The 239,365-nt window shown below is 38.7% G+C and overlaps 1 protein-coding gene across 4 annotated transcripts; it reads right to left on the reverse strand.

Moving 5' to 3' along the window:
- Positions 1-63,803: 63,803 nt before the first annotated feature.
- On the reverse strand, positions 63,804-233,222 carry slc2a9l2 (solute carrier family 2 member 9, like 2). 4 transcript variants are annotated; one of them, XM_085406005.1, is made up of 14 exons: positions 233,100-233,189; positions 231,411-231,548; positions 229,652-229,731; positions 225,681-225,779; positions 215,619-215,779; positions 212,962-213,086; positions 211,980-212,125; positions 199,421-199,553; positions 188,799-188,986; positions 186,573-186,683; positions 174,076-174,177; positions 173,665-173,740; positions 80,854-80,981; positions 63,804-64,221 (listed from the first exon to the last, which is right to left on the reverse strand). In XM_085406005.1, the coding sequence occupies exons 3-14, from the start codon at positions 229,712-229,714 to the stop codon at positions 63,979-63,981; spliced, it is 1,575 nt and encodes a 524-aa protein (XP_085262131.1). In that variant the 5' UTR covers positions 229,715-229,731; positions 231,411-231,548; positions 233,100-233,189; the 3' UTR covers positions 63,804-63,978. The 4 variants fall into 4 exon arrangements, with proteins under 4 accessions (XP_085262131.1, XP_085262129.1, XP_085262132.1 ...); XM_085406003.1 differs by having other exon boundaries at positions 225,681-225,782; XM_085406006.1 differs by lacking the exon at positions 231,411-231,548 and having other exon boundaries at positions 233,100-233,222.
- Between the last annotated feature and the right edge of the window lie 6,143 nt (positions 233,223-239,365).

Consider the following 239,365-nt stretch of genomic DNA (forward strand, 5'->3'; position numbering starts at 1 on the left):
GTATCTTCGCGAACCCAATATTCATGCTAACGGGATTTCAGGTGGTTTCTGTGCAGCTTGGAGAATTTTATTTTAAGCATAACAGGAAGTGAGTTCATTCTTATGCACATCCACATCTGACCCGTTCTTTTGACATGTTTCTTCTTTTGGTATTTTGCATTCTTTGAACATCTTAACAGCTGAGATTGACAGGAAGTGTTGGCAGAGAAACAGCTAGTGAGGGGACATGACATGCACCAGAAGTGCACTCAAAATGAAGAACGTTGTGGTTACTTGGTTGCATGGTATACAAGCTGCTGCCCCACCAAGACTTGATTTGACCTGTCTTCCACAGGTTTGGCCAGCTGGTGTATTTTCTATTACACACGAAGAAAGGTTTGAAGTCACAGTTGTGTAGGTAAGGCAATACAAAGAGCAGAACATGGAAGCGAAGCAGCTCGTTTTTGTACTTACAATTTATTTTTCAGTAAAGCAATATTTTTATTTAATGTAGAAATCAATCAATGTTTAGACATCGTAAATAACATGATATCTGAAGCAAAAGTTTGAATTGCCAGAAACATCTGTTAGTTTAGCCTTTTTTTCCAACAAAAGACAAAACCCACTATGTGAAAATCCCTTCATGGTTTGATCCCTGCATTTGGCACAAGTAAACAGAAAATGCTCCTTTTTGCCACAGTTATCTAGACTGATGCACTCCAACTCAATCATTTGTCTAAAATTGACTTTTGGATTCTGGATACATCAACCTCGGGTTCAATGCTTTACTAGGCTTCATGATGAGTAGGAATATGCGAATAGGGAGGGATTAACAATGGAATGACTGCCAGAGAGCACATAATGCATATCACAGCTGTATAAATCATCAACAAAAGAAAGTCTGTGGCAATAATTCAGATTCCTCAGTCTTCTATATTAAATCTGCAATACCACAAGGAAGCTATTTACCGCAACATGTTAATGTACAACAGAAAACACAAGATAATTAATTTCCAAATAACTTCATTTGCATTTTTTGAAAACTTTCTTTTTACTTTGTATGAACTCAGATTTTTAATATTAACCCAAGATGTTCTGTTCACTGTAATTCATTACCTGATTTATGCTGCCAGTGGTGGAAGAATTATTTAGACAGTGTACTTAAATGGGAACTCTACATTGGTAAGCAGCTTCCTGTAACCCACCTATTAAAAAAAGAACGTTTTTGTCTCTTGGCAGGGAGACGCAAACAGATTCTGCATGACATCTGTGAGTTTTGTTTGAGGTGTCACTTTAAGACACCAAGTTAAAAAAAACAAGCAAACAGAAGAACATCCGGGGCTACCCATGTATGCTTGAGGTTATTTGCCATTATTGGCGTCAGACATTCAAATTTCTGAGAAAACTGAAGCCGGTAAAATTGTGGGTAATACAAGCAGATTTTGAAAAGGAAGAAAACTGAGTTTAAAAAAAAGACTTTCAACCTGCTTAAAGCACAAGCTTTATAGTCTGAGTCTGGTGACGTTAGAGGAGTCCAAAACTAAATAAGAGAAAATGCTGTAAAAATATGCAAAAGCATTTAACTTGAGTCAGTCATGCCTTCAAAATAATTTAAAAGCTGTAGTTGTATTTTAATTACTTAATCTAAATCAATCCACTGTATCACGAGTTTATAACAGGCTTCCCATGTAAAATATAAGAAAATAGTGGAATAATGAGTACTATATTTACTTTACTTGCTCAAATACTATTACTTATTTTGCTATATAATAAATCAAATATTAATTAAACCACTCAAAAATAGATGTTTTGATGTCTAAACAGTCACATTTTATTTCCTCTGCAGTTCTTTTTTTTATTTGATAAGTGAATTAACATTTTTAGTGTAGAATTAACTGCTAACAATTACAATAAAGTAAGACATGATAGCACAAAATGGAAAGATATACACTTTTGTTGGCCACACAGACTATCAAGACATAGCTGAAAATTTATAATTCAACAACACTAAAAAAAAAACAGGAGTTTAAAGCCTCATTGCATGTCTCAAACCTAAAGTTATAACTCAAGTGATGGAGGAAAAAATAATCTACGTCCAATCCAAATGCGCTCTAAATGACACAGCTGTTCTTCTGCAAAGTATCTCCCTTGACACATTTTTCTTTTCTTTTTTTGTTAGAAATTAAGTTATGTTCCCTCATAAGAGAAAATTTCACACAGATGCCAGGGGAATACAATTAAATGACACTGAGAAGAAAGCCTGTTATAACTGGAGCCCAGAGGCTACTCTTCAATGTTATACTAACCTACCACCTCCTTCCCATTGCTGGTCAGTGTTTCTCTCATTTGGATGAAAGGTGGGTGATGGCAGGAGGGGACTGATAAAACAGGCTGCTTCTGACAGAATTGGAAAGTAGGTGATACCTCAGCAAGAACACATCAGGCTTTGACTGATGATTTAGCAGTGACTGGTACCATCATATTCAGGGCTTAAGGAGTGATGCACTTTGACCCTTCATTTTTCATTAATTGCATCAGGGGTATAATTAAAGTAGGAGGTTTTGATGTCAGATTTCCTGGGTCATGACATTTACTTGAACTGACACAGGAGTAATGACACAAAATTGATGTCTTTTTAAAAAAAAAAAAAAAATTAAGGCTTTTTTTAAGCATTCATTCATTAAATGAGTGAAAAACAGGGAAGTAGAAGAATTCCAGGTTACGAGCTGTTTATTCATTCTCTGTGCTGTGCCATTGCAGTGTGGAACAGATTTGAAAGGTGGTTTGACCTCGATATGCAGGCATGACAGGAGAGCTGGAGAGGAAGTAGAGGCAGGCTTTAGGGGGGTTACACCATCCGTCAGGACACATTCATCAAAATCACTCTGCACGCACGCACACACGCACATGCAGCCAGCCACATGAAGCACACGCATTCAGAACATTCAAAACCACCGCTACAAGAGATTTGTTCGAATCTGTCTTTTTTACCTTGCTAGAAAGTAGACACTACTTTTTTTTTCATTTCACTCCCTCACTGGGTTCTCAGCATGTCTTTTTCCTTATTCTTCAGAAGATTTCAGTCATCTTAGAAAAAGCAGAAGAGGCAGTTGTTTCTTTTCCTTTTTTGAATGGTGTGAGCTGTAAGCAGGGTAAAAGGGCCCTTTAATTACCCTAACTCAAACCTGGCCTGTATTATGGGATAACCCATCACTACCTACAGATGGTAGTTTCAAAATCATGGACAAGTTCCAAAAATGTCGAAAATTAAGTATCAAGCTACACAGCTTTGTTGACTTTTTTTTTAAAACTGAAAAACATGGCTGACTGTGTCACTGCTTCAAACACTGTTTACGTGAAGAAAAAAGTGTTCCCTTTGAAAATATTAAACAGCTACAAGCATGTTTTACAAGGAAAACATCAGCAAAGAGTGCAACAACAATAAAAATAAATGGCAGAAAATTTGCAGCGGCGGTAAACAGTGTTTATCTAGCAGCTGATGTGAACATCAAACTTCTTCAAAAAAAGATTCAAAAAGAAAATGCATGATGCAATGTTGATGCTTTTTACTGGAATTTCTCCACCGAGACTTCAGGGTAGCTGCGTGATCACAGGAACCCGCCAAAGGAAATTGGACATGACAAGTGACAGCCAGGAGGTGAGCACAGGTAACATTTGGCAGGAATTAATATCATGATTTTTTATTTTTTTTTAATTTAAAGAAGAAAGGCTATGCTGTGCGATGCTTGTTTAGGTCTGCTACCATGATTAGCTGGTAGAAGTCACTGATTGATACCAGTGTGACTCAGTTCTGAGTTAGCCTCGGGGTAGAGTGGGCTTGACATAAGTTTGACTGTATTTTTCTAGGAGACTATAATTTGCATTCGTCTACCCCAAGAGTGCAGTAGACTGGTTTGAACATATAGATCAGTATAACATTTCTGAGTGAAATCTCACTAATATTAATGTCTCTCCATCTTATTCCTTCACTTTTCGTCCTATACCGACACTGTCATGTTCCACTCAGACAATGACTCTTTCAACTCCACCAAAGTTTTAACAATTGCATGTTTTTTCTTCTTGAGATAAAAAAAAGACTTAGGCTGTCTTTTGAACTGCATTGTTAAAGAAGCGCTCTCTTTCAAAATCACCAAAACACTGTTGCATACCTGTATTAGAACAGTTCAACTTTGAAGATCAGACATTCCTCTCTGACACTTTCTTTTAACTGTTGCTGCCATACCATCCTTTTCCTCTCTCTGACGCAGTCTGAGGTTTTGAGTTACTCTGGTGAGCTTGAATGCAGAGACTGACTGGTGTCTATTTCCCCAAAAGGCTCCAGGTCCTGCACAAACTCTCACGTGGGCAGAGCAAAACAGGTGATGTTGAGGCAAGACTCAGTTTGGAGTGTTTGTGGTTTCAGTACAAACAGTTTCTCTCTGAAGGAGAGGGACAGAACAGGAAATACTCAAAAAATACAAGAACAAGAATATACACTTTTAAGGGGGAAAAGTAGTTGCCAGTATTTATTTATTTATTAGAATTAGCCAAATGCTATTATTCTAAATATTATTCTGTTATACTGTTTTTGTGATTTGGTGCTATATAAATAAAACTGAATTGATAGGAACACAACAACAACAACTCAAATAACAACTTGTTACAACAAAAGGTATGCACAAGAGCACATCTGAATGCACAATGCATCAAACCTTAAAGCAGAGACAAACATATATTAACATTTTAACAGTGAGGAAGTTTGATAAATTATTTTCATAAGGGCCATCTAGATGTGCAACATAGCATCTTACAAATGCACAGACTGGCTGGAGTCGGCCAGTTTTTTCATGACAGTAATGCTGTCTGTACCAGACATTTAGTGACTTCTACTGAAGGGATCCTGATCAAGTGCCAGTATAGAGCAAGTTTGAAGCCAGATTGCTCTCCTTTGGAAAACAAAACAAAGTTTACAGATGGCTGACATTGACAAAGAAAGTGATTCTATATAACTATGAATAAAATATTAATACATACTGGCCGGAAATGTAGAGAAATGTAGAGAACCATGCTGCTTATAATAAAAAAACATATTAAAATACCTTTTTATTGTAAGAAAAGATCCCTGTTCTTGCAGCGCTTATAAAAAAACAGAAAACACTGAACTGACGGAGCCTCTTCTTATAATTAAAACAGCTCTATCACAATAAAGAGATAAAAAAAAATCCCAGTATTGTAATCATGGCATGGTGAGTCATAATTATGAGGTCCTCGTTTGAAAATATTGTGGTAATTTCTCCATATGCAAAAGTTATAATTACATGATTTTTTTTCCATTGATAACTGAGGAAGAAATATTGTTTCTTTCCATAATCTTCCTCTGAGAGGTGAAAAATATTCACGCAATCAGTTGCAGAGAAATCAGCTACTGAAAACTGTATTCAGGTTTAAATAGTCGTGTGTCAGTATAATTTAATCGTTTCATCAAAATGACCACTATGTGAATCACCTGCCAGACTCCACATGGGAATGAAAGCCCTGAGGCAAGCGTTATGTAGTTTTACAAGGAGGATGAAAGCATAAAATGGAAAATGCTGCATGGAGAGCAATGATGCAGTGCTCTTATGTACAAACATCTGAGCTTTAAGTCAATACTTTAAGATCTGGTGGTTATAAATCAATAATGTGTGGATCTTTTGCTCTGTGACTCTTCATCGCCTTGTATTTTGTTATTGTCATCTAGCAGACGTCGTTCAGATAAATCTGCTCTGTGGAAAATTGGAGTTCACGCGACACGGTCAGGTGCACATTTGTAACACTTTGCAATTGAACAGCAAGAGTCCATCTATCAGCTAAGACTGACTGTTAATTATGGACGCAAATAATTTCATTTGTTTCAGTTTGAGCTGTCTCCCTCACATCGTGATGTGATTTTTAAATACTTTGCAAGGAGATATTTTAATTGATCTTACAACCCTATATTAAAAGCTTTAAATATAAATAAAAACATGCAATGATTTATAAATTGTCACTTGGACTTATTTTAATTTTGTAGATGATCACTTTAATTCATGTTACTAATTAAGTTGCCAATATTGTTTTATGACCTTGTAGATTAAAATATATGAAATGATTTCAGCTACAGCACTTTATTATTTGTTTTATGTACAACATTTTGCTTGTTACGGCTTCTTGTAAAAGGTGTTACTGCTGCTACTGCTTATGTTGGGACTGGTCCGACTGTAGAAGTCTCTGAGTAATATTTAGATATAAGAGAAGAGTGAAAACAGTCAAGTTAACACTTTCCTGTTTTGTTACTATTTAATGCAAAAGATCTACATCTAATAAAAACTCACTACCTATATTGTAGCTGTCTTGTGTGGTTTTTCAGATCTTTTGGGTTTTGTTGAAAGAAAGTTTTTTTGATCTCACTTTTGGTTTTTAGGCCTAATGAAGGTCTCCCTCACTTGCACTTTCTTGGGCCTTGTATTTCAAATTACAGCGAAAAGCTATAAGACACAAATTCAATACTTTATGCTCCATTTGTCATGAAATAACAAGGGAACAAGCCTCACCTGGCCATGAAACTGCCTGTCAGTCAAGTGTCAAATTATTTTGGAGACCTTGAAAATGAGGGACTATGTAAGGAAAAAAGGAAAGAAAGGATGTCTGGAATATATAAACAGTTAATTCATTTTTGGGGGTAAAAACCTCTTGCATAAAGCTGAAAGTCTGCATGTCAATCACATCCTAATTGTTTCTTTTTCAAATCCATCGTGGGACTAAAGGGACGGGGACTAAACTACAAAGATTGTGTCTTTTGTTGGGTCCAACAAAAACATGGTGTCCACAGTAAAACTAAACATGTAAAAAATACACATTATATTATTTGATTATTTAGTTTAAATGTATACAATTAGGACAAATAACTAAAATCCAAAAATAGCATGTATATTTTGATCTTATTTAGGAATTTTAGAGATTTAAAAGAAAAATCATTTATGTTTCAGCATAAAATCATCCCTGGAGCTTTTATGATAGCGGTGCGCTTTTGCTTTATTTAAGAAACAGTTATCCCTTTGAAAGTGCAAAAAAAAAAATGTTATTACCCCCACACAAAAAAAACACAGACACAGATAAGAAATCAGGAGGGGGACAAAGTCACAGTACTGCAAATAATCGTTTACTTTCATATAAATGTCATCATTTTGCTGTGGACACTGAATTGCAAAAGAGACTGTATGAAAAGTGTCATTCCCTTCCAGTTTTATACATTCAATGTTTAGAAGAGTTTAAAATATTAAATGTGCTATAATGTATGGAGGGAAACAGATATTTCGTGTAAATCTGTAATTTATATAGGTATATCAGAGGACGCTCCAACTAAGCTATAAAATGCTTTAATAAGAACAAATAAATGTCTGTGGGCTTTCGAAGGTGTCTGAAAATGAAACTTCACTTCTTTGAGGGCAAAACTGTAAAATAGATTTTTCAGCTGTTTACATTCCTGGTAGTTCTGGTGAAGCCATCTCTGGTACAAGATTTTAAAAGAGAGGTATGTGTCAAAGGAATTCCTCTATTGTAAGTTTTTCATGATACAGAAAACATTAAACAAAATTCATTTCTTAACCATGCTCACCAGACACTTTACTAGGTACACGTGGCTAGATTCAGGCTGAACTCCCCTTTGTTTTTAGAACTGCTTTAGTTCTTCATGACATTGATTCAATAAGATGGTAGAAACGTGGATCAGAGACTTTGGTCCATATTGACATGACAGCATGATATACAGCCATATATCCAGCACCTGTCTGGCTATCTGATACCAACAAGCATATCACATTTACCTAGATCACCTTTGTAATTTGGAGACGTCTTGGCCATATCTCCATGGATAAATACAATGGCTTGCTGCCAAACCAATGTATTGGTTAATTAGATATTTCTGTTAATGGGCAAATGAACAGGCATACCTAACAAAGTGGCTGGTGAGTGTATACCCTAAAACACTTTAAAGAAATACAAGACCTTGGATGATGCCCTCATCTTCTCAAGGGAAAGGACTCAGCACTTCCCGTAACACAGGTCATCCCTGCAGGTTAACTGCACACAAAGGTGATGGTGCAATCTCGCAACGAGACAATGACAAATGGAACAGCACTTGGAGACTTAAAGCACTGATTATCATAAAATCTATTATTCCATAGCAGACCTGTATGAGTCATAGTCTCTTTCTGGTCTGATCTCCTCCTGTGATGATGGGCAGAAGCAGAAGAGTGAAACTTTGTTCCAGCTGCTTTAATTGGACCAAACTGAGTTAGGCTCTGCTGAGAGTGCATTTAAGAAATTATCTCTGTGAGCAGTATGACAGTTTCTGGTGTGATTATATGATTTAGTGCAGTTATTTGTCTTTTGGCTGTAACATGTACTCTACTTAACAAAGCTCATTTAGCTTCATTCAGTCATGTTACTCCTAGTTTACTTGCTAATGTACACAGTGCCTTTATAACAGCTGTTATACAATTAATTGTATATTTATCATTACCGGTGTTGCAAACAAATATGCTGTAATTTGCTTGTCCTGAAGTATGAGTCAAGCATAAATTCAGACAGGGAATTATTTTTGTTTTCTTTTTCTTTTCATAAATTATGTTAAAAATAACAGCAACAGCAATGTGTGTGTTCATAAATATGGCTACTAAATAAAATTATAAGGTCTTGAAGATTTATGTCTTAATGAGGTATGTGCATACTGTTATTTGAAATAACAGTCACTGTTGTTATATATATATAACATATATAAAGCTCAACACATATATGTGTTGGTATTTTTCAAGTAGTAGTTTGTTTCTGGTAAATAATCTCACAGTGTGAACTATAATCCCTTTGATTTGAGCCCCGTAGTCGCAATAACAAATCACACATTTAGAGTAATTAATTGTAGAGGATAGATTAATACCATAAACCCACCTTTTAATTTGACTGTTTTTTTAAACTTATCTGTCATTGTCTTTAAATCTGGTTGACAATTTTTTTTTTTTTTTAAAGTATCATTTGCAAACAGAAGAATATTCTTCACATTGTTATGGATGGGCATGAGTGAAGACCCCACTTTAAACTGCAAAGGACAAGCTCTTTAAGTGCTCTAAAAAACTGAAACCAATGTGACATTTTAGATGAACAAAGAGAAACTTGAAATCCTCGTAATGCTTAACATTATACCCTTGCAGTTAGCTTTTATATAAGCAGTGCACTAACAGCTAACAGCACAGGTCAACACATACTTATAGCTATAGGCAGCAAGATATGAAGTTTGTCCTCAACTGTGTTGACATTACAACCTGTAATAACAGAGTAATTACATATAATACCATTTGAAACCCTTCTGACAATACCTATAATACACGTGATTTAAAATGACAGATTACTCTAAACACCATCTCTTTGCTCCTCTCTACATTACTATGCAATGTACTAGTTCAGATTAGGCAAACATCCACTCACTCCACTACTTTATCTACTTCCTAGCTGTAGGGTTTGCTTTGACAGCTCCATGACAACTTTGACCAAAGTTACATGTAATCCTTGGGGCTCAGGGAGTCCTGTGTGAAAGTGGCTAATCCCACCGGTGCCTCTAATAAGGCTTGCCTCGCCAAAATTATTCAACAATGTCAATATTTTCCTCCCACATCACTTCACTATCCTGCTTATTACTCAGTTAAGCTCCAGCAAAGGGCACCTTTTTGTCTGAGAGGGAATTGACTAAAACTCCAAAAATAAAAAATTCATGAACAATTAACCTGATCCGTGATTGAAGTTTACTCATTCTGATTAAACGGTTGCTGCGGCACATTACTGTGATACTTTCAGAGTCAAAACATTTTGCATGCAATGGTGTAGTGTGGCAATACTGATGGAAAGGTAAGAAAAGTATGGTCAGATATAAATCCAACATGCAATACCAGCTGCAAAGCTGCAACATGCAAAGTGTGCTGAAGGATAAACGTGCTCATGCAAAATACTGACTTTCAAGTTCATTAGAACTATACAAACTTTATAAACTACAGTTTCATATATGTTTGCACATATTTCAATAAATTTTCCAATTTTCCTTTCAAAGTTTAAAGAAATGAAGGCTCAGAAGCTTTCCACACTACTGTATACAAAATGTAAACACATGAGTTTAAAATGAAAGCTGGCTCCACTGTCTAGGCCTTTGTGTCAGTGCGCCCCAGGGTGGCTGTGGCTACAATCTAGCTTGCTATCACCAGTGTGTGAATGGGTGGATGACTGGATATGTAAAGCGCTTTGGGGTCCTTAGGGACTAGTAAAGCGCTATATAAATACAGGCCATTTGTTTCAGCAGATTGCAGTGAATAAACATGCACCTTAGTTTGATTTCAGCAGTTTCCTGCAATATTTCCATCTGTTTGCATATAAAGTTATTTTATTCATGAAGCAAACAATTGTTTTTTTGGATTAATGCTCTCTACAGAAACAGGATACTGTGATTGCCTCTACATGCAGGGAGAGAGAGAGAGAGAGAGAGAGAGAGAGAGAGAGAGAGAGAGAGAGAGAGAGAGAGAGAGCGAGTATGTCAACAACCTTCAATTCAATTCCCATTAGACACTAATTGTTTAGATTAGTGATCTCAGCTTCTTAGTCTGCAGCTTATGCTGACCGAATCCATGCATTTGCAATCTGAAATAGTTTCCTGCTTGTTACTAATTGCTATTCAGTCCCCACAAGACCACAACTCATGACGCCATTGATGCGTCAGGTACGTACTGTACTGTATCCTGTTTCCTCTGGTCCCCACAGTGATCAGGTAATTACTATCAAAATCGGATCCACTGACAAACAACAAAACATTTACTGGTGGAATTACATTGGATTTGGTAATAACTGAATATATCATTAGTCTTGAACAGTGAGGTGAAAATGTGATATTATCGACCAGGCGAACAAACCACCCCGGGTCAAGTAGTTTTATAATGTGAAACGTCATGAAATGCAGAATATAATCATCACACATGAGTCTTGTGTGTTGATCATGCCTGCATGGTAACACAAAAAAGTCTTTGTATTTTGTTGAACACACTCAGAACATTTTATAGTTTTGTTTGTTTGTTTTATTTTGTTTTTGTTTTGGTTCACTTGTTTGCTTTCTATGGTGACATCTGTTGATCTTGGAACCACGGCATTCCTATTTTTATATTAGTACAGAATAATAGCATTATTCTACTTACCTCTGAAGAAACATGCATCTAGATGAAGAAAGTAATAAACCACAAGCAATTACGTCAACATAATTTTTTACAACACTTCAAAGAGAATGCCAAAGATAGCAGGTAAAAAAAATTCTTTTATACGTAGTGCTGAGTATAAATAATTCAATTGGTTCTGTAGCTAGGGAGCAAATTAAATGTCTGATAAGGAATAATTTCTGGAGAATGCACTCGCAATCTAAGCAGAGGCCTACTTCTCACACTGTGTCATCATTGAAGTGGCTGGGTGAAGGTGACAGAGAGCAGAGGTGGTGCTGCCTCTCTGAGTGTTGACCTGTGATGACTGAGGAATCGGTGGCAGGTTAGTGGATGCTGGCTCTGGCTTTGATGACCTCTAATACTAAGGAATCAGGTTGCAAGCCTTTTCTGGTAGCACGGTAGCAGATAATTATGCACCTGTGTGTGGGGCTAAAGAAATTAATAAGTAAATAGATAAATAAATAACTTAGCAAATATGTAAACAACCCAGCCTCACCCTCTACACCCTGCCTCACCCGCCCCACCTTCTTAATGAACAGCTAGCAAAACATTTCCAGTAATTTTGACCTTGTTGGATTATTATGTATTTAATATATTGAGCTGTTTGAATGTATTTAACTTGTTTTCTTCCAGTTTTGACTGCTGTGAAACAATAATTTTTCCAAGTTTTGGGATAAATACATTATATCTGACTTAATTTGATGCACAGTCTTTATATGAGGCAAAATGGGTGCAAACCATAACCTGAAATTTAACACTTGCATATGGGAGTGATGCTGGCATATCTTCCTCTCCAAGCAGGAGCAATCTTAAAAGTTCTTTTAGCACTAGATCCATGAATTCATTCTTCATCTATAATGACTTCAAAGGCAGCTGCCTAATATCTACTGTTATGTATCTCTTAGTCATTGATGGATGTGTTATTTTATCCATAACAACCTTAGTTTCGGGGTGGCTGGAGAGAAGAATTATTCTTAATTAACCGAAGAGTGAAAAAAAAAAAGCAGGAAAATCTACGACCTGACTGCAAGAAGCATTTCATGGTTTCAATAAATAATAAATAAGTTCAGTGCTTCTCATTTCTGACACTATAAAGATCGTATGATCAGCAGTGCAAAACATTTCCTTGACAAATAGAGCTTGATATTACTCCACCATGGTGCAGTTCCCATGGAGCTGTCAAATTATTCTGTGTAAACTACTGCTATACAATAATTAAATAATAAATATAAAAAATACAAAAAATAAATTTCTAGTGAATAGAAACAAAAAAAGAGGATGCTATTAGTCTTTAAAGAACACAACACTCAACTATTTATCAAACTAAACCCAGTCAGGAGCTTAAGTTAATATTTTTAATGCACTTGCTATTGAACAAATAAACAAATGGAAATATAATAAATGGAAGAGAGTGCAGGTTTGGCATTTATATGGACTTATGATTTCCAGAGACAGATGTCTCATGACAGCTTGGAACTGGGAGGGAAGTCTTTGTCCCCCACATTTTAAATAAACATTACAAATACATTTAAATTGCTGTTTAGAAAGATATAAAAAGAAAGAAATTCATTCCCTTATCACTTTGCTGCAACTCAGTTGCTTAAAGTTTTCAGTCATGACATTAATACAGAGGATTTACTTCACTAGTTTGATCAAATAGATAATTTGGAGAAATCCTTTTTACTGTGACAGCTGCATGCTTGTTGTACAAGCAGCACACAAAAAGCATTAAATACTGAATGTAACAAGCACGACGTGTTGTGTGGGATCTGGCTGTGGGTGCTATTAATGTTAGCAGTAATAAAGTTAGCAGACATGCCCATTCTTCTTCTTTTCTTTTCTCTTTTCTTTTCTTTTCTTTTCCAAAACTAAACACACCATTTAAGTGAGTATTAAATACATGACAAAGACTCAACAGACTTTTTTCTTACTACAAACCTGCTGTATATGTAGCTGGAAATGCAGGCTGAAGAATAACTAAAATAGCTGCCTATATGGTGATAATTCATTTGTCCACTGAAACACAAGGTCTAAATTTAAGGGTCTTTTTGTGTTGCCTTACTTTTTGAGTCCTTAAATGGCCTGTGGCTCAGTAAAGAGGAGTGTGAAACTAGAAACCTCAGCTGTGTAAACCTTTGTAGGGCTAGGAAAGTTAATACACTTTCCTCCCTTTAGGATTTCAAATGCTATGTGGACAAATAATCTAGAAACTGTAACATAGAGTTTCCCAGTATTTAGTTTTTCTCAGGAGCTAAATACAAACATAAACTGACATTTTATTAGCAAGTCATCCTTATTGTCTTCTTATCAATTGAACCAATTACTTAAACTGGATACATCATCAACCACCGAGTACTGGTGGGATTGAATTACGTAGTGAAACAAAGTACTATTTTCAGTGCAATCCTGGGTTTGCCAGGGATTGTTGCTGAATGACTGCTTCATCTTATGTTTTTTTGTGTACAAGGGCACATTATGTGTTGACACTGATGTCCTAAGTGGGCCCCAGGGAGAGCTTCTGTGTCTTTCTTAAATATACTAGGGCAACATGTAATATGACCATTAATGTGGTTGAACCCACGACTGCTGACCAGAGAACAAAGATCTTCAAGAACTTCATTCAACCAGTCAGCTCAGTCAGCTAGAATACAATGCTAAAACTATAATAATAACATATAGAAACCCACTTTTAAAGTTGAGACAGTCTTTTAAATGTAAATAAAAAACAAAATGCAATGATTTTAAAAACTGACTTAATTCCAATAAAGTAAGGAAAACAAATGTTAGAACTAAGAAAATAAGACAAATATTAGCTCATTGTGATTTTAAATGCAGTAACACAACTTTTTTTTTTTTTTTAGGTTATTTTTAACAAAAGGCTGGAATAGTAAGAGGGACAAAAAAAGTGAGTTTCTCAGACATAAAGATGAGCAGAGATTCACCAATCTTTTGCATGCAAAAGATGTATATAAAATGTGAAATAATGTCAGAATAATGTTCTTCAGTTTAAAATTGTGAAGAACATTTCATTATACTAAGACCCTATGATAATACAAAGAAAACTCCCTCAATCAGTCTCCCAGATGGTGACAACGGGAAGGAAAAACTCCCTTTAACAGGATGAAACCAGCACTGTACTGTATCCTGTTTCCTCTGGTCCCCACAGTGATCAGGTAATTACTATCAAAATCGGATCCACTGACAAACAACAAAACATTTACTGGTGGAATTACATTGGATTTGGTAATAACTGAATATATCATTAGTCTTGAACAGTGAGGTGAAAATGTGATATTATCGACCAGGCGAACAAACCACCCCGGGTCAAGTAGTTTTATAATGTGAAACGTCATGAAATGCAGAATATAATCATCACACATGAGTCTTGTGTGTTGATCATGCCTGCATGGTAACACAAAAAAGTCTTTGTATTTTGTTGAACACACTCAGAACATTTTATAGTTTTGTTTGTTTGTTTTATTTTGTTTTTGTTTTGGTTCACTTGTTTGCTTTCTATGGTGACATCTGTTGATCTTGGAACCACGGCATTCCTATTTTTATATTAGTACAGAATAATAGCATTATTCTACTTACCTCTGAAGAAACATGCATCTAGATGAAGAAAGTAATAAACCACAAGCAATTACGTCAACATAATTTTTTACAACACTTCAAAGAGAATGCCAAAGATAGCAGGTAAAAAAAATTCTTTTATACGTAGTGCTGAGTATAAATAATTCAATTGGTTCTGTAGCTAGGGAGCAAATTAAATGTCTGATAAGGAATAATTTCTGGAGAATCCACTCGCAATCTAAGCAGAGGCCTACTTCTCACACTGTGTCATCATTGAAGTGGCTGGGTGAAGGTGACAGAGAGCAGAGGTGGTGCTGCCTCTCTGAGTGTTGACCTGTGATGACTGAGGAATCGGTGGCAGGTTAGTGGATGCTGGCTCGGGCTTTGATGACCTCTAATACTAAGGAATCAGGTTGAAAGCCTTTTCTGGTAGCACGGTAGCAGATAATTATGCACCTGTGTGTGGGGCTAAAGAAATTAATAAGTAAATAGATAAATAAATAACTTAGCAAATATGTAAACAACCCAGCCTCACCCTCTACACCCTGCCTCACCCGCCCCACCTTCTTAATGAACAGCTAGCAAAACATTTCCAGTAATTTTGACCTTGTTGGATTATTATGTATTTAATATATTGAGCTGTTTGAATGTATTTAACCTGTTTTCTTCCAGTTTTGACTGCTGTGAAACAATAATTTTTCCAAGTTTTGGGATAAATACATTATATCTGACTTAATTTGATGCACAGTCTTTATATGAGGCAAAATGGGTGCAAACCATAACCTGAAATTTAACACTTGCATATGGGAGTGATGCTGGCATATCTTCCTCTCCAAGCAGGAGCAATCTTAAAAGTTCTTTTAGCACTAGATCCATGAATTCATTCTTCATCTATAATGACTTCAAAGGCAGCTGCCTAATATCTACTGTTATGTATCTCTTAGTCATTGATGGATGTGTTATTTTATCCATAACAACCTTAGTTTCGGGGTGGCTGGAGAGAAGAATTATTCTTAATCAACCGAAGAGTGAAAAAAAAAAAGCAGGAAAATCTACGACCTGACTGCAAGAAGCATTTCATGGTTTCAATAAATAATAAATAAGTTCAGTGCTTCTCATTTCTGACACTATAAAGATCGTATGATCAGCAGTGCAAAACATTTCCTTGACAAATAGAGCTTGATATTACTCCACCATGGTGCAGTTCCCATGGAGCTGTCAAATTATTCTGTGTAAACTACTGCTATACAATAATTAAATAATAAATATAAAAAATACAAAAAATAAATTTCTAGTGAATAGAAACAAAAAAAGAGGATGCTATTAGTCTTTAAAGAACACAACACTCAACTATTTATCAAACTAAACCCAGTCAGGAGCTTAAGTTAATATTTTTAATGCACTTGCTATTGAACAAATAAACAAATGGAAATATAATAAATGGAAGAGAGTGCAGGTTTGGCATTTATATGGACTTATGATTTCCAGAGACAGATGTCTCATGACAGCTTGGAACTGGGAGGGAAGTCTTTGTCCCCCACATTTTAAATAAACATTACAAATACATTTAAATTGCTGTTTAGAAAGATATAAAAAGAAAGAAATTCATTCCCTTATCACTTTGCTGCAACTCAGTTGCTTAAAGTTTTCAGTCATGACATTAATACAGAGGATTTACTTCACTAGTTTGATCAAATAGATAATTTGGAGAAATCCTTTTTACTGTGACAGCTGCATGCTTGTTGTACAAGCAGCACACAAAAAGCATTAAATACTGAATGTAACAAGCACGACGTGTTGTGTGGGATCTGGCTGTGGGTGCTATTAATGTTAGCAGTAATAAAGTTAGCAGACATGCCCATTCTTCTTCTTTTCTTTTCTTTTCTCTTTTCTTTTCTTTTCCAAAACTAAACACACCATTTAAGTGAGTATTAAATACATGACAAAGACTCAACAGACTTTTTTCTTACTACAAACCTGCTGTATATGTAGCTGGAAATGCAGGCTGAAGAATAACTAAAATAGCTGCCTATATGGTGATAATTCATTTGTCCACTGAAACACAAGGTCTAAATTTAAGGGTCTTTTTGTGTTGCCTTACTTTTTGAGTCCTTAAATGGCCTGTGGCTCAGTAAAGAGGAGTGTGAAACTAGAAACCTCAGCTGTGTAAACCTTTGTAGGGCTAGGAAAGTTAATACACTTTCCTCCCTTTAGGATTTCAAATGCTATGTGGACAAATAATCTAGAAACTGTAACATAGAGTTTCCCAGTATTTAGTTTTTCTCAGGAACTAAATACAAACATAAACTGACATTTTATTAGCAAGTCATCCTTATTGTCTTCTTATCAATTGAACCAATTACTTAAACTGGATACATCATCAACCACCGAGTACTGGTGGGATTGAATTACGTAGTGAAACAAAGTACTATTTTCAGTGCAATCCTGGGTTTGCCAGGGATTGTTGCTGAATGACTGCTTCATCTTATGTTTTTTTGTGTACAAGGGCACATTATGTGTTGACACTGATGTCCTAAGTGGGCCCCAGGGAGAGCTTCTGTGTCTTTCTTAAATATACTAGGGCAACATGTAATATGACCATTAATGTGGTTGAACCCACGACTGCTGACCAGAGAACAAAGATCTTCAAGAACTTCATTCAACCAGTCAGCTCAGTCAGCTAGAATACAATGCTAAAACTATAATAATAACATATAGAAACCCACTTTTAAAGTTGAGACAGTCTTTTAAATGTAAATAAAAAACAAAATGCAATGATTTTAAAAACTGACTTAATTCCAATAAAGTAAGGAAAACAAATGTTAGAACTAAGAAAATAAGACAAATATTAGCTCATTGTGATTTTAAATGCAGTAACACAACTTTTTTTTTTTAGGTTATTTTTAACAAAAGGCTGGAATAGTAAGAGGGACAAAAAAAGTGAGTTTCTCAGACATAAAGATGAGCAGAGATTCACCAATCTTTTGCATGCAAAAGATGTATATAAAATGTGAAATAATGTCAGAATAATGTTCTTCAGTTTAAAATTGTGAAGAACATTTCATTATACTAAGACCCTACGATAATACAAAGAAAACTCCCTCAATCAGTCTCCCAGATGGTGACAACGGGAAGGAAAAACTCCCTTTAACAGGATGAAACCAGCAGAACCAGGCTCAGGGAGGGACGGCCATCTGGCATGAACCTGAACCTAGACACACCACAGCTTTATCACAATAGTATAATCAAAAGCAGTGCAAAGAAGTATTTTCTGTATAAAACTGTATAAAAAGAGAGAGATAATAGGAAGGAATTGAACGTGTTTTATCCGTGTTTAAGGTATTTGGCGGTTAAACTTTGATGTCCTATCACAGCAGAACAGAGTCCCATCGGTGATAGGGAGCCTAGACGATGGTGGTGTAGATGAAGATGGTGGCTTGAATGGAGACCGAGTGAGGAGGGAGAGGTGGTGATGTGAAGGAGCTCGGTAGCACGAAGATGTCTGCAAGCGAGGATGACAGATACACAGTGAATGCTGATTGGCCTGAAGAAAGCTGGGTGAAAAATAATTGGACTAGATCTGTGATGTCACAATCAGCTTGACAGTGTGAGAAAGTGGAAGTGTGGAAAAGCTTCGATTCTTTGTTATCTTCTCATGAGCTTCATTAGATCATGACTGACTGCTGCCTTAGTCAGCATGTACGACAGGTTCACAAATGTGGTTAAACAGCGTGTATTTTCTTCTCTGTTAACATTTAGCTGAAGCCAGGAGGCTCTTCGTGTTGCTGCAGAGCACATAGAGTGAGAGCTCAGTTGAAAAAGTTAAGTTGCTGCAGGGTGTAAGACATTGTATGTCACATTTTGTGAACAAACATCCACCAAATGCAATGACTTCATGGTGTCTCATGTCTTCGTGCTATGTAGCACTAAACTATTTGGTCAATTGCTTTCATTACAAATGAATGGACAGATAAGATGATAGGGTCAGTCTTCCTATCAGCTTTCTGACAATAAAAATAATAAATACATTACATGATACAGTAATACTAAATATCTGAAAAATAACTAAAATATAAAAACTAACATATTTGACATATAAATATGTTAAATCTTTAACATTTTTGGTATTAGTATAATTATTTTTAGTATTTATTTTCTTGTGGTCCATTTAATTTATTCAGCTCCAGGCATAGTGGTCACCGATGAACAAAAATATGAAACAGAATTGGCTAATTTCCATCTGATCCCTTGTTAAATGCTTCATTATAAAGTTAAATGTAAGAGTCATGTGTGGCAGGCAGGATTTGGACCCAAATGCATAACAAAAAAAGAAGCTTTAATGGGAACAAAATACGGAAAAAAGGCTGGCCAGGAAGAAGAAACAAAAGCAGAAAGACACAGAATGATGAGGGATGAACAGAGTCAAACTGAGGGAATAAATACAAAAAGGCGATGAGAGCAAACAACAGACATCTGTGAGGACAGATGACAGTGGACAAAATAAAACAGACTGTAACTTAACTCGGGAACAGAAACATGGACTTGACAGAGAACAAAAACAAACTCAGGGACTTAACTATGACTACAAATTACAAAAGGAGACTAAAGCAGGACTGAAAAGAAAATCACAAAAAAGAAACTAAGTGGAAAGATACAAAGGTGAAAATATGAACCACAGGCAAACTAATAAACAACCTGAATATATTTAATCATAACACTTGAATGACCAAAAAGCACAAAACACTGGGCAAAAAACACTCATGACCATGACAGTAAGGTTAAATGCAATTGAAACCTCATAATGTTGTTCTATCTTTTAGCGAATGAGCATATTGTCGTGTAATACTTTGGCATTTATCCCAGTTTCATAATTATACAGCTCAGGCTCAGGTCATTCACTCACTGGAAGATAAAGACACTTGGTCTAGCATCTTTGTTATGTACGTGTATGTGAGATATTGACAATGTGCAATCAATTAGAATGGAAAAGTATTACTTAAAGCAACCCACTTACTATGCGCCGGAGTGTTATCTTAAAGAAAAGCTGTGGCTTCAAGGTGATCCTGCTTTTATTGCTTGTGATTTTGTTGACCCAGGAAAAATAAGAAATTCTTGCAGACAGGCTTTACTTCGGATAAATGTTTCTGCTGCTCAGAGCATTTCTTGCTTTTCAAGTTATATTTTGGTGTCTGAGTTATCCAGGACTTGGTTTCAAAATTGATCCGCTTGTCTATTCATGCCTTTGTAATTTTCTTGTCATTGTGTGACTTGATAATCTTTTCAATCTCTTTTGATTGTTTTGTCTTTGACCTTATGTTTTCAGCTTTTCTTGCTTCTCAGAGCCACTGCCAATACCAAACAATCTGTAAAGCTTCAACAGAGTTTTTGATAATCGTTGATTTGATTGATTGATTCTCTTCTGAAACAAAAACACAAGCCTTCAAACAGCGGCCCTAAACCTTTTCAGTGCAACATTCGCACAACAGTCAAGATAGCGATGTCCAGAAACACAACAAATTGAACTGGACTTGTTGGTCAATTGTGTCTGTTTCTTTGCCTACTTCATTGCCCAGCTATTATTGAATGTGTGACCTGGTACACCAAATCCCCAAGAAACACTATGACTGTCCAGTGACGTAACATGTCCCTCTTTTCATGCTGGTTGCACTTGGGTGAGTGTGTGAGCTGTAGTGTATGTGCAGCAGCTGAGCACATATTCTTTAGTGCATGTACTGTACGTGTAAACACTTAACAGATCCTGTTTCCAGTAACCTGTAATTAGATGAAAACTAACCCACTGCACAAAAGTGACTCATGTTCTGCAGAGCTTCAGTGATAACAGATGCTAAATCAGAATCACAGTCCTCTAAGTACTCAAATATAAATATGAAAGATGAAAAATTTGAACTCTATATATCAATAAATAAAACAAATACGCTCAGAGTACACTGTTAGATTAGATATTAAAAACTGAACAACACTGCATACGATGTAAACAAAATATTACAAGAAATTATAACAAGAAATAGACCAGGTGTTAAGTGGTGGCCACAGGCAAGAAGGATTTCCTGAAGTTCTGTGGTGCATCGTGGTCGAATCTGTCACTGAGTGAGCTCCTGTAGCTGTCCAGCAGGAGATGGAAAGGGTGGGAAATATTGTCCAGTGTTGGCTGCAATTATAAAACACTGTTAGAAAGTTAAGAGAAAGAGTCAGAAAGTTAAGCTTCACGCCCACAGTGTTGCTGGTCTTGCTGATCAGTTTATTGAGCCTGTCAGTGTCAACCACCCTCAGTCTGCCGTCCGAGCACACCACAGGATAAATTATTAAAACCACCTTATTGCCCTGGTCCATGCTTCAGTTATAAAAAAAAAAGATAGTTCCTTTTTTAAAAAGAGCATTTATAGAGTATTTCATAAGAGTAGGGTATAATGATTAGTTAAAATAACATTTTACAAGCACTGCATGTTGTAACTTTGGCCAGAAATTGAGACTTCCAGGAATTTTACCCCAGAATCCAGCTCTGTTATCATTTTATTGGACTTCTTTTATTGCTGATGCAGTTTTTCCTCCATGTACCTTCTCTTGTCTATTGTTTGCTGCTGTTTTTGTCACGCGGGTATTTTGATGAACACCCATCTTTGAGAACAGGCTCAATGTGATGATTCAGCGCTAAGGACAACAAGGAGCATTGCTCTTATCAGCAGCATGGAGTTTGCTTAAAATATGTGCATATTTGATTAAACACTAATTAAAAACAGAGAAACAAGAAGCTCTCCGCATAATAATTCTTCTGGCATTCGTGTTATAGAGGATAATTGTGATGTAATGGACCAAACAAAATAAGTGTATTCAGAAAAATCACATAAATTCATATTTGTATTCCCAATATTTGAACCACTCTGAACATACTGTTACCTGACTTTGATTTCCCTCTAACGTGTTGAGCGTCCTCTGACTTGTGTAAACAAGATTAGGCTTAAAACTTTCCTTTTTGCTAAAGCATATAGTTAGGGCTGGACCAGGTGACCCTGAATCCTCCCTTAGTTAAGCTGCAATAGACGTAGGCTGCCGAGGATTCCCATGATGCATTACGTTTTTCCTTTCCAGTCACCTTTCTCACTCACTATGTGTTACTAGACCTCTCTGCATTGAATCATATCTGTTATTAACCTCTGGCTCTCTTCCACAGCATGTCTTTATCCTGTCTTCCTTCTCTCACCCCAACCGGTCGCAGCAGATGGCCCCGCCCCTCCCTGAGCCTGGTTCTGCCAGAGGTTTCTTCCTGTTAAAAGGGAGTTTTTCCTTCCCACTGTTGCCAAAGTGCTTGCTCATAGGGGGTCATATGATTGTTGGGTTTTTCTCTGTATCTATGAAGCGCCTTGAGGCGACTTTTGTTGTGATTTGGCGCTATATAAATAAAATTGAATTGAATTGAATTGAACCACAGAGGGAGCATTCTTTTCTCATTGAAAGTAGGCCACAGGTTAAAGGAGAGCAGGAGGATCCTGGGTACTCTGGCTGCGGTTGTCATTTCATCTCTGCATCCTACAGTCTTACAGGATTACTGGTAACAGACTCAAATTACTCTTGCAGAAGCATAATATTTTCCCCAAGTCCACTGTAAAGATCGGATGGCGCTCAAGGCAGCCAAACAGCTCGTTTAAGTAACCCTGACTCACATAGCTGCCCAGGAGTGATAAGTGAACAATGAGGTTGTGCTGCACAAGACAATAAAAAGAGATAAGGATGACGGCCTTTGGCTTAATGGCTGGATCAGTTGTCAAAGTTTAAAAATAGAGGGCAAATTGACATCATGACAGAGGCCTTTCACGTATGTTGATACAACGATCAATGCTCTGCTACTCTGGGCAGAAGCTGTCTGATTTCAGAAAGAAAACCTAGAAACATGAGACGTGAGATACGTGAGATACGTGCAAGCATGCATGTGTGGAATCTGGATGACACAGCTTCTACCTCTTTATGTAGCTCTTTATTCAAGTGCTTTATATTTACAAAGTTTAAGTGTCTACAGGGTCAGTGAAGAGCTGGGACAGTCAGACGATGTCACAGTCAAATATCTCCAAACATTGCCACAGTGGGGTGGATAATACAACCCTCCAAATGTGACCCGGGACACACAACATCATTCACACATCAGCTGCTCTAAAACAAACTGAGAGGCTTGTGAACAAACAAGCTGATGTTCAGTCTGCCTTTTTATTGTCCATTTTTATTTCAGTGTTAGTATCTACCCTGTTTTATTTCTGTTATCTTTTTTCAAGTGTTTTCATTAAATAGTTCTCCACATTTTCCAAGGTCTTGGAAATGTGTTTGGACAACAAATGGTTGCTTATTTTTTTATAACAAATATTATTCATGTATTTACATGAAAATCCTTGAATCATGTAACTATGTTTGATTTCAAATGTGAGCCTGTGCAGCGTAATTGTGTATTACAGTTTTTTTGCTTTGAAGGACTGTCAATGTACAAAACCTGCTCTGCATTTTGTAGATTTTTTTCTTCTTGTTTGTTTGTGAGTGCAGGCCTATCCTGAGCTGCCCTCACCACGAGAAGTCCTTGCAATTAAACTGATAAACAGGATGTTTGCATAAGAACGACTATGTTTTCAGTGTGTGAACAACTGCAGTGTGGGTCAAAGTCAGCTTAAAATATTGTCTGAAAATAATAAGTTTGTCTTTAAAAACAGTTAATTTTTTTCTCAGCACATCCTTTAACCTCTGGGGGTTAATGTTATTCATGTTATTTTTAAAAACTGTTCTCTCACATTTTAATTAATTAGAAAATAATAAATGTGACGTTTAAATGTTTGGTTTTTTTTGTATGTTGATTATGTTGTTTTTGCTTTTTCTGATTGCAGCCATGACTTACAACATGAAACAAGTGACATCAAATTGTCCTAGGATAAACTGCAACAGTATATATATATATATATATATATAAAAAAAAACACCCAGCACGCCCCTGCGGGCGGTTCATCCTTCAAGCTCGGGTCCTCTACCAGAGGCCTGGGAGCTTGAGGGTCCTGCGCAGCATCTTAGCTGTTCCCAGGACTGCGCTCTTCTGGACAGAGATCTCCGATGTTGTTCCCGGGATCTGCTGGAGCCACTCGCCTAGCTTGGGAGTCACCGCACCTAGTGCTCCGATTACCACGGGGACCACCGTTACCTTCACCCTCCACATCCTCTCGAGCTCTTCTCTGAGCCCTTGGTATTTCTCCAGCTTCTCGTGTTCCTTCTTCCTGATATTGCTGTCATTCGGAACCGCTACATCAATCACTACGGCCGTCTTCTTCTGTTTGTCTACCACCACTATGTCCGGTTGGTTAGCCACCACCATTTTGTCCGTCTGTATCTGGAAGTCCCACAGGATCTTAGCTCGGTCATTCTCCACCACCCTTGGGGGCATCTCCCATTTTGACCTCGGGACTTCCAGGTTATACTCGGCACAGATGTTCCTGTACACTATGCCGGCCACTTGGTTATGGCGTTCCATGTATGCCTTGCCTGCTAGCATCTTGCACCCTGCTGTTATGTGCTGGATTGTCTCTGGGGCATCTTTACACAGCCTGCACCTGGGGTCTTGCCTGGTGTGATAGACCCCAGCCTCTATGGATCTTGTGCTCAGAGCTTGTTCTTGTGCTGCCATGATTAGTGCCTCTGTGCTGTCTTTCAGTCCAGCTTTGTCCAGCCACTGGTAGGATTTCTGGATATCAGCCACCTCCTCTATCTGCCGGTGGTACATACCGTGCAGGGGCCTGTCCTTCCATGATGGTTCCTCGTCTCCCTCCTCTTTCTTGGGTTTCTGCTGCCTGAGGTATTCACTGAGCACTCGGTCAGTTGGGGCCATCTTCCCAATGTATTCTTGGATGTTCCTTGTCTCATCCTGGACTGTGGTGCTGACACTCACCAGTCCCCGGCCCCCTTCCTTCCGCTTAGCGTACAGCCTCAGGGTGCTGGACTTGGGGTGAAACCCTCCATGCATGGTAAGGAGCTTTCTTGTCTTTATGTCAGTGGCTTCTATCTCCTCCTTTGGCCAGCCTATTACCCCAGCAGGGTACCTGATCACGGGCAGGGCGTACGTGTTGATGGCCCGGATCTTGTTCTTACCATTCAGCTGACTCCTCAGGACTTGCCTGACCCTCTGCAGGTACTTGGTGGTTGCAGCCTTTCTAGTGGCCTCTTCATGGTTCCCATTCGCCTGTGGGATCCCCAAGTACTTGTAACTGTCCTCTATGTCTGCAATGTTGCCTTCTGGTAGTTCAATCCCCTCAGTTCTGACTACCTTCCCTCTCTTTGTTACCATCCGACTACACTTCTCCAGTCCGAACGACATTCCAATGTCATTGCTGTATAGCCTGGTAGTGTGGATCAGTGAATCGATGTCTCGTTCACTCTTGGCATACAGCTTGATGTCATCCATGTACAGGAGGTGGCTGACAACTGCTCCGTTCCGTAGTCGGTATCCGTAGCCAGTCTTGTTAATGATCTCACTGAGGGGGTTCAGGCCTATGCAGAACAGCAGTGGGGACAGAGCATCTCCTTGGTAGATCCCGCACTTGATGGTGACTTGTGCTATGGGCTTGGAGTTGGCCTCTAGTGTTGTACGCCACATCCCCATTGAGTTCCTGATGAAGGCTCTTAGGGTCCCATTGATCTTGTACAATTCTAGGCATTCCAGTATCCAGCTGTGGGGCATTGAGTCATAGGCCTTCTTGTAAATCAATCCAGGCAGTGCACAGGTTGGTCAGTCTGGTCTTGCAGTCTCGGCTGATTGTCCTGTCTACCAGTAGCTGGTGTATATATATATATATATATATATATATATATATATATATATATATATATATATATATATATATATATATATATATATATATATATATATATATATAGGTAAAAAGCAACATCTAAGTCTTAATTCATGCTCAATAATCCAGGTAAGGAAATATCCCCAAAATTTATTCTGTTCCTCTGGATCAGATAATGATCAGATCAATGGGATTTTTGGATTAACATTTTTATGTTTCTAATTTCATTACTGGAGCCAGCCTAGCTAGTTCTCTTTTTTTCATTTGATCTATAAACACTAACTAGCTGATTGCTTTCTATTTTGGCTATTCATCTCTTCAGTTAGGTCAGTAGCAATGTGGTTTAGCTTAAAAATGTCAAGGTACTTTTGTAAAGATTTGCATTTGTATTTTCATTGTAAGGAATAGTATCATCTAACCTCTTTAATAGTAAGCTCATTTGTGTTTGTGTTTCATAATAAGTTCAGCTTTGATCTTATGAGAGCTGGTCTCCATACTGCTATAAAGGTGCACATTAGTGGTGCATAACTGTTGCTATTTTGGAAACCATAATACCAATATAGCTCCTATTACGGGCGATCGTGGCTCAAGAGTTGGGAGTTCGCCTGTAATCGGAAGGTTGCCGGTTCGAGCCCCGGCTTGGACAGTCTCGGTCGTTGTGTCCTTGGGCAAGACACTTCACCAGTTGCCTACTGGTGGTGGTCAGAGGGCCTGGTGGCGCCAGCCTCGCATCTGTCAGTGCGCCCCAGGTTGGCTGTGGCTACAATGTAGCTTGCCATCACCAATGTGTGTGTGAATGGGTGGATGACTGGTTGTGTAAAGTGCTTTGGGGTCCTTAGGGACTAGAAAAGTGCTGTACAAATACAGACCATTTACCATTTTATTTATTAATTATACCTCCCTCTGTGCATAAACACACTGACTGCAGTGCATGGTATGTAGAAATGCTTTCCCAGAGCTAATCAGTCATTTCATGGTGCAAAATTTCTGTTTTCCAGATGTTAATTTGACATTTGATTAACTGTTGCACCGTTAGACAGTTGTTTTGAATGTCTCACTGCAGTAATTGACTTTGGGCACTTCAGTGAATTTTCGTTACAGCTTTTCTGGCAGCTCAGACATTTCTTTTTGACTTTGCTTCCTGTTTCATTCTCCATGCGGTGCTGAGGGTGAGCTACAAATATACCTTTCTTTAAACTATTTCAAACCTTAGTCTATAAATGTGAATGTGAAGTGGCCACCTGTTCACCTTGAAATTTTGAAACACTTCTCAGTCTGTAATAGATTATTAAAACTCCACCGTGGAGAATATTCAGATCTGTATGGCTGGAAGAACCCATTTTACGCCTGTGCACTAAAAATTTCATTATATCTGCAAGTGGTGAAATCGGGTGGACTGGGCCTTCCAGAAATTATGTCAACAAATTAGATTTTTTTTCACTACATTTGAGTTAAACTGACATCTGGCTTTTACACTGCACAAAGTGTAAAAAGCACAGTGCTGTGAGATGCCCACCACTGGCAGAACAAATGAGTGAAGAGAGAATACAATTTTAATCAGTTTAAGCTGATGGTGGGTGTCCTTGACAGGTGTGCCAGTGGATCCTGTGGTGGAAATTTGCAATGCAAATCCCGGTGTCTAGACTTTTCCCTTAACTATAGAGGTCAGTGTTATGTTCACTGCACAGGTTTGTAAACAATCTCAGGAACCTGAGGACCTAGTGATGAAAAAGAAAGATAAATTATTAGGCTTGGTGAAGGGAAAACCCCACACAAACACACACAATTTTTAAAATCCTTTTCAGCTATAAATTATATCGATAATTATTTTGCATCATGAAGAATTGTCCCTAAGGCTTTACTGTGTTATTGTGACTAGACTAGATTATTACATGTGAGTGCATGAACATGTATGTACATGAACATAAACATTTTGAAAGCAACAGAAGGGGCTTTAAACAATGTCTATTTCATTTGTTGTGGTGCGTTATGCCAACCTAAACACATAAATAATGTCACATAAAATTTTAGCATCTCATCATAAACAGACTGTAATAAGTTAAAGAGTAATTAACCAAAGAAATGTGCAAATGATAAGCAGCAACACCCCAATCTCAACTGCCCCAGTGACAGAGAGCAGAGAGAATCTGTTCATTAGTCACAGAGAGGTCTGCCCATAAGGTTGAGAGTATATAGTTATATATGTTACAAAATGTGAGAACTTGTAGAATAAAATGTGAAAAAGTGGGAAAAAAATTGGACTTGTCAGAGAGGGCTGGTTGAGCGATGAGGGGAAAGGGGAAAAAAGAGTGCACAGGGTGACAGAACAAAACAGAGACTAAGGAAGGTGAGGAGACATAGATTTAATGGCATGCTGCAGTGGTGATATAAACACCTGGTGAGTGAAAAGAAAAGTGAGTGGAGATAAAGTGGCCGGTCCTACAGCAGACTGACCCTCTAGCAGTATAACTGGAGAATGCTTTATAAGCTTTATCAAAAAGAAAAGTTTTAAACCTAAAACTAGAGAGACAGAGTTTGTCTCGCCTCTCCACTGCAGCATTTTGGACTGACTGAAGAATTTTCAGGGAACTTTTAGAACAATCTGATAGTAATGAACTCCAGCAGTCCAGACTAAAAGTAATGAACGCACACATTCGTTTTTCAGCATTTCTCTGAATGGAGGTTTCTAATTTTAACAATAATGCACAGATAAAAGAAAGAAGGCCTACATATTTGTTTAATATTTGCATATCCTAATCAAAGATGACCCTAAGATTTCTCAAAGTGTTGCTCAAGGCCAAGGTAATGCCATCCAAAGTCAGTATCTGTTAAGACACGTGGTGCTGAGTTTGCTTGTTTTTAGAGCCAAATAACCTAAATTCTGTCTGAATTCATGAGAACTATGCTACATAGATAAACATAGCTGGTTATCATCTGCATAGCAATGCAAATGCATGCAGGTGTTTATAATAGATGTTTATAATAGTATGTGTAATATGTAAAACCAGCATGTATTCAACAGAAGGTCAGAAAAGCATTGCCTGGTTTTGATTGTGTAAACATCATAAAACCGTGGATGCATCCTACCTTTTATCAACAGTTCAGGTGGCTGCTAATGGTGGAGTGGTGTAGGAGGCATTTTTATTGGCTTAAACACAACAATCTAAGTCAGTACTGGTGCTGACTATGTCCGTCCCTTTGAGACCACAGTCTAACCATATTTTAGCGGTTTCGCCCACTACTAGCAGGGTGTAACTGATATAGTTTCCAGTGAGTTGAACCTGCACCACACTCATTACCAGAGATGGGCAGTAACGCGTTACTTGTAATCTGATTACTTTTTTCAAGTAACGAGTAAATTAAGGGATTACTATTGCAAAAACGGTAATTAGATTACTGTTACATTCCCGTAGGAACGCTGCGTTACTGCGTTACTAAAACCGTGATTTTTTGCGAGAATGTCTCACGACAGTGATGTAAGCGAGTGCGCCGTTAGTGGCAACAGCTGTGTGCAGATCAACAATGGATCATATATCGATTGTGGGAGAGAGTATGAGCGTGCAGCGTTTAAAGCGTGGAAGTACTGACCTTACTTTGAGTTTGATTCCATAAAAAGTGACAAAAACATTAGTGTCCGTTGTGCGTGGGAAGAAAACTTCTTTTTACAGCGAAAAAAACCCCTAAACAAGCACCGAGTGCGCAACGACGTAATGGGAAATTCACAGAGAAATTCGCGGATTCTTCAACTGACCGCAGCACACCTGCACCAGGGTAAACCTCCACCTACCCCAGTCCTGCTTTACAGGTGAAAATAGAGCAACAGGACCGCTGAGTCTTTGACTTTACTTATTTTCTGCTGTGTTTTACTTGCATCTATTTGAAAGACTGAGTGTAAACACAAAAAATATTTTATTTTATGTGCTGGGATGTGCAGAAAATAGGTTTAAATGTTAAACTAATTTATTCAAGTCAGAGAATGTTGCATATAATTAAATTTTTGCTTGATGCATAAAGTTAAAAGATTAAAACTGATGAAACAAGTTAAAAAAAAAGATACTTTTCCATTTGATTACATTTTGTATGATGTATTATGCAGAAAAAGTAGAATTGGGCTGAAAGATCTATCGCTTTATCACCTCTTCAGGCTGTAAATCGTGTTTTTAAAAAGTAACTAAGTAACTAAGTAATTGATTACTTTTGAAAATAAGTAATCAGTAAAGTAACGGGATTACTTTTGGGGGGAAGTAATCAGAAATTAGTTACTGATTACTTTTTTCAAGTAACTTGACCAACACTGCTCATTACATACTATAAATTCCAGATATTCCACTAAATATAGTTGGGTGACGTCTCCCATAGCTCCCTGGTATTCTAGTGGTTAGGATTTGGCTAACCACTACAAGTCAATAAATGAAAAGTATTAAAATGATCATATGTGACGTTAAGAGGTGCAAAATATCATAAGGATTGGTAAACAGACTTCAGACAGAGAGTGTATCTGGCTATGAGTAAAGGCGCTCTCTTTGGACTTCTGCAGATGAGGAGGCTGCACATTCTGGAAAGCAGCAGAGCAGGGACAACTGGCCTGGTAAGTGCGAGGGATTAAGTTGCATGGTCTACCTACAAACATACACAAAAGCACAAAAGCATTACCTTAGCCAAATAATATTAATGACCTGAAATAAAAGGCTTCTTTTCACTGACAGACACAGACAGCAGTTCACCTGTTCGAAGCATAGCAGACTGTCACACACTGTGCTCGCTCTGTTTATGTAAAAATGTTAAAACAAAAAAATGTGAGACCACTTTCAATCATACAGCTGGTTTCTTGATTCTTTAAATTCACCCTGTACATGTGCACAATAAACCATAAACTGCAGGGCCACAGTTGAAACGTCTCCTTTTCGGGTGTAATATTTTGACTGCTGAAGAAGTTATGGGATAATGAGGCATTTTGTGACAACAGCAAGCGCTGAGTTTAGCATTGCTTCTTTAAAACTGTTTTTCTTTAAAAGCAGGCTGAAATATTCTACCCTGCAGTTATCATTATGCTAAAAAATAAAAAGATGGAAGTTAGACTGTCACTTAAACTCTGAAAGTTTGTTGTGAATGAGTCTAAATAACATACTGCCACACAGGCTTTTCATGGGCTAATTTGGCTCTGTGGGATTTTAATGTTTGAAGTGTGTCAGCATTTTTCGCTAAAAGACCTTGGTGAATGTTAAACCTGCATCTCTGAATAACTTAAAGATTTACTCAGGAAAATTAAATGAACAGATGGCAACAGTCAGCAGTGGGCTCTGGCTTTTTATTGCGAGAAAAGTAGGTTATTTTGTTTTTTTTTAGGATGACACAGACGGAAAGAGAGAGAGAAAGAGATTTCCTCTCCAGTCACATGAACACTTATTTTTGTACTAATATTTTAAATCGTCCAACTGTGTTTTAGACAGACAGGTGGCTTTTAGGTATAACCTAGAAATCCATGGCCTAAATCCCTTGCTTATCATCCTCCAGAGATTCACAAACTCATGGACACACACACACACAACTACAAAAACAAACAAAGCAGCACAGGAACACAGCTCACAAGATCAAACGGGCTGCATCTGATGCCTCTGGTAAAATTTTCCACATTACAAAACCTCTTGGTGATTGGTTGCACTTAAAAGTTGTTTTGTGTGTGTGTGTGTGTGTGTGTGTGTGTGTGTGTGTGTGTGTGTGTGTGTGTGTGTGTGTGTGTGTGTGTGTGTGTGTGTGTGTGTGTGTGTCTTCCACACTACAAACCTTTAGAGGCCGGGGAGTTAGGGAGTTATGTTCTCTGAATGTTTTTATCTGAGTATACTGCAACAATGTGACAGCTTCTTGAGATCCTGGAGGCTACTTTGTGTCCTCTTTCAATTCACTGTAAGCCGTCACCCCACGTGTTTGAATGTAACTTTGTAATTTTGGTTTCTTGTTTGTTCTCACAAGAAAAAGTCACTGCTCTCTAAGGCAAAACAATAATGCCCATATTTCACTACAAAATGATCCACAGGGATCATTCTCTAAATGCTCCTGCTGTGGGTGTGAAAGATGATTCCTCTCTTAAGAATTCACATCCAACCTGCATCCAAGATTGCATTAATGGACTAAAAGATAAACCCTCTGGGTGTGCTTTTTGATATTTAATGGGTCTTCTTTTTTTAATCAGCTGGCTCTCTTTTCCTTGTATGTATTTGGAAAACAAGACATTTAGAAATCTGAAATCTGCTGTATCTTTAGGCTAACTGCATCAGACTACAAACCCAACTGGAGAGTTGTGATGGGTAATGAGGGACAAATTAAAGGAGGAAACAAAAAAACTACAAAAGTAGCTCGAATGTTGCTCAAAGCATTTTCAGTGCTACTAAACATACTACTGCTACTACTTGCTACCATCGCTACTGACTCAACTTGAGCACTAACAGAGCTTTCTTAATTTAATTCACCCATTCATACAAGTGCTTTTTTCTACACTTTTCTATGCTTTGCAGTTCATACACAGGCTGGGGGAAGCAGGGAATCAAACCACCAACCTTCCAATAAGTAGAAGACCCACTCTACCTTTTGATATAGACACTTATGTAATATAGATAAGGCTGCATGTCTCTTGGATTGGAAACAAAATATTCATAGAAGTTTTAGGAGTGTTCCCTGCTGTCATTCTTCTTAACCCAGTTTACCCAGTTAACAACATTCTCAACCCAGTAACAATGTTGTTACATTCTTACTGTCATAGTCCGGGTGTGCGGCTGTAAAATTCCACTGGATGTCTGAGCTTCCCTGGTATCTGCCCAATGGCAGGGCCAACAGCCCCCCTCCCTGGAGCTGATTGAGGCAATTAGGCTGAAGATTTAAGCTCCTCGCTGACACTGCTTCTTCACCAGTTTGTCAACGATCCTCTGTTGGTAACCAGGTCTCACGCTTCATGCTAGTAATTCTCAACTGCTTGTAGATTGGCCTAGGACCTGCCATCTAATGGTTAAAAATCAAGAACGCTAGGCTAGTTAAAATGAAGCATATGATGCTGGAAATAACAATTGGTTGGCATTCAATCAGCTAATGTCAATCTAGGTTCTTGGCTAGCTTAGCAGCATAATGCTGTTGTTTCTGCATTATGCTGCCAACATAATTAAACCTAACCATGAACAAAATGTTTCATTTTAAGATTATTCTCCTTTGTCATTTTGCAAAACACACATTACCAAACACCACAAGGATAGTACTGGAAGGTTTTCATATCAGCATAAGAGTTTGTTTGAATTGAACTGAAAAGTTTGTGAGATCTTCTTCACCTCAAAACTTGGTGTAATCCCATCTCATTAAAACAGAAGACATTGGGTCATCGTGGATTCATAATTTTTATTTAGACATTGATGGAATGTGAAAAATGAGTATTTAACGCATCTTTTCTATTTAGTGCTTGGATTTAAACACTAGGGACTGACTCTGATTATGATTCTGAGATTGAATGGAGACTTGGCTCCCACTTGGTCCAAAAGACCTCGAGGTTTGACTTAAACTTCATTCAAAGGACTTAAGAGTAGCCTTGAAACTGCCTGCAGCTGTTATGTTTCCAATGCCCCACACCAACAGATATCTTTCTTGTCTGCTGGCTAAAAGCCTTCAAGCACTGGACACCAATCTTTTCCCATCACTTCAAATTCTACACGACTGTAACATTTTTCGCAGTCCTCAACAGAATTAATGGAGGTCAAGGTGCACAACTTTTAAATGCAAAACTTCAAACAGCTTCAATTTCAGGTCTTACTCTCTGCCTTGGGCCTGTTCAAGAGGACTGACTTCAGCAAAAGTGTGCTTCACTCAGAATTTAGAAGAACTCAGAAGAAAGTTGGTGTTGTATTCAAGACAGGTTGTGATCAACCGTTCTTAAATACCAGCTTTGCCTGCTTATTTATAGGTGCCCTATTTATTCTCTGAGTTGGAAGAAAGTAAGTAACAGAAAAAATCTCGTTTTGCTGAAGGACATTAATTACTGTTCAATCCAAGATAAAGTTCAGTTATTCAGTCATTCCTTTAGTGTGAATCCATTTTAAGCATGGCCTATGAAAAGGGGGCAAAGCTTTAGGCAAAATAAAAAGGATATGTGACAAAAGTGAAGTTATAACCCAGAGGCTGACGTTCATCTAATATGGGGATTATATGATAGTGATGACTGATAGAATTAAAGAAAGACAATGAAAGAAAAAAGAAAGAGAAATCTGATTTATTGCTTGCTGTTATTCTATTCTCTCTGAACCTTATCAGCTCAGAGCTGCTCCTTTATGGGTTGTATATTGCTTCAATTCAGCATTCCCATCTAAAGAAAGAGGTTAATTGCCTTCTTCTTTCATTCACTTTTACATTGTCACCTCCAGAGCTCCAACTAGCTGTCAGTCATCCTTTGCTAAATATGAATTTTGCTGACCTGGCGCAATTTCACACTTTACATTCAGGTTCAGCAAGGCTCTGGTTTTTTTTTTCTACAGCAAGTCGACTGCAGGGTTTTGTCTGTCTGCTTGTCGACATGTTTACACAAAAGCTACCAAGTGAAACTTTGGAATTTTATTTCCAGCTTGTACAAAGGAAGAACCCATTGAATTTTAAAGTAGTTCTACATCACATCAATAAAACTGCGAAACAGCCCAACTAGCCTAAACAGAGGGTGCTCTCTCCATGTGTCCAGTTATTTAATAATGAGAGGACATTTCTGCCTTCAAAGAGAAGATCAATAGCTGTGTTAATTTGTTACTCAGCCCATCATTGGGGAATCACTGGTTACTTATGTACTACTGGGATGCTCCTCGAGCATTTAATGAGATAGTTGCAGCGGAAAGATAAGACTGCAAACTGGTGAGGAAAGCTTAAAGCAGTGAAAAACCTGATTCTTTTTCTTTTAAGGCCACGTATAAACATCTGTTTCCTATTCGTGTTCCTACTTTCATTGGGCTCTGCTCTACTTTGCTGCTTCTCTGGAGTCTTAATTTATTACTCAAGCTCAGTATTGCAATAAATAAAGTTCACTTATTTCAAATGATCACCCCCTATTGAAATGTCAGTATGTGACAAGTTGATTCTGTAAAGTTGTTTCGTGTGTGTGTGTGTGTGTGCGTGCGTGCGTGCGTGCGTGCGTGCGTGCGTGCGTGTGTGTGTGTGTGTGTGTCTCATCGACCAAGCTATTCTTAGCCTGGGTTTGCCTTTTCTCTGCCCTCCACTGCAAGGGTTTGTGTTCTTGCTACTATGGCTTCATCAGAAGAGAGGCAGAAGTACAGTTTTCTACCATTATTCATCACAGCTACAGAGCTTCCTTCCTGCAAAACATTCCTCTTCTGTACCTAAACACGAACACTGTGCATCCTGACAGCTCCAGCAAAGACAAAACACGATTTTTGTTTGTTTTCCCTCCCTGTACTCTAGATAAGAAAATTGTTTCTACAGTTTGTTTTTCAAAACAAAATCTACATTATTAAAGTGAGTTTCTCAAAAAAAGGTATATGTGTATATAAGCTTTTCACAGAACATCACAAAGCTGTTTATATACTGACAGTTGAGTTGATGATTACACCCCCTGGTGCCCCTGGACACATCGTCAGTGATGTAACCTGGGGTCATTGGGGGTTTTGGGTCTTTCAACAATCAGACCCCCTCTCCCAGGCGACCCAGCCAGGGTTGATCAAGCCCCAGCTTGTGTCCAGGTAACGCTACCCTACATGCCATGCCTCTCCTCTTTTGATCCACAGCCACCTCGACGCTGCTTCTGCTGCGTTGTTGACCACCTTGATAGCTCTTCCCTGGTTAGCCCCTACGATGCCTAGCATTTGATTTAGTGAATGGGTGGATGACTGGATATGTAAAGCGCTTTGGGGTCCTTAGGGACTAGTAAAGCGCTATATAAATACAGGCCATTTACCATTTTGTATGCCCTGCAAAGGGACTGACCCACAAATCCTCGACATCCCACTTCGATGGGTTGGCACCTTGCTCCCCAGTCATTACTCCGGCACTCCTCCACTTTATTGGTATTGGTAAAGTTTGGAGAATATACCTCTTGATTTTTTCCTCAATGGGTGATTTAAAAGACCACTCATCCTAAAGATAAAACGATCCCAAGGAGGCTTGAGAGCAGCTTGTGTCAGCATTTCCCCTGGGGTTGAGAGAAGAGACATTCTCATTATAACTGTGCAGAGACCAGTGGGGCAGAATTAGTTCAAAGAAATCTTCAAATGTTCCATTTATCCCGCAGTACAGTGCATAAAATTATTTTCCAGGGCACTATGCTCTATCCTGATCCCTGGGATATCCACAAAGTTAGGTAGTGGATAATGTTAATGGGGAATGCATCTCCTATAGCTAGTAGTTGCTCTGCCCTATATCAGTAAGCACCCTAAATGTGGTTTAAAGTGAAAGAAGGGGCCTTCACTTTTCATTTACAGTGTTGATATCTACTTGATAAAAATGTATGTGAAATGAAAATGGTTTCCTTTAATCCTTCAGCAGCTGGTGAGAAAGCCCTGAAAGACCTCATCATTTTGTTAAATTGACCATCAAGAAGAAATTGTCTGTAAGGACAACTACAGCACACTCAATCAATACTCTAGGCGGTTTTATAAGACAGCCGCTTTGTAATTGGATATGTCCAAAGGTTAAAATGAGATAGGTCTGTCTAGAGCTGAGCTGCAACATACTGACAATTGACAATTAAAAATTTATAGTGTTACTGATGTTAACATTTGAAACAAGGATAGCGTACCATTATACGCAACTGGGGTTTTTTGTACTGTGCCCCCCAGGCCACCATGCTAAACACCTTCCTTATCTTTTATCTGTCTTAAATATTTTTTTTTTAAAAAGTCTTCATTTTAACAAAATGCAATTTAATACAGCAGAGGTCTACTTCAGATAAGCTAGATTTTACACAAAGCTAGCTGTCAAGCCAAATCTCATAACTACTGAGCTGGCTTTGGTCGTTTGAAAATATAAATATAAAATATAAGAGGATCTTAAACAAAAAAAATACTACATAAATTACTTTATAGCTTTAAAATCTATTTATGTGCATGTCTTATCACACCATTTAAAACAATAGTGACTGGATTACCTTTTAATATAATTATCAAAAAGATAGGTCTATACATAACTGTCCATTCATGTGACTATATCTGTTATACAGTTTGGAAGAGAGATTTTCTGATTGCTGAGGATAAATTACTGTAGGTAAAGGAGAACATCTGCACTCATTACCCACAATCAGACAAGAGCAAAAAATGGCAAACTTGGTTATGCTTCTGAAATGACATTGAACATGGGGCTAGATTTAGGCATGCGAGTATGGTGAAGACAACCTGCTGAAGTTCAAACCTAGCATTTGAATAGGAAGGAAAGGTGATTTAAGTAACTCTGAATGTAGCATGTTTGTTGGTGCCAGATGGGCTGGTCTGAGTATGTTAGAAACTGTTGGTATTTTCCCACATAACCATCACTAGGGTTTACAGAGGATGGTCAGAGAAAGAGAAAATATTCAGTGAGCGGTCGGAGGAGAATGCACAGACATCATCGATCTGATAGGATGTTAAGTGTAGTCTAGAGGATAGAATAAATAAGGTTGTAAAGGGATGGATTTAAAATAAAGGCTCATTTGTGGCGAAGTGTATTATATATAACATTTTTAGGCATAATACCTTAAATAAAATGCTAACTATTGAATGAAATGCTATAAAATGCTGGTAAGCTGCAATGCTCTCATGGCCACATGCTGTCTAGACTATTCAGAGAAACTGTATCTGTTTTATTTTGTTTGTTTTCTGCATCTGTTTTCTGAGCATTATGGGCTGAGGGTTGAAAAATGAACTATGCATATGCATATAATATTGCACTGTCAAAATGTATGCCTGAATTCTGGACAAAAACCTGTTGGATGAAAAATAGACTGTTGGGGTGGAATTGCTCATAGAAAAAACAAGCAAAAAACATTTCCCAAGCTATAAGAGTTTCTGCAAGTGTGTTTGTCGGTGGCAAATGCAGTTCTAAAAAAGCTGTTGCCTTGATCGGGGAAAAATAGAAATGTCTGTTGTGATTTCTGCTAAATGTTCCTGCCACACTGCCATACCATGTAAGACAGAAAAGCTCTGCTGCAATTCTTTTTTGAGTAATAAAGAAAAATGCAGCAGGTTAGTTCATGTTTACTCCCCTCCTTTCCTATCATGAGTCACTTATTGTTGATATGATATGTGTTAAACCGTCAGTCCAGAAAATTATCTCATAAACCAGACTTTATTATTATAGAAAAGGCTTTTTCAAGGAAACCATGGACATATAAAGCATCAAAATGAAGAATGTGCTGAAATAATGTGATTATAATCTGCAAATAGGTCCATTATTCCAGCTTTTTTTTAATATAATGTATGAAATTTGACTCTGACATGTATGCCAGTGAAACATACAAGCCCAACTCATGCTTTGTTTTTAAAGAATCTACATTTTAGTTGTTGTTGTGCAGCCGAGGTCTATATTTGTTTAAAGGTAAAACAACAGATTTATACCATCTGGTTTCCCTAAACCAGCCACTATCAGTTGTTATCAGTTCTATAAATATTTCCTGTTGGGGACTTCCTCTACCTTCAAGTCGGTTCAGTGGGCTGTTATCATCCATTGTGATTTCTGACAAGCAGAGAGCAATATGGATCAGGTAGACATGCTCTAGTGGTTGTGCAAAGAAGTGCTTTTAAAATTTGCGGTAAGGTAGCAAATGCAGTTATGTAAATGTGAAAGGGTGCATTTTAACCCAAGCTGTGATTTCTTTAAATAATTCTAATAATTTGCTTTTTATTAAATAATAATAATGATAAAATGAAAGATGCTGGCATTTGAAAACTAAAATAAAAAGCAAATCATAAAAAATTGACATGAAAGTGTAAAAGGGAATTTATATTTAAATTGGTATGTAACAGATGTAAGTTGATTGGGTTAAGCCTTCACCAATAAAATTTAATGTTTTAAAAAAAAAACAATAACATGGCATTGTTTTTATGAGAAGAAACACATTCGCCTCATTTTTTAGATTTCAAATGCAGAGTTTACTGCAAGTATACTGCATAAGCTGTATTTTTATTACAGAAATACTGAGCATGACTATATGAAAAATCAACAGGGTGATGTTCAATTAAGAGTTCAGTGACTGTTCTGGATCTTTTAGAGGTATCAGACTATTTATCTTGGCAGACTGAATTCATTAGTTGCTACAACAAAATTCATTTTCTGAGCCAATGTTTTGCATCAGTGCCATAGCATTTACAAAATTAACTGTTGTGAAAACCAGTAACTGACCATGCTTCTGTTGAGTGCACATTTTAACCAAATACTAAACAAAATCATTATCATTTTGGGCAGTTCACATGTTGCAGGGATTTAGTGTGTAGACAAAGGCTAATCCCATGTAATCACTGTGAAAGCTCTCAGTGGGATGATGCTCCAGTAGGCAAATAATCCTCAACTGATACAATTATAGACTTTTCAGATAAGCATGTTTTTGACAATTTATTATCACCGTTCCTTAAATATACTTTAAAATAACAACATCCATCTACAGTCTTAAGATAAACGTCTGTTTGAACAGAAGAGCGTAAACTGTGTGGATCATGATGAGATTAGGCATTTTCAGATTATGGAGGGGGAATGTGACTGAGCAGCAGGTGCTGTATTTATGAACCTGTGAGGAAAGATGTGGCCCAGTTCTACATCACCCATTAAGGTTACTGCACTCATCAGCTGTACAAATGGTGCACTGACATGCTGCCATTTGAAACCTTTTCAAGAGGTGAATAGTGTTGTTCTTTATTAACAGCCAGGAGACCGATGAACATCCATTTGTCTGAATCAGACTGGCGTTAAAACAGGTAAATTTGTGTATGGGGATTATTTAAAAATGTTACATTTTAGCAAATAATTCTTTATATATTCTTTATTAGCTCACCACCTGTCATTAAAAACAAGACAATGAAAATATTTTAGTCAAAAATGAGTTTAAAACTAAAAATGATATTCTGCTTTATTAGGCTTTATTGTCTGCTGTTACAACCAAATTTCCCCTTGTGGGACAATTAAAGGATTATTCTATTCTATTCTATTCTATTCTATTCTATTCTAAATAACTACATTCACATTAATGAGGAATGCAGCAATGCATGTAAATGACTGCAGCTTGGTCTCTTAATCAAATAATAATAATAATGTGCTTCATTTAAACAGATAACAACAATAGTTATATTTTAGCAATAAATATATCATTTTGATTAAAGATTAAAGGTGGAGGAACCATTACATAAACATAAAGAATAATATTGGTAATGACCAGTATCAGTTTAATGCAGCTGTGGCGTAAAACCTTATGATGGGTGGTGGTCTAATAATTTCCTTTTTAAACTGTAGAAACTGTTTACATGCTAACTTAAAGTTAAGGCAGATTTCATTATCCCAGCTTCTTTTTTTTTCGTTCCCTTTTTTTGTGGCAAGATGTTTATCTCCAGGATTTTACTAAGCTGTACTGATAATGTTTGGCAGCTGAAAACTGATTTTATTTGGATAAAGCATTGCATTGAGTTATTTAAGGTTTGTGAAAGGTGATGGAAAATCTTATTTTCAATCTTTGAGTGAGAATGTAGAAAAAAATGAACACAATCACACTGCAACACATAATCATCTGATGAGATCTGTAGATAAATTTCGTATCTGTGTGTCACAGCCTGCAAATCTGCCTCTAAAAGGCTGAGTAGAGCACACAGTACTCTTGCTTAGATTAATTTGTTGTTGTAGAAGATTTTTGCTCTCCTACACCCTGCACCCACTAATAGCCCATGAGACCGCTGGGTCTAATGACTTTTCTCGGTATGCAGATTTGTCCTGTTTATTGTACTTACGCAGTAACATGGGAAAAATTAATCAGCTAGACCAAAGCATCTTTGTTCATCTTGCTGACTGTGAGGTCAAGCACAAAAGCAATCTCAAGCTATTAGACTACTGAGACATTGAGAAGCTTCCCTATATTAAAGGTGATAAACCCATTCAGTGTTTTAAAATGGGTTTGGACTTCTAGAAGAAAATGTGCAGTGTCCTGGAGTGTTTCTTGATGGCTTCGGGTCAAGAGATTTTGCAATAGTTTACAGGGCAGTTGTCTCCATTTCATACTCAATGGCTATACCTGCTTTTTAAAATAAATAAATAAATTCCCAAATCAATTCAAAGTGGCACTAGGAAACCTTAAATAAATCCCACCCCACAATGTGACCAGATCAATTTCCATTTTAAAGCACCCTGTAAAATTAGGTTAATAGTTTTTGCCACTTTCTGATCTAGTGGATCGACCCTCTGGAGTCTCAGAGCTTTTACTAGACATTAAGAAAATAAGCACGGTGGCACGGTGGTTAGCACTGTTGCCGCACAGCAAGAAGGTCCTGAGTTCAATTCCAACATCAGGCCGGGGTCTTTCTGTGTGGAGTTTGCATGTTCTCCCCGTGTTTGCGTGGGTTCCCTCCGGGTACTCCGGCTTCCTCCCACCGTCCAAAGACATGCAGCTTGTGGGGATAGGTTAATTGATAAATCCAAATTGCCACTAGGTGTGAATGTGCGAGTGAATGTGAGTGTGAATGGTTGTCTGTCCCTGTGTGTTGGCCCTGCGACAGACTGGCGACCTGTCCAGGGTGTACCCCGCCTCTCGCCCTATGACAGCTGGGATAGGCTCCAGCGCCCCCCACGACCCTGAAAAGGATAAGCGGAAGCAAATGGATGGATGGATGGACCTGTTGAGTTAAATGGGATTGTCATAACAATATTCATATACTTGAAAGGTAGTTATTTTCACACTTAAGACATTAATGGCAACAATGGTAATTTACATTACAACAAATAGGGAGGAAGGCTTATGAGGACTGAAAACGAGTCATAAATCAAAAACTTTTACAGGAAACAAAAGCTTGTGAATCAGTTGGTATCTTGGCACATGTAATTCTGGGACTACAAATTGTGATGGTTTATTTCAGTGCACTGAGCTTTGTATGTATAATCCTCTCCACTTACTCTCCAGCTTCTGACCACATGAACAAGCTTTTCCTGCAGCTACAATCCAGTTGTTTCAAGCGATACTGCACTCTCACTGAAAGAACAGTGATGACACACATTTCCTGAAATCCTTTTCACAGGCTTCAGATATTGAATTTCCTATGTGCTGTCTGACCTGCTGCACTGGGCTCAGACTGCACTTAATTCAAATGAATCTCTGCAACATGTACTTTCTGGTTTTGAATATTATATTTCATTCATTTGAGACTTTTTCCTCAATGGCTAAGTTTTTTTTAAAGGTCGAGTAATGAAACACAGTCGAACTATATTTTCAGCATGAACACATAACTAACAAACAGTAAACTAACAAATACAATAAATCTGTTTTAACCCTTAAAATCAGAGCTGCTGCAGTGTGCTTATCTTTACAATATTCTAGTTTCTTAATGCTGCAAACCATTAAAATGTATTAAAATTTTGGTGATTTGAGCAGTGCTAGAGCAATGTTTAAACCTGAACTGAAATCATCTAAACCCAATATATACAGTTAGGTCTATGAGACTTTGGATAATGACACAGTTTCTGTTATTTTAAATCAAACAATTGTGATGTGAAGTGCAGAATTTGACCTTCAATGAGTTCACAAATTGTATAGCATTATTTCTCTTTAGAAATTACAGCCATGTTTATTCAGTTTTCAGATGTTCAGAAGTAATGGGATAGTAATAATATTTAAACTTAGTAATGAACAGCCTTTATGATTAAAGAATTGTTTTAAATGTTTGATGAAAATTCACTGCAGCCACCGTCAGTCAGTTGCAGCTTGTTTGTGCGTCTTTCTGCCTTTCTAGGATCAGGTGTGACTTGGTTATTAAAGAAAATATCTGATTTCTTTGCTTTGAGAAACTCTTATTAGGTTGTATTTTGCAGCATGCCTTTGGTCATTATCCATTTGCACTGGGAAGTACTGTCTGCAGCATTTGGCTGAATCTGAGCAGAGAGTAAAGCCCTGTACACGCCAGAATCCATCCTGCTACTCAGCAGACACATCCTTAATAAACACTACTGATCTGGCTGCCAGTGAAACCATACCATAATACTGCCTCCACCATGTCTGACAGATAATGTGGTATGCTTCAGGACATGAGACTTTTGTCACCTCCTCCATCTTTGTAGTTTTCTCTTCAAATTCATCTTGGTTTCATGTATCCAAAAAATTCTAGTTTAGGTTTTCTTGGTTGTTATTTAGTCCCGGTCATGTGTTTGTCTTGTCTCTGTCCTTCCCTCAGCTTCCCCCAGTTACGTCATTTTCGTCTTTATGTTTGTCTCGTTACCTGTTCCTCCAGTCACGTCTCTGTGTGTGTCTCGTGCCTCTCACCCTCCCGCCCCTTGCTCTGTCTCTCACTCTCTCTCATCCCTTGATCTGCCTTTCGGCCTCTTTTTGTCCCTCGCTCTCTGTCCCTCTGTTGTCTGTGTTTCGTCTGTATGCGTCCCAGTGTGTGTGTTTCTCATTCATCCTGTTTTAGTTTGTCAGTCTCTTGTCCTGTGCGTGTTCCATGTTCATCTGTGTTCCCTCCTCTGGTTTGTTTGCCCTTGTGTGTATTTATGTCCCTGTCGCCGTCTGTAATGCGTCGCAATCTCTCTCATTCCCTGGCTGTGTTCTCTGCCTGTCCGTGTAGTTCCTAGTTTCTTCCAGTTTGCTTTCATGTACTTTGCACTCCAGCTATAAAGCTGCATGTTGAGTTCATCCTGTCTCTGAGAGTCTGCTTTATGGGTCCTCAATCCAGCTTGCTTCACACCACCATTTGACAATTTATGGTCATTGAAGTGTCTCTTAATAATGACTTTGATGCACCTACCTCCTCGATGGTGTTCTTGACAGGTTTATTGTTTATTGTTTGTTGCAAAGTTATTGTACTTGACCAAATAATGAATTCTGAGATAACCCACTTTGTCTTCTGTGGTCTTTCAAGCCTTTTTTGTGCTGCTGAGCTGCTCATTGTATTCCTTCTTTTTAAGAATAAACCATATTGTTGATTCCCTCCTAAAGTTTCTGCTATCTCTCTGATAGGTTTATTTTGTCTTTTCAGTCTAAGGATGGTACTTGTGTCAGCATAATGAGACACTACAAAAACGCTCACTTGTCAGTTAATTGCCCAACTAATTTTGAGCATCTTAGCTGAATGTCTGTACTTTTCTTGGTGTGTGTGTGTGTGTGTGTGTGTGTGTGTGTGTGTGTGTGTGTGTGTGTGTGTGTGTGTGTGTGTGTGTGTGTGTGTGTGTGTGTGTGTGAGCGCGTGAGATCAAATTTCTGTAAGTGCAATTAATGCTACAAGCTAATATACATTTGGATAAGACATGAACACCAAATGTCTTAAAGCTTAAAACTTTCCCCATCCCCTCTACTCTCCTCCTTTTTACTCCCCATATACAACTATTGCATTTAATCAATTTTGATATTTCTTTCACCCACGCTTTGTCCTCTCTCTCTCCTGTCCTCTCACACTCTTTCTTTCAGCAGGTATCTGCTGGAATCTTTTTTCCTCAGTTCTCACCAAATGCTTGTTAGATGGAACTTTGGTGTTTTCCTCTATAATAGTTCATCTGCAGGTGTTAATGTGATTTAGCGCTACATGAATAAAACTGAACTGAGCTGATCTGATCTGTAACTCTGAAGAAGACATCAGATGATCTGCCAAGGTGAGTTCTTAGTAACAACAAGGTTTAGAGTCCTCTTTGGTCCTCTCATTGCTCATGTCTTTTGAGAACTGCCATTAATCGGTGTGTGGTTCTCCAGCTGCACCACAGCACAGAGAAAGGCACTCCAGAGGGTCATCAATATGGCCCAAAAAATCATTGGACATCCTCTTCCCTCCCTGAAGGACCTGTACAGCACTCGCTGTCTCAAGGGGGCACGCAGCATCCTACGGGACTGCACACACCCAGGACACCGGGTGTTTAAGCTGCTGCCGTCTGGCAGGAGATTCAGGCTGCTGAGGTCCCGAACAAATAGACTCAAGGACAGCTTTTACAACAGGGCAATACCCTGATCAATGCAAATAGCTGACCTGACTGGCTACCTACATGGACTTTTTTGGGGGGGTTAACAACGGTAAAAACAGTAATAATAATAATATTTATATTTATAACAAGGTGCAATAATAATTAATGTGCAATAATAACAGTGTGCAATACAAATACAGTTATTCTTCTTTTTTATACTAAGTTAATATACTGTGTTGTGTTGCGTTGTGATGTGTCGTATCGTATCGTGTTGTGTTACATGTAGTGCCGACGTAGGACAGTTTTCCAATTTCATTGTACTATTGTACTATGTATGACTGTGCAATGACAATAAAGAGTTATCTTATCTTAAGGTCAGGAAGAGTCACTGAGTCAATTCACATTTGAAACAACCCATAACTTATCAGCTGCTTCCTTCTTCAGCAGTATACAGAAATACACTTGCTCAAACAGACACACAGCTCCTCTTGACATGTTGCTCAACCATTAAAAAAGTTCAGCCACAGCCATAGAGCCTGTCTTTTTTAATTAGCTCAAGCACTTTGGTCCTGTCAGTTCTGCTGCTTTGGGACAGTTGCTGACTGATTGAGACGATAGAGAAAAGGAAATCAGAATTCATTATTGGAACTGGCAGATGGCACGAAAAAGGAAAATAATAAATGAAATCAGATCAAAGATATGAAGTTGATGGATGAGTCCCACTGGGCATTGGTAAACATGAAGTTTCCCTATGATCAGAAGAAATGAGCCTCGCGACCCTATCATAACACCGACATTGGGACATAAGACGACATCAGGAGTTAGCACAACTTGATGATAAATTATTCTGTGGTGTTTGTAGAGCAAGCAGTTGAAAATCATTTTTAATTACAGAAGTAGTTTGTGATTATAAGTGAAGGATCAAATAAATACAAATAAAATGCACTGCTCAAAAGCTTGTTTTTACACTCGTAAAACTCATGTTAAACACATGATGAACGATCTTTACTTGAAGGGGGAGAGCCATAGTTTGTTATCCACTACAGTACTTACTGTCCTGCTTACTTTGGGTTCAGGAAGCAATTAACATCAAGCTTTCATTATTGTTATCTGAACTTACACTTACTTTTCTCATATTTATGGCAGCCAGTGTAGAAAATTATGTCCCAGGTTGCTCACAAGTTGATAGAAAAACCTCCACCTGGAATGAAATACAAACTTGTGCACAAGCCGACAGTGAAAAACTGACACCTCTATTTGATCAACAAATTACAGGGTCAGTTTAAATCAACAAAAGCTGGTTACCAGCCTCTGTGTCAGGCTCGGTCCTCTAAAGTCTTTATCAATTTGACCTTGAGCTGAAAGTAAATGCTAAGATCTGGATGCTAGAGAAATATTCTTTTCAGTTTGCATTTTGGAATACAAGGCAGAACAGATGGCCTGTCCAATGTATTGCAAAAAACTGACTGTTTGATCGAATCAGCTTTCTGCCTTTGTACAATCAGGTGTTTTCTGAGATGCCGGCCAACTCTGCTGAATACTTTTCCCCTGTAAATCGTGCTATTGAGAGGGTTTTTTTTTTTGAGAGAGAAATTGTATCACTGTGACTTGAGTATGTCTTGGCATACTAAGTTGTGCCACATACACAGTTCAGTTCAGTTCAGTTCAAATCACAAAAGGTGCCTCAAGGTGCTTTATACTGCAAGATAAAGACCCTACAATAATGCAGAGAAAACCTCAACAATCTGATGACCTCCAATAAGCAAGCATTTAGCAACATTCGGAAGGAAAACCTCCCTTTTAACAGGAAGACTCTTCCAACAGAACCAGTGCTCAGGGATGGGCAGCCATCTGCCACAGCTGGTTAAGGTTAAGGGGAGGAAGACAGGACAAAAGACACGCAGTGGAAGAGAGCCAGAGATTAATAATAACTTCTGATTAAATGCAGAGTGGTGTATAAACACATGAAGTGAAGGGAGATGAGTGCAGCAGAAGAAAGGCTCACAGCTTCATGGGAAGCCCCCAGAAGCCTAGACCTTTTATACAGTGGGGAGAGGAGGGCATAACACTGACACATGCACTTTATGTCGGTTGATTGGCAGAAACTGTCTTGTAGTCGTTGGATACAGTATTTAGGGAAGCTTGATGCATCCTGTTACTATCACAAGACTTCTCTTTCCCTTTAAGCCACTACCTTTTATTAGCTGTGAAACTCTGGTTCCTCTTGTGATCTTACATATATAAACATAATTCCCAGAGGTGCTGGGCTCAATATCATGCTTCTTAAATTGTGTTTCATTACAAAGCATGTTAGTCAGAAGTTTTGTGAAGCATGAGAGTTTTATCTATGTATAATCAGCGCTAGGCTATGGACCGGACAGGAGTGTCGGTCTGGAGGTTTGAAGTCGATGTAGCAGCAGCGCTAAGAACATTAGCATGATGCTCCCCTCCTTAAACTACAGGGTGATAAGAGGTGCCGCATTGCTGCCTGACTGCGCTGCCATATGCTATACTGTATAAGGTCACTCCCCCATCCCACCCTGCCCAGAATGGTGGTCTGTTGCCATGGTAACTGATGAATATGTCATTTATGTTAGGTCGATGTGATGGCAGGGAACGCAAGCCTCTGGCCCTGAGCTTTCTTTCTGCGAGTACAGGTGGAGCTTTCTCTCCATTCCAGGAGATGTTGACAGCAGGAAAACATTATCCGCGATGGTGTTCCACTTTGGGGAGTGATTCCATTTATAAAGATCCGAGCCTGACAAGCAGATTGCCATTGTTCATCAAGCCAGACAATATATTTACAGTATGTTAACTCATTGCTTCTTTTGCTTTAATTATAACATCTATGTCTCTTACCATCTTGTCAATTCCAGTTGTAATGGAGTTTGGCACTTTTTTTCAAGCAGATTTTAAGAGTAGGTGACAACATTTGGCCCATCTGTCACAACTTTGAAATGGAAACACGATGAAAGTTTGCTTTTACGACAATCATTTTTGGACTTTTATGTCAAGCTATTTACAGACAAGGCTCCAATGTGTTAACAGTCTGGGACTCAAATGTGCTGCATTTGAGCAAGGTTTACGACTTTAAGTAATTGAGTAATTTATTTTCACTGGATCACTTTGACTTGCATCACACCATGCAGTGTCCAGCGATAAAAGGGCACAGAGGTTGAAAAAAGCCATCAATTCTCTGAAATAATGAAACCATCTCAAAAGCAAATCAGCTCATTGTCGAAGCCAGTCTAATCAGATTTGGCCTTTCACTGATAGAATCCAAAGACTTGTTGCTTTTTCCTTTTTTCTCCCCATGTAATGTTAGGCTAGCCTAATGATTTGTTCGAATAATAGGCCAGCACACATCTAATTGTTTTCGAATCAATGTTTAAATGCATAACCCAAAACAAATGACTGTGAAATGAAATCAGTAGAGCTGTCTGCTCTCGAATACCAAACATATTCCAACCCTGTTGCAACTTAACTCATTTCAAGGTCTTTGTCATGTTCATGTTTTCCATGTTGTTGTTTTAATGACACCATAATTCAAATTGTTAAGGTTTTCATCCAAAACAGGTGAGAAGACCAACACTTGGGGGATGATTGGCTTGCAGTGAAAGACATGTTTGTAAAGTTGCATAAAGTTAGCTTTTATTTAATTAAGCCAGCAGACTTGGTGAACTACAGTGGGGCAAAAAAGTATTTAGTCAGCCACCGATTGTGCAAGTTCCCCCACCTAAAATGATGACAGAGGTCAGTAATTTGCACCAGAGGTACACTTCAACTGTGAGAGACAGAATGTGAAAAAAAAATCCATGAATCCACATGGTAGGATTTGTAAAGAATTTATTCGTAAATCAGGGTGGAAAATAAGTATTTGGTCAATAACAAAAATACAACTCAATACTTTGTAACATAACCTTTGTTGGCAATAACAGAGGTCAAACGTTTACTATAGGTCTTTACCAGGTTTGCACACACAGTAGCTGGTATTTTGGCCCATTCCTCCATGCAGATCTTCTCGAGAGCAGTGATGTTTTGGGGCTGTCGCCGAGCAACACGGACTTTCAACTCCCGCCACAGATTTTCTATGGGGTTGAGGTCTGGAGACTGGCTAGGCCACTCCAGGACTTTCAAATGCTTCTTACGGAGCCACTCCTTTGTTGCCCGGGCGGTGTGTTTTGGATCATTGTCATGTTGGAAGACCCAGCCTCGTTTCATCTTCAAAGTTCTCACTGATGGAAGGAGGTTTTGGCTCAAAATCTCACGATACATGGCCCCATTCATTCTGTCCTTAACACGGATCAGTCGTCCTGTCCCCTTGGCAGAAAAACAGCCCCATAGCATGATGTTTCCACCCCCATGCTTCACAGTAGGTATGGTGTTCTTGGGATGCAACTCAGTATTCTTCTTCCTCCAAACACGACGAGTTGAGTTTATACCAAAAAGTTCTACTTTGGTTTCATCTGACCACATGACGTTCTCCCAATCCTCTGCTGTATCATCCATGTGCTCTCTGGCAAACTTCAGACGGGCCTGGACATGCACTGGCTTCAGCAGCGGAACACGTCTGGCACTGCGGGATTTGATTCCCTGCCGTTGTAGTGTGTTACTGATGGTGACCTTTGTTACTTTGGTCCCAGCTCTCTGCAGGTCATTCACCAGGTCCCCCCGTGTGGTTCTGGGATCTTTGCTCACCGTTCTCATGATCATTTTGACCCCACGGGATGAGATCTTGCGTGGAGCCCCAGATCGAGGGAGATTATCAGTGGTCTTGTATGTCTTCCATTTTCTGATGATTGCTCCCACAGTTGATTTTTTTTTCACACCAAGCTGCTTGCCTATTGTAGATTCACTCTTCCCAGTCTGGTGCAGGTCTACAATACTTTTCCTGGTGTCCTTCGAAAGCTCTTTGGTCTTGGCCATGGTGGAGTTTGGAGTCTGACTGTTTGAGGCTGTGGACAGGTGTCTTTTATACAGATGATGAGTTCAAACAGGTGCCATTCATACAGGTAACGAGTGGGGGACAGAAAAGTTTCTTACAGAAGACGTTACAGGTCTGTGAGAGCCAGAGATTTTCCTTGTTTGAGGTGACCAAATACTTATTTTCCACCCTGATTTACGAATAAATTCTTTACAAATCCTACCATGTGAATTCATGGATTTTTTTTTCCACATTCTGTCTCTCACAGTTGAAGTGTACCTCTGGTCCAAATTACTGACCTCTGTCTGTCACAGGCTGGGTCTCCGACCCAGCACTCTGAGTTTTCTTTGTATTTGTCTCATTTTGTTATGTGATCAGTTTTGTGTTATTTCGTATTTTCCTTTAGTTTAGGCAGTTATTGTTCTTGGTTTTCTATGTTTTGGGGTTTTGTAATTATTCATCACGTATTAGGTCTGTTAAGTTGTGTTGTCATGTTTTAGTATTTCCTGTTTTATTCTGGCAATGTCATGTGTTCTTTGTTTATTGTATTTAGCTTTCCTCTCCTGGTCCTGTCATTAGGTTTATGTCTGTCAGCTGTTTTCCCCCATGTGTCGCCACTTCCCCTGATCACCTCATGTCTGTATTTAAGCCTTTTGTTTTCTCCATGCCATTGTCGGTTCGTCTGTTTACATCACCGCAGTCATGGTTATAGTTTTCGTCTGTTTATCTCACCAGGGTCACAGTTTTAGTCATGGTCTTAGCCTGTTTACCTCACCTCAGTCATAGTTCTAGTTTTCGTTTGTTATGTATTATTAGTCTTAGTCATGGTCTTTGTTTATTATTTTTCCACCACAGTCATAGTTTAGGTTTTGGTCTCAGTACCATTTAGTATTTTGTTTCTTAGTGTTTTTGCCTGTTTGTTTTTGGTCTCTTGGTTCATTTCCCTGCCGTCATCGCATTAAAGGTTCACCTTTCTGTTAATCATTACAATTCCTCGTCATCATCTGCTTTTGGGTCCTGTTTCCACACACATCGGCGCACCCCGCCGTGACAGTACGAACCGACCAGTCATGGACCCAGCGGATTCTGCTCTCACCGAGTGTCTGGAGGAGACTGCTCGGATCCAAGTGATCCTCGACCGCATCTTTTCAACGCCCGATTTGAAGAGCAAGCTGGTAATGATTAACGTTGCTGAAGCTATTATGGAGAGGGATCCCCGCCTTCTCCAGCTCCCGGACTCACCTGCCATAGTTGCTGCCTTTACGAGGATAAAGGAGATGCTGCAGGCTCAGGGACTGTCGAGTCAGGAAATGGCTTCCAGCACCCACCAGTCACAACAACCCCACAATCAGTCATCACCATTGCTGCCTCCGGAACCTGAGTGTGTTCGTGTCGGTTCGCTGAGATTCGCCGCAGCGTCACCACCTCTCAGCTCACCAGTTTCCACGCCCTCATCACAGTCTCGCCATACTCCTGTCACAGTTCAGCGCGAGGAAGCACCGGACACCATAGACTTGGACGACGACGAGCGCCAGTCTATATTCTGCGCTCTCTTGGAGGAGGAGCTCCGGTGGAAGCCGTGGCTCATTCCGGAGCACGAGCACTCTTTCCGGGGAACTCGACTGGCTCTCGGGGGACCTCGGAGTTACCAGGGACTTCCACCTATTTCACCGCCGTCTTCCACTCCTGAGAAAAAGCGGCGTGCGCGCCGCCGACGCTCCATTACACAAACACAAGTGAGTGACTATATCTTGGCACCTCATGTTTTTTCTCCGGAGGTTATGGAAACTGACACTACTTTTCCGGTTAATGAGCCCGGCTATACAGAGACTGTTTGCCCTGGAAAAGCTAGCCATCAGGCTCAGCTAAGCTGCTGTGGGACTGCTATCCAGGCCGGTTTGGAGACGGAGGTACAGCTGGTGCAGCCAATTTCAGTGTCAGTCGGAGGGCCCGGGGAGCCCGTCCGGCCTCATGTTTCGTTTGCTGGAGGTTCAGGAGAACCCAGCCAGCTTCATGTTTCGTCTGCTGGAGGTTCAGGAGAACCCAGCCAGCCTCATGTTTCGTCTGCTGGAGGTTCAGGAGAACCCAGCCAGCCTCATGTTTCGTCTGCTGGAGGTTCAGGAGAACCCAGCCAGCTTCATGTTTCGTCTGCTGGAGGTTCAGGAGAACCCAGCCAGCCTCATGTTTCGTCTGCTGGAGGTTCAGGAGAATCCAGCCAGCTACGTGCTTCGTCTGCTGGAGGTTCAGTTGAACCCAGCCGGCTTCAAGTTTCGTCTGCTGGAGGGCCCGAGGTGCCCGTCCAGCCTCACGCCTCGTCAGCTGGCGGGCCCGAGGAGCCCGTCCAGCCTCACGCCTCGTCAGCTGGCGGGCCCGAGGAGCCCATCCAGCCTCACGCCTCGTCAGCTGGCGGGCCCGAGGAGCCCGTCCAGCCTCACGCCTCGTCAGCTGGAGGGCCTGAGGAGCCCGTCTGGCCACCTTCTGCTTCACCACCTGTGGCTGCAGCGCCACCTCCTGCGGCTCCCGTGCCGCCGCCTGCAGGACCACCACCTGCTGCGCTACTGCTTGCTGCTTCTACGCCTCAGCCTGAGGACGACGCCTCACCTGGTTCTGCCACACCTCAGTCTGAGAACTCATACGAACTCATTTCACCCACTATAGACTGTGTGTTGCTGCAACTTGAAAAGCAACCTGCCTCGTCAGCTGGAGGGCCCGAGGAGCCCGTCCAGCCTCATGCCTTGTCAGCTGGAGGGTCCGAGGGGACCGTTCAGCCGCCACCTGCGGCCGCCTCGTCGTCACCTGGTCCAGCTTCATCCGAGTCTTCATCCTCGTCTGGTCCAGCTTCGTCAGAGTCTTCATCGTCGTCTGGTCCAGCTTCGTCAGAGTCTTCATCGTCGTCTGGTCCAGCTTCATCCGAGTCTTCATCCTCGTCTGGTCCAGCTTCGTCAGAGTCTTCATCCTCGTCGGGTCCGGCCTCTGCCTCTGCTCCGCCTGGTCCGGCCTCAGCCTCTGCTGCTCCGCCTGGTCCGGCCTCAGCCTCTGCAGCTCCGCCTGGTCCGGCCTCCGAGTGTTCAGCTTCGTCTGCTCCTGCACTTCCCGTCCGGCCTGCTCGTCCCGTCCGGCCAGCTCGTCCTGCACGTCCTGGTCGTCCTGCACGTCCTGCTCGTCCTGTCCGGCCTGCACGTCCTGTCCGGCCTGCTCGTCCTGCACGTCCGGTCCGGTCTGCACATCCTGTCCGGCCTGCTCGTCCTGCACGTTCTGTCCGGCCGATGACTGGACGTCGTTGCCGTCATGGACAGCCCTCTGAACTACGCCGCCGTCATGGACGGCCCCCTGAACTGCTACGCCACCAGTGCCTCCCGCCCGGCCGGCCTCCTGACCTGCTCGGTCGCCGTCGCTGCCTCCCGCCCGGTCGGCCTCCTGATCTGCTCCGTCGCCACCGGTGCCTTCTACCTGGCCGGCCTCCTGAACTGTTTTCTGGGCTCTTGGACCGTTGGCCTCCGGGTCGGCCCCCTGAGCTCATGGATTTTGGACTGCTGGACCGTTGGCCTCCTGGTCGGCCTCCTGAACTTTTGAACTGTCTTTTGTTTTGTTGTCGGCCTCTGGGGCGGCCACCTGAACCGCTTCGCCATTCGCTCCTGTTCTGCCGGGTTCATGGTCGCCCTCCTGAAGTCGGGTCTCGGACTTTTTGTGCCATTGTTGTGTTTGCTCTGTGTGTTTTCGTTTCTTTGTTTTTTGTGGCCTTGTTTCTGGCCCTCCGTCCTGGGCCCCCGCCGCCCGCCCTTGGTGGGTTGTTGTGGTTTTGTTTTCTGGGTGTTTTCGGGCGTCTGGAATCCGCCCTTGAGGGGGGGGCTCTGTCACAGGCTGGGTCTCCGACCCAGCACTCTGAGTTTTCTTTGTATTTGTCTCATTTTGTTATGTGATCAGTTTTGTGTTATTTCGTATTTTCCTTTAGTTTAGGCAGTTATTGTTCTTGGTTTTCTATGTTTTGGGGTTTTGTAATTATTCATCACGTATTAGGTCTGTTAAGTTGTGTTGTCATGTTTTAGTATTTCCTGTTTTATTCTGGCAATGTCATGTGTTCTTTGTTTATTGTATTTAGCTTTCCTCTCCTGGTCCTGTCATTAGGTTTATGTCTGTCAGCTGTTTTCCCCCATGTGTCGCCACTTCCCCTGATCACCTCATGTCTGTATTTAAGCCTTTTGTTTTCTCCATGCCATTGTCGGTTCGTCTGTTTACATCACCGCAGTCATGGTTATAGTTTTCGTCTGTTTATCTCACCAGGGTCACAGTTTTAGTCATGGTCTTAGCCTGTTTACCTCACCTCAGTCATAGTTCTAGTTTTCGTTTGTTATGTATTATTAGTCTTAGTCATGGTCTTTGTTTATTATTTTTCCACCACAGTCATAGTTTAGGTTTTGGTCTCAGTACCATTTAGTATTTTGTTTCTTAGTGTTTTTGCCTGTTTGTTTTTGGTCTCTTGGTTCATTTCCCTGCCGTCATCGCATTAAAGGTTCACCTTTCTGTTAATCATTACAATTCCTCGTCATCATCTGCTTTTGGGTCCTGTTTCCACACACATCGGCGCACCCCGCCGTGACACTGTCATTATTTTAAGTGGGGGAACTTGCACAATCGGTGGCTGACTAAATACTTTTTTGCCCCACTGTACATATGATGGCAACATTACAGATGAAGCATAGTGTGTATGTAAGCACATATACACAGCCATAGAAAGCGAGTGTGTACATATTGAGTCCAGCTCTGTTTGGTGGGTGATGGTATAAAAATATTTTTATTTTATTTTATTGATAAAAATGACTTTATCTAGAGATGTTTATCTTATTTCCATGCTTATGTATCTACATAAACATAAAAATTCAACCTGCAGCGACTTTTGAAAAGTAGTCAGTTAGAGGCCTGAGAGGAACTACACCTGTCAGCACTTGGTTAATTATTTTAAATTGTGTAGTTTTTATGGTTGAACTTACTTTCTTTTAAAGACCACGTATCTGCATTCACACACTCCACATTTTGCTAGACTTTGATTGAATTCAATAAAATTAGGTTCTTTCAAACTCCATTATGTGTGGTCTCCCTATTTTGTGAGCTTTGAGCCAGCTCGCACACAGACACACACACACTTAAAGTGACCATCTCGGCCAGTAACAGGAGAATCACTCACCCATTGAGTGTTCTCTCATTGGTTAAGCATAAAGCATCATCCCAGGGTGTCATGCAATGTTGTTCTAACAAAGGCCACCTGCGCCTCCCTGTTGTACACAAGCTTTCTTTTTTTTCATGCTGATCGTTCTGTTTTTCTCTGACTTATTCCCTTCACTGATTACATTTAGACTTTTAAAACTATTTGGTTAGGTTAAGTCACTAAAAAGGACTAGGTGAAAAAAAAACTACTGTGGTTTGTGTAAATGCGCCCGTTCACAAAACAGTAACCCTAAAGTTCAGCGTGACAAACGTGTCTTCCTAACACAATAACCTGGCACGTTAGCTTATGCCAACAAAGGACACTTACAGCTACGATTAAACAGCTTTACCTGGGAATGAGAACAAGCTCATGTTACTGTGTGAATAAAGAATGTTTCAGCTCTACAAATTTTATTCAAATTGAGGATGTTTAGCTGATATTTAGAGGCAGTCCAAGATGCCTTATTTACAGTGATTAGTGTGTTTTTCTTTCTTTGTTTTTGATTAAAACTATACAGTACAAATGAAATGTGTGCTGTAATAAACCAGAGAAAAGAATCCGCTAAACCTAAGTACCCAATGCTTACTAAAAACACACACACTCACATACTTGCTTGAGGGTGTGTGAAGTAATAAAGCTTACTTGTGGTAAACTATCACCACTGAGACTGAAGAGAAAGCAGGTGCTTCAGGGCCACAGTGGCCTTATAAAAGGGCTGCCAGTGGAAGGACCCTATAGCCAAATTGTGTTTTATTAAGTGCAAATGTCAACAAAGGTCTTAAAGCTATAGCCAACACAACAAGATTGAATGGTTCACAGTATCAAGAGTGCCCCCAAACCTTCCTGTTGGGTGGCATGGTTCAACCAATCAACTCTCCAGTCAACAAAAGAGGGTCGGAGGATAAGTACCACAAAAACAAGCCAAAAAATGCCCCAAGACGCGGGTGTGGGAGGCTGGGATGCAACAGGTCAATGTTCCTTTGCAAAACAAGACGTGCCTGTATTATTAAACGCCAGTGAAGTTTTCATCGCAGTGCCAAGGGTCTAATACTGTTGGTGTTGGTTGTGAGGATGGGGAGGCAGCATCCTGTATGTCTGTGTCTATATGTCAGGTTGGGTATCAGACGCCACCTCTCTGGGGACACCTCAGGCCCTCCAAGGTTTGGAGGCCTATCTCCACCCACCACCACTTCCCCTGCCGGTGGCGGACTCCCTCAGGTGTCGGTGTGTTGGTGGTTCTTTGTGTCTGGGGGTGGGCGTCCGGGTACACACCGGCTCACTCCTTGGCGGCCGCTTCTCGGGGCCTGGGGCCTGGGGCTCGCTCGGGCCCCTTTGGAGGTGGGGTGCCCCCGGCCTCTCGGCCTGGGGCTCGGTCACTCAGGCACAGCTGGGGGCCGGCGGAGCTCACGGGAGCGTCACTGCAACTCCCCCTGGCTTCTGCTCCGCGGCTGCTGGGCGAGCCCTCATCTGGGACTCTCCTCAGCTCTTACTGGAACAGTGGCGCGGCTGCCCCTCTGTTGGTCTTCCTTGGTCTCTTGTGTTCTGGGGGCCTCTGGATGTCTGGAGTTTTGATCTCCTCCATACCCGCTTCACACCCTGGAGGACGGGGCTGTGGCCCCCCCACACTCCCTAGCAGATCATTACATGGAGAAACCTTTGGAATGCAAGCATGCTGATCCACACAGGTATGCACACACGGGTATTCACAGACGCGGACTAAAGCTTTCTTGGCTGCTGCCTCAAAGCACACTGTGCGCTGTCTATCTTGCGTGCTGCACAATATCGTTTATTATTTAGTAAATATTGATATCTATGACTAGCTAGTTTATTGTGATGGTGCTTTGTTTTCTCTATTATTATGTTACTCTTTGTTGTTTGCTGTCTCCTCTGTTTGTTTTTTTTGTTTGTTTGTTTTTTTTCTCCATACAGGTGACCCAGGAGTTCTTTTTTTTTTCTCTCTCTCTTCCCCCCCCCTTCTCACCGTCTCTTCTCCCCTTTGGTTTTCTTTCTTTCTCTCCCCCTCTTTCTCTCATTCATTCCCCCTGTCCTATTTATTAAAAAAAAAAAAAAAAAAAAAAAAAAATGACAAAGGATGAACTGAAGCTCTGCCATCACGTAATGTCGCATACTGCTGTTTCTGATGTCATTTAAAAGAAAAAAAAAAAAAAAAAAAAAAAAGAGGGTCGGAGGATAAGTACCACAAAAACAAGCCAAAAAATGCCCCAAGACGCAGGTGTGGGAGGCTGGGATGCAACAGGTCAATGTTCCTTTGCAAAACAAGACGTGCCTGTATTATTAAACGCCAGTGAAGTTTTCATCACAGTGCCAAGGGTCTAATACTGTTGGTGTTGGTTGTGAGGATGGGGAGGCAGCATCCTTGTTATTATCAAGTGACAGGAGAATCCTGGCTATGTTTTTGTTTGTGTGAAAATCGAAATACACTATATGGACAAAAGTACGGGGCCACGTAAATATTACACCCCCAGGAGCTGTTTGGCCATGGAAACTGATGCCATGACGCTCCCAGCACACAGTTTGGTGCTGATGTTAATGATTGAGGTCTGGAACTCCTCAATCATGGAAGGTCTGCAGTAATGGCACTGAAAGCACCTACATTGTGACCAAATACTTTAGTCCATACAATGTAGCTTTGATAGTTGCATATCATTTAAAGAAAATACTAGATGTTTTTCCAAAAGGATTTGGGATATAGTGTGCAATATAAAGATGCTTAGTCATAGTGCAGCTGTGTAGACAAAAGATAAAGTCTGACAAATTCCATAATTATGGTTTTCACATCAAAGTAAATTACAGGTTTGACACAGTTAATTTGGTGGATAAACCGATGATTGTTTGTCTCTTTTGTTTTCCATTAGCTGTGACCAGATGGAGAAGACAAATCCAGCAGCGAGTGTTTAATGCATTGGGCAGGCAGACTCCAAAGTGGGTTAATCCTTCACTGCTGAGGCAACAAACTCCGAGGGTGAGCATGGCAGAGATGTAGCGTGCAATAAATGTCTGCTTAGAGTGAAATGATTATAGAGTTGAACAATGTTAGAATTATACGGAGAGATAAATAATCAGGTTATGTTAAATTATATCATATCATCATTAAGTCATTAAAATGCATTTGCTTTGAGACTATTGTGGTAGAAAACATGAAACATGAATGATTTTTGTGATGAATATACTGAAATACAAGCAGGATTCAGCAATATGAACAAAGCAAAGACATCTGGTTGGTTGTCATAATTCAAGTGCTGAGGCAGACTATGTAGAGAGAATACAGTGCACATCTGCAGGGCAGGAAACCTTCTGTCACTGTTCATGTAGATATACTTCAACACACTGTCAGAAACCCAGACTTGGAGAACATTTTTGTCCTCATATTTAACCATAACAGAACTGTGTAAAAAGGAATATACTTATTTTAAACTACAAAGTCCAGGCAGTGTCAGAAAAAAGGGCTCCAATGTACCTGGATAAGAGGCACAGAAACATTGAAGACTGCAGAACTGCTTTCATTGGGTAAAATAGAAAACCACAGAAATTCATATTTTCATTTCTTTCATTGAAAGTTTTCTCATTGTAGAGAAGGGAGACAATCTTGACTTCAACATGAAATGAACTTTAAACTTTAAAAAGTATTTCACACCTGCAATCAAGAGATACAGCGATACATCAGCACTCAGAGTTAGCCAGACCAAGTCTATATCTACCAAACAAAGTGCTTTAAAGATGAAACTGTCTTTTTTTCACAGTGCTAAAAACTAAAACTACATGTTTTAAATGATCAAACACTTTTTAATTTTAGACAAATTATTATTTAGTTTACTACTAAGGGAAAATAGCTATTCAGACCTATCTGGGCCCATGTGAAAAAGGATTTTCCTCCTACACCTAATGACTGGTTTGGCCACCCTTGGCAGCAAGGATGAAAAATAACATGGCTTCCAAACACCAATCAAGTGTTTGGAAAAACTGCCCGTGAGTCTTTCACATCATTGTGGAAGAATTCTGGCCCACTGTCATTTGCAGAATTATAATTCAGCCAAATTGAAGGCTTTTTGAGCACGAACAGCATGCCAAACCATATCAACAGCTGTTAACTTGTTAGAGTTAAGTGATTAGGCCACTCCATAAATCTTAATTATGTTCTTTTTGAGCCGTTCAGAGGTGGACTTCCTGGTGTGTTTCATAAAATTGTCCTGCTGCATAACTCAAAACTGAATTCACAGTTCCATCTATTACAGCAAGTCGTCCAGGTCCTGAAACACCAAAGCACTCTACCTCCACCATTTTTGACTGTTGGTATGATAGTCTTTTTAAAAAATGCTGTTATAGTTTTACACCAGATGTAACAAGACGCAAACCTTCAAAAAGTTCAACTTCTCTGTTGTCAGTCCGCAGACTATTTTTCCAAACATTTATGGCAAATGTGAGACAAGCCTTTGTGTTTCTTTTTTGTCAGTAGTGTCTCGGTCGTTGTGTCCTTGGGCAAGACACTTCACCTACCGCCTACTGGTGTTGGCCAGAGGGGCCGATGGCGCGATATGGCAGCCTTGCTTCTGTCAGTCTGCCCCAGGGCAGCTGTGGCTACAACTGTAGCTTGCCTCCACCAGTGTATGAATGTGAGAGTGAATGAATAGTGGAATTGTAAAGCGCTTTGAGGGCCCTGAAAAGCGCTATATAAATGCAATCCATTATTATTATTATAGTGGTTTTCTCCTTGGAACATCCCATGGGTTCACTTTTGTCCAGTCTCTGTCTTATTGTTGAAGTCTGACCTTAGCTGAGGCAATTGAAACCTTCAGGTTTTTAGATGTTGCTCTGGGTTCTTTTGTGGCCTTCTAGATGAGTTGCCGATGTACTCTTGGAGTAATTGTGGTAGGCTGTCCACTCCTGGGATTGTTCGCTACTGTTGCACATTTTTTTCTCTATGTGAATAAAGGCTCTCACTGTGGTTCACTGGAGCCTTGAAAAAATTAATTTTCAACCCTTTTTAGACTGACAGACGGAAATTACTTTAGATTGTGGCATGATGTGTTGCTTTTGACATCTTTTCACCTACTTCACTTTGTTCTCCCCGTGTTTCGTGGGTTCTCACCGGGTACTGCGGCTTCCTCCCACAATCCAGAGACATCCAGTTAGTGCGGTTAGGTTAATTGGTCATTCTAACCCTGAGCCCACCCACCCCTGAGCAACCCTGACAAGGAAAAGTGGAAGAGATAGGATGGATGGGAGTGGCAGTTACGTTTTCCACCAACAGTGAAATGGTAAATGGCCTGTATTTGTAAAGCGCTTAGGGACTAGGAAAGCGCTATACCACTCCCTCCCGTCCAGTCATCCACCCATATTGACACACTGGTGATGGAAAGCTACGTTGTAGCCGCAGCTGCCCTGGGGCACACTGACAGAGGCGAGGCTGCCGGACACTGGCACCACCGGGCAGGGACGTGCAGAGAGGTTTAAAGGGGCGGGTGCTCAAAGTTAAAAAGGGGCACATTGAACCATGCTGAATAACAACAACACACATTCATCAAGAATCTAATATGGGAAGGGCAGGGCTGTGTTGATCTGAGACTGTAGACATTAAAAAGTCCACAGGAGAGATGGTAGCTGATTAAACAAGTGTCATGAGATAATAACAAAATGCAAAGATTGGTGACAGCGCTTGGAACCATAAGGCAACGAAAAACTGTGACATAAACTCGGCTCTGCCTGTGAATCACTCTTTGCTTCTCTTCTTCCTTCCTTCCCATCATTTCATATATCACTCTCCACTTGCTGTCTATCTGAGAACAAGGCACAACTTGCTATTGCAATAAACTATAATCTAATTATCCACACCTAACAACTCTTGCACTTAATCTATAATAAAATGATGACAGAAAAATGTTATAGCCCTGCCTTTAGTAGCCTCATACAGCTCCTACTGTTTCCTCCTCATGTCCTTACCAGCCATGTCTGGACAATGTTATATCATGAGTAATATTTTTTTAAATCCAGCTAAATAAAACACACACATGCACACACAGTGACATTTTAGACCTTCTTCAGAATACTGTATATACTATGGGCATCCTTACATTATTATTTATTACTAGGGCTACAATAATAAAGCAATGAGGAGGGGGAAGTAATAAATATGAAATAATGTATTTATGATGATTCCATTTGTTTCACTATCCACTCTGTGCAGGGCAAAGCTTATTACATTTTTAAACTGTAGAGATACAATCTTTTGTCTTATTTAAAATATAAATCTAATATAATCTGCTTCTTAATGTATGTTCTTTAAAATACAGCGTGTGTTTTTTAATATATTATAATTATAATTATAATTATGTGGACATGCATATTAGATCGTTTTTTTAGTGAAATATAATCCCTCCAGAAAGGCAGGAAATGCCCAGAAACTTACTTTAAAACTAAATATGTTCCCTAAAACGGTGACAGAGCTACAGACCCATGACAGCCTTACACAGGTAGCCAGCAGCTGTGACCAGCACTACTTGTGCAGTTAATAAAAGGACAGGTAATGTTTGTCGCTCTGTTGCACACACAGCACGCTCGTTTGTTTCAGTTCGTCAGTTGCAACAAGACAGCTTACCAACGTGTACGTAATAAGCTAATACTCCTGTGTGCTACACACTACAGTGTGCGCTGTACACCTACTTACTGGGTTTGTCGCATCAGTCTGTGTCTCTGAGTTAACTTGTGTTTCTCCTACAGCTCCGGACCGCAAAAAATGCGCGTGCTCTTTGTGAGCTCGTTCCCGGCTCGTAACCAGCGCGTTCTGCCGTCGAGGGCGATCATTGGTTAAATGTGATCATGTGACTGATGCAAGCCAGATCCTTTTATTTAGCAAAACTATGATTAATAGTTAAATATTATTGTTGAGGGGAACAGACAGGACTCCGCACACACACACACATAAAAAAAAAATAAAAAAAATAAAAAAAATTGAAAAGTTGCCTCAACAAAAGGGCACTTTGGGCACTCATCAGGAAAGGGGCGGGTGCTCAAGCCCCTCTAGCCCCCCCCCCCCCTCTGCACGTCCCTGCCACCGGGCCCTCTGACCATCACCAGTAGGCATAGGGTGAAGTGTCTTGCCCAAGGACACAACGACTGAGACTATCCAAGCCGGTGCTCAAACCGGCAACCTTACGATTGCAAGGCGATCGCCATAACAAGTGAATTGGAAAAGCACTTAAGAAAATGCATGGATGGTTATTTTCAAGTGGAATCATATCACCCACATTGCAAATTGCTGTCAGCTGTCATTCAGTGTATGATTTGCTGTGCTGCTGCAGAGATCCAGGCCAGACCAGGCAGAAGCTGTTTCATCAGATGAAAAGAGGCTGGTAACATTTTTGTAAAATCAAATGAGCATTACAACCTGGATTTAAGATAAAATGTTAAATATTTACACACAAGGAGTTGTTGAATACCAGAGTGCATCAATTAAATGGAAGGAAAATCCTCGATGGGTTCTGTTTTCAAATGGTTGAAGGAATTGTTTGAAATTTGATTTTCAGTCATTCTCTCTTCATAGGACATGCGAGTGGGATTCACACATGCCTCCTGTTGCACCCACTTCTTATTTTGCATAATCTGAAGTTAATTTGACACCGCTTCCTGACGGGTTGGTTAACCAGCGATTTATCAAGCATACATTACTCTGCAGTGTTCTCTCATTAAACATATACGGCTTTGCAGCAGTGTGGTATCATAATTACTCTCTCAGCACTCACCCAGCAAAGCATTCTGTAAATTGCACAGTAAGTAATGCTTCTGACAATATATTCTCCAATAGTAGCAAGCTGGAACAGAGCTGTAAGGGACAACATTCTCCGTCTTCTTGTATGTTAGGTAAATGTAATCTGAGACACTAACTCACTGGATATTTGCAAAAATTAAAAGGACATGAAGACGCATGTAGGTTCTCCACCACCTTTCTACAATGCTATTTGAAAACGTGGACATCCCATCATAGCATGACACATACACACAGAAACACACTTTGTGTCTGTGTCTATATGAGGGGGTAGAGTGTCAGCCCCCCAGGCAGCGGACTTTCAAATATTGAGTACGCCCTACTGTGGAACAAACTGCGACTGCTATCCAATGCCACGCTTGTCTGCCTCTGTTCAGATCACTTCCTCCGCTGGCTCCAGCCATCTGGTGGGAGGTAGCCTTGGCTCGTTTCAGATTTGGAAAGGATCCAAATAGCTTTCCCTGTCAGCTTTACTGCGCTCTCTGCGTTCTCTCTCCCAGGTTGTGTATATTAAGACGTTAACCAAGACATCAGGATTACAGCTATAATCCTGAAATTTATGTCTCTCCTCAGATGCACGTCTGTCCCACCTCTCATTTATTGAGCCTAATAAATGAGAGGTGGGACAGACGTGCATCTGAGGAGTCTTCCCTAAGAGCCTTTAGGGAAGACTGAGATGAAGAGAGATGGGATGTTGCTATAACTGGTGTTACTAAAGAAGAATGATCATATTTCTGGTGGTTCTGGCACACCTCTGTTTAGTGTCAGGACACAATCATCTGAGATGTGTTTCTTGCAGTGATAAACCCATAAAGCATGTTTTGGTTTTCTCGCCCCCAGCTGTACTGTTTTGGTCCAATGTCAACATGAAGACAACACTGTGCACAACCAGATCAGTATCAAAAAGCCAAGAAACACCTAGCCCATTAAGTTTTTTGTGGACGTTTTGGCAAAGCAAAATACATTTTTTCAGAGACATTGGTAGAGACTTAAAGTGAAAAAAACAGTGACTAACAGACTGAAACAAAACTCTGTATGCACTCTAATATTAGACAGAACTGTAAAAGCAATCAGTGGAATCAACATCTAATGTAAGCCCCAAACCACAGTCATTTTTGTGACTGCTGAAGAGCCTCAGAACAGAATAGGAACGATTTGTTTCATCTTATTGAGAGACACAGACAAATACTTGCTTCATTGCTTTATCTAAAAAAAATTGCAGTCATATGAAAAAAACATTGAAAAAAAGCATTGACTTTACTTCATTTTTTATGCTCAGTAAATATGTAAAAACAAGACATATTTTCACACATTTAACATGGCTTCTCGATTATGACTGTGCTTCATTCCTTCATTTACAAGGACGTTTGCATCTTAGTGGCATCTTGGGCTTTTCCATTCGTGTCAGAGTTAATAGACAGAACCAGCTCCATTTCCTGACCAGGCGAGGGGATGGGCATTTTATTAATCTTGGCAAAGCTCTGGCTGATGTCCATAAAGGTTTTATTTTTGGTTTCCGGGAGGACGACATAGAGGTATATGGATCCCAGAATGCAAACTGCCACAAACACAAGGAAGGAAAAGGACTGCAGCGTCTCCTGTGCAAACAGAAAACATACAGACAAGAAACATGAGACATATCAGATTTGTGCATACACTGTGCTGTTTTCAACATCCTTACCCTCAGTTCATCATTCTTCAATTAGATGACATCTAGTAAAGTTTATTAAAAAACAAAAATTTTACAGCAGAATTTTAAACAATTAAATGATTACTGGCGTGTCCACCTCCACACAGCTGGATCGTGACATTTTTCAGTCCATCTCTGCAGAGACATCATCTGTGGCATCTGTTTTGTCATCTGTTTTGTCAAATGTGTGTCATTGATGAGGACAGCATAACATTCCCATGATTTTCCGCTCAAAAGAATCCTACAAGCATATAAACTGAACATTACTCTTCTTGTATATACTTGCATGTAGTCGTGTGTTCAAGTACCAAAAGTATGAAAGGTAACCTTGTCCTGTGGGTTATGCCAATAATAGAGATTAGTGACAGATTTAAAAATACACACTGACTGATTACCCAGAGGGAGATTTAGATGTGGAGAGAGGGTTTTGTGCGTGTGCGTATGTGAGTAAGAGAGAAAGACAGAGAAAGAGTCTGAGAGAGAAAGGTTGGGTGTAGGGCAGAGAAACTTGGCTGACCCTGACCAGTATGTTACCAACTATAATCCCTCGCTTATGAGGAGGCAGACTGCAAATGCAGAACTATGTACCAGGTATTAGAAATGCAGTGTCCAAACAACCACGACCTCAGTAAAGAACTACTTACCACTTTGATTTCAGTTGGTTATATCACCACTGCTGTTAGTCTCTGACACTGTTTTCCTCTGTTGAGAGTATTTCATAATAGCGCCATAAAAAAAAAAAAAAACCTCAGAGCATCGTGCAAAGGGCCTGACCCAGTTTCCATGCTGCCTCTGTGATGTAACACTCATCTGCAAAGTTAGCAAGTTCTTCAGAAAGAACTGCCTTTCTCTCTCAGTTGTCAGGGTAGATGAGTCATCTTACAAACAGGATATTTATGCGTTCACTCCATTTGTCATTAATCGAATTTTTGCAAGCCCGTGGATTGACAAGGATGAGACAGTCCTGATTTTGACACTGGGATAAGCCTTTGATCTGCTGTGGTGGCTCAGCTGGGTTCAGTGTGGTGCACACGCAGACAGTAAGGCATGAACACAAAGACCCAATTGCTGTACACACACACACACAAACAGACACACTTTTTTCATGCTTAAATGAATGTTGGCTGAATAATGTGCAAACAGAAAAGGCGAGGTGAATGCTCTAAAATGCACTGCAGACGTACTGTAAATCTAATCTGGTCAAATGAGTGTCCATGCTTGGACATATACTGTCAGTCACTGGTTTCTGGTGCAACAATGAGTCATTGCTGGGGGTAGGGGTTTGCCGGTGTTAAAAGGGGGATATTTGCATGGCTGTGGGCTTTCATAGATTGTGTTGCCTGTGGGAGGCACAACGAGGAGATGGCCTGATGCCCGACTCTACAGTTGAGTGTTGTGGCTAATCCTTGGCTATATCATTGTTGTTACAATATGAGCATACAAGACAAAAAAACAACAATACCCATTAAGCATCATGTTTATGGATCACAGCTGCATTAATAAGACAAACACAAAGTCATTCAAAACTCATAGCGTATGAATGGATGTGATTGAATGTGATGGGTCATTAGGTTTTACAGATCTCATGCACAAATAGAGCTTGTTGTTATTGCCCCATTTTATACTTATATATACATTTATATTGGTGTGAAGCATCGCATTGGAACTAGAGCTCCTGCTATCTTAGCATTTCTCCATACGATGACTTCACCAGCTTTGGTAAGGGTTAAAAAAATGGCAAGTGAAAGTTTCTTCTTTTCATAAAATTCACTGTGGCAGAAATTGACGTTATACTGTTTGTTTGTACTGGCTGACTAGAGTTATAGAGCAGCGTGCATAGTTTGTGAAAAGCTTGCCTGAGTCAATAACTGCAGAGTTCCAAACCTCCACCGTTATTAGCATCAGCACACAAAGTGTGCGCTGGGAGCTTCATGGCATCAGTTTCCATGACAGAGAAGCTCTTGCTCTTGCAATTCTTAGGGAATGCTTTAGACTCCAATTGCAGCAGAAAGAAGGTCCTGTAACCCTGTAGTGCATCCTGCTTGGTGCATGAGTTTGTGAGACCTTTACATCATGTTTATTTGTTTTTTCAGAAAAACCTGATGTACACAATTAGACACGTGGTGCTACTGTGAGCAATAAATACACATAAATGCTCGTTGTAGCAAAAAGGATACAAATTAAAACTAATATGCAAATTGATATTTAATTTCTTTCCTCTTAATTTTTCAGAAGGTTCCATAAATCCTCCAGTTAGACTTTTCTGGCAATTATTTCATGGTTCAGGCTTTATGAGGTGAAAGCACGCATTAGATCTGTTAAATTTATATTAAAAAAAGAAAGAAAGAAAAGAGCCAGTTAAACAAAAAATCTCTGTTAAAACTTCAAATGAGGCTGTCAACAGTATCTCAAATGAACACATACAGGATGGCTGGAGCCTTTTCGTGTGGAGTTTGCGTATTATTCCTGTGCCTGTATGGTTTTCCAAATTAGCTAAAGGTGAATTGATTTGGAGAACTGATGATTCAAAATGATGATAGTGTGTGGTTGTCGGTGTTAGCTCTGCGATGAACCTCCAATTTGTCTTGAATATAGACAAATCCAAGATGGCGGTACACATCGAGTTAAGATATCTCACTTATCTTAACTGCACTACTGTATAGTTTTCATTGATCAGGAAATAGCCTTGGTGGAGTTTTCGGGAGTGTTAATTGGTATAATTGCTACTTAATGTGTTCCTTTCCTGCACCATAGGCCTGGGAGCATTTTGCATAACTGTGTTCAGGTGCTGCTGTCCTTTTAGATATCCATGTACGGAATTAAAAAGTGCTAATAATTGATAATATTTCATATTACAAGATTTTAACTGCTATATTTTATAACCCCATTTGAAAACCTAGCTCTGCAGAGCACTAACTGACACCTCAGCAGTGGCCTGCCATGGAAAGATGGGTTGTGACAGTTAAACGGTGTGTTGTCTGGAAAGGGGTCAGAGCTGGTTTCAGGTGCATGTCAGAAACCAGTCAGTCACTGCTGGGATCTGGATGCCAGGCATGTGCCTGGGAGTTCGTGGGGCTAGCAAAACCCAACCAACAAAAGCAACGAGCAACTCTGCAATATTTGTGGAATTGGCTGGCTAAAAATAACCTTCTGTTGCTTTCTGCTTCTCACACGTGTCCAAATCTTCCCTGCCAGGTCAGCCTTATCTCTTGCTCTGCTCTAGGACTTTCTCCTGTGACACACTCTTATTGTATACCTTTATTATCTGTTTAATTACCTATTCAGCTCTATATCTACTTGACCTTCCATTTCCTGACATAAATTACCAGCAATCTCATTGTTCAGCCATCAAAATACCAAAAAAAACCCAAAAAAACCACCTGTTTATCATGACATCATACCTCTTTGTCCTGTCTTCCTACTGGTCAGTGGTACATGACAGGTAGAAGTGCAATATATCATCCTTTATTTCTCCAATCCTTATTTTTTACAAGAATGAAGTGACAGTGCAGACACAATGGTGAGGTGTTCAGGCTCCTGTACATCTACTGACAACTCTTCATTTAAGGATTCATAGTCTGGTGTAGCTCTAGCACAGGAGAGTATAGGTGTTTCATTACATATACAGGGTACCTGACATGCTGAAACCGGCAGGGTTCAGCACATTTCTGTAAATGACTTCCACAATGCAAGCTTCCTATTCTTAGCAGTGGGTGTTGCTTACCTAGTTATATTGTGATCGGTAACATGACACAAAGGAAAACAAATGTAGTTTTTTGTCACACTGCCAATGTGAAGATGTGGATGGCATTTTTGTTTTTTAGTCACACTTCATTCGAGACTGAAATATCTTTACAGATGAGTTCCCCCACCAAACTTTGTGTTTCAGAGAGAAGTATCTGGAGAATGGAGCTCTGACGAGTTTTCCAGAGTTATACTTTGGCGTAACACTCTGGTAACCGCTTCTCTCCTAGCGCCATAGCCAGATCTTGATCGTTAGATTTAAACTCTTCTGTGGTGGTGTACCGAGGTAAAACCACAAACATTGTGTCATTTTCCTAGTGCTTATGGGCCTGACTGTATAGCTATGAAATAGTGACTTTGCAAACATTTTAACATCTCCAAAATTAATTACACTTTGAGAACACATCTGTTATTCCTGTGGGAGCTCATGCATCACACAGTCGGTGTGAGAGTGGAAGTGCAGGAACGCATCGCCCAATGGAGTTTTGAGATGTTTGGGCTTTAATTTTTTTTTTCTTAAATTCAGCAAGACTAAATGAAAAGGAAAAGACAGATCATACAAGAACAACTTCCACCTCTAAGAAAACACCATCTAAGTGTTTGTTACGCCCTTTTCAGCTATTTTAGTTCTTCGTTCACTCTTTGCCTCCAACACATGACACTCCGGTACAGCTGACTGAAAGGACAAAATTAGATTTATCTGGGGGGGCTACTGAGCGAACAGGCAGAAAACATTTGACGGAAGGTCAAAACGGCGTCACTAAAATGTCCACCGTGCCTCAAGCAAACTTTCACTCTGATCTCAAACTTCTATGATGACTTTTGTCGAACTTTTTCTTTCTCACAATGAATGTGCCCTTAAAGCTACGGTCAGAGAACCTCGCTTTGTGGGAAAGTTGCAGAGGCGGAGGGAAGAACATATTGTTTCTGCTAAAAAGGTGAAACTCTGTTTAGTTGTAATTACAATCAGGTTCTGAGTCACTGTTTTCATGGCAAACACATATGCTCAACATCTGCTCTCTAGGCTAAAACCACTTCTGATTGACAAGTCGTTTTGTCAAGCCACTTATCATTTATCTCGTCCATGTCAAAACCATAGAATATAATTCATGGTGCTGTAGCATTTTCTGTCGCATACGTCACATAGGGCTGCTAGAATGTAGAAACTGTAACCAAGATCTACATTTATGGATGAATAAAAATCAAAGAGACAAAAGAAAAAGAGAAATCCCCCTGTGAAGTCACACACACCCGTGTACCGTAAACCGAATTCATTTGCATTTCCAGTGTAGTTCAATCCCATATTCATTAATTTTCAAAGCCCTGCTCCTGTTTTCAGAACTTATCAAAATCTTATCCCTGAAAAATCCACTGATAATATCATCTGTGCTCATCTTCATCAGTCTGTGAATACACTGTACAACTGATTCCTGTTCACAAAACTCCTGATGAGTGCTAGAGGCTAAATATCACGCACCCAACTGGATCAACTGGAGGTCAGATTCATTCCTGAGTTCCTGCACTCTTATGATGATCATTGGATGCCCGATATTTCAAGGAGCAAAGGAGTGCTTGAGAAAAAACACAAGAACAAAGATGCACGTGAAATCCCAGAAGGAATGTTTAAGATAAGACGGGCAAAGGAATCATGAAATGACACGTCACAGGCTTCTTTATGTAACTCTGTGTAATTAAAACATCATCACACCCAGCTTTAGCTATAAATTCACATGCACTGAATAGTTAATCGTATTTGTAGTCCAGGCACTCAAACACAATTATTCAAAATGTATTTACTTTGCAGAGTCATGCACCTGTGTAGATGCATCCGTATTAACTACCCTGCTGCTCAGAGCTTTAAAGTATTAAATTCAATGTTTTTCTGCATTAATTCACTTTTTTAAATCAGCCGCATCAGATAGAAAATAGCCCTTTCTATTAAAAAAATCCTCCAGGTTAACTGGAAATAAAATAATTTATGTAATTATGAATGATTTATTAACTGAAAACTCTGGCTTTACGGTACAATGTATTCATTCACAGATGAATCTATTTAACTAATTCATTAGAAATCAGCGAAGACAAGCAAGAATACAATGAACAAGTTTGTTTAAGGGTGCAGGAACATCAGCGTACATATTTAGATTTTATTTTTTTATCTCACAAAGATTGAAATGTCAAATGCCATTAGGATCTAATGAGGGACAAGTGGGTCATTATAACCAAGGGCAAAGTTCTGTCTAAAAAAAAGGCAGAACCATGTCCTCTGCACACAGGGCAGATATAATCAGACACTAGCACTTTATATTAGGTAATGTAAGAAAAGCAAAGTTAAAAACTCAAATATGCCATGTAAGAAATATAAAGGTCACACTTTCAGTTGAAATGTCATTTTTAAAAATATCTCTGTAACGATGTGTTATATAGATAATGCCGTTTTCCTAACGAGCCAGATAATGATGGTATGGTGTCTTTAGCAACAAAGTTTTCCTACTGTGGAGTAGCTAGAAATTGCTATCACTGTCCACAGTAATAGTTTAACAATTTTAATAATGCTCTAATTAGAAAGCACACAATTCAAGTTGCCAGAGTGCAATCTAAAAGTGGCAGCCACACTGAAAGCTGTTTCGAAATGCCTGAGAAGATGATTTTGCCTCTCTCTTTTTGATTAAGATAACTTAATAACTTCAAGACAAACGCAACGCAAAACCTCCATCTGAGTAAGAAACCAAAAGAGCAACACGTCACACTTCTAAGCCCATTTAAGAGCTCTGTTGGTTTTTAACTCAGGTGGAGAGAATGAGGTGTGTCTGCAGCTGCAGAGCAAGCCTCGCAGTTGTGAAGCAGCACTGGTGAATGTTTGCCCAAAGCTCAGTAGATTTGTCACCAGAGACAACTTGCTGAATAGATACAAAAACTCACTGAATCTATAAAGCAAACAGGTTGCCAATAAAGAAGTCTTCTTAAGTGCGATAATCACTGCTGTGAGTGTCAGGAATGCCAAGCACCCAATCTAATGTGGTATATGTTAGGTTATGTGATAAAGAAAGCTTTCACAGGACTCTATGCAGTCCTATAAAAAACTAAGTATGCCGTTAATGCTTCAATAGGAATAAAGAGCATAAGGAGCAGCCAGCATTTGATGCACCTATTGCACCTATATAAACACAAAGGTTTGTGTAGTTTGCTTGCCCGGAGCATACAGGTTTATTTTAAAACAGAGCAATGAGTTTCCCGTGTATGGACAGAAAAGTCACCCCAAGCTTAGAGTGCTCAGAGAAACAAACAAGCAAAAAAAACCAAGAGCTACATCTCAGACTCTACAGACCTCATTGAGCATGTTAAATGTTAAAGTTTATCAGAGAATAATTAGACAGAGGTTCAACAAGGATGGCTTGTTTGGAAGGGTTGCAAAGAGAAAGTCTCTCTCTAAAAAGAACATGGCAGCAGGGCTTAGCTTTGGAAAGGTGCATCTGAACAAATGGAACAATGTCCTTCAGAGAGATGAGACCAGAGGGGAGATGTTGGGCCATAATGAACAGCACCATGTTTAAGTACACTGGTAGAGAGGTGATGATTTGGGCTTGTTTTACAGCCACAGGAGCAGGGCACCTTGCAATCATCGAGTCAGACATGAAATCCTGTGTATACCAAAGTATTCTAAAGATGACCAACCGTTTTCAAGAAATGAATACTTCTAGTTTTCCTGCCGAAGATGATTTTACATGCTATTGAATCATGGAGTGCACTCCATTTGTGAAAAATGCTGTTTTTATTATAGACATTGTACCTTGAAATAGGTAAATGCTGATATAGGAAAAAAATCATCTGTCATGAACAACAGACTGCTGTATGTTGTGTAAAGTTTGAAAAATAGAAGACTGACGCAAGCTGTACAGACAGATCCAGAGAGATCAGCAATAGATGCTTTAATTAAAATCATATTCTGTCAGTAGGAATTACCAGATACAACTCACTTAACAGATCATTGGGAGTGATACAGCAAAAACTACTTAGGTACTCAAAGAATAAAACAGCTCGATATAAATTTTTAAAGGGATCGTGCACTAGGAAAACAGCAGGTTGTTGGAGATCTGTGTTATGAATTCTAACCAGAAATGGAAATGTCAAACTGAAGAACACCTTTGCTTGCAATGCTGTAAACAAACTTGTCTTCACTGGTGCAGTACAGAGTACTGAGACACAATTAATACTGAGACACTTGGACAAAATTAAAGCAATGAACTGTGGATGACTCGAAAGCTTCACTGGCTGAAATGAGAAGAATGTTTTAACCACTAAACGACTTCATTTTTTGTGCGCTAACATGAGATTGAAATGAAAAATAGCAGCAGTGAAGGACACAAAGAGACTGATATAGTTATAATTGTTTAAAATGTGAAAGAGGCCAAAGGAATAGCAAATGAGCTTAATTTTAATCCTTTAGTTATAAAATCCTTGGAAGATGAGCACTAACAGCAGAGGGAAAACAGGAGGAGACATATACTGTGTGACGCATGAGGCTGGCAAACAAGTATTCAGTCTGTGGAATGAGGAACCACATTGCTTCGATAGAACTATGTCAGACTGATTTATCCTCTTTTCAGTTCAGTATCTTTTATGCTAGCCTGCATTCAGATCATAAGCAGATGTATACGATAGGTTGAGGCAGCCACAAATTGTCAGATTCAGCGCATATAGCAATGATTCACCGAGTGGTTCATTTTTAAAGGTAGATAACCCGCATTCATCGCCTTTTCATCAGGATTCCCATTTTTGCAATGTTTGATTTAAAAAAACCCTCACACTTCAGTAAAAGTCCCTTTTTTCACTCTAAAACGCTAGATCCCCCACCCACCGTCTTAAAGGAATACTGCTTGTCTTTACAAAGAAGTTGGTCCACCTTAAAACAAAACAAAATGAAAGAATATAAAAGAATTGTTTTCATGCAGTATCAAGAGAAAATAAATCAATGAATGACCTTTAATGTACCTTCAAAGGACACCGCAGCCAGCCAAGTTGGACAGTTATTATACAGAATGTACTCATTAAGGTTGCCTGTCAAGATATTAATGGCTGCTACAAAATATCAAAGACAGAGGGATGAGAAGAAAGAAACAGCGATGGTTCATTTATAATACACACACAGGCTGTGATTTCCCCAGTAAAACTCCAGGGTTTCCTCCAGTGTCTGCAAGCCAGCTGCGCCAGAGCATCAGATTTTAACATGCTTTTTCAGACAGGAGGGGTCAACAGTCCCAACAACTTTACTCGCTGAAACTATAAACTCTTTTGTTCTTCTTTACAGTTCCAGCCTTTCCCAGCTTTCCTTCTGCACCTCTGAATTCAGTGTTATAGTGTTAAAATTACATGTGAGCTTCACTGTAAGTAACTGTGTCACCACTGCCTTTACAGAACGCAACTGAAAATCAAAGTCTGTGTCTTCAGATAATGTTCCTGTAGGGGGACTCCCACCTCTGTGTCCCAGATGAGAGTTTTGCTTTTGTCACAGCAGCAGCTCGCTAAAAACACCTCGTGCAACAGCATTTAATGAACATATATGTGCCGGCGTTGTTAAAAGAAAGTCTGATATGGGACAGAACACCCTCCAAGATAATAATGGGGGTTTTTTTTGTAACTGGAAGAGTACTAAAGGTCTAGAAATAAAGAATTAATAACCTTGGGCCGTCCCCTGTACAGGTATTTAAAAATGCAGTTAAAATGCAGCAGGAAAAAAGAGAATAATAAAAAAGTAGTAATAAAAAGTATTAAATTAGTAAAAAAGTATAAATATTAAAAAAGAAAATGAAAAAATGAGCATGTTATGGTTCCACAGTGAAAGTGTTTAATCCAGATTCATATTTTAAGCTTAAAAACAGGTTTTTGATTTTTCTGTTTGTTTTGTTTCATGTTCATCACTGCACATATGTGAGTAAAAAAATATTCCCAGTGACTCTATTGCTTCATAGCTTATTCTATAAATTTCATTTTCCCAATAATGGGAAAAATAAGCATGCACACAGTGTGTACAATAGTACGGAGCTCCATATGTCTTGAACTCCAGGAGCCATAAACCTCCTATCCAGTAAAAAGGCCTCTAAAATCCTCGGGCTTTTTTTTTTGGGGGGGGGGGGGCTTGGCAGAGATACTACATGTGCAGGGCATTCTGTTATCTCACAAACAAAAGCTCAGCGCCATTCTGTGTGGCAGAAAACTGCCGCTGGAACACCTGCAGTGAATTGTCTGTGTTATCAGCCTGATTTCCCCCTACTACACCCAGAGTGGCAGTACAGTTTATAATTGTGTTGGCACTGGTCCAGCTCCTGTTGGGGAAAACTGCAGCCACTCAAGCTGCACAGGAGGTTATACATGTAGTCCAGTCGCATGGAGGAATTTAACACCCTCGTTCAGAATGGTTAGCCCTCTAGACAGACGCATCAAAATGCTGCCAGTCTTCCCCCACCATGATGGAAACCATTCAAAGTGCCCATCCTTGACGTCTGCTGTTTGAAGTGTAACATATTTGAAATAGCTGTAATAACAGCCAAATTATTTCATATCAGTTTTTCTTTTGTTCTGGTGCGTTGTTCTTCTTGGAGAGCAATCAAAAACGATCCCGTTCCCATATCCCTGCTTTCTGCTGCACTGCTTCAGTGATTCTCTGAATGCCCAGTGCTGATCTTGTCTTTGAGAAAGCGTACACTGCAAGAATGTGCAGTTGTTGAAGACATCAGTCCAGAATCAGAAAAGTGCTAACCATCTGAGTCCACCAGCTTGTCCCAGGGCTGTCTGGGTTGTGTTTGCAAGCTAAGACTCTTTTAATGTTCATAATGATGAGTTTATTCAATCTTTGGACATTAATAGATCTGATGGTGCTTCGCTGATCTCCATTTTCTTCTCATGAGGGATATAAATTGATTTCTCTGTCCAGCGTGCTTGCTTTCCTCTTTGTGATCATGGCCTCATATTACCAAGTCTAGCCTTATTTCTTGTCAGTGACTCACTCGCTGCTTTACAGGAGATAACTGCTATGAATGTAGCTGCACAAGAGTAACTATCCCCATGGGCCACAGATTCTATCCAACCCAGGCATATGCTACATCACAGGCCTTGTTAAAAGGGAAGTCAATTCAAGACATTTGACTTCTCACACTGGGAGCAGATTTCCTGAAGTATCTAATCTCTCTGGATTGTCTATCAGGATAGTCAGGTTGACTTTAAAGTAATACAGGCTGGTTTTATCTTTATAAAAAGTTAAAGAACTAATTTCAATGAGCTGAAATCCACTAAGTGATAAGACTATAAGGCTGCAACGGATAAACTAGAAATTGCTTCAGATAAGGCAGTTGGTTCTCAGGAAATGAGGGCAAATTCAAAGGCCCAACACATTTACAATACCTAAAGGTCAATTTTAGTCCCATAGGATCTGCAGTATAGTGAGCTGGCTGATGGCTAAAGACAAAGGCAACCAAATGTTTGTAAGAGACACACACATACACATAAAATGGCTCAGAGTATGAGAGCTGCTGAAAGAAATACCACCAGCACTGCATAGGCACAATAGTTAAAACTCCAGAGGAAGTCAGATGTCCACATTTTGCAGCCCAGTGTCTATGTCTGTTATAGCTGTAAACACCATTAACATTAAAGGATCCGACCACATCAGCCTCGATCTTAAAAAAGCAAAAAATACAAATAAAAAGCTCACACATCGACTTGGGTGGTAGAAATGTCATCCATCACTAAAAACATGCAGTTTAATTTATCTGGCATAAATCTGATGTGTGTATGAATGCGATGTTTCTGTGCGTCTGAGTGAAAAGATGTGGTTGTTGTGGTAGCTCAAATTATTAATTTTTAATGCAACCTAAATTGTGGCACAAAAAGACCAAATTTTTTTCTCCAAACAGTTGCAGTAAAACATGCTGCAGTAAAACAATGAAAAAAAAAATAGAAAAACAAACAAACAAAAACACAGGGATGCAACAAAAAGAGTTACGATGAGAGGAGGCAGCGACGAACAGTTGCCTGGAGCAACCGGTTGGGTTTCAGGAGATGAAAGAGGACCTGGTGTCTTTTGAGAAAACATTCCAGTTTTACACACTGATAGGCTCTTCTGTCCTCAACTCCTGTATATTTTTTATTATGTCACCCCAAATTTCATTTCTAACAAACAACATTCAAGGATCTTTTTTTTGCAGTTTTTTGAGAAATCATGTGCATTTAAAGCAAAACTCTCAGCCTGCTCTCTATATTAACCTCTGCACAGTACTTTTGGGTGCTCTGTCTATCCTTGTCTATTTGTAGCAGCTCTTTTTAAAAGGCTAAAGTAACGAGTATCGGCTGTGTGCTGGTTAGGAGAAAATACACCTGAACCGCCACCTTGTTCAAATAAAAATCCTTTTCTGTTGGCACCAAACTACACGAGCTCTTATGCAGCGTTGAATGTAAATCTGTTTCTGTGTCTATGCATTCAGCATTGCTGTCACGTCTCACACTGTTACACCTTGTTAAGAAATGTCCAAACAGTGAAACCGGCGCATCAGCGGTACAGCAGGATACATATCAATGCAGGATGCGTTAAGGCGCAGTGTTGCTGGACATTCGAAGACATTTTGACTAAATGGATGAACAACATCAGACATCACAACATCTCTGAAACACGTAAGATTAAATTTTAGCATTACTGCACAGCTCATGAAGGCTGTACAAACTTTTAATCTTTACTGCTGTTAAGCTCCAAATACACTGCAAACATATACCAACATGTTCCAAAATACAACTGAATCTTTAATTAAAGATCCCCAACTCCAGAAATGAAAATGCCCTTTTCTTTTAAACTATAGATCAATCCAAGTATCGATAGTATTGATACCAACTGCCGGTATTGGTATTGGATTGATAATAGCATGACAGGATCGATAACTTGTTTCTACCCTCCAAGTTCACTTTGTTCCCTAATGAATCGTGTTAATTTTTGATTTATTTAAAGTCTGTAGCACATTTAAAACAACAGAAGCAGAAAGACCCAGTTTCAAAATACACGAAAGGCTATAAAAGGTGTGTTTTGCTGGTATGTCTGTGAAGGTTCTCAGTCATCCAGGTCATCGTAGTCAAAGGAGCTTGCAAAGAAAAGCGTCTGGACTTCTTTAAGTTGCTTGAAGACGTTTCACCTCTCATCCGAGAAGCTTCTTCAGTTCTAAGGTCAAATGGTGGAGAGTCCCAGGTATAAACCTAGTGGGAGTGACCCCCCACAGAGGGACAAAAGGACCCCCTGATGATCCTCTAATCACCTGAGCCAAGGTGTGAAACTGGGTGTGGGTCACAATCAGCCAGAGTTTCGGGTGAGTTCATTGTGAAACCTGGCCCCACCTTATCATGCGAATTCCTGAGGTCAGATGGCCCAGGATGTGAGTGGGCGTTAAGGCGTCTGGGAAGGGATCTCAAAACTGGATTATAGATGGCAGAGAGTTGGTGTCGTAAACCCCCGCCTCTGTTCAAAGATGGTCGCTCACAGTGGACATAGATGTCCACATAGACATCTATGTCCACACTCTCCACCATTTGACCTTAGAACTGAAGAAGCTTCTCGGATGAGAGGTGAAACGTCTTCAAGCAACTTAAAGAAGTCCAGACGCTTTTCTTTGCAAGCTCCTTTGACTGTTTTGCTGGTAATTATTCCAAAAATTAAAAATCACAGTGATTTAGTGCTTAATAAAATGTATTCAGAATTAACAAATTAATAATGATTCATCTCATAAACCATGATACGCTACTCTTCCTCACATACACTGCCTTAAAATGATCAGTATTGGTATTGGCAATATCAGCCTTGTATTTACTTAGTGTCAGATCTGTACAAAAACTTTCAGTACTACCACCTCTAGTTTGCAGGATTTTTGTTTAAAAATTCAATTCTAAACTAAAACCTCTTTGATATCACTGATGGTAAGTTCTTAATTTTGGAAAATAGCTTACAAGCTAGACGGGACATTATAAAACAGTTTTCAAAAGTAGTGATTCTCATGAAAATATCTAATCTGTAAAGTGGGTTAAGTGCCCCTTAACAGTAACTTTTACTGCCAATATTTTGCTGGTACGGAGTTAAAGCTCACAATATTATCACACTAACCAGGGAAATAAAACCCCAATTCATAATTCCTGTAGAGTATGCCCTGCATGGCTTAACTGCTTTTCCTCAGGGCTGTGCCAGGCGAGGCTTGTAGTAAATGAAGCAGGATCACAGTTTTCATATCTGCGCTTTACATAAAGGTCAGGATTAAGTTTAAAGTCTTCTGTGCTCAATCCAAGTGCCTTGAAGAAAACTACCTTATAAAAGTTAAGTGGTGTGCGTCGGAGCGCCAGTCGAAGCGAGTTCATCTTCCTATCATCATTTTTAAATACATTCAGGCGTACAAGCATGATTTTCAAGAACATTTTCTTCATTCGGTTAAAAATCATGCATTGTTTGGTTAATAACACTACAGCTTTGGCTTCTTTTGTAATATATTTTTTTATTGTAAATTCAATATATGCTCCTGATGTTGTAAACCTGAGTGAGTAAGCTGCAAAATCATACCATAACTAAAATGCAGTGTGAACATTAAGGAGTGTTACAACATTGATATTTAATAATGATGATATCATGGGAATGATACACATATCCACATACAGGGAGTGCAGAATTATTAGGCAAATGAGTATTTTGTCCACATCATCCTCTTCATGCATGTTGCCTTACTCCAAGCTGTATAGGCTTGAAAGCCTACTACCAATTAAGCATATTAGGTGATGTGCATCTCTGTAATGAGAAGGGGTGTGGTCTAATGACATCAACACCCTATATCAGGTGTGCATAATTATTAGGCAACTTCCTTTCCTTTGGCAAAATGGGTCAAAAGAAGGACTTGACAGGCTCAGAAAAGTCAGAAATAGTGAGATATCTTGCAGAGGGATGCAGCAGTCTCAAAATTGCAAAGCTTCTGAAGCGTGATCATCGAACAATCAAGCGTTTCATTCAAAATAGTCAACAGGGTCGCAAGAAGCGTGTGGAAAAACCAAGGCGCAAAATAACTGCCCATGAACTGAGAAAAGTCAAGCGTGCAGCTGCCAAGATGCCACTTGCCACCAGTTTGGCCATATTTCAGAGCTGCAACATCACTGGAGTGCCCAAAAGCACAAGGTGTGCAATACTCAGAGACATGGCCAAGGTAAGAAAGGCTGAAAGACGACCACCACTGAACAAGACACACAAGCTGAAACGTCAAGACTGGGCCAAGAAATATCTCAAGACTGGTTTTTCTAAGGTTTTATGGACTGATGAAATGAGAGTGAGTCTTGATGGGCCAGATGGATGGGCCCGTGGCTGGATTGGTAAAGGGCAGAGAGCTCCAGTCCGACTCAGACGCCAGCAAGGTGGAGGTGGAGTACTGGTTTGGGCTGGTATCATCAAAGATGAGCTTGTGGGGCCTTTTCGGGTTGAGGATGGAGTCGAGCTCAACTCCCAGTCCTACTGCCAGTTTCTGGAAGACACCTTCTTCAAGCAGTGGTACAGGAAGAAGTCTGCATCCTTCAAGAAAAACATGATTTTCATGCAGGACAATGCTCCATCACACGCGTCCAAGTACTCCACAGCGTGGCTGGCAAGAAAGGGTATAAAAGAAGAAAAACTAATGACATGGCCACCTTGTTCACCTGATCTGAACCCCATTGAGAACCTGTGGTCCATCATCAAATGTGAGATTTACAAGGAGGGAAAACAGTACACCTCTCTGAACAGTGTCTGGGAGGCTGTGGTTGCTGCTGCACGCAATGTTGATGGTGAACAGATCAAAACACTGACAGAATCCATGGATAGCAGGCTTTTGAGTGTCCTTGCAAAGAAAGGTGGCTATATTGGTCTCTGATTTGTTTTTGTTTTGTTTTTGAATGTCAGAAATGTATATTTGTGAATGTGGAGATGTTATATTGGTTTCACTGGTGAAAAAAAATAATTGAAATGGGTATATATTTGTTTTTTGTTAAGTTGCCTAATAATTATGCACAGTAATAGTCACCTGCACACACAGATATCCCCCTAAAATAGCTAAAACTAAAAACAAACTAAAAACTACTTCCAAAAACATTCAGCTTTGATATTAATGAGTTTTTTGGGTTCATTGAGAACATGGTTGTTGTTCAATAATAAAATTATTCCTCAAAAATACAACTTGCCTAATAATTCTGCACTCCCTGTATTTAAAAGATGGACATAGCTTTGATATTAAAAAATTAAGCCACTGGTAAACTATGTATAAAAAAATTGGTCCACATTAATGCTAAAAAGAATGATAAAATGCATTTAGTGTGGGCCTTCCTTGTGACTAACAAGTCATTACCCTATGAGATGGTGGTTAAAATACTCAGTCCATATTTGATATGGATCTAAACTAACCAACGACTGGTGTCATGGTGTCTACACTCATCTTTTACATCCAGTGGCCAGTACCCCAGTGTGTGGATACGATTGCTCCACAGAGGTGACCTGTCGAGGGTGTACGCGGTCCAGTAACAGCTGAGAACTGGATAAGCAGTTAAGAAACTTGATTGACAGATGATTGTGGATATGAGTGAGACGTTCACACTTTACAGAAGCTAGCTTTCCTCATTTGCCAGTTTTCTCTAACCCCATTTGGCAGAAAAGATTACATTTTATACGTTTTATAAGTATACTGTGTGTTATTTTTGTCATGATAACCGTGTAATTAAAAACAGATATTGTGGTAGCCTGAGAGTATACATAAATAATGCCACTTACTTGAATAAATGGAAAAAGGAGGCCCACGGCAAAGTTAGATAGCCAGTTTACTGTGCCAGCGATCATGAAGGCAGCAGGTCGATAAGACTGTTCAAACAGTTCCCCGGTCAGGATAAAGGGGATGCCACCTGACAGAGAAAAAGACAGATGCTTAATGATTTATTGATTGATTAATTTTATTATTTTTTTTAAAAATTCTCCAATCTGCTTTATATTTGTTACAATTGACAAAAAAAATGTGCCAGGTGACTTTAAGTTAGATATTAATAATCCCTCTAACTGTACTGCAACAGAATTTCTTAACATTGCTAAATTATTCATTTAGGGCAATGTGTTACCAGCCCCACACAGGATCTGGCTTTTACGCTTGACATATCTGTTAACTGTCGCCTAATGAAAGCCATTATTCTTACACCAACTCATAAAAAATATGTCTTGTTGTCTTGAGTAACAATAATAAGCACAATCCAAGGTTCAACCCTATCAACTGACTCATTCATCATACTCAGTTTTCTATCTTTGCTATATCTTCTAAGGTTTGTGAAAAATTTCTGTTGTCTGAGTTTTATTTATGAGTTCCACAACACGCCGATGATGTGGAAGTCTCAAAAACTCACAAAAAGTCATTTAAAAATATGATACATTTGGCTTTAAAGGGTTAAAGAGGTTTTACCTGTCATAAATCCCTGGCACCTCTCTATCACAAACAAATCCCTTTCATCTCGCTGTGATCCAGATTACTTTAAAACAACCAGTTTCTTCCCTCCTCAGACTCCACTGCTTTAAAGAATTACAGACCCATTTCCAAACAGCCATTTATTTCAAACATCTTTGAGAAAATTGTTGCTCATCACTTCCTTCAGCTGGCTGAGGGAAACATCTTTGATTAATTCCAATCTGGTTACTGATCAAACAGCACCACTAAAACATGACCATAACCTAAAATTACTAAAAAATACAACACTAAAGATAAAGGTGACTATTCCACTTTGGTCCTACTAGACTCATCTGCTGTCTTTGACACCACTGATCATGTCATTCTTACTAACAGATTACAGAATTAGGTTGGCATCACTGCCACAGCTCTCAAATAGTTTTCATCACAATTATCTGACAGATACTTCAGTCCTTATCCGCACCTGTCTTATGTGGAGTCAGTCAAGGCTCAGTCATTGGCCCATTTCTGTTCTCTTTACTAATGTTACCCTGGTTGAGCTTCAAAGCCATTTCTTACCATTTATATGCTGATGATACACAGCTGTACTTTTTTTGTCAAGCCTAACAACCTGAACAGCCTCCCCTACATCAGGGGATGCTTCATTGTCTGTAAAAAAATGGATGTCCTCAAATTTCCTCCCATTTCAATTCTGGTAAAATTGAAGTTTTTTATGATCAGTCCTGAAAACTTCTCTGTGGAGCTCACATCAAGAAAGTGCATCAGCTCACTCTGGAGTAATATCATATCATCTCCTAAGGACATTGGTATCACAGCTCTTAAGTTAATCTTGTTTCCTTCATCACAGAAAATAAATCCTGACTGTGATTCAATAATGTGGTATTGTTAATACGCAGTTTAGTTTTCTCCAGCATTGATTATTGGAATCATTAACACAAACACCACAAGTTCTGAAATTATTTAATGGGAATCCTCTACAGTTTCTATTCCAACAATACATGCATATAGGCATAAATCCTGGTATTAAGGTCCAGACCAAACTTTTGTTGAAGTGAAATAAAAGTTGCTTCCCTGTTGTCTTATCAATAAATGACACAACAACACAGCATGCAGTTAGAATATTTTCTTAAGCACACAAAACACATGAAGATGGATTTGCTAAATTCTTTTGGCCCCTCAATTATGGATGTAAACACAGTGCCACAGTTGAAAATGGCTAAAAGAGAAAACCTTCGGGCATTCTTATACAAACCAAAGAAACAGTAAAAGGCAATCATCTCTTGGAGCGCTGAGTCTTGGGTAGATTATGTTGGCAGAGAAGCCAAGAGTACCAACAATTTGTTGCAGTGGGCGTATAGCATGTGCAGTAGATTGAAAAAAAGCATGATTAAGGGCGCATGCAGCATGTTTTGCTTGCTACTGATAAATTTCAGACATATTAGGCATTTTGTGCATGATTCCTCCCCAGGATTGCAACTCTGATATAAATGTAACACAAAACTAATCACAGTAGCAGGACAGCACCACACGGGACAGAACAAATGTGCAGACACACAATGCAGAGAGAATGTGTATATATGTATAAGTTGTATAAGAGGCTAGGGTTCGGTGTGTTTACAACTATTAAAAAAATGGATGAAAAGCAAAGTGATATTTAGAGCAATTTAAGCTTAAAAATGTTGGCAATGCCTTACAATTTAACTTCAGTTAATTAAGTGGTTGAGGATTTGCCAAGGACAGCCATTTAATTGGGCTATTCATGTTATACGGCCAGCAGCATAAGTTTGTGGAGGAGACGGCATGCTACCATCTATGTGCTAGTTTTACCTAAATGTCAAAGCCCTTTTCTCTGGAAACATCCGTCTTTATGACCTGTGCGGACACATTTTTACTGTATGGCCTATTTATGTTAACGATTAATATCCAACCGCGTATATACATGATAAAATTGAAAAAAAAAATGTACGGGGGGAGATTCCTGCTAGAGGGAATTGCATTTATCAAAATTATACTGGCAAATGTTTTCTGCATTAAAACATACAATTGTTTGGATTACAACACGTTCACACTGAGGGACTCGCAGCTGGTGGGCAATGCATGCATACATTACAGCATTCTGACACGTTCGTGTTCATGCAAAAATATGACATGTGCATTGTTCCAGTGTTTATTGTAGCGTACATCAAAACCATACAAATGGAAGAAGAAATTTCAAAAGATATACATCCAAATACAAATCTCAGAACCAATGCTGTAGCTTTGCTATTCACTTGCTTACTAATGGATGGCGTGTTTAAGTGTATTATTAAATAATTAGCATTTATCTGCTAGTATGACAGAATGCAATTAAAGCTATTTAATAATTAAGAGATCATTTGTGACAGAAAACAAAAGGTTTAATTAAAAAACATGAATTAAATCAGGCCTGAATGATATAACATCACAGAGCAGATCAGACCAAAAAATGGGTTGGATTTGTGACAGGAACTGTTGCACTGTCCTTCTGTTTAGGGCTGAACGATTATGGAAAATAATCTAATTGCGATTTTTTGCCCCAATATTGCGATTGCGATGCGATATGCGATTATTTTTTAAGGTCTTTGTCTTCTGTATTATTAAACAAAGACAAGCAATACATCATATAGTATGGCCAATACTATATTACATTAATTTTAAACTGTTCTTTCCTGGAAGACAGACCTCTGTTATGATGACATGAGGTGATGCATGAATTGATGACTGACATTTTTATTTAACTTCTTCAATCACAACAGTATATTTGAACATACACAATAGTTTATTTTTAGCTTACAAACATCTGAGCATAAAGTGCTGACAAGGAACCCTGGTGTAAACATTAAAATGAAAGTCAGTACAATGTGCAGATTGCAGAAATATACATTAAAAAAAATCAGTGGCTTTACCACACTCAGTTTTTCGACATCTGTGAACTACTAGACAGTCATTCAATTAAAAAATAATATTAAATAAATAAAACTAATAAATAAAAAATACACACATCTTACTGATCTCTGCAGTCAGTAACATTACACATAAAGTGCAAACATAATAGCAATTGTATAAACACACACACAAACACGCCTTTAAAGTTTAAAGGCGTGAAATTGGACGGTCTAGCCTTCTGATTAGCGTCACCGCTGTCTCGGTGGAGTTTAATAAACTCGGCCGTCTGCTTCTTGCTATCTAAAATATAACCTCGACTGTCTCATACTTCTGTTTAATAAGTTTTCTGTTTGACGTTTAGTCAGCTGTGTGAAAACCAAGGAGGAACCCACCCGGGGGATTAATAAAGTTTTATTTTATCTAATCTAATAACTTTAATCTCAGCCAAACCGATTTACTCACGAACAAACAAAACACTGAAAAAAGCCCAACAATAACATTTTTAGGTTGTCTAAGTGACTTATATATTACGTTTAACCCGAGCAGCGAAACTCCGCGGTGATCTGAAAATGATGTGCCGGGAGTTGTGCCGTTCTCGGCCGCATCAGTAACCCTCGAGCTCCCGGCTAGCTGTCGAGCTGGTGGGTAGCAGACGCCTCTGAAAACGTCGAAGCACTTTTGCAAATATGGGATATCTTGATAAACCGAGCAGATATTTGATGTTTACACAACTACTTTCTCGCCTGAAAATATGTTAAAAGTTTATTTTGTGACCCAGAAAGATTAGTATGAGTAATTTTAAAACTTAGTAGCGGCCGCCATTGCTGGAAACTGGAGTTTGGCTGGGCCGCGCTATGAATTCTGGGATATGGTAGTAATTTGGACAGCCTTCGGCGCGTCGCTGTGACGTAATCGGTCTACAAATGCGGCCTCAGGAGGATGCAGCCCATGAATTTGGACATGTCCAGAGTATAATCGCAGCCTTTGCGGTTAGAAAATTGCACTTGATCATGTCGCGATATTATCGCAAATGCGATATATCGTTCAGCCCTACTTCTGTTTCAGCTTGACCTGCTGCGATGTCAGTGGACTGGTTACGCGCTACTAGTGCCAGACCCTTGATCTGTTGTGCCTCAGGCAGACAGAGCTGCAGAGTAAAACAAATACAAGAAGGCCTCACTAGAGGCAAGTGGGTTTCTTTCTCTCTCACCCACAATTAGTTGTGACAGATCTTTTTGTTTTAAATCAACTTAAATATTTATCAATCAGTGTTTTATGCCAACGCTGGAGTTTTCATTTTTCATACATATAGTTTTGTTTCATTTACAAAAGCATAATCAGCATTATTGTTTATGAGATGGTTATAGTTGGTTTTAAATTATGCACAGGTCCCAGAGACACTGCTGTTCCTGGAACAATCTTGGTTATGTGCGTAGTCACCCCTAATGGCAAATTCTGAGCTAAGAAAAATCCTGTGTGACCTTGTCATAACTCATGTGGCTTACTCGATTGCTCTCCGTTTGTTGTATCTATGTTTCTAATATTATCTAACAACAGTTCACACACTAATTACATAATGGGATAATACTGTCACAGTAGCAGAATGGTGCCCAGCAAGGGCACAGCAAGGGTGTCATATTTTGCGGTATATTCAGAAACGTCCAAGTATTTAATGGATTTAGAAGTAAAAGATAATCGTGCTCAGAAAATCATCATTAATGCCAGTAGATGCATTTAGAGTTAGACTGTTAAAGTACCAGTTTTTAACATTTCCACTTAATATTTAAGAACATCACTGTGGAGTTTGAAAAGCAGCACCACTACTTAAACTGATGTACTGCTGAGCAGTTCTGAGTTGTTCTGAGGACTAAAGTAAAATGAAGTCTGGTATTCATTTACTAATTGTGACTTTATAAAATCTTGGCTAAAACATTTTAATCCTTGTGAGTTTGTTAAAGGTTATAGCAGAGCATTTAAGGAGACCATCTGCAGGGATAACATTTTTTTAAAAAAAAAAAGCAACTAAAGGGAAAGATTATTTTTCTCGCTGATATGACAAGAAATGTAGACGTCGTCTAAAATGTTACATGACTGAGAAAAAACTGTCAAAGCTCACAAAATTACTAGGATGTTTCTGCTTTTCTTTGCACGCCACAGAAATGCACATATCTATTACCGGCTCAGCTTCACATAATCAGATGAGACTTATAAAGTAAGGCTGTCATGGACCTCAACACATCACTGCAGTTTTGTCAAGCTATTTGCAGGTATGTGACCACAAACAATGCAACACTAATGTGTCCACTGTTTTGGACAATAAGCCCCCAGTCAACTGGGCTTAGAAACATCCACAATCATCTGGCAACCACTGGATGCTAGATGTAACTGGCTGCTGGAGGTTGACAGCAGTTACTGGGAACATGACTGCAAAAGCTCGAGTTACTGGTCGTTACAATCACCTCATATTCTTTCACCCTCTGGTTGATGAATTGAGACAAAATTTGTTGCATTTGCTGTAGTTTCAGGGTGGGCTTTTTCCAAGCAGCCATTTTGACATTTAAACACAGGTGGTAGTAAACATTACTTAATACTCTGTAGCTAGATAGAAAATAATCTTTGACTTAAAAAAGATGGAAATGTCCTATTTTAATGGAAAGTAGGACATTAAAAGAGTTTAATATGGTAAATATATTGCACATTTACGTGCTAATCATCAGTAGCATAGAATTATCATACTCATGTTGGGATGCAGGCAACAGCTTTTGACTCAAAACACTGCAGTGCTTGCTAACATACAGCACAGAGTGACTAGCATGTATTTTGTGTGTCATCCAGAAAACATCTTTTAATCATCTCTTACGTTCACTATCCATCTTGGCTCATTCATTAATTTTGGGCAGTTTAAAAATAATTACTAGCTGGCTGACTGTACTGCATTATGCACAATAAAAAGTCATCATAAATATGAGATAATTACTTTGGATTAGTTTCTTAAAGTAATTTCCATCCAGGCGTGGGTCATGACACCATTAAGAGCCTGGTTTGGAGTCAGTAAGTGTGCTCTGGGCATCTGTGACATCTTTCTTTTATCTAACACAAAAGAGTAGCAAGTAAAATGTCACTAAAATAACTCTTCAAAAATGTGGAGGCTGCTTCTGCTATTCAATGAAGATCAGAAGATATTTTTAATTCGGTGTATTCTGGCGAAAAGAAAAAAAACTGGCTGAGCATCAGCATTTGACTAACTCCACAGCTGTTGTATTACCCAGTTTGCTGTGTTTACTCAAAGGCTTTTCTGACACTAAAAGAGAAAGATGTCTGTGAGAGTGAACTGTGGGGAGTTAAGCTCATATTCTGCCCACAGCAGGAAAAAAAAACAGCTGAGGAATTTCCAGGTCAATTGCTCTCTCAGCTTGAATATATTGTAGATGAGTCCAGAGGAGAGAGGCGAGGCCATTTTTGCCCAGGAGCAAGCAGAGTCATGGCACAAACCGGTGGCCCTGACTAGAAACATGCTAACTGGTGAGTTGATGCTTAATCTTTGGGCAGAAACGAGAGGCTTACCAACATGTCAGCGTTAACTTTGGAGTGAAGGGGAAAAGTCAGGATTGCAATTATTATATTATTATTACAGGAGACTGTTTGCAGGACACACAATGCTGAGTCCACACAGAGCTCGCATTGACAAAGGAATTCATGTGCCATCTCAAAGGATTCCTGATCCATGACACCATTCATGTTTCCAACAATAGGAAAACCTCTTCCGGCTGGTAATGCAGAGACAGTTATGAATCCAGAAGCAAAGGCATTTCAAGTGTTCTCTTCTTCACATTCAGGACCCAAAAGACAGCCGAGGACGAGCTCCTGGCAGAAGATCAATACCACATCTATGTGAACAAAACATTGTTTCCTGCTTTTCAGAAACCGGGCACTGTATCCATGGGTGGAATATTACAAAGTGCAAACGATCCTCACAGGAGACATCAGCCTTGGGATGCAAAGAAATATTTATGAAGCTAAGAAAGAAATTACAACAATCAGGGCTCTACTGCAAACTACAGCAACTTATGATCATAATTTATATTTTTATGCTAAATGCAACTGTGAGGGTTGATTTAAGTGTTAATTCATGAGGCTAAATGACAAATTAGTCAAACGACATACTGTACAGCAAGACTGGGATATTAAAAAAAAGTAGAAACTCTGCCTCTGTGTACTGAGAAGACACAATAAATGACAAGAGATGATAAACACAAAAATGACAGATGCACCCACACGCATATAATTTCACATGCAGAGACCATTTCCCTCACAGACTCATAAATCCATAAGACTTTACTTCTTCCTTCATTTCTTTTGCTCTTCTAATCATTTTTTTCTCCGTCTGCCACGCATCATTAAGTTTCCCCTTGGTGTGAGTTCACTCCACAGAGACGCTGCTCTTATCACTTCGGTTTCTGTGTGTTTTTGCTCGTGGCTCCTAAAGAGAAAGCGCATGCCACTCTTGTCAGGAAGCATTCCCATCTTACCCCTGGTGTCTCTCATTGCTTGCCACCTCTCACAACAGCAAGCCGGGTGGCCCAACATGTTTATGTCCAGATTCTCAGGTGAAAGGTGATTCATCTTGTTCAGTGGATTTCAGTCTCCTCTGTCGTGGCCTGTCTGTAGCACTTTGCAACCATCTTTTTGTCTTTCCCTCACTTATATCGACAAATGGACGATTGACTGCAAAAATCCATAACTTTCCAAAAAGAAACTCTTTTGTTTTAAATCTGATTTATGTGAATGGAACTGATTTGACCTAAATGTGTCGTGTATGATGGAGTTATCCTACTTTTGTTTTGCAACTCCCAGAAAATTATTCAATTGTACTAAAATAACAATACAAGTCAGGCTCAGACCACAACTGCCGATTATTTATTCAAATAGCTTTTAGCTGAATTCCAATGCAATTGAAAATCTTTACGACTGTGATTTAATTTACACTCCACCAAAGCTCCAGTGATATAAATAATAACAGTATTTCACCACCCACACACCACCACGATTGCGAAGGGAACTACACATTGAGAATCCTTAATGTTGCAGCCAAATTGAGTGTCCTTCACTCTCAAAGTAGCAGTACTACTCTATTACTAGCCATACTCACACAAGCCCTGCTCTGAAGAAGAGTGCTGCTGGGCTGTGGCTGTGGAGCCACATCTTGCACTGGGTCGCTGCTTCTGTCAAATTAGATACTCTTTGTTTTTGAAAAAGAAAACAAAAGAGATCACCGTGGTTCTGATTGGTGTATCGAATCTGGCAGAGCCAGCAGGGGCAGTTGTGCTGGCTTTGAAAGATGCAGGTATGCCCTAGGTTTGGTTTTTGGCTAAGAGGAACTCTGATTCTTAGCTCCTGTTCACATTAAAGCAGCTGAAAGCAGTATATATTTCACTTCACTTCACTAATAGAATAAGGTGTCACTCTTGGTCGTACAACCCTTATATGTGTCCAGTAATTTTGCACAAACATTTCACTTAAGTTGTCTGCCAGTGAAAAATGTGCACAGAGCCATTTTTATGTAAATACACAATTTACACTTGGACAATAAGGGGTCTAGTGTAATATGACAGGGAACACCAATTATTTTCCTTTTATCGCTGAACAATGTTTATCTATAGCGACTGCTTCAATGCTTTTCCATAATCGCCTCCAGGCAGATTTGCACTGTAGTGCACAAAAGAATGTCATTTGCATTTTATCCCACAAAGAAAACTCTCCTACAACACGTGGGTTTGTTTACCTGCTCCTGCAATGATTGAATACTTCCATTCTGACCAACAGATAAAATGTCAAAGGAGCAACGTGATCAATATTAATATGTTAATGTTGAAAGAAATCACTGTGTGCCATCAATGTGGTCAGCTGATTTGGGGAACAAAAGGATTCAAGGACTCTCCACTGGATTATGTTTGTGTAAAGTGAGCACAATATGCTACAATCTAATTAAAAGTTTTCTTCAGCCACCTACCTATAATGAATGTTCTCAAACTCTCACGGGCCAGTGCTACCACTCAGCCTTCTAGTAGATGTACATTTGGTTTAAATTAGAAAATCCTAGAAGATTTTTTAAAAAGTTGCCCTCTGACTTTGAGGTCAAGGTCACTGGGATTCTCACTCTTCCGAGACTTTTAGTAGATGCATTTATAGTATTCATTTGCAAAATTGTTACTGCCTTCTGCTCAAGCTATTGTATTCACAAACTTGTCGCATGCTGGCCTGGCAGGGGGACAGCTATAGGTCATCAACCTTTTATGGATGAGAGGTAAAATGATTATATCATTATTACTTCTGATTAGCGTCATTAAAATACATTAAAATAGTAAGCGGATGGTCACTGGTCAGGAGCAGGACAAGATCGCAGTTACATGTAACCAACCAGCAAAAAGTTGACTGCATGAAAGTAACACATTACTAGAAAGAAAAACTTGTCAAAGTTGTAAAATGTTTGTTTGCAGCAGCTCACAGCCATGACTGGGAGGAGCTTTTTAAAACTTTCTCCTTACTGAACATTTTAGTAATTCCAGTGTTCAATTACAATGCTTCCCTGTGAAAAAGCTAAAAAAAAAAAAAAAAGTTCTGAGGGAAAAAAATGAGTTCTTCTTCTGAAGATAACTAAGCTCAAAGAATAGCCACATGCTTATTTTTAATTCTGTTTAACTGACTCTGCCCACCACAGTCCTTTTTTTTTAAAGCGCTTTGTTAGCGTCTTCTCCTCTAGAGATCAATTCTGCCATTTCCTCAAAGTGACAAGTTTATAGTGGCAACACTTTCTGTGAGTTCAGCCTGCATTGATCCCTTGCCCTTGTGCTCTATTGTTGAGGATTAGAAGAACTTTTATTTGTTAGATCACAAACTTCATCTCCAGGCTGTTCACTAAAGAGAAGTCATCAGGGAACTGAGACAGGGAGAAATAAAGAGGATGAGAGATGAGTTTGTACCATACACAAAGTGCTTAGTTTGACAATATGGGTTTGTTTCTTGTACATGCTCGTCTCTCAGTGGTATGTCAATAGTGCAATATGAAAGAAAAGCTGCAAAGTTACACAACAAACCGACCAAAATAACAATGCACACATCTAGGTGCAAACGGTGACAGCTTGACTGTGAAATGCTTATTTTTATCCTCGGCGGCAGAATAATCCCCGCTTTACATGAGAAGTGACTCACCAGCATAAACTGATTTAATTGTTCAGCTGTGAAATGAGCACGTGCTTAAAATATTGATTTCAAGAACTTCTTCCAAATTAGATTTGAAACTGTTTACAGAGCAGGAGAAACCTCTGTCTGCAGGCTGGGTTTGCAGGGGGGCTCAGTTTGAATCCAACAGATTCAAATTCCACGTTCACCATGTGCCTGTATGGATTCTCTCCAGATACTCCACAGACATGCTTATTACATTAATAGGTGAGCCTAAATTGGTTGTACTGTAGGTGTGAATGTGAGTACATCTGTCTGTTTCAGCCTTGCGATAGACTGGGGACCTGTCCAATATTCACCCCACATCTTATCAAATGACAGCTGGAATCGCTTCCAGCCCTACCCCGCAATCTTGATTTGGATAAGCAGTTAAGAAAATGGATGAGTTTCTGTCACATTAAAATAATTTGGTACTAAACTTTCAATAATTTCTGTCAGACGTTAGGGCTGACTCCAAAAAGTGGCAAATTTATTTCACAGTAAGCAGGAAGACAGCTATTTTGGCCAATGCATCCAAACTTTGGATGTTGCCTTCAAGGTGCTGCACTGACGAATCAAAATGCACAGAGGCTCCACTAGCTGATTGATTTTTGCTACAGCTGAGCAAATTATCTCCTTAAAGAAAAAAAAATGCACAAAAAAAATCATATGAGATACGACAACTCTACAGTTTAGATTTAAATTAAAGCCAAGTGATTCGTGCTGTGGAGCAACACTTCACATGCAACTGAGTCAGTGCTATCACAAAGAGCTGCAGGCCCATGAAGCAGGCGTCGCTGCAGTGAATATTCAGCAGGATGCAAGCTGAGGATATTCCTCCCTCGATTGAGCAACCCACGACAAAACGTGAAATGGACACAGTGGACCAGCAGGTCTATTTCACATTTTGCTTTGCCTCTCCAAAATGTGAAATGGACACCCATGCAGAAATTGCATTACAAATAGGGGCAGATAATATATTTAAAGCCATAAAGTTGGTAGTGAGCAAAAAACTTATGAAGTACATCCCAGGGTCTGTAAATTGTCAGAATCAATTAAGCTAGGCGGTTTATATGTATATATGTTTATATGTACATACATGTAAATGTGTTATGTCTGTTTAAATGCTTTCCTGTGATTATTTTCATGTTGGCTCAAAATAAAATATTACCCTCTGCTGTTCCTACAACTTCTGCTTGCGTGTCCATTTCACATTTTGGACAGGCAAAGCCTGAAATGGACACAGTGGTCTGTTTCAGGCTTTGTCGTGACATCGGGTTGGAATGAGATATCTGTTATACTGTTTAGTACTACAAATCCAGTAGAGCTCATTTAAAATTAATTACGTAAAAGTAATAATTAATTTTAGAAGGTTTTGTGAAAATAAAGTATTGGCCTAGACCAGGGGTGGGCAAGTCCAGGCCTCGAGGGCCGGTGTCCCACAGGATTTAGATATGACCCTGGGTCAACACACCTGAATCACATGATTAGTTCATTACCAGCCTCTGGAGAACTTAAGGACATGTTGAGGAGGTCATTTAGCCATTTAAATTAGCTGTGTTGGTTCAAGGACACATCTAAAACCTGCAGGACACCGGCCCTCGAGGCCTGGAGTTGCCCACCCCTGGCTTAGACCCACAAAGATCATTAATGAGTTGGATCCAACCTGTGTTTCTGTACAACACTTTGGGCAAACGTTTTGTTTTTAAACGTGCTATATAAATAAACTGGATTTGGATTTGAACCCAAGATTCACAGGATATTTATTATGTGGATTTACAATTCGGCACTACCACTCAAATCATATCCCTTTAGATTCATGACGTATAACATAAGTACCCACATAAATGAAAAATAATGAAGAATATGTCACAACCACTGAAAGAAACACCAGTGCCGTGGGGGAAAAGACAATATTCCAAACTAACAAACACTTCACTACACTTTGGGGTTGCATTTATCTCTGCTGTCCCACAGGAAACAGTGACAACAGCATTAAAGCTATTTACTTTTTGGCAAGATAAAAGGAATTGCAATCCCAGGACTCTATAAAATAAAGATATATTTTAGGAAGATACTATTTATTGACTTGCTTCTGCTTCGAAATGACAGCTCTCAACTTGTTCTCCATGCAGAGTGTAGGGATGGAAGGAGTGATGGGATGCGGCGTAAGTTTGTTATAGACTATGCAGTATTATTCGTTTACAAAAATAGGAGGCACAGTTAAATGGGTTTAGAAACAGCTCAGGAGTGGTTTCTGACATGGGCTCAACACTCAACACGGGCGACAAAAAGAGAGAATCAGCAATTTCCAGTTGAGGTGAGAGTGTCAGCCTGCTAGAAGAAATTTAAAAAAGGAGTGGTGTGGAGCTATACTGCAGTACTCGAATGCTTCTATTTCAGTACCCTTGCACTTCAATGTATAATCGCTGTCCCTATGGTGACAGCTGCACAAATCATTAGCTTCATGAACGTATACAGTGATTCAATATACAGCCTGCAGCTATGAAAAGACCCAGTAAATCTTGACTAGACATATCTGCATCAAGGATGCTCCACAACAGCTTCAGTGTACACCACAAGAATGGATTTGCTCAACAGACAGCAGTTTCACCTGTCAATCATCTGAACATCTGTCTACGTGTGAAAAATGTGCATATTTTTTTTTCTTCCTGAAGCTTCGACAGCTGTCTGTCACTATTAGAAGTAATATGTCAAAAACAGCACATTCAGTAGTTTGTACCAAACAAGGTGTGTGGACATATGTGTTTGCTGTAATGAGCAGGTGTTGGAGGACTTTGTAAAATCTGTAACTAAGTTTCAGTTCAGACTGAATCTGCACATTTTGTTGTTGTCCTGTCCTCTCCCGAAAATATGTTACAGTTATTCTTGATAAAAAAGAAGCCAGAATCAAATATTTAATTATCACCTGTATTGTTCAAGGATTGTTATAAAGTTTGAGGACAAAATGCCAAATTCATAGAGCAACACAATCACAATAAAAAAGAAAGTAGGCCTTCTTTCAGACCCAAGGTTTTATGTATCAAGGCAACATAAAAACAACTAGAAAAATTTGCATTTCCTGCGAAAATGCAGTGTGGATGCTTAAAGCTGAAGCTGTATGCAAAAAGTAGCTGAAAAAGCTGAAAAGTTGCAGAAATTGTAAAAACTTTGCAGAAGCAAAGGAACATTGCTAAAATGTAATAATTTAGCAGAACTGCAATATCTTAGAGGAAACATAATACTTGGCAGAAATACAATAGCATAGCAGAACTTAGCAGAAATATTGTAACTTGCCAGAAACATAACTTCTCAAAAATACAAGAATTTAGGAGAAATAGTATAAGATAACAGAAAGAATATATTTAGCCAAAAATACTTAAACATTACAGAAACACTATGATTTAGAAAAATAGTACAACATAGCACAAATACTGTGATTTACCAGAGACACTGTGATGAACTATGAATATTGTAATTTTAAATTAATACTATTTTCTAGCACAAATACTATAATTTGACAGAAATACTATCATTTGGCAGAAATACTATGTTTCAGCACATATACTCTGGTTTAGCACAAATATTATAACATAGCAGAAATACTATTATATAGCAGAAATGCTATATTTAGAAAGAAAAATATAATATAGTAGAAATAGTATGATTTAGCAGAAATACTGTGTTTAGCACAAGTACCACAAAGTAGCAGAAATACTATCATTTAGCAGAAATACTATGATTGAGCAGAAGTACTAAGATGTAATAAAAGTACTTTGATTTAACAGAAATACAATTATGGAGGAGTAATACTTTAAAATGGGAGAAATATTGATACACACACACACACACATACACAGAGTGTAAAGGGAAGAGTATTTGTGCCATGGAGTGTTAACAAGAATGTGAGGTCTATATTAGAAAAGCTGGTAAAATCATAAAAGTTTGCAGAATTGTAATAAATGATGAATATGAATTACTGGTCTGTGACAGTGTATTAATTTGTAGGGGGAAAAAAAACATGTTGACCAAGGTGGAATCGAACCCACGATCTTTGGCTTGCAGACCCGTGTCATTACCAACTGCGCCACTGGGAAAGAGAGCAGGCGTTTTGAAAAACAGGCTGATGAGGAGTCAGAATTAGATCGCGGTGAGAGGCGAAAAATGCCATTTTTGGAGTTACAAAACAGTGTGTAACTCAAAAACTAGGTGGACTAGAAGCATAATTCTTCTACTGGCTGAATCAGCGGACTTTGGTGTACTTTGACTGCGATTTTCATTGCTCTCTGTACATCTGTCGCTGAGATATGACGAGAGAGGAAACGGGAGACCTCAGATATGATTGGCTGGCTGGGAAGCCGTGCAGGCTGTGATCTGTATACTTGAATGTCTGAGTCCTCACAGAGGATTGGCTGCCTGGGGACCTGGCAGAAATATATAGAAATAGTATGATTAAGCATAAATCCTATAAAAAGCAGAAATAGTATATTAAGCACAAATCCTATAAAAAAAGCAGAAATAGTATATTAAGCAGAAATCTTATGAAATAGCAGAAATAGTATGATTTAGCACAATAGTAATAACTTAAACAGAAAAATTGGAAAAGCAAAATGGACAGCTGAAAAAATGCTGAACATGCTGAAGGTCCCTCAACTATACTTGTTAAATGAAAAAAATCAGCAAAAAAATCTATAACAGCCACACAATCACAAATATCTACACATAAGGAAACACACATGCACAGAGAGACACACACACAAGATCAAATTCAGTCACCCAGTCTAAATATATTGAATTTGAATCTTACAATGAGGTCATCCCATTAAAAGGCTTTCTCTCTCTCTCTCTCTCTCTCTCCCTGTCACACACAGACACACACACACACACACACACACAGGGAGAGAGAAGTAAGTTTCTAGGTCAGCCTGGGAGCTGCTGAATTTGAATCCACCAATCAGAGAGGCTGTGCACTTTTCCCCACCAAAACGGGTGCTTCTGTTTACACACGCAGCACAGAGAGAGACACTGGATTATTGCAGTCTATTTCTCATAGTGACGACTCCCCTCAAACAAATGACCATAATTTCCTAACCGTAGGGGCTAGAACGGTCATTCTTACACCGTTTTGTTCAGAAGAGATGGGGGAATCTTCAAGTGTTGACAATTTATCATTAAAATATGAATTTTTAGAGATATATGACATGGATGACTTGTTGACTTAGAAGCCACGAATTCCCCAATATGCAAATTTGAATGCCTGAGGCCACATATATGATTGAATGGCTGGGAAGCTGTGCAGGCCCTGATTTGTGGATTTGAATTCCTCAGCCCTCAGATATGATTGGCTGGCTTAGAAGCCATGAAGGCCCCAATATGCAAATTTGAATGCCTCAGGACACTTATATGATTGGCTGGGAAACCGTGCAGGCCCTGATTTGAAAATTTGAATGTCTCAGTCCTCACAGAGGATTGGCTGCCTGGGGACCTGGCAGAAATATATAGAAATAGTATGATTAAGCATAAATACTACATTTAGTAGAAATACTATGTTTTAGCACAAATACTATAAAAAGCAGAAATACTATAATTTAGCAGAAATACCATATTAAGCACAAATCATATAAAAAGCAGAAATACTATATTAAGCACAAATTCTATAAAAAGCAGAAATACTATATTAAGCACAAATCTTATGAAATAGCAGAAACAGTATGATTTAGCACAATAGTAATAAGTTAAACAGAAAAATTGGAAAAGCAAAATGGACAGCTGAAAAAATGCTGAACATGCTGAGGGTCCCTCAAATATACTTGTTAAATGAAAAAATCAGCATAAAAATGCACAGGGAGAGAGAAGTAAGTTTCTAGGTCAGCCTGGGAGCTGCTGAATTTGAATCCACCAATCAGAGAGCCTGTGTACTTTTTCCCGCCAAAACATGTGCCTCTTTTTACACACGCAGCAGAGAGAGGCACAGGATTATTGCAGCCTATTTCTCATAGTGAGGACTCCCCTCAAACAAATGACCATAATTTCCTAACCGTAGGGGCTAGAGCGGTCATTCTTACACCGTTTTGTTCAGAAGAGATGGGGGAATCTTCCAGTGTTAACAATTTATCATTAAAATGTGAATTTTTAGAGATATACGACATGGATGACTTGTTGACTTAGAAGCCACGAATTCCCCCAATATGCAAATTTGAATGCCTGAGGCCACATATATGATTGGCTGCCTGGGAAGCCGTGCAGGCCCTGATTTGTGGATTTGAAGTCCTCAGCCCTCAGATATGATTGGCTGGCTTAGAAGCCATGAAGGCCCCAATATGCAAATTTGAATGCCTCAGGACACATATATGATTGGCTGGGAAAAAGTGCAGGCCCTGATTTGAAAATTTGAATGTCTAAGTCCTCACAGAGGATTGGCTGCCTGGGGACCTGGCAGAAATATATAGAAATACTATGATTAAGCATAAATACTACATTTAGTAGAAATACTATGTTTTAGCACAAATACTATAAAAAGCAGAAATACTATAATTTAGCAGAAATACTATATTAAGCACAAATCCTACAAAAAGCAGAAATAGTATGATTAAGCATAAATACTACATTTAGTAGAAATACTATCTTTTAGCACAAATAGTATAAAAAGCAGAAATATTATAATTTAGCACAAATAGTATAAAAAGCAGAAATATTATAATTTAGCACAAATAGTATAAAAAGCAGAAATATTATAATTTAGCACAAATAGTATAAAAAGCAGAAATACTACATTTAGTAGAAATACTATGTTTTAGCACAAATAGTATAAAAAGCAGAAATATTATAATTTAGCACAAATAGTATAAAAAGCAGAAATATTATAATTTAGCACAAATAGTATAAAAAGCAGAAATATTATAATTTAGCACAAATAGTATAAAAAGCAGAAATACTACATTTAGTAGAAATACTATGTTTTAGCACAAATAGTATAATAAAGCAGAAATACTATAATTTAGCAGAAATACTGTATTTAGCACAAGTACCGAAAAGTACCAGAAATACTATGATTTAGCAGAATAGCAATAACTTACAAAATTACAAATATGGAGGCATATTGAAACAGAAATGCAGAGAGGGACACACAAACACAGGCTCTAATCCAGTCAATCAGTCTAACTATATTCAATTTAAATCCTACAATGACATGCTGCCAAATAAGGGTAGGGTTCTCTCTCTCCCACTAAACACACACACACACACACACACACACACACACACACACACACACACACACACACACACACACACACACACACACACACAGACAGACAGACACAGAGGGAGAGAGCTGCCGAATTTAAATCCACCAATCAGAGTGGCTGTTTACGTTTTCCCGCCAAAAAAGGTGCATCTTTTTACACACGCAGCAGAGAGAGGCACAGGATTATTGCAGTCTATTTCTCATAGTGACGACTCCCCTCAAACAAATGACCATAATTTCCTAACCGTAGGGGCTAGAACGGTCATTCTTACACCGTTTTGTTCAGAAGACATGGGGGAATCTTCCAGTGTTTACAATTTATCATTAAAATATGAATTATTAAAGATATTTGACTTCTAATGCACCATAACTGAGTAGAGCGAAGCAAAAACTGCCTTGACTTGCCCTCAAACAACGCTTTGTAACTTGAAATCTATTTGGAGTATCGATATCATTCTTTCACCGTAAGAGACAGCAGGCTTTGGTGAACAATCATGGAAATTTTCAGGTCTCTGTGGAAATCCAACAAAAAGTTATGACGAGAGAAAAAAGTGGTTCATTTCCACAGTTTGAAATCTGAAGAAATCTGAGCGAAGGACGAATTTCCTACCCTCAAACAAGTCCAACTCATTTCAGAACGGTAATAGTTGAGAAAGAAATTCTTGAATTGTGAGCGTCAGGAGTGTCTGAAGATATGCCGGGACAAGCCTCATGTCTTAACTTTGCTTCGTTAAGGAGATATGACGATTCGAATATGCCTCTCATTACAGAAATGCAGCGGTGATTTTGAACAAACTCTCCATTGACTTTATATGGAGAGTTTTCTGACCTTGTGTTAGTCTGAGGAGATTTGCGAAAGTTCTATGAATACCACAACAATGATAGTGACATTTTCTGAAAGCCAGAAAAAATACCTACGTTTTGATGTATAATTTGTGGAAGTTGAGTGAATATTGAGCAAGTAGCAAACAGTTGTTCGGACATGAAGAGAAGACTGCAAAAGCTTCAGTGTCACACTGGAAGCCAAGAGCATAGCAACCATAACAACGCATGTATTTTGTGAAAAATCACAATTTTGCAACTCAAAACTTTAAGAGGCATAAAAGTAAAACAGTAGAAGATTTGAAAAAGCTGAATCATACCTGAATAGCCCAATAATTTGTGAACATTTTAAAATTTGAATGGTTGTTCTAGGTGAAAGTATGAGGAAGTAGTTAAGTTTCAAAAACAAGCAAATTTTAGCAGAATTGCTGAAGTTTCCCATTCATTTCAATGGGACAAATTAAAGGAAAAAAGTGGAATATTTTAAAAAGTATAATAGTTAAAAATAGCAAAAGTCATAGCCGGAAAGAGCAAAAATAGCTGAATAGTTTAAAATTTGAACGGTGAAAATCGGCTGAAAATTGTGGAAGTAGTTCTACGGCGAAAAGTGTACGGAAGTCCTAAGAATAATAATAACTAGAAAAATTTGCATTTCCTGCGAAAATGCAGTGTGGATGCTTAAAGCTGAAGCTGTATGCAAAAACTAGCTGAAAAAGCTGAAAAGTTGCAGAAATTGTAAAAACTTTGCAGAAGCAAAAGAAGTTTGCTAAAATGGAATAACTTAGCAGAACTGCAATATCTTAGAGGAAACATAATACTTGGCAGAAATACAATAGCATAGCAGAATTTAGCAGAAATATTGTAACTTACCAGAAACATGATAACTTCTCAAAAATACAAGAATTTAGGAGAAATAGTATAAGATAACAGAAAGAATATATTTAGCCAAAAATACTTAAACATTACAGAAACACTATGATTTAGAAAAATAGTACAACAGAGCAGAAATATTGTGATTTACCAGAGACACTGTGATGAACTATGAATATTGTAATTTTAAATTGAGACTATGTTTTAGCACAAATATTATAATTTGGCAGAAATACTATAATTTAGCAGAAATACTATATTAAGCACAAATCCTATAAAAAGCAGAAATACTGTACTATGATTTGGTAGAAAAAACTATAATTAATCAGAAATACTATATTTGGCAGAAATACGGTATTTGGCACAAATCTTATAAAATAGCAGAAATAGTATGATTTAGCACAATAGTAATAACTTAAACAGAAAAATTGGAAAAGCAAAAATGGACAGCTGAAAAAATGATGAACATGCTGAAGGTCCCTCAACTATACTTGTTAAATGAAAAAAATCAGCAAAAAAATCTATAACAGCCACACAATCACAAATATGTACACATAAGAAAACACACATGCACAGAGAGACACACACACAAGATCCAATTCAGTCAACCAGTCTAAATATATTGAATTTGAATCTTAGAATGAGATCATCCCATTAAAAGCCTTTCTCTCTGTCACACACACACACACACACACACACACACACACACACACACACACACACAGGGAGAGAAAAGTGAGTTTCTAGGTCAGCCTGGGAGCTGCTGAATTTGAATCCACCAATCAGAGAGCCTGTGCACTCTTTCCCTCCAAAACAGGTGCATCCTTTTTACACACGCAGCACAGAGGGACACAGGATCATTGCAGTCTATTTCTCATAATGACGACTCCCCTCAAACAAATGACCATAATTTCCTAACCGTAGGAGCTAGAACGGTCATTCTTACACCGTTTTGTTCAGAAGAGATGGGGGAATCTTCAAGTGTTGAAAATTTATCATTAAAATATGAATTTTTAGAGATATATGACACGGATGACTTGTTGACTTAGAAGCCACGAATTCCCCAATATGCAAATTTGAATACCTGGAGCCCACATACATGATTGGCTGGCTGGGAAGCTGTCCAGGCCCTGATTTGTGGATTTGAATTCCTCAGCCCTCAGATATGATTGGCTGGCTTAGAAGCCATGAAGTCCCCAATATGCAAATTTGAATGCCTCAGGACACATATATGATTGGCTGGGAAACCGTGCAGGACCTGATTTGAAAATTTGAATGTCTAAGTCCTCACAGAGGATTGGCTGCCTGGGGACCAGGCAGAAATATATAGAAATACTATGATTAAGCATAAATACTACATTTAGTAGAAATACTATGTTTTAGCACAAATACTATAAAAAGCAGAAATACTATAATTTAGCAGAAATACTATATTAAGCACAAATCCTATAAAAAGCAGAAATAGTATGATTAAGCATAAATACTACATTTAGTAGAAATACTATGTTTTAGCACAAATCCTATAAAAAGCAGAAATACTATAATTTAGCAGAAATACCATATTAAGCACAAATCATATAAAAAGCAGAAATACTATATTAAGCACAAATTCTATAAAAAGCAGAAATACTATATTAAGCACAAATCCTATTAAAAGCAGAAATACTATATTAAGCACAAATCTTATGAAATAGCAGAAACAGTATGATTTAGCACAATAGTAATAAGTTAAACAGAAAAATTGGAAAAGCAAAATGGACAGCTGAAAAAATGCTGAACATGCTGAGGGTCCCTCAAATATACTTGTTAAATGAAAAAATCAGCATAAAAATGCACAGGGAGAGAGAAGTAAGTTTCTAGGTCAGCCTGGGAGCTGCTGAATTTGAATCCACCAATCAGAGAGCCTGTGTACTTTTTCCCGCCAAAACAGGTGCATCTTTTTACACACGCAGCAGAGAGAGGCACAGGATTATTGCAGCCTATTTCTCATAGTGAGGACTCCCCTCAAACAAATGACCATAATTTCCAAACCGTAGGGGCTAGAGCGGTCATTCTTACACCGTTTTGTTCAGAAGAGATGGGGGAATCTTCCAGTGTTAACAATTTATCATTAAAATGTGAATTTTTAGAGATATACGACATGGATGACTTGTTGACTTAGAAGCCACGAATTCCCCCAATATGCAAATTTGAATGCCTGAGGCCACATATATGATTGGCTGGCTGGGAAGCCGTGCAGGCCCTGATTTGTGGATTTGAATTCCTCAGCCCTCAGATATGATTGGCTGGCTTAGAAGCCATGAAGGCCCCAATATGCAAATTTGAATGCCTCAGGACACATATATGATTGGCTGGGAAACCGTGCAGGCCCTGATTTGAAAATTTGAATGTCTAAGTCCTCACAGAGGATTGGCTGCCTGGGGACCTGGCAGAAATATATAGAAATACTATGATTAAGCATAAATACTACATTTAGTAGAAATACTATGTTTTAGCACAAATACTATAAAAAGCAGAAATACTATAATTTAGCAGAAATACTATATTAAGCACAAATCCTATAAAAAGCAGAAATAGTATGATTAAGCATAAATACTACATTTAGTAGAAATACTATGTTTTAGCACAAATCCTATAAAAAGCAGAAATACTATAATTTAGCAGAAATACCATATTAAGCACAAATCATATAAAAAGCAGAAATACTATATTAAGCACAAATTCTATAAAAAGCAGAAATACTATATTAAGCACAAATCCTATTAAAAGCAGAAATACTATATTAAGCACAAATCTTATGAAATAGCAGAAACAGTATGATTTAGCACAATAGTAATAAGTTAAACAGAAAAATTGGAAAAGCAAAATGGACAGCTGAAAAAATGCTGAACATGCTGAGGGTCCCTCAAATATACTTGTTAAATGAAAAAATCAGCATAAAAATGCACAGGGAGAGAGAAGTAAGTTTCTAGGTCAGCCTGGGAGCTGCTGAATTTGAATCCACCAATCAGAGAGCCTGTGTACTTTTTCCCGCCAAAACAGGTGCATCTTTTTACACACGCAGCAGAGAGAGGCACAGGATTATTGCAGCCTATTTCTCATAGTGAGGACTCCCCTCAAACAAATGACCATAATTTCCAAACCGTAGGGGCTAGAGCGGTCATTCTTACACCGTTTTGTTCAGAAGAGATGGGGGAATCTTCCAGTGTTAACAATTTATCATTAAAATGTGAATTTTTAGAGATATACGACATGGATGACTTGTTGACTTAGAAGCCACGAATTCCCCCAATATGCAAATTTGAATGCCTGAGGCCACATATATGATTGGCTGGCTGGGAAGCCGTGCAGGCCCTGATTTGTGGATTTGAATTCCTCAGCCCTCAGATATGATTGGCTGGCTTAGAAGCCATGAAGTCCCCAATATGCAAATTTGAATGCCTCAGGACACATATATGATTGGCTGGGAAACCGTGCAGGCCCTGATTTGAAAATTTGAATGTCTAAGTCCTCACAGAGGATTGGCTGCCTGGGGACCTGGCAGAAATATATAGAAATACTATGATTAAGCATAAATACTACATTTAGTAGAAATACTATGTTTTAGCACAAATACTATAAAAAGCAGAAATACTATAATTTAGCAGAAATACTATATTAAGCACAAATCCTATAAAAAGCAGAAATACTATATTAAGCACAAATTCTATAAAAAGCAGAAATACTATATTAAGCACAAATCCTATTAAAAGCAGAAATACTATGTTTTAGCACAAATAGTATAAAAAGCAGAAATACTGTAATTTAGCAGAAATACTATATTAGGCACAAATCTTATAAAATAGCAGAAATAGTATTATTTAGCACAATAGTAATAAGTTAAACAGAAAAATTGGAAAAGCAAAATGGACAGCTGAAAAAATGCTGAACATGCTGAGGGTCCCTCAAATATACTTGTTAAATGAAAAAATCAGCAAAAAAATGCACAGGGAGAGAGAAGTAAGTTTCTAGGTCAGCCTGGGAGCTGCTGAATTTGAATCCACCAATCAGAGAGCCTGTGTACTTTTTCCCGCCAAAACATGTGCCTCTTTTTACACACGCAGCAGAGAGAGGCACAGGATTATTGCAGCCTATTTCTCATAGTGAGGACTCCCCTCAAACAAATGACCATAATTTCCAAACCGTAGGGGCTAGAGCGGTCATTCTTACACCGTTTTGTTCAGAAGAGATGGGGGAATCTTCCAGTGTTTACAATTTATCATTAAAATATGAATTATTAAAGATATTTGACTTCTAATGCACCATAACTGAGTAGAGCGAAGCAAAAACTGCCTTGACTTGCCCTCAAACAACGCTTTGTGACTTGAAATCTATTTGGAGTATCGATATCATTCTTTCACCGTAAGAGACAGCAGGCTTTGGTGAACAATCATGGAAATTTTCAGGTCTCTGTGGAAATCCAACAAAAAGTTATGACGAGAGAAAAAAGTGGTTCATTTCCAGAGTTTGAAATCTGAAGAAATCTGAGCGAAGGACGAATTTCCTACCCTCAAACAAGTCCAACTCATTTCAGAACGGTAATAGTTGAGAAAGAAATTCTTGAATTGTGAGCGTCAGGAGTGTCTGAAGATATGCCGGGACAAGCCTCATGTCTTAACTTTGCTTCGTTAAGGAGATATGACGATTCGAATATGCCTCTCATTCCAGAAATGCAGCGGTGATTTTGAACAAACTCTCCATTGTCTTTATATGGAGAGTTTTCTGACCTTGTGTTAGTCTGAGGAGATTTGCGAAAGTTCTATGAATACCACAACAATGATAGTGACATTTTCTGAAAGCCAGCAAAAATACCTACGTTTTGATGTATAATTTGTGGAAGTTGAGTGAAAATTGAGCAAGTAGCAAACAGTTGTTCGGACATGAAGAGAAGACTGCAAAACCTTCAGTGACACACTGGAAGCCAAGAGCATAGCAACCATAACAACGCATGTATTTTGTGAAAAATCACAATTTTGCAACTGAAAACTTTAAGAGGCATAAAAGTAAAACAGTAAAAGATTTGAAAAAGCTGAATCATACCTGAATAGCCCAATAATTTGTGAACATTTTAAAATTTGAATGGTTGTTCTAGGTGAAAGTATGAGGAAGTAGTTAAGTTTCAAAAACAAGCAAATTTTAGCAGAATTGCTGAAGTTTCCCATTCATTTCAATGGGACAAATTAAAGGAAAAAAGTGGAATATTTTAAAAAGTATAATAGTTAAAAATAGCAAAAGTCATAGCCGGAAAGAGCAAAAATAGCTGAATAGTTTAAAATTTGAACGGTGAAAATCGGCTGAAAATTGTGGAAGTAGTTCTACGGCGAAAAGTGTACGGAAGTCCTAAGAATAATAATAATAATAAAGAATAAAGAGAAACAGGAACTCAATAGTGTGGATGCTTAAAGCATCCACACAACTAGAAAAATTTGCATTTCCTGCGAAAATGCAGTGTGGATGCTTAAAGCTGAAGCTGTATGCAAAAAGTAGCTGAAAAAGCTGAAAAGTTGCAGAAATTGTAAAAACTTTGCAGAAGCAAAAGAAGTTTGCTAAAATGGAATAACTTAGCAGAACTGCAATATCTTAGAGGAAACATAATACTTGGCAGAAATACAATAGCATAGCAGAATTTAGCAGAAATATTGTAACTTACCAGAAACATGATAACTTCTCAAAAATACAAGAATTTAGGAGAAATAGTATAAGATAACAGAAAGAATATATTTAGCCAAAAATACTTAAACATTACAGAAACACTATGATTTAGAAAAATAGTACAACAGAGCAGAAATATTGTGATTTACCAGAGACACTGTGATGAACTATGAATATTGTAATTTTAAATTGAGACTATGTTTTAGCACAAATATTATAATTTGGCAGAAATACTATAATTTAGCAGAAATACTATATTAAGCACAAATCCTATAAAAAGCAGAAATACTGTACTATGATTTGGTAGAAAAAACTATAATTAATCAGAAATACTATATTTGGCAGAAATACGGTATTTGGCACAAATCTTATAAAATAGCAGAAATAGTATGATTTAGCACAATAGTAATAACTTAAACAGAAAAATTGGAAAAGCAAAAATGGACAGCTGAAAAAATGATGAACATGCTGAAGGTCCCTCAACTATACTTGTTAAATGAAAAAAATCAGCAAAAAAATCTATAACAGCCACACAATCACAAATATGTACACATAAGAAAACACACATGCACAGAGAGACACACACACAAGATCCAATTCAGTCAACCAGTCTAAATATATTGAATTTGAATCTTAGAATGAGATCATCCCATTAAAAGCCTTTCTCTCTGTCACACACACACACACACACACACACACACACACACACACACACACACACACACACACACACACACAGGGAGAGAAAAGTGAGTTTCTAGGTCAGCCTGGGAGCTGCTGAATTTGAATCCACCAATCAGAGAGCCTGTGCACTCTTTCCCTCCAAAACAGGTGCATCCTTTTTACACACGCAGCACAGAGAGACACAGGATCATTGCAGTCTATTTCTCATAATGACGACTCCCCTCAAACAAATGACCATAATTTCCTAACCGTAGGAGCTAGAACGGTCATTCTTACACCGTTTTGTTCAGAAGAGATGGGGGAATCTTCAAGTGCTGAAAATTTATCATTAAAATATGAATTTTTAGAGATATATGACACGGATGACTTGTTGACTTAGAAGCCACGAATTCCCCAATATGCAAATTTGAATACCTGGAGCCCACATACATGATTGGCTGGCTGGGAAGCTGTGCAGGCCCTGATTTGTGGATTTGAATTCCTCAGCCCTCAGATATGATTGGCTGGCTTAGAAGCCATGAAGTCCCCAATATGCAAATTTGAATGCCTCAGGACACATATATGATTGGCTGGGAAACCGTGCAGGACCTGATTTGAAAATTTGAATGTCTAAGTCCTCACAGAGGATTGGCTGCCTGGGGACCAGGCAGAAATATATAGAAATACTATGATTAAGCATAAATACTACATTTAGTAGAAATACTATGTTTTAGCACAAATCCTATAAAAAGCAGAAATACTATAATTTAGCAGAAATACTATATTAAGCACAAATCCTATAAAAAGCAGAAATAGTATGATTAAGCATAAATACTACATTTAGTAGAAATACTATGTTTTAGCACAAATCCTATAAAAAGCAGAAATACTATAATTTAGCAGAAATACCATATTAAGCACAAATCATATAAAAAGCAGAAATACTATATTAAGCACAAATTCTATAAAAAGCAGAAATACTATATTAAGCACAAATCCTATTAAAAGCAGAAATACTATATTAAGCACAAATCTTATGAAATAGCAGAAATAGTATGATTTAGCACAATAGTAATAAGTTAAACAGAAAAATTGGAAAAGCAAAATGGACAGCTGAAAAAATGCTGAACATGCTGAGGGTCCCTCAAATATACTTGTTAAATGAAAAAATCAGCATAAAAATGCACAGGGAGAGAGAAGTAAGTTTCTAGGTCAGCCTGGGAGCTGCTGAATTTGAATCCACCAATCAGAGAGCCTCTGTACTTTTTCCCGCCAAAACAGGTGCATCTTTTTACACACGCAGCAGAGAGAGGCACAGGATTATTGCAGCCTATTTCTCATAGTGAGGACTCCCCTCAAACAAATGACCATAATTTCCTAACCGTAGGGGCTAGAGCGGTCATTCTTACACCGTTTTGTTCAGAAGAGATGGGGGAATCTTCCAGTGTTAACAATTTATCATTAAAATGTGAATTTTTAGAGATATACGACATGGATGACTTGTTGACTTAGAAGCCACGAATTCCCCCAATATGCAAATTTGAATGCCTGAGGCCACATATATGATTGGCTGGCTGGGAAGCCGTGCAGGCCCTGATTTGTGGATTTGAATTCCTCAGCCCTCAGATATGATTGGCTGGCTTAGAAGCCATGAAGGCCCCAATATGCAAATTTGAATGCCTCAGGACACATATATGATTGGCTGGGAAACCGTGCAGGCCCTGATTTGAAAATTTGAATGTCTAAGTCCTCACAGAGGATTGGCTGCCTGGGGACCTGGCAGAAATATATAGAAATACTATGATTAAGCATAAATACTACATTTAGTAGAAATACTATGTTTTAGCACAAATCCTATAAAAAGCAGAAATACTATATTAGGCACAAATCCTATAAAAAGCAGAAATAGTATGATTAAGCATAAATACTACATTTAGTAGAAATACTATGTTTTAGCACAAATAGTATAAAAAGCAGAAATATTATAATTTAGCACAAATAGTATAAAAAGCAGAAATATTATAATTTAGCACAAATAGTATAAAAAGCAGAAATACTACATTTAGTAGAAATACTATGTTTTAGCACAAATAGTATAAAAAGCAGAAATATTATAATTTAGCACAAATAGTATAAAAAGCAGAAATATTATAATTTAGCACAAATAGTATAAAAAGCAGAAATATTATAATTTAGCACAAATAGTATAAAAAGCAGAAATACTACATTTAGTAGAAATACTATGTTTTAGCACAAATAGTATAATAAAGCAGAAATACTATAATTTAGCAGAAATACTGTATTTAGCACAAGTACCGAAAAGTACCAGAAATACTATGATTTAGCAGAATAGCAATAACTTACAAAATTACAAATATGGAGGCATATTGAAACAGAAATGCAGAGAGGGACACACAAACACAGGCTCTAATCCAGTCAATCAGTCTAACTATATTCAATTTAAATCCTACAATGACATGCTGCCAAATAAGGGTAGGGTTCTCTCTCTCCCACTAAACACACACACACACACACACACACACACACACACACACACACACACACACACACACACACACACACACACACAGACAGACAGACACAGAGGGAGAGAGCTGCCGAATTTAAATCCACCAATCAGAGTGGCTGTTTACGTTTTCCCGCCAAAAAAGGTGCATCTTTTTACACACGCAGCAGAGAGAGGCACAGGATTATTGCAGTCTATTTCTCATAGTGACGACTCCCCTCAAACAAATGACCATAATTTCCTAACCGTAGGGGCTAGAACGGTCATTCTTACACCGTTTTGTTCAGAAGACATGGGGGAATCTTCCAGTGTTTACAATTTATCATTAAAATATGAATTATTAAAGATATTTGACTTCTAATGCACCATAACTGAGTAGAGCGAAGCAAAAACTGCCTTGACTTGCCCTCAAACAACGCTTTGTAACTTGAAATCTATTTGGAGTATCGATATCATTCTTTCACCGTAAGAGACAGCAGGCTTTGGTGAACAATCATGGAAATTTTCAGGTCTCTGTGGAAATCCAACAAAAAGTTATGACGAGAGAAAAAAGTGGTTCATTTCCACAGTTTGAAATCTGAAGAAATCTGAGCGAAGGACGAATTTCCTACCCTCAAACAAGTCCAACTCATTTCAGAACGGTAATAGTTGAGAAAGAAATTCTTGAATTGTGAGCGTCAGGAGTGTCTGAAGATATGCCGGGACAAGCCTCATGTCTTAACTTTGCTTCGTTAAGGAGATATGACGATTCGAATATGCCTCTCATTACAGAAATGCAGCGGTGATTTTGAACAAACTCTCCATTGACTTTATATGGAGAGTTTTCTGACCTTGTGTTAGTCTGAGGAGATTTGCGAAAGTTCTATGAATACCACAACAATGATAGTGACATTTTCTGAAAGCCAGAAAAAATACCTACGTTTTGATGTATAATTTGTGGAAGTTGAGTGAATATTGAGCAAGTAGCAAACAGTTGTTCGGACATGAAGAGAAGACTGCAAAAGCTTCAGTGTCACACTGGAAGCCAAGAGCATAGCAACCATAACAACGCATGTATTTTGTGAAAAATCACAATTTTGCAACTCAAAACTTTAAGAGGCATAAAAGTAAAACAGTAGAAGATTTGAAAAAGCTGAATCATACCTGAATAGCCCAATAATTTGTGAACATTTTAAAATTTGAATGGTTGTTCTAGGTGAAAGTATGAGGAAGTAGTTAAGTTTCAAAAACAAGCAAATTTTAGCAGAATTGCTGAAGTTTCCCATTCATTTCAATGGGACAAATTAAAGGAAAAAAGTGGAATATTTTAAAAAGTATAATAGTTAAAAATAGCAAAAGTCATAGCCGGAAAGAGCAAAAATAGCTGAATAGTTTAAAATTTGAACGGTGAAAATCGGCTGAAAATTGTGGAAGTAGTTCTACGGCGAAAAGTGTACGGAAGTCCTAAGAATAATAATAACTAGAAAAATTTGCATTTCCTGCGAAAATGCAGTGTGGATGCTTAAAGCTGAAGCTGTATGCAAAAACTAGCTGAAAAAGCTGAAAAGTTGCAGAAATTGTAAAAACTTTGCAGAAGCAAAAGAAGTTTGCTAAAATGGAATAACTTAGCAGAACTGCAATATCTTAGAGGAAACATAATACTTGGCAGAAATACAATAGCATAGCAGAATTTAGCAGAAATATTGTAACTTACCAGAAACATGATAACTTCTCAAAAATACAAGAATTTAGGAGAAATAGTATAAGATAACAGAAAGAATATATTTAGCCAAAAATACTTAAACATTACAGAAACACTATGATTTAGAAAAATAGTACAACAGAGCAGAAATATTGTGATTTACCAGAGACACTGTGATGAACTATGAATATTGTAATTTTAAATTGAGACTATGTTTTAGCACAAATATTATAATTTGGCAGAAATACTATAATTTAGCAGAAATACTATATTAAGCACAAATCCTATAAAAAGCAGAAATACTGTACTATGATTTGGTAGAAAAAACTATAATTAATCAGAAATACTATATTTGGCAGAAATACGGTATTTGGCACAAATCTTATAAAATAGCAGAAATAGTATGATTTAGCACAATAGTAATAACTTAAACAGAAAAATTGGAAAAGCAAAAATGGACAGCTGAAAAAATGATGAACATGCTGAAGGTCCCTCAACTATACTTGTTAAATGAAAAAAATCAGCAAAAAAATCTATAACAGCCACACAATCACAAATATGTACACATAAGAAAACACACATGCACAGAGAGACACACACACAAGATCCAATTCAGTCAACCAGTCTAAATATATTGAATTTGAATCTTAGAATGAGATCATCCCATTAAAAGCCTTTCTCTCTGTCACACACACACACACACACACACACACACACACACACACACACACACACACAGGGAGAGAAAAGTGAGTTTCTAGGTCAGCCTGGGAGCTGCTGAATTTGAATCCACCAATCAGAGAGCCTGTGCACTCTTTCCCTCCAAAACAGGTGCATCCTTTTTACACACGCAGCACAGAGGGACACAGGATCATTGCAGTCTATTTCTCATAATGACGACTCCCCTCAAACAAATGACCATAATTTCCTAACCGTAGGAGCTAGAACGGTCATTCTTACACCGTTTTGTTCAGAAGAGATGGGGGAATCTTCAAGTGTTGAAAATTTATCATTAAAATATGAATTTTTAGAGATATATGACACGGATGACTTGTTGACTTAGAAGCCACGAATTCCCCAATATGCAAATTTGAATACCTGGAGCCCACATACATGATTGGCTGGCTGGGAAGCTGTGCAGGCCCTGATTTGTGGATTTGAATTCCTCAGCCCTCAGATATGATTGGCTGGCTTAGAAGCCATGAAGTCCCCAATATGCAAATTTGAATGCCTCAGGACACATATATGATTGGCTGGGAAACCGTGCAGGACCTGATTTGAAAATTTGAATGTCTAAGTCCTCACAGAGGATTGGCTGCCTGGGGACCAGGCAGAAATATATAGAAATACTATGATTAAGCATAAATACTACATTTAGTAGAAATACTATGTTTTAGCACAAATACTATAAAAAGCAGAAATACTATAATTTAGCAGAAATACTATATTAAGCACAAATCCTATAAAAAGCAGAAATAGTATGATTAAGCATAAATACTACATTTAGTAGAAATACTATGTTTTAGCACAAATCCTATAAAAAGCAGAAATACTATAATTTAGCAGAAATACCATATTAAGCACAAATCATATAAAAAGCAGAAATACTATATTAAGCACAAATTCTATAAAAAGCAGAAATACTATATTAAGCACAAATCCTATTAAAAGCAGAAATACTATATTAAGCACAAATCTTATGAAATAGCAGAAACAGTATGATTTAGCACAATAGTAATAAGTTAAACAGAAAAATTGGAAAAGCAAAATGGACAGCTGAAAAAATGCTGAACATGCTGAGGGTCCCTCAAATATACTTGTTAAATGAAAAAATCAGCATAAAAATGCACAGGGAGAGAGAAGTAAGTTTCTAGGTCAGCCTGGGAGCTGCTGAATTTGAATCCACCAATCAGAGAGCCTGTGTACTTTTTCCCGCCAAAACAGGTGCATCTTTTTACACACGCAGCAGAGAGAGGCACAGGATTATTGCAGCCTATTTCTCATAGTGAGGACTCCCCTCAAACAAATGACCATAATTTCCAAACCGTAGGGGCTAGAGCGGTCATTCTTACACCGTTTTGTTCAGAAGAGATGGGGGAATCTTCCAGTGTTAACAATTTATCATTAAAATGTGAATTTTTAGAGATATACGACATGGATGACTTGTTGACTTAGAAGCCACGAATTCCCCCAATATGCAAATTTGAATGCCTGAGGCCACATATATGATTGGCTGGCTGGGAAGCCGTGCAGGCCCTGATTTGTGGATTTGAATTCCTCAGCCCTCAGATATGATTGGCTGGCTTAGAAGCCATGAAGGCCCCAATATGCAAATTTGAATGCCTCAGGACACATATATGATTGGCTGGGAAACCGTGCAGGCCCTGATTTGAAAATTTGAATGTCTAAGTCCTCACAGAGGATTGGCTGCCTGGGGACCTGGCAGAAATATATAGAAATACTATGATTAAGCATAAATACTACATTTAGTAGAAATACTATGTTTTAGCACAAATACTATAAAAAGCAGAAATACTATAATTTAGCAGAAATACTATATTAAGCACAAATCCTATAAAAAGCAGAAATAGTATGATTAAGCATAAATACTACATTTAGTAGAAATACTATGTTTTAGCACAAATCCTATAAAAAGCAGAAATACTATAATTTAGCAGAAATACCATATTAAGCACAAATCATATAAAAAGCAGAAATACTATATTAAGCACAAATTCTATAAAAAGCAGAAATACTATATTAAGCACAAATCCTATTAAAAGCAGAAATACTATATTAAGCACAAATCTTATGAAATAGCAGAAACAGTATGATTTAGCACAATAGTAATAAGTTAAACAGAAAAATTGGAAAAGCAAAATGGACAGCTGAAAAAATGCTGAACATGCTGAGGGTCCCTCAAATATACTTGTTAAATGAAAAAATCAGCATAAAAATGCACAGGGAGAGAGAAGTAAGTTTCTAGGTCAGCCTGGGAGCTGCTGAATTTGAATCCACCAATCAGAGAGCCTGTGTACTTTTTCCCGCCAAAACAGGTGCATCTTTTTACACACGCAGCAGAGAGAGGCACAGGATTATTGCAGCCTATTTCTCATAGTGAGGACTCCCCTCAAACAAATGACCATAATTTCCAAACCGTAGGGGCTAGAGCGGTCATTCTTACACCGTTTTGTTCAGAAGAGATGGGGGAATCTTCCAGTGTTAACAATTTATCATTAAAATGTGAATTTTTAGAGATATACGACATGGATGACTTGTTGACTTAGAAGCCACGAATTCCCCCAATATGCAAATTTGAATGCCTGAGGCCACATATATGATTGGCTGGCTGGGAAGCCGTGCAGGCCCTGATTTGTGGATTTGAATTCCTCAGCCCTCAGATATGATTGGCTGGCTTAGAAGCCATGAAGTCCCCAATATGCAAATTTGAATGCCTCAGGACACATATATGATTGGCTGGGAAACCGTGCAGGCCCTGATTTGAAAATTTGAATGTCTAAGTCCTCACAGAGGATTGGCTGCCTGGGGACCTGGCAGAAATATATAGAAATACTATGATTAAGCATAAATACTACATTTAGTAGAAATACTATGTTTTAGCACAAATACTATAAAAAGCAGAAATACTATAATTTAGCAGAAATACTATATTAAGCACAAATCCTATAAAAAGCAGAAATACTATATTAAGCACAAATTCTATAAAAAGCAGAAATACTATATTAAGCACAAATCCTATTAAAAGCAGAAATACTATGTTTTAGCACAAATAGTATAAAAAGCAGAAATACTGTAATTTAGCAGAAATACTATATTAGGCACAAATCTTATAAAATAGCAGAAATAGTATTATTTAGCACAATAGTAATAAGTTAAACAGAAAAATTGGAAAAGCAAAATGGACAGCTGAAAAAATGCTGAACATGCTGAGGGTCCCTCAAATATACTTGTTAAATGAAAAAATCAGCAAAAAAATGCACAGGGAGAGAGAAGTAAGTTTCTAGGTCAGCCTGGGAGCTGCTGAATTTGAATCCACCAATCAGAGAGCCTGTGTACTTTTTCCCGCCAAAACATGTGCCTCTTTTTACACACGCAGCAGAGAGAGGCACAGGATTATTGCAGCCTATTTCTCATAGTGAGGACTCCCCTCAAACAAATGACCATAATTTCCAAACCGTAGGGGCTAGAGCGGTCATTCTTACACCGTTTTGTTCAGAAGAGATGGGGGAATCTTCCAGTGTTTACAATTTATCATTAAAATATGAATTATTAAAGATATTTGACTTCTAATGCACCATAACTGAGTAGAGCGAAGCAAAAACTGCCTTGACTTGCCCTCAAACAACGCTTTGTGACTTGAAATCTATTTGGAGTATCGATATCATTCTTTCACCGTAAGAGACAGCAGGCTTTGGTGAACAATCATGGAAATTTTCAGGTCTCTGTGGAAATCCAACAAAAAGTTATGACGAGAGAAAAAAGTGGTTCATTTCCAGAGTTTGAAATCTGAAGAAATCTGAGCGAAGGACGAATTTCCTACCCTCAAACAAGTCCAACTCATTTCAGAACGGTAATAGTTGAGAAAGAAATTCTTGAATTGTGAGCGTCAGGAGTGTCTGAAGATATGCCGGGACAAGCCTCATGTCTTAACTTTGCTTCGTTAAGGAGATATGACGATTCGAATATGCCTCTCATTCCAGAAATGCAGCGGTGATTTTGAACAAACTCTCCATTGTCTTTATATGGAGAGTTTTCTGACCTTGTGTTAGTCTGAGGAGATTTGCGAAAGTTCTATGAATACCACAACAATGATAGTGACATTTTCTGAAAGCCAGCAAAAATACCTACGTTTTGATGTATAATTTGTGGAAGTTGAGTGAAAATTGAGCAAGTAGCAAACAGTTGTTCGGACATGAAGAGAAGACTGCAAAACCTTCAGTGACACACTGGAAGCCAAGAGCATAGCAACCATAACAACGCATGTATTTTGTGAAAAATCACAATTTTGCAACTGAAAACTTTAAGAGGCATAAAAGTAAAACAGTAAAAGATTTGAAAAAGCTGAATCATACCTGAATAGCCCAATAATTTGTGAACATTTTAAAATTTGAATGGTTGTTCTAGGTGAAAGTATGAGGAAGTAGTTAAGTTTCAAAAACAAGCAAATTTTAGCAGAATTGCTGAAGTTTCCCATTCATTTCAATGGGACAAATTAAAGGAAAAAAGTGGAATATTTTAAAAAGTATAATAGTTAAAAATAGCAAAAGTCATAGCCGGAAAGAGCAAAAATAGCTGAATAGTTTAAAATTTGAACGGTGAAAATCGGCTGAAAATTGTGGAAGTAGTTCTACGGCGAAAAGTGTACGGAAGTCCTAAGAATAATAATAATAATAAAGAATAAAGAGAAACAGGAACTCAATAGTGTGGATGCTTAAAGCATCCACACAACTAGAAAAATTTGCATTTCCTGCGAAAATGCAGTGTGGATGCTTAAAGCTGAAGCTGTATGCAAAAAGTAGCTGAAAAAGCTGAAAAGTTGCAGAAATTGTAAAAACTTTGCAGAAGCAAAAGAAGTTTGCTAAAATGGAATAACTTAGCAGAACTGCAATATCTTAGAGGAAACATAATACTTGGCAGAAATACAATAGCATAGCAGAATTTAGCAGAAATATTGTAACTTACCAGAAACATGATAACTTCTCAAAAATACAAGAATTTAGGAGAAATAGTATAAGATAACAGAAAGAATATATTTAGCCAAAAATACTTAAACATTACAGAAACACTATGATTTAGAAAAATAGTACAACAGAGCAGAAATATTGTGATTTACCAGAGACACTGTGATGAACTATGAATATTGTAATTTTAAATTGAGACTATGTTTTAGCACAAATATTATAATTTGGCAGAAATACTATAATTTAGCAGAAATACTATATTAAGCACAAATCCTATAAAAAGCAGAAATACTGTACTATGATTTGGTAGAAAAAACTATAATTAATCAGAAATACTATATTTGGCAGAAATACGGTATTTGGCACAAATCTTATAAAATAGCAGAAATAGTATGATTTAGCACAATAGTAATAACTTAAACAGAAAAATTGGAAAAGCAAAAATGGACAGCTGAAAAAATGATGAACATGCTGAAGGTCCCTCAACTATACTTGTTAAATGAAAAAAATCAGCAAAAAAATCTATAACAGCCACACAATCACAAATATGTACACATAAGAAAACACACATGCACAGAGAGACACACACACAAGATCCAATTCAGTCAACCAGTCTAAATATATTGAATTTGAATCTTAGAATGAGATCATCCCATTAAAAGCCTTTCTCTCTGTCACACACACACACACACACACACACACACACACACACACACACACACACACAGGGAGAGAAAAGTGAGTTTCTAGGTCAGCCTGGGAGCTGCTGAATTTGAATCCACCAATCAGAGAGCCTGTGCACTCTTTCCCTCCAAAACAGGTGCATCCTTTTTACACACGCAGCACAGAGAGACACAGGATCATTGCAGTCTATTTCTCATAATGACGACTCCCCTCAAACAAATGACCATAATTTCCTAACCGTAGGAGCTAGAACGGTCATTCTTACACCGTTTTGTTCAGAAGAGATGGGGGAATCTTCAAGTGCTGAAAATTTATCATTAAAATATGAATTTTTAGAGATATATGACACGGATGACTTGTTGACTTAGAAGCCACGAATTCCCCAATATGCAAATTTGAATACCTGGAGCCCACATACATGATTGGCTGGCTGGGAAGCTGTGCAGGCCCTGATTTGTGGATTTGAATTCCTCAGCCCTCAGATATGATTGGCTGGCTTAGAAGCCATGAAGTCCCCAATATGCAAATTTGAATGCCTCAGGACACATATATGATTGGCTGGGAAACCGTGCAGGACCTGATTTGAAAATTTGAATGTCTAAGTCCTCACAGAGGATTGGCTGCCTGGGGACCAGGCAGAAATATATAGAAATACTATGATTAAGCATAAATACTACATTTAGTAGAAATACTATGTTTTAGCACAAATCCTATAAAAAGCAGAAATACTATAATTTAGCAGAAATACTATATTAAGCACAAATCCTATAAAAAGCAGAAATAGTATGATTAAGCATAAATACTACATTTAGTAGAAATACTATGTTTTAGCACAAATCCTATAAAAAGCAGAAATACTATAATTTAGCAGAAATACCATATTAAGCACAAATCATATAAAAAGCAGAAATACTATATTAAGCACAAATTCTATAAAAAGCAGAAATACTATATTAAGCACAAATCCTATTAAAAGCAGAAATACTATATTAAGCACAAATCTTATGAAATAGCAGAAATAGTATGATTTAGCACAATAGTAATAAGTTAAACAGAAAAATTGGAAAAGCAAAATGGACAGCTGAAAAAATGCTGAACATGCTGAGGGTCCCTCAAATATACTTGTTAAATGAAAAAATCAGCATAAAAATGCACAGGGAGAGAGAAGTAAGTTTCTAGGTCAGCCTGGGAGCTGCTGAATTTGAATCCACCAATCAGAGAGCCTCTGTACTTTTTCCCGCCAAAACAGGTGCATCTTTTTACACACGCAGCAGAGAGAGGCACAGGATTATTGCAGCCTATTTCTCATAGTGAGGACTCCCCTCAAACAAATGACCATAATTTCCTAACCGTAGGGGCTAGAGCGGTCATTCTTACACCGTTTTGTTCAGAAGAGATGGGGGAATCTTCCAGTGTTAACAATTTATCATTAAAATGTGAATTTTTAGAGATATACGACATGGATGACTTGTTGACTTAGAAGCCACGAATTCCCCCAATATGCAAATTTGAATGCCTGAGGCCACATATATGATTGGCTGGCTGGGAAGCCGTGCAGGCCCTGATTTGTGGATTTGAATTCCTCAGCCCTCAGATATGATTGGCTGGCTTAGAAGCCATGAAGGCCCCAATATGCAAATTTGAATGCCTCAGGACACATATATGATTGGCTGGGAAACCGTGCAGGCCCTGATTTGAAAATTTGAATGTCTAAGTCCTCACAGAGGATTGGCTGCCTGGGGACCTGGCAGAAATATATAGAAATACTATGATTAAGCATAAATACTACATTTAGTAGAAATACTATGTTTTAGCACAAATCCTATAAAAAGCAGAAATACTATATTAGGCACAAATCCTATAAAAAGCAGAAATAGTATGATTAAGCATAAATACTACATTTAGTAGAAATACTATGTTTTAGCACAAATAGTATAAAAAGCAGAAATATTATAATTTAGCACAAATAGTATAAAAAGCAGAAATATTATAATTTAGCACAAATAGTATAAAAAGCAGAAATACTACATTTAGTAGAAATACTATGTTTTAGCACAAATAGTATAAAAAGCAGAAATATTATAATTTAGCACAAATAGTATAAAAAGCAGAAATATTATAATTTAGCACAAATAGTATAAAAAGCAGAAATATTATAATTTAGCACAAATAGTATAAAAAGCAGAAATACTACATTTAGTAGAAATACTATGTTTTAGCACAAATAGTATAATAAAGCAGAAATACTATAATTTAGCAGAAATACTGTATTTAGCACAAGTACCGAAAAGTACCAGAAATACTATGATTTAGCAGAATAGCAATAACTTACAAAATTACAAATATGGAGGCATATTGAAACAGAAATGCAGAGAGGGACACACAAACACAGGCTCTAATCCAGTCAATCAGTCTAACTATATTCAATTTAAATCCTACAATGACATGCTGCCAAATAAGGGTAGGGTTCTCTCTCCCACTAAACACACACACACACACACACACACACACACACACACACACACACACACACACACACACACACACACAGACAGACACAGAGGGAGAGAGCTGCCGAATTTAAATCCACCAATCAGAGTGGCTGTTTACGTTTTCCCGCCAAAAAAGGTGCATCTTTTTACACACGCAGCAGAGAGAGGCACAGGATTATTGCAGTCTATTTCTCATAGTGACGACTCCCCTCAAACAAATGACCATAATTTCCTAACCGTAGGGGCTAGAACGGTCATTCTTACACCGTTTTGTTCAGAAGACATGGGGGAATCTTCCAGTGTTTACAATTTATCATTAAAATATGAATTATTAAAGATATTTGACTTCTAATGCACCATAACTGAGTAGAGCGAAGCAAAAACTGCCTTGACTTGCCCTCAAACAACGCTTTGTAACTTGAAATCTATTTGGAGTATCGATATCATTCTTTCACCGTAAGAGACAGCAGGCTTTGGTGAACAATCATGGAAATTTTCAGGTCTCTGTGGAAATCCAACAAAAAGTTATGACGAGAGAAAAAAGTGGTTCATTTCCACAGTTTGAAATCTGAAGAAATCTGAGCGAAGGACGAATTTCCTACCCTCAAACAAGTCCAACTCATTTCAGAACGGTAATAGTTGAGAAAGAAATTCTTGAATTGTGAGCGTCAGGAGTGTCTGAAGATATGCCGGGACAAGCCTCATGTCTTAACTTTGCTTCGTTAAGGAGATATGACGATTCGAATATGCCTCTCATTACAGAAATGCAGCGGTGATTTTGAACAAACTCTCCATTGACTTTATATGGAGAGTTTTCTGACCTTGTGTTAGTCTGAGGAGATTTGCGAAAGTTCTAGGAATACCACAACAATGATAGTGACATTTTCTGAAAGCCAGAAAAAATACCTACGTTTTGATGTATAATTTGTGGAAGTTGAGTGAAAATTGAGCAAGTAGCAGGAAGTTGTTCGGACATGAAGAGAAGACTGCAAAAGCTTCAGTGGCACACTGGAAGCCAAGAGCATAGCAACCATAACAACGCATGTATTTTGTGAAAAATCACAATTTTGCAACTCAAAACTTTAAGAGGCATAAAAGTAAAACAGTAAAAGATTTGAAAAAGCTGAATCATACCTGAATAGCCCAATAATTTGTGAACATTTTAAAATTTGAATGGTTGTTCTAGGTGAAAGTATGAGGAAGTAGTTAAGTTTCAAAAACAAGCAAATTTTAGCAGAATTGCTGAAGTTTCCCATTCATTTCAATGGGACAAATTAAAGGAAAAAAGTGGAATATTTTAAAAAGTATAATAGTTAAAAATAGCAAAAGTCATAGCCGGAAAGAGCAAAAATAGCAGAATAGTTTAAAATTTGAACGGTGAAAATCGGCTGAAAATTGTGGAAGTAGTTCTACGGCGAAAAGTGTACGGAAGTCCTAAGAATAATAATAACTAGAAAAATTTGCATTTCCTGCGAAAATGCAGTGTGGATGCTTAAAGCTGAAGCTGTATGCAAAAAGTAGCTGAAAAAGCTGAAAAGTTGCAGAAATTGTAAAAACTTTGCAGAAGCAAAAGAAGTTTGCTAAAATGGAATAACTTAGCAGAACTGCAATATCTTAGAGGAAACATAATACTTGGCAGAAATACAATAGCATAGCAGAATTTAGCAGAAATATTGTAACTTACCAGAAACATGATAACTTCTCAAAAATACAAGAATTTAGGAGAAATAGTATAAGATAACAGAAAGAATATATTTAGCCAAAAATACTTAAACATTACAGAAACACTATGATTTAGAAAAATAGTACAACAGAGCAGAAATATTGTGATTTACCAGAGACACTGTGATGAACTATGAATATTGTAATTTTAAATTGAGACTATGTTTTAGCACAAATATTATAATTTGGCAGAAATACTATAATTTAGCAGAAATACTATATTAAGCACAAATCCTATAAAAAGCAGAAATGGTATGATTAAGCACAAATACTACATTTAGTAGAAATACTTTGTTTTAGCACAAATCCCATAAAAAGCAGAAATACTGTACTATGATTTAGTAGAAAAACTATAATTAATCAGAAATACTAAATTTAGCAGAAATACTATATTAAGCACAAATACTATGAAAAGCAAAAATAGTATGATTAAGCATAAATACTACATTTAGCAGAAATACTATATTAAGCACAAATCCTATAAAAGCAGAAATAGTATATTAAGCACAAATCTTATAAAATAGCAGAAATAGTGTGATTTAGCACAATAGTAATAAGTTAAACAGAAAAATTGGAAAAGCAAAATGGACAGCTGAAAAAATGCTGAACATGCTGAGGGTCCCTCAAATATACTTGTTAAATGACAAAAATCTGCAAAAAAATTTATTACAGCCACACAATCACAAATATGTACACATGAGGAAACACACATGCACAGAGAGACCCACACACAAGATCCAATTCAGTCAACCAGTCTAAATATATTGAATTTAAATCTTAGAATGAGATCATCCCATTAAAAGCCTCTCTCTCTCTCTCTCTCTGTCTCACACACACACACACACACACACACACACACACACACACACACACACACACACACACACACACAGGGAGAGAGAAGTAAGTTTCTAGGTCAGCCTGGGAGCTGGTGAATTTGAATCCACCAATCAGAGAGGCTGTGCACTTTTCCCCACCAAAACAGGTGCATCTGTTTACACACGCAGCAGCACAGAGAGACACAGGATTATTGCAGTCTATTTCTCATAGTGAGGACTCCCCTCAAACAAATGACCGTAATTTCCTAACCGTAGGGGCTAGAACGGTCATTCTTACACCGTTTTGTTCAGAAGAGATGGGGGAATCTTCAAGTGTTGACAATTTAATATTAAAATATGAATTTTTAGAGATATATGACATGGATGACTTGTTGACTTAGAAGCCACGAATTCCCCAATATGCAAATTTGAATGCCTGAGACCACATATGTGATTGGCTGGCTGGGAAGCCGTGCAGGCCCTGATTTGTGGATTTGAATTCCTCAGCCCTCAGATATGATTGGCTGGCTTAGAAGCCATGAAGGCCCCAATATGCAAATTTGAATGCCTCAGGACACTTATTTGATTGGCTGGGAAACTGTGCAGGCCCTGATTTGAAAATTTGAATGTCTCAGTCCTCACAGAGGATTGGCTGCCTGGGGACCTGGCAGAAATATATAGAAATACTATTATTAAGCATAAATACTACATTTAGTAGAAATACTATGTTTTAGCACAAATATTATAAAAAGAAGAAAAACTATAATTTAGCAGAAATACTATATTAAGCACAAATCCTATAAAAAGCAGAAATACTATAATTTAGAACAAATAGTATAAAAAGCAGAAATACTATAATTTAGCAGAAATACTATGTTAAGCACAAATCCTATAAAAAGCAGAAATACTATAATTTAGCAGAAATACTATGTTAGGCACAAATCCTATAAAAAGCAGAAATACTATAATTTAGCAGAAATACTATATTAGGCATAAATCCTATGAAAAGCAGAAATAGTATGATTTAGCAGAAATACTGTATTTAGCACAAGTACCGAAAAGTACCAGAAATACTATGATTTAGCAGAATAGTAATAACTTATTGAAACACAAATGCACAGAGGGACACACAAACACAGGCTCTAATCCAGTCAACCAGTCTAACTATGTTCAATTTAAATCCTACAATGACATGCTGTCAAATAAGGGCAGGGTCCTCTCTCTCCCACTAAACAAACACACACACACACACACACACACACACACACACACACACACACACACACACACACACACACAGGGAGAGAGGACTAAGTTTCTAGGTCAGCCTGGGAGCTGCTGAATTTGAATCCACCAATCAGAGAGGCTGTTTACGTTTTCCCGCCAAAACAGGTGCATCTTTTTACACACGCAGCACAGAGACATAGACCTGCTTCTTTCAGTTTATTTCACATAGTGAGGATTCCCCTCAAACAAATGACCATAATTTCCTAACCATAGGGGCTAGAGCGGTCATTCTTACACCGTTTTGTTCAGAAGAGATGGGGGAATCTTCAAGTGTTGACAATTTATCATTAAAATATGAATTTTTAGAGATATATGACATGGATGACTTGTTGACTTAGAAGCCACGAATTCCCCAATATGCAAATTTGAATACCTGGAGCCCACATACATGATTGGCTGGCTGGGAAGCTGTGCAGGCCCTGATTTGTGGATTTGAATTCCTCAGCCCTCAGATATGATTGGCTGGCTTAGAAGCCATGAAGGCCCCAATATGCAAATTTGAATGCCTCAGGACACATATATGATTGGCTGGGAAGCCGTGCAGGCCCTGATTTGAAAATTTGAATTTCTCAGTCCTCACAGAGGATTGGCTGCCTGGGGACCTGGCAGAAATATATAGAAATACTATGATTAAGCATAAATACTACATTTAGTAGAAATACTATGTTTTAGCACAAATACTATAAAAAGCAGAAATACTATAATTTAGCAGAAATACTATATTAAGCACAAATCCTATAAAAAGCAGAAATACTATATTAGGCACAAATAGTATAAAAAGCAGAAATACTATAATTTAGCAGAAATACTATATTAAGCACAAATCCTATAAAAAGCAGAAATACTATATTAGGTACAAATCCTATAAAAAGCAGAAATACTATATTAGGCACAAATAGCATAAAAAGCAGAAATACTATAATTTAGCAGAAATACTGTGTTATGCACAAATCCTATAAAAAGAATAAATACTATAATTTAGCAGAAATACTATATTAGGCACAAATCTTATGAAAAGCAGAAATAGTATGATTTAGCAGAAATACTGTATTTAGCACAAGTACCGAAAAGTACCAGAAATACTATGATTTAGCAGAATAGTAATAACTTACAAAATTACAAATATGGAGGCATATTGAAACACAAATGCACAGAGGGACACACAAACACAGGCTCTAATCCAGTCAACCAGTCTAACTATATTCAATTTAAATCCTACAATGACATGCTGCCAAATAAGGGCAGGGTCCTCTCTCTCCCACTAAACACGCACACACACACACACACACACACACACACACACACACACACACACACACACACACACACACAGAGGGAGAGAGCTGCCGAATTTAAATCCACCAATCAGAGTGGCTGTTTACGTTTTCCCGCCAAAACAGGTGCATCCTTTTTACACACGCAGCACAGAGAGGCACAGGATTATTGCAGCCTATTTCTCATAGTGACGACTCCCCTCAAACAAATGACCATAATTTCCTAACCGTAGGGGCTAGAGCCGTCATTCTTACACCGTTTTGTTCAGAAGAGATGGGGGAATCTTCCAGTGTTAACAATTTATCATTAAAATATGAATTATTAAAGATATTTGACTTGTAATGCACCATAACTGAGCAGAGCGAAGCAAAAACTGCCTTGACTTGCCCTCAAACAACGCTTTCTAACTCTAAATCTATTTGGAGTATCGATATCATTTTTTCACCGTAAGAGACAGCAGGCTTTGGTGAACAATCATGGAAATTTTCAGGTCTCTGTGGAAATCCAACAAAAAGTTATGACGAGAGAAAAAAGTGGTTCATTTCCAGAGTTTGAAATCTGAAGAAATCTGAGCGAAGGACGAATTTCCTACCCTCAAACAAGTCCAACTCATTTCAGAACGGTAATAGGTGAGAAAGAAATTCTTGAATTGTGAGCGTCAGGGGTGTCTGAAGATATACCGGGACAAGCCTCATGTCTTAACTTTGCTTCGTTAAGGAGATATGACGATTCGAATATGCCTCTCATTACAGAAATCCAGCCGTGATTTTGAACAAACTCTCCATTGACTTTATATGGAGAGTTTTCTGACCTTGTGTTGGTCTGAGGAGATTTGCCAAAATTCTATAAATCCCACAACAATGATGGTGACATTTTCGGAAAGCCAGCAAAAATACCTACGTTTTGATGTATAATTTGTGGAAGTTGAGTGAAAATTGAGCAAGTAGCAGGAAGTTGTTCGGACATGAAGTGAAAATTGCAAAAGCTTCAGTGTCACACTGGAAGCCAAGAGCATAGCAACCATAACAACACATGTATTTTGTGAAAAATCACAATTTTGCAACTGAAAACTTTAAGAGGCATAAAAGTAAAACAGTAAAAGATTTGAAAAAGCTGAATCATACCTGAATAGCCCAATAATTTGTGAACATTTTAAAATTTGAATGGTTGTTCTAGGTGAAAGTATGAGGAAGTAGTTAAGTTTCAAAAACAAGCAAATTTTAGCAGAATTGCTGAAGTTTCCCATTCATTTCAATGGGACAAATTAAAGGAAAAAAGCTTAATATTTTAAAAAGTATAATAGTTAAAAATACCAAAAGTCATAGCCGGCATTAGCAAAAATAGCTGAATAGTTTAAAGTTTGAACGGTGAAAATAGCACAAAAACTGTGGAAGTAGTTAAACGGCGAAAAGTGTACGGAAGTCCTAAGAATAATAAAGAATAAAGAGAAACAGGAACTCAATAGTGTGGATGCTTAAAGCATCCACACAACTAGAAAAATTTGCATTTCCTGCGAAAATGCAGTGTGGATGCTTAAAGCTGAAGCTGTATGCAAAAACTAGCTGAAAAAGCTGAAAAGTTGCAGAAATTGTAAAAGCTTTGCAGAAGCAAAAGAACTTTGCAAAAATGGAATAACTTAGCAGAACTGCAATATCTTAGAGGAAACATAATACTTGGCAGAAATACAATAGCATAGCAGAACTTAGCAGAAATATTGTAACTTACCAGAAACATGATAACTTCTCAAAAATACAAGAATTTAGGAGAAATAGTATAAGATAACAGAAAGAATATATTTAGCCAAAAATACTTAAACATTACAGAAACACTATGATTTAGAAAAATAGTACAACATAGCAGAAATACTGTGATTTACCAGAGACACTGTGATGAACTATGAATATTGTAATTTTAAATTAAGACTATGTTTTAGCACAAATATTATAATTTGGCAGAAATACTATAATTTAGCAGAAATACTATGTTTCAGCACAAATCCTATAAAAAGCAGAAATGGTATGATTAAGCATAAATACTACATTTAGTAGAAATACTTTGTTTTAGCACAAATCCCATAAAAAGCAGAAATACTGTACTATGATTTAGTAGAAAAACTATAATTAATCAGAAATACTAAATTTAGCAGAAATACTATATTAAGCACAAATCCTATGAAAAGCAGAAATAGTATGATTAAGCATAAATACTACATTTAGCAGAAATACTATATTAAGCACAAATCCTATAAAAGCAGAAATAGTATATTAAGCACAAATCCTATAAAAAGCAGAAATACTATATTAAGCACAAATCCTATTAAAAGCAGAAATAGTATGATTTAGCACAATAGTAATAAGTTAAACAGAAAAATCGGAAAAGCAAAATGGACAACTGAAAAAATGCTGAACATGCTGAGGGTCCCTCAAATATACTTGTTAAATGAAAAAAATCAGCAAAAAAAATATATAACAGCCACACAATCAGAAATATGTACACATAAGGAAACACACATGCACAGAGAGACACACACACAAGATCCAATTCAGTCAACCAGTCTAAATATATTGAATTTGAATCTTAGAATGAGATCATCCCATTAAAAGCTTTTCTCTCTCTCTCTCTCTCTCTCTCTCTCTCTCTCTGTCACACACACACACACACACACACACACACACACACACACACACACACACACACACACACACACACACACAGGGAGAGAGAAGTAAGTTTCTAGGTCAGCCTGGGAGCTGCTGAATTTGAATCCACCAATCAGAGAGCCTGTGGACTTTTTCCCGCCAAAACAGGTGCTTCTGTTTACACACGCAGCACAGAGACACACAGGATTTTTGCAGTCTATTTCTCATAGTGACGACTCCCCTCAAACAAATGACCATAATTTCCTAACTGTAGGGGCTAGAAGGGTCATTCTTACACCGTTTTGTTCAGAAGAGATGGGGGAATCTTCAAGTGTTGACAATTTATCATTAAAATATGAATTTTTAGAGATATATGACATGGATGACTTGTTGACTTAGAAGCCACGAATTCCCCAATATGCAAATTTGAATGCCTGGAGCCCACATACATGATTGGCTGGCTGGGAAGCTGTGCAGGCCCTGATTTGTGGATTTGAATTCCTCAGCCCTCAGATATGATTGGCTGGCTTAGAAGCCATGAAGGCCCCAATATGCAAATTTGAATGCCTCAGGACACATATGTGATTGGCTGGGAAACCGTGCAGGCCCTGATTTGAAAATTTTAATGTCTAAGTCCTCACAGAGGATTGGCTGCCTGGGGACCTGGCAGAAATATATAGAAATAGTATGATTAAGCATAAATACTACATTTAGTAGAAATACTATGTTTTAGCACAAATACTATAAAAAGCAGAAATACTATAATTTAGCAGAAATACTATATTAGGCACAAATCTTATAAAAAGCAGAAATACTATAATTTAGCAGAAATACTATGTTAGGCACAAATCCTATAAAAAGCAGAAATACTATAATTTAGCAGAAATACTATATTAGGCATAAATCCTATGAAAAGCAGAAATAGTATGATTTAGCAGAAATACTGTATTTAGCACAAGTACCGAAAAGTACCAGATTTAGCAGAATAGTAATAACTTATTGAAACACAAATGCACAGAGGGACACACAAACACAGGCTCTAATCCAGTCAACCAGTCTAACGATGTTCAATTTAAATGCTACAATGACATGCTGCCAAATATGGGTAGGGTTCTCTCTCTCCCACTAAACACACACACACACACACACACACACACACACACACACACACACACACACACACACACACAGACACAGAGGGAGAGAGCTGCCGAATTTAAATCCACCAATCAGAGTGGCTGTTTACGTTTTCCCGCCAAAAAAAGTGCATCTTTTTACACACGCAGCACAGAGAGGCACAGGATTATTGCAGTCTATTTCTCATAGTGACGACTCCCCTCAAACAAATGACCATAATTTCCTAACCGTAGGGGCTAGAGCGGTCATTCTTACACCGTTTTGTTCAGAAGAGATGGGGGAATCTTCAAGTGTTGACAATTTATCATTAAAATATGAATTTTTAGAGATATATGACATGGATGACTTGTTGACTTAGAAGCCACGAATTCCCCAATATGCAAATTTGAATGCCTGAGGCCACATATATGATTGGCTGGCTGGGAAGCCGTGCAGGCCCTGATTTGTGGATTTGAATTCCTCAGCCCTCAGATATGATTGGCTGGCTTAGAAGCCATGAAGGCCCCAATATGCAAATTTGAATGCCTCAGGACACTTATATGATTGGCTGGGAAACCGTGCAGGCCCTGATTTGAAAATTTGAATGTCTCAGTCCTCACAGAGGATTGGCTGCCTGGGGACCTGGCAGAAATATATAGAAATAGTATGATTAAGCATAAATACTACATTTAGTAGAAATACTATGTTAGGCACAAATCCTATAAAAAGCAGAAATACTATAATTTAGCAGAAATACTATATTAAGCACAAATCCTATAAAAAGCAGAAATACTATATTAGGCACAAATAGTATAAAAAGCAGAAATAGTATAATTTAGCAGAAATACTATGTTAGGCACAAATCCTATAAAAAGCAGAAATACTATAATTTAGCAGAAATACTATATTAGGAACAAATCTTATGAAAAGCAGAAATAGTATGATTTAGCAGAAATACTGTATTTAGCACAAGTACCGAAAAGTACCAGAAATACTATGATTTAGCAGAATAGTAATAACTTATTGAAACACAAATGCACAGAGGGACACACAAACACAGGCTCTAATCCAGTCAACCAGTCTAACTATGTTCAATTTAAATCCTACAATGACATGCTGCCAAATATGGGCAGGGTTCTCTCTCTCCCACTAAACACACACACACACACACACACACACACACACACACACACACACACACACACACACACACACACACAGGGAGAGAGAAGCAAGTTTCTAGGTCAGCCTGGGAGCTGCTAAATTTGAATCCACCAATCAGAGTGGCTGTTTATGTTTTCCCGCCAAAAAAGGTGCATCTTTTTACACACGCAGCACAGAGAGGCACAGGATTATTGCAGTCTATTTCTCATAGTGACGACTCCCCTCAAACAAATGACCATAATTTCCTAACCGTAGGGGCTAGAACGGTCATTCTTACACCGTTTTGTTCAGAAGAGATGGGGGAATCTTCCAGTGTTAACAATTTATCATTAAAATATGAATTATTAAAGATATTTGACTTCTAATGCACCATAACTGAGTAGAGCGAAGCAAAAACTGCCTTGACTTGCCCTCAAACAACGCTTTGTAACTCGAAATCTATTTGGAGTATCGATATCATTCTTTCACCGTAAGAGACAGCAGGCTTTGGTGAACAGTCATGGAAATGTTCAGGTCTCTGTGGAAATCCAAAAAAAAGTTATGACGAGAGAAAAAAGTGGTTCATTTCCAGGGTTTGAAATCTGAAGAAATCTGAGCGAAGGACAAATTTCCTACCCTCAAACAAGTCCAACTCATTTCAGAACGGTAATAGGTGAGAAAGAAATTCTTGAATTGTGAGCGTCAGGGGTGTCTGAAGATATTCGGGGACAAGCCTCATGTCTTAACTTTGCTTCGTTAAGGAGATATGACGATTCGAATATGCCTCTCATTACAGAAATGCAGCGGTGATTTTGAACAAACTCTCCATTGACTTTATATGGAGAGTTTTCTGACATTGTGTTGGTCTGAGGAGATTTGCGAAAGTTCTATGAATACCACAACAATGATAGTGACATTTCCTGAAAGCCAGCAAAAATACCTACGTTTTGATGTATAATTTGTGGAAGTTGAGTGAAAATTGAGCAAGTAGCAAACAGTTGTTCGGACATGAAGAGAAGACTGCAAAAGCTTCAGTGTCACACTGGAAGCCAAGAGCATAGCAACCATAACAACGCATGTATTTTGTGAAAAATCACAATTTTGCAACCCAAAACTTTAAGAGGCATAAAAGTAAAACAGTAAAAGATTTGAAAAAGCTGAATCATACCTGAATAGCCCAATAATTTGTGAACATTTTAAAGTTTGAATGGTTGTTCTAGGTGAAAATATGAGGAAGTAGTTAAGTTTCAAAAACAAGCAAATTTTAGCAGAATTGCAGAAGTTTCCCATTCATTTCAATGTGACAAATTAAAGGAAAAAAGTGGAATATTTTAAAAAGTATAATAGTTAAAAAATAGCAAAAGTCATAGCCGGCATTAGCAAAAATAGCTGAATAGTTTAAAGTTTGAACGGTGAAAATAGCACAAAAATTGTGGAAGTAGTTCCACGGCGAAAAGTGTACGGAAGTCCTAAGAATAATAAAGAATAAAGAGAAACAGGAACTCAATAGTGTGGATGCTTAAAGCATCCACACAATAATAAAGAATAAAGAGAAACAGGAACTCAATAGTGTGGATGCTTAAAGCATCCACACAATAACTAGAAAAATTTGCATTTCCTGCGAAAATGCAGTGTGGATGCTTAAAGCTGAAGCTGTATGCAAAAAGTAGCTGAAAAAGCTGAAAAGTTGCAGAAATTGTAAAAACTTTGCAGAAGCAAAAGAAGTTTGCTAAAATGGAATAACTTAGCAGAACTGCAATATCTTAGAGGAAACATAATACTTGGCAGAAATACAATAGCATAGCAGAATTTAGCAGAAATATTGTAACTTACCAGAAACATGATAACTTCTCAAAAATACAAGAATTTAGGAGAAATAGTATAAGATAACAGAAAGAATATATTTAGCCAAAAATACTTAAACATTACAGAAACACTATGATTTAGAAAAATAGTACAACAGAGCAGAAATATTGTGATTTACCAGAGACACTGTGATGAACTATGAATATTGTAATTTTAAATTAAGACTATGTTTTAGCACAAATATTATAATTTGGCAGAAATACTATAATTTAGCAGAAATACTATATTAAGCACAAATCCTATAAAAAGCAGAAATGGTATGATTAAGCATAAATACTACATTTAGTAGAAATACTTTGTTTTAGCACAAATCCCATAAAAAGCAGAAATACTGTACTATGATTTAGTAGAAAAACTATAATTAATCAGAAATACTAAATTTAGCAGAAATACTATATTAAGCACAAATCCTATGAAAAGCAGAAATAGTATGATTAAGCATAAATACTACATTTAGCAGAAATACTATATTAAGCACAAATCCTATAAAAGCAGAAATAGTATATTAAGCACAAATCCTATAAAAAGCAGAAATACTATATTAAGCACAAATCCTATTAAAAGCAGAAATAGTATGATTTAGCACAATAGTAATAAGTTAAACAGAAAAATCGGAAAAGCAAAATGGACAACTGAAAAAATGCTGAACATGCTGAGGGTCCCTCAAATATACTTGTTAAATGAAAAAAATCAGCAAAAAAAATATATAACAGCCACACAATCAGAAATATGTACACATAAGGAAACACACATGCACAGAGAGACACACACACAAGATCCAATTCAGTCAACCAGTCTAAATATATTGAATTTGAATCTTAGAATGAGATCATCCCATTAAAAGCTTTTCTCTCTCTCTCTCTCTCTCTCTCTCTCTCTCTCTGTCACACACACACACACACACACACACACACACACACACACACACACACACACACACACACACACACACACACAGGGAGAGAGAAGTAAGTTTCTAGGTCAGCCTGGGAGCTGCTGAATTTGAATCCACCAATCAGAGAGCCTGTGGACTTTTTCCCGCCAAAACAGGTGCTTCTGTTTACACACGCAGCACAGAGACACACAGGATTTTTGCAGTCTATTTCTCATAGTGACGACTCCCCTCAAACAAATGACCATAATTTCCTAACTGTAGGGGCTAGAAGGGTCATTCTTACACCGTTTTGTTCAGAAGAGATGGGGGAATCTTCAAGTGTTGACAATTTATCATTAAAATATGAATTTTTAGAGATATATGACATGGATGACTTGTTGACTTAGAAGCCACGAATTCCCCAATATGCAAATTTGAATGCCTGGAGCCCACATACATGATTGGCTGGCTGGGAAGCTGTGCAGGCCCTGATTTGTGGATTTGAATTCCTCAGCCCTCAGATATGATTGGCTGGCTTAGAAGCCATGAAGGCCCCAATATGCAAATTTGAATGCCTCAGGACACATATGTGATTGGCTGGGAAACCGTGCAGGCCCTGATTTGAAAATTTTAATGTCTAAGTCCTCACAGAGGATTGGCTGCCTGGGGACCTGGCAGAAATATATAGAAATAGTATGATTAAGCATAAATACTACATTTAGTAGAAATACTATGTTTTAGCACAAATACTATAAAAAGCAGAAATACTATAATTTAGCAGAAATACTATATTAGGCACAAATCTTATAAAAAGCAGAAATACTATAATTTAGCAGAAATACTATGTTAGGCACAAATCCTATAAAAAGCAGAAATACTATAATTTAGCAGAAATACTATATTAGGCATAAATCCTATGAAAAGCAGAAATAGTATGATTTAGCAGAAATACTGTATTTAGCACAAGTACCGAAAAGTACCAGATTTAGCAGAATAGTAATAACTTATTGAAACACAAATGCACAGAGGGACACACAAACACAGGCTCTAATCCAGTCAACCAGTCTAACGATGTTCAATTTAAATGCTACAATGACATGCTGCCAAATATGGGTAGGGTTCTCTCTCTCCCACTAAACACACACACACACACACACACACACACACACACACACACACACACACACACACACACAGACACAGAGGGAGAGAGCTGCCGAATTTAAATCCACCAATCAGAGTGGCTGTTTACGTTTTCCCGCCAAAAAAAGTGCATCTTTTTACACACGCAGCACAGAGAGGCACAGGATTATTGCAGTCTATTTCTCATAGTGACGACTCCCCTCAAACAAATGACCATAATTTCCTAACCGTAGGGGCTAGAGCGGTCATTCTTACACCGTTTTGTTCAGAAGAGATGGGGGAATCTTCAAGTGTTGACAATTTATCATTAAAATATGAATTTTTAGAGATATATGACATGGATGACTTGTTGACTTAGAAGCCACGAATTCCCCAATATGCAAATTTGAATGCCTGAGGCCACATATATGATTGGCTGGCTGGGAAGCCGTGCAGGCCCTGATTTGTGGATTTGAATTCCTCAGCCCTCAGATATGATTGGCTGGCTTAGAAGCCATGAAGGCCCCAATATGCAAATTTGAATGCCTCAGGACACTTATATGATTGGCTGGGAAACCGTGCAGGCCCTGATTTGAAAATTTGAATGTCTCAGTCCTCACAGAGGATTGGCTGCCTGGGGACCTGGCAGAAATATATAGAAATAGTATGATTAAGCATAAATACTACATTTAGTAGAAATACTATGTTAGGCACAAATCCTATAAAAAGCAGAAATACTATAATTTAGCAGAAATACTATATTAAGCACAAATCCTATAAAAAGCAGAAATACTATATTAGGCACAAATAGTATAAAAAGCAGAAATAGTATAATTTAGCAGAAATACTATGTTAGGCACAAATCCTATAAAAAGCAGAAATACTATAATTTAGCAGAAATACTATATTAGGAACAAATCTTATGAAAAGCAGAAATAGTATGATTTAGCAGAAATACTGTATTTAGCACAAGTACCGAAAAGTACCAGAAATACTATGATTTAGCAGAATAGTAATAACTTATTGAAACACAAATGCACAGAGGGACACACAAACACAGGCTCTAATCCAGTCAACCAGTCTAACTATGTTCAATTTAAATCCTACAATGACATGCTGCCAAATATGGGCAGGGTTCTCTCTCTCCCACTAAACACACACACACACACACACACACACACACACACACACACACACACACACACAGGGAGAGAGAAGCAAGTTTCTAGGTCAGCCTGGGAGCTGCTAAATTTGAATCCACCAATCAGAGTGGCTGTTTATGTTTTCCCGCCAAAAAAGGTGCATCTTTTTACACACGCAGCACAGAGAGGCACAGGATTATTGCAGTCTATTTCTCATAGTGACGACTCCCCTCAAACAAATGACCATAATTTCCTAACCGTAGGGGCTAGAACGGTCATTCTTACACCGTTTTGTTCAGAAGAGATGGGGGAATCTTCCAGTGTTAACAATTTATCATTAAAATATGAATTATTAAAGATATTTGACTTCTAATGCACCATAACTGAGTAGAGCGAAGCAAAAACTGCCTTGACTTGCCCTCAAACAACGCTTTGTAACTCGAAATCTATTTGGAGTATCGATATCATTCTTTCACCGTAAGAGACAGCAGGCTTTGGTGAACAGTCATGGAAATGTTCAGGTCTCTGTGGAAATCCAAAAAAAAGTTATGACGAGAGAAAAAAGTGGTTCATTTCCAGGGTTTGAAATCTGAAGAAATCTGAGCGAAGGACAAATTTCCTACCCTCAAACAAGTCCAACTCATTTCAGAACGGTAATAGGTGAGAAAGAAATTCTTGAATTGTGAGCGTCAGGGGTGTCTGAAGATATTCGGGGACAAGCCTCATGTCTTAACTTTGCTTCGTTAAGGAGATATGACGATTCGAATATGCCTCTCATTACAGAAATGCAGCGGTGATTTTGAACAAACTCTCCATTGACTTTATATGGAGAGTTTTCTGACATTGTGTTGGTCTGAGGAGATTTGCGAAAGTTCTATGAATACCACAACAATGATAGTGACATTTCCTGAAAGCCAGCAAAAATACCTACGTTTTGATGTATAATTTGTGGAAGTTGAGTGAAAATTGAGCAAGTAGCAAACAGTTGTTCGGACATGAAGAGAAGACTGCAAAAGCTTCAGTGTCACACTGGAAGCCAAGAGCATAGCAACCATAACAACGCATGTATTTTGTGAAAAATCACAATTTTGCAACCCAAAACTTTAAGAGGCATAAAAGTAAAACAGTAAAAGATTTGAAAAAGCTGAATCATACCTGAATAGCCCAATAATTTGTGAACATTTTAAAGTTTGAATGGTTGTTCTAGGTGAAAATATGAGGAAGTAGTTAAGTTTCAAAAACAAGCAAATTTTAGCAGAATTGCAGAAGTTTCCCATTCATTTCAATGTGACAAATTAAAGGAAAAAAGTGGAATATTTTAAAAAGTATAATAGTTAAAAAATAGCAAAAGTCATAGCCGGCATTAGCAAAAATAGCTGAATAGTTTAAAGTTTGAACGGTGAAAATAGCACAAAAATTGTGGAAGTAGTTCCACGGCGAAAAGTGTACGGAAGTCCTAAGAATAATAAAGAATAAAGAGAAACAGGAACTCAATAGTGTGGATGCTTAAAGCATCCACACAATAACTAGAAAAATTTGCATTTCCTGCGAAAATGCAGTGTGGATGCTTAAAGCTGAAGCTGTATGCAAAAAGTAGCTGAAAAAGCTGAAAAGTTGCAGAAATTGTAAAAACTTTGCAGAAGCAAAAGAAGTTTGCTAAAATGGAATAACTTAGCAGAACTGCAATATCTTAGAGGAAACATAATACTTGGCAGAAATACAATAGCATAGCAGAATTTAGCAGAAATATTGTAACTTACCAGAAACATGATAACTTCTCAAAAATACAAGAATTTAGGAGAAATAGTATAAGATAACAGAAAGAATATATTTAGCCAAAAATACTTAAACATTACAGAAACACTATGATTTAGAAAAATAGTACAACAGAGCAGAAATATTGTGATTTACCAGAGACACTGTGATGAACTATGAATATTGTAATTTTAAATTAAGACTATGTTTTAGCACAAATATTATAATTTGGCAGAAATACTATAATTTAGCAGAAATACTATATTAAGCACAAATCCTATAAAAAGCAGAAATGGTATGAATTAGCAGAATAGTAATACGTTAAACAGAAAAATTGGAAAAGCAAAATGGACAGCTGAAAAAATGCTGAACATGCTGAGGGTCACTTAAATATACTTGTTAAATGAAAAAAATCAGCAAAAAAATATATATAACAGCCACACAATCAGAAATATGTACACATAAGGAAGCACACATGCACAGAGAGACACACACACAAGATCCAATTCAGTCAACCAGTCTAAATATATTGAATTTGAATCTTAGAATGAGATCATCCCATTAAAAGGCTTTCTCTCTCTCTCTCTCTCTCTCTCTGTCACACACACACACACACACACACACACACACACACACACACACACACACACACACACACACACACACACACAGGGAGAGAGAAGTAAGTTTCTAGGTCAGCCTGGGAGCTGGTGAATTTGAATCCACCAATCAGAGAGGCTGTGCACTTTTCCCCACCAAAACAGGTGCATCTGTTTACACACGCAGCAGCACAGAGAGACACAGGATTTTTGCAGTCTATTTCTCATAGTGACGACTCCCCTCAAACAAATGACCGTAATTTCCTAACCGTAGGGGCTAGAACGGTCATTCTTACACCGTTTTGTTCAGAAGAGATGGGGGAATCTTCAAGTGTTGACAATTTAATATTAAAATATGAATTTTTAGAGATATATGACATGGATGACTTGTTGACTTAGAAGCCACGAATTCCCCAATATGCAAATTTGAATGCCTGAGACCACATATGTGATTGGCTGGCTGGGAAGCCGTGCAGGCCCTGATTTGTGGATTTGAATTCCTCAGCCCTCAGATATGATTGGCTGGCTTAGAAGCCACGAAGGCCCCAATATGCAAATTTGAATGCCTCAGGACACTTATTTGATTGGCTGGGAAGCCGTGCAGGCCCTGATTTGAAAATTTGAATGTCTCAGTCCTCACAGAGGATTGGCTGCCTGGGGACCTGGCAGAAATATATAGAAATACTATTATTAAGCATAAATACTACATTTAGTAGAAATACTATGTTTTAGCACAAATACTATAAAAAGCAGAAATACTATAATTTAGCAGAAATACTATATTAGGCACAAATCTTATAAAAAGCAGAAATACTATAATTTAGCAGAAATACTATGTTAGGCACAAATCCTATAAAAAGCAGAAATACTATAATTTAGCAGAAATACTATATTAGGCATAAATCCTATGAAAAGCAGAAATAGTATGATTTAGCAGAAATACTGTATTTAGCACAAGTACCGAAAAGTACCAGATTTAGCAGAATAGTAATAACTTATTGAAACACAAATGCACAGAGGGACACACAAACACAGGCTCTAATCCAGTCAACCAGTCTAACGATGTTCAATTTAAATGCTACAATGACATGCTGCCAAATATGGGTAGGGTTCTCTCTCTCCCACTAAACACACACACACACACACACACACACACACACACACACACACACACACACACACACACACACACAGACACAGAGGGAGAGAGCTGCCGAATTTAAATCCACCAATCAGAGTGGCTGTTTACGTTTTCCCGCCAAAAAAAGTGCATCTTTTTACACACGCAGCACAGAGAGGCACAGGATTATTGCAGTCTATTTCTCATAGTGACGACTCCCCTCAAACAAATGACCATAATTTCCTAACCGTAGGGGCTAGAGCGGTCATTCTTACACCGTTTTGTTCAGAAGAGATGGGGGAATCTTCAAGTGTTGACAATTTATCATTAAAATATGAATTTTTAGAGATATATGACATGGATGACTTGTTGACTTAGAAGCCACGAATTCCCCAATATGCAAATTTGAATGCCTGAGGCCACATATATGATTGGCTGGCTGGGAAGCCGTGCAGGCCCTGATTTGTGGATTTGAATTCCTCAGCCCTCAGATATGATTGGCTGGCTTAGAAGCCATGAAGGCCCCAATATGCAAATTTGAATGCCTCAGGACACTTATATGATTGGCTGGGAAACCGTGCAGGCCCTGATTTGAAAATTTGAATGTCTCAGTCCTCACAGAGGATTGGCTGCCTGGGGACCTGGCAGAAATATATAGAAATAGTATGATTAAGCATAAATACTACATTTAGTAGAAATACTATGTTAGGCACAAATCCTATAAAAAGCAGAAATACTATAATTTAGCAGAAATACTATATTAAGCACAAATCCTATAAAAAGCAGAAATACTATATTAGGCACAAATAGTATAAAAAGCAGAAATAGTATAATTTAGCAGAAATACTATGTTAGGCACAAATCCTATAAAAAGCAGAAATACTATAATTTAGCAGAAATACTATATTAGGAACAAATCTTATGAAAAGCAGAAATAGTATGATTTAGCAGAAATACTGTATTTAGCACAAGTACCGAAAAGTACCAGAAATACTATGATTTAGCAGAATAGTAATAACTTATTGAAACACAAATGCACAGAGGGACACACAAACACAGGCTCTAATCCAGTCAACCAGTCTAACTATGTTCAATTTAAATCCTACAATGACATGCTGCCAAATATGGGCAGGGTTCTCTCTCTCCCACTAAACACACACACACACACACACACACACACACACACACACACACACACACACACAGGGAGAGAGAAGCAAGTTTCTAGGTCAGCCTGGGAGCTGCTAAATTTGAATCCACCAATCAGAGTGGCTGTTTATGTTTTCCCGCCAAAAAAGGTGCATCTTTTTACACACGCAGCACAGAGAGGCACAGGATTATTGCAGTCTATTTCTCATAGTGACGACTCCCCTCAAACAAATGACCATAATTTCCTAACCGTAGGGGCTAGAACGGTCATTCTTACACCGTTTTGTTCAGAAGAGATGGGGGAATCTTCCAGTGTTAACAATTTATCATTAAAATATGAATTATTAAAGATATTTGACTTCTAATGCACCATAACTGAGTAGAGCGAAGCAAAAACTGCCTTGACTTGCCCTCAAACAACGCTTTGTAACTCGAAATCTATTTGGAGTATCGATATCATTCTTTCACCGTAAGAGACAGCAGGCTTTGGTGAACAGTCATGGAAATGTTCAGGTCTCTGTGGAAATCCAAAAAAAAGTTATGACGAGAGAAAAAAGTGGTTCATTTCCAGGGTTTGAAATCTGAAGAAATCTGAGCGAAGGACAAATTTCCTACCCTCAAACAAGTCCAACTCATTTCAGAACGGTAATAGGTGAGAAAGAAATTCTTGAATTGTGAGCGTCAGGGGTGTCTGAAGATATTCGGGGACAAGCCTCATGTCTTAACTTTGCTTCGTTAAGGAGATATGACGATTCGAATATGCCTCTCATTACAGAAATGCAGCGGTGATTTTGAACAAACTCTCCATTGACTTTATATGGAGAGTTTTCTGACATTGTGTTGGTCTGAGGAGATTTGCGAAAGTTCTATGAATACCACAACAATGATAGTGACATTTCCTGAAAGCCAGCAAAAATACCTACGTTTTGATGTATAATTTGTGGAAGTTGAGTGAAAATTGAGCAAGTAGCAAACAGTTGTTCGGACATGAAGAGAAGACTGCAAAAGCTTCAGTGTCACACTGGAAGCCAAGAGCATAGCAACCATAACAACGCATGTATTTTGTGAAAAATCACAATTTTGCAACCCAAAACTTTAAGAGGCATAAAAGTAAAACAGTAAAAGATTTGAAAAAGCTGAATCATACCTGAATAGCCCAATAATTTGTGAACATTTTAAAGTTTGAATGGTTGTTCTAGGTGAAAATATGAGGAAGTAGTTAAGTTTCAAAAACAAGCAAATTTTAGCAGAATTGCAGAAGTTTCCCATTCATTTCAATGTGACAAATTAAAGGAAAAAAGTGGAATATTTTAAAAAGTATAATAGTTAAAAAATAGCAAAAGTCATAGCCGGCATTAGCAAAAATAGCTGAATAGTTTAAAGTTTGAACGGTGAAAATAGCACAAAAATTGTGGAAGTAGTTCCACGGCGAAAAGTGTACGGAAGTCCTAAGAATAATAAAGAATAAAGAGAAACAGGAACTCAATAGTGTGGATGCTTAAAGCATCCACACAATAACTAGAAAAATTTGCATTTCCTGCGAAAATGCAGTGTGGATGCTTAAAGCTGAAGCTGTATGCAAAAAGTAGCTGAAAAAGCTGAAAAGTTGCAGAAATTGTAAAAACTTTGCAGAAGCAAAAGAAGTTTGCTAAAATGGAATAACTTAGCAGAACTGCAATATCTTAGAGGAAACATAATACTTGGCAGAAATACAATAGCATAGCAGAATTTAGCAGAAATATTGTAACTTACCAGAAACATGATAACTTCTCAAAAATACAAGAATTTAGGAGAAATAGTATAAGATAACAGAAAGAATATATTTAGCCAAAAATACTTAAACATTACAGAAACACTATGATTTAGAAAAATAGTACAACAGAGCAGAAATATTGTGATTTACCAGAGACACTGTGATGAACTATGAATATTGTAATTTTAAATTAAGACTATGTTTTAGCACAAATATTATAATTTGGCAGAAATACTATAATTTAGCAGAAATACTATATTAAGCACAAATCCTATAAAAAGCAGAAATGGTATGAATTAGCAGAATAGTAATACGTTAAACAGAAAAATTGGAAAAGCAAAATGGACAGCTGAAAAAATGCTGAACATGCTGAGGGTCACTTAAATATACTTGTTAAATGAAAAAAATCAGCAAAAAAATATATATAACAGCCACACAATCAGAAATATGTACACATAAGGAAGCACACATGCACAGAGAGACACACACACAAGATCCAATTCAGTCAACCAGTCTAAATATATTGAATTTGAATCTTAGAATGAGATCATCCCATTAAAAGGCTTTCTCTCTCTCTCTCTCTCTCTCTCTGTCACACACACACACACACACACACACACACACACACACACACACACACACACACACACACAGGGAGAGAGAAGTAAGTTTCTAGGTCAGCCTGGGAGCTGGTGAATTTGAATCCACCAATCAGAGAGGCTGTGCACTTTTCCCCACCAAAACAGGTGCATCTGTTTACACACGCAGCAGCACAGAGAGACACAGGATTTTTGCAGTCTATTTCTCATAGTGACGACTCCCCTCAAACAAATGACCGTAATTTCCTAACCGTAGGGGCTAGAACGGTCATTCTTACACCGTTTTGTTCAGAAGAGATGGGGGAATCTTCAAGTGTTGACAATTTAATATTAAAATATGAATTTTTAGAGATATATGACATGGATGACTTGTTGACTTAGAAGCCACGAATTCCCCAATATGCAAATTTGAATGCCTGAGACCACATATGTGATTGGCTGGCTGGGAAGCCGTGCAGGCCCTGATTTGTGGATTTGAATTCCTCAGCCCTCAGATATGATTGGCTGGCTTAGAAGCCACGAAGGCCCCAATATGCAAATTTGAATGCCTCAGGACACTTATTTGATTGGCTGGGAAGCCGTGCAGGCCCTGATTTGAAAATTTGAATGTCTCAGTCCTCACAGAGGATTGGCTGCCTGGGGACCTGGCAGAAATATATAGAAATACTATTATTAAGCATAAATACTACATTTAGTAGAAATACTATGTTTTAGCACAAATACTATAAAAAGAAGAAAAACTATAATTTAGCAGAAATACTATATTAAGCACAAATCCTATAAAAAGCAGAAATACTATAATTTAGAACAAATAGTATAAAAAGCAGAAATACTATAATTTAGCAGAAATACTATGTTAGGCACAAATCCTATAAAAAGCAGAAATACTATAATTTAGCAGAAATACTATGTTAGGCACAAATCCTATAAAAAGCAGAAATACTATAATTTAGCAGAAATACTATATTAGGCATAAATCCTATGAAAAGCAGAAATAGTATGATTTAGCAGAAATACTGTATTTAGCACAAGTACCAAAAAGTACCAGAAATACTATGATTTAGCAGAATAGTAATAACTTATTGAAACACAAATGCACAGAGGGACACACAAACACAGGCTCTAATCCAGTCAACCAGTCTAACTATGTTCAATTTAAATCCTACAATGACATGCTGCCAAATAAGGGCAGGGTCCTCTCTCTCCCACTAAACACACACACACACACACACACACATACACACAGGGAGAGAGAAGTAAGTTTCTAGGTCAGCCTGGGAGCTGCTGAATTTGAATCCACCAATCAGAGAGCCTGTGTACTTTTTCCCGCCAAAACAGGTGCATCTTTTTACACACGCAGCAGAGAGAGGCACAGGATTATTGCAGCCTATTTCTCATAGTGAGGACTCCCCTCAAACAAATGACCATAATTTCCTAACCGTAGGGGCTAGAGCGGTCATTCTTACACCGTTTTGTTCAGAAGAGATGGGGGAATCTTCCAGTGTTAACAATTTATCATTAAAATGTGAATCTTTAGAGATATACGACATGGATGACTTGTTGACTTAGAAGCCACGAATTCCCCCAATATGCAAATTTGAATGCCTGAGGCCACATATATGATTGGCTGCCTGGGAAGCCGTGCAGGCCCTGATTTGTGGATTTGAATTCCTCAGCCCTCAGATATGATTGGCTGGCTTAGAAGCCATGAAGGCCCCAATATGCAAATTTGAATGCCTCAGGACACATATATGATTGGCTGGGAAACCGTGCAGGCCCTGATTTGAAAATTTGAATGTCTAAGTCCTCACAGAGGATTGGCTGCCTGGGGACCTGGCAGAAATATATAGAAATACTATGATTAAGCATAAATACTACATTTAGTAGAAATACTATGTTTTAGCACAAATACTATAAAAAGCAGAAATACTATAATTTAGCAGAAATACTATATTAAGCACAAATCCTATAAAAAGCAGAAATAGGATGATTAAGCATAAACACTACATTTAGTAGAAATACTATGTTTGAGCAAAAATCCTATAAAAAGCAGAAATACTATATTAGGCACAAATCCCATAAAAAGCAGAAATAGTATGATTAAGCATAAATACTACATTTAGTAGAAATACTATGTTTTAGCACAAATAGTATAAAAAGCAGAAATATTGTAATTTAGCAGAAATACTATATTAAGCACAAATCTTATGAAATAGCAGAAACAGTATGATTTAGCACAATAGTAATAAGTTAAACAGAAAAATTGGAAAAGCAAAATGGACAGCTGAAAAAATGCTGAACATGCTGAGGGTCCCTCAAATATACTTGTTAAATGAAAAAATCAGCATAAAAATGCACAGGGAGAGAGAAGTAAGTTTCTAGGTCAGCCTGGGAGCTGCTGAATTTGAATCCACCAATCAGAGAGCCTGTGTACTTTTTCCCGCCAAAACAGGTGCATCGTTTTACACACGCAGCAGAAAGAGGCAGAGGATTATTGCAGCCTATTTCTCATAGTGAGGACTCCCCTCAAACAAATGACCATAATTTCCTAACCGTAGGGGCTAGAGCGGTCATTCTTACACCGTTTTGTTCAGAAGAGATGGGGGAATCTTCCAGTGTTAACAATTTATCATTAAAATGTGAATTTTTAGAGATATACGACATGGATGACTTGTTGACTTAGAAGCCACGAATTCCCCCAATATGCAAATTTGAATGCCTGAGGCCACATATATGATTGGCTGGCTGGGAAGCCGTGCAGGCCCTGATTTGTGGATTTGAATTCCTCAGCCCTCAGATATGATTGGCTGGCTTAGAAGCCATGAAGGCCCCAATATGCAAATTTGAATGCCTCAGGACACATATATGATTGGCTGGGAAACCGTGCAGGCCCTGATTTGAAAATTTGAATGTCTAAGTCCTCACAGAGGATTGGCTGCCTGGGGACCTGGCAGAAATATATAGAAATACTATGATTAAGCATAAATACTACATTTAGTAGAAATACTATGTTTTAGCACAAATACTATAAAAAGCAGAAATACTATAATTTAGCAGAAATACTATATTAAGCACAAATCCTATAAAAAGCAGAAATACTATATTAAGCACAAATTCTATAAAAAGCAGAAATACTATAATTTAGCAGAAATTCTATAAAAAGCAGAAATACTATATTAAGCACAAATCCTATTAAAAGCAGAAATACTATATTAAGCACAAATCTTATAAAATAGCAGAAACAGTATGATTTAGCACAATAGTAATAAGTTAAACAGAAAAATTGGAAAAGCAAAATGGACAGCTGAAAAAATGCTGAACATGCTGAGGGTCCCTCAAATATACTTGTTAAATGAAAAAATCAGCAAAAAAATGCACAGGGAGAGAGAAGTAAGTTTCTAGGTCAGCCTGGGAGCTGCTGAATTTGAATCCACCAATCAGAGAGCCTGTGTACTTTTTCCCGCCAAAACATGTGCCTCTTTTTACACACGCAGCACAGAGAGGCACAGGATTATTGCAGCCTATTTCTCATAGTGAGGACTCCCCTCAAACAAATGACCATAATTTCCAAACCGTAGGGGCTAGAGCGGTCATTCTTACACCGTTTTGTTCAGAAGAGATGGGGGAATCTTCCAGTGTTGACAATTTATCATTAAAATATGAATTATTAAAGATATTTGACTTGTAATGCACCATAACTGAGTAGAGCGAAGCAAAAACTGCCTTGACTTGCTCTCAAACAACGCTTTCTAACTCGAAATCTATTTGGAGTATCGATATCATTCTTTCACCGTAAGAGACAGCAGGCTTTGGTGAACAATCATGGAAATTTTCAGGTCTCTGTGGAAATCCAACAAAAAGTTATGACGAGAGAAAAAAGTGGTTCATTTCCACAGTTTGAAATCTGAAGAAATCTGAGCGAAGGACGAATTTCCTACCCTCAAACAAGTTCAACTCATTTCAGAACGGTAATAGGTGAGAAAGAAATTCTTGAATTGTGAGCGTCAGGGGTGTCTGAAGATATTCGGGGACAAGCCTCATGTCTTAACTTTGCTTCGTTAAGGAGATATGACGATTCGAATATGCCTCTCATTACAGAAATCCAGCGGTGATTTTGAACAAGCTCTCCATTCACTTTATATGGAGAGTTTTCTGACCTTGTGTTAGTCTGAGGAGATTTGCAAAAATTCTATAAATCCCACAACAATGATGGTGACATTTTCTGAAAGCCAGCAAAAATACCTACGTTTTGATGTATAATTTGTGGAAGTTGAGTGAAAATTGAGCAAGTAGCAGGAAGTTGTTCGGACATGAAGTGAAAATTGCAAAACCTTCAGTGGCACACTGGAAGCCAAGAGCATAGCAACCATAACAACACATGTATTTTGTGAAAAATCACAATTTTGCAACTCAAAACTTTAAGAGGCATAAAAGTAAAACAGTAAAAGATTTGAAAAAGCTGAATCATACCTGAATAGCCCAATAACTTGTGAACATTTTAAAGTTTGAATGGTTGTTCTAGGTGAAAATATGAGGAAGTAGTTAAGTTTCAAAAACAAGCAAATTTTAGCAGAATTGCTGAAGTTTCCCATTCATTTCAATGGGACAAATTAAAGGAAAAAAGTGGAATATTTTAAAAAGTATAATAGTTAAAAATAGCAAAAATCATAGCAGGAAAGAGCAAAAATAGCTGAATAGTTTAAAATTTGAACGGTGAAAATCGGCTGAAAATTGTGGAAGTAGTTTAACGGCGAAAAGTGTACGGAAGCAACTAGAATAATAACTAGAAAAATTTGCATTTCCTGCGAAAATGCAGTGTGGATGCTTAAAGCTGAAGCTGTATGCAAAAAGTAGCTGAAAAAGCTGAAAAGTTGCAGAAATTGTAAAAACTTTGCAGAAGCAAAAGAAGTTTGCTAAAATGGAATAACTTAGCAGAACTGCAATATCTTAGAGGAAACATAATACTTGGCAGAAATACAATAGCATAGCAGAATTTAGCAGAAATATTGTAACTTACCAGAAACATGATAACTTCTCAAAAATACAAGAATTTAGGAGAAATAGTATAAGATAACAGAAAGAATATATTTAGCCAAAAATACTTAAACATTACAGAAACACTATGATTTAGAAAAATAGTACAACAGAGCAGAAATATTGTGATTTACCAGAGACACTGTGATGAACTATGAATATTGTAATTTTAAATTAAGACTATGTTTTAGCAAAAATATTATAATTTGGCAGAAATACTATAATTTAGCAGAAATACTATATTAAGCACAAATCCTATAAAAAGCAGAAATGGTATGATTAAGCATAAATACTACATTTAGTAGAAATACTTTGTTTTTGCACAAATCCTATATAAAGCAGAAATACTGTACTATGATTTAGTAGAAAAACAATAATTAATCAGAAATACTAAATTTAGCAGAAATACTATATTAAGCACAAATCCTATAAAAAGCAGAAATAGTATGATTAAGCATAAATACTACATTTAGCAGAAATACTAGATTAAGCACAAATCTTATAAAAAGCAGAAATACTATATTAAGCACAAATCCTATAAAAGCAGAAATAGTATATTAAGCACAAATCTTATAAAATAGTAGAAATAGTATGATTTAGCACAATAGTAATAAGTTAAACAGAAAAATTGGAAAAGCAAAATGGACAGCTGAAAAAATGCTGAACATGCTGAGGGTCCCTCAAATATACTTGTTAAATGACAAAAATCTGCAAAAAAATTTATAACAGCCACACAATTACAAATATGTACACATGAGGAAACACACATGCACAGAGAGACACACACACAAGATCCAATTCAGTCAACCAGTCTAAATATATTGAATTTGAATCTTACAATGAGATCATCCCATTAAAAGGCTTTCTCTCTCTCTCTCTCTCTCTCTCTCTTTCTCTCTCTGTCACACACGCACACACACACACACACAAACACACACACACACACACACACACACACACACACACACACACACAGGGGGAGAGAGCTGCTGAATTTGAATCCACCAATCAGAGTGGCTGTTTACGTTTTCCCGCCAAAACGGGTGCTTCTGTTTACACACGCAGCACAGAGAGGCACAGGATTATTGCAGCCTATTTCTCATAGTGACGACTCCCCTCAAACAAATGACCATAATTTCCTAACCGTAGGGGCTAGAACGGTCATTCTTACACCGTTTTGTTCAGAAGTGATTGGGGAATATTCAAGTGTTGACAATTTATCATTAAAATATGAATTTTTTTGAGATATATGACATGGATGACTTGTTGACTTAGAAGCCACGAATTCCCCAATATGCAAATTTGAATACCTGGAGCCCACATACATGATTGGCTGGCTGGGAAGCTGTGCAGGCCCTGATTTGTGGATTTGAATTCCTCAGCCCTCAGATATGATTGGCTGGCTTAGAAGCCACGAAGGCCCCAATATGCAAATTTGAATGCCTCAGGACACATATATGATTGGCTGAAATACTATATTAAGCACAAATCCTATAAAAAGCAGAAATAGTATATTAAGCACAAATCTTATGAAATAGCAGAAATAGTATATTAAGTACAAATCTTATAATATAGCAGAAATAGTATGATTTAGCACAATAGTAATAAGTTAAACAGAAAAATTGGAAAAGTAAAATGGACAGCTGAAATAATGCTGAACATGCTGAGGGTCCCTCAAATATACTTGTTAAATGACAAAAATCTGCAAAAAAATTTATTACAGCCACACAATCACAAATATGTACACATGAGGAAACACACATGCACAGAGAGACCCACACACAAGATCCAATTCAGTCAACCAGTCTAAATATATTGAATTTAAATCTTAGAATCAGATCATCCCATTAAAAGCCTTTCTCTCTCTCTCTCTCTCTCTCTCTCTCTCTCTCACACACACACACACACACACACACACACACACACACACAAACACACACACACACACACACAGGGAGAGAGAAGTAAGTTTCTAGGTCAGCCTGGGAGCTGGTGGATTCAAATTCACCAGCTCCCACGCAGCAGCACAGAGAGACACAGGATTATTGCAGTCTATTTCTCATAGTGAGGACTCCCCTCAAACAAATGACCATAATTTCCTAACCGTAGGGGCTAGAAGGGTCATTCTTACACCGTTTTGTTCAGAAGAGATGGGGGAATCTTCAAGTGTTGACAATTTAACATTAAAATGTGAATTTTTAGAGATATATGACATGGATGACTTGTTGACTTAGAAGCCACGAATTCCCCAATATGCAAATTTGAATGCCTGAGACCACATATATGATTGGCTGGCTGGGAAGCCGTGCAGGCCCGGATTTGAAAATTTGAATGTCTCAGACCACATATATGATTGGCTGGCTGGGAAGCCGTGCAGGCCCTGATTTGTGGATTTGAATTCCTCAGCCCTCAGATATGATTGGCTGGCTTAGAAGCCATGAAGGCCCCAATATGCAAATTTGAATGCCTCAGGACACATATATGATTGGCTGGGAAGCCGTGCAGGCCCTGATTTGAAAATTCTAATGTCTCAGTCCTCACAGAGGATTGGCTGCCTGGGGACCTGGCAGAAATATATAGAAATACTATGATTAAGCATAAATACTACATTTAGTAGAAATACTATGTTTTAGCACAAATACTATAAAAAGCAGAAATACTATATTAAGCACAAATCCTATAAAAAGCAGAAATACTATATTAGGCACAAATCCTATAAAAAGCAGAAATACTATATTAGGCACAAATCCTATAAAAAGCAGAAATACTATAATTTAGCAGAAATACTATGTTAGGCACAAATCCTATAAAAAGAATAAATACTATAATTTAGCAGAAATACTATATTAGGCACAAATCTTATGAAAAGCAGAAATAGTATGATTTAGCAGAAATACTGTATTTAGCACAAGTACCGAAAAGTACCAGAAATACTATGATTTAGCAGAATAGTAATAACTTACAAAATGACAAATATGGAGGCATATTAAAACAGAAATGCACAGAGGGACACACAAACACAGGCTCTAATCCAGTCAACCAGTCTAACTATATTCAATTTAAATCCTACAATGACATGCTGCCAAATAAGGGCAGGGTCCTCTCTCTCCCACTAAACACACACACACACACACAGACAGACACAGAGGGAGAGAGCTGCCGAATTTAAATCCACCAATCAGAGTGGCTGTTTACGTTTTCCCGCCAAAACAGGTGCATCTTTTTACACACGCAGCACAGAGAGGCACAGGATTATTGCAGCCTATTTCTCATAGTGAGGACTCCCCTCAAACAAATGACCATAATTTCCTAACCGTAGGGGCTAGAGCGGTCATTCTTACACTGTTTTGTTCAGAAGAGATGGGGGAATCTTCCAGTGTTAACAATTTATCATTAAAATGTGAATTTTTAGAGATATATGACATGGATGACTTGTTGACTTAGAAGCCACGAATTCCCCAATATGCAAATATGAATGCCTGAGACCACATATATGATTGGCTGGCTGGGAAGCCGTGCAGGCCCTGATTTGTGGATTTGAATTCCTCAGCCCTCAGATATGATTGGCTGGCTTAGAAGCCATGAAGGCCCCAATATGCAAATTTGAATGCCTCAGGACACATATATGATTGGCTGGGAAGCCGTGCAGGCCCTGATTTGAAAATTTGAATTTCTCAGTCCTCACAGAGGATTGGCTGCCTGGGGACCTGGCAGAAATATATAGAAATACTATGATTAAGCATAAATACTACATTTAGTAGAAATACTATGTTTTAGCACAAATACTATAAAAAGCAGAAATACTATAATTTAGCAGAAATACTATATTAAGCACAAATCCTATAAAAAGCAGAAATAGGATGATTAAGCATAAACACTACATTTAGTAGAAATACTATGTTTGAGCAAAAATCCTATAAAAAGCAGAAATACTATATTAGGCACAAATCCCATAAAAAGCAGAAATAGTATGATTAAGCATAAATACTACATTTAGTAGAAATACTATGTTTTAGCACAAATAGTATAAAAAGCAGAAATATTGTAATTTAGCAGAAATACTATATTAGGCACAAATCTTATAAAATAGCAGAAATAGTATGATTTAGCACAATAGTAATAAGTTAAACAGAAAAATTGGAAAAGCAAAATGGACAGCTGAAAAAATGCTGAACATGCTGAGGGTCCCTCAAATATACTTGTTAAATGAAAAAATCAGCAAAAAAATGCACAGGGAGAGAGAAGTAAGTTTCTAGGTCAGCCTGGGAGCTGCTGAATTTGAATCCACCAATCAGAGAGCCTGTGTACTTTTTCCCGCCAAAACATGTGCCTCTTTTTACACACGCAGCACAGAGAGGCACAGGATTATTGCAGCCTATTTCTCATAGTGAGGACTCCCCTCAAACAAATGACCATAATTTCCAAACCGTAGGGGCTAGAGCGGTCATTCTTACACCGTTTTGTTCAGAAGAGATGGGGGAATCTTCCAGTGTTTACAATTTATCATTAAAATATGAATTATTAAAGATATTTGACTTCTAATGCACCATAACTGAGTAGAGCGAAGCAAAAACTGCCTTGACTTGCCCTCAAACAACGCTTTGTGACTTGAAATCTATTTGGAGTATCGATATCATTCTTTCACCGTAAGAGACAGCAGGCTTTGGTGAACAATCATGGAAATTTTCAGGTCTCTGTGGAAATCCAACAAAAAGTTATGACGAGAGAAAAAAGTGGTTCATTTCCACAGTTTGAAATCTGAAGAAATCTGAGCGAAGGACGAATTTCCTACCCTCAAACAAGTCCAACTCATTTCAGAACGGTAATAGGTGAGAAAGAAATTCTTGAATTGTGAGCGTCAGGGGTGTCTGAAGATATTCGGGGACAAGCCTCATGTCTTAACTTTGCTTCGTTAAGGAGATATGACGATTCGAATATGCCTCTCATTACAGAAATCCAGCGGTGATTTTGAACAAGCTCTCCATTCACTTTATATGGAGAGTTTTCTGACCTTGTGTTAGTCTGAGGAGATTTGCAAAAATTCTATAAATCCCACAACAATGATGGTGACATTTTCTGAAAGCCAGCAAAAATACCTACGTTTTGATGTATAATTTGTGGAAGTTGAGTGAAAATTGAGCAAGTAGCAAACAGTTGTTCGGACACGAAGAGAAGACTGAAAAAGCTTCAGTGTCACACTGGAAGCCAAGAGCATAGCAACCATAACAACGCATGTATTTTGTGAAAAATCACAATTTTGCAACTCAAAACTTTAAGAGGCATAAAAGTAAAACAGTAAAAGATTTGAAAAAGCTGAATCATACATGAATAGCCCAATAATTTGTGAACATTTTAAAGTTTAAATGGTTGTTCTAGGTGAAAGTATGAGGAAGTAGTTAAGTTTCAAAAACAAGCAAAATTTAGCAGAATTTTGGAAGATTTCCATTCATTTCAATGGGACAAATTAAAGGAAAAAAGTGGAATATTTTAAAAAGTATAATAGTTAAAAATAGCAAAAGTCATAGCAGGAAAGAGCAAAAATAGCTGAATAGTTTAAAATTTGAACGGTGAAAATCGGCTGAAAATTGTGGAAGTAGTTTAACGGCGAAAAGTGTACGGAAACACCCGGAATAATAATAAAGAATAAAGAGAAACAGGAACTCAATAGTGTGGATGCTTAAAGCATCCACACAACTAGAAAAAATTGCATTTCCTGCGAAAATGCTGTGTGGATGCCTTACGCTGAAGATTTCTGCTGAAAAAAGCAGAAAAAGTTGAAAAAACAAAAAACATTGCCCTGAGCGAGATTCGAACCTGGCCTTTCTGATCTATAGGCGGCGTCTCACCTTACTGGACCAAACTGATTCTTACAAAGAAGAGGTGGAGAGACTGACAATTCTGGTGAAATTAGCAGAAGCTGCTTAGTATTGTGCTAATAAGAGGTGAAAAGGCTAAACATTTAGCAGAAAAGAGGTGAATCAGAAGAAGTTCTGCTGAAAAGAGGTAAAGAAGCAAAAAGATGAGTTGAAAAGAGGTGTAGAAGTGCTTGCTGAAGATGGCTGTATGTGTAATGACACACTGGAGAGTGTCAAGAAAGCAGAGCGCATGCAAGCAGGGAACATGTGTAGCAACTGTCACAGGTAGGATTCGAAACTCTGCCCCCGGGTCTCACGGCAGCTGCCCTACCCTCTGAGCCAAATGAGTTCTGGTCTCAAGCAAATATATGATGAGAGAGAAAATGTGCACTGTGGAGCAGAAGCTCAAATTAGCAGAAAAGAGGTGAAGAGGAAGAACTTTGTTGTGAAATGAGGTAAAGAAACTGAAATTTGTGCTTAAAACAAGTGAAAAAGCTGAACTCTGAAATCCTGCTAAAACAGTAGTAGAGGCTGATATTTTTCAGCTACTCACTGAGCCAAACTGGTTCTCACGTAACTGAAAAAAGGTGGAAAAGCTTAAAATTCTAATGAAAACAGCAGAAGAGGCTAAGTGCACTGTGGAGCAGGAGCTCTAATTAGCAGAAAAGAGGTGAAGAGGAATAATTTCTGCTGAAAAGAGGTAAAGAAGCAAAAAGCCGAGTTGAAAAGAAGTGCTTGCTGAAGATGGCTGTATGTGTAATGACACACTGGAGAGTGTCAAGAAAGCAGAGCGCATGCAAGCAGTGAACATGTGTAGCAGCTGTCACAGGTAGGATTCGAACCTCTGCCACCGGGTCTCACGACAGATGCCCTACCCTCTGAGCCAAATGAGTTCTGGTCACAAGCAAAGATATGATGAGAGGGAAAATGTGCACTGTGGAGCAGCAGCTCAAATTAGCAGAAAAGAGGTGAAGAGGAAGAACTTTGTTGTGAAATGAGGTAAAGAAACTGAAATTTGTGCTTAAAACAAGTGAAAAAGCTGAACTCTGAAATCCTGCTAAAACAGCAGAAGAGGCTGATATTTTTCAGCTACTCATTGAGCCAAACTGGTTCTCACGTAACTGAAAAAAGGTGGAAAAGCTTAAAATTCTAATGAAAACAGCAGAAGAGGCTGAGTGCACTGTGGAACAGAAGCTCAAATTAGCAGAAAAGAGGTGAAAACAGCAGAAGAGGGTGAGATTTGTGCTGATAAGAGGTGAAACTGCGGAACCAATCAGAGGTACTGCTTCTGTCTGCTTCATCAGGCTGTGTACTTGTATGTATTTCTGCCATAGACTGTTAACCAGAATCTGAGGTCCATATTAGAAAAGCTGCTAAAATCATTAAACTTTGCAGAATTGTAATAAATTATCAATATGAATTACCGGTCTGTGATAGTGTATAAATTTGTAGTTAAAAAAAAAACATGTGGGCCAAGGTGGAATCGAACCCACGACCTCTGGTCTGAAGAGCGGTGTCATTACCAATCGCGCCACCTCTAAGGGGGCGGGCGCTTTGAAAAAAAGGGTGATGAGGAGTCAGAATTAGATCGCGGTGAGACGCGAAAAACGCCGTTTTTTGGAGTTACAAAACGTCGTGTAACTCAAAAACTAGGTGGGATAGAAGCATAATTCTTGCACTGGGTGAATCAGCGGACTTTGGTGTACTTTGACTGCGATTTACATAGCTCTTTGTATCTCCGTCGCGGAGATATGACGAGAGAAGAAACGGCTTCATTTTCGGAATTTGAAAAATGAGAGGAGGACAGATTTCCACCCCTCAAACAAGTCTAACTCATCTCAGAACGGTAATAGGTGAGAAAATAATTCTTGAATTGTGAGTGTCAGGAGTGTCTGAAGATATACAGGGACAAGCCTCATGTCTTAACTTTGCTTCGTTAAGGAGATATGACGATTTGAAAATGCCTTCAGTTTCAGTATTTCAGCTCTGAGTTTCACAACCTCCCCATAGACTTTGAATGGGGAGTTTTTAGACCATGTGTCACTTCGAGGCAAATTGTGAAAAAAACGTAACTCTCACAATAATTATAGTGACACTGTCTTAAAGCCAGCAAAAATACCTACGTTTTGATGTATAATTTGTGGAAGTTGAGTGGAAATTGAGCGAGTAGCAAGGAGTTGTTCAGACATGAAGAGAAAATTCAGAACGGACGAGTGTGCAGTGGGAGTTAATTGCATAGCAACCATAGCAACACATGTATTTTCTGAAAAATCACAAAGTTGTAACTGAAAACTTAAAGAGTCATTACATGAAAACGGTAACAGATATGAAAAAGCTGAATCACACAGGAATAGCCCAATCATCTGAGAACGTTTTAAAGTTTGAATGGAGTTTCTAGGTGAAAGTATGAGGAAGTAGTTAAGTTTCAAAGACAAGCAAGTTTTAGCAGAATTGTAGAAGTTTCCCATTCATTTCAATGGGACAAATTAAAGGAAAAAAGTGTAATATTTTAAAAAGTATAATAGTAATAAGTACCAAAAGATATAGCAGTCGAAAGCAGAAATAGCAGAACAGTTTAGAGTTTGAATGGTAAAAATCGGCTGAAAACTGAGGGAGTAGTTAAGCGGCAAAGAAACGGAGCAACTAGAATAATAAAGGATAAAGAATAAAGAGAAACAGGATCTCAATAGTGTGGATGCCTACGGCATCCACCCAACTAGAAAAAATTGCATTTCCTGCGAAAATGCTGTGTGGATGCCTTACGCTGAAGATTTCTGCTGAAAAAAGCAGAAAAAGTTGAAAAAACAAAAAACATTGCCCTGAGCGAGATTCGAACCTGGCCTTTCTGATCTATAGGCGGCGTCTCACCTTACTGGACCAAACTGATTCTTACAAAGAAGAGGTGGAGAGACTGACAATTCTGGTGAAATTAGCAGAAGCTGCTTAGTATTGTGCTAATAAGAGGTGAAAAGGCTAAACATTTAGCAGAAAAGAGGTGAATCAGAAGAAGTTCTGCTGAAAAGAGGTAAAGAAGCAAAAAGATGAGTTGAAAAGAGGTGTAGAAGTGCTTGCTGAAGATGGCTGTATGTGTAATGACACACTGGAGAGTGTCAAGAAAGCAGAGCGCATGCAAGCAGGGAACATGTGTAGCAACTGTCACAGGTAGGATTCGAAACTCTGCCCCCGGGTCTCACGGCAGCTGCCCTACCCTCTGAGCCAAATGAGTTCTGGTCTCAAGCAAATATATGATGAGAGAGAAAATGTGCACTGTGGAGCAGAAGCTCAAATTAGCAGAAAAGAGGTGAAGAGGAAGAACTTTGTTGTGAAATGAGGTAAAGAAACTGAAATTTGTGCTTAAAACAAGTGAAAAAGCTGAACTCTGAAATCCTGCTAAAACAGTAGTAGAGGCTGATATTTTTCAGCTACTCACTGAGCCAAACTGGTTCTCACGTAACTGAAAAAAGGTGGAAAAGCTTAAAATTCTAATGAAAACAGCAGAAGAGGCTAAGTGCACTGTGGAGCAGGAGCTCTAATTAGCAGAAAAGAGGTGAAGAGGAATAATTTCTGCTGAAAAGAGGTAAAGAAGCAAAAAGCCGAGTTGAAAAGAAGTGTAGAAGCAGAAGTGCTTGCTGAAGATGGCTGTATGTGTAATGACACACTGGAGAGTGTCAAGAAAGCAGAGCGCATGCAAGCAGTGAACATGTGTAGCAGCTGTCACAGGTAGGATTCGAACCTCTGCCACCGGGTCTCACGACAGATGCCCTACCCTCTGAGCCAAATGAGTTCTGGTCACAAGCAAAGATATGATGAGAGGGAAAATGTGCACTGTGGAGCAGCAGCTCAAATTAGCAGAAAAGAGGTGAAGAGGAAGAACTTTGTTGTGAAATGAGGTAAAGAAACTGAAATTTGTGCTTAAAACAAGTGAAAAAGCTGAACTCTGAAATCCTGCTAAAACAGCAGAAGAGGCTGATATTTTTCAGCTACTCATTGAGCCAAACTGGTTCTCACGTAACTGAAAAAAGGTGGAAAAGCTTAAAATTCTAATGAAAACAGCAGAAGAGGCTGAGTGCACTGTGGAACAGAAGCTCAAATTAGCAGAAAAGAGGTGAAAACAGCAGAAGAGGGTGAGATTTGTGCTGATAAGAGGTGAAACTGCGGAACCAATCAGAGGTACTGCTTCTGTCTGCTTCATCAGGCTGTGTACTTGTATGTATTTCTGCCATAGACTGTTAACCAGAATCTGAGGTCCATATTAGAAAAGCTGCTAAAATCATTAAACTTTGCAGAATTGTAATAAATTATCAATATGAATTACCGGTCTGTGATAGTGTATAAATTTGTAGTTAAAAAAAAAACATGTGGGCCAAGGTGGAATCGAACCCACGACCTCTGGTCTGAAGAGCGGTGTCATTACCAATCGCGCCACCTCTAAGGGGGCGGGCGCTTTGAAAAAAAGGGTGATGAGGAGTCAGAATTAGATCGCGGTGAGACGCGAAAAACGCCGTTTTTTGGAGTTACAAAACGTCGTGTAACTCAAAAACTAGGTGGGATAGAAGCATAATTCTTGCACTGGGTGAATCAGCGGACTTTGGTGTACTTTGACTGCGATTTACATAGCTCTTTGTATCTCCGTCGCGGAGATATGACGAGAGAAGAAACGGCTTCATTTTCGGAATTTGAAAAATGAGAGGAGGACAGATTTCCACCCCTCAAACAAGTCTAACTCATCTCAGAACGGTAATAGGTGAGAAAATAATTCTTGAATTGTGAGTGTCAGGAGTGTCTGAAGATATACAGGGACAAGCCTCATGTCTTAACTTTGCTTCGTTAAGGAGATATGACGATTTGAAAATGCCTTCAGTTTCAGTATTTCAGCTCTGAGTTTCACAACCTCCCCATAGACTTTGAATGGGGAGTTTTTAGACCATGTGTCACTTCGAGGCAAATTGTGAAAAAAACGTAACTCTCACAATAATTATAGTGACACTGTCTTAAAGCCAGCAAAAATACCTACGTTTTGATGTATAATTTGTGGAAGTTGAGTGGAAATTGAGCGAGTAGCAAGGAGTTGTTCAGACATGAAGAGAAAATTCAGAACGGACGAGTGTGCAGTGGGAGTTAATTGCATAGCAACCATAGCAACACATGTATTTTCTGAAAAATCACAAAGTTGTAACTGAAAACTTAAAGAGTCATTACATGAAAACGGTAACAGATATGAAAAAGCTGAATCACACAGGAATAGCCCAATCATCTGAGAACGTTTTAAAGTTTGAATGGAGTTTCTAGGTGAAAGTATGAGGAAGTAGTTAAGTTTCAAAGACAAGCAAGTTTTAGCAGAATTGTAGAAGTTTCCCATTCATTTCAATGGGACAAATTAAAGGAAAAAAGTGTAATATTTTAAAAAGTATAATAGTAATAAGTACCAAAAGATATAGCAGTCGAAAGCAGAAATAGCAGAACAGTTTAGAGTTTGAATGGTAAAAATCGGCTGAAAACTGAGGGAGTAGTTAAGCGGCAAAGAAACGGAGCAACTAGAATAATAAAGGATAAAGAATAAAGAGAAACAGGATCTCAATAGTGTGGATGCCTACGGCATCCACCCAATAATAACTAGAAAAATTTGCATTTCCTGCGAAAATGCAGTGTGGATGCTTAAAGCTGAAGCTGTATGCAAAAAGTAGCTGAAAAAGCTGAAAAGTTGCAGAAATTGTAAAAACTTTGCAGAAGCAAAAGAAGTTTGCTAAAATGGAATAACTTAGCAGAACTGCAATATCTTAGAGGAAACATAATACTTGGCAGAAATACAATAGCATAGCAGAATTTAGCAGAAATATTGTAACTTACCAGAAACATGATAACTTCTCAAAAATACAAGAATTTAGGAGAAATAGTATAAGATAACAGAAAGAATATATTTAGCCAAAAATACTTAAACATTACAGAAACACTATGATTTAGAAAAATAGTACAACAGAGCAGAAATATTGTGATTTACCAGAGACACTGTGATGAACTATGAATATTGTAATTTTAAATTGAGACTATGTTTTAGCACAAATATTATAATTTGGCAGAAATACTATAATTTAGCAGAAATACTATATTAAGCACAAATCCTATAAAAAGCAGAAATGGTATGATTAAGCACAAATACTACATTTAGTAGAAATACTTTGTTTTAGCACAAATCCCATAAAAAGCAGAAATACTGTACTATGATTTAGTAGAAAAACTATAATTAATCAGAAATACTAAATTTAGCAGAAATACTATATTAAGCACAAATACTATGAAAAGCAGAAATAGTATGATTAAGCATAAATACTACATTTAGCAGAAATACTATATTAAGCACAAATCCTATAAAAGCAGAAATAGTATATTAAGCACAAATCTTATAAAATAGCAGAAACAGTATGATTTAGCACAATAGTAATAAGTTAAACAGAAAAATTGGAAAAGCAAAATGGACAGCTGAAAAAATGCTGAACATGCTGAGGGTCCCTCATACTTGTTAAATGACAAAAATCTGCAAAAAAATTTATTACAGCCACACAATCACAAATATGTACACATGAGGAAACACACATGCACAGAGAGACCCACACACAAGATCCAATTCAGTCAACCAGTCTAAATATATTGAATTTAAATCTTAGAATGAGATCATCCCATTAAAAGCCTTTCTCTCTCTCTCTCTCTCTCTCTCTCTCTCTCTGTCACACACACACACACACACACACACACACACACACACACACACACACACACACAGGGAGAGAGAAGTAAGTTTCTAGGTCAGCCTGGGAGCTGGTGAATTTGAATCCACCAATCAGAGAGGCTGTGCACTTTTCCCCACCAAAACAGGTGCATCTGTTTACACACGCAGCAGCACAGAGAGACACAGGATTTTTGCAGTCTATTTCTCATAGTGACGACTCCCCTCAAACAAATGACCGTAATTTCCTAACCGTAGGGGCTAGAACGGTCATTCTTACACCGTTTTGTTCAGAAGAGATGGGGGAATCTTCAAGTGTTGACAATTTAATATTAAAATATGAATTTTTAGAGATATATGACATGGATGACTTGTTGACTTAGAAGCCACGAATTCCCCAATATGCAAATTTGAATGCCTGAGACCACATACATGATTGGCTGGCTGGGAAGCCGTGCAGGCCCTGATTTGTGGATTTGAATTCCTCAGCCCTCAGATATGATTGGCTGGCTTAGAAGCCACGAAGGCCCCAATATGCAAATTTGAATGCCTCAGGACACTTATTTGATTGGCTGGGAAACTGTGCAGGCCCTGATTTGAAAATTTGAATGTCTCAGTCCTCACAGAGGATTGGCTGCCTGGGGACCTGGCAGAAATATATAGAAATACTATTATTATGCATAAATACTACATTTAGTAGAAATACTATGTTTTAGCACAAATATTATAAAAAGAAGAAAAACTATAATTTAGCAGAAATACTATATTAAGCACAAATCCTATAAAAAGCAGAAATACTATAATTTAGAACAAATAGTATAAAAAGCAGAAATACTATAATTTAGCAGAAATACTATGTTAGGCACAAATCCTATAAAAAGCAGAAATACTATAATTTAGCAGAAATACTATGTTAGGCACAAATCCTATAAAAAGCAGAAATACTATAATTTAGCAGAAATACTATATTAGGCATAAATCCTATGAAAAGCAGAAATAGTATGATTTAGCAGAAATACTGTATTTAGCACAAGTACCGAAAAGTACCAGAAATACTATGATTTAGCAGAATAGTAATAACTTATTGAAACACAAATGCACAGAGGGACACACAAACACAGGCTCTAATCCAGTCAACCAGTCTAACTATGTTTAATTTAAATCCTACAATGACATGCTGTCAAATAAGGGCAGGGTCCTCTCTCTCCCACTAAACACACACACACACACACACACACACACACACACACACACACACACACAGGGAGAGAGGACTAAGTTTCTAGGTCAGCCTGGGAGCTGCTGAATTTGAATCCACCAATCAGAGAGGCTGTTTACGTTTTCCCGCCAAAACAGGTGCATCTTTTTACACACGCAGCACAGAGACATAGACCTGCTTCTTTCAGTTTATTTCACATAGTGAGGATTCCCCTCAAACAAATGACCATAATTTCCTAACCATAGGGGCTAGAGCGGTCATTCTTACACCGTTTTGTTCAGAAGAGATGGGGGAATCTTCAAGTGTTGACAATTTATCATTAAAATATGAATTTTTAGAGATATATGACATGGATGACTTGTTGACTTAGAAGCCACGAATTCCCCAATATGCAAATTTGAATACCTGGAGCCCACATACATGATTGGCTGGCTGGGAAGCTGTGCAGGCCCTGATTTGTGGATTTGAATTCCTCAGCCCTCAGATATGATTGGCTGGCTTAGAAGCCATGAAGGCCCCAATATGCAAATTTGAATGCCTCAGGACACATATATGATTGGCTGGGAAGCCGTGCAGGCCCTGATTTGAAAATTTGAATGTCTCAGTCCTCACAGAGGATTGGCTGCCTGGGGACCTGGCAGAAATATATAGAAATACTATGATTAAGCATAAATACTACATTTAGTAGAAATACTATGTTTTAGCACAAATACTATAAAAAGCAGAAATACTATAATTTAGCAGAAATACTATATTAAGCACAAATCCTATAAAAAGCAGAAATAGGATGATTAAGCATAAACACTACATTTAGCAGAAATACTATGTTTGAGCAAAAATCCTATAAAAAGCAGAAATACTATATTAGGCACAAATCCCATAAAAAGCAGAAATAGTATGATTAAGCATAAATACTACATTTAGTAGAAATACTATGTTTTAGCACAAATAGTATAAAAAGCAGAAATATTGTAATTTAGCAGAAATACTATATTAGGCACAAATCTTATAAAATAGCAGAAATAGTATTATTTAGCACAATAGTAATAAGTTAAACAGAAAAATTGGAAAAGCAAAATGGACAGCTGAAAAAATGCTGAACATGCTGAGGGTCCCTCAAATATACTTGTTAAATGAAAAAATCAGCAAAAAAATGCACAGGGAGAGAGAAGTAAGTTTCTAGGTCAGCCTGGGAGCTGCTGAATTTGAATCCACCAATCAGAGAGCCTGTGTACTTTTTCCCGCCAAAACATGTGCCTCTTTTTACACACGCAGCACAGAGAGGCACAGGATTATTGCAGCCTATTTCTCATAGTGAGGACTCCCCTCAAACAAATGACCATAATTTCCAAACCGTAGGGGCTAGAGCGGTCATTCTTACACCGTTTTGTTCAGAAGAGATGGGGGGATCTTCCAGTGTTTACAATTTATCATTAAAATATGAATTATTAAAGATATTTGACTTGTAATGCACCATAACTGAGTAGAGCGAAGCAAAAACTGCCTTGACTTGCCCTCAAACAACGCATTCTAACTTGAAATCTATTTGGAGTATCGATATCATTCTTTCACCGTAAGAGACAGCAGGCTTTGGTGAACAATCATGGAAATTTTCAGGTCTCTGTGGAAATCCAACAAAAAGTTATGACGAGAGAAAAAAGTGGTTCATTTCCACAGTTTGAAATCTGAAGAAATCTGAGCGAAGGACGAATTTCCTACCCTCAAACAAGTCCAACTCATTTCAGAACGGTAATAGGTGAGAAAGAAATTCTTGAATTGTGAGCGTCAGGGGTGTCTGAAGATATTCGGGGACAAGCCTCATGTCTTAACTTTGCTTCGTTAAGGAGATATGACGATTCGAATATGCCTCTCATTACAGAAATCCAGCGGTGATTTTGAACAAGCTCTCCATTCACTTTATATGGAGAGTTTTCTGACCTTGTGTTAGTCTGAGGAGATTTGCAAAAATTCTATAAATCCCACAACAATGATGGTGACATTTTCTGAAAGCCAGCAAAAATACCTACGTTTTGATGTATAATTTGTGGAAGTTGAGTGAAAATTGAGCAAGTAGCAAACAGTTGTTCGGACATGAAGAGAAGACTGCAAAAGCTTCAGTGGCACACTGGAAGCCAAGAGCATAGCAACCATAACAACGCATGTATTTTGTGAAAAATCACAATTTTGCAACTCAAAACTTTAAGAGGCATAAAAGTAAAACAGTAAAAGATTTGAAAAAGCTGAATTATACCTGAATAGCCCAATAATTTGTGAACATTTTAAAATTTGAATGGTTGTTCTAGGTGAAAGTATGAGGAAGTAGTTAAGTTTCAAAAACAAGCAAATTTTAGCAGAATTGCTGAAGTTTCCCATTCATTTCAATGGGACAAATTAAAGGAAAAAAGTGGAATATTTTAAAAAGTATAATAGTTAAAAATAGCAAAATATATAGCAGGAAAGAGCAAAAATAGCTGAATAGTTTAAAATTTGAACGGTGAAAATCGGCTGAAAATTGTGGAAGTAGTTAAACAGCGAAAAGTGTACGGAAGTCCTAAGAATAATAATAATAATAACTAGAAAAATTTGCATTTCCTGCGAAAATGCAGTGTGGATGCTTAAAGCTGAAGCTGTATGCAAAAAGTAGCTGAAAAAGCTGAAAAGTTGCAGAAATTGTAAAAACTTTGCAGAAGCAAAAGAAGTTTGCTAAAATGGAATAACTTAGCAGAACTGCAATATCTTAGAGGAAACATAATACTTGGCAGAAATACAATAGCATAGCAGAATTTAGCAGAAATATTGTAACTTACCAGAAACATGATAACTTCTCAAAAATACAAGAATTTAGGAGAAATAGTATAAGATAACAGAAAGAATATATTTAGCCAAAAATACTTAAACATTACAGAAACACTATGATTTAGAAAAATAGTACAACAGAGCAGAAATATTGTGATTTACCAGAGACACTGTGATGAACTATGAATATTGTAATTTTAAATTAAGACTATGTTTTAGCACAAATATTATAATTTGGCAGAAATACTATAATTTAGCAGAAATACTATATTAAGCACAAATCCTATAAAAAGCAGAAATGGTATGATTAAGCATAAATACTACATTTAGTAGAAATACTTTGTTTTAGCACAAATCCCATAAAAAGCAGAAATACTGTACTATGATTTAGTAGAAAGACTATAATTAATCAGAAATACTAAATTTAGCAGAAATACTATATTAAGCACAAATCCTATGAAAAGCAGAAATAGTATGATTAAGCATAAATACTACATTTAGCAGAAATAATATATTAAGCACAAATCTTATAAAAAGCAGAAATACTATATTAAGCACAAATCCTATAAAAGCAGAAATAGTATATTAAGCACAAATCTTATAAAATAGCAGAAATAGTGTGATTTAGCACAAAAGTAATAAGTTAAACAGAAAAATTGGAAAAGCAAAATGGACAGCTGAAAAAATGCTGAACATGCTGAGGTTCCCTCAAATATACTTGTTAAATGACAAAAATCAGCAAAAAAATTTATGACTGCCACACAATTACAAATATGTACACATGAGGAAACACACATGCACAGAGAGACACACACACAAGATCCAATTCAGTCAACCAGTCTAAATATATTGAATTTGAATCTTACAATGGGATCATCCCATTAAAAGGCTTTCTCTCTCTCTCTCTCTCTGTCACACACACACACACAAACACACACACACACACACACAAACACACACACACACACACACACACACACACACACACACACACACACACACACACACACACACGGAGAGAGAAGTAAGTTTCTAGGTCAGCCTGGGAGCTGGTGAATTTGAATCCACCAATCAGAGAGGCTGTGCACTTTTCCCCACCAAAACAGGTGCATCTGTTTACACACGCAGCAGCACAGAGAGACACAGGATTTTTGCAGTCTATTTCTCATAGTGACGACTCCCCTCAAACAAATGACCGTAATTTCCTAACCGTAGGGGCTAGAACGGTCATTCTTACACCGTTTTGTTCAGAAGAGATGGGGGAATCTTCAAGTGTTGACAATTTAATATTAAAATATGAATTTTTAGAGATATATGACATGGATGACTTGTTGACTTAGAAGCCACGAATTCCCCAATATGCAAATTTGAATGCCTGAGACCACAATATGTGATTGGCTGGCTGGGAAGCCGTGCAGGCCCTGATTTGTGGATTTGAATTCCTCAGCCCTCAGATATGATTGGCTGGCTTAGAAGCCACGAAGGCCCCAATATGCAAATTTGAATGCCTCAGGACACTTATTTGATTGGCTGGGAAACTGTGCAGGCCCTGATTTGAAAATTTGAATGTCTCAGTCCTCACAGAGGATTGGCTGCCTGGGGACCTGGCAGAAATATATAGAAATACTATTATTAAGCGTAAATACTACATTTAGTAGAAATACTATGTTTTAGCACAAATACTATAAAAAGAAGAAAAACTATAATTTAGCAGAAATACTATATTAAGCACAAATCCTATAAAAAGCAGAAATACTATATTAGGCACAAATCCTATAAAAAGCAGAAATACTATATTAGGCACAAATCCTATAAAAAGCAGAAATACTATATTAGGCACAAATAGTATAAAAAGCAGAAATACTATAATTTAGCAGAAATACTATGTTAGGCACAAATCCTATAAAAAGAATAAATACTATAATTTAGCAGAAATACTGTATTTAGCACAAGTACCGAAAAGTACCAGAAATACTATGATTTAGCAGAATAGTAATAACTTATTGAAACAGAAATGCACAGAGGGACACACAAACACAGGCTCTAATCCAGTCAACCAGTCTAACTATATTCAATTTAAATCCTACAATGACATGCTGCCAAATAAGGGCAGGGTCCTCTCTTTCCCACTAAACACACACACACACACACACACACACACACACACACACACACACACACACACACACACACACACACACACACACACACACACAAAGGGAGAGAGCTGCCGAATTTAAATCCACCAATCAGAGTGGCTGTTTACGTTTTCCCGCCAAAACATGTGCATCTGTTTACACAGGCAGCACAGAGAGGCACAGGATTATTGCAGTCTATTTCTCATAGTGACGACTCCCCTCAAACAAATGACCATAATTTCCTAACCGTAGGGGCTAGAGCGGCCATTCTTACACCGTTTTGTTCAGAAGAGATGGGGGAATCTTCCAGTGTTTACAATTTATCATTAAAATATGAATTATTAAAGATATTTGACTTCTAATGCACCATAACTGAGTAGAGCGAAGCAAAAACTGCCTTGACTTGCCCTCAAACAACGCTTTGTAACTTGAAATCTGTTTGGAGTATCGATATCATTCTTTCACCGTAAGAGACAGCAGGCTTTGGTGAACAATCATGGAAATTTTCAGGTCTCTGTGGAAATCCAACAAAAAGTTATGACGAGAGAAAAAAGTGGTTCATTTCCACAGTTTGAAATCTGAAGAAATCTGAGCAAAGGACGAATTTCCTACCCTCAAACAAGTCCAACTCATTTCAGAACGATTATAGTTAAGAAAGAAATTCTTGAATTGTGAGCGTCAGGAGTGTCTGAAGATATGCCGGGACAAGCCTCATGTCTTAACTTTGCTTCGTTAAGGAGATATGACGATTCGAATATGCCTCTCATTACAGAAATGCAGCGATGATTTTGAACAAACTCTCCATTGACTTTATATGGAGAGTTTTCTGACCTTGTGTTAGTCTGAGGAGATTTGCCAAAGTTCTATGAATACCACAACAATGATAGTGACATTTTCTGAAAGCCAGCAAAAATACCTACGTTTTGATGTATAATTTGTGGAAGTTGAGTGAAAATTGAGCAAGTAGCAAACAGTTGTTCGGACATGAAGAGAAGACTGCAAAAGCTTCAGTGTCACACTGGAAGCCAAGAGCATAGCAACCATAACAACGCATGTATTTTGTGAAAAATCACAATTTTGCAACTCAAAACTTTAAGAGGCATAAAAGTAAAACAGTAAAAGATTTGAAAAAGCTGAATTATACCTGAATAGCCCAATAATTTGTGAACATTTTAAAATTTGAATGGTTGTTCTAGGTGAAAGTATGAGGAAGTAGTTAAGTTTCAAAAACAAGCAAATTTTAGCAGAATTGCTGAAGTTTCCCATTCATTTCAATGGGACAAATTAAAGGAAAAAAGCTTAATATTTTAAAAAGTATAATAGTTAAAAATACCAAAAGATATAGCAGGAATTAGCAAAAATAGCTGAATAGTTTAAAGTTTGAACGGTGAAAATAGCACAAAAATTGTGGAAGTAGTTAAACGGCGAAAAGTGTACGGAAGTCCTAAGAATAATAATAAAGAATAAAGAGAAACAGGAACTCAATAGTGTGGATGCTTAAAGCATCCACACAATAATAAAGAATAAAGAGAAACAGGAACTCTATAGTGTGGATGCTTAAAGCATCCACACAATAATAAAGAATAAAGAGAAACAGGAACTCAATAGTGTGGATGCTTAAGCATCCACACAATAATAAAGAATAAAGAGAAACAGGAAAACAATAGTGTGGATGCTTAAAGCATCCACACAACTAGAAAAAATTGCATTTCCTGCGAAAATGCTGTGTGGATGCCTTACGCTGAAGATTTCTGCTGAAAAAAGCAGAAAAAGTTGAAAAAACAAAAAACATTGCCCTGAGCGAGATTCGAACCTGGCCTTTCTGATCTATAGGCGGCGTCTCACCTTACTGGACCAAACTGATTCTTACAAAGAAGAGGTGGAGAGACTGACAATTCTGGTGAAATTAGCAGAAGCTGCTTAGTATTGTGCTAATAAGAGGTGAAAAGGCTAAACATTTAGCAGAAAAGAGGTGAATCAGAAGAAGTTCTGCTGAAAAGAGGTAAAGAAGCAAAAAGATGAGTTGAAAAGAGGTGTAGAAGTGCTTGCTGAAGATGGCTGTATGTGTAATGACACACTGGAGAGTGTCAAGAAAGCAGAGCGCATGCAAGCAGGGAACATGTGTAGCAACTGTCACAGGTAGGATTCGAAACTCTGCCCCCGGGTCTCACGGCAGCTGCCCTACCCTCTGAGCCAAATGAGTTCTGGTCTCAAGCAAATATATGATGAGAGAGAAAATGTGCACTGTGGAGCAGAAGCTCAAATTAGCAGAAAAGAGGTGAAGAGGAAGAACTTTGTTGTGAAATGAGGTAAAGAAACTGAAATTTGTGCTTAAAACAAGTGAAAAAGCTGAACTCTGAAATCCTGCTAAAACAGTAGTAGAGGCTGATATTTTTCAGCTACTCACTGAGCCAAACTGGTTCTCACGTAACTGAAAAAAGGTGGAAAAGCTTAAAATTCTAATGAAAACAGCAGAAGAGGCTAAGTGCACTGTGGAGCAGGAGCTCTAATTAGCAGAAAAGAGGTGAAGAGGAATAATTTCTGCTGAAAAGAGGTAAAGAAGCAAAAAGCCGAGTTGAAAAGAAGTGTAGAAGCAGAAGTGCTTGCTGAAGATGGCTGTATGTGTAATGACACACTGGAGAGTGTCAAGAAAACAGAGCGCATGCAAGCAGTGAACATGTGTAGCAGCTGTCACAGGTAGGATTCGAACCTCTGCCACCGGGTCTCACGACAGATGCCCTACCCTCTGAGCCAAATGAGTTCTGGTCACAAGCAAAGATATGATGAGAGGGAAAATGTGCACTGTGGAGCAGCAGCTCAAATTAGCAGAAAAGAGGTGAAGAGGAAGAACTTTGTTGTGAAATGAGGTAAAGAAACTGAAATTTGTGCTTAAAACAAGTGAAAAAGCTGAACTCTGAAATCCTGCTAAAACAGCAGAAGAGGCTGATATTTTTCAGCTACTCATTGAGCCAAACTGGTTCTCACGTAACTGAAAAAAGGTGGAAAAGCTTAAAATTCTAATGAAAACAGCAGAAGAGGCTGAGTGCACTGTGGAACAGAAGCTCAAATTAGCAGAAAAGAGGTGAAAACAGCAGAAGAGGGTGAGATTTGTGCTGATAAGAGGTGAAACTGCGGAACCAATCAGAGGTACTGCTTCTGTCTGCTTCATCAGGCTGTGTACTTGTATGTATTTCTGCCATAGACTGTTAACCAGAATCTGAGGTCCATATTAGAAAAGCTGCTAAAATCATTAAACTTTGCAGAATTGTAATAAATTATCAATATGAATTACCGGTCTGTGATAGTGTATAAATTTGTAGTTAAAAAAAAAACATGTGGGCCAAGGTGGAATCGAACCCACGACCTCTGGTCTGAAGAGCGGTGTCATTACCAATCGCGCCACCTCTAAGGGGGCGGGCGCTTTGAAAAAAAGGGTGATGAGGAGTCAGAATTAGATCGCGGTGAGACGCGAAAAACGCCGTTTTTTGGAGTTACAAAACGTCGTGTAACTCAAAAACTAGGTGGGATAGAAGCATAATTCTTGCACTGGGTGAATCAGCGGACTTTGGTGTACTTTGACTGCGATTTACATAGCTCTTTGTATCTCCGTCGCGGAGATATGACGAGAGAAGAAACGGCTTCATTTTCGGAATTTGAAAAATGAGAGGAGGACAGATTTCCACCCCTCAAACAAGTCTAACTCATCTCAGAACGGTAATAGGTGAGAAAATAATTCTTGAATTGTGAGTGTCAGGAGTGTCTGAAGATATACAGGGACAAGCCTCATGTCTTAACTTTGCTTCGTTAAGGAGATATGACGATTTGAAAATGCCTTCAGTTTCAGTATTTCAGCTCTGAGTTTCACAACCTCCCCATAGACTTTGAATGGGGAGTTTTTAGACCATGTGTCACTTCGAGGCAAATTGTGAAAAAAACGTAACTCTCACAATAATTATAGTGACACTGTCTTAAAGCCAGCAAAAATACCTACGTTTTGATGTATAATTTGTGGAAGTTGAGTGGAAATTGAGCGAGTAGCAAGGAGTTGTTCAGACATGAAGAGAAAATTCAGAACGGACGAGTGTGCAGTGGGAGTTAATTGCATAGCAACCATAGCAACACATGTATTTTCTGAAAAATCACAAAGTTGTAACTGAAAACTTAAAGAGTCATTACATGAAAACGGTAACAGATATGAAAAAGCTGAATCACACAGGAATAGCCCAATCATCTGAGAACGTTTTAAAGTTTGAATGGAGTTTCTAGGTGAAAGTATGAGGAAGTAGTTAAGTTTCAAAGACAAGCAAGTTTTAGCAGAATTGTAGAAGTTTCCCATTCATTTCAATGGGACAAATTAAAGGAAAAAAGTGTAATATTTTAAAAAGTATAATAGTAATAAGTACCAAAAGATATAGCAGTCGAAAGCAGAAATAGCAGAACAGTTTAGAGTTTGAATGGTAAAAATCGGCTGAAAACTGAGGGAGTAGTTAAGCGGCAAAGAAACGGAGCAACTAGAATAATAAAGGATAAAGAATAAAGAGAAACAGGATCTCAATAGTGTGGATGCCTACGGCATCCACCCAATAATAAAGAATAAAGAGAAACAGGAAAACAATAGTGTGGATGCTTAAAGCATCCACACAATAATAAAGAATAAAGAGAAACAGGAACTCAATAGTGTGGATGCTTAAAGCATCCACACAATAAAGAATAAAGAGAAACAGGAACTCAATAGTGTGGATGCTTAAAGCATCCACACAATAATAAAGAATAAAGAGAAACAGGAACTCTATAGTGTGGATGCTTAAGCATCCACACAACAAGACTTTTGAGTCATGGAACAGGACAGAACCTGAATGAACTGAAACAACACTGTAAAGAACAGTTGACCAATGAGAGACTGATGAGTTCATACAGAAAATGATTACTTCGGCTTATTGCTGCTAAAGGTGGTTCTACAGTGACAATCATGTGGTGTACTATTTTCACACATTCTGCATTGTGGCTTAGTTTTTATTCGACACATAATGAAACAGTGTCTCGTGTTGCTGGTCGTGTGAGTTTGTCACTGAATAATTTTACCTTTGGTAAGGACAAGATAATTATGTATTATATACTGACACATAACATATCATTTTATTATCTCTGTATGTCTTAATTTTGCTGCCATGTACAGTAATTACAGCTAATTAATTTTTATAAGTTACCCTAAAGAAACATTTTAAATGCTGTAAAATGTAGAACGCTGTCACACAGAGCGGTGGTAATAATTTGATGCGAGCTAATCAAAGCTTCGTCCTTTCCTTTCTTTAATTGACGACCTCCTGTTACATCTATTTTATTGGCGCCAGTAATTTACTGCAGTGGTGCCATATGGATACATGCTTGGCCAGATTTCATGAGAGTTTAGCATTAATAAACAACTGGTTATAATTAAAAATGTTACTTACATTATAACTTATAAATGTAATTAACATTTTCACTTGACTGCAGTTTTACACTTTGCCCTTTTTCCATCTTCCAGTCCATCGTTTTCTATTTGACAGCACTAATATCCAGTTGAGGGAATATGTTTTAGTTCCATAAGCAACCACACTATGAAAACATGATATTTTTACAGAGCATTAACTAAACCAGCGCTGAGCTATTGTTTTAGATACATCACTATTTTAAACAATAAAACATACCAATATTCAATTAACAAAAAATATAATTATTTATGTGGTGGACTGTAATAACCAAAGGGTGTCACAGTGTTGTTTGAGTGTACTGCTACAAAACCCAGTTAAGTCTATTCTGTTGCATTCTCCCATGTAACAAGACTGCTGCAGATGGCAACTGCTAGCAGTAAATTAACCTTCCACCGATCACAGTTTTAATCTATTCTAATGTCGTCTATAAAAATCTCCATGAGTGATGGAAGTGAACTTAAAAGCCATCAAATATGTCTGCCAAATTTTGTTCTTCTAAAGGTGAACCCTGAGACACAGTGAAGAAACTGAAGCCTATGCCAAATTGGCTATTAGTCCTTGTGACAGCACTTTCTAGGACAGTGCAAACAGGGAATCCAATAAAGTCACTCCCCTGATCTCACACTGAGTAACTGCGCTGTCTGAGGCTCATTCAGCTTCCTCTAAAATATCCCATCGCACCACTAAACCCTAACAAGTACTGTACAAGCGCCCAAAGTGTGTCATTCCTGCATGTTTTGAATGTTACGTTGACACTGTGAAAGCTGGATAACTGTCTGCGACAGTCATATGAAGAAGCACAGAGAGATTATTTATCTCTTTTATTGCTCTGTTTAGCAGAATGGCAAAAAGGACAGGGTGAGAGAGCGATAACGACTAAACTACAGTCCAGGTGAGCTTCATACAAGATGCTACAAAGGCACAAGATACACCAATGCAAACAAGGAATAACTCAAATCTGTATCTGATGATTTCCTATGAGCCAAGACATTATTTTGGTTAAAGAAAAAAAATCTGTGAATTTGTTGCAACTGTGACAGCTGCACTGATTATATTTCAAATACTAGTTCATAGTGCTAAAATACAGAAAACTAAGAAATGAAGTGAAGTAAAACACAACCAAATTTGGAAAGTAATAAGCTCATCCGGGACAATCAGGATCAGAAAAAGAAAGATTTGAATAAAAGATTCATTTTTTTAAAAAGGTTTAGTTTTTGTTCTCTTACAAGTACAACGCAAAGCATTAGCATTAGCATTAGAAAATGAAAATGACATTTGACAAAGTATTTTGAATGCTGGCCTTATCAAACTGCAAATTGGAAAAAGAGGAAAATGAAAGAAAGAAACATTCAGATATAAAAAACAATACCAAGAAAGCAGCTTCAAGAGACAGAGAGACAAGAAAGAAGGCTTTCAAGATTCAAAGATTCCAAGATTAAGAAAAAAATCATATATTTGAAGAAATAAAATTATAATTCAATGAAAGGGGAAGCTAAAAAGAGAAAATAAACAATAAACAAAAATAAAAGCTACAGCTCTGCCTTTTGTCATTATCAAACAGGAAAATCTCCCTCTGCTCTTATGGAGAAATATAATCTTTGTTTTTGAAATATCTGGGCCATGGTTTCCATGGTGAAGTGACTTAAGAGGAGGTGTGGCTGCTCATTTATCCACTGGAAGGCTCACATCACTACTGGGGTCATCCCTCTGGTGAAACCCCACCCCCACCCCCACTCTCAAGCCATTCACCAGGCATCAGTAGTGAGAAGCTTCATTTGTTTCAATAGGCTATAAATCATCACTGTGCAGTCAAACGATCTTCCTTTCCTCAGTGATTACCTCAAAAATGCACCTTAAAAAGAATTGATTGACTCAAATGGTGTTGTTATGTGCATTATGTCTGTGTCTCAGCATAAGGTTGTCTCATTTTCTTCCTCTTTATTAAAGAACTTTGGTATGAAAAAAATAAAACAATAAAATGTGCTTCACTTACTGTTGTGTGCGTGTCAGGTTTTTGATATTTTCTCCTACTCTGCAATTTCAGTCTCATTCTAAAGACACTGAGACACTTTACTGGGTGAATGCTCCCTGGAGATATTACTGCACAAGGATGAGCATGTGTGATGACAGGAATAGCTTCACCTTGAAACTTAAAGTCAAACTTGCACAAGACCTGCCGTGGACACTGCCACATTTGCAGGACAATGACATACACTGTATACTGTATGGCTCCTTTTTTAGTATGCTAATATATGACAGGAGCTTACTTTGCGATGCCAATCATTCCAGGCCGGAGTTGGGGAAAGTCACATTGATTATACAACAGGTACAGTACTTCACTGAATTACAGACACAGATTATTGAGCTAATCTGCTTGCAGGGTGTTTACTTTGATCGAAACAGAATATGTGAGTAGTTTTACCTGGTCCAGAGCAAAAGGAGGCAATCACAGCGAGTATGCAGACGTAACTGAGGTAGGGCATCCATGACACTCTATCCTGAAAGGAATCAGAGAGAGCAAGTGACATAATCAGTATTTTGTTATATATTACAGTTGCTGTACAGTGTGGTATTTAAATATTTTGCATTGTAAAAGTTTTGCTAGTAAGTAATTACAGTTCAAGATTTTAATGATACTGAATGATGCAAAAAATGTTTCATAATAAAAGTGCATTTTTTTTATATAAATATATGTACATTTATAGAATTTTGATGAATTTTAGAAGTTTGAGATTTGCAACTGTGTTAAAATCCATGTTTTCTCAGAATATATTTTTATGTTGCCTCTTCAGATATTGTATGTCTAGTATAAAGGACAGGAAGTGTGGCTTACCTGGAAATTAAGAAAAACTGTGAGTAGGCTGAAGAACACGGCCATGGAAAAGAAACCAAATATGAGAAGGGGCTTCCTGCCAATTCGTTCTATCACCAAGCCCTGGAGAAAAGACAGCATAATAAACAACAGGGTTTTGTATATCATTTTTGGCTGCAGAGTTAATTTTATCCAATTTATAGATCTGGGATCCACATGCCAATGGTCCACCATGATAAAGTTTATGACTATTAGAATTTGTCATTCCTTGTATGATTTGTAAAAAAAATTAACTGCACTCCGCCCATACAACCACTGAAAGCAGCCCATCCGCCCAATCACATCTCTTAACATGACCGGCCCCTCCCCTACCTTCACTGTCTAGAAAAGCTTTAGTGTGGAAGAAGTGGTGAGAAGATGGAGCTGGAAAGCTGAGAGAAAACTATAAAAAGGAAGTAAAAGCATAATGTGTCAAATTAACCAACATGTTAGCTATCGCAGCAGCTGCACCGTGAACAGTAGTACCAGAAACAATTAATAACCAGGCCTCACAAGTGACAGGAGGCTGCAGCTGCTAGCACCAGCTGTGGAGAATAGGCGAAGTGATGAGAAGGGTGAAATTAATGTGGTAAGAAAATTAATGGAGGAACATAATTAGGAAGAGAGAGATTCAAGGATTCAGGTAAAATGACAATGAGTCACTGCTAATAGCTAAAGTGTAGCTTCTCATTGTCACACGCTGCAGTGCAACAAAGAACTAACCCGACAACAACTGTGCCAAGCATGATATCAATAATCAAACAAAATGAAATGAAATATGAACATTATATGTGTACGCTATATGTAGAGTGAGATATATCTCTGCTGAAACCTTTTCATTATTTAGAGACACATTCTTTATGTTGGCAGAGCTCATTACAGCCAGTTTTTGTAGCGTACTGACCTCTGGAATTTTATTTTTACTTGATCAGTGCAGGAGATAGATTAAAAACAAATAGTTAATGCTAATGGTTCTAGTGTAAAGTCTAGTAAAGCCATTAAAGGTCACTGATCATCAGTTTATCAGAGTGAGGGTTATGGTCCTGGCTTAAAAAGTTGGCCGACATATCTGTAAGGGAATTTGCCAGTTGGTCAGCACAACATCTGGGCATCTTTTAAGGTACTGTAGCTTTGCATAGGTTGACTCACTTTATAAAGGTCCAAATCAAATGTGTCCTGAAAGACCAGAAGTCATTACAATCACAGGACTTCCCAGAGTCTTTAAAGTGATTCTGCATTGTCTGACCTTAAGAACATTTGACTTTCCCGATAAATGAGATCTGATTGGCTCCTACTGGTCTCATGGGTAACCATATCACTGATTTAGATGGCATCATTTTGCAAAGTTGTCCTATCCCTCAAACCTTGCTGATATGCTGATTTACTTCACAGTTCACCCTGTGATTTGCTTCAGTGAAGCAAAGGCTTATATCCAAGAATTACCATCACAAATGGGATGGTCTGAGGTGCTGCCTATATATACAGTAACATATACATACAGATTTCATCATCCATAACACTGCATGTGGCTCATCAGTGATTCTGTCACAGTAGGTCTTTGACCGGGTCCGTCTAGATTATGGATGCAGCATGAGCCATGACCCTATTCAAGTGCAGGCCACAGCTGCAGGCCTTCTTCCATCATAGTCTGTGTGAATTAAATGGCACTGCTCTTACCTCTTAAAACCAGTGGGACTTCATGACGTTGTGCAAAAAGGTCACTGTTATTTGTACAATATTTGTTCCCATACCAAGGGGCTTCTGAGTTGAGACTGAGAGGCAAAGATAGCGGGTGTTTATGTATGGTGTAGGGGAGGTGCTGAGCTTTCTTAAGAAGAAAACAGATTTTTTTTTTTATGTTCCAAGAATACATTGGCTTTAATTTTGCTTTTTTAAGCAGTTTCCTATTAGCATGTTGCAGAATATATCAGTCTTCATTTGTAAATGACTCCAAAAGCACTGCAGTTCACTTAGGATGTATGTGTACATGTGTGTAAATACAGTGTCCATACCCTACTAGTCCCTGTAGGCACCAACTATTAATCTTCTAGGCTCTACCCACACTGCAGAGGCACACGGATTTGCACACAGCAGCAAAACTCCAGTTCATTAAGACCTCTGAAGGTGCGAGAAGCTGAATATTTATAAGCCTTATTTTATATTTATATGACACAAAGTGACAACACACATTTGTCTATTGTAGCTTTTGTGAACTGTACAAAGATGGTAAAAAGAAAGTACACCCCCTGATCATTTTAAGGGTTTACATATCAGGACAATTTAAAAATCATCTAGTCCCTTCCAGGTCATAAACTTAGGTAAATACAACGTCAGATCAACAACACAACAGATTTCACAATGTCATTATTTATTTAAGAATATTTAAGCCACAATCTAGAAACAATGTGTGAAAAATTAAGTGCACCCGATGACTCAGTAGCTTGTAGAACCTCTGGCAGCAATAATTTGAAGTAATTACTGTCTGCATGAATTTATCAGTGTCACATGGTTTTGGGTGAATTCTGGCTGACTCCTCTTTACAGTGTTGCTTAAATTCATTGATGTTTGTGGGTATTTGTTTATGCATAGCCCTCTTAAGGTCTCCTAAGCTGTTGGACAGATGGCCTCAAATACTTTTGGTAGACAGAGCTCACGTTCACCTCAACAACTTAACAATGTGCCCAGGTCATGTGGTTGCAAAACACCCTTCCACCACCATGCTTAACAGTTGGCGTCAGGTGTTTGTGCTGATATGCTGCATTTCTTTTTGGCTTAACGTGGAGCTCTGCATTAGGGCTAAACAGATGCAATTTTGCAAACTTAAGCCATGCTGGTATGTCCTTTTTAGAGAAAAAATTACATAGCAACCAGATTTCTCATTGCAAACAGTCTTTTTCTAATTGCACTGTCATGAACTTAAACATTCAACATGCTAACTGAGGCCTATAAAGCTAGAGACATAGTTTCGGTTTCTGTGGCTTCAGGGGGTGAATTTGCTGGGGAATCCACTCTTGGAAAAATTGGCAATGTTCTTGAATCTTTTCCACTTGATGGAAACAGCCTTATGACACTTCCCACACTGATGGGCGGCAACAATTGCTTCTTCATTCATTCTTCATTGCATGTACTTGTACTGACATATACCTAAATGTTCCAAAGCAGCAAACTGTCAAAGCTTTTGCAAAAGTGCTCACACTTGCTGACTGATGATCAGTTAACCAAGTGCATTTAATTAGCAGCACAGAGCTGCTACTTACCTTCTTAATTCCCATGGAAGAAGTAAGGGTGTACTTAAGCCGCTTTTCTATTAGTACCTACTCCACCAGGGTTCCAAGCGATACGAGGTGATTCAAAAATGTGACATCAACAGACTACATGCCAAAGATTGGCTAGTCAGTGACATCGCTCAATTAGTCATGAGAGCGTCTCCTTCACAAAAATCAAAACTACCATTGCGTTTTTTATAGGGCTGCATATGTGAAAACTTTCTGTAAAGTCCTGCTGCTGAGGTTAGATTCTACAAGCTATCAAATGAGGTGTTTTTGTGTAATCTTCATTAAGTAAATAATGTCATACTATAATATGTCACATCTTGTGAGTTATCTTACGATCTGGACCAGATGATTTTTGCATGTAAAACCTAAGAATTGAAAGACAGTGCACTTTTTATCATGACTGTCACAGACGTGATCTGGCAGACATCATTTTTTCATTGTGTCATTCCTATAAAGCAGTTTGAACAGTTACGTTTTATTTTGCTGCTTTAATGTGGCTTAATATCATGTCACGCTCAGTTTTAATAAGCAAACTTCACAAACTTATAAAAAGATCTTCTAGCTAATGATAATGTCTCAGTAACTCTGAGAATGACTTAATCATACAGCTCCTAGCTTAAAAATAAGATACATTTATATAGAGAGTCATAAATATATGTATTTATTTTCATATGACTTGCAGCAAAACCAAATATGATTATGTGTTTCTGTGTCAGGAGTATTTGTGCCTATAAATAACACACTTAAGTACTGATTAAACAGGATTAAATGACAGCTCTAACAGAATAATACTCACAACCTAATATACTCTTTCTTGGCAGGCTTGACAGAGGTCAGAATGGAAACTTCAGCTGTCACGGTTGGCAGGATTAAAACGTCATGCCACTCTTCATCACATCAAAAAGCAGATGAGCCATTCAAGACAACTGGCCACAGCTTAAGGGCCCACCGGCCATTCTGTCTGTATAAACACTGAAAATCATTGATCATTAAAAAACAATCTCAGCTAAAAGTAAATCCACATTTTACTGTTTGGATCTTTTATTGTAGATTCAAATGCTTCATCACTACCAGAAGACCCATTTTGCTATTTCAGGATAACTTGCTTGTTTTGCCAAAGGGTTACATGTGTGACGACATGCCCAGATGTGCATGAAATAATGTGGGTTGGCATGCAGTCCTTGGCTCTCGTATGTTAACCAGCCTTATAGTGACAAGTCTGCCACAATGAAAGGGCGATTGCCCAGTAGGTCACTAGTAAACATGGCAGGTTTCTTAAAGGAGTTACAGTAGATTTGTTTGTGAATAACAAATTTATTTCAATAAAGCTTAGCATGTTATCGTAAAAATGCTTAATGATACATTTAGATCTAGATTGAGGAGGAAAAGAGAAGAGTCCATCAGTAGCTGATGAATAGTACAGAACTGACTGTAGTGACTGGAACACATAGATGCTTAATTGTTAAATTGGAAATTGGGCTTTCCAGTATAAAGGCTTCAGGATGCCAGCAGAAGTAGCATAAAGAGTAATGAAGTCCATGTAGGAAAGACATTTGGCTGGATGGATGAGTAACATGCACGGCTTTCATTCCAGAGTGTTTCATTCATTTTATTCCAGGTGTTTATATCTCATGTAAGAACAAAAGGCATCTTAAGGGAGCTAAAAACATGGTTTGGGTTAAAATAGATCCTTTTGTAATATTAGTGACATGTTACAAAGCCTTTTTTCCAGATCTGCAAGGAAACTTTTCTTTCTGCCCAAAAACAATTTGTTCTGATATGCACGACAAGCAAGTCCCATCTAGGTTCGTTACATTTTCTGTCATCTGGAAATAAGATCTGTTGCAATCTGTACTGCTTGAAGTTGCCCCCTCATTTATGTCATGGGTTTCTTTTTGTGTCCAGCTCGTGTGTTTTCGGTTCGATGAGCACCTTTTCTCAATTTGTTTGTGTTTTGTCTGTTTGCATGCTTTTTTTCCTAAGCTACCTAAGCTGCATTGACATTTCTCAGGAACTATTTGTCTCTAAACTATTTCACTGTAATCTTTCAGTAGATTCTTTCCATCTTGCCATGTGCCCTGTCGGTGGAAAAATCGAGTATAAAAAGAGCTTTTTAATATATAGCTCAAGAAGAAAAATACTCAAATACAAGCATTCTAGTGCCTTAATGAGCTGAGGACAGAAGGATTGCATTAGCTAGTGACATTGTCAAAGGGGAACTGCTAATCAAACAGCGTTAAACTCTGCATAGGTCATTTGATTTAAATCATAATAGTTAGCTTGTTATATGTTCGTTTCTCTTAGTCATTAATTCAGTTTAAAATGTTTTGTTTTGTGGTCACAGTGCATTATTGTAATTTTTTAACATCCCAAACTTTAGCTGGTGATTGCAAAAGATGCAATACAAGCACAGCATGCAAAAAATGGAATGCCATTCATGATAAATAGCTCATTTTCATTTTAAACCTCTGTATCCTTTTCTGTGTAAAGTGAATTGTACTGCATGGGTAAAAGCAATTCAGAATGCAGTATTGTGACATTTAACAAACCATTGAATAAATCTGATTTTTTTTCTATAAAGCAATATGAGGAACATTTCTCCTGGGTGCATTTGATGCCTGGGCTTCCCAAAACTCATTAACAGCAAACTGCAACTAATCTGTTAGTGTTTACAAGCAAGGACCAGGATTTGGAGGCATGCAACACATGCCTTTTTCATATGTAAAACTCTTTGTATAAGAAATTAATTGTGTGTGGGCAGCTTTATGTAAAAGGAAAAGCTTTGTTAATGGATGAAAGTCGATCAGAGCTACATCACGAGGTGCATTCATTTCTCATATTACGAAGCATATAGTGTTAAATACAGGGATTAAATTCTAACTTTAAAATGTTTTCTACCTAAATTGAAGAAAAGGTAAGGTGTAGACTTTAATTCAAAAATCATAAATATCTTAAACTCACAAAGTCAAAATTGAAATTCATCTTTCTTAATACATGTCAAATTATTGTGAACATCCAACCAATGTTTAACACCAACGAACGATTAAAACATGTCTGTAAAGCTCTTGAGTTTGCACCATCAGCTACTTATATTTATTACAGAGTACAAATAAAGGCTTGTATATTTACATTTGCCTGATAGTGCTTGAAGTATTGTCCATCCATCCATTTTCATAACCACTTATCCAATTCCATTGCAATTGCACACAGGTGGGCAGGAGCCTAAACCATCTGTCACAGGGCCAGAGGCAGAGAACACCCTGAACAGGTCACTAGTCTATGGCAGAGCTAACACAAATTTACAGCCAATTTAGAGACACAAATGAATGTGTGTCCAGACAGAACCCACAGAGGCACAGGGAGAACATGCAAACTCCAGACAGAAAGGTCTCAGCCAGTTAGTTGGGTTCAAACCCAGAACCCTCTAGATACTAATAACTGTACCACTGTACCAACTGGAATAGTTCTAAAGAGCAAAGTTTGTACAGTTTATGACTATAACATAACATATCGCCTGTGGTGCAAAAAGTTGAGCTTCAGCATGAGTGACGTGTCAGCTACGATAGTTGTGGATTCTGTCATTCGTTACCAAAAAGTCACAACTCATGACAAGTTATTTATTGGATTAATACACAGTCATAAATCTGAAGCTTACGCTGGCTTCATTTGGATCATTTCCGACTACGTTGTGCATGCTAGCAAAACAGCCAGATGATCATTATTGTCAGCCACATAAGAAGGGTGGTGTTCAGTAAAGGCAGCTGGAGGTGAGTTAGCAGTGCCTGATGAAGAGATACTGCAGAGCTGGGGGTAAAACTGGTATCTGAAGAGTACATGCTGCTGTTTGAAGTCAGTCACCTGCCAGCTAAGTCACTCAGCGGGGTCTCCTCACTGCCGCAGATCAAAGATCATCTGTGCTCATGCTTACAGGAATCACAGAAATAGATAGCAGCCCACGCAGGGCATTAACAATCTCACAACATTAAATATGGAGAGATGACATACTGCATTCCCCAGTGCATTTTTGCAATTAGTATTTGGTTTAAACTAAAAATGTAATGCCCTTTTTGGGCAAAGAGCTCCTTCAACTAAAATTTGATTGATCATTTTGTTCATTTCTTTTGGCATTTCAAATGCATCTCAATAACAAGAGGATAACAGCAATTAGACCAATCCTTGGACACTTCCTGTAGCTATTCCTGGGGATCCCAGAGTGTTCCCGTGCCAGAAGAGATAGACAATCACTATAATGTAAACTTGATCTGCTTTGTGGTCTCCACCCAGTTCAGCATGCCAAGAATACCTCCCTTGGAAACTCAGGTAGTGTCCTAGTCCGGTGTCTATACCACATTAGCATTCCCACTCAGTGTGAAGTAGCAGCTGTTCAGTTGTGAGCTCCAGCTTTATGTATAAGCTCCTTACTCTGTCAGTGAGTCCACGGATCCCAAAAAGAAAACTCTTTTTGGGCCAACTTTATAACCTTTGGTTACTGGCCAGAAGACTGACTGATCATAGGTGAGAACAGGACCCTGCACTGGGAAGCTGAGAGTATTGCTCTGTAGATCAGCTCCTACTGTTCAGGAGACAGTAATACAGCTCTAGTATCAGTCATAAAAAATCAAATATTTTTACCCTGTCATTGTGCTTTGTGTGTGAATTGGGTAACACATGGTTACGTTATCTCGATCGATAGCGTACCTTCATCATCATGAATCACTGCTACTGCAGCAAAATAGTTTTACTGATTGGTCCCTAAACTGTTGGACAGTGACACATTTTGTAATTTTGCCTCTGCACACCATCACAGTGGATTTTAAATCAAACAAACAAGATCTGATTGAAGTGCAGACCTTCAGCTTTCATTCAAGGGTTAGAAAAATTTTACATTGAATGTTATATTGGCTTTTATACAAAGTCACCATTTTCAGAAGGTTAAAATGAATAGGATGGCTGATGCACAAGCAGTTTCATGGCCAGGTGAAACCTTTTCCCTTCCAATTTCATGACAATGGAAGCAGACATATCAGAAGTTGATTCAACGCATTAAATATGAGGTCCAAAAAGATGCAAAGTGCAAGCGAGGGAGGCCATCATTTGGCTGAAAAAATAAATAAACCATCAGAGAGCAAAAACTTTAGGAGTGGCTAATTCAACAATCTGTATGTTCTTAAAAAGAACGAATGCACTGGCCGGCTCAGCACCATAAAAAAGGTCTGAGAGACCAAAGATGACAAATGAAGTGCATGATGACCTCATTATTTCTAAAAACAGCAAAACAAATATCAAAAGCTCCATAACTGATCAATAATGCTTCTCAGTGCAAATGAGCCAAAGCATACTGCAAAAGCAACCCAAGACATTCTCAAAGCAAAGAAATGGGATATTGCTAATGGCCAAGTCAGTCACGTGATCTCATCCCAATAGAGCATCATTTTCAGCTACTGAAGACAAATGAGAAAGAAGAGCGAGCCACAAATAAGCAGAAACTGAAGGGAGATGCATCAAAGACCTGGTAGAGCCTTTTACTTCAGGCAGTTACTGACTGTAGAGGATTTTCATCCAAGTAGTTATGTTAGTTATCGTGGGAACCAAGGAGGCAAACATAAGTCCAATACATCAAACACTGCTTTGTCTTCTCTGGAAAATATGTATCTCAAAGTTGTGAATAATATTCTTACATAAAATATAATTGTATCCTACTTGACATTTCTGAGACGTTTTACCGTAATAGTTTTTTGAAGTTTAGAGTTTTTGACAAGTGTCTGTGGCTTTGACTGTTGACCTCCAAAATCTAATTAGTAAATCCTCCAGTGTGGGACAGACATACAACCTGAAAATATAATGTCTGTATACTGATGCTGCTTTACGCTAACATTTGCTGCTGACTGAAACATGTCTCCAGTGGAATATCTGTAAGATGGTCTTATTAGTGGGTTTTATGTCTTTCAAGCACGCTGTTGTTCAACCTCTCCTTAAAAAGCCTAATCTAGATCCATCCCTACTCTCTAACTATAGGCCCATTTCCAACCTCCCTTTTCTGTCCAAAGTACTGGAACGAGCCGCCCTCACGCAGCTCCAGCTATTTCTTGACAACAACAATCTCTATGAGAAGTTCCAGTCTGGTTTTAGAGCTCGGCATAGCACAGAAACCGCCCTACTGAGAGTTTTTAATGATTTGCTTTTAACTGTTGACTCTGGTTGTGCTGCTGTCTTAGTAACCTTGGACCTGACAGCAGCCTTCGACACTGTAGATCACAACATACTGCTAGCCCGCCTTCAACATTGTGTCGGTTTAAAGGGCACTGTCTTAAAGTTTTTCCAGTCCTATTTGAATAATAGGAGTTTTTCTGTTCACCTTGGTGAACTGTCATCTCCCAGAGCTCCTTTAACCTGTGGCGTACCTCAGGGGTCCATACTAGGCCCCCTGTTGTTTATTCTGTACTTGCTCCCTCTGGGCGATGTGCTCCGTAAACATAATGTGTCCTTCCACATCTTTGCCGATGATATTCAGATCTACCTCCCTCTGAGGTTGAACTGCAATGTTTCTTTGCAGCCGCTACTCTCCTGCTTGTCTGACATTAAGACTTGGATGACTCTTAACTTCTTACACCTTAATGAAAGCAAAACTGAAGTCATTGTGTTTGGGCTTCCTAAAGATCCCAACTTCTCTCTTGACTTTTTGGGACCCCTAACCTCCGATTGCACTTCTTCCATTAAGAGTCTTGGAGTTATTTTTGACAGTGCTTTTAAACTTGATAAACAAATCAGCTCTGTAGTTAAGGGATCTTTTTATCATTTACGGATTTTAGCCAAAGTCAAGTCTTACCTTTGCAGGAACGATCTAGAAAGAGTGGTCCATGCTTTTATTACTTCACGGCTGGACTACTGTAATTCCCTCTATGCTGGCCTAGATCGTTCCTGTCTACATCGCCTTCAACTGGTGCAGAACGCTGCCGCTCGCCTGTTGACCGGTTCAAAAAAAAGAGACCACATCACTCCGGTTCTCTGCTCTCTCCACTGGCTCCCAGTTGCTTTTAGGATTGATTTTAAAATCTTACTGCTGGCTTTTAAGGTTTTAAATGGCACTGCACCTTCTTACCTGTCAGAACTCCTTAGTACTTATCGCCCCAGGAGATCTTTGAGGTCAGCCGATCTGATGCTTTTAGATGTTCCCAGGTATAAATTAAAGACAAAGGGAGAGAGGGCGTTTGCTGTGGCTGCACCCAGACTGTGGAACAGTTTACCTCCTCACGTCAGATTCTCCAAAAGCCTAGAAACTTTTAAAACTGCTCTTAAAACTCACCTCTTTTCATTGGCTTTTAGAAAGGTTTAATTTATTTGTTTATTTATTTTTTATTTGATCAGCGAGGTGTTTTACGAAATTGTGTTCTATTGTATTTTTATCTGTATTTACTGTACAGCACTTTGGTCAGCCTTGGTTGTTTTTAAATGTGCTCTATAAATAAACTTGACTTGACTTGACTTGACTTTATGTGATCATAACTGTGATTATGCAAAGTTACTATTGCATGTAAATCATCACATGATGTCAAATACTAACAACTCCGCCCACAAGCTGCCAGGAGAGATGCTCCAACAAACTAACTACTTCATTAAGCCGTTTCCCAAACAAAGTGCTCCCTGCTCCATCATTTAGAAAGTGATTTACTGCCAGAGGAAGTAATACTAAAAAGCATGTCAAGTGAAATGACATGGCTGAGAGCAATCCAAGTACAGCTGAGCTGCTAATATGTTAGAATATGCTAACATAGTAACAATAAAGGATTGGGTTGATTGGGTTAAAGGATTGTCAACTACTGCATATTTGTCTTTGCCCTTCACACTACCCAGATTTCATTCACGGAGATCACGAGTCATATTTAATCAATAAATATGACAATATTTAGTAGTTGTTCAATACACTTGTATAGAACTGACTTTACACAAATACACACACACACTTTATAACATACACCTGTTTTACTGCTCAATAATACCTAATCAGCCAGTCACATGGCAGCAGCTCATTGCATTTAGCCATGTAAATGGTATCAATGGTATCAATGGCATCAAGACATCGACTTGCTGAAATTCAAACTCAGCATCAGAATGGAGAAGAAAGGTGATTTAAGTAACTTGGAATGTGGTATGGTTGTTTGTGCCAGACAGAAGCTGCAGACCTACTGAGAATTTCCAAGAGAAAAATATCCAGTGCACCTCAGTTCTCTGGTTAAAAATGTCTTATTGATGCCAGAGGTCAGAGGAGCATGGCCGGCCTGTGGTGACCTGACAGCAAAGCAACTGTAAGTCAAACAACCACCTGTCACAGCCCAGCTATGCAGTACAGGATCTCTGAATGCACAATACACTGAACCCTGCACCTAAAAAAGTGGCCGGTCAGAGTGTGTATGCATGTGCAGGAATGTAAATTACAACAAAAAGCATCATCCAATGCTAACAAAATAAAAGCAAACCTCTCTCACATAGCACATACCCATGTAAACCTAGAATTGTCAAACATACCAAAGCATACAATCAAACAGAAAATGTGCCTTGTGACTGTTCATTAGCAGAGGGGCCTTCTGGGTCATGGTGTCTGGCTTAGATAAGGGTTTGAATTTTCATTACTCTTGGTTTTCCAGTTTGCAAGAATATCTTATCTGCCTTCGTGTGCTTTTATAATTGTCTGCTCTTCCTAATTGGTTCCACCTGCACCTCATTAGTCCTGTGTGTGTGCGCAGAGTCTCGTCCCCTCCCTCAGTTTGTATGTTGACTAACTTCAGGTCCCAGGTCATTGCTGCCAGAGTTTTGGTTTCTTTTTGGATTCTCTATCATTTTTAACCCTCTCAGGCTCAAATTAAACTTTTTGTTGCTAATGCACAACCAAGTCCTGCAGTGGTACTTCTGAGTAAAAAACACTCATAAAATATGTATGTGGGGTAAGCAGGTTGTTAGTTTTGAACTGTTGCAAATCGGCAACGCCTGCCTTGAGAGGGTTAACAGGACTTTCTCTTTGTTCTCTGCAGCACCTTTTGTTGTTCTCTTCCATGTGAGTTATTTCTTCTTCTTTTTGGTTGTTATATTGACCACTCAGCTTTTTTTTGCCTGTCTGTGCTTGTTTTTCATTTTTGAACTCCTAGTACTTGACAGTAAACCTGAAAGCTGTTGCTGACTTACAGTAATAAATCAAATAGCCATACTTACTGAGATGATGGCAGCCAGAGTCTCTATGGCACCTGTGCTCAGTGTGATGTAGGGAAGTATGCTCTCAGTAAAGCCTGCTTCACGAAGAATCCCATTGGTATAATACCAGATCTAAAAAAATTAAAAAGTACCATTGGTCTTGGTTTTCACAACAACATACTCATTTATATATATCTTTACACAAAACTCAGCAATCCTGTTCGCTTCAGAGCTGACACACAAATTTTAACAATGTCACTAAAGTTGGCCTACATTCTCATCACATTTAGAATGAGATGAATTGACATTAAAATGCAACAAGCTTAACACCTGCACTAATATTGTTAAAAACACAAAGAAAGACATTAAAACCTTTGAACGTGTTTTACAGAAGGCTGAATAAGTGCGAACAAACGGAAGCAAAGTGAGAAAATACAATCTAGAGTTTTAAAAACTGCCAGTGTTTTTGCATTTGTGTGTGAATGTGTGTGTGAATGGTAAATGGCCTGTATTTGTATAGCGCTTTACTAGTCCCTAAGGACCCCAAAGCGCTTTACACATCCAGTCATCCACACATTCACACACTGGTGATGGCAAGCTACATTGTAGCCACAGCCACCCTGGGGCGCACTGACAGAGGCGAGGCTGCCGGACATTGGCGCCACCGGGCCCTCTAACCACCACCAGTAGGCAACGGGTGAAGTGTCTTGCCCAAGGACACAACGACCGAGACTGTCCAAGCTGGGGCTCGAACCGGTAACCTTCTGATTACAAGGCAAACTCCCAACTCTTGAGCCACGATCACCCCGATATAAGCTGCAGGAAGCTGAACACAGCTTCAACCGTCTGTTGAAAAATAGTAACGCAACTGACTTCAGACTCCCAACTCTTGAGCGATCGTGACTCAAGAGTTGGGAGTCTGAAGTCAATTTTAAAGTAAGTTTTTCTCAGTCTGCTGTAATTAGCAGCAACTTTCCTCCAGGTGAAGGACTATTCTTGGCATTTATAAAGCCAGCTCAGAGACATACCAATCATTGACACTCGAGTGCAGTGCAGCACAGCAGGTGAAGGATGGCTAAGCATCTTAGTCTGAACAAAGTGCACAAAATATAGTGACTCACAGCGATTCTCCACAGCCACTGGGTCTCCTGCACAGCGCTGTACATAAACCTAGAGTCACTTTAATTAGGTTAACGGTGCACAAGCGCTCTTGTTTTTTTCTGTATTTACACTTGAACCTTCTCTTTAAACTTTTATAACAAAATGCAGTTCAAGAACTATGTAATTAAGCAAAGGACAGATTTAAAACTTGATTTAAAAAAGAAAAAAAATACTTGACTTCAAAAGTGATGAAACATACAAGGATCACACTTGTGAAAGCACAGGCACAGACCTCAGTGGGTTAAGTGGTGGAGTTGTTACCAAACCAGACACACATAATGGTTAAATAACAAGGTAAGGTAACAAAATTTTACTGGTACACTTTGGTCGCGTTGTCGCCTTGCACGCTAGGAATGTAGGGCAAATCAGTACAAAGTTGTGATTGATTGTCTTTTATTCTACCGTGATGGGTGGGTCATCTCTTCCAAGATGACACTGACCCATTTTTGGACTGATGTGTTAAACAGAACTTTCTCCAATGTGATCAAAAGCCCTCATGAGGCAGTATGTCACTTAAAGAAAGCAGTTCCATCCCTCAAATAGAAATCACGAAGCCTTTTTCTCATGCGGCAATTGGTGGTCGAACACTTTACTCGTGCATTTTCTGTTCCTTTTTTTTGTCTTTAATTCGTCATCAGTGTTTACTGCAATATTCTCTAGCCCAAGCCGAAATCATAAAAATCAGAAAACAGCATAATCGACTGGGAATGTACTCCAGAGTGCCAGAATAGAGCAGAATGACAAGTTCTCCTGTTGAAGTATCTCCAGTAGAAGAGGTAACACTTATCACCTTCCTGCCTGGGGAAGGACCAAGGCTCCAAACTTATTAACAAGGTCTAGGTGTAACTCTAAGAGTGCCAGATCATCTTTAAAGATATATTGAATGTTTGCTTTCAGAATGGTGTTGGGGTGGGGTCCTTATAATGAAATATTTACACAGAGCTTGCATTATTGATTTGGTGCATCTGAATCTATTTAAATGAATAATAAATGATCTATAAATACAGTCAAATGCACTGTGAAATAGCATAAAGGGAGATGATTCCACTCAAAACCTGAGAAAGGTAAGTTAAATCAAAAACTTACTGCATTGAGGCCACAGAGCTGATAGCAGGCCATGGTGATGATGACAGTTATGAGCTGCCAGCGAACAGCTGGGCTCTTCAGCAGCTGTAACACAGAGACGGTGTGTAGTTTGTCCTGAGCTCGAGCCTCCATGTGGACCTCTTCCAGCTCCTGGGAAACATCCTTCTTTCCCAAAAACCTCTGAAAGGCTTACGCACAAACATTCACACATACAAGCGCAGCAGCGTTAAAAATATCGACAGTGCCATAACCCTCAATAACAACCATCACGCTGAGATCAAAGGACCTAACGATTTGTTCCACGGGCAAATGAGAACATATTGCTGTAAATGGAGCAGTGAAACTTTGAAAATGCAAAATTTCTATTGGTTTATCAACGGTACTTAAAAGTGAAGTAAACTGAGCCCCACACTTTTGTTATTAACAGGCTGCATTTCAACCCTGACATTATGTCCAGCCTTTTGGCTCTTTTTACCAACATAATGTGAGCAGGTAGAAGTGTGAGCTGTCACACGGCTTAACAACAACAAACAGCATTGAGAGCGCACACCTCCACCAAGGCAGCTCCTTCTCTGGGTAGTATTTACCTTTAAAGGGAATCACATTGTATTTTGTAAACATTATGTAGGAGTAGGTAATGTGTAATAGGTATTGATTGGTAAATGGTAAATGGCCTGTATTTATATAGCGCTTTTTACTAGTCCCTAAGGACCCCAAAGCACTTTACATATCCAGTCATGCACTCATTCACACACACATTCATACACTGGTGATGGCAAGCTACATTGTAGCCACAGCCACCAGGGGTGCACTGACAGAGGCGATTCATAGATAACAGGAGATGAATAACTTTAGCCTATTATATGATATTTATTATATTATATGATATTATACTACGGTATTTCTGTATCTAGACAGCTCATTCTCTTTCACTCGACAATGCTTTCTTCAAAGATATAACATGCGAAATGCAAACGTAAGGTCAAAGGTCAAATGTAACATTATTTGGATGCAAACTATGAGGCATTTACCCGAAAAGGTTGATTCTGTTCATCTGGACATAGTGTTTTGAATGGGAGAAACGTTTCGTCACTCATCCAATTGACTTCTTCAGTCTCAGCTGACTGCAGGTTTCCCCAACCTTATAAACAGTACAGAGAACTGACCTCACAGCCCAGTGTTCATCCAGTGGGCTGGTTTCAGTTATTATGCAAATGTACTGTTTACAAGGTGACAAAAGATGAAACGTGTCTCCCATTGAAAATGCTACATCCAAATGAACAGAATCAACCTTTTGGGATTTACGTACCTGGATGATTGAGCATGTATCCAGATATGTGGCATTTAGAATCTCCACATACTTGTAATAATACCTAATAAACCTAAATGTCACCAATACAGTAGAATTAGAATTTTTTCACCACAAAATTCTAAAAGTCAACAATAATTATTGTTGACTCATGTGACAACTTCAACTTCAATTCTTCCCATAGAGAATGATAGTTGCGTCACATTTCTATGGCTTGAATCAATTGAAAATCACAGGTTAAGTAACTATGTTAATAGATATGTCGTTCTCTTTTTGCTGAAGGTACAAGCAGGTTTACATAAACTCATTTGCCTTTCTTTGCCATTAAATTATACAGCCATGGTGACAACAAATCATTTTCAATTTCCTACCATTCCTTTTAGCTCCTGTGACCAGCATCTTCTTCATAACAATGGTGGACGGGTCTCATGGGTGTGGCAGTAATTAGATTTGGAAGCTAAAATAATTAAAACTGGCCACAACAACACAAACCTATGGAGCTGTTACATTACAGGACAGAGTCCCGTGTGTCATTTTTCAGTTTTTTTAATGATTGGTCCCTGTTTTATTTACACTCAACAAAAATATAAACGCAACACCTTTGTTACTGCTCCCATTCCCCATGGGATGGACGTAGAGACCTAAAATTCATTCCAGATACACAATATAACCATCCCTCCCAAACAGTGGTCACAAATCAGTCCAAATGTGTGGTAGTGGGCACATCTGCCATATTGAGATAATCCATCCCACCTCACAGGTGTGCCACATCAGGATGCTGATCTGACATCATGAGTAGTGCACAGGTGTACCTCAGACTGCCCACAACAAAAGGCCACCCTGGAATGTGCAGTTTTTTGCGCTATTGGGGGTCTGGGGACCCAGAACCGGTCAGTATCTGGTGTGACCACCATTTGCCTCATGCAGTGCAACACATCGTCGCATGGAGTCTATCAGATTGTCAATTGTGGCCTGTGGAATGTTGGTCCACTCCACTTCAATGGCTGTGCGAGGTTGTTGGATATTCGTGGGAACTGGTACACGCTGTCGTATACACCGGTCAAGCACATCCCGAACATGCTCAATGGGTGACATGTCCGGTGAGTATGCTGGCCATGCAAGAACTGGGACATTCTCAGCTGCCATCTGCCCTGAACAATGTGAACCATGATTCATCCGTGAAGCGCACACCTCTCCAACGTGCCAGACGCCATCGAATGTGAGCATTTGCCCACACAAGTCTGTTACGGCGACGAGCTGGAGTCAGGTCAAGACCCCGATGAGGACGACGGGCATGCAGTTGAGCGTCCCTGAGACGGTTTCTGACAGTTTGTGCAGAAATTGTTTGGTTGTGCAAACCAATTGTTCCAGCAGCTGTCTGGGTGGCTGGTCTCAGACGATCTTGGAGGTGAACCTGCTGGATGTGGAGGTCCTGGGCTGGTGTGGTTACACGAGGTCTGCGGTTGTGAGGCCGGTTGGATGTGCTGCCATATTCTCTGAAACGCCTGTGGAGACGGCTTATGGTTGAGAAATGAACATTCAATGCACGGGCGACAGATCTGGTTGACATTCCTGCTGTCAGCATGCCAATTGCACGCTCCCTCATTGCTTGTGGCATCTGTGGCATTTTGCTGTGAGACAAAACTGCACATTCCAGGGTGGCCTTTTGTTGTGGGCAGTCTGAGGTACACCTGTGCACTACTCATGATGTCAGATCAGCATCCTGATGTGGCACACCTGTGAGGTGGGATGGATTATCTCAATATGGCAGATGTGCCCACTACCACACATTTGGACTGATTTGTGACCACTGTTTGGGAGGGATGGTTATATTGTGTATCTGGAATGAATTTTAGGTCTCTACGTCCATCCCATGGGGAATGGGAGCAGTAACAAAGGTGTTGCGTTTATATTTTTGTTGAGTGTATATATTGTGAAAAAAATGTAATACAAAATATAATATTTGAAAAACTGACTTGGATAACAGCATGAAGAAAATGCATTCAATATGGAAAACATATTTTGCTCGTTTAAAATCTAAAGATTTGTTATATCTACAGGCCACATTTTCCCTGTTTCAATGCTTTTTCTGGGATACATAATTCATCAGCATAATAATACACTCTGCTGCAATGCAGATGACTCTCAGACCTCTTTGTTTGTTGGCTTTAGTGATTTAAGTATCTATCACATTATTTTGACCTCTGCTGAATGTGAAATAGGTGAGATTTTCTTTTTAATTGCCACAAATAGATTTTAGAAACACATATCATCTGTGACTAGATGTCGATGTCCTACGTACTGCCTAACAAGTTTATGCATTTGTTATATAATATCGACCCAATACAAGACAGATTATTTACATTTAAGTAAGTTTAATGTCTTTTCTTTGTGTCAGAATGAAGCAGAAATCACCACACCTTTTTTATTCAAGGCGAGACGACTGCTAACCGTTTTCTGTTATTTTTAGCTCGGCCATTTGAAGGTTGTTTGAACTCGTGCCTTCTTGGATGCAATAGATGGCAAAGAATAAGTGGATGGAAAGACTCTTTTCTCACTTTGAGCCCTTCTCTTGTGAAGGTTAATCCCTGGAGTTGAGGGCAGGTCAACTAGGCACGAGTTTAGGACACAGTCCACGGGAGCAAATCTCTACAGTCAAGGACTAAAAGCAGGTCATTAGAATGTGGAAATGAAATGACACGCGGTGCAGACGCTGCCCACACAAGATGGAGTCGGCCAGTGTCACAGTAAAGGCTGGGCCATGATTTCTGAGGCAGGAAAGGGGAAGCATTTAAAGTAAAAATACGTGTATCTCTGCTAAACCAAATAATCAAGCAAAAGAAGGCCAGTTAGGATTTTGATACTGATATAATAAAGAGAAAAGGGTGAGAGGGAAAAAAGAGAGAGGACATTCTGTGCAGAATACAGATATATGAAACTCCAGTGAGAAATTATGATACTAAAACATAGCATAATATACTTAACTCACCTATCGACAGCCCAGTTGACAGCTAAATATAAAAAGATATTCCCAGCAGTTTACATGGAAGCCCAAAATCTAAAATCCATTAACTACAATGGTGTGATCTCTGAAACAAAGTTTAGAAAGGGAGAGAAAAGAACCAACAAGCTGAAATGATCAGTGTTATCAATCTAACTTCATGTAATTCTAATATAGATAGAGCATTAAACACCACTCGCTGCTATCCGAGTAGGTGTGACTTGATATCGATATCTGTTGGAGTAAGGTGAGTTGTTCAACAGTGTCACTGTCCCCATGCAGCCATCCTGTGTTACTGAGAACTGCAGGGCTCCACTCTGTGTCACTGTTGTGACCAAAGACTCACAGTGCCACAAGGTGGAGGGATGTGGTGCAACAAAGGAGCTTTAAAGAACCATGATGGGCTTGTCGGTTCTGCAGTTTTACACTGGCAATAAAATCGTCATGGAGACAAGTGTGAAACAGAATATTTAAAGTTAGTCTCAAGGTGAAGTAAAATGTTGTGTGTGTTAGGATACAGCTGCCAGAATTTAAAGGTTGATGCTGCTGTATTCTGTGTCTCTGCCTGTTGTCAACATCCATTCTCTTCCACTTATCCAAATCAGGGTCACAGGGGAGCTGGAGCCTCTCCCAGCTGTCTTAGGGCAAGTGGCAAGGTACACCCTGGACAGGTCACCAATCTGTCACACGGCTAACACATAGAGACAGGGAACCATTTAGAATCATCATCTTTGGACTTTGGGAGGAACCCAGAGTACCTGGAGAGAACATGCATACTCGACAGACCCTGGCTGGATGGTGGAACTGACCAACTGACCTTACTGTGAGGCAACCGTACTAACCACTGTTCGACCATGAGGCGACCTACAAAAATGCTTAAAAGAAGCAATGCATAGCTCACCTCTCTGTGATACCTTTAAATTGTAAATTATCTGTGAGTAGAAGTTCTGCAAGCATTGCACTGGTTGCATTTTACTTTACTAAATAAAACAACAACACTCGTCTACGAGGCCCATCAGTTTCCCTAAAAAGTCAGATATTGTAAGTTTTAGTAATATCACTCAGTAACTAAGGAGATCATTCGTTGGGGAAAGCATTGTGTGTTAAATTAAAGTCATATGCCCATGAAGGGCACTTGTAGAGACAATAAGAAAGCAGGAAGTCTTTACCCAACCCTTCATCGCTTCGTCAGTTATTTAATGTTAGTATTGTAACATTCACAAGAACCAGACGGTTGGGTCTCAGTTTGTCCGTTTATTCGGCACATAAGCAAGCGGGTTGCTAACTCCGGGGAGAGCGCCCTCGTACAGCTCCTCTCTCCAGCCTGGCACACACACACAAAAACAACCAGGTCCCCCCTCCCCTTCCTGTACCACAACCAAACATGAATCTTAAAGGAACAACAACAGTGTGCAGAGATCACCAACATGTCACTGTACAATAACACTTAACCATCGTTACAGTATGAAAAAGCTGCTTCCGGCTTCACCCTTGCCACAAGGGGTGATGACAGCCGGTAGGGCTTGCACTAGTTGTTATGCACTAGCTGCTCTTCCTGAAAAAGCCCTAAAGAGGATTTGAGTCTCCAGCTGGGATTAAAACCAGCAACCCTTTCCTTGCCAAGCAAATGTGTTAACCACTACACCACTGGAGGCACACTGTTTTAATCCAATTGTAATATAAAGTAAGACAGAATTATATAAATAAAAGATTTAGAAACTTTAAATTTATAACATCATGCTTTTCTGCAGTTGGTTTCTGGACTTGTTCAACTATCTTTTTGTCTTTTTTGTAAGATAAAAGCAACAAAAACACATTTCTTTGGTTCTAACTTGCTGGAAGTACTCAAGGTAGGAATTTATTACACAAAGGAAGCAGCAACAAAAGACAGATGGCAAAACCAGAGCTAAACAAACAGTGTTCCATCATGAGAGGTAAGAGTACTCTCCTTGAATTTTCACTTAAAGTGTGCAGAAAAAAGACATCGCAGAACTAGAATGTGTTTTCAAAGAAGCCCATAAGACCAACCAATTATTATTATCACTACTATTTGGTAACATGTCTATTGCTGCATAATAAATCTGTTTATTCCATTTAATTGTATTTTTGATCATTAATTTTCTCATGTGACACCATCATCATAAATACTGCTTTGTCCTCTGAGACCTTCATGCACAACATGTTCAAAAGAATCAAAGATCATGTTCAATTTTACAAAGAATAAACTGTAAGCCACCAAACCTTCAGAGATTACCAATCTATAATGTATGGACGCGGGCATGAAACAGCTCAAACCACCCCAGAGACCAAATTCATTAAAGTTTTGTTTGAAATTACATTTTTCTTTATACTTCATTAACACATGTAGTTTGAGCTACGTATGCCTTTAATCCATGCTGTGCCTTTTCATGTCACAGCATTTATATCATATTCTTTTTTTGAAGCTTGAAATATTTGTAATAGTTATGAAAACTTTTTATAATTTTGCACCTGTAACCTTTTACTATGGCCAATGTATAGGTAAGGTACAACAAAACAAATTGTTGGAAAAGGTTGTGGTCAGTGAGAATAAATTATTGTTTGAGTAAGGTCTAAGGGGAAATGTAACACAACTGTGCAAAGATTGCTGCAATAAATAATGTATGTATTTCTCATGCTTCATAAAAAGCAGCTGATTTTTGCCTTTTTTTCTGATATTTACTGCCTTTCGCAGCTGTGCAATCGGAATACCAAAAAAGTAAAAAATAGGTGATTTGAAAACATTTTCAAAAACAGAATACTAAAAAGACATGATTAAAAAGTAATGAATAATTTTCATTTGCATTTGTTTCAAATGAAACATTTCTGTGAAAATGTAGCTGCAAATTAAAGGTTAAGGGTCTACGCAGTTTCAAAACAGAGTTTTAATGGATAAAACTCTTAACTGGGACATAACATTCAAGAGCAACTTTTTATTTCCCCTATTGTGTCATAAGAGCCAAATAAATATGCGAAAGACCATCTCCTCATTTCTTTCCTTTGTTTGAGGTCAGAAAGATGAAGATGTGCTGTGATTTTAAGTATCTCTCTGCCTCTCTGGCAGCTGCAGCTTACTGTGGTTTAAAGGCACTGAATCAGTGCATTTGAAACAGAATATTAAAAAAAACAAAAGATTGTACAAGACATTTATACCTCCAATCAATGATTTGTGAGGTATCAAAGAAAAAGATTTGTAAAATAGAAAACCAGAATTTTAATTGAGTAACTAAGGAACTGAATTACTCAATTAAAAGAGGATGGACTTTCAGGAGAGGAATGCTCTCCCATTCTTGTGTAATATGGGATTCTAGATGCTCAGTAGTCTTGGGCCTTCTTTGTCAGATTTTCCATTTTGTGGCAACAAATGTTTTCGACTGGTGAAATGTCTAGACTGCAGGTTAGTTCAGTGCAAAGCCATGCTGTTTGTAGTTTTACATTGTCTTGCAGAAATATGCAGTATCTAGATATACATGCTATCTATGCACAGGCACGAGTGCACCCATATACCATCAGAGATGCAGGCTTTTGAACTCTTGGACAATTTTTCTCCTCGGTAGTCCAGAGGTGTGGTGTTCATGTTTTCCAAAACCAATTTAAAATTTTGATGTGTTTAAACACAGAACAGTTTTACACTTTGCCTCAATCCAATTTAAATGAGCTTTGGCCCATGGTGTGGGAGTTTGGTTATTTTGAGTTTTCTGGTTGTTAAGATTTTTTTTTAGTTTGCCTCTCATTGTTATCCTATCCTCTTGCCCTTCAGTTTTTATTACTATTGAGGGTTGAGTTTTGTTGTTTCTGTTATTCTTTCATTTTGATTGCTGTGAGAGTTGTTATTCTGTTTTCGGTTCAGTGTACTGTGCCATGATTTTAGTGTATGTATCACTCTAGGTTCCTTAGTGTTTTCTTGTTAAGTCCCTGTCTATTTGTGTTTTCCAGTGGAGTTACTTACTTACCTATTTTATTTTGTAATTCCCAGTTGCCTGTGGTTTGTATTTTGTTTTACTTCCTTTGAATCACTGGGCTTAATTAGTTTCAGTTTCCTTGTTCCGCTCCTGTTTCCTCTTCCCTTGATTAAACCTCAGTGTCTTTGTGTGTATATGTAGTCCCAGTCTCCATTTTCCTTTTGTCAGACTGCCTGTATACACGCCCTGTTATACTGGACTCACTTCAATGGTTATTATTAAAGAAGCACTTTATTTGACACCTTTCCTGCCCTCTGAGTCTGTGTTTGGGTGCTTGTTCCTCATCACATGACAGGATCATGTTCATAATGTGGCTTTGTTCTTCCTGATAGAGCTTTACCCTGCTATTGTAGATGACATGGTGAACTGTGGTTACAGACATTGGTTCCTGGAAGTATTTCTGAGCCCATTACAGAATCATGCCTGTTCTTAATGCAGTGCTGCCTGAGGCCGTGAAATTCACAGCTCTTCAGTCTTGTCCTTTGTGTACGTCTCTCAAGTCCTGGAATCTTTTGATGATATGTACTGTAGATGACTAAATATTCAAAGTATCCATGATTTTAAGGAATATTATTGTCAGGGGCTGAATTTTTGATCTAACATTTTGAGTTTATTTTGTATTCTTGATTTTCTTATGTTAGACTGCAATAATGTTAACTTCTTGTGTTATTATTCAGTTAGGGTTTAGTTGAGTTTTTTTCTAGCTTTTCTTTTTTCTTATGTTTCATCCATGTCTCCATGTTTATGAGTCGTTTCCTGTCTTCTGTGTACATCTGTCTTGTCCTCTATGTTTAACGCTTAGTTATACCCTTGCTTTCATCTCCCTTATCTGTTCCCACGTCTCTCCTTGTGTTCTGTGTCTCCCCAGTCTGTCGTGTGTGCGTGTTTCCATGTTCTATTGTCAAGCTTGTGTTCTCATCTCTACATTCAATTATGTTTCCTGTTTTACTTTGAAGAGACTGGTGTTTCCATTTTCAGTGTGTTTAGTTTTACTTCCCCTGTGGCATCATGTTCATTCGTGTCAGCTGTGTTTCCCCAGTTGTTTCCACTTCCATCATTACCCTTCTGTGTATTTAAGTCCTCTGTCTTCATCTGTTTACGTTGCGTCAAGTCACAGCAAGTCACAGCTTTTCTTAATACTGTTCAGGTTTATGCTCATGTTTTGATTATTTCTCGTTTACGTTTTGCACATTCCTGTTCAGTTTCATGCCATTGTCTCATGTCATTGTTTTTATAGTTGATCCTAGGATTTTTTCCCAGTTTAGGTTAGTGTAGTTCCTCCCTTGTTTCACCTTGCCTTATTTTTGGTATTCAGCCTAATACAAAGCTTGTTTTTATTACACTTCTTTTCCTTTCTCCCGTGTCTGCTAATATTTTTTTTGAAATACAAGCTCTCACTATTAAAACATGAAAAAGAAATTAAAAATAAAATATTGGTTTATGAAATTTGCATTTCATTCTGTTTCTATTTCCATTTTATACAGCATCCCAACCTTTTTGGAATTGGTATAGTAACATATGACTGAATATTACAACAGATTTTAGATTTTATGGTTTTTTAACTGGTTTAGGTCAGTTAAAAAAGGTAACTAAAAGACTTTTCACACTCCCAGCTTTATCACTTATTATATAAGAAAAAAACAGTTATATTAATAATGGCTGCAATAAATTCCAAATGTAGCATGTCAAAATGTCTGCTGTGAAAAAAATAAATAAAAAACAATTATGTGTAGAATTAAAACCACTGAGAGTCACAGTTTATTTAACTCACATTACCAATGCACTTCTTTTTTGAAACTGCTTTACAATCATAAATAAAGATGTGAAGCCATCTCTCAGTCTTTAATTTACTATTTGAAAGCTGTATTTAAGAAAATATTTTTACATTTAAAAGTGAAGAATTCAAGAATTCACTCTCTGATTTGGTCCTCTTAAAACCTTGGCCAGTATTAAAAGCTGAAGTATTTATATAAAGCAAAACTTTCACTTGTGAAAATTGTGTAGCTAGTCTTCTGTACACTGAAATAGCTGAAAACAGCATAAAACACTCTAAAAGCCACAAATCTCACCAGTGGGAAAGCAATCATGAACTTCTGTTTCACTAAAAAACTATGTCTGGTCCCTGCAGATATACTCCAGTCACCTGAGTGACAGTGACAGTCTTACTTCTTAAGACATTTTTTCTAACTCTAAAAGAGTGGTAATGTGTAGTAGTTGTTGTAAAGAGCAACAGCAGAGTTTTCAAACATAATAACCACAATGAGACACCAAAGCCTCTTGTGTCAGCCGGACTGCATTTTGCAGATGTTCTTAAGTGTTGTTTATGGAATACCTTTTTCCGCTCCAGCCTCATCCCTCCTCTCCATCAGCAGGTAGCGAGGACTCTCAGGGAGGAAGGGCAGCACACACAGCTGCAGCATTGCGGGCAACGCAAGGAAGGAAAACAGGTAAATCCAGGTGGACTCCTGCAGTCAAAACATCAACAAAAGAACTGCATCAAAGGTTCAGACATGGAACGGCTACACCATATTAAACAGCGATAAAACAGATGTATATCACAGCTGTTACAACACGTTCCACTGAATGGGTGGATGCATTTGGATTTTTTTAAAAGAATTTCTGCAAGATGATGAGGTTACTATTTATATTATGTGACTATAACATCATTGGCTACTGTGCTAGCAAATACTGAGTAGGTTTAGTCAAGAATGTGAGGGTTTAGTAAAGCGATGCATTCTTTCTTGCATATATTTACTTAAAGCAGAAGGGGAATCTTTATATGGGCTGAAGGCCGTCTGCTGCTCTCATTAAATGTGAAGAGCATTTCAAATGTCAAGCAATGGTAATGAATATGGTAAAGTTTCTAAAACCTAATTTAGGAAAAAGAAAAGTTACAACACTGGATAAAAACAGGATGCAGGCATTTAACTAAATATGTGCTCAGATTTAATTTGATGGAATGGACTGCAACAAAAAAAGAGAAAAAAAAAGAAAGAAGAAACTTGACAGGCACCTGTTACCATGGTGTTGCATCACCTCTTAACAACAGGCTGTAAGCATGTGTGAACTCAGGGGGCAAATTGCTGCAGTTATGAAGGCAAATAAAAGGTTTCGCACCTCCTTTATAGGAGTTTTTGTGTCATAATATACTCAATATATTCAGTAGGTCACTTGTGTGGGCACTTTGGGCAGACCAGCTTAACACCTTGCTACAGATTCATACCGCTAAAATGCATGCAGAGTGTATTTTAGTATTATATTGTTGAAATGAGAAAGACTTCTTCTTTAAAAAAAGAAAGAAAGAAAGAAAGAAAAACAAGAAAAAGAAAAACAAGACTGAGTGGTTCAAACTAAGTGGTGCACTAAACAACATCAAAACCTGATTTCTAAGACTGCAGACAAGATTTTTCCTTCTCTCTCTATCTCTGTATAAATGAACCCATAAACTTGGGTCCAAGTTAGGCACTATATTTATGTAGATTTTGGATTATTTTTGGCAGAGTAGTTTAGCTATAAAGTGTGTGCCTAATGCCATAAAGAGATTTCCACTAAACAATTGTATATTTTTAAATAATCTACAGCCTCAAAGATCATTCAAAACAGGTTTTTGTCCTTGTCCCATGTGATCAGAGATCTCCTCCAGATCCTCTGAATCTTTTAATTAGTTTATGTACTGCAGATGATGAGATCTCCAAATTCTTTGCAACTTTATATTGGGCATTGTTAATCTCAAATAGTTTATCCAGTTGCACATGCAATTTTTCAAAGAGAAGTGAACTCCCTGGCTTTACTTGTAAATGGCTTATCTTCTCCATGAGGCTCTTTTTACATCCAGTAATGTTACTAATTCATTAGCTGTGAGTTGTGCCAGCAAGTGCGTATCAGAATCAGAACACCTTAATAATCCCAAAGGAAATTATGTGGTTACAGTTTAAGCTCAATTATAAATATCCAGAACATTACAGAGGTGAAATATATATGATTGACATTTTACATATCTATATGTATAATGTATATGTGTGTGTATGTGTGTTAAATACAGGGTTTTTATTAAAATTGAAAATTTCATCCAACCAGATAACACAACATGGAAGATAAAATAACAAGGTCTTTTCAGCTGCTTGCGCTTTAAAACATACTTTCATTAAAAGTACCCTTGAAAACAAAATCAAGTGATCCTTGAATGCATCACAACAATCCGAAGTAACCGTGTAGCCTCACCACAATGGACCGATTAAAAGTTATGTAAGTACCAGCATGTGTAAAAGACGAAAGAAGTCATCTTTACTGCAAAGATGAGAGGATGCACAGTCTCATCTCTGTGCAGGGCTGTGCTTCCTGATGTCACTTTAGCAAATGGGAGGACTGTATGTATTCGTATGCACAGAGAAGGAGGTGTCATTTGGACAGAAAATGCTCTGAATTTATGTGAACTAAATCCCCAAAATACTTTCCAGTTTCCAGGGATTAAGTTCACGTAAGAGTTTGTAAAAGGTTTGTTTCATGTTTATTCTTGGTCATCTTCACCAACTGAACAAGCTGTAAACACTGACACATTATTGATATGTCAGACGAGATCGGCTTGTGTTTTTGTTATTCATAACTGACTTTTCTTCTTTTAAGTTTTGAGAGTGCTGGAAATAAAATGAAATTTGTGGGTGAAACACTGATTATTTATGAGTTTTTATATGGTATATGCAGTGATGAAATATGCTGGATATACAAAAATGTTTGGTTGTGCAGCTTTAAACCTAAAATGAATCCAGGCTGGGAGAGTGAATCACTTTGTTATCTTGGGGAAACCGTAGTTGTGTTTCTCAGCGAAGCCCTTCACAGATATTTCTTGGAACATAAAAAAAGATATATAAGATGTATAGTTTTTTGTCTCTGTCTCTCTGATGCTGAACAGTGGATCATCTTATCCCAGCAGGAGGTGACAGTGGCTGGCTAGATTAAAGCTCTATAGAGTGCTCTCAGAGACAAAGAATCTGTGCTGCAGGCATTGATTTCTGTGATCTGTACTATAAACATCTCATGTTACCTCTGCGTAATCTTCTGGTAAGATGTAATAGAAGCTGACTGCACTCACAAAGTGATTATTTCTATTCTAACAAGCTTGTCAAGTGTGATTCAAGAAAGAAAAGAAGAAAAACAAACTTAATTTAATCCTGTGATGACCCCATCTGCCTACTTGTTTAGTCTGTCTTGTTATTTCTTAAAACATCCATAATCCCCCGCTCTTCTTCGCCTATCTCTCGCTAACATGATCTCTTTTCTGTTTTGTCGAAATTATGAGCCAGTTCTTGATCAGAATTTACAAGACTGGCAGCAAGCGACATGTCCCAATCAATCATCTGCAGAGAAATGCCTAACAATCAAGTGGCACAATGCTTATTAGGTATACGCACAGGAAACCATAGTTGACTTGGCAATTGTGACACAGCTGAAGAATGATCATTTGTGGGTTCACACTGAGGCCCTGTTCCATTAGTGTGTAACTTGTGAAGCACGCATTAAATGTTCTGTTTCACTCTCACACACCCATATGCACGCAAAGGTTTATCTGTGCAGTCAACAGTATGAACTAAATGCACGCCTTTCAGTGTCTAATAATTGTCATAAACAAAGCAGACAAATATTTTACTGCCTTATTACAAAGGCCGTGTAGCTTTCCCTTTTAATTATTACATGTGAGATGTTGACGGTTGTAGATTCTGGGATTGAACAAATGCAAAGCATGAGCCTTTGTTGTTGGGAGCTGACAGGAATGAAATGGAGAAGATTTACAACAGCAGCGTGGCTTCATGAAATGCACAGAGGACTACTACAACTGCCAGAGGGGTTTTGATATGAACATTATCTGAGACAGAGATAATGATAAAGTCAGGTGTACCACATCTTTGATATAGACAGTTATAAACACTAACATTATCTCTGTGTGGTTAGCCTTAATTACTTTTGCTGACCAGTGCATTCCCCAGCCAGGAGGTGAACTTGTTCTGTAGCGATTTTTTCTAATCATTTAATTGCAAATCTTTATTTCCCACAACAGGCAGTGAGATTAAGACAGTCATTCACTGTCAGTGTGGCACTCTGTTGTTCATAATTAACACATGAAGGATAGACTGTGCGTTGCAAAACGAAAAGTTGTCACTTTGGGATCTTTATAGAAGTGTTGTGTTTTCCAAAGCCTTTAGATGGATCATGAGTCATCATTCTGGTGACGCACAAAAGAACTTTCTAACGTCTGTTTGTTTGTGTAAATGGTTGCACTTTGATCCAAACCATATTTTTCTAAAACTTATAAAGTTGTTTGAATGAAAAAAAGAAACACTGAGTAAAAATTTTAATTAAAAAAAACGTTTCCTGGTGTGACATCTTTTTAAATTTCTACTTTCTAAAGTGTTTCTTGTCCAAATAGTTTCCCCGTGGAGCACAAACATTTATCTGGAGCCGTTTTGTATCTGCATGATAAGAGGAAGATCACAACACCTCTTTCATATTTAATTCTCACAAAATGAGAGCCTACTTGGTAAAAATGTCATGGCACCAGGATCTCAGCCATTGGAATACTTTATAGATGGACATCTGCCAGGATCAGATGAAAAGCTGTTTCTGATGAAAGTCACCTTCTCTGTAAGCCTGTTTTCCCGATGGTCTGTCAGAGGAACAAATTGACCACTGGCCCTCTCTGGTGTGTGCTGTTCTTAAAATATTAAAGAAGACTCCTTCTACTAGGGAAAATGTGAAAGTGCTGGATTCACACAAGCCTTAAACTCTTACCGCATATTATATTCTTTTCTATTATTTGACAGACAGACAGATGATTCATACCCTGTGACAATGTGGGTTCAAAAATATTAACATGGTACACACGTATAAAAGCAATCAGCTTGAGAGACCTTGGGCTTTCCAACAAATCTAGACTCATTAACAGAAAAAACTTACAGAACATATTTGTTTTAATTGTTTTTTTTTTTTATCCTGTTAATAAATGAATGTATGTATTCCCCATATATAACAACCAATCTACAGTCTAAGTATCTATGTGATAAAGAATGTCATGTGGAAAATTAAGTATACACAGCTTACAATAGAAAGTATCCAGGTGTTAAAAATCAAATTGAATTGAATAATTGATCATTAGCAAGTGTGAACGTCTCTATAAAAGCAGATGTTTTGGTAACTTACTGGTCTGAAGCACTCAGGTGTGCATTAATACAGACATCATCAGGGATCTTGGAGAAGCAATGCTGCTCATCAATATGGGTAGATTTATAATGTCATTTCTAAACAATTTGAAGTCAATCATTCATTCTACAGCGACAAAGATTCACCAAGTTGAGCTGTTTCTAAGAGCAGACATCCCGGTAAATTGAGCCCAAGGTCAGACTGTGCAATGCTCAGAGAAATTGCAAAAAATCCAAGAGCTACATCTCACACTACATCACAGGCTTCAGTTAGAATGTTAAATGTTAAAGTTCATCACAGTACAATAAAGAAAAAGACTGAGCAAGCATGACTTGTTTGGAAAGGTTTACAGGGGAAAGTCTGTTCACTTTAAAAAATAACATAGCAGCACAGCTAAGCTTTGTAAAGTTACATCAAAAAACACCTCAAGACTTTGGAACAATGTCCTTTGGACTAATATGACCAAAGTGGAGATGTTTGGCCACGATGCACCACAAACACCTCATTACCTCTCAAGCATGGTATTAGAGGAGTGATGATTTGGGTTTGCTTTCTAGAGTCAAATGTGAGTCTGTCCCAAGCACAGCAGCAAATCTACACAGAATGCCTGGAAAAGAATCAAGGTGCTGCAATGGCCCAGACAAAGTCCAGCCCTCAACCTAAGTGAAATGCTTTGGTGGGACCTTAAAAGAGCCTGGAATAAATGCATGCCTGCAAACCTCAATGCATAGAGGCAACAATGTAAAGAAGAGTGGGCCAAAATTCCCCCACAACAACATAAGAGACGGATAGTCATACAGAAAATGTTTACTTCAATGTACTACTGCTAAAGGTAGTTGTGCAGGCTACTGAATAACGGGCTGTCGTTTTTCACACACACTTCTTCTGAATTTTGGTCCAGTTATGCTAAATAAGAGAAAGAAAGAAAGTGTGACACATGTTGTTGCTCATCTGAAGATTTATTTAAATTATTTTAGAACCTGTCAAGGACCAAGTGATATTATATCATGTCCCTTTCATATGACTCTAGCTGTAGTCAAGGCAGGCTGATAGCTTCACTATCTTGCACATGCACAGTGGATGACTGGTTAAGATCCTGTCACATATGTCTGTGATTTACTTGTGAAATGAAAAGCAAAGAAACGTGATAAGTGGGGCTGTATGTCAACACAAAACTCAATTTAGAGATGTGGTCAGCAGGTCATATTGACATGCGACAAATCAATGCTTTACAAATAAAAAAGAAATCCTTTTGTTTGCCTAAAGCTATAAAATAACACCAATATTTAATGGTAAAGTGCAAGGTAGCAATGGAAGAAAATAGGAGAGCACTTCATCAAATAAAGAGTGAGCAGGTTTGCGTAAAGATATCATTGATTTTATTTTGGTTTATCTTTTTGAAACAAAGGTTAAAATGCAAAGCAGTTTATAGGGGAATGAATTTGGTTTAGGAAGTTGAATACATTATTTTAATTATGTTTATCTTTTTTTTCTTTTCTTTTTTTAACCAGAGCAGGAATGCATCACATATTTGCAGGACAGCCATGCAAAAGGCAGAAGAAAGTAACAAAAAACCAAATTCATCACTACAACACTCGTGCCTTTATTCAGGATGGGCATTGGTCCACAGAAATTACGTAAAAGGAAGCTGGAGCCAAAATCCACTGGCTTGTATTCTCGTTGTTGGAAAGACAGCTCATGCGCTGCTGGAGATGTGCATTATGCATATAGGTTTCTGAACAAAGGGATAAGCTTCAAACAAAGCAGGACGCAGATACAGTCTGGTCTTTGAAGCCTTTGAACTACGTTATCAAACACAAACAATTACACTGACAAATCAGTGTCACTTCATATGCATTAACATTTGTTGATGTGGTTAATGTGCTGGCACACATTTATGAATTACATTTGCATACAGGTGCTCAGCTTTGTACACTCAATTGCTTTTTCTTTCTTTCTTTTATGACTTGATTACACACTGAAAGGCTACTGGAGGACTAGGTGTGACTTTGTGAACAGGGATCAATTTGTGAAATGTGAAATTTGGAATGGCATGTTAATGCTTTGTCAAACAATGCACCGCCTACAGAAGCTTAATGCTAATGGCTATCAGGTGTAACTGTTTCGGACGAGCGTGACAACCAGCAGCACAACATTACAGAAGACTTAAAAAAGATGGGAGTGGGCACTTTAGATTTAGATTAAAGACATAAAGTGGATGGGGTTTTTTTGTATCCAGCCACTCATTATCTTCCACTTCCACTCCAGCGTCTGGGTTTTTTATATGTCACACAAACATCGTAAAGCAAAAGCTGATCATTCACCAAACTTGATTTGTAACAGCACATCCCTTTTTTTCTAACAAAAAAAAGTATATTTTTATTTTAGGTTTAGTTTCTTTTTAACCTCCTTTTTAGGCAGAAAAATCCCTAACATCTCTGGGGTGCACCCTAGACAGGTTGCCAGTCCATCACATGGGTAACACAGAGAAACAGAAAACCGCACATTCTCACATGATCATTCTGGAATAAATATACATCTTTTTTTTATTTATATATTTTAAAGTCATAATCCAAAACTATCTGAGCAGGCTGGTGCCAAAAAGTGTAATGTCATACTTTAAATTTGGAAAAGCAATTCTGGGAAAACATATTCCATTATTATTCCTGTTTTAATATGATGCCAAAGCAAGCAGTGATCTAATGTCAATAAATTTTGCCAGGAGTAGAGCACTTAGATTATTGGCTTTCTGTTCATATTACACAACTGATTTTGGCTTTCAAAGCATCTGTGCCTTAGGCTAATGTCTGTTTCCAGCCCCAACAGATAAACTGAAAATCTAGCACATAAATAATCTGTTATAAAAACATTCCAGCAGCAGACCAAGTCAACATGGCTAAAGTTGTGCACAGTGAGCAGTGAGGTGAGAAAGGATAAAATGAATAATATTTCCTCAAGGGTAAACAAGGTGTGTCTGAGAACTCCTACTAAATAGCCTATTGAAATAAGGAACCGATAGAACCAATCAGATAGCGTGAAGGGTAAAAACGGGAGTTTGTTGCTCAAGTGGCAGAGGAAGCCATTGCTCATGGCCAAAGCGCTTTCAGCCAGCCTTAGAAAGGGAGGAGTAATAGTGTGAGCAGAGTTGGAACTTTTTCCTTCAGTATGACTTCATGCTTGAATATCAAGTCAAAATGAAATTTTCTGCTATGCTGAAGCTGTAGAGCGAATAAGTCTGCCACTGAGGCGTCATCAGTACGACTGACTAATAGAACGACCTTGATGTAACCCGGTGTTAAAAACGGGATTAAAAGTATAAATATTCATACTCTCACAATGGGAATAAAAATTGATAAAAACAAAGTTAATTATAATAAATACTGATAAAAAGCATGTAAACATAAGTTTAATTAATATGTACATATGTATATGTAATATTTAAATGGTGTGGGGGCAGGACTTAGTCCTTTAGAGTGTGTTTGTTAGATCCACTGAGCGACCAATCATTGGCCGGTCTGACCCTCCCCTGTCTGTGTGCGCTGCTTAGACACCTGTGTGTGCCTTCGTGTGCCAGTCAGATACGCCAGAGACACAGACGGTCAAAGATCCGTTTACCCGTGCGGCGAAGAAGCTAGCTGGATAGTGAAAGTCCTTTCTCCGGCGAGAATAATAAGAGTGATACTGTATTCCAGAGCAGAGGCGGAGGCAGACATTTGATACACCCGGGGCTTAGCCCTAAAGGATAGTATGCATGTGGGATTGGGGGGGGGGGGGGGTTGAAATGACTGAAAGATTAATTGGCTCTGTTTTGAGTTTTGTTCAAAAAAGAATGATTTCATATAGGTTATGTTGAAACCAAGCACACCATTGTTTTTCTTGTGACATTACCAATAAGTTTGATGTGTCACATGGCCCTCTTCCCATTGAAAAATCAAAAGTTGTATTCAAGATGGACGACTTCCAAATGGCCACCATGGTCACCACCCATCTTGAGGAGTTTGCCCCCTCACATATACTAATGTGCCACAAACAGGACTTTAATATCACCAACCATTCCCATGTTATTACGGTGTATCCATATAAATGGCCCACCCTGTAGAACCTGTCTGATCTGGCCGATATTTCCCTTCTGTCCTCATACTGTGGTTAAAGGTAACTATTCTGCCCGTACTACATCCAAAGAAGGCAAGAAGTAGCACTAACAGGTCTTACATGCTCACTACTAGTATTGCACCACCAGTGTTACATTGACATTTAAACGCTGGTGGTTAATTCTCACCTTAATGCCACCTAGTCACCAAGGTCACACACAGACGTGAGAGGCACAAAGAAATTTCGGTCTAGACAACCCAAAATGTGATGTCCACATATGTGGACACCAGGTCCTAGGAGGGGTTCACTCCAGGTTCTAAATTGCTCATAGGTGTGAATGTGAGTCTGAATAGTTGTTGCTCTGTGTTAGCCCTGCAACACACTGGCAACCTGTCCAGGGTGTAATGTGTCTCTCATCCTTTGTTAGTTGGGATAGTCTCCTTGCTACATGCAGTTATAGAGAATTTCGTTTTTGCTTTCAACATTGAAATACTAGAAACTCCCCAGCAGCCAGGTTGTCTGGGTGCATTTGATCTTGGCATTGTCCAGTCCGGATGGAAAAGATTTGACTTTTTCACTGTCTTTACCAAAGTTTAAACTGATGTGCTGGTTCCTCTCAGTGTGTGAACTAAACATGCCAAATATGAACAAAATATGAACAATTTGTGAGCTATCGGTGATAAAATAAATTTTTTTACTACTCATTAAGTACTGTATTTTTTCAAAGTGTTTTTTCTAGTTAATATTGATAGGTTTATGTTGTAAGTCAGACATATAGTGGAACCTGTCAGGCAGGGGAGAGGAAACAAACAGGATCCAAGAAACAAAAGAATGAGCTGACAGCGAGCCTTTAGTACAGCTGATGCAAAAGATACAAAAAATAACAAAAACCACAACATGAGGTACATGAAAATCCAGAGAGAATAAATTGGGCTGGCTGCACGCACACACACACACACACACACACACACACACACACACACACACACACACACACACACACACACACACACACACACACACACACACACACAGACAAAAAGGACAAAAAAGCAGACAAGATTATAAATACTCAGAAGTCACTGGGGACAACGAGCAGATGAGCGGGGAGACACAAGTGAAAGCAATTAACAACAGGTGAAAACAATCAGGGAATCAGAGGACAGGAAGGAAGCAAACCTGACAGCAGACATGAAAGAAAACTACGCTTCAAAGCAAAACCGGAAACAACCAAAGGAAACTAACAAACACCAACACAAGAACTTAAGATGTCAGAGACTAGGCAACACGGAGGGACAGAGGCATGAATGCAGAAATAAGGTACAATAAGACACAAGCTGAGGAAACTACTAATACTACTATTAAATATAACAATACACCGGAAAGAAGACAAAACAAGACAAAACAGAACATGTAACTGGTTACCACATTAAAAATAAGCAATAAAATCTTATCTTATCAATAATGTGAGAACTAAGTCTCACATTAGACTAGAATAATAAATAAGTCAAAATCTAAAAATTCAGCTAAGAACAAAACACAAAATGTAAACCAAGACTGGAACCAGTTCAACCAGTGACAAGTGACTCTCACAATAGGTGAATAGTACTTTATCTAAATGCATCACCAAAGTCATGACAGGTTCACATTTTACTTAAAGTGCCAATTTATATGACTTTTAGCATAATTTATTGATTCAGATTCCTCACTCACTCACTCACACTGGCTTTGGGCTTGCTGAAATGCCTTTAAGTGCAGTTTGTTTATGACAGTGACTCGAGAGCAAACTTTATTACAGTCAAGGGAAAAAATAATAAAGAAATTCCCCACCACCACCACTACCAGACATCCACAGTCAACAGACCTTCTCCACAGACAATATACTAAAAACTTGGAGTGATGTGGTGGTTATGTTTAGCCCACTTTTCATTTACTAAACTCAAATTTCTTGTCTTGATTTAAAATTTCTCCAGCCTCAAAACCATTCTTACAGAAAACAACACGACATATACAGGGAGTGCAGAATTATTAGGCAAGTTGTATTTTTGAGGAATAATTTTATTATTGAACAACAACCATGTTCTCAATGAACCCAAAAAACTCATTAATATCAAAGCTGAATGTTTTTGGAAGTAGTTTTTAGTTTTAGCTATTTTAGGGGGATATCTGTGTGTGCAGGTGACTATTACTGTGCATAATTATTAGGAAACTTAACAAAAAACAAATATATACCCATTTCAATTATTTATTTTTACCAGTGAAACCAATATAACATCTCCACATTCACAAATATACATTTCTGACATTCAAAAACAAAACAAAAACAAATCAGAGACCAATATAGCCACCTTTCTTTGCAAGGACACTCAAAAGCCTGCCATCCATGGATTCTGTCAGTGTTTTGATCTGTTCACCATCAACATTGCGTGCAGCAGCAACCACAGCCTCCCAGACACTGTTCAGAGAGGTGTACTGTTTTCCCTCCTTGTAAATCTCACATTTGATGATGGACCACAGGTTCTCAATGGGGTTCAGATCAGGTGAACAAGGAGGCCATGTCATTAGTTTTTCTTCTTTTATACCCTTTCTTGCCAGCCACGCTGTGGAGTACTTGGACGCGTGTGATGGAGCATTGTCCTGCATGAAAATCATGTTTTTCTTGAAGGATGCAGACTTCTTCCTGTACCACTGCTTGAAGAAGGTGTCTTCCAGAAACTGGCAGTAGGACTGGGAGTTGAGCTCGACTCCATCCTCAACCCGAAAAGGCCCCACAAGCTCATCTTTGATGATACCAGCCCAAACCAGTACTCCACCTCCACTGGTGTCTGAGTCGGACTGGAGCTCTCTGCCCTTTACCAATCCAGCCACGGGCCCATCCATCTGGCCCATCAAGACTCACTCTCATTTCATCAGTCCATAAAACCTTAGAAAAACCAGTCTTGAGATATTTCTTGGCCCAGTCTTGACGTTTCAGCTTGTGTGTCTTGTTCAGTGGTGGTCGTCTTTCAGCCTTTCTTACCTTGGCCATGTCTCTGAGTATTGCACACCTTGTGCTTTTGGGCACTCCAGTGATGTTGCAGCTCTGAAATATGGCCAAACTGGTGGCAAGTGGCATCTTGGCAGCTGCACGCTTGACTTTTCTCAGTTCATGGGCAGTTATTTTGCGCCTTGGTTTTTCCAAACACTTCTTGCGACCCTGTTGACTATTTTGAATGAAACGCTTGATTGTTCGATGATCACGCTTCATAAGCTTTGCAATTTTGAGACTGCTGCATCCCTCTGCAAGATATCTCACTATTTTTGACTTTTCTGAGCCTGTCAAGTCCTTCTTTTGACCCATTTTGCCAAAGGAAAGGACGTTGCCTAATAATTATGCACACCTGATATAGGGTGTTGATGTCATTAGACCACACCCCTTCTCATTACAGAGATGCACATCACCTAATATGCTTAATTGGTAGTAGGCTTTCGAGCCTATACAGCTTGGAGTAAGACAACATGCATGAAGAGGATGATGTGGACAAAATACTCATTTGCCTAATAATTCTGCACTCCCTGTACAGCACACTTTCAAAATGTAATCGTTCATAGCCTCCTAAACCACTAACCTGACCCAGCAGCTCAGGCATCCCCAGCACTTGCCCAGTGAACACTCCTAAGCAGATTAGAATGGAGTTGAACTGGCCAATCATACCTCTGAAGTGTTTTGGGGAAATTTCTCCCAGGTACATGGGGAGAGCACTGAGAGCAATACCTGTCAGAAAGAAACAAGCAAACAATATATTAAAACCTATTAAAAACAATATATTCGTGTCTATGTAGACACCCCTGTCATCAGTATGTATTGACATAGTAGAGGAATATGCATTCACGTATCTTGGCCGTATCTAGGATCTGTAAGCATCAGCTGTCTTTAAAAGCATTGGGGGTGTTTTTATCAGTATCGAAGTCTGTTTTGTTTTACCACATAAATGTGCAGACACACCAACAGCTCCACTGCACTAACACACACTGAACATCAAGTCACATTTCACAGTTGGCTGTCTTGAACTGTGGGGCACAGTCATGGGTACTAGTATTGATGGTCTGTGCATTAGAAACGGTCTACACTGAAGAACAAGTTAATACTTAAAAACAAATCAATTTCCACACACTACAATTTGTAAACAAGTTACCCCACGCTTCTGTAAATGTGTGTATTTTTTTTAAAGGTAGCTACTATTTCTCCGTTGTGGTATAACCAAGCTACTGTTAAAACCAAAACTGAGTTGCATTTTATGAGGTAGCACTTTTTTAGCACATGTGAAATCAGTGATCATTGAATTTAAAACACACAATGGCTTCTTCAGTTCTAACACCAGATGGGAAGTCCCAGGTATTTGACCTCTAATAGTGCTATCACCTTGGATGTGCTCTTTGAATGACCATCACTGAGTGGAGGTCGTGATTAAACTTAAAAATATCATCATAATTTACATGATTAACTGAATTAATATTTTCTTTGTACTCCCTTACACTACAGCATTATGCTCTATATTGAATGTTCTACACTCTCTGATGAGTGGGAAATTATAAAAGCATATTTCTTACCAGAATCCACCCCCATAATGAGTCGTCCAATGATGAGCATCTCAAAAGATCTTGACATTTCACCCAGAGACAGAAGCACAGCAGCTATTACAGCAAAGCTGTTATTCAGCAGCAAGGTCCCCTTTCTAAAGTCAGTAAGAAAAATACATGAAAAAAATGTAAAAATTAACTAAATGTAACTCATTAAATTCAATTTCTATAGTGCTTCACCTGGGATGAAAAGAACTTCACCTAACAAAAAACTAGCAGAGCAAGAACTATCAGAGATAGCCGAGTTTTAAAAAGCTAACATCATGGAATAGCTGAATAACTTTTTATAGTTTCAAAGGAACACATTTGAGGCCATCACAACAGAAAAATCAGTTCTGTAATGGAGGTTTCTTACACTACGCTGAATCTGAAACTATTTCATTATCCCTAGTTGCTAGTATTCTATAAAAATTAACCCAAGCTCCCAGAAGCACCAAGTCAGTGGGAACTGTTCCTCTTCTTGACAAGTAACAATCAGTTCTCAATCACTTATTATATAACAGAATTTAGTGCGGCCTCTAGCCATGCAGGACACGATTACACCAGGTCGCATCAGCTGTCACAACTGACCCCCGTTTCAAAGAGCATCTGTCTGTCCTGCCTGCTGAACCTCTTCTGTTGTCCAACTGTTCTGGTTTCCAGCCTTTGTCTTGACCTCATCTCTTCTTTGGTCTTCCTACCTGTTCCCTGCTGTATCTTAACCATTAGCCTCTAGCATGGCCCTGATGGAGCTCCACTTTCACAGCAGGTCCTGCCTCCTGGAGTAGTCTCTTTTTAATCCCCCGTCTGCAGCACCTGGGCAGCACTGTTTATCTGCCTTGCCACCAGGCCACCCAACATCTCTGGTTCCCTTGTTCTCCAGCATCGGGCCATTTGCGTGTGATCTCCAGCTCATCTGCGTACTTTTACTTTACCAGCCTTTGTTGACCAAGTTTCTTTTTTTCTTCAGCATGCCTGTCTGCCGTGTGTGCGCATTCAGGTCTTGTCTGAACTGTACTTTTTTTAATGTCAGGGGTCAAAGAAAAATGTTTTCTTCCTATTGATTTTTGCTATTTTTGAAGTGAGATGCTTAACAAAGCCACTGAGGCTCTCAGAGCAGCACATTTCGTAAGTTATAGCATTTGTATTTCAACATCAGTCACACAACACCAGCAGCATGATAATCAGCCGTGTTTTGTTTCTGAGATGAAGGCTTTTCTCTCTTGCTGTGTCTAAATCTACATTTAAATCTAAAATTTAAATACACTCATTTATGTAGCAGTGCAGTTGACCACAAATGTTTATTAATCTCTTTTCATGTCTGTGGTGAAATGTCCACACACCTCTACTGATTTTTTTTTTAAAACTAAACCTACCTCTGCTTCCCTGGCATACTTTGAAGTGTGTTTCATTTCAATTGCTCCATGAGTCCTCATTAAGTTAACATATATATTCAACTCTTGTCCCTGACATCTGAATTTCAACCTTTCCGAAACTCTGTGTAAAACTTCCAGCTGACCCACACGTCTAGCAGGGAATGTGGAGGGAAAATGAATTATACGCTTCAACCTAATTAACACAGTGAGGATCGCAACCTGAGAAATCCAAGGTGAACCTCAAGGGTATCTTAATTGTCTGAAATGACTCTGAGTAAAAGCTTCATAAGTCTCTCTGTGACACTCTTGTCATTAGTGGATAACAGATTCTTTAGAAGACGTATCATTTCATAGCCCTGAGGTGATTTTGTTAGTGCCTGAACGTGTCCCTTGAGGATAGTAGGACATGTGGCTCTGCAGTCCAACACATAGGTGATCAAAAGTTAAAGCTAAATGCATCACGCTGGCTGTGAGATTGGATCTCATCATGCAGTATATAGGCTGTCAAACCAGTGCAAGTCAGTAAAGACCAATACCTTTTATGTCCTTGGAGTCAGTGCACTGACAGTCTTTTATGTCTTAAATCCATTACAAAAACTTACTGGTACTTGATCATTGTAAATGGAGGCTAAAGACAACAGTGAGATTGCTACAGAGTAGATTTAAAATTATTCATTATTGTACTTAAAGGAACTGGTTGTCTAACGGAGCCTTGTACCAAAAGGGAGACACGAGGAACAAAAATAACACTTGTACACTTTAAGGGTCTGTGTTTGTATTTAACATCACTGTTATTTAGTCACAGCTGGAGAGGTGAGCCACAGTGTTAAAACCACAATGATTTTGTTGGATCATTTTGTTAAATTAACATCATACTGAGAAGCCAAAAGTTCGTGCACAAACAAGGTCATTTACCACCTGCCTAAGCACTGTTGCAGATCAAGTGGTTAGTGGTTTCTTTCTTCCCTTGCTAACAGCAGCACACCACACTTCAAAAATTCCCCTTTCTTGTGTTTGTGCAGCACAGTGTTATCCTGCGGTCCCTCGATTTCAATCCGACCAAGCATTTGTGGGATTCACCAGAACAAGCTCGATCCAGAGAGACCGCTCCCCACAACAAAGGAAGCCAAAGGATCTACAGTGTTGTTCATATTCACTCATAACATAATCGTTTGCACCAAAATGACTGCTGTTCGCCATTCCCTGATGAGTGAAGGATATAAAAGCAAACTTCTTACCAGTGATATTGTAAGCACATAACAGTGTTCTCACCTGCCCAGTACTTTGATGATTAACGTGGCAGACAGGGCTCCAAAAAGGCCTCCAATAGAAAATATGGACACTGTGACGGACCAGAGGAGGGTCACCGTCTCCGCTGAAATAGGCTCCCCATATCTCTCAATCCATGTCTTATTGTAGAAAGCTTTAATGTACTGCAATACAAAAGGAACACAAAGAGATGTTTTAAATGTGTTATTCATATGGATAAATGGTGAAAACAAACAAAAAACATTGATATTTAAAAAGTTTAAATGTAAACCTAGAAACCCCCAACACATGTTTACTGAATATCATATGTATCATGAGTGTGTTTTTACATTTCCAATCTGACTTTATGACCTAAACTTTGCCTGGAGAAAAGGACTACCAGGAAATGATTGTTAAACAATATGATCTGAAAACATTTTGCTTTAATACCAGTAATAATATTGGTAAGATTTTATATCTGGTCTCCACAATATGCAAATAAATTAATTTCAGCAGGCTTAATGCAGGCATGTCATTAGCCCTGGGCGGCCCTGGATGTTTATTGAATAGCTCCAGATTTCATAAAAGAATTGTTTATTCTTTGCATCTGTATTCAGGTTTGTCACACGTGAAACACTCTTATCTCTCTCTGACCTACCTGCCCTAATGCGATCTAAAATTTGTTCATGTGTTCATATACGTGATTGATTGACTCCTTGTATCCAATAAAATGAATAAATGACGTCAAAACACCTAATCAATCATCACATCAAAAGTTTGAGATTTGGATAGTTTGACTGGAGCATCACGATAGCATTCTTTTTACAGACAGTGTCTGACGTTTTGTATAACTTTACTTTAAAAAATAGCAAATAGCGTAATAGCAACAAACTGAGTGACTTCATTAAGAAGTTGAAGCACAGGCTACAATGAGTCAGTGAATGCGTCGCATTAAATTATTACGGCACTTGTATCAACCCACGAGAATTCTAAAGTGTCTTCATTGAGCGTGAAGACGTCGGTTGCATAGAAAGCAAAGGGCCTTATAGCTTTTTGATCTTTCATTTAACAACTGCGACTGAATTCCTGTTAAACCAAAGCTGAAGCCCTCCCTGTCTTCAGCACTGTCAGGAAGGGCAGTGGTCACACAGTTGCTGTCATTGCTTGCTTTGGCTTAGGAGCTACTCATTGTAAGCATCATGTATCACGAGCATGATTGCCGGCTTTGCTTAACTTAAGACTGAAAAATGACCTTTGATGTCACTTCAAATTTGCTGAAAACAATTCTATCGCTAGGAAAAGGGGGGGGGGGGGTTACAGGTTACACCAGTTTCTACAGGGCTTTCATCACCCTTATCGCTACTTTTACTGAAGATCAGCCAAGTCACGTGCTATAGATAAATAATTACTAGGGGTGCAACGATATTCGTATCGATATTGAACCGTTCGATACAGTGCTTTCGGTTCGGTACGCATATGTATGAACAATACAACATTTGTAATTTATTTTATCAACTTTCCTTCTGACGATGCTGTCTGTGTTGAGCGCTCAGTGAATCTGCGTTCGACTACTCCGCCTAGGCTGCACTGTCGAGCGCAGATCCACTGAGCGCTCAACACAGACAGCATAGTCAGAAGGAAGAGCGCAGGGCAAGCTAGCAAGACAGAAGTTAAGCTTTCCTTGCAACATGGACCCCCCCCCCCCACCACCCTCATTCAGATCTGGCGTTTGGAATTATTTTGGTTTTCATGTGACGTATGACCCTGAAGGCAAGCGAGTCATGGACTAAAGTAAAACAGTATGTTGGATGTGCCACGCAATGCTCAATTACATGGGTGGGAACTAGTGTGTTAGCGCAGTTAGCTCGTTAACGTGTTGGCCGTCTAGCCCCATGCACGGGGCGATCGGCGGTAGCTCGTTAACAGAGATTTGCCGTGTTGTGGCGTTAAGGTCATTTCAATGAGATTAACCTGAAAGCACTAGTGGGAACACAACGAATATGACTGCACATTTACGCCGACATCATCCTAGTGCAAAGACAAAAACAACAAGCATGCTACTAACTTTAGCCGAGTCATTTAGACAGCTGTTAGCACATGATTCTCCTTATGCTGCTGAGAATATAGCCCGGAAGAAGCGGATAGTATAGCTTTTATTTTGGAAAGAGACATTTCTCTGTAATAAACTCTCTTTTCCAAAGATGAGTGATTCCTCAATCAGATACAGGGCTCGCAATATCGCTAGCCCGACGTCCTGGGGCTAGCGATTTTTTCAGTCGGGCTACCAAAATCTATCTCTTCCCTGCCCGTCGGGCTATTGTAGGAAAAATATATGTCAATGCTTTTGCATTCTTTCAGAAATGTAGCTGGGTAATTATGTCATTGGCATCGGTGAGCCACTGTCAATATGTGACATATTGAAATCGCGTTTGAATTTGCGCTTGTTTTTTTGCTTTCACTTTGCAATCGTGCGAACTGTGTATAGAGAGCGACAGCACTGATCTGTGAGTGATGATATTTTGTGCACCAATTCCTCTGACATCGTCTTATTAATCGTTAGCTTACTATGCAAACATGACAAGGGAAATCTCCCGCAGCAAGCTTAAACATGTGAGAGGTTGATCGCGCAGAGAATCGCTGAGCTTATGTGAGTCCGTGTGTAAAAGCAGCAGGATTTATATTTTAGTTCTGCTGAGCCAAATAAGACAGGTCAGGGTGAAGGTCAGGGTGTTGTTTCAAGATGGCGCCGAGTATGGCAGCCTCGTCGCGAGCTCCCCCAAGCAACGGCTTTCTTCTGTGTTTAATTTTACTTTTCCTTTATTTTTTCACGAGCAGCACTTGTCTCCTTGTGTACGACCGACAAACCTTACTGGACATAAAAGACGGTCTTTCTTATAACTTTCCGGAGTTCAAGTTTTGCAACACGGACGCTCCGTTTGCAGACCCCCCATTCATCTCACCTGAGACGCCTTTGTTCTCTGGCCCTGGAGGCCGCAAACGCCGACGCAGAGGGAGAAGATCTGGCGTTCTGGTTCGACTGAGACGGCGCACTTACAGACCACCGTTACCCAGTTTATTACTGGCTAATATGCAGTCTCTGGAGAACAAGCTGTGCGAGCTTCGGGCACGGATCTCATTCCAGCGAGAGATGCGGGACTGCTGCGTGATCTGCCTCACAGAAACCTGGCTATCGGACAAAGTACCGGACTCCGCAATACAACTGCCGGGGTTCTCTGTGCACCGCGCGGACAGGTCACAGGATCTTACTGGGAAAAGCAGAGGCGGTGGTGTGTGTTTCATGATCAACAACAGCTGGTGTGATTATGCGAACGTGCACCCGGTCAAATCCTTCTGCTCACCGGACCTGGAGTACCTGATGATTAAGTGCCGGCCATTCTGGCTACCGAGGGAATTTACAGCAGTGATTATTACGGCTGTTTACATTCCCCCACAAGCCGACACTGACCGTGCACTCAGGGAACTGTACAGCGCGATCAGCAGCGAGGAAACCGCACACCCAGAGGCAGCGTTTATCACAGCCGGAGACTTTAATAAGGGAAACCTGAAGAAAGTCTCACCAAAACTCCATCAACACATCCTTTTCAACACACGTGGAAACCGGCTACTCGACCACTGTTACACCTCTTTCCGGGATGCGTACAAAGCCCTCCCCCGCGCCCCATTCGGCCAATCAGATCACTGCTCCATCCTGCTCCTGCCCGCCTACAGGCAGAAGCTGAAACAGGAAGCTCCAACCCGGAGGGCGGTGCACTGTTGGACGGACCAATCGGAGTCTGCGCTGCGGGACTGTTTTGATCACGCGGACTGGGAAATGTTTCACGTGGCCGCCAGAGACATTGATGAATACACAGACTCAGTCTGTGGATTTATCAGGAAATGCGTGGAAGATGTCGTCCCATCCAGAACAGTCAAATCCTTCCCAAATCAAAAACCCTGGATTAACGGAGATGTTCGCGCGGCACGGAACACCGCCTTTGCCTCCGCGAACACATCGGACTACAAACACGCACATTACCAACTCCGGAAGACGATCAAAGCAGCCAAACGTGAGTACAGGGACAGGGTGGAGCAACAGTTTGACAACCCTCGGAGTATGTGGCAGGGACTAAACACGATCACAGACTTTAGAGGGAAAACCAGCACACCGCAGACCACGGCCTCTCTGTGTGAGGATCTAAACGTATTCTACGCTAGATTCGACACAGCGAACACCATGAGACCGGACAGTGTGCGCACCGCGGATGACGTCAGTGCGCACACTGTGTCTGAGGAGGATGTGCGGAAGTGCTTCAGGAAGGTGAACGCACGCAAAGCTACTGGTCCGGACGGGATTCCCGGCCGCGTCCTCAGGTCATGCGCGGCTCAGCTGGCTGGAGTGTTCACGCACATCTTCAACCTTTCCCTCTCTCTGTCTGTAGTCCCAGCCTGCTTCAAAATGGCCACCATCGTCCCTGTACCCAAATCCTCCACCATCTCCTCATTGAACGACTGGCGACCTGTAGCCCTGACCCCCATCGTAAGCAAATGCTTCGAGAAGCTGGTCAGGGACTTCATCTGCTCTGCACTACCCGACTCACTGGACCCTCTACAGTTTGCATACCGCCACAACAGGTCCACTGATGATGCCATAGCCCTGACACTACACACTGCCCTGTCACACCTGGAGAAGAGAGACACGTATGTGAGGATGCTGTTTGTAGATTACAGCTCAGCATTCAATACCATAGTTCCCTCGAAGCTGGACAGGAAACTGCAGGATCTAGGACTGAGCAGCTCCCTCTGCAGCTGGATCCTTAGCTTCCTGTCTGACAGACGCCAGGTGGTCAGACTGGGCAGCATCACCTCATCCCCCATCACACTGAACACTGGTGCTCCACAGGGGTGTGTACTGAGCCCTCTCCTGTACTCACTCTACACCTACGACTGCACAGCCACTAACAGCTCCAACATCATTGTGAAGTTTGCGGACGGCACTACAGTGGTGGGTCTTATCACCAACGGTGATGAGACGGCTTACAGGGAGGAGGTCAGCGCCCTGTCCCACTGGTGTCAAGACAACCATCTCACCCTCAACGTCGCAAAGACAAAGGAGTTGATAGTGGACTTCCGGAGGTGCAGAGAAGTACACACCCCCATCACCATCAACGGCGCTGCTGTGGAGAGAGTGAGCAGCTTCCGGTTCCTTGGTGTACACCTGGCTGAGGATCTTATGTGGTCAGTACACACAAACAAAACAGTGAAGAAGGCGCAGCAGCGCCTCTTCTTTCTCAGGAGACTGAAAAGATTTGGCATGAGCCCCCGCATCCTCAGGACCTTCTATCACTGTGCCATTGAGAGCATCCTCACTGGATGCATCACCACCTGGTATGGCAACAGCACCGCCTACAACTGCAAAGCTCTCCAGCGAGTAGTGCGGTGCTCTGAACGGATAATTGGAGGTGAGCTTCCCTCCCTCCAAGACATCTACAGGAAGCGCTGCCTGAGGAAAGCGGGGAGGATCATCAAGGACTCCAGTCACCCCAGCCATAAACTGTTCAGACTGCTTCCATCAGGAAGGAGGTTCTGCAGCATCCGGTCCCGTACCAGCAGACTGAGAGACAGCTTTTTCCATCAGGCCATCAGACTGCTGAACACGTCATAGACACCTCAGCTTCACTACTGGAACTTCAACATTATGCACTCCACACTGTATATAAATGCCACTTGTTTTGCACATATTCAACTCTGTATATTTTATATATTTTATTATTATTATTATTTATTTATTTTTATTTATTTATTTTTTTTACTATTTAATTTGTAAAAATGTGTATACACACACACACACACACACACACACACACACACACACACACACACACACACACACACACGTAGGAAAATATTTAGTATACACATCCAGAAATGCATACACTATTATATATTGTACATATATTTATTAGTTCAGGTTGGCCATTCTTGTATTTTGCTCGTTTGTGTTGTTGTGTTTGCACATCTCTGTTGCTTGTGGGTCTCGCACACAAGAATTTCACTCGCATGTGCTGTGCCAGTGTGCCTGCACATGTGATGTGACAATAAAAGTGATTTGATTTGATTTGATTTGAAGAAGTGACAGCCAAAGAAAAGCTTACCACAAAACGGAGAAGTTATGACAAATCAGACTATAAGGCAAAAAGAAAGTGCAGCTTTATGGTTTCATGGACAAAATAATTTCTGTGGCTGCAATATGATGAGCTAAATAACCGGGGCTGCACATAAGTGGTCCGCAGGTGCGCATTCGCTGTCAAAATAAAAAACACGCACAAGGGTTAGGGTTAAATTTAAAAACTGTACTTTTGAGTTAAAATATATATTTATAATTTTAATAAATGACAAATTAAAAAGGCATGAACATTTTTTTTGTATCGAAAAAATATCGAACCGTGACACCAAAGTATCGAACCGAACCGAACCGTGAATTTTGTGTATCGTTGCACCCCTAATAATTACCAAAGATATTACTTCACATCATCATCACATCACTCCCTGCAAACATCCACCGAGTTCAGTTATTCATGTGTTCAACAGTTATTTCTCACCAGCATCACAGCCACAAAACACAATCAATATTTTTAGATTTTGTACCATGGCAACATCTGTTTGACATGGCTATATAATATTTTACACTCACTGGTTTTCTATCAGAGTGAAGCCGTTCATGAGTCGATCTGTTGTTATGTTGTCTCAGTTAATGTCAAGCTGTCGTAAGAAATGTTTGCATAAATAATGATTAACACTCCTTCATTTTTATAACAGGTGTTGTGTCGAGGGGAGATTAATGCCATGCCACTATCATGCACATTAATTCAAAGATGTTACTGGTGCACCCAGTTAACTCCAAGAAAATGTCTTTGTGAAGATTTCTTTAGCAGGGTAAATTTGATGTCTACAGAAAATGACGGTAGTTATACATTATTAATGAGTAAATTCCCATCATCTTGACATTGTCTGGAAGTGGAATGAAGAGTAGCAAATAGTTTTTTGCCCCTACTTTGATGCTTCTCCTCTAAGATGAGGTTTGTGGTCTACTTGCATATCTAATGTCTGATACCTCAATAGCTCAACCTATTAGAGTTCAATGGAAATGAATTTTTAACACTTCATATAATATTCCTTTGCCCACATTTGAAGATAGCTCGCTGCTGGGGGTGGCCCTGCTGTGCGTGGAGAAAGCTGAATGTTCATTTATAGGTTTTTGTGCCGCGTGTAGAAACGATTGTGGCTTTAGTGAACTATTAAAGAGATCGACTCGGTCTTTTTTGAAATGTAGTGAGAACTCTGTCTGTAACATTCCTTCTGTTGTGTTATCCTAATTCAACTCAACGTTTTTGTTGGTTTATTCTGTTCGGCTTTTGTAAAGACAGCAGGAGAAGTGGTGAGCCCTACTGAGGTGGAGGAGAGCCAGCGCTGCATAAATGATCAGCTGGTGCTTCTGGTGGGCAGATTCTATAAAGGGGAGTAAACAAAAAAGCAATGGCTCAACAACGACGTAAACTGGAGAATTAGCTGCAAAATACAGATTAAACAGTAGGTGGGACTTTTAAGTTTGCTAAGCCAAGCAGAAAACAAAATATCCAGGCAACAGATTTTGGGGTTGTGCAGAGTGGAACTGTGTGCAAAGAAGATCTGGAAGGTTAATTTTTGTTTGCTTGTTTTTTTTTAATTACTTCTCAATTTTCTTTTATTTATTTTTTGTTAAGTGCATTTTACACCCTACTAATTCCATGCAGTAATCAGTAGGTCGCTTGAAAATGAGAACCCGTGTCTCAGTGAGGTTCATTTGTACAAATAACGGTGAAATAAATTTAAAATATAAAATAAAATCATCACATTTCTGAACAAATTGTTAAAAAGGAAAGCCTTAATAGTATGTAGGCTGTGTTTTGTTGAGTTCTACCAAGTATAGAGAAGTGAACAATTAGAAACATTAGGAATGAAGCCCTTAAGATGCAAATAAAACCAGCCTGTTACAAAGTCTCACACAGCCTAAACCCAGGGTGCCCATAATGTTTTTTAATGAAAGCAAAGCAATTTCAGTTATAGCCTGCCACTAAGAAATTTGGAGGATTTGTAGAAGATCATACATGTACAGCATTTAAAGAATAATCCACTTGGATAGTAGGTCCTAGAGAACATAATAACATGATGTCCTTGACAAGAAAACAACATTTCAAAACTTTACATTCTGAAATAAAAAACAGTGGGAAACTTATTGTCATTGTTTAGACAAAGAATGCATTGTTCATAAACTGTGCTATCATTTTTGCGCCTCTTATTTTTGAGAGGTACTGTGACAAAATATGCAGGCTCTTGGTAAGCGTACAACTACCACCCCCTATATATTGTTTTCAAGCTTGTTTGGAGGACTCATAATCTACTGAAGGCACACTGAGAAATACATCATATGAATCTGTTCTGTTAAAATCTTCCCATATAAGGTCAATCATCTATTTTCAAATTTATTTTAAAATATGGACACTGTTAAGAGCAGTATCAAAATGTGAAATTACACTGAACTGTCAGAAAGTACACTGTAAAACATAATATTATGCTTAATTTAAAATATAAAGTAGACTGAATTCACTTTTTATCAGCTTTCTAAACTACAGCTCCTTAATCTGAGCTTGGGAATTGTACTACGATGAAAAATAAAATCATGTTTTTTGTGTTTTCTGCAGTATTAGTTGTTAGTGTAGGTGTAACTGCAGAGCTGAAGGTCGTGGCACTTGAACACTAATTATATAACCTGTGAGACACCTAATTACCTCTGAACAAACAAACAGCCTGATTGGAAAGCATGACCTCTGAAACACGTTTCCCATTCGAGTGGCACCACATAATTGAACTTGTACAGAACTCAAAAATGCAGTTTCTGTTTCACCAGTCAAAGAAGATGTAATGTAAACTTACAAGAACATTGGGTGCACATGTTGTATTTTTCGGATACACATTACTTTGCAAAAGCAACCCCTCATTTCTTTATATTTTTTGCTGGAAAATTTGAAATAGTTGTAGTACTGAAAAATACATAGAAACACATTATATAATGCAAAAACAGAGTCCATACATTTCATACAAAAGCTAGAAAGTCAGTATTTGGTATGACCACCTTTACTGCTTCAATGCTGTTGAGGTTCAAGCTCGAAGAAGACTCGTGACTCATTGTATTGCACTGTGTATTTTTCTATCCAAGTATGCTTTTAGTGCATTGGCAGTGTGTTTGGGATCGATGTCATACTGAAAAATGAATGGTAAATGGTAAATGGCCTGTATTTATATAGCGCTTTACTAGTCCCTAAGGACCCCAAAGCGCTTTACATATCCAGTCATCCACCCATTCACACACACATTCACACACTGGTGATGGCAAGCTACATTGTAGCCACAGCCACCCTGGGGCGCACTGACAGAGGCGAGGCTGCCGGACACTGGCGCCACCGGGCCACTGAAAAATGAAGCTGCTGCCAGTCACATGCTTTCCAGATGATACTGCATGATGGATCAACTTTTTCATCAGACCTATTGCCACTGATTTTCAGTCCTGTCCAAAATGTAATGTACAGTATATTTAATATAAGTATATGTATTTGGTCTGGAGGTTTAGGCTCCCCTGCTCTCAGCTGCCCAAACAAACTGTGAAACCATTAATCTGGCAGGACACTCCCCTGGGACTGTCCTGCAATCACATGGAAATAATACCTATATATAAAAAGTATACCTAAAGGTATTATGTATCGGTATAATACCTGTAAATGGTCACTGTACTGGGGATAAGCCTGACTACAACAGTGTCTATGAGTCCGATATACTGTGTTCATTTTGAACAATTTCTTCTTAATGGGGGGGGGGGGTCTCTGTATCTGCAGAGCTACAGTTCTGTCAATTGTACCTTTATTAGAAGCTGGTTTTAGCACTGCCATTCAATATTTATGGATGAGTACTAAAAGTTTAATTACCGCACAAAGAAAACATACAAAATCACTTGTGGTTCCCTGCAAAAAGGCTGAGAACAAGTGTTTGACTCACCAGAGCAGGAGCGTTGACCACAGAGAGGTTGTAGCCATAAAGGAAAGATGAGCCCAGGGAGCCAAAGAAGGCGGCACACAACAGGCAGGCTGTAAGTGACTGCTAACGAGAGAGCACACATGAACACATTATGCTAGTCATGCAGTCCTTTCCACATTGGTGTTGATCAATGCCAAGGGCAGATTCAGTCAAGGGAATTCAACCCTGGGTGAGTTGTGTTACTCTGGGCATCAATGCTAAGAAAACAGCTTCTTAAATCCATGCTTTGTTTTTATTTTGTCAATTGTTTCATTTTAGCGCAAAGTCAACACTGTGTGAAATATATTTCTTATGACAACGTGATATATTATTACTGAAAATGACAAAGGAGGATGGGAATAGGAAATAAACCATATCAAGGCTAAAACTGTGATGACCTGAAAGAAGCTCATTAAAAACTTCAATACAAAAGAGAAGGATAGAAATTCAATAAATGCAATAAAGGGGTTAAAATCATAAAGGTTTGCCCTCAGTGTAGCACATGATGAAAGGAGATAACATCATTAAATTGAAACCATTTTCCATTAGAAGAAGAAACTTGATTAGCAGATTGTATTGCATACTTGCTTTATGAGTATCCTCTTGGCAAGGTGCTACGCTCTCCATCAGAAGGTTGTGCAAAATATTAAGTAAACGAGTTATAGAAGACCATGAGTTTCTATTGGGTATAGGTTTACGGGAGAGAAAGGGTTAAATAATGATCAGGAATGTTAGGAATCATCCTCGGGGGACTATACTGGGGTAATCTAGGTGTTTGCTATTACATGTTGCTATAAACCACTGGAGAAGTCTAGTGGCAACAGCAGAGGCACTGAAGAGACAACAACAACACAACCTCCAAAAAGGGAACGACTTTATACTTGGTAACAATCATCTATGGCTCTTTCTTTATCCTTATTAGGTGATTTATCTCTTTCTTCTCTTTGCTTTTTGTTAGTGTCTTGAAACCGTTCCGGCAGCCTGGGTTGCACAAGAAGTCCAGCTCCTCAAGGATGACACATTTATACATGCCACTGCAAGATGTTTGCCGTGTCTCACAGAACAGTCTCAAAAATGTAAAGGAGATCCCAGGAGACGGGTCGTGGAACCATCATCAGCACAGCACCAGGATCTGCTCCTCTGTGTAGGAGGAACAGAAGAAGCACTGCCAGAATACCACAAAAAGACCTCCAGTGGGCTACTTCTGCATGTTTCTGACCAAATTATGATAATCAGAGTCCTTGAGCATGACATGAGGGCCTGACTTCCTGTAATGAGGCCTGTGTTCAAACTAGTGTCATTCAGCTTGATTGGCATTTGCCAGAGAAACCCCAGAACTGGCAGGTCTGCCATTAGCACCCTGTTCTATTCACAGATGACAACGGCCTCACATTGAGCAGATGTGACAGATGGGAAAGAGTCTGGAGATGGCGTACCAATCATTATGCTACCTGCAATATCATTTAACTTGAGTGATCAAAGTAAGCATAACCTTGGAGGATCACACAGATCTCCATGTGTTAGTACCAGTACCCTGACAGCTGTTATGCATGGGGATGAAAACCTCAGATTCACCGTCCGGCCTTACGCTGGTACAATGAGTCCTGGGTTCTCCTAATTCAAGACAATTTCCAGCCAACTGTGGCCAGAGTGTACAGGTTACTGGTTGATTAACGCACTGATACCACTGACTGGCTCTCACTTTCCCAAAACCTGAATCAAATTGGGGATCTCTGGAACAATCTGAGTCAGTGCATCCAAAGACACCAAATAGCTTCACAGAGTTCACTAACAGCCTTTTCCAGGTCTAACAGGAGGAGAACCCCAAGGACACCAGCTGTCATCTTATCAGGCTGTTGTTGGGAGTGTATACAGACAACATATGCACTAGTGAGCCACATATTATGACACAAGTTGTATCAGCATGTGTTTTCAATTTTTAACTCTGATTTTTGGTGTGTTTTCAAATGCAGTCGTCAAAGGTTTGACGATTTTTCATTTCCACTGACGAAACGAAGTAACACAATGTGTGCCAATCACTGTGTTCAACTTGAATATTTTATTCACCAAGATCCAGTGTGTGGTTTAAGTGCACATTTTGTAAGTGTAATTAATTTGTTTTATAGCAACAAACATATTTTAAAACATCATACAGCATTAAGTGAAGGATGATAAGCTTTTCTATGAAGTACCAACCTATACCTTGGACCAATAGACTGCAAAGACGAGCTAAAAAACTGAATGCACAGTATTGTTATCAAGTCCATGAGGATAAGATGCAGCAGAGCTATGAGGAGCCAGTGATTAAAGCTGAAGAAAATGAGTAGTAGACTGTAGATAAAGCTTTAGGAGGAGGAAAGGAAGGAAAAGTTGTGATTCCAGCTCATAATGATAAGCTAAAGGGGTGGGGTGTGGGGAGAGGAGAGGGGAAGGATATTCTGGATATCATTTGAAATTACATTTGATCCACAATGCTATCTGAGAAAATGAAGTCAAAGTAAAGGAAACTACATCACAGTTAAAGGAGATGAAGCTGAAACAGAATACATAAGGCTACTGCGAGCCTTGAATACGCATGTATAAGTCATCCTTATATATTTTTAATAAAGAGTAAAATCTCAAGCAATCGCCTTAAAACCCAGGGAGTAGTGTCATATAGGGGAAATTGATATCTCATATTTTTAAAGGTTAAAAACTCACTGATAGTAGCATCTTTCCCACAGTCCCTTAAAAAATATGTCCCAGTGACGCTGAGAGTTGTTTTCACGTGTCTTTCCATGCATTTCCTTTGTTTGGTAATGGATTCTCTAGAGCCCCTTAAAGTTTAATCTTGCAAACTTTGAAACAGACATATGTGCGTGAGGGAGTTGTACTAACAATGGAGCTGATGAGTTACTTCCAGGTACTTACAGCCTAAACTATGTTCTCAATCAGGGGCTCAGTGTGACAATCACTTTGTAGCATATGTGAAGAGTTGGGCGCAAATTCCAACAAGACTAATTTTTTTTTCTTTTCATAAATACAACAATACACAAATGACAAAGTTTCCCCAAGTGGCTTTGAGACCTATACAGCATTTGACATCCACTGTCCTCAGTAACAAGCAAACACACAAATTTGTGCGATTTGAGTACTTGTCAGAAAATAAGAAAAATTAACACCCAGCAAAACATAAAAGAAAAGGACCAATTAAATTCTGTTTATCCTAAAGCACATTTCCATCCATCCAGTGTCTTCTGTTTATCCGATTAAGGCTCTCAGCTGTCATAGGGTGAAAAGCGGGGAACACCCTAGAAAGACTGCCGGTCCATTGTAGAGCTAACACAAAGACAAGAACCATTCACACTCACATCAACACCTACAGACAATTTAGAACTGCCAATGAATCTAATCCAATGTGGACTGCGGGAGGAAGCCAGAGTACCCAGGGAGAACCCACATACGCACAATGAGAATATGCAAACTCCCTCAAAGCTCACACAAATCTATGTATTTTAGACATAACACTGTTTCTGCAGAAGTGGACTGGCCAAAAAATAAGTAATGAAATATGCAGATCCACTGACAGATTATATTGCAACATAATTTTAGTTTTTATCTGAAGAAGGTTACCACTAAAGCTGATGTCATTTTAGATCAAAAAGTGGGGTTCCAAGTTTCAGCAGCAGGTTTTAGGGGAAAAGCTTGAAATGTGTGTGTTTCAGTACATATTTACATATTTACATATTTACTGAGGTGCAGTATCTTCACAGCTGTGTAATGTCCACGGATAACATAACGGGTTAATGTATGACATAGTAGCCAAATAACAGGGAAACCAGAGGTCTATATAGTACTATTAGGGCAGGGCTGTTCCTCCATAAAGCAAAGACATGATTGTCTATATTATAACATTTTTCATGCCAGAACAACACAAAGAAGTACGTAAGAATCAGTGCCTTAATCTGACTAACCTCCTTTTCAGAGTTGTTAGTGCTGTCATCTTGGTCAATCTGATCATCCTTTTGTTCGTCCATGTTCACGTTTCAGCGACCTTAAATGAGAAGGCCATGTTATATCACGTGAGATACGTTGTGTATATGGAAAGGAGACGGGACACATTTCACAACGAGGATGAGGAGGAACCGAAAACTAAGTGAAACGTGCTGAAAAGGAAATGACCTCTTTGTACGGACATGCAGAACATCTTTGCAAGCCAGAAAGCAAACTGGCTTCCTGGCTTGCAAAAGTGTGAAATGTTACCCCCAGCTTGAAGTTTTGAGGGGATTTTACCCAGTTGCTCAACAACAGGGGGAATACTGGTCTTGATTTAAAGTACACTTTAATGTCGTTTTCTACTGCTAGACCAGCTGACTGATCAAAGACTCAGTCTGCCACCTAGTGGTTACTAGAACAGCAGCAGGCAATCGCTGGGCAGTGGAAAACTGGTAGGGTTAAATAAAAAATTACAGGAAGTTTTATCCACCACAGGTTACACGGTGGTGAAAGGGGAAGAAGGAGAACTGTACTTTTTATGAAGCTTTTTGGGGATTCTGAACAAACCAAAGACAAAACCAGAAAGAAGTAATTCATGCAGTACTGATAGAAGTTGATATTGTATAGCAGTCCTCTCTGACTTCAAGGTTAATTACATTTTGCATTCAGACAGTTTCTGAAAAGTAAATTAGTCTCTGACTGGATGCAAATGAAAGCCAGCAGGACTCTGAGTCACAGGGAGCAGTATCAAAACCCACAGCTGTGGATTGAATTCTTAAGAAGACGTGTGACAAATCAGATTGTTCTTGTTTTACCTTCCTAATTTTACGCAAAGGATCACTGCAACTTTTTAATTAAATCAGCTGTTTGATCAGGAGGTCAAATTAGAAGCTATAAAGTAATAAATGTGATTAATTTTATTGCCAGCCTGAGTGGATGATTTATGTTTTACGGTGTATTTCTTCAACAATAAATGGCTGTGAAGGCTAACGCTTGAAAGTTTCATCAGGCATAAGACAAAATTCATGAGGTGACTATATCTGCAATGGGAAATGTGCTCGTTCAAGCATCAAACGAGTCCGCCTTGTTTCAGAAGACGTTTTTAGTTGGTTGAAGCAGTTTATACAAGGACTTCAAACTGTTTGCTTTTTAATGATGTTCTGCAGTGTTGGAAGCCACCCAGCAGATAACAAGCAAAAACATATCCACATAGTGACCCTTAGCAGTGTGACTGTTAGGGTGTTAGTCTGAGATTCTACACCATAACTCTCAATTAGTGCAGTGCTGTAGGTGAAACACCACCTCATCAAAGCAAAATCTTTCTCCGGCTTATAAAACCCAGACCCCATGTAGTGTTGAAAAGTGGCTTTCGAAGACATGCACCTTGCTCCACGATTTTTGTATGTGGTACATCCTATACCCAGATAAAAAAAACAACTGTTGTCAATAAATAAAGTTATGCTGTCTTATATATAACAGAAAAGTGACTAAAAAGGGGACATGTGTAAGCCACTTTCTTTGCACAATAACACACAGCAATGTAGCAATCTAGCAAAGATGACTCGACAAGGACAACTTTACTGGACTTGTTCAGCTCTGTTAAACAAAGTTTGGTAAAACAACACAAGCCATGGTGTTGTGAATATAGTCAAAATATCAAAGCCCACCGTGGATACATGTAAGTCAGAAATGGTACAAAGTTTTTAACAAAAAGTATGACTGTGGGCATATACTTACCCAGCATTCAGGCAACGTATCCAATGCATACAAAGAGAATACTCCCCAAACATTTCCCAGACAGAACTGTGATAACAGAACTGAGAAATGATTAACCTTGAGTTCTTCCCTCCCTCTCCATATCTGAGATCAGCCACACTGCAGATAAAAGAACAAATACGCTGCATGTGTATAAGCTGGTATTACTGCATAACTGAGACACACAGACGGCAATGACTGATCTCTCTACTGTCCTGTCTTAATAAGAGCATGAACAGTTTCATGAGGATGGTGATAACAATTTATTACGCTTGATTAACTTACAGAAATAACTCTTCCTCAAAAAAGGGGGTGGGGGTTTAGATGAAACACCTTTTTCTTCCTTAAAAGGTGTATTAACCAGCAAGCTGCTCTACAGTATGAATCGATTTTAAATAAAGAATTTATGGGGAAGAACAAGGGCTGTGAAATACACAACAAATGCACAAACATACCGCCAACATTATATTCTACAGTAAATTCGACAACCGCGTAAAACACTGCAAAACTGTATCGTGGCACAAGCAGCTTCATTTTTCATTTTGCTCCAGTGAAGCACAGGTGTACTCCAGGAACTGGTGGCATCACTCATAGATGTGATTACAGGTGTTTAAAGTCTGACTTCCAACTGCATCCACATGTTTGACACTTAGAAGTTCAAAGTTCAAAGCAGTGAAATTCAGGTCTTCGATCACTAAGTTCACTTCTCTGCATTCAAATCGGACACAGTCGGTAAAATGCGCCCAACTCCTGTACGCTGTGGGATAGCAGGTGCACTGGCTATTTTATATTTTTATTCAGCATTCAAATCACTAGTGAACCAATTGGGGGGTTTTCTCGTTTATTAGATAATTTGCTAGCTCCCCTGTGTCTCTTGCTTTTCTAGGTCAGTTTTGGGTACTTTAGATTTGGGTCTATTAAGTAGTTGGTTAGTTATGTTACATTGTTATCCTAGTTGGCATTACCGCTTGAGTTTAATCTGGTTTATTTGATCTCTTCTAAGGACCCAGAGCTACATCTGACTTCTTGCAAACTCTTTTTTTAATACTCATTGTATTAACCCTAACCCCCTAGTATATTCATATTCAGAATCTACTTATAAAGATTATAAAGTGATAATACTAAAAAGGCATTGTAAAAGCATGACTATATTGTGTCTCTTATTTGTCACATAGTACATTCAAGTCAAATAAGGATTTCAATATTATGCAACAGAAAGTCATAATTACAAGACACGAAATCGCTGTTACGAGCTCTCCTGATGAAACAAAAAGTTCTGATACACTAGGTCATAACTATAAGAATATGAGGTCACAATTAGGAGAAATAATTTTGTTTTTTGACATAAAGGTAATGATTCTATAAAAACAAAGAGACTTCTCCTCTTCCTTCCATAGCCCTAGGTCCCAGGGTCCGCATCCATACCTACAGCTAGTGACGCTTACATGTCTTTGGACTGTGGAGCAACTACAGGAAACACACACCGGGAGAAGCTGAAGTCAAACAAAGTCCAAACAAATGAGAACCAGGAGATTCAAACCCGGAACACGCTGCAATTCAGTGAAACCATTTAAGTACCATCTATTATGTTTGGGGACAAGGAACATAAACCTCCTTCATTTCATGCATGGAAACACTGCAGTCAGACAACATAAAGATCCTGGAACTCACCATGAAATTTGGTATATAGTACATCCCATCCAGGCGCTGGAAATGCAAGGCCTGAACTCACAAATGTGCAAATACCATGCTGATAAGAGCTTGACTCTCGAAATATAAGAACAATGAAGTGTGGTCATCCGGTTTAACCACACACCACATTGTTCGGCCACATTCCTAGAACTCGTGTGAGAATGAGGAGCAAACCATTCACGGACACAATAATCCAAAGTGAACATTCAGATGAAAGTATTCCACAGAGACATGTCGGAGGCTAATGTGCTATCAAAAACAGGAACAACAATATTCCAATGCCAAAAAGAAAAAACTGATTTTGCAGGCAGAAAGAACCATGACATGCTGCAGTTTTATAGAGCACAACAACTTGGTGTTTAATCCCCCCCCAAAAAAAACCTCCTCATGCAGCTTTTTCAATGGCTTCTTTTTCACTGGCTTCTTTTTCACTGGTTTTTTCAATGGCTTCTTTATTCGCCCTCAACCTCACAGTAATTACATTTTTAAACAGCTTGTGACTACTATTTATAATGCAAACACGTGATTTTTTTTTTGGATTTTTTTTTTTACCAAAACTGCAAAGTACAGGCTCTACAGCAGCAGCACATGGCTGAAGGATTAAGCAACAACTCTTTCTTCTTTTTTTATTTTTTTTTGCTTTGAAAACTGTCCTAAAGAAACATTTGGGTCAATAGCTGCCGTGGGGAAAAAAGATACTGCTGAGTAATGAAACTCGGGCTTGTAAGCTGAACACCCCCTTTGGGAGCGCTTTTCTCAGCTCGGGAGTCTAGGTAACACAAGTATTAGATTGCCTGGGGTGTGTGTGGACCTTTCAGGAAGGGAAAAATCCATAGACCGTGCGCGTCAAACCTCTGAATTCATACTTGAATTTTTATTTTTACAACAAAAATATTGAACCTAGGATGCCTTGTGTATTTTATATATTGCATGTTACACACTGGGGTTAAAATGTGGTCAGTCAAAGTATATATATATATATATATACACTCAACAAAAATATAAACGCAACACCTTTGTTACTGCTCCCATTCCCCATGGGATGGACGTAGAGACCTAAAATTCATTCCAGATACACAATATAACCATCCCTCCCAAACAGTGGTCACAAATCAGTCCAAATGTGTGGTAGTGGGCACATCTGCCATATTGAGATAATCCATCCCACCTCACAGGTGTGCCACATCAGGATGCTGATCTGACATCATGAGTAGTGCACAGGTGTACCTCAGACTGCCCACAACAAAAGGCCACCCTGGAATGTGCAGTTTTTTGCGCTATTGGGGGTCTGGGGACCCAGAACCGGTCAGTATCTGGTGTGACCACCATTTGCCTCATGCAGTGCAACACATCGTCGCATGGAGTCTATCAGATTGTCAATTGTGGCCTGTGGAATGTTGGTCCACTCCACTTCAATGGCTGTGCGAGGTTGTTGGATATTCGTGGGAACTGGTACACGCTGTCGTATACGCCGGTCAAGCACATCCCGAACATGCTCAATGGGTGACATGTCCGGTGAGTATGCTGGCCATGCAAGAACTGGGACATTCTCAGCTGCCATCTGCCCTGAACAATGTGAACCACGATTCATCCGTGAAGCGCACACCTCTCCAACGTGCCAGACGCCATCGAATGTGAGCATTTGCCCACACAAGTCTGTTACGGCGACGAGCTGGAGTCAGGTCAAGACCCCGATGAGGATGACGGGCATGCAGTTGAGCGTCCCTGAGACGGTTTCTGACAGTTTGTGCAGAAATTGTTTGGTTGTGCAAACCAATTGTTCCAGCAGCTGTCTGGGTGGCTGGTCTCAGACGATCTTGGAGGTGAACCTGCTGGATGTGGAGGTCCTGGGCTGGTGTGGTTACACGAGGTCTGCGGTTGTGAGGCCGGTTGGATGTGCTGCCATATTCTCTGAAACGCCTGTGGAGACGGCTTATGGTTGAGAAATGAACATTCAATGCATGGGTGACAGATCTGGTTGACATTCCTGCTGTCAGCATGCCAATTGCACGCTCCCTCATTGCTTGTGGCATCTGTGGCATTTTGCTGTGAGACAAAACTGCACATTCCAGGGTGGCCTTTTGTTGTGGGCAGTCTGAGGTACACCTGTGCACTACTCATGATGTCAGATCAGCATCCTGATGTGGCACACCTGTGAGGTGGGATGGATTATCTCAATATAGCAGATGTGCCCACTACCACACATTTGGACTGATTTGTGACCACTGTTTGGGAGGGATGGTTATATTGTGTATCTGGAATGAATTTTAGGTCTCTACGTCCATCCCATGGGGAATGGGAGCAGTAACAAAGGTGTTGCGTTTATATTTTTGTTGAGTGTATATATATATATATATATATATATAACACCCAGCACGCCCCTGCGGGCGGTTTATCCTTCAAGGGTTTCTGCTGCCTGAGGTATTCACTGAGCACTCGGTCAGTTGGGGCCATCTTCCCAATGTATTCTTGGATGTTCGTTGTCTCATCCTGGACTGTGGTGCTGACACTCACCAGTCATATATATATATATATATATATATATATATATATATATATATATATATATATATATATATATATGACCGAGTGCTCAGTGAATACCTCAGGCAGCAGAAACCCAAGAAAGAGGAGGGAGACGAGGAACCATCATGGAAGGACAGGCCCCTGCACAGTATGTACCACCGGCAGATAGAGGAGGTGGCTGATATCCAGAAATCCTACCAGTGGCTGGACAAAGCTGGACTGAAAGACAGCACAGAGGCACTAATCATGGCAGCACAAGAACAAGCTCTGAGCACAAGATCCATAGAGGCTGGGGTCTATCACACCAGGCAAGACCCCAGGTGCAGGCTGTGTAAAGATGCCCCAGAGACAATCCAGCACATAACAGCAGGGTGCAAGATGCTAGCAGGCAAGGCATACATGGAACGCCATAACCAAGTGGCCGGCATAGTGTACAGGAACATCTGTGCCGAGTATAACCTGGAAGTCCCGAGGTCAAAATGGGAGATGCCCCCAAGGGTGGTGGAGAATGACCGAGCTAAGATCCTGTGGGACTTCCAGATACAGACGGACAAAATGGTGGTGGCTAACCAACCGGACATAGTGGTGGTAGACAAACAGAAGAAGACGGCCGTAGTGATCGATGTAGCGGTTCCGAATGGCAGCAATATCAGGAAGAAGGAACACGAGAAGCTGGAGAAATACCAAGGGCTCAGAGAAGAGCTCGAGAGGATGTGGAGGGTGAAGGTAATGGTGGTCCCCGTGGTAATCGGAGCACTAGGTGCGGTGACTCCCAAGCTAGGCGAGTGGCTCCAGCAGATCCCGGGAATAACATCGGAGATCTCTGTCCAGAAGAGCGCAGTCCTGGGAACAGCTAAGATACTGCGCAGGACCCTCAAGCTCCCAGGCCTCTGGTAGAGGACCCGAGCTTGAAGGATAAACCGCCCGCAGGGGCGTGCTGGGTGTTTTTATATATATATATATATAGCGGAAGGAAGGGGGCCGGGGACTGGTGAGTGTCAGCACCACAGTCCAGGATGACACAACGAACATCCAAGAATACATTGGGAAGATGGCCCCAACTGACCGAGTGCTCAGTGAATACCTCAGGCAACAGAAACCCAAGAAAGAGGAGGGAGACGAGGAACCAGTGGCGTGTCTAGAAAATTTTTGTTGGGGGGGCCAGGTAGGGGCACAGATTTGGAGAAGGGTGGCAGATAATGTTTAAAAAAAAATTCTACCAACCGTTAACCATAATTCAATAATCCTATAAACCTAATAACCAAATGCACTTTTAACTCTTATTAGAATGAGATTTTAACCACTACGGTGCAAAGTTTTTAGATACTGCGTTGATAAAGTACAAGAGATGCAATCAGTGCTTTGTCAGTGTTTACTCAGCAGTCAAGGACAACAATATTTGCATAGTATTTTTACTGACATATAGTGCACATATGTTTTGGGCAAAAACATTTTTGAATATTAAAATACGAACATTTGTAACAAACAATTGACAAATTAGCCGATGCCAATGTAAAACTTTATCTGCCTGTTAAAAAAAGAAGATAATCTTCTCACAAACTGGTGTTTGATTTTGAAACAGGAAAAAAGTGGGGAAACAACTGAAAAGACTAATATTTGAATAAAACCTGAAAGCAAGTAAATACTTTATATGCTGCCTTACTTTGGTAATATTGATAAAGAACAACACTGGCTGATGATAAAATACAGTCAGCTGGCATGGTGACACTGCCAGTATTAACCTGCAGGGCTGGACTGGGACAAAAAAATTGGGCATTTTTACTACAGACCGACCCACCAGGTATTAAAGCCATAAAGACTTTGACTGAAAACAAACCCTGTTGTGACAGTGATGTACAGTCTTGTTGGTATATGTATGATTTCTATACATTTTACGTCAGATAAAAACTTTGGTTGTAAGATTTAGATAATTATTTAATAAAAACTAGGTATTTTAAATGAGAATAAGAAAGAAAAGTATTTCTTTGTGCCCCCCTTTCCCTGTTAATGCCCTACATGCCTCCCTGGCAAAACTTTCCTAGATCCGCCCCTGCACAGTTACCAGCTGTCAGCTACTTAGAAAAGGATCCTGGTGTTATTTGTCTCTCAGAAACAGTTCATAACTTCCCTTCAACTCATTCATGTCACCTAAAAGGTAAACCTGTTTCTCCATCACCTGCTCAGCTCTGATGATTCAGTAAGGACATCTCCTGGTTTCATCTTCATGTTTCCCTCTCACCACATATCCAAACTGACATCATGACCAGCAGCTTTACAGCTGTGGCTCCAGCAAACATCAGCTGATACTAGAAATTAATATTAAATACATTCTAACAACAGCTGATCAAGCTTAAACGTGTTGCTGTTGTTTAGCGCAACATCTGCTGGTTTCCTCTTTCTGGCGCAAAGTGAGCGATAAATAAATGAGAGAGAAAAGCCGATCAGCTGATCATTGATCAGTTTAATGATTGAAGTAGCAACAGGAGAGGCAGGGGGAGAGAATGAGAGGAGAAGAAGCAGCTGTGCCGCATAACGACAGAATAACTCCAGCTTTGTGTCTTTTTTTCATTCTAGCTAAAGTTCGGGACAAACTGCGTCTCTTCTCAGCTCAATACGAAACGTGTAATATTTTCTCTGAATGAGGGACCATTCCATTTTTTTTAAGGAGCCGTTGGCAACTCTACTAACTAACCTTATGAATAAAATAAAGTTCACTATCAGTAACATCATAGCACCCACCCAGCTGTATATAAACTCCGTCAAGCTGGCTAGAACGCAGTATGAGTTATTGCAACTGACAGTAAAAAGTCAGCACAATGAAAATAAACTCCACCTAAACTTGGTTTATATCTGACCCAGATAGACTGCAGGTCATACTTACCTGAAGTTCAGTTCACCTGACACTCGGACTGGTGGCTGCTTCGGGTCTCTCCTCCTGCCTCCCCTTCCCTCATCCACCTGTTGCCTCTGTGGAAGCCCCGCCATAGCCACCACCAAACAACGGAGTTATTTTTACACATCGACCTGCATCTGGCCAATCCACCACCTCTCATTGTTCATGCCATTACAAAAAAAATAAAAAATAAGTCACCGGGCATATGCCCGGTATGCCCGATGGCCAGTCCAGCTATGTTAACCTGCAACCAAATCTGCAGCTCCATACAGCAATGTTACGACTTAGATTATATCTTATAACTCATAACTCTTATGTTAGCTGCCCTCAGTAGCATACTGTCTGAAATATTCGACGGCTGCAATAATTCTTTAAGTGTTATTTTTTCCTTGGGATTCTAATTTCACCGAAGTTTACTAAACTCAACAAACTTAATATTACTTACCGGGACATTTATTCTGTCCTCATTTTCTTTCACCGAAAAATTGTTTCCTGCAGTGCCATCTTTCGGGCTTGGCTCTCCTACCTTTGCAAACGTGATGCACATAGCGCAGAAGCGATGCTGCATTCACTTACACTCGGATATCTGAGCTTCACCGTGAAAACATAATCGGACATTTGATATTTGATTGAAGTTTATTGTTTTGCCTTTGGGGTGGCACCTGGGGTGGCCAGTCTGGTTGGGGGGGTGGCCTGTGCCCCCCCAGGCCACCCCGCTGGACACGCCATTGCGAGGAACCATCATGGAAGGACAGGCCCCTGCACAGTATGTACCACCGGCAGATAGAGGAGGTGGCTGATATCCAGAAATCCTACCAGTGGCTGG

Source organism: Rhamphochromis longiceps, linkage group LG5 (assembly GCF_057381845.1).
Source record: "Rhamphochromis longiceps isolate RC_006_pf linkage group LG5, R_longiceps_female_GT1.1, whole genome shotgun sequence".
Lineage (NCBI taxonomy): Eukaryota > Metazoa > Chordata > Actinopteri > Cichliformes > Cichlidae > Rhamphochromis > Rhamphochromis longiceps.

What these genes read in the sequence shown, in the direction of transcription:
- slc2a9l2 (XM_085406004.1), bottom strand. Translation starts at nt 229,714, where the DNA reads ATGGACGAACAAAAGGATGATCAGATTGACCAAGATGACAGCACTAAC. An exon ending in TGAGGCTGGAGCGGAAAAAG is followed by an intron (nt 188,987 to 199,420) that starts GTATTCCATAAA and finishes TTTGTGCGTAAG; the next exon opens with CCTTTCAGAGGTTTTTGGGA. An exon ending in CTCCTTTTGCTCTGGACCAG is followed by an intron (nt 80,982 to 173,664) that starts GTAAAACTACTC and finishes TTTCTCTGTCAG; the next exon opens with GTGGCATCCCCTTTATCCTG.